Source organism: Rattus norvegicus, chromosome 19 (assembly GCF_021556685.1).
Source record: "Rattus norvegicus strain SHRSP/BbbUtx chromosome 19, alternate assembly SHRSP_T2T, whole genome shotgun sequence".
In the NCBI taxonomy this organism is placed as follows: domain Eukaryota; kingdom Metazoa; phylum Chordata; class Mammalia; order Rodentia; family Muridae; genus Rattus; species Rattus norvegicus.
In genome coordinates, this window is record NC_141552.1 from 39,951,249 (window position 1) to 40,239,606 (window position 288,358).

General features: G+C 45.8%; 2 protein-coding genes and 5 long non-coding RNA genes across 11 annotated transcripts in view; 4 read left to right on the top strand and 3 right to left on the bottom strand.

Moving 5' to 3' along the window:
- Nucleotides 1–18,869: 18,869 nt before the first annotated feature.
- On the top strand, nt 18,870–34,398 carry LOC147999403 (uncharacterized). 3 transcript variants are annotated; one of them, XR_015644054.1, is made up of 5 exons: nt 19,047–19,221; nt 31,470–31,553; nt 31,590–31,678; nt 32,173–32,425; nt 34,205–34,398. It is a non-coding gene; the product is annotated as an uncharacterized LOC147999403 (long non-coding RNA). The 3 variants fall into 3 exon arrangements; XR_015644052.1 differs by lacking the exon at nt 34,205–34,398 and having other exon boundaries at nt 18,870–19,221; nt 32,173–32,745; XR_015644053.1 differs by lacking the exon at nt 34,205–34,398 and having other exon boundaries at nt 18,990–19,133; nt 32,173–32,745.
- Tbc1d9 (TBC1 domain family member 9) lies at nt 24,957–126,062 on the bottom strand. Its single transcript, NM_001415072.1, is given in 21 exon segments — nt 24,957–26,998; nt 28,492–28,595; nt 28,682–28,756; nt 31,801–31,887; nt 33,123–33,188; nt 36,542–36,782; nt 38,315–38,383; nt 38,539–38,637; nt 41,804–41,933; nt 42,726–43,011; nt 43,912–44,029; nt 47,861–48,075; nt 54,765–54,915; nt 55,716–55,886; nt 57,281–57,481; nt 60,350–60,557; nt 61,646–61,907; nt 62,312–62,540; nt 71,421–71,539; nt 81,533–81,643; nt 125,213–126,062. Coding segments are annotated over 21 exon segments (3,789 nt in total). The 5' UTR covers nt 125,343–126,062; the 3' UTR covers nt 24,957–26,281.
- Nucleotides 66,270–73,172, top strand: LOC134483334 (uncharacterized). Its single transcript, XR_015644055.1, has 2 exons — nt 66,270–66,411; nt 71,358–73,172. It is a non-coding gene; the product is annotated as an uncharacterized LOC134483334 (long non-coding RNA).
- LOC108348918 (uncharacterized) lies at nt 92,146–98,086 on the top strand. Its single transcript, XR_015644057.1, has 2 exons — nt 92,146–92,516; nt 96,916–98,086. It is a non-coding gene; the product is annotated as an uncharacterized LOC108348918 (long non-coding RNA).
- Nucleotides 110,108–126,392, top strand: LOC147999404 (uncharacterized). The gene is made up of 3 exons (XR_015644056.1): nt 110,108–110,247; nt 122,939–123,080; nt 124,767–126,392. It is a non-coding gene; the product is annotated as an uncharacterized LOC147999404 (long non-coding RNA).
- A 9,392-nt stretch (nt 126,393–135,784) lies between these two features.
- Nucleotides 135,785–143,039, bottom strand: LOC102554553 (uncharacterized). 2 transcript variants are annotated; one of them, XR_015644059.1, is made up of 4 exons: nt 142,016–143,039; nt 140,226–140,401; nt 139,228–139,294; nt 135,785–138,401 (listed from the first exon to the last, which is right to left on the bottom strand). It is a non-coding gene; the product is annotated as an uncharacterized LOC102554553 (long non-coding RNA). The 2 variants fall into 2 exon arrangements; XR_015644058.1 differs by lacking the exon at nt 142,016–143,039 and having other exon boundaries at nt 135,787–138,401; nt 140,226–140,981.
- Nucleotides 143,040–197,191: 54,152 nt separating this feature from the next.
- The window catches only part of Rnf150 (ring finger protein 150), a 223,702-nt gene continuing 132,535 nt past the window's right edge, over nt 197,192–288,358 (bottom strand). The window contains exons 2-7 of one of the 2 annotated variants that reach the window (XM_087594971.1): nt 282,131–282,255; nt 268,579–268,650; nt 266,382–266,464; nt 249,818–249,914; nt 242,984–243,194; nt 197,192–199,872 (exon numbers count right to left, since the gene is read on the bottom strand). In XM_087594971.1, coding sequence (XP_087451097.1) covers nt 199,754–199,872; nt 242,984–243,194; nt 249,818–249,914; nt 266,382–266,464; nt 268,579–268,650; nt 282,131–282,255 — 707 coding nt within the window. In that variant the 3' untranslated portion in view covers nt 197,192–199,753. 2 annotated transcript variants of the gene reach the window in all.

A 288,358-nucleotide genomic window follows, 5' to 3' on the forward strand; every position in this document is an offset into this window, starting at 1 on the left:
CCACCATCTCCACCTCCACCACGACCTACACCACACCCACCTCTAATACCACCTCCTCCACACCCTCCACATCCACCCCCACCTCCACCTCCACCTCAACCACCTCCACTTCCACTTCCACAACCACCTCTACCAACTCCATCTCCAACTCCACCTCCACCACCTCCACCACCACCTCCTCCACCATCTCCACCTCCAAAACCACCTCCACCAACTCCACCTCCACCTCCACCTCCACCTCCACCTACTCCTCCAACTCCACCACGTCCACCTCCAACTGCACCACCACGTCCACCTCCACAACCTCAACCTTTACCACCACCACCTCCACCACCACCTCCACCTCCACCTCCACTGCCACCTACACATCCACCACTACATCCACCTCCACCTCCACCTCCACCAAATCCAACTCCACCTCCACCTCCAATTCCAAGTCCAACTCCACCTCCACCTCCACCACCACCTCCTCCACCTCCTGCAACTTCACCTCCACCTCCAACTCCACCTATACCACGTCCACCTCCACCTCCACGATCTCCACCTCCACAAACACTTCCTCTTCCACCTCCACCTCCAACTCTACCACCTCCACATCCACCACATCCACCACCACCACCTCTACCACCTGCACCTCCACATCCACCTCTACCTCCTCCTTCACCACCTCCACCTCCATCTCCACCACCTCCACATCTATGTCCAACTCTTCAACTTCCACGAGCACCACCACCTCAACCTCCACCACTTCCACCTCCACCACCTCCACTTCCAACTCCAACTCCACGTCTACATCCACCAACTCCATATCCACCTCCACAACCAACTCCCCTTCTACAACCTCCACCTCGACCACAACCACCTCCACCACAACCTCCACCACCACCTCCTCCACGTCCACTACTCCACCTACACGACCACCTCCATCTCCTCCACCTCTACCACCACCACTTCCACCTCCACCACATCCTCTTCCACCTCCACCTCCACCTCCACCACTTCCACCTCCACCACATCCTCTTCCACCTCCACCTCCACCTCCACCACTTCCACCTCCACCTCCTCCACCTCCACCATCTCCTCCTCCACCACTACCCTCTCCATCCCCACCTCCACCTCTACCTCCACAACCTCCAACTCCACAACCACCCCCTCCACCACCTGCACTTCCACCTCCACTTCTACATCCACCTCCTCCACCTTCACCTCCACCTCCACCTCCACCACCTCCACCTCCACCACATCCACATCCACCACCACCTCGGCCTCCACTTCCTCCAACTCCACCACCTCCAACTCAGCCTCCACCTCCTCGACCTTCACCACCTCCACCTTCACCACCACCTCCTCCACCACCTGCAACTTCACTTCCACCTCCTCCTCCACCTCTACCTCCACTTCCAACTCCACCACCTCCACCTCCACAACATCCACCACCATCACCATCACCACCACCTCCACCCCCACCACCACCTCCCCCACCTCGACCTCCACCCCCACCACCACCTCCCCCACCTCGACCTCCACCTCCACCACCACCTCCTCCACCACCTCTACCTCCACATCCACCTCTACCTTCTCCTTCACCATCTCCACCTCCACTTCCACCACTTCCACTGCCACGTCCAATCTTAAAATTCTACCAACACCACCTCCACCTCCTTGACCTCCACCACCTCCACCTTCACCACCACCTCCTCCACCACCTGCAACTTCACTTCCACCTCCTCCTCCACCTCTACCTCCACTTCCAACTCCACTATCTCCACCTCCACCAACACTTCCTCTTCCACCTGCATTTCTACCTCCAACTCCACCACCTCCACCACCACCAACTTCACCTCCCCCTCCACCACAACCTCCACGACATCCGCAACATCCACTACCTGCACCACCTCTTCCACCACCCACAACTCTACTTCCACCTCCACCTCCACCAGTTCCATCTCCACCTCCTCCACAACCTCCACCAGCACCTCCTCCAACACCTGCACCTCCACCTTCACCTCCACCTCCACGACCTCAACATCCACCTCTACCACCAACTCCACCATATCCACCTCAACCTCCACCACCACCTCCTCCACCACCTGCACCTCCATCTCCACCTCCACCTCAACCTCCACCTCCACTACCTGCACAACCACCACCTCCACCTGCACCCCCACCACCACCTTTACCACATCCAACACCTCTCCGTCCACCAGTACCTCCTCCACCACCTGCACCTCAACCTCAACTTCCACCTCCACCTCCACCTCCTCCACCACCTCCAACTCCTCCTCCCCCTCCACCTCCACTGCCTCAACCGCCAACTCCACATCCACCTCCACCTCTACCTCCTCCACCTAGACCTCCACCTCCACCTCCAGTACCACCTCCACCTCCTCCACTCCCACCACCTCCACCTCCACCTCCACCCGCATCACCTCCACCACCACCTCCACAACCACACCCACCACCTCCTCTTCCACCACCACCACCTCCACCTCCACCTCCACCACCTCCACATCCACGTCCACCACCTCCACATCCACGTCCACCACCTCCACCTTCACCTCCACCTCCACCACCTTCACCTCGACCACCACCTCCACCACCTCCACCTCCACCTCCCATCTCCAATACCACCTCCTCCACCACCTGCACCTTCACCTCGATGTCCACCTCCATGACCTCAACCTCAACCTCCACCACGTCCACCTCCAACTCTACCATCTCCACCTCTACCACCTGCATCTCCACCTCCACCTCCTCATATACCAATACCTCCACCACCTCCACCTCCACCACATCCACCACCACCACCTCCACCCCCACCACATCCACCACCACCACCTCCACCTCCACCACATGCGCAACCTCCACCTCCTGCACCATCTCCTCCACCACTCACAACTCCACTTCCACCTCCACCTCCATGTCCACCTCCACCACCACCACCAACTCCACCAGTTCCACCTCCACCTCTACCTCCAACTCAAGCTCCACCACCACCTCCACCACCTCCACCTCCACCTCCATCTCCTCCACCCCATCACCTCCACCTCTGCCCACATCCACAACTTCCACCTTCACTTCCACTACCACCTCCACCACCTCCACCTCCACCACCACCACCTCCACCTCCAGTTCTACCGCCTCCACCTCCACCACTTCCACCTCCACCTCCACCACCTCCATATCCACCTTCACCACCTCCACCTCCAACACCACCTCCACTTCTACCACATCCACCACCACCTTTTCGACCTCCACCACCTCCAGTTCCTACTGCTCCTCCACCTCCAACTCCACCATCTCCATATTCACCTCCACCTCCACCACAACCTCCTTCACCACCTCCACCACCTCCTCCTCCACAACCGCCACCACCACCACCTCCGCCTCCACCTCCTCCTCTTCCAATTCCACGACAACTTCTACCTCCACCTCCTTCACCTTCACAACCTCCACCTCCACCTCCACCTCCATCTCCACCTCAACCTCCTCCCCCTCCGCCATGTCCACCTACACCACCACCTCCGCCACCATCTGAACCTGCACCTCCACCTCCACCTTCACCACCTCCAACTCCCCCAGCTCCACCACCACCATCACCTCCACCACCTCCACCACCTCCACATCCACCTTCACCATCTCCACCTCCACCTCCAACACCACCTCCACTTCTACCACATCCACCACCACCTTTTCGCCCTCCACCACCTCCACTTCCTACTGCTCCTCCAACTCCACCTCCACCATCTGCATATCCAACATCACCTCCACCTCCACAACCTCCACCTCCACCTCTTCCAACACCTGCACCTCCACCTACACCTCCACCTCCACGACCTCCACCTCCACCACAAACTCCTCCACCACCTCCACCTCTATCACCTCCTTCACCACCTCCATCTCCACTTCCACCACCTGCACATCCACCTCCACATCCACCTCCACCACCAACTCCACCATCTCCACCTCAACCTCTACCACAACCTCCTCTACCACCTGCACCTCCATCTTCTCCTCCACCTGGACCTCCACCTCCACTACCTCCACAACCACCACCTCCACCTGCACCGCCACCAACTCCTCCACCATATCCAACACCTCTCCGTCCACCAGAACCTCCTCTACCACCTGCACCTCAACCTCAACTTCCACCTCCACCTCCACCACCACCTTCTCCACCACCTCCAACTCCACCTCCAACTCCTCCTCCTCCACCTAGACCTCCACCTCCACCTTCACAACCACACCCACCACCTCCATTTCCACCACCACCACCACCTCCACCTCCACCACCACCTCAACCACCGCCACCTCCACAACCTCCAGCTCCACCTTAACCACTTCCACTTCCACCACCACCTCCTCCACCACCTGCACCTCCAACACCTCCACCTCCATGTCCCCTACTTCCACCTCCACTACCACCTCCTCCCCCACCTCCACCTCCATCACCACCACCTCCACCTCTACCTCCACCACCTCCATGTCCACCAACTCCACCACAACGAACACCACCTCCACTTCCACCTCCACCTCCACCACCTCCACGTCCACCTCCACCTCCACATCCACGTCCACCACCTCCACCTTCACCTCCACCTCCACCACCACCTCCACCACCTTCACCTCGACCACCACCTCCACCACCTCCAACTCCACCATCTCCACCTCTACCATCTGCATCTCCACCTCCACCTCCTCGTAAAGCAACACCTCCACCACCTCCACCTCAACCTGCACCACCTCCAACTCCAACACCCCCACCTCCACCTCCATTTCCATCACCACCACCACCACCTCCACATCCTCCACCTTCCCCATCTCCAACTTCACTTCCACCTCTACCTCCTCCTCCACCTCCAAATCCACCAGCCCCACCTCCACCTCCACCTCAACCTCCACGACCTTCACCTCCAGCTCCATCAATTGCACCTCCACCTCCTCCGCCTCCACGAGTTCCACCTCCAACTCCAATACCACCACCTCACCCTCCACCTCCACCTCCTCCACCTCCACCTTCACCACCACCACCTTCAACTACACCTCCACCTTCACCTCTACAATCTCCACATCCATGTTAACCACCACCTCCACTTCCACCACCTCCACCTCCACCTCCACCTCCACCTCCTTCACTACCTCTTCAACCACCTGGACCTCCACCTCCACCACCACTTTCACCATCCCCAACTCCACCTCTACCACCCCCACTTCCACCTCAACCACCTCCTCCAACTCAGCTCCTCCAACTCCACCACCCCAACCTCTACCTTCACCACCTCCACCTCCACCTTCACAACCTCCAACACCACCACCACCTCCTTCACCACCTCCACCTCAACCACCTCCACCTCCAACTCCACCTCCACCTCCACCACCTCCACCTCCACCACCTCAACCACCAACACCACCACCTTCACCACCAACTCCACCACTTCTGCCTCCACTTCTACCACCGCCATCTGCACCACCACCTCCTCCACCACCTGCACCTCCAACTCCACTTCCACCTCCACCTCGACCACCACCTCCTCCACCACTTCCACCTACAACCCCACCACCACCTCCACCTCCACCACCTCCACCTCCATCTCCACCTCAACCATCTCCACCACCACCACCACCACTAAATCCACCTCCACCACTTCAACCTCCACCTTCTCCACTTCCACCAACTCCACATTCACCTCCACCTCTACCTCCACCTCCACCATGTCCACCTCCACATATACCACCACCTCCACCTCCACCACCACCACATCCACCTCCACCACCAACTCCTCCACCACCTTCACGACTTCTACTACCTCCACTTCCACCTCCATCTCCTCAACCTCCAGCGCCACCTCCACCTCCACTTCTAGCACCTCCACCTCGACCACCACCACCTCCACCTCCTCCTCCACCTCCTCCTCCACCTCCACCACCTCAACCTCCACCTCAACCTCCACCTCAACCTCCACCACATCCACTTCCAACTCTACCTCCACGTCCACATCTACCAACTCCATATCCACCTCCATGACCACCTCCACTTCTACCCCATCCACCTCGACTACAACCACCTCTACCTCCTCCACCACCTCCACCACCTCAAAGTCCACCACAACCTCCTCCAAAACCTTCCCCTCCATCTCCACTACCACCACCAACTCCTCCTCCACCACCTCCACCTCCAACTCCACCTCAACCTCCACCTCCACCTCCCCCTTTTTTACCTCCCCCACAACGTCCACCTCCACCTCCTTCACCTCTACCACCTCGGCCTCCACCTCTAATACCAACTCCACATCCACCACCTCCACTTCCACAACCAACACATCCACCTGCACCTCCACAACCACCTCCACAACCTGCACCGCCACCTCCACTTCTACCTCCTCCACCCCTTCCACCACCTTCACCTCCACCTAACCACCTCCACATTCACCACCACCTCCTCCACCTCTTGTACCTTCACCTCCACCTCCTCCTCCAACTCAACCACCACCTACACCACCTCCACCTCCACATCCACCACCACCTCCTCCACCTCCTCCACCTCCTCCACATCCACCACATCCAACTCCATCTCGACCTTCACTTCCACCTCCAGCACCACTTCCACCTCTACCACATCCCGTTCCACCTCCACCTCCACCTCCACCTCCACCTCCTCTACTTCCACCACCTCCTCGTCCAACACCACCCCCTCCATCTCTACCTTCACCTCTACCCCCCAACCTCCACTTCCACCACCACCTCTTACACCACCTCCACCTCCACCTCCTCTTCCTTCACCTCCACATACACTACCTCCACGGCCACTACCACCATCTCCACCTCCACCACGACCTACACCACACCCACCTCTAATACCACCTCCTCCACACCCTCCACATCCACCCCCACCTCCACCTCCACCTCAACCACCTCCACTTCCACTTCCACAACCACCTCTACCAACTCCATCTCCAACTCCACCTCCACCACCTCCACCTCCACCACCACCTCCTCCACCATCTCCACCTCCAAAACCACCTCCACCAACTCCACCTCCACCTCCACCTCCACCACACCCACCTCAACCTACTCCTCCAACTCCACCACGTCCACCTCCAACTGCACCACCACGTCCACCTCCACAACCTCAACCTTTACCACCACCACCTCCACAACCACCTCCACCTCCACCTCCACTGCCACCTACACATCCACCACTACATCCACCTCCACCTCCACCAAATCCAACTCCACCTCCACCTCCAATTCCAAGTCCAACTCCACCTCCACCTCCACCACCACCTCCTCCACCTCCTGCAACTTCACCTCCACCTCCAACTCCACCTATACCACGTCCACCTCCACCTCCACGATCTCCACCTCCACAAACACTTCCTCTTCCACCTCCACCTCCAACTCTACCACCTCCACATCCACCACATCCACCACCACCACCTCTACCACCTGCACCTCCACATCCACCTCTACCTCCTCCTTCACCACCTCCACCTCCATCTCCACCACCTCCACATCTATGTCCAACTCTTCAACTTCCACGAGCACCACCACCTCAACCTCCACCACTTCCACCTCCACCACCTCCACTTCCAACTCCAACTCCACGTCTACATCCACCAACTCCATATCCACCTCCACAACCAACTCCCCTTCTACAACCTCCACCTCGACCACAACCACCTCCACCACAACCTCCACCACCACCTCCTCCACGTCCACTACTCCACCTACACGACCACCTCCATCTCCTCCACCTCTACCACCACCACTTCCACCTCCACCACATCCTCTTCCACCTCCACCTCCACCTCCACCACTTCCACCTCCACCACATCCTCTTCCACCTCCACCTCCACCTCCACCACTTCCACCTCCACCTCCTCCACCTCCACCATCTCCTCCTCCACCACTACCCTCTCCATCCCCACCTCCACCTCTACCTCCACAACCTCCAACTCCACAACCACCCCCTCCACCACCTGCACTTCCACCTCCACTTCTACATCCACCTCCTCCACCTTCACCTCCACCTCCACCTCCACCACCTCCACCTCCACCACATCCACATCCACCACCACCTCGGCCTCCACTTCCTCCAACTCCACCACCTCCAACTCAGCCTCCACCTCCTCGACCTTCACCACCTCCACCTTCACCACCACCTCCTCCACCACCTGCAACTTCACTTCCACCTCCTCCTCCACCTCTACCTCCACTTCCAACTCCACCACCTCCACCTCCACAACATCCACCACCATCACCATCACCACCACCTCCACCCCCACCACCACCTCCCCCACCTCGACCTCCACCCCCACCACCACCTCCCCCACCTCGACCTCCACCTCCACCACCACCTCCTCCACCACCTCTACCTCCACATCCACCTCTACCTTCTCCTTCACCATCTCCACCTCCACTTCCACCACTTCCACTGCCACGTCCAATCTTAAAATTCTACCAACACCACCTCCACCTCCTTGACCTCCACCACCTCCACCTTCACCACCACCTCCTCCACCACCTGCAACTTCACTTCCACCTCCTCCTCCACCTCTACCTCCACTTCCAACTCCACTATCTCCACCTCCACCAACACTTCCTCTTCCACCTGCATTTCTACCTCCAACTCCACCACCTCCACCACCACCAACTTCACCTCCCCCTCCACCACAACCTCCACGACATCCGCAACATCCACTACCTGCACCACCTCTTCCACCACCCACAACTCTACTTCCACCTCCACCTCCACCAGTTCCATCTCCACCTCCTCCACAACCTCCACCAGCACCTCCTCCAACACCTGCACCTCCACCTTCACCTCCACCTCCACGACCTCAACATCCACCTCTACCACCAACTCCACCATATCCACCTCAACCTCCACCACCACCTCCTCCACCACCTGCACCTCCATCTCCACCTCCACCTCAACCTCCACCTCCACTACCTGCACAACCACCACCTCCACCTGCACCCCCACCACCACCTTTACCACATCCAACACCTCTCCGTCCACCAGTACCTCCTCCACCACCTGCACCTCAACCTCAACTTCCACCTCCACCTCCACCTCCTCCACCACCTCCAACTCCTCCTCCCCCTCCACCTCCACTGCCTCAACCGCCAACTCCACATCCACCTCCACCTCTACCTCCTCCACCTAGACCTCCACCTCCACCTCCAGTACCACCTCCACCTCCTCCACTCCCACCACCTCCACCTCCACCTCCACCCGCATCACCTCCACCACCACCTCCACAACCACACCCACCACCTCCTCTTCCACCACCACCACCTCCACCTCCACCTCCACCACCTCCACATCCACGTCCACCACCTCCACATCCACGTCCACCACCTCCACCTTCACCTCCACCTCCACCACCTTCACCTCGACCACCACCTCCACCACCTCCACCTCCACCTCCCATCTCCAATACCACCTCCTCCACCACCTGCACCTTCACCTCGATGTCCACCTCCATGACCTCAACCTCAACCTCCACCACGTCCACCTCCAACTCTACCATCTCCACCTCTACCACCTGCATCTCCACCTCCACCTCCTCATATACCAATACCTCCACCACCTCCACCTCCACCACATCCACCACCACCACCTCCACCTCCACCACATCCACCACCACCACCTCCACCTCCACCACATCCGCAACCTCCACCTCCTGCACCATCTCCTCCACCACTCACAACTCCACTTCCACCTCCACCTCCATGTCCACCTCCACCACCACCACCAACTCCACCAGTTCCACCTCCACCTCTACCTCCAACTCAAGCTCCACCACCACCTCCACCACCTCCACCTCCACCTCCATCTCCTCCACCCCATCACCTCCACCTCTGCCCACATCCACAACTTCCACCTTCACTTCCACTACCACCTCCACCACCTCCACCTCCACCACCACCACCTCCACCTCCAGTTCTACCGCCTCCACCACCACCACCTCCACCTCCAGTTCTACCGCCTCCACCTCCACCACTTCCACCTCCACCTCCACCACCTCCATATCCACCTTCACCACCTCCACCTCCAACACCACCTCCACTTCTACCACATCCACCACCACCTTTTCGACCTCCACCACCTCCAGTTCCTACTGCTCCTCCACCTCCAACTCCACCATCTCCATATTCACCTCCACCTCCACCACAACCTCCTTCACCACCTCCACCACCTCCTCCTCCACAACCGCCACCACCACCACCTCCGCCTCCACCTCCTCCTCTTCCAATTCCACGACAACTTCTACCTCCACCTCCTTCACCTTCACAACCTCCACCTCCACCTCCACCTCCATCTCCACCTCAACCTCCTCCCCCTCTGCCATGTCCACCTACACCACCACCTCCGCCACCATCTGAACCTGCACCTCCACCTCCACCTTCACCACCTCCAACTCCCCCAGCTCCACCACCACCATCACCTCCACCACCTCCACCACCTCCACATCCACCTTCACCATCTCCACCTCCACCTCCAACACCACCTCCACTTCTACCACATCCACCACCACCTTTTCGCCCTCCACCACCTCCACTTCCTACTGCTCCTCCAACTCCACCTCCACCATCTGCATATCCAACATCACCTCCACCTCCACAACCTCCACCTCCACCTCTTCCAACACCTGCACCTCCACCTACACCTCCACCTCCACGACCTCCACCTCCACCACAAACTCCTCCACCACCTCCACCTCTATCACCTCCTTCACCACCTCCATCTCCACTTCCACCACCTGCACATCCACCTCCACATCCACCTCCACCACCAACTCCACCATCTCCACCTCAACCTCTACCACAACCTCCTCTACCACCTGCACCTCCATCTTCTCCTCCACCTGGACCTCCACCTCCACTACCTCCACAACCACCACCTCCACCTGCACCGCCACCAACTCCTCCACCATATCCAACACCTCTCCGTCCACCAGAACCTCCTCTACCACCTGCACCTCAACCTCAACTTCCACCTCCACCTCCACCTCCACCTCCACCTCCACCACCTCCACCTCCACCACCACCTTCTCCACCACCTCCAACTCCACCTCCAACTCCTCCTCCTCCACCTAGACCTCCACCTCCACCTTCACAACCACACCCACCACCTCCATTTCCACCACCACCACCACCTCCACCTCCACCACCACCTCAACCACCGCCACCTCCACAACCTCCAGCTCCACCTTAACCACTTCCACTTCCACCACCACCTCCTCCACCACCTGCACCTCCAACACCTCCACCTCCATGTCCCCTACTTCCACCTCCACTACCACCTCCTCCCCCACCTCCACCTCCATCACCACCACCTCCACCTCTACCTCCACCACCTCCATGTCCACCAACTCCACCACAACGAACACCACCTCCACTTCCACCTCCACCTCCACCACCTCCACGTCCACCTCCACCTCCACATCCACGTCCACCACCTCCACCTTCACCTCCACCTCCACCACCACCTCCACCACCTTCACCTCGACCACCACCTCCACCACCTCCAACTCCACCATCTCCACCTCTACCATCTGCATCTCCACCTCCACCTCCTCGTAAAGCAACACCTCCACCACCTCCACCTCAACCTGCACCACCTCCAACTCCAACACCCCCACCTCCACCTCCATTTCCATCACCACCACCACCACCTCCACATCCTCCACCTTCCCCATCTCCAACTTCACTTCCACCTCTACCTCCTCCTCCACCTCCAAATCCACCAGCCCCACCTCCACCTCCACCTCAACCTCCACGACCTTCACCTCCAGCTCCATCAATTGCACCTCCACCTCCTCCGCCTCCACGAGTTCCACCTCCAACTCCAATACCACCACCTCACCCTCCACCTCCACCTCCTCCACCTCCACCTTCACCACCACCACCTTCAACTACACCTCCACCTTCACCTCTACAATCTCCACATCCATGTTAACCACCACCTCCACTTCCACCACCTCCACCTCCACCTCCACCTCCACCTCCTTCACTACCTCTTCAACCACCTGGACCTCCACCTCCACCACCACTTTCACCATCCCCAACTCCACCTCTACCACCCCCACTTCCACCTCAACCACCTCCTCCAACTCAGCTCCTCCAACTCCACCACCCCAACCTCTACCTTCACCACCTCCACCTCCACCTTCACAACCTCCAACACCACCACCACCTCCTTCACCACCTCCACCTCAACCACCTCCACCTCCAACTCCACCTCCACCTCCACCACCTCCACCTCCACCACCTCAACCACCAACACCACCACCTTCACCACCAACTCCACCACTTCTGCCTCCACTTCTACCACCGCCATCTGCACCACCACCTCCTCCACCACCTGCACCTCCAACTCCACTTCCACCTCCACCTCGACCACCACCTCCTCCACCACTTCCACCTACAACCCCACCACCACCTCCACCTCCACCACCTCCACCTCCATCTCCACCTCAACCATCTCCACCACCACCACCACCACTAAATCCACCTCCACCACTTCAACCTCCACCTTCTCCACTTCCACCAACTCCACATTCACCTCCACCTCTACCTCCACCTCCACCATGTCCACCTCCACATATACCACCACCTCCACCTCCACCACCACCACATCCACCTCCACCACCAACTCCTCCACCACCTTCACGACTTCTACTACCTCCACTTCCACCTCCATCTCCTCAACCTCCAGCGCCACCTCCACCTCCACTTCTAGCACCTCCACCTCGACCACCACCACCTCCACCTCCTCCTCCACCTCCTCCTCCACCTCCACCACCTCAACCTCCACCTCAACCTCCACCTCAACCTCCACCACATCCACTTCCAACTCTACCTCCACGTCCACATCTACCAACTCCATATCCACCTCCATGACCACCTCCACTTCTACCCCATCCACCTCGACTACAACCACCTCTACCTCCTCCACCACCTCCACCACCTCAAAGTCCACCACAACCTCCTCCAAAACCTTCCCCTCCATCTCCACTACCACCACCAACTCCTCCTCCACCACCTCCACCTCCAACTCCACCTCAACCTCCACCTCCACCTCCCCCTTTTTTACCTCCCCCACAACGTCCACCTCCACCTCCTTCACCTCTACCACCTCGGCCTCCACCTCTAATACCAACTCCACATCCACCACCTCCACTTCCACAACCAACACATCCACCTGCACCTCCACAACCACCTCCACAACCTGCACCGCCACCTCCACTTCTACCTCCTCCACCCCTTCCACCACCTTCACCTCCACCTAACCACCTCCACATTCACCACCACCTCCTCCACCTCTTGTACCTCCACCTCCACCTCCACCTCCTTCACTACCTCTTCAACCACCTGGACCTCCACCTCCACCACCACTTTCACCATCCCCAACTCCACCTCTACCACCCCCACTTCCACCTCAACCACCTCCTCCAACTCAGCTCCTCCAACTCCACCACCCCAAGCTCTACCTTCACCACCTCCACCTCCACCTTCACAACCTCCAACACCACCACCACCTCCTTCACCACCTCCACCTCAACCACCTCCACCTCCACCTCCACCTCCACCACCTCCACCTCCACCACCTCAACCACCAACACCACCACCTCCACCACCAACTCCACCACTTCTGCCTCCACTTCTACCACCGCCATCTGCACCACCACCTCCTCCACCACCTGCACCTCCAACTCCACTTCCACCTCCACTTCCACTTCCACCTCCATCTCCACCTCAACCATCTCCACCACCACCACCACTAAATCCACCTCCACCACTTCAACCTCCACCTTCTCCACTTCCACCAACTCCACATTCACCTCCACCTCCACCTCCACCATGTCCACCTCCACATATACCACCACCTCCACCTCCACCACCACCACATCCACCTCCACCACCAACTCCTCCACCACCTTCACGACTTCTACTACCTCCACTTCCACCTCCATCTCCTCAACCTCCAGCGCCACCTCCACCTCCACTTCTAGCACCTCCACCTCGACCACCACCACCTCCACCTCCTCCTCCACCTCCTCCTCCACCTCCACCACCTCAACCTCCACCTCAACCTCCACCACATCCACTTCCACTTCCACCTTCTCCACCTCCACAAACTCCTCCTCCACCACCCCCTCCATTTCCACCTCCACCTCCACACACACTACCTCCACCTCCACCACCACCATCTCCACCTCTACCACAAGCTACACCACCTCCATGTCCACCTCCACCTCCTCCACCACCTGCACTTCCACCTCCACTTCCAACTCCACCTGCACCTCAACCTCCACTACCTCCACCTCTACCTTCACGACCCTCACCTCCACCACCACCTCCTCCACCATCTCCACATCCACCTACCCCCACCTCTAGCTCCACCACATCCATCTCCACCACATCCACAGCCACCATCAACACCTCCACTCCCACCATCACCTCCACCACCTCCAACTCCACCTCCACCACCACCACCTCCACCACCACCTGCACATCCACCACCACCTACTCCAACACCTTAACCTCCACCACCATGTCCACCACCTCCTCCACCTTCTCCACCAGCACCACCTCCACCTCCACGTCCACTTTCACCATCTCCACCTCCACCACCACCACCACCTCCTCCACCACTAGCACCTCCACGTCCACCACCACCACCCACACTACCACCACCACCACCACCACCACCAACACCTCCCACAGCTCCCCCCTCTGTATAGAGCTATAATTGACAGAGAAGTTGGGATTTCCATTGTCAGGTGAATCCCCTCATTTCTTGGGAAATTCGCAATGTATAACCCAGAGAGAATTTTCCACTCCCATTCACTGTCTCAAGTTTGCTAGTAAAACACTCAGGACATGTCTTCTGAGAGGAGGGACAGGTTGGCATTGTCTTTTGTCAGGGTTGTATAGAAATGTTCTGTGAAATCCTGGACACTGGACGGAGATCAAAGTACAAATAAATTCTCAGACTTGCCTTTATTCTATAAAACTAAGTTTAGATAAAAGTCCCAAGTTCCCTAAAAACAAAATTGTAAATTTGGATTAAATATTGCCTGATACAGTTAGAAACATAAAGACAGTATTGTGTAACTATATATAGCTTGGGGATCAAGGCCACCATGGCTGTGTGGCAGTCAAGTAGATTCCATCTTCCTGATGAAAGGGTCTTGCTCTCTTAATTATTTGGGGCCAAAGTCTAAAATTTGGAGGAATCTGAATTGTCTACCAAACACTTTCAATTGCCTGAGGATGCTCTTTCAGGCAAAATAGTGAGGACCACGAGTAAAAAGCCATGATTGGAGTGAGAGCAAACCTCCCAGAACCAAGAAAGGGCTGAGATGAGAAGTTATGTGCTCAAGTCGTGAAGGAAAAACTTGTCAGGCCAACCCTACAGGATTGAGAATCAAGATAGTGAGGACCACGAGTAAAAAGCCATGATTGGAGTGAGAGCAAACCTCCCAGAACCAAGAAAGGGCTGAGATGAGAAGTTATGTGCTCAAGTCGTGAAGGAAAAACTTGTCAGGCCAACCCTACAGGATTGAGAATCACCATGGAAACACACCTCTGTGTGTCATGCTACTTCTGTAATGGCTTAACTGGCGTGCTAGGCCCAACCGTGGGTGGGGGCTTGGACTAAGACTACAGGAGAAAAGAAGCTGAGCCCCAGTAGTCACCTCTCCCCACTTCCTGATTGCAGATACCACGTGACCAGCCTCCTCATGCTGCTGCCCCGTGTCTGCCCTGTTGATGGGCTGCACCCCTGTGCCCCTGAACTATGAGCCAGAGTAAACCCTTTCTGCCATGGCCTTTGTAGGGTGTTGTGTCACAGCACAAAGGAAAGTATCAAATACACCTGGGCGTCACAGAAGGGAGGCAGAGACCAGCACTGGTCTTCTAGAAAATACAAACAGCACAGCACTGTAGTCTTTAAACATTCTTTAAACTCTCTGTAGTTGTTCTCCATCTAGAGAAGGGGGCGTCTATTCTGAGCAGGGCTAACAGTTAGCACTGTGCGACACCCTGGATCCTGCTCCAGTCCTGGGCCTGGCTGACCAATCTTAGCACTTACTGTTCATGAATCCAAAGGCTCTCCCAGGCCTTATGGATGAAATATGCAAGCCTGGATTTAGAATGTGAAGAACCGTGTCTGGGACTCTTGTCTCTAGTGGAATAGGGACACCATTTGGGATGTGACCCCCTGAACAGGTTAGAACCACTGACTGCATGCCTCATGGTCCCAAGCCTTAGTTCAGGCAGGACTACACTTTTCCCAGCTTCCCAACACGTGCTGTTCTGAGTGAAGGGTTGCCTTATAGACCCCTTCATATAAGGAGTTAGTCATTTTCCTGGCTCTCCCTCATTTTTGCTTCTTTTAAAACAGGACTGCATGAATCCTGAACTGTCCTTGAATTTGCTAGGTAGCCAAGGATGGCTCTGATTCCAGGCTTGCCCACGAAGCATAATTTTAATAATTGTAATTGAAGAAAGATTTTTAACTCAAGTAGAGTTAAACCACGCATTTTTTGGCTGTGGGAAGAGTACACAGGGGTGGGAGTGCTCACCACTACCCTTTTATCTGACCTCTGCCTTCGCTTATTTACTAACACTGACTGGCCTGGCAATGAGACATCCATCCAGTTTATACACAGAGGCTCAGTAAGCAGTCTTTGCATCAGTAACTCTTGTGAAGTCTTCTGTCCACATATAGAACTCTGTGTCTTCTATTCATGGCTCTGCTCTTGGGGGCATGAGAGGAAGACTGGATATCTCTAAAGTGACCCAGAGCAGCATGGGGAGGACAATGGTGGTTTCCTGGGTACTGGAATGAAGTCTGAATAGAAGCGATCATAGCTCTCTTGATCAGCCTTTCGGGAATAGGTATGTGCATAGTTATTCTGAGGGGGTGCACAACACAGGCCTGGTGAGACAGAACACCCATGGGCCATACCTGAGGACAGCACTGAATCCAACTAGCTCTCTGGTGGCTGGGGTTTTGGGTTATCATGTAAGTGAATATTTGGAAAATCGGACAGAATGAAAAACAGCTGACAGGGCAGAGCCTGCTTGTGGCTCCATTTCACTAAAACGTTTCCGGGATTTTCTCCTTGCCTTACAGGACCCCAGTGCTCACTTAGACCCTGGACTGGCTTTTCTAATCACATCTGTCTCAATGGCAGCTGCCACCAGGGAAGAAGGGAAGCAAAGAGACAGACAAGCGTCAATCAGGCCAGGGCAGGGTCTCTGTGGAAGACAGTGTTTTCCCGTCAGAGGGGTTCCAAAACTCGGGGCACTGAGGAATTCCTTGATACACATCTCATTTCCTTTCCTCCCAGCTGTCAGATCCACAGACTCTCTGCCCACTTCCGGGCGTGTGCTTTCTCTGTAATGGGGGGGGGGGGGGACCATGAGAGCACATGTAAACGAAGTTTCCTCCTGATACCTGGTTCAGCCAACGCTGTGTCCTACCCCCTTAGTGCCGTGGATGTCATCATTAAAGGTGTCATTTGGGAAGCTTGAGAGAGAGCTCAGTTGCTAAAGTGCTGTGTGTACAAGCATAAGGACCCAGCTTCAGCCCCCCCAGCACCCATCTGAGAAGACGGTGTGATGTCGCATGCTTGTAATCCCAAATGGCAGCTACAGGTTGAATCCTAGGGTTCACTGCCCAGGCAGTGTAGCCTACTCAGGGAGCTCCAAGCTAATTAAAGACCCTGTCTCAAAACTCAGGGAGGGCACCTTCTAGGGAATAACACGTAAGGTTCACTGATGGCCTGCATGTGCACGTGCACATAAATGCACATACATCCACATGAGCACATGCTCGAGCACACGCGCACGTGCGCGCGCACACACACACACACACACACACACACGCACACACGCACACGTGCATGCACACATACTGTGGTGTCCCAATGTTTCTGACATTTAGCTTCACTATCCTGCTCTGAGCTCACCTTTGATCTCATCCACATTGTCTCTCTATTTCAGGATGAAAGTGACATCATTTTGTCTGTTGGTGACGTCACCTGTGAGCGTTTCGTGGAAGGCTCACTCCACATCCCGTCTTTGATATTTCAGGCTGCTGTATGTTCAAAGTCACACCCTTGAAACATTCTATGGCTTTGTCCATTTAATTTGGATCCTTTAGGCATTTCCTTCAGTTTCCTTTAGTCCGTGTTTGTATATGTGTGTGTGTGTGTATGTGTGTGTGTGTGTGTGTGTGTGCGCGCACACGTGCGTACGCGCACCCACGAGCGTGCACCTGTGGATGTTCATGTATGTGCAGGGCACAGATATATGTGAGTACACTTGTACATGTGTGCTTGAGTGTGGAGGCCAAAGGACAACCTTGGTGTCTTTTCTCAAGAAATCATTCATGTATTCTAGCTTTTTTAAAAGACAGGGTCACTCATTAGCCTTTAACTGGCTAGACGGGCTGGCTGACGGGCCCCAGGGATCTGTCTGTCTTTCCCTGCTCAGCATTGGGATTAAAAGCCTTCACCCAGCTTTTTTCTTTTCTTTTTATGTAGGATCTGGGGATCCAAGCTCAGGTCCTCCCACCTGCCTGGCCAGCACTTTGCTGGCAGCGCTGTCTAGGTTCTCTACTTGGTTTCTGAGAGGGTAGCTGCTGCCCTCTTCTGCAGAGGAAGCCGAGCGGGTCCTCAAATGCAATGCTCTGAGTGAGCTGCAAGATCCTTCAAAGGTCAAAGGTTGGCCTTCCCGCGTTATGCGCATGATTACAGAATTTGTAGAGGAAATTTTGCCACAGCTTACCACTGTGGTTCTCAGTGAGCCGGAGGTGGTCAGGGAGGCCACCAGGGAGCGTCTGACTGAGTGCTGGCCAGCACACTGATGGGAGCGGGTTGCTGTTGGCTGCAGAGGAAGGCTTGGTGACTAACGTGGTTTATTCTGGCAGAGATGTAGCTTTGGCAGGTCCTGGGAGGAGGGTTGCCAGCTTAGAGTCATAACCTCGGAGGAAACTACACGGCAAGCTGAAAGAAAACCCTGTGGAAATATTTAACGGCAGGTAACCTGGGTTGTTTGTGGTGCCTAAGGAGTCCAGCCTGGAGCAGGATCTGTCCAGCCTCCTCCTGGTAATATTTCCATCACTCTTATCCAGAGCTCTGTTTCCTCTTCTGCCCCAGTTGTCTGCAGCATGAAGGGGTGCGGCACGCCAGAGAAGTAAGACTTCAGCTCGGATGTATTTCATGTGGGCTTTAATTCTAGTCCCAGGGAACTTCCTTTAACTCAGCGTTACCTCTCCTGGGAGAGTAGAATGGGTGTTATGGGCTTGCGTGGGACACGACAGAACGGACAGAACTGGAGGCCCCTGTTTGAGTCTTCCCTGTGGCAGACACAAGGGGGTGAAGTTCAGGTGACATCGTGCTTGCCTGGCACACACATGACACACTGGGAAGGTAGAGGCGGGAAGATTGTTCTTGGCTGCATGCTGGACCGTTAAAGGGAACCCTTGGGGTGTGTGTGTGTGTGTGTGTGTGTGTGTGTGTGTGTGTGTGTGTGTGTGTGCGCGCGCACTCGTTGGTGCATGAAGGTTGACTATCAAAATTGTACAAGGCTATCAGGAAGATGTGTCATAGTCAGAAGCCACTGGATTCTCAACTCACGGAGATTTTTTGTTTTTTAAACTAAAAAGCAGCTGGACTTGTCCTGTTGGGCACCCCAAGGCTGGTCAACCTTCCTAATTCTGACTTCCTGATACAGTTCCTTACGTTGTGGTGATTCCAAACCATAAACCTCTTTTCATTGCTACTTCAGTGATGGTTATGTTGCCATTGTTATGAATTGCAACGTAGATCTCTGTGTTTTCCCATGGTCCTGGGCAACTTCTACGGAAGGGTCGTTTGACTCCCACAGGGGTCGTGACCCACAGGTGAGAGCTACTGGTTTAAGTGTGGGCATCGATGCTCATCAATAAGGTGAATGGATGATAAAAAATGTGTTAGATTTTTATTAAAAATGAAAGATTTAATAAAAAATGAAATTACATAATTTGCAGCAAAGTGAATGGAGCTGAAAAATATTAAATTAGGTAGTCCTAACTCACAATTAGAGCTCAGCTTCTAATTATACACATGTGTATCTACGTGGCAGAAATTACGTATAGAGCCAGAGACTAGCTAGCAACCATGACAGGGAGGGAAGAGAGGATTAAGGGAAGGAGGTTGGGGAGTGAGGTGTAGTGGGTTAGGCTTTGAGCTGTTTTAACTGACATCCCAGCCGATGTCCCTTGTTACCTGTTTCTCCTGGCCATGCTCACAGCCCATCTCCTCTCACGTCAACTCCTCCTCCTCTGGTCTCTTCTCTTCTCCCTCCTGCTGGTCTCTGCCTCCAACCCCAAGCCTGAGAGCCTTTGCTTTCCCCCTTTCTTCTGCCCAGCTCAGGCTGTAGGCATGCTTACTAACCTATCACAGGTTACCTGGGAAGGCGAGGTTTATACAACAAAAGCTGGTATACATGAGGAGCTGCTCATCAACTTGGATTACAGAGTCTAGCATTTAAATGCAAGCAGCATCAGGCCGACTCCTTACAGTGTAGCACAACACACGATATAAAACTGGAAAGGAAGTGGGGGGTGGGGTGGAAGCTTACACGCCATGGGGAAGAACAGGCAGATAAGGAGGAGAGGGGGGTGGGCCAACAAATATTACATATTTGATGTAAGAGGGCTGAAGAGATGGCTCAGTGGTTAGGAACACTGACTGCTCTTCAGAAGGTCCTGAGTTCAATTCCCAGCAACCACATGGTGGCTCACAACCATCTGTAATGAGATCCGATGCTCTCTTCTGGTGTGTCTGAAGACAGCTACAGTGTACTCATATAAATAAATCTTAAAAAAGAAAGAAAGAAAGAAAGGAAGGAAGAAAGGAAGAAGAAAATGACCTAAGAAAACCTGTTACTTTATATGCTGACTAAAAATTAAATAAAGCCAGCCTGTGAAGTAGAGTATCAGACTATTCACTGCATAAAGGCATTTGCCACACAGGCTTGGCAACCTGGATATGATTCCCGAAACCTATGATGTGGGGGGAAAGTTCGCACCTGAAAGTTTTTCTCCAACTTTCATATAGTCTGCCTGGCATTTGTGCACCCACACTCAAACATACACATCATACACACACCAATGTGTATGCACACACAAGCACATACACACAATGATAAAAGATAGAATGAGGTTGAAAGTTTGACTTATAAATAAAGTTTGACATACAAGAGAGTAAAGGGACATGTTAAATATGATGGGTTACTGTTACCTGCTTGGGCCCATCAGCAGCTACAAGGCTGAGCTCAGTTGTGTCGCTGACACTAGGGGTACTGTGGACTCAAGGAAGAGAGGAAGAAATGGCGACTGGCTCGGTAGCTAGACGTGGATATCCTAATTCCGTTTCTGTTGCTTTCATAAACAATCCTGACAAAACCAACTTATCGGGAAAGGGGTTTGTTTGTCTCAGCTTTCTGGGGAAGTCAAGATTGGAAGAGGACATGGCTGGTCATGTCACATGCACTCAGGAGTAGAGAGAAATGCATGAATTCATGCTTTCAAGTCAACTAACATTCCCCACTCTTACAGTCCAGAACCCAACCTAGGGAATGGTGCTACCCACAGTGGGCAGGGTCTTCTCACATTAAGATAATCAGGACAAACGCACAGGTCAACCTGCTCTAGACAGTCCCTCACCGAACTCTCTTCCCAGGTGATTCTAGGTTGTGTCAAGCTGAGGAGGGAGACTAACCACCACAGTGGGCCATTTGCAATCAGGAGGTACTAAGAATGGTGCCTGGGTTCAGGTGTCAAATGGATACTGACTTTATTAATTCGGCGAAATGTTATGGAGAGAAAGCAGTGTTAGCTTTGGGGGGGTACATGTGATTCAGGCAGGGAGAGCAGATACTTTTTCTATTTCGTTATCATCACAGGTGTTAACAGTGATTGGAACACCCACTCTCTCTGTGGCACATTGAGGAGAGAGCCGTTTTAGGGGGGAGGGGTGGGCTGAGAGACATTGGAAGTCAGTGGTACTCAGAATCGTAAACATCACAGTGGGCTTGAGTGGGCAAGTCCCAGGAAGGGAGGTTGAGCAGATCTCACAGCGCCATCACCAGAAGGCAGGTGGAGGAATGCATCTTACAGGAGGCACGGGGGTATCTGTGCTCACAGATAACCATTAGGGGAACCCAGAATGTTAGGCACACAGGGTTGTTCCTCCAAGAGTTGTGCCCAGAAGGCTGATGTGGACTTGTTTCATAGCCTGGTGACGTTTGAGCTGTGAGGTCAGATCCTCCCCGAGACCCTTATCGTAAGCTTGTTTTACTCAGTCTACAGAACCTAACCTCTGTGGACCTTACAAGAGTTTCAATGTAGTCATGTCTGATCTGCAGTTAGCATGGTGTGTTCCCCAAGAAGATCTATGAACGCCTGTTATGCACATGGAATTGAGTCGCCCATCCCCAGAACCACTTTCACCAAACCATGCCATTAAATAAATATGCCTAAGAGAAATGGCTCGGAGTCAGACTTCTGAAGTTTGAACCCACACCTGTTTTACTGAGTGGAACTGAACTGCCTCCTTGCTTCCCGTTAAGGTCAGAGACCCCCTGGCAATGGCTCTCTGAAATTAGCAAATCATCCAGATGCAGGCAGGGAAAGGGGTTTCTCAGGTCGTTCTGACACAGTGATAAGACAGAAACTGCTCCAGGGCTGGGGGCTCCTCCTCGGGTAGTTCTTTACAGGAAAACCCCAATACCAATCACCGTTATGTAGCACACTGTTGCCAGGAGGGAGAACACTATGATGTGCCTGGAATCAGAAATCCAGCTCACAGCAGAGTTGTTCAGTCAGATGAGGGCTGCCCTGCTTTAGTCTTCATTCAATTGGAGGGAGTCCCTTCCCCCATCCCTTGGCTGTGCTGGTCAAGTGGGGTCAGATCTGAGACTCTTTCTTGAGGTATATTTAAATGATCTTTACAGAGGCAAACCCATGGGATTATGGGGCAAGAACCTTAGAGTTAATGTCAAATACTGACTCAAAATGACTCAGTTAAATTCGAGTCAAGGGGCACTGAAGTGTCCGGATAAGGACTAGACATGGGGATTTCTGCTGTTTTGACATATATAAAACAAGCATTTAAAATTCTTTTTTTTTTAAATTGTGGCATGAGTGGAGGTGCTCTGAGGTCAGAGGACTTGGATCCCCTTGGAGCCAGAGTTACAGGCTGCTTAAACAATTATTTATTTTAGAAATTATAAGTACATACATCTTTCCTCCTTTTGTTTCCTCCCTCCTAATGCTCCTATAAACACCCCTCTGACCAAATTCATGGCCTCCTTTTTTCACTAATTGTTGTTACACACTCAGACATACACATCAACATACAAAATACACAAGGACAACTCGTTCAGTCTATATAATGTCACTTGTGGGTTTTCAGAGCTAACCAGTTGGTACTGGAGAACTGATTTGTGTGCTCTTCCCTGGGGAAGCCTATTCCTCCCTCTCAGCACTCCTGAGGCATCCTATAGGCCAATTCAAGCTGCCCGTCACAGGGGCAGGGAACAGAACTCTGATCCTCTGAAAATGAAGTAGACACTCTTAATTGCTAAACCATCTCTCTAGCTCCAAGCCTTTAAAATGAGAACTGTTATGTGGTTGTTTGAATAGGAATGGTCCCCAGACTCATATGTTTGAATGATTGGCGGCAGGGAGTGGCACTATGAGGAGGTGTGGTCTTGTTAGGCGTGTCACTATGGAGGCGGGGCCTTGAGGTCTGAAATGCTCAAACCTGAAGACTGACATGCTTTCCCAACAGGGAATAAACCTCTGAAACTGTAACTCTGAAACTGTAACTCAACCCAAATTAAATGTTTGCTTTTGTGAGACTTACTGTGGTCATGGTGTCTCTCCACACCAATGGAAACCCTAATATAAATTATCTTACATATTTCAAATATTCTTGGAGTGCACTGTATTTGCTTTTTAAGAAATGCTTCTCAGCTCTATCCATTTCCTTATCTCAAACTATTTGCTCATAAAGTTTTACTTATTAGGAACGGTTGTCTGTTGTAAAAATATAAAAAATATTTTATCCCCAACTGGGTCTGTCACCGCAGTGCCCAAAGGTATCTGCTAGATACCCGGTCTGAATCAGCAGAGCCTCTCACCCGCTCTGCTCCATCCCCTATCACACTGCCGAAGGCCTCTCTCCGAGTCTGGCGGCCATCTCTCTACCTATCCAGTTCCCAAGGCAGGTTTCCATGCCAGAGACACACGTCCCAATTCCTGGGCGGCCCAGTGTCCCTAGTCACCACACGCTTTCTTACACTTAAATCACATAAAAGAACACACAACACAATAACCTCTGATCCAATTGATAAGGTATAATTGCCCCCTAAACATACAAAGCCCAGTATCACCCATCCCTTAAGAATATTCATAACAACCTGTAAAGGTACAGCGTGGGATCTTTTTTTTTTTCTTCTGGAGCTGAGGACCGAACCCAGGGCCTTGCTCTCTACCACTGAGCTAAATTGTCCTGCCCTGGCTTCTCTCTTTGGTGTCTTCCCTCTCCCCCCACATCTCTTCCTCCTTCCCATTCCAGTCTCCTCCTCTTCCTTCAAACTTTTCTCCCACCCACCATCCTTCCTTCTCCTCCAATGACAGGCCTCCTTCTATCCTGCCCCTCACCTGTATTTTACAAATTCAATGGGGAGAAGTTTCTGGTGATGTCACCTGACTCCTGAGTACTTGACTAGGCAGCTGTCCTTGGGGCAGTGGAATTAGCATCAAAATACAGATAACTCCAGGGCAAACCACAACAGTTATCTGCTGATAGTTTCCCTACAAAACTGTCAAAGAAACAAGGTACAGCCTCAGGCAGAAACTCAAGCACAAAGACACCAAGCCATATCTGAAGTATTTTATTTGTTCACATTTATCCTAGTCGAGGTTCATAACTACTTCATTTGACAGTTTAAAAATCATTCTGTAAATAAAATAAAAAAAAATCACAGCTGGGACAGTAAAGAAAGGACTCGGTATGTAATAAAAGAAAGGAGTGTTGGAAAATAACATCGGAACAAGCAGGGGTAACGTGGACATGATTGTGAGGCTGAGAGCGGAGCGGAAAGTCTCCCAGCGTCTGTAACGAACAAAAACCAAGAGCAGTAAACAGAAATAAGAATTCAAAGTGCAGGCGTGCGAGCTTTGATGGCCACGCCCCTTCAGGAGCCAGAACATCCATTCTGCCATATAAAGTGACAGGCTCTGCTTTAAACACTACGTCATCTTGCAGAATCCCTTTGCGGCGAACGTAACCTCTATAGTGACTTAATGGGAAGTTGGTCATACGTGATATATAATTTCTCTACAGAAAATATGGAAGTGGTAAAGACTGTTGTTTTAATTTTATTATAAGTATTTTGCTGTATTTTCAATGAGTAACAAGCATAAAAACCCAGTACGAGAAGTATCAGGACTTCTGGTTCTTCAAAAGCAAAAACTGAAAAAAAAAGCTGGATCCTGTGTCCTGGGGCCTCTCTGTGTTCACATTTGGTTGTCAGATGGATTGCATTGTCACCCCTCCCCCACAGCTAACATAAATAAACAGAGCAAGTTGTCAATGTCCACACTGATCAAATGTGTCCTTCCAGCATCATGTAAAACGATTAATATTTTCATAACCACCTGAAACCCAAACGTGTCCCCCTTGGAGGGGGACCAGCGTAGAATATGATTTTTTGGATAGAGAATTTTTACGAAATATATTTCAAATCTTAAAAAATAGTTTTAAGTCTCACTAAAGTACTTCGAGATTTACCCCCAGCTGACAATTCATTTCCTTCTAAAAACAGTCGTGCTCACGACACTCCATTTTCCTCCCTAGGTCTAATTTTATCTCAGAGCATGGCTGACTTTATTAGCGTCGAACAGAGCTATTTTCTTACTATGGATACAGCAAGAGTACTAAGTTATAATACACATTTCAATGACGGTTTGGTCTTTGGGGAGAAATCACTGAATAAACTAGGTTCTGGTAGCCATGCCTCGTAGGCAGACTGTTAGTGCCTCACTTTGGGGTATCTATTTTTCAACATTTTTCATTGTGTTACATTATGAAAACACTAGGCTTTTTAAGCCAGGACTAATAAATATTTAATTTAAAAGGAAAGAGTCCCCCCACCCCCCAACACAGACAGACATAAAAAAAATCCTTGGCTTCCCTTCGCATCAGCCTGACAGGGCAGAGATGTCGTAGTCACTGGCTGAGGTGAGGGGCTTGCCCATCATACGGATATTCTTCGCACTGGTGACCCTGGTCATCATGCACACCGGCTTGTCAAAGTACCTCACGAGAGCAGGCTCCGTCAGGAGCGAGGCTAGGAACTGCTCGAAGGTAATGGCCCAGTCCCGGTCCAGGCTGCTGCTCCTGGGCAGGGCAGCTCTCCCCTGACTGCTTCGCACCAGGACAGTGTCCTCCCCAATGTCCTCACAGTGCAGTTTGTCCTCCTCGTGGGAGCCGGCACTCAGCACCGAGTAGGATGACATGGAGCTGTCGTCCTTGGTGTCGTCATCGGAGATCAACATGGAGGAGCAGGCCCCGTTGTCCCTGGGTGAGGAGTCCTCTAGTTTAATGTCCTCCATCTGTCCTCCCAGGGAGTGCTCCTCCCTGTCACCCGCCAGGCTAGCTGGGAGTGGGTCTGTGGATTCCACCACATAGGACTGGCTGGACCCCTTCTTGGGGAAGAGCATGCCGGGGATGGCCTGGCTGCAGGGTGGTCCAGGAACCGCATCTTCCTTGGCGGGCTGAGTAATGAAGAACTTGCCGACCTCTCCGATCTCCAGTAGGAGGCTGGTCACCGCAGCCGTGGCGTGGTACAGCTCCTGTTCATTGGGGTCTTCACTGAACATGTTGTACATGGTCTTACAGAGCTCGATAAACTGCCCCTGGAGAATGAACAGGGAAGGTGAGGTGCCAAGGACAGGGACTACACAGCTGTTTAAACTATGACCCCAGGAAATGGCCTACAAAGAAGGGATGAACTACTGTTATGGCCTCTTTATTAGTCTCTGTCTCTCTGTATCTCTCTCTCTCTCTCTCTCTCTCTCTCTCAATTTGAAAATTTGAACCATCCACAAAAATAGCATTGAAATGGTTACAGCCTTCACAGACTCATGACCAAGAGGTGAGGATGACCATGGCAGAGGCTGGGGAGATCGCTCAGTCGGTCTTCTTCTCCCAAGAAGCCATATTTTAAAGGGGGAGGGAAGGTGAGGTAGCGTGCACTTCCTGTCTCAGCATCAGAGCATACAGAGACAGATGGACCCTTGGGCTCACTGACCGGCCAACATTGCCTACTCAACGAGCTCGGGGCCAATGAGAGACTGTCTCAAAACACAAGTGGGTGGTTCCCGAGGGAACCTGATAGCTGAGGTTGCCCTCTGGCCTCCATACGTGCACCTGCGTTTGTGTCTCTGCACATGAAGATACGCCCCTCAAGCACAGTGGATAAGCAGGGCTGTCGGCATGGACCACCAAGCTAGGCACCACATCGCCCTCCTCTCTTTCTCCTTTATTATCTTTTCCTCCATAGCTGAAGACTATTAAGGAAGCATGGAACTCATCGCTCCTCACGTCTTGGAAGTTAGACTTTCCCCAAGGTTAGCTATAATAGTGTCTCCCATGACCTCCTCACTTCCCGGTGCAGAGCAACGCCTTTGCGCTTAACCTGGAATCTCAGCTGGAAACTCACCATTTCGTGACTATGACCACTTAAACCACTCCCCCAGTACACGTTAGCATTCCAGGACGCTTCTACTGCTGAGGCAGTAGAACTTAGCTTCTGATAGCTGAGGGTGTCCTGACAGTTGGGGTGGAGCGTGAGTAGCCTCCAAGCTGAGTACTCTGCTGCTCAGTCTTTCTTTTAGGAGCAGAATTTTGATGCAAAAGAAATGAATCCAAGTGGGACTAGAGATGTAGCTCTATTGGGAGCGCTTGCCTGGCGTGCGTGAGGTCCAGGGTTCAACTCCCAGCACTGCCTAAACTTGATATGCCGGGCACATGCCTGTAGTGTTAGCACTCGGGAGGTGGAGGCAGGAGGATGGAAAAATTCAAGGTCATCCTCAGCTACATAGTCAGTCGGAGGCCACCCTGGACTACATTTTAAAGACATTAAAAAAAAAAAATCCAAAGGATGGTGGTGGTGGTGCACACCTTTAATCCCGGCACCCAGGAGGCAGAGACAGGTGGAGCTCTGTGAGACAGCCTGGTCTACAAAGTGAGTTTCAGGAGAGCCAGGACTACACAGAGAAACCCTGTCTTGAAAAACAAAACACAAAACAAATCCAAGTAGAGGAGTTAAGTGCCCCCCAAGTCCCCGCAATCTTTTGGAGATATTTTAATCTACATTTACACATGGCTGGAAAGAACGGTCTCTTACCTGATTCAACTTGGGCAAATCTTTGGCATTTTTTGACTTTGACTTATTTTCTGCAGTCCAGAGTTTTAGATAGTGGCGGTTCTCTTGAGAATTTGCCCTTTTCCCTAAAACCCAAAAGTCAAAAGATGAGCATTCGTAGATCAGGAAACAAGAACAGCACCCTGGTAAACAGAGAAGGGGACACCTGTACCTCTGTCCTGCTTCAGACTCACGGTGACGAAACCCTCATCAGCACTCTGCTTGCCTCTGCTGTCCAAGCCAACAACTGTGAGAGAGCATTCAGAAGAAAGGGTGTTACCGTATAACCACCAGCTTAGTGTCAGGAAACAAAGATTCTGCAGGCAGGGCGGCCTGACTTAGCAAACAAATTTTAACACTGGCCGGGCCTGACTTAGCAAACAAATTTTAACACTGGCCGGAGAGACGGCTACAGTAACCATTGAGGCTACAGTGCTCTTGCAGAGAGAGACCCAGAGTTCGAATCTCATGAGCCACATCGGGTAGCTCCAAGTGATCTGATACCTTCCAGCTTCTACACTCACACACACACACACCCATAAAAACAAATCTTTATACATACAAACATACATATACACACACATACACACAAACATACATATACATACACATACATGCACACGAACATACATACACACATACACAAATATATACATGCACATACATATACATACATAAACACATACACACAAACATACATACATGCATACAAACATACATACATATGTACATATATATACATACTTAACAGCATTCCATGTCAGATAATCGGTTGGTCAAAGTATATTTCTAATATCACATGATGTATATTATACTAAACAAGTTATTTTTTAGAAATTTGAATTTCACTGGACATATTTTATCTGACAACTCCACCTCTAGGTGAAGGATGGCCCCAGATTTATTTCTCACAGCTGGGGTGTATTGCACAATTAAAAATTAAAAGGATGATGTCATGCAGTCAGTAGAAGCTACTGGAGATGGCGTTGCTTCTCTAGCACATAAGCCGCCATGCCTCCATCCTGTCTGAGATCTTACAACCTCAAGTATTTGCTGTGACTTGAAACACGATCAAGAACTTATTCTTTCAGGAAAATGGAACTGCTAATAGACGCAAGAGAACTTGTTTTATTTTTCTCATAATTTGGCAACCCTAAAATATGATTTTGAAGAACCCAGTTGCAGCTGTGTTTTCCTCTTGAAACTGGACACGGAAGGACACACAGACACCGGGGGGGGGGGGGGAGGACAAGAGTTACAAACCCCTCAGACGCTGATGGGGTTGGCTGGCTGTGAGTGTGTCCTGCACTTCCTCCCCTAACCCAGACGCTGCTGGTTTTCCAGCCTGCCTTAGTAGCTTTTTAGTGAGAGGGACAGAGAATCTCTTCCTGCTTCATAAAAAAGTAATAGAAAACAAATAGAAACCCCTAACGTTTAATGAGTGGTGAACCCATGCTGTGGCTATTTTGCAACCATTTAAAAACTAACCTTTTTAAAATTATTCTTTATCCTTTTATCCATTTAAAAACGGATTTGTTTTCCACACTGTGTATGAGATTTATTATTGAGCATAATTTGATGGACATAGGATCAGCACAGTGGGAGCCATTTGTCTAGGGGGCTACAACCAGTGATAAGTTTCACCCCGTAGCTATCGGGGAGGGACCTCTCCCCAGCTACCATGTCTTAAAATTCATCTGCGTTAAATTGGTTAAGCCATACTCTTTGGGGATCCTGGGCAACCAGGAAACTTGATCTTGGTTATGTGAAAGGCCTTTTCCCTAGGCCCCTAATGCCACAGTTTGGTGCAGAGGAACAGGGTAACCTGGCTAAGTGAACCCCGGGCACTGTGGCCTGGGGGCTTCTCAGTGGCACTCTGCTTGCTGTCTGGAGCCTGTCAGCCCTGGCACAGAAAGTCCTGTTGATGCAGGTGACATGGAAAGCTGCCGTCTTTGCTACAGCTCTTTATCACGTGTTTGCTGGCACAAGCATAGGTGGCTTCCAAGGCTTAGGGACGTAGTTCCTTAAACTCATCTGACAATGTGTGGTCACAGAGTGGGACTTCATCAACTTCTTCCATACCAAGTCAGAGATTCAATTTTTGTATCAGAGACATCTTGGCAGAAGGACTTAGGGTACAGCTTGTTCTGGTAACACAGTAACATAGGTGTGTGTGTGTGTGTGTGTGTGTGTGTGTGTGTGTGTGTGTGTGTGTGTGTGATGGTGGGATTGGGAGTGACCCATGGATAAGAGATTTTTGGTGGGCATCAGAGGAAATGAGGTTTTCAGAAAAAAAAAATCCTAATGACATCATCTTCTCACTGCCTTTTAAGGAAAATGATAATTAACGAAGCACATATATGTGTACACACTTTTATTTCAGAGACTAGCATCTAACATAACAGTAAAAAGGGGGCTGGCAGGCCGAGCTCATTCCTGCGGCCAAGCCTAATGACCTGACTTCAGTCTCTGGGACCCACATGGGGAGAGAAGCAGACTCCTGCAAGTTGTCCTCTGACCTCCAAACATGCTCTGTGACATACATGTGTATGCGCACATGTGATAAAGAAATGTAGAGAAGCCTTCCATGTGTGAGGACCTGGATTCGGTCCCCAGAATTTTAGCTAAACCAAACTCAGACGTTTCTAAGTAGCCAGATCCATTTTTTGATGGTAGACGGAGGGGCTGGAGAGATGGCTCAGCGGTTAAGAGCACCGACTGCTCTTCCAGAGGTCCTGAGTTCAAATCCCAGCAACCACATGGTGGCTCACAACCATCTATAATGAGATCTGATGCCTTCTTCTGGTGTGTTTGAAGACAACTTATATATAATTAATAAATAAATAAATCTTTAGATGGTAGACAGAACGTTACAGGAAAGAATGGAAAAGCAATATCTCAGGACATGAATTATTGTGTGAGTAAGATTTTCAGCTTATCCTGTGTATTTTAATCTATAGTTTGACACATCTAGCAAAGCAATAGGGATTCTGGAATTAGAAAAAAACGCTCCGAAGAAGACATTCCACAGTGTGACTGTGACCGTGACCACTTCAGAAGCATGGTGACCACTTCAGAAGCATGGTGACCACTTCAGAAGCATTTGCATATGAGAAGAACCCTCTCTAAACCGAGCATCTAAGAAGGCCAGGCCGGTTGACATGTGAAGGTCTGTATTAGGCAAACCTACTTACATACTTGTTAGACTGACTTTGGAGTTAAGTCTTCCCCCAGTCACAGCAGGCTCCACAGGAGACAAAACAGTCCCCGTGGGGTGGGAACGTCACCTACCATGTGTGCATTCTGGGGTGATATCTTCAAAGAAGTACTGGGTCGCTTCAAAGGCAGAGTCGGGCTCGTCTTGATCGCAGGATGGCTCTGTGGGAGAGGGGACAGAGATACACGAGGGGTTGGCTCCTCGCTCGGGAAATGACGGGGAGGATGGAGATACGAAGTTGGCAAAGTGGGGTGGAGGCCGGGAGGCCCTGAAGGCTTCGGTGGGGTCACCTTGGCGTTTCCTCTCTATTGGGACAATTTCCCAAAGACGTTGAAACGATACTTTCTGGGTCGATTGTAGGACATTCGTGGCAACTGAAGCCCACATTCATTCCCATCAGGGATGTGAGTGATAATCTGCCTTTGTTTTTATTTTGAACTTTTTAGTGTTCGATAGACCTACCTCAGCTGAGACCGGGCTTACTTAAAACTGAACTCCAAGCCTCAGCGACATGCCTGGCTGTTCCTTCCCATATCAAAACTGCCACTCAGAGGACTGAAGGAGCCAGAAGTAGAGACTTCTGTGTGTGTGTCATGTGTGCAAGGAAACCTACAGAAACAACTAACCTGGCCCATAGGGGCCCACACTGACTGAACTGCCGACCAGAGAGCATGCGTGGGGCGGACCTAGGCCCCCCGTGTAAGTAACAGCTGTGCAGTTCCGTCTTCCGTCTTCATATGTGATTCCGAGCAGCAGGAGCAGGGGCTGTCTCTGACTGTTGCCTTCCTTTGGCTCCCTTTCCCCTAACTGGGCTGCCTTGTTTAAGCCTCAATAGGAGAAGATGTGCCTAGTCTCTTCCTGCAATTTGGGATGCCAAAGCGGGTTGATATTCATGGGAGGCCTGCCCTTTTCTGAGGAGAAAGGGGCAGGAGGAATGAAGGGAGGATAGAGGGGCAGCTGTGATTAAGATGTAAACTAAATAAATAAATTAATGGGAAAACCCCTGCTACCATATGCTACCAAAGGCCTGCTGCACCCTTTCTCTTGGAGACAGCTGTGAGGCGTCAATGAGCTCATTTCTGAGACAGGCAAATGACAATCAAATCAAGGACTGCATTCAGGAACTCATGCGAAGTAGCAATTCAGCCTGGCCTTTGAGGAAGAGTGAATGATCGATCTAACATCTAAACAGGCAGAGAGACGCCGCTAAAGGAAGAGATGTGCAGCCAGGTCCTGTGTGCCAGTGTAAACGTGTACCATCAGTGTGCATGCAGTCACATCCTATGTGTCAGTCTACATGCAGATATGTCCTGTGTGCCAGTGTGCATGTGTGCCAGTGTGTGTGTGGCCAGGTCCTGTGTGCCAGTGTGCATGCTGCCTCTTGTAGTCCACTTACCAGGCAAGACGTGCATTTTGTACAGGAGTTTGAGTTTCTCTGTGAGGTCCCCATGGCACGCAGCACCTAGAAATTGTGAAAGAGTGAGTGTGAAATGTGTCTTGTGAGTTAGGGACACCCCTGCGCCCCCAGAACTAGCAAGTTCTTTTCTTTTAAAATATAGTGTGTGTGTGTGTGTGTGTGTGTGTGTGTGTTTATAGTTATATAAGTTAAACCAAGACATTGTGTAACAAAAGTTCTGCCCGGGACCTATTTTAGTTAAGACTCTCAAATCAGGAGGCTTGGCTTCAAATGCTTTGTGCTTAACTGTGCACTACAGAAGGGTCCACCTCTCTTTAACCTCAGTTTCCCTTCTGTGAGGTGAAATTGTGACAGAAAATAAACCAGTAAACGACACTAGGACCACACGACACATACGAGAACTACATATATTCATTCATGCATAGATTTTATAACTATATATATTATAACTTAATTTTTAATGGGAAAGACCCTAAACCTGGGCCATAACAACCTAAACAACTAAAAAATCAGAAATAAATGAAGAGTACATATAAGATTTACTCCAAATTCCTTACTTGAGAAATCCTTTCTCAATGCTTTTGAGCTCCCTGAAATACTTGTTTTAACTTGTCTAGCCTTCATTTTAACTTATCCTGCCTCAGTAAGGTTCAGTCAAAAGAATCCTGCCTCTCTTCTTAAACTCTGAGCCACTCCTGGAACCAGAAGAATCTTCTGGAAACATTTACCTAAGTCTGTAACTGGAGATGAACCAGTTCAGGAAGAGGGAAGAGAGGACTTGGAATCCCTTAGGGCTCTTATCTACAGACAGCATCTATGCTAACCCTGAACCGATGTCTCTTGGTGCTGCTCTGGAAGAAATGTCTTCTGCTCAGGAAACAAAGGGCAGGCTTTTGGGCTGGGTAACCTCATTGACACCATGGATGCATGGAACAGCAGGCACCATTCAGTTGGTTTTGATGGTGCCTAAAAAGTGAAGTCTTAGGAAGTGGCTGAGCTTTCGGTTTTTGGCTGTTTGATGGTTTGAATATGCTCGACTCAGGGAGTGGCACTATTTGAAGGTGTGGCCTTGGAGGAGGAAGTTTGTCACTGAGGGATGGGAGCCAGTCTTCTCACAGCCTTCAGATGAAGATGCAGAGCTCTCAGCTCCTCCTGCACCATGCCTACTGGATGCTGCCATACTCCTGCCTTGATGATAATGGACTGAACCTCTGGAACTGTAAGCCAGCCCCAATTAAATGTTGTCCTTATAAGAGTTGCCTTGGTCATGGTGTCTGTTCACAGCAGTAAAACCCTGACTAATATGGGCCATCAGTGGGCAAGTAGATCATACTGTGACCTGTTGGTGTCACCCCACAAGGCCTGCTTTGAAAGTTGACCAACAATATGACGGTGCTGTTGGCTTTTGAGGGGTGAGTAGATCATAACAGCGCTGTCGTGGAATTGGTGTCCTTCCTGAAGGGACTCGAGGGTGGCTTCTTGTTCTTCCACCACACGTAAGTACATGGAGAGAACTACCCACCACAGAGTGGAATGCAGTGCTCCCTTAATCGTGGGCCAGTCTGTCAACTGTGGGCAACGCAGTTCTTTTGTGTAAAAATTACTCAGACAAAAAAGCATTTTGTTAGAACAGCTAGAACTGACTGAGACAGGTGATGGTTTCTCTCAGTGTGACAGTCACCGCACAAACTATGCCTGTGGGCTGTCAGAATTCAAACCTGAAGTTTGCAAGTTTGTGCTTCAGGGCAAATCAATGCATGCATAGAAACCACTGGATCAGTACCTGACATGAAAAATATTGTACGACTGTTAGCTGCTGCCATTAATTCTAAGGGCTGTTTGCATTGTGGATGTACTTTAAGATCCTCCATATGGGTCTATCCCAAGTACGTGCACAAGGTTTCATAGGATTGTGACAATAGACTTAACCTAGGAAGACTTCCCAGGTAACACCCTGCCAGCTTCCTCTGTCCTTCCAGACGTTATTCCTACAGAGGGAGAGTGCTGCCTGGAGCCGGCACTGGCTCTATGCCTAGTCTTGGATCGTTGCCTGGATATATCATTTCAAGCACAGGATGCAAGGCACAATCGGTGACTACAGCTGATTGTCGGTTTAATCGGACCTAGAATCACCTGGGCATCAAGGAGTTTCTAGATTAAGTTCATTGCGATTGCAACGTACATCCTAGATACGAGTGCCACCATGACGTGGCTTGGGATCTGAGCTCCAGCATTTATGCCTCTGCTCCTGACTGCAGGTGACCAGGCAGATACTTCACATGCTGCTAACACTGTCCCCACTCTGGTGGACTGTCCCCTCAAACTGTCAGCCAAAACAAACACTCCCTGCTTCAGTCGTTAGCCATTGTTACCGGGGTGAGTAAAGGCATGGCTGCACGACTTAACAGACGGACGCAATTCCCTCAGAAGGCTTGCTACCCTTCCGACCTCACATCAAATGGGACAAGCTCTTACCATGCAACACTTTCTCCATCCAGTTATAAATGGAATAAAAGTCCAATAACAACACGGAGAAGGAAGCAAAGCTGGTAGACAGGGAGCAACCTGTATCCTGCCTGCCAGGCACATGGTGTGTGTGCATGTGCATGTGTGCACGTGTGTGTCCTAGCTATAGGCAGTCCTTGTGTAAGTGTGTAGACGTCTTAGCTATAGATGACACTCCTCCAGCCAGGAAACAGACAGGAAAGACTTCCATGTATGCTGTGGTTTTCTAGTCTTTTATTAAAATAGATTTAATGTTACTTAGAAACATTAAGAAACCATATATTAGAAGGGTTTAGCTACATGTGATTACTTTATGTAGGATATTTTTTAATTATTATATTGTCTTATAAAACAATTAAATCCACCATCTAGATTTTCCTTTTTCTCTGGGAAACCTGTCAAGGTTGATAGGATAAGTTAGCATTTTACTATCACATGCATTCTCTGTTCATGCATATTTTAAAAAAGCCTACATGTTAGTTATTTATGTTTATGGTGTGTGTGTGTGTGTGTGTGTGTGTGTGTGTGTGTGTGTGTGTACGTATGCGCGCGCAACACAGCCCTATGTGAAGGAGGTCAGACAATACTCTGTGGAAGTTGGCCTTCCTCTCCACCAAAGGGTTCATGGACTGAACTCAGATCATCAGACCTAGAAGCAGGTGATAACTCGTTTTGAACTCAGGTTGACATCTGCTTCATGTCTCAAGTGGGCTTTAGATGACCCTTATTAATACAGCCTATTAACCAGACACAATCTTACAACTAGCATGCCAACCTTGTGTGTGCCCCTCCTTCCTCTATACCCAGTGTAGGGGGCCCTGAGTGCTATCAAGGGGAACCCAGGCGATACCCGAATTGTTCCTGCCCAACTCATGCGAATATTACATCCTTACTCAGCCCAGAGACGAACTCTCGGAAGTTAATCAAGGAGTCCCCATTCTCGTCCAGTAGCTGGAACAAGCGGGAGGCCAGCACATCAGAATGAGTGCCACACGCCCAGGGAAAGAGGAGCACAAACATGCCCTTGAACTGCTCGAAGTCGATGCGGTACTGCTCCAGGTAAGGCAGGCTGGGGTCGTGCCGGTCCGGGGCATTGCTGCTCCCACCCCAGTAGCAGCTGGTCAGATGTTCAGCCTGAAAAGTGTTGCAAAGTGGTTACTGTCGTTCATACAGCCTCAAATCACTGCTATTTTCCTAGGCACAGTTTTCAGTCTGTAGGTGTGTGGGCTTCTTGCTATACACAGGAGAACCTAGCTTATGAAACCGGAAGTCTGGGATATACCATGGTGAGAGTGAAGAGCTAGGCTCAGGGGTGGATTCCTGGTGCTGTGTATAGAAATCAGTGTCTCCTTAGAAGAATTCAGGTTGAGTTGGTAAAAATTGTCACTAATGACAAAAAATTCACCCCCACTGAGTCTGGCTAATTCAGGAGCCTGATTAATTATGTATCAAGTCAATACACATCTGGTCTACCTACCAGGAGAGAGAGGAAAAAAAGACATTGGCGCCCTCTAGTGGTCAAGACGTAGGAGGGCACATTATGGAGACCCTTCAATCCCAAACTCTAAAGAGCCATGTTGAGATCTGTTGGTGGTGGCGTTTGCTTTTGAGACAGGTTTGATGCGATCCAATGATTGCCTCAATTGGTGGCCTCGAACTCCTGATGTTCCTGCCTCCAACTCCTAAGTACTGGGTTAACTGCCACATTCTAACCCGTGACATTGACCACAGATGATAAGCAAGACCTTTTGTAGAAGAATTACATTTAAAACTTATTAGGTTACATTTTTTCTTCTTATGGACCAATACCAATAGTGGCGCAGCAAACAAATGGAAACCACAGAAATTTCAACCCGTGATGCTCTTTGCTTGACCTGTAGACAGCTTTTGTTAGGGTTTGGGTATGAACCATCCCCACAACAATGCTATAGGCTGATGACTCGGTCCCCAGAGGAGGATGGGTGTCATCACTGAGAAGTGACTGAATTGTGACTGCCTGGTCTTCCTTCAGCAATGGACTAATCATTTGCTGGCTTTATTGGAGCATGATGGCGACTTCTGGATGGAGCCTGGTTGGAGGACATGGGTCACATAGGACTATCTTGTCATGGGCGTCTCTTAGTGTTTCTGTCCCCAGCAGTCATGCTGTGAGGATTTTCTCCCCTTTACCATGGCATTCTGCATCGCCATAGCACTGGCAGGGCTGGCCAACCACCAGTCGGGAAACTTCTGAAACCGGGAACTCTACCCTGGCCTCCTACACACCACGCTTCTTCTTCTAGCTATAATTTATTTCCCTTAAGGGTGATTGGGGGGTTAGTAGGAGAAATTATAGGGTATAGAAATTTCAGGCAGGATTAGAATTTTTATCACCAATGATCTATGGAGTCTTGGAAATCAAGATTCCATGTTATAAGGTCCAAGAAAACTAACTGTACCGGATGGTGAGGGAGAGAGTTAAAATGTCCACTTAAATTAATTCTAAGAGTTGATTCACTCTTCCTACTGAGTGGGGCAACTTTGTTCTCCCAGCTCTGCCTTCTTATGCATATTGGGGGCCTAGGGAACCCCCAAATCGCCTAACAGAAAGACCAAGAACTCACTGAATGATTAAGGCAAGGTCTTTTCATTCCTTTGAACAGGTATGAGTTTACTTTGAAACGCACCTTGAAAAGCGCATATAGTTCTTCCAGCTCATCAATGGTGAAGGAGGTCTCCGTCACAATGGTCCGTACCTGTAAGAGGGGGAGCACCGTGAGTCCTACAGACCCACAACATGGCACACCGAGAAGGCCTCTAAGTTCTTTCTCAGGTTCTGCAAAGCTGGAGCAGGGGAGCCAGCAAGGAGGGTGAAAGTGAGGTGCCCCCATCTCCCCACTGCTGTCCTTACCACATTGCGTTTGGTGGTGTCCTCCAGGGTTTGGATCACTTTCAGCCTCTGCTTAAATCTCATTTGCTCAATCAAATCTGCCCGGATAGTTCCAAATTTCTGGAAAGGAGCAATATTGAGAAAAATGCGCTCAAGCACACAGGGTCACACACACAGACCGGTGGGAACACTTACAACACAGAATAAATGACTTCCTGATTTTATGTTGGAAAGCCACTTAGGGACTGTAGATTAGTAATTTAGAGATTGCCCCATATACAGTGGCAGAACTAAAGTCGCATGTGTTTCCCTTGAGTGAAAGCCCATCAGGAAGAAAGCTTGGATATGAGGCTGTGTGAGTAACCACTTAAGGGCACCGGAAGCTCTAAGGTCTTGAGGTGAGGAGGCTGGGAGGGACGGTTGCTGGTCTCCATGCTCCTGTGACAGCATAGCCATGTGGGCAGCATGCCTAGCACTGCCTGCCTGTCCCCCAACTCAGGCAAGAAACGAAGATGTGACATTTAGTTCCACTAATTCAGGAGTTGGTAAGAATTGTCACTAATGACGAAGAGATTCACTCCCACTGAGTGAATTTCCTTCTAGCCAAGTCTGTGTAGGAGAGAAAAGCTCCCAGGGCAGGAACATCTTCTGACCCGAACAGCAGCTCAGGAAGCCGCTGCTTTATAGTGGCTGCCAGCAAAGGGCTTGTGGCTCAGGGTTAGACCTGAATCGTAATCCCCAGAAGCCTTACAAAAACAAAACAAAACAAAGCAACAACAACAATAAAAACCCACAATACCATTACTGGGAAGATGGAGACTTGGACGTGGGGTGGGGTGGTTATGGGCCTTTCTGGAAAGGTAGCCAAATTGTGGGGATCTGTGTTCAGTAGAAGAGCCTGTCTCCAAAAGGCAGGAAGCAACTGATGAAAAAAACCCACCATGCAGAAGGCACATCATCTGTGCTCTCTCTAACTTAATAATTGTTTCTCTAAGTTTTAAGACCTAATGACTAGGAAATAGGTCACTGAGCAGACAGGTACTGAACCTTACAACCCAACTGCGTGCCAGCTCTAAGGTCCTGTGCCTGACTGACTGCATGGTCTCCTGACTCCTAGGCTGGAACACAGCAGTAGTTTGGACTAATTTGAGTGTATTGGGGACTAGAAAGCATCTTCCTTTGTCCGGGCGGGGCAGTCACACAAGAACCCTGTGACTGTGGTCTACTCGGCCCTAGTACACGGTTCTGCGTGTGTAAGCTGATGACCATAACACCCATCAGAGAGGGCTTAGGGAGGAGTGATTAATTTTGGCCTATGGTTTCAGAGAGTCCATTGTGGGGGCAGGACGCAGTGGAACACGGCAGCTCACATCAGAGGAATGCGGGGGGGGGGGCGGGGGGGGGACCGAGGATGGGGGAGGGGCAGAGCTCCCTGGGAGATGCCCTACAGACCTATTTCCTCCTACAAGGCTGTGCCTTGTACCCTCTATCACCCCCGGTCACGCCAACCCATTGTAAAACCATCCGGGGAACGATCCGTTCACCAGCTCTAAGTCGTCCTGAGCTAACTGTGTCTGGAATGCCCTCAGACACATCCACCCGTGCCTTTCACTAAGATGATAGGTGTCTCTGATGACAGGCTTGGGGTTGCTGCCCAGCCAGCCTAGCTACTGAGCAGTTCCAGGGAGAAAGCCTCAAAAACAAAGGCAGGTAGCTCCTAAGGAAGGACATGAGGTTGTCCTTCACTTCCTACATGCACAAACACACATGCACTCAAAAGCACTCTCCCCCGCCTCATGGTAACCATCAAGGGCCAAATGTAGCAGCACAGGCCTTCTAAGGCTTCAAGAGGCTGACGTATGAAGATAGACTTTACTTCTGAGACAGGGCAAGGAAGTAAAAAATTCCTCCATATTATATTCTTGCTAAGGCCATTGTAGGTTTGACTAGAATTGTCACCACTTGATGGAGAATCCGTGAAAAAGTACCCAACTCTGTTCTCAGATCCTAAGATCAAGGTGCCCCAGATAACCTTTCTAGCTTGTCTTAGCCTGTTTGTACAGAAGGCCCTACAGCTAGCCGCTTATCTTATCTGCTTCTATTAAAACTGCCAAGCGAGATACCGGGGTGTGGTTTCTGCCCTTAACGTCACAATGTTCTGGACACTTGGGGCCATATCTGGCTCCCTGAATACCTGGGTGTGGTCCCAGATGGCTGGAGTAAAGATTTTTAATTGATTATAAACTGTCTGCGTAGTCATCTATAGTGGGATAACTGTAACACTTCAAGGAGAGCCCAAGATCTGAAACAAGACTTTTTCTCGGTGAAAAGAAAATTAAATTAAAAACAAACCATTGTCACATTTGAAAATGTCTACTCCGGGTGTTCGAACTGCTTAGTGTGAGAATAGGCAATGATTTATTTGTGACGATTTCCCTGGACTTCTCCTCAATCCACTGAGTGCCGAATCTGACATGCTTCTAGATCAGGTGTCAGAAGGCCAAACCTTACCACACCATTTACAATACAAGTTAAGGCCCATGAGAAATCCTGAGATCCACTCAGCACCCCTCTCTGAGACCAAAGCTTTTAGCTTACAGGCAGTCACCTGCCTCAGACAACCAATGTAAAGGGGGACAGGATTTCTGTCTGTCTCCAAACTCTTGTTGAAACTGAGTGCCCCAGTGTTGCAGGGTTGATGAGAAAGGGCCTTATCTACAAGTCTTTGGGTTAGAAGAATTGCGCTCCTATGGACAAGATGCTAAGATTGACAGGGCTTGTGGAAGCAGGTTTTTTCCTTCTGAACTTCTGTTCCATGAGGACATTGTTCCTCCTGCCTGCAGGGCACATATGGTGTCCAAAAAAATAAAAAGATGTGTCTCTCGCCCATAAGCTCCTGGCCAGCCTTAAGGTTATAAGACTACCTAGAACAATGGCCTTCAACCTGTGGGTCATGACCCCTGAAGGAGTCAAATGACTCTCTCAAAGGGGTCAAATATCACATATTTATGTTATGATTCATAACAGTATCAAAATTGCAGTTATGAAGGAGCAATGAAAATAATTTTATGGTTGGGGTCACCATAACGTGAGGAGCTGCATTAAAGGGCCACAGTATTGGGAAGGCTGAGAACCACTGCTCTATGAGGAGTCCATCCTTAATCTTTATGAAGCAGCTGGATTCTTGTATTCTATGACAACGGCAGAAGCTGGATTGAGGCGGATTAGGAAAGGCAGTATGGTACCTGGCATACCTCTACCGCATGGGCTGGGAAGCAAAACCTACCTCGTAGGATGTTCCTATGAGTCTGAAGATGTCCACCGCAGGGTAGGGCCCCACGTCGTCACTGAGCAGGGAGTGGAGATGAGGGATGGGTGGCAGAGTGCTGTCTTTGTTGGTCACGCTGTCTAAGTACCTTAGACGAGACAGGAACAGGCTGTCACTGGAAATGAACTGGAATGCCTCAGGTATAGACCTCAAATTGTGCACATTAAAACAAAATCTAAGAGTTTCTTGCTTCTTTTGTTGTTTATCCTTTTTTGGAAGCACTGGGGATTGAACCTGGGTCCTTGTGGAGGCTACACAATTCTGTAGCTTCAGCCCCTTCTTACTTTCTATTTTGAGATTGGTCAGGCTGGCTTTGAATATGTAATTCTCCTGCCGTAGCCTTCTGAACAGCTGGGATTACAGTGTGCAACACCAGGTCTTATTAAGATTTTTCTTAAGAACAGAAAGAAACTCCCTTCATTTTTAAAGAAAAGAAATATTGGTCTGGGGAAATGGTTAAAGGCTTAAAGGCACTTGCTGTATTGTATCATCCTCCAGACAGGAGTTTGAATCCCAGCACCCACATAGCACGCTGTAACTCCAGCTCCAAGGGAGGCAAAGACTGGAGGATCCAGGGGACTCAATGGCTTCCAACCTTGCCAAGGAAACATGAGTCCCAGGCTCAGCGGGAGACTCTACCTCAAAAGAACACGTGGAGAGTGAGAGATGATGATACTCCATGCCCTCTGTACATGTGTGCAGCTATGTACCACAGATGTATATTATAGAACATATATAAGATACCATAGACATCCAGATAATGAATACACATTAAGAATGAAAAGCATATGAAGGCATGTCCTTGGCCACAGAGACCAAGCCTTTTGCTGAATCAAGTCAAACTCACAAGGTGGGCCCAGAGTCCCCCATAGCACTGTACCTTCCCAGAACAGTCATAGCCTCCCCATCGTCCTTGCAGCCTAACAGTTTATCCACATTGGCATCCAGTACAGCGAGGGCCAGCTGGAATATCACTTTGATTCCTTCATAGAAGAAACAGTCCACGACCACCACGGCACTCTCAAATGGCATCACACTGAGAAAGAGCGTGAGGAACCATGACAGGGAGATGGTAGAGATCACCCCCAGGTCCTGCATGCAGTCATACAGCTGGGGGACATAGTCTCGAGCCAGCTCCTCGAAGACTCCCTGGTCCACCAGGGCACCTGAGTGGGTGACACAAAACGCTGTTAGCACTTCATTCTACTGCAGAACCGAAGCAAACCGATGGACCGAGCTCTGCTTTCCTTTCTGTGCCTAAGGCAAGAAATACCTTGCATGAACTGGTTGTGAACCACAGCAAGAACATGCAGAAAAGAACACATTCATGCTTAGCGCTCAGCTACCTTTCTCTATGCTTGAATAACCCATGGCCCCAACACAGGGAGAGGTGCTGCTAGACCCACTCAGGCTGGGTTTTCTTACGTACGTGAGTTAGGGCAGGAAAGACAATCGTCTACAGACAGGCTCGCCTGAGGAACTAGACAATGCCTCACAGAGAATCTCTTCCCAGGTGATCCTGGGTTATGACAAATTAACAGTAAGAATTGACCTTCATACTTACTAAGCCTTTATTTATATAAACACTCTGTGACTATGGGGTCCCAAGACATGGAGGGATTGACATTGCTGGCATTTTATGCAGATAACACTCGAAATGGTCAGTTTTACTGGGTTTAGAATCACTCAGGAGACACCCCTTTGAGCATTCCCAGGAAGGTGTTACTGGAGAAGTCTAACTACAGTGGTAAGGGCCACCCTGAATGTGGACATGGCCATCCCCGGGCTGGGATCCTGGACTACATTTAAAATAAGAGAGAGCAGGCTGAGCATCAACATTCACTCCCCTTTGCTCGTTGGGCCCCAATGTGACCAGTTCCTTTCATTTCCCACCGACATGTTGTGACTTGCCCTGTATGGGCAAATTCTGAGCCACAACAAACCCTTCCTCTCGTAAGTCGATGTTTGGCTAGGTGTCTTGTCACAGCTCTGAGGAGAGCCAATACAATGCTACAATCTTTTTCCTGTCGAGACAGGCTAAGGTGTTTGAGCCAAGCCCCACATACCTACAACCCTGGTGTTGTAGTAATCCGGAAGCATGCGCTCACACAAGGCCACCAGCAGCCAGAAGGCCTCCTCCTCTTTGGCATAAAGCAGCAGCACTGAAGTGACAATGTTCATGGCCTAAAGGAAGGAGAGAGAGGGGACGCCATCAAACACAGTCTGAAGACAGCAAATGTACCCAGTAGCAATCTTGTTAACTGTTGGGGGGCGGTGATCACTCTGTGTTACTCCAAACTATGGGAAACCAGTGGTGTCTCAGGATGGGCCATTTGAAAAGCAGCCTCCACCATCTGTCTGGCATCACCCATGCAGCACAGAATCAAGAAATGAGCTCTTCCTGCGAATGGGTGCCTTATCAATAAAGTGGGCTGAGTTGAAATGAGGCATATGGAAGGATTGAAATTCTATCAGGATAGTGAGGCCAAGAACTGAAGAAAGGGTCTAACCCCCTCACCTAGAGCCACAAAGAGAAGGACAGCCAGGATTGCAGTGGGAAGAGCTGCCACCAACTTGTTTTGTGATACCTAGTACGTGCATGCCGCCTAGTGTGTGCACGCCGGACCCATAGGCAGAGAACGATTGATTTTGCAGGGTTATTCCAGGGGCTGAGTTGTCTGGGCTCCTACTCATCCATCTTCCTGTGGGCTTCTTCCTCTCATGCAGGCCTCCCAGTTCGCCTCTGCAGTCAAACTGAGCTCTGTAGCTCTGTCAACCCTGTGACCTACAGCCCCGGATGCTACTGCAGTAGCTTCCTCCTGGCAGTCAGATGAGGTCCCTTATCGATCAATACGGCTCTATTTACATCTGTGCCAGACAGTGTCTGAGACACAGCCTCTTAAACCCTACCTGTCCATTCTATATCCCTGACAGACAGACAGGAAGCAGGCAGAGAGGCAGACAGACAGACTGTATCAAGCTTGACATGGGAAGTGGTAGTTGTAATCAAGGTTGGAATTAGAAAGCTGTATTCAGCTGGGCCAGATTGCCAAGAAAGAGGAAGTGTATGGGAAACTCCTGTCACTGAACCACTGGCACCTTATGGATTTATTGTTATCCACTAACTTCTGGCATTATGGAAAGATATAACTGTGTTTGTCTATTTTTCTGACATAGTTCATTCACAACACTGACCAAAAAAGGGGGGAAAAGTTCTTGTAGGTGCCCAGTAAAAGCCCAAGAAAAGCCAGACAAATCAGCTTCCGACTCCAGGCCACAAAAGCTTGGCGAATATTCTTCTGAGTTCTGTTTGCTTATGTCCCTTTGGAGGGGGAAAGCCACAAGTCCTCTACACCAACTGCCAAGGGTTGAAGATGAAGACAGCCTCACTGGCACTACAGCTGACCGGACTCAAGCGCGTGCAGGCAGGCCAGCCATTCCAGCCCCTGCCCCAAGCCTGTTTGACAAAGCTGTCAGCCTGCTTAAGTCCCTCCAGTATTCTTAATCCTTAACTCAGAGGAGGAGGGAAGTATTTCCCTTTAACCTCCCATGAACAGCTCTTATAACCAAGCACACAGGGCTCCAGTCTGCCCTCTAAACAAGGAAACCTTTTAGACTTGGAGCTCTCCCCCCTCATGATCCTCCAGGAGAAAGATGCTCACGATAAGTAAAGGTGATTTAAGTTCTAAAGTAACTTTATTTTATTAAAAGATATTATCAGGAATCTTATAACGACTAAGCCGCTCAATGTTTTAACTGTCCCTTAATTAAACAGGAAGATCAAAAGGTAAAAATGAATTCTATTCTGTCAGAAGCCAAGCAGCTCGTGGGTTCCTTTTGATTTTCTAGAAATCAGGACCAATTCATCAGACTTGTGCAATAGAAACCCCCTAAAAGGTGTTTGGCTGAAAAGGTTCTTTCTTAAAAGCCTTGGTATTCCAAGTGGTTATTAAAATTCCACAGGAGAATTAGCCTGCCAGGTCTAGTCCACGGTCTCAGTAAAGGTCAGCTCCTTAGCCCTTCCGGCAAGACAGAGTTCCGTGGTTCTGCTTTCTCATGGGTTCTGGGTGAGATGAGGGAGCGGGGGAAGTTCACCAGCCTGACTGCTGCTACCGACGAGAAAAAACAAAATGGAACGGTACAGTTAGTGAAGCAATTGGGGGAATGTATTTAAACTAGGTGCCATCAAAAACAAAAATAATGTGTCATAGGGGAAGTGTGTGTGTGTGCATGTGCATGTATGTGTGTATTTGTGTGTGTGGTGTGACTTATGCTCAAGGTACTAGTACAAGACACTATTTTGATTTCATGTGGGCAATAGTTTTTCTGTTAGTCTGCCTTAAGTATTTATTTTCCTGTATGTTCAGGGACATGACATGTTTGAGAAGAGGCATAGGATCAGAAGAACAATCCCAATGGAAGCTGAGGTGCTCCACTCACAGGCAGAAGGGCAGATCGGTGGTGTGCTGAGAGAAGACCCTTCCTAGCCACTTGGCTAAACGAGGACTGATACGGAAGCCACTGATGCCGTTGGCTCCCTTCTCAGGGCAGAGGTCATCAGTCAGGGAGAGGGTGCTCCTCTGAAGACCTCGTAACATCTAGAGGCGATTTTAATCCTCAGAGTGGTGGCTTCAGCTATTACCTGGGGGGTAGGTGACGAAGCTGCTGAAAATATAGCATCCGGGACATAGAGCTCTCTTGCTATAGAAATAGTACGTCCTCCCGGTGGGCTCTGCACCCTCAGAGGTGGGGGAAGAGCAGTTTATTAGAGTGTGTGCACGGCTGACTGGAGGGACTGCCCAAAACGGATTTCACTTTCAACAAGAGATCTTCCTAACTTGTTTATACCTCATAGACCTCAGGGTTATGCATGTCGCCATCCTAAATCTCCTTCAGGTCCCAGCTCTGGTTACACTTTGAACAATTTGAACAGACAAGTCTGCAAGTCTGGCTGCTGGATGGATACTTAGCACTGACATTGGCACCATTATTTAAACAGTCCTCACCTGGGGTCATCCCCCGATCTGGCTTTTTTCAAGAATAGAATTCGGGGGCTTGTGGTAGAGAGGCCTTAGCATTGGTTGGGACCTGGTGCTGCCCCCCTGAGCTGTCTGTTGGAGATGTGTTCTTGGGGGATGAGCCTGAAGGCTGCTCAATCCTGGTAAATAAATACATCCCATCCCCATAAACTTTGCTCATCTCTAATAGGTCTGGTTGGCACACTAATCTGTGGGGTACCTGGGGGAGAGAGTCCCCTTAGCTAAACTCTACTTGGTGTGATTTAATGTCTCCTGAGCCAAATCTATTCCCCAAACCCTTATAACATCAATCTCGTTTTTCCTACACCACTCGAACCCGCAATGCTGATAGCACCAAGGTTGAGACACCCCATTGCAGTGATCTCCATTACTCAGAGAATTTCCCTGTCTGTTATCTGCTGGCAAACAGAAACAAAGAAAGTGTTAGGAAGGAGGTTAGTTCTGCAGGAGACTGACCAACTAGGCCCCAAGACTGAACGTGATGGACAGCCGGCGGGTCAGCTCGGAGTCCCCCGATAGATGTAAGGGTCAGTGGCTGATGGTGGTGCAGCCTAACCAGGTCAGACTCCTCCAGGAGAAGAGGTGCAGAGTCCTGATGCCACTTCCTCAGTAAACTTCTCAACTTTAGGGATAAACCCTCAGACATACTCTGGCTTCTTACACCTCTACTTACAACAGACTAAAATCTGTTTTGGGAAAAATAGCCCCTTTGCTGTCGATGATGACACCGAGAGAGGTGGACAGAGGGAAAACCGGGAGAAGAGACTTATAAACCTGCTGCCTGCAGGGTTTGGCCCATCGCTGCTTGGCTGGGCCTTCTCGCTTGCTCTAACTAAACTCCTGGCTGGTCGATCTGATGCGGAATCTCATCTGAATTCTCCTCTTTCAGGACTGTAAGGACTGAGGTGGCAGGTTAGGTCTCGATTGGATGATATTTGGAGCCCTCCCTCCCCAAACACAAACTCTTGGTAATTACCTGGCAATACCCTATGTTGGGATTTCGAAAAGCATAAGCCGTTAAGACTCTCCTCAGAGCCGCGATGCCCATTTCGTTCTGGAAAGCTGGGTGCTCTGGAAGGGAACGGTGTAAGTCTCTCTCAATCTCCTCTGTGGCAAGATTGTACTTTCCCATAGACTTCTCCACCAGGTCCTCATAGTACCCGGGGTGTGTGGCCTTTTCGTTGATGGCCCCTAGGAAGCACACAACAGATAGGACGTCAAGAAAGGTAAAATTCTGCTTTTCCGGCTGAAGACAGCACAATGTGCCTGTGGCCTCCTCCTCTCTCTCAGCCCCATAGCAACATGGTCACACCTCCTCCGGGCATGAGCAGAGGTCCGCAAAACTGTTCCAAGCTCACACAGACAGTGCTGCTCAGGGACTCAAGAGGAACGCCAGACAGTGAGCCAGGCTAAATTCTCACTCTTGGTTCCTCTCTTGGCTTTTATTTTACGAGAGGATCTTTTAAGTCTCACTTGAGAACTAGGGTTGCCTCTCAAAATAACTTTTAGCCTGTTCCTTAAAGATCTTCTGCAAAGAACGCGATAGTGATGTGAGAGACGAGGGCTTGGGCTTGCTAAAGCTGCAGGCAGCACTGAGTCCCTACCACTGACGGGGGGACCCTTGGGTTGTAGTGATGGGGCTGCAGAACAGAGCCAACAGTTACTGATTTGGGATATTTATGTTCAGGTTCTCAAAGATAGAAAAACCCCCATCTAGGTCAATACCTAAAACTCGATCTCAGAATGACTTTACATTGCCACTGGAAAACGTCAATATCCACACTCGGAAGAATGAAATTGGACCCTCACCTCACAGACATCCCCAGTCAACATAGCATGCATCAAGGGTTAGAGCCTGGGGCTGAGGATTTAGCTCAGTGGTAGAGCGCTTACCTAGGAAGCGCAAGGCCCTGGGTTCGGTCCCCAGCTCCAAAAAAAAAAGAACCAAAAAAAAAAAAGGGTTAGAGCCTAAGCCATAAGTCAAAAAGTACCAGAGGAGAGCAGGGTGGACATTTCTTACAGAGCAGTTAGGCTCTGCCTATGATCCACCGGGCATAGGCGGTAAATGTAGAAACGGTAAGATCATGTAAGTTCAAAAGCTTGACTGAACAATGAGAGAAAGCAGAGAGAAGAAGCTGACAGGATAGAAGAAAACACAAGTAAACCATGCATCCAATACAAGAGCGCTTATCCAAAATACATAACCGTACAAGGGATCTGGGCGTCTCTGTAAAAAGTGTTTGCTCTGCAAGCCTCAGACCCTGAGTTTGATCGCTGGAACTCAGAGTGGAAGAGACAATCAACATTAAATGGGTTGTTCTCTGACCACCGCACACACACAACATATACACACACTAATAAATAAAACAATAAAAACATCGGGGCTGGCGAGATGACTCAGTGGGTAAGAGCACTTCATGCTCTTGCAGAGGACGGGAATTCAGTTCTTGGCAACAGAGTCAGGCAGCTCACAACTGCTTGTAACTCCTGCTAACAGAGGATTTGAAGACCACACGGGTGACATACACACAAATAGATGTATGCTAAAACACAATTAATGATAATAACTTTTAAAATGTGCAAGAAAGTCATATAAAACCATAGTAAAGAAACAGACATTACACGAAAAGGAGGCCGACCACTGGGTAGCAGGTACACGAAAAGGCACCCACCCCCTCCATTACTCATCATTAGAGAAGTGCAAATAAAAACCGAGTAGGAAAAAATGAATATATTAAGATTCAGAACACAGGATAAATACACAGAAAGTACATGTGCGTATACGATAACAATCAATGAGCAACTGTTGGATGAAAGGAACAATCCCATTTATAATAGGATCAAAAATTAAAATATTTAGGAGTGTCCTGAAGTAACTGCCAGGCTTAACACAGTGCAGACTACAAACATAGCTCAGAGAAATGAACGAGGACCCAAATAAAGAAAGAGATGCTCTGCCCGTAGATTAGAAGACAATACTGCTAAGAGGGAAAAAACCCTCCCAAACTCACCTATGGATCAAACACAATACCTATCGCACTGGCTGATTTTGTGTGTCAACTTGACACAAGCTGAAGTTACCACATAGAAAGGAGCCTCAGTTGTGGAAATGCCTCCATGAGCCCCATCTGTAAGGCATTTTCTTTTTTTCTTTCTTTTTTTTTTTTTTTTTTTTTTGGTTCTTTTTTTCAGAGCTGGGGACCGAACCCAGGGCCTTGCGCTTCCTAGGTAAGCGCTCTATCACTGAGCTAAATCCCCAGCCCCAGGCATTTTCTTAATTAGTGATGGGGGGGAGGGGCAGCTTATTGTGGGTGGAGCCATCCCTGGGCTGGTAGTCTGGTAGTCTTGGGTTCTATAAGAAAGCAAGCTGAGCAAGCCAGGGGAAGCAAGCCAGTAAGTAACATCCCCCCATGGCCTCTGCATCAGCTCCTGCTTCCTGCCCTGTGTGAGTTCCAGTCCTGACTTCCTTTGGTGATGAACAGCAATGTGGAAGTGTGAGCTGAATAAACCCTTTCCTCCCCAACTTGCTTCTTGGTCATGATGTGTGTGCAGGAATAGGAACCCTGACTAAGACACCTATCAATATCACAGGAGCCCTTTGGCTGATTAGCTGATCCTAGATTCTTTGGAAATATAAGTGACCCCAAATGGCCCAAACAATCTTGAAGGGAAAAGAACAATTATTGAAGGGCCCACCCCACATTCCTTACAAAGTTACAGTAATTTTGGCTGTGTGATGCTCGTAGACAGATATAAATCATTGAACTTGAAATCCAGACGTAAATTCCCATATTTATGGTAGTCTCACCACCTTTGAAAAGGTATTGAGACAACTCAATGCAGAGAAGCAGAGTCTTTTCAACAGAAGACGCCAGGACAGCACGGCACTCAAACATGGAAGGAGTGAGGTTAGGCCATCCCCTCTACCACACAGAAAATTAACTTATAACAATCTGAACTATAATCTCAAGTCTCAGTGTCGAGCACAGGTCTAAGCCAGTGGTTCTCAACCTTCCTGATGCTGCGACCCTTCAATACAGTTCCTCACGTGGTGGTGACCCCCCCAACTGTGAAATTATTCCGTTGCTACTTCCTTTTTCTTTTTTTTTTTTTTTTTTTTTTTTTGGAGCTGAGGACCGAACCCAGGGCCTTGTGCTTGCTAGGCAAGCGCTCTACCACTGAGCTAAATCCCCAACCCCCCGTTGCTACTTCATAACTGTCAGTTTGCTACTGCTATAAATCATAACTTAAGTATTTGTGTTTTCCAATGGTTGTAGTTGACCCCTGAGGGTTGCTTAGCACCCCTCAAAGGGGGTCATGACCCACAGGCTGAGAACCACTGGTCTAAGTTTTCATGACTTAAAGGTACAGTGAGTGACAAAAGAAAACTCATACCCCAGAATCTTAAAAACTATGCTTCAAGGTCAGCCTTTAGACAGAGAGAACACAGACAGCAACATGGCATCGTCTGAATATTCTTGTAAGAGTTTTTATCCAAAAGATAAAAGATCCGTACAACTAAATCTTGAAATTATGAGCCAGTTAAAACCAGGCAAAGGACCTCAGCAGATATTTCTACAGAAAAACTATGCAGACAGCCAATAAAATGAGGACATGAACCAAAAGCACAATTAGAAAACTGGTCAAACTTCAGAGGTTAAGTGGGTGTGGAATGCTCAGCTCTAAAGGGGAGTGGGCATTTGAACCCCAAACCAAGCCATCACCTCCCTCCCACCCCCAAGGCTCAGGGAACAATGCAGAACAGGGAGGGACAGGATATTAGGGGCTGGGGAGCACTGCTGTCAAAAGGTGTCTTGATTGGCGCTCACCAAGCCATGACCCTAGCTGGCTCCTACTGACACTAGACAGCTGGAGGTGTGTGTGGCCTCCGGTATACTGACTGCACCACACGTAAGGTCACAGCATGCCTACCTACAGGCAACACTAACTGGATTCAGCCGATTAAAACAAATGACGAAACCAAATCAACAAAAATAACCTCCCTAAACCAGAGTCTCGACTTAGAAAGCACTTCTCTCCCACAGGGACAGCAGTAGTAGAAGGCAGGGCCACTGAGACACCAGACACTCACCAGTGGGGATGTGACTGGATGAAGCTGCTCTGGCCAACCTCCTAGGGGTCGCTACCACTGATGGGGGAGACCCTTGGGTTGCAGAATAGAGCCAACAGCTACTGATTTGGGAGTCATTAGAAGGGCCAGAAATCGTGCTCCCATGTACACGAAAGTTTCCAAAAGTCACAAGTCAAAAGTACCAGCAATAATACCCAGGGTAGACAAGGAACAGCCTAAACCGCTCATCAGGGGATAAAGCATGAAGTGCAGTTCTGGGCTCTGTGGGAGTGTAATGTGGATACAGGGTGCAGCACGCTTGAAACCAGCAAACGTTATCTGATGTAGTCATTGGTAACGAAATGCTGAGGACTGGGTTCATCCACAAGAGATGTCTGCAGGACCTCACTGGGTCACCACAGCTGGGAGGAGTCTTGATGGGAAGTGAATTATAATCAACCAATGGCACGGAGCAATTGTTTGAGAAAGGTGACAACTGTATAAACACTACATGCATGCTGACTACGACACGATTTGTGGGTATTCTAGCTCACTGCGCACACTTCTGTAAATCTTGAGTCATAGCTCCAAAGAGGTTTAATTTAAAATGAGCAGTAGCAAGGTGGTGGTGGCACACACCGTTAATCTCAGCACTTGGAAGGCAGAGGCAGGTGGATCTCTGTGAGGTTGAGGCCAACCTGGTCTACAGAGTAAGTTCCAGGACAGTCAGGGCTACACAGAAAAAACCAATAAAATAAAATGAAATGAAATGAAATAAAATGAACAGTAAAATGTGTGCAGAAGGACAAAGTAAACATTTCCACTTCACTTTAGGAAACAGTGTCAGCAAACCAAGGGTTGGCCCAGCCCTTGTGCCTGACGATCACAGGCAGACTGACATTGGGGACGAACGGAACTTGACTTCAGTAGGTCCAGAGTCCAGCCTAGATCAGATAGATCAACATGGGCTTCGGAACCAGAAGCTGAAATACCTTTATGGGCAGGCTGGCTCCCACATCAATTCGAACACCCAACAAAGGGTAGTGTGTGGACCCTTTGGTCACAGAAAGCCCAAAACACTGAATAGAACTCTCCGCCCGTCTGTCTCCGTCAGTGGGCTGGTGGCTGCTGCTGTGTACTGGTTTCATGGTGAATTCATTTGAATCTGAAATGTGACTATAAATAAGTTCTAAGCTGAAGAAGGAGAGGAGGGAACTTTTCCTGTACTGTCAGCGCTTTGGATCTGGTTGTCAAGGTGACCAGTTCATGAAACACATGGAAGAGTAGGAGAAGGAAAGGGATCTCTAGAATAAGGGTTTTCTCGGATGTCTTAGAGAGCACCACGCTCGTAAGAGCGGTATTTGGTGTTTTCTGAAATATCACCTTTTGAAGCACTTGGTAGCCCAGGCTGGCCTCAGACTTGTAGACAGTGTCCTGCCTCAGCCTCCCTCCCTACTTTTAGGATTACAAATACCTACACCCATGCCTAGCTCAAGAGAGTTCCTGGGTCTGGTCTACACAATAAAATAGGGGGGTTAAAAAATCAAACAAACCAAATTTACACAAAATAGATAAAACCATTTATCTTTAACTTTTGTTTTTAGGATTTGATCTTCTTATTTCTAAGATGTATCTCATGGTAGTCAATTTTACCATTTCTGTCTACTTTTGGAAAGGTCTACAAGCATTAAGGTTTCCTTGTAAAGCCCAGTGACTTTATTTTTAAGTTTCAGTACCATTTGTTTTTAAGTGAAAAGGTGTGATAATGGTACTTGGGTGGGGCCACCTCTGGGTTCAAATAAAAACATATTCCCACGGGCTTAGACTGGTAACATTTCCTGTCTTCATCCAGCTGAGGCAGTGGTCTATGGTTAAAATGAAGATTGGTGATAGCAAGGGTGTGTGTACTCTGATGGTTGGGCTACATACAAGAATCCCGAGGTGCTTAGATGTTTCCAGATGGCAGAAAAATAGCAGTGGCTTCTCTGAAATGACTAAAATACTTTTTAAAAATCGAGTGCAAAAAAATCCACAGAAATTAGTTCACCATTTTAGATAACTTTTATTGTGGCATATTGTTATAACGGCTTTATTTTTATCGTTGTTGATTTGAGTGTGTGTGTGAGTGTGTGTGTGTGTGTGTGTGTGTGTGTGTGTGTGTAGGAAAATCTATAGTATATACAGGATTGAATACTGTTGCACGTGCTGGCTGAGGGGAAGGGGGTGTGTGTGTCTTGGAAAGCAAACCCTGAGGACAGAGAGTAGTGCAAATAGGAGAATAGCAGTCACTCCTCGCTGGGAGACCGTCCTTCAGTGGTTTAGATGCCAGGAAGTGCTCCATGCTCCGGTAAGTTCCCTCTCCCCCATGCTTGGAAAAAGAAGCCTAATGGAGCTCACTGGCTTGCTAACTAGACTTCAGTGAATTCTCCCTTTAGTCAGCCACTGGTCCCCTAGCTGGGGTGAGCAGAGAGATGAACATTCCCATCTCCACAGGAAACAACTGGGTCCACTGACGTATTCTCAATGATGTCAACATTGCCTGGAGGAGACAGCACTTCTACTCATAAAGCATCACACTTCTACTTCAGATTCTTCCTCCCCCTCAGCCTCGCTGGAGAAGCAGAGGCAGCCACTGGATTGGAGGATGGGAACTGTTGACCTTGGAGACCTCCCTGTGAAGGAAGGTTACTAAGGACAGACTTCAGAACTGGGTGACTTAGGTCTCTTATCTCAAAGGACTTTGGCAGTGTGATGGAGGCTGGAAGGAAGCCCCAATCATCCCCGCGACGCTGCTCTTAGCTCTCCCTACCTGAAAGCAGCAGCCAGAGCTCCCCGCGCATGCGCTCTGGGATGCCCTTTAGCACCAGCTCGCGGGTCTTCTCCGTGCGGTACATGCAGATCCCCTGCCCATACTCAGCAAAGTGAATCTTCCAGGCTTGTTCTTTCAAAAACTCTTTGGCCTGAAAGACATAGTGAACATGACCCATCCGGTGACCGGAGGTCCTGAGACCATAATGAAAGATCAGACTGTGATCTGGTGAACCGACAGTTGACTCTGAGCAGAACTCCTGAGAGTGTAGAACTCTGGATGTTTAGAGGTCTTTCCGAATTTTATCCAACCATAGCCTGTTCTATCAGCGTCTCCTGTTCATTATTTACTTACTTGAAGGGAGATTAACCATTAACCAGTAGAACGCTGATCATACTTGTGGTTTTAGGTGTATACCCCTGTGAATGTTTTAGATGTGGACTGAGAAAGCAGTCTTATTTGTCGTTTGGTTTACACAGTAGTTTAAAAAAAAAGTACCGAAGAAAAAGAAAAGTAGTCACACAGGTACTGTGACCCTTATGGTTTCCACAAGTCACTCTGCAAGCCAATGACACACTTAGACAAAAACTGTTTTCCTTTTCTTTTTCTTTTCTTTTTTGAAAAAAAAAATGTTACAGGTATCTCTACAAACACTTAAGGCCATTTCTATTGATGGTGGTTTTAATTGCAATAAAAGTATCTACTCAGGGACAGGAGAGATGGCTCAGTGCTCAAGGGTAGACAATCAGAATTCAGATCCCAAGATCTGCATAAAAGGACAGGAATCTTGAAATTGCCTGCAGCTCCACCTCCAAGTGATCCCCTCTGACTTCGATCTGCTTATACACACGCACGCACACACTCATGTACAAAAATATCTAAAATCTTAAACCTTTTTGTTTTCTTTTGTTCTAACACAGCACGTTTCAGGGGACAGAAAGATGTCCCTACCAATTTTGGGTTGAATTCTTCAGGAGATCGCCGCCGGTACATGGTCATGAGGGTTTGTGTGGCTGTGGGGACGCTGTTGCCGTTAAGGTTAAAGGGGCGCTCTCCATCAGCGTCTGAGCTGGTGCTTCTCTGGGGACTGGAGGAAACAAGGCTGCTGGGCCGAGAATACACCTGTCAGGAGAGGGACACATAAGGTGAGGATGGGCCTGGAAGCACAACTTACTTCGCTGTTCTGCACAACACGAACAGCTAGGTGTGTTCTCCTCGTTGCTATGTGGAGAAGCAGGAAGTGCCAGGAAGTCAATACCTCTCAGAAGTCACACTGGGGCAAAGTCTCGAACTGCCATTCCAATGCTCCAAGCCAGCGCTCCAAGCTGCCTTCCCAGGGCCTGGCGAGTAGCTTGGCTGGTAGAGTGTTTACTTACTATGCACAAGGCCACACAAAAATGGAGTGAGGTGGCCTAGGACTATAATCCCAGCACTCAGGAGATGGAGCCAGGAGGATCAAAAGTTCAACAGAGGGAGGGGGAGGGGGAGGGGAAGAAAGGAAAAGGAACAAAAGAAAAACTGTTCAAAGATTTCTATCATTTGCAGAGAAATCAGAGTACTATTGTCCAGTAAACTTAAAATATTTAATAAAAACATTTCCCTTGGTTTATCTCAATAAAAGTGTTTGATTATCCGATTCACTGGTTTGCCTCCATGCATGACATAGCAGAAGCATTGACTGTTTTGCTAGTTTCTGGCATCTCAAAAATGTTACAGATGTGATGAGGCAGTAGCCTGCCGTCTTTAAAAAAGGGTTTAGCTAACTGAAACGTCCTCGGCCACTCCAGCGAGCTGCTATATTCTCTGGATGGTGGTCTGATAGGCAATCCATCACAGAAGAATCACCATAACGATGCTATATTTCAGGTCTGACCTCCGCACCCTTCCCACTGATGTCACTAAACAGAAGAGTCATTTTTCATGAACAAGTTGCTTTTACTATCTCCAACTTAAAGAGGTTCAAACTGGGCCAGTCCCGGCTGATGGAGAGACTAAAGGATTGTAAGTCAAAGCCTTTGTGGGCTACAGAGTGAGTTCAAGTCCAGCCTGGAGAACTCAGTGAAGGCTGAGGTCATAGCTCTGTAGCAGATCACTTGCCTAGTTTATGTGACGCTCTGTTTGGCGACCCTTTTGGGGGTCAAATGACCATTTCACAGGAGTTTCCTAAGACCATTGGAAAACACATATTTACGCAATGGTTCATAACAGTAGCAAAATTACAGTTATAAAGTAATAATGAAATAATTTTATAGTTAGGGGGTCACCCAAACCTGGGGAACTGCATTAAAGAGTCAGCATTAGGAAGGTTGCGACCCCCTGCTTTAGACTAAATACCAATCCCTTTAACTGAGATACTGCACTGGGCATGGGGCAGGGGGCTTAACACAGCTGTTAAATCTGACAGTCAGACAAGTTGGACAAAGAGATTCACACTCCAGGGCTGAGCATAGGAGTGACCCTACTGTCCTCAGGTGAGCACAGGAGTAGGCCTACTACTCTCAGGTGTCTCCACCAACCTCATCATCTGAGCTGTTGCAGCTTCCTGAGAACTCCGAGTAGATTCTAGAAGTCGTTTGCTGCAAGAAATCTGAGATCCTTTGCACCAGAAAGTCTCTGTCTTTCAAGTTGGCGAACAAGAAGGTCATCCTGTTTCTGGTGCTGATGGACAGAGGGCTGGGGAGCACACTGCAGCTGTCAGCCTTCTCCACGATGGTTACCTGGGGAAACAGGAAGCAGGGGCACTGTGTGGGAAGGACCGGGAAGGCAGCCCCTACTGAAGGAGCAAGCAGTTCAAATCCCACGTCCCTGCGGAAGCCATCCATGTCTGAGATAGATGGAGATCCTTCCAACAATAAGACACAAATCAAACTGGAGTCTCTAACAGAAAATAGAATGATCTTTTTGGGTTTTTCCAAAGTAGGGGACACTTTTCAGCAAACAGAGGCATATTTGTTTGTCACCAGTGGAAAAGTGACAGCCGCCTGGTTGGGGATGCTGCCAGACATCTTGTGGGGCACAGGCCTGCAGTAATAACTGGTCCAGGATGTCCAACGGTGCCAAGACTGAGAATTGAAAAGGAATTCCCATTTTTCATTAAAATTTCATAGAGCCAAAGGAGACATCTTTCCTAGCTGCTGTATCATCAGTAATGAAGTAATTCCAATGCTGGCTCCTTTTACTAAGTAGAGGCTATGATGGCTTTCAAAATGCCACCAGTCTATTGGATACATCACTCAGATGCCAGGGCTTGGTATCTAATGCTTTCAAGGACTCATCCCTGAGCAGACAGGATGTGAACAACCGTGTACCTGCAGAGTCTCTCTCATTCCCTCTCTCTCCACCCACCACCTCCCTCCTCTCTTTGTGGTGTGTGTGTGTGTGTGTGTGTGTGCATGCATGTGCATGTATGTTTGTGTGTGCTCACTCAAGTCTACTACAGTGTGAAAGAAAAAGAAAAGAGAAATAGCTGTCTTTGAACTGAAGACTCATGTCTCTGTGCGTGCGTGCGTGCATATGCATGTGCATGTAGGCGCATGCTGTATTTGTGAATATGTGTTTTATGTGTGTACATGTGGGGATGGTCAGAAGTGGATTCAGAGGACTATCTCCCTCAATCACTTTCTACCTTACTTTCTGAGGCAGGGTGGCTCGCTGAACTGGGGAGTTCGCCAGTTTGTCTAGCTTAGCTGGTCAAGGAGTGCCAAGGACCCTGCAGCCTTTGCCTTCCAAACAGGAGCATAAGCCATGCCTAGAATTAGAGATGGGTCCTGGGGATCCAAACTCGGATCTTCATGCTTGCAAAGCGCTTTACGGACAGTCATCTACCAAGCCCAATACCAATGGTTTTTAACAAGGTTTTCATCAACCCCAAACAAATGCAAATGTACCAGAAGTATTTTCCTTAGCACATTAAGAAAACAAATCTTAGGGCAAGCATTAAGTGGTGTGTTTGCCATAGCTCCAACTTTCTATCTAAAGCTAGAATCTCCTCTACTCTTCATCCTGCAGTCTGGCCACTGCACGCTGCACGCTGCACGCTGCACGCTGCACGCTGCACGCTGCACGCTGCACGCTGCACGCTGCACGCTGCACGCTGCACGCTGCACGCTGCACGCTGCACGCTGCACGCTGCACGCTGGCATAACTGTGTCAGTTCTTGATCCCAAAGCACATTTCACTTGCTGTTCCAGGTAACTGCTGAACCACATTGGGTTGTGGCACACACACACACACACACACACACACACACACACACACACACACACTTTAAAACAAAAAATATTATGCTTAGAACTAAGAACTAAGTGAATTTGCATAGGTTTTTATGAGGCCCATTTAATTGATCTTCTCAGATTCGCCCTGGTAAATTATCCTGGCCTCAAAATATGTTGTAATACTACTCAGCTAAGCCTTTGATAAAGTGAAGAGCACTTTATCTGTCAGTTGTTTGATATTTTGTGTTCTTCCTGACTGACCAATTCAGCTTCATGGAACTGGTGATCTATAACCTGAGGGTCATACATGTGACTGGGGGGATCCAGCAGCATGGAGAGCTGCGGCCACAGGTCAACAGAGGAATGCATTATGTACGTACCCTTAATGGAATAATACACAGTCGTTAAATTTTATGCTGTATAAAGCGACTCAATGATTAGGAAAATAACTTACGGTATAGTTACGGAAAGATGAAATAGAACTAGCTCCCTACACTTATTCTAAATTATATGACCATCCACAGTGACACAGGAAAGCTGAAAAGTCCATCCGGTCGGTTCAGCAGGGGTTGTCTTCAAATGGTGGAGCTAGGTGGGAATTTTGTCTTATTATCTGTACTTTTGCAAATTTGCTAAGACGATAACACATTGCTCTTAAAATATAAGGAAGGGGGGAGATTATTCAAGTAATACTTTAAAATCAAAGAGAGGAGCAGCACAGTGGAACGGGAACCTTTTTACCACAGGGCTCTGAGCATGGTGGTGATGAAGAGCCCAAAAGCTTTGATCACCTTAACTGAAAAGGATTGAAGCTCACAGGGCCCACCTCCTACACCGCCCACCTCAGCACAACCAGTAGTCACTGATGACAACAACCTGACCCATGCTTATTTAAAGAAAAAAGCCCTGGAGAGATGGCTTGGTGTGGGTAGAGCACTTTGTGTATATATAAACACAAGGACCAGGATTTGAATGCCAGGAACCCACATAAAGCTGGTCTCTGTGCAGCCGCATCTGTCTATAGCATGAGCACAGGGGGTGCATCTCAGGAACTGACTGGCAGCCAGTGTAGCTGAACTGGAGAGCTGTCAGTTTAGTGAGATACACTGCTTATGGCAGTCAGGCAGAGATGACGGGGAAAGCCAAGCGACAACATCTTGTGGTCTCCACCTGTGGGCATGGTGCACGTATCAGCATGTGCACACACATGTATGCACAGGCACAGGCATAGGCACAGGCACATGTACACGTACACACACACACACACACACACACACACACACACAGTGAATAAGGAAAATAAATCCCTGGTTCACACACAAGAAAGTATAGGCGGACATCCTAAAACGTGGGTTTCCACTTGACACTTACTTCCCGGAGTGGAATTATGAGGCTGCAGAGGTTTTCCTCCTTGCTGGTAAAGCAGATATAATTTGTGGAGACAAACATCTGACCCAAAATGTGCATCTTGTTAAACGGGGTCCAGAGGGTGCAGTCAGTGTGCCCGTCCAGCTTTTCATCTTTGGGCAGCCGAAAAAGGGCGCGGTATCGCTCACTCTTTGCCCTGGCATCCAGATCACTGCAAGGCGATAACTTCTGTTCAGGTCACCGTGAAAACACAGTGATGCTGTCTAGTCACGGCCATGGAGGGACCCCAACCCTTGCCGCTTAGTATTTCCAGACCCAGTCCTCCCATCCTTGGCTGTATGTATATTGGTGGGACCCCAACCTCAGAGGACATAATTTTACTAGAGTGAAACCTAGCCATTTTACAGTAACTATAAATGTTTTTTTTTTTTTTTGCTTGTTTTAAAATCTGGAGCTAAGTAGGACTTAAAAAGGAAGCCATTCTCTTTGTAAATAATGCAAGAATTCTGAAAGAGGTCTTTAGATTTTATCCAGCGTCATTCGTGGAGATTTAACCTTTTTGGTTGGTTGGTTTTATTTAAATTTTGTTTTCCCAATCCAGGGTTTCTCTGTGTAGCCCTGAAAGACCGAACTGCAGTGTGAACAGCAAAAACATCTGCTGAGTGTCACTCTCCACCCTGAGCCACAGGGCGAGGTGACCTGGGAACAGCATACTTCCAGACACCGAGGTTCTGGAAGTTACCTGAGGCTTTGACTGACTCCAGTATTTCCCCTGGCGGTGCCCTTCTCCTGCTCAGAACTCTCTATCCCACCTGTGCTCCACTGAAGGTCTAGCTTGACCCTTGGCTTTGTTCCCCACAGACAGTAAATGCAGAAGAGCCTGCAGCCTGCCTCTGCTCTGACTGTCTCCTCAGCTCTGGAGCTGCACATATCATCATACATCATGCAACAGCATACTTCATGTCCTACAAAGATCTTATTTGAAAACTTCTTTCTTATGCTTTATCCTTAGACTTCTTCATTATGGTACCTACCCTCCCCAACAAAGTTTTCCTATCAGAGCCCTTTTTTTGGGAGGGTAGGGGGTTATAGCCACTTTCCCTTAAACTGCAACATCCAGAGGGAGGAAGAAGACTCCTAAGGCTCAGGAAGTAAACAAAACATACAGGACCCAGGAAGTAAACAAGACTTCCAGGCTCAGCAATCTTACTACACTCAGGAAAGCACTGAGGATCTGGAAGTGAGGCAAGTGAATTAAAAGGATTTCCATTCCTGAGTTCTAAAGGTTCTCTCACCCACCGTTTCAGAGCAGACACTTTCTTGGGTGATTTCTTCTTGAGTTTTGGCAGGGACCGGTCTTGTTCAAATCCTTCATTGTCCAAGAGCTGCCTCATGGCTATGTTGGCAAGCTGTTCCATCAGCTTGAATGTCTCATTGATGTTGAGGAACACAGAGAAGAAATGCTCACTGGACCGTGTGTTCACTTTGATCATATCCGGCAGAAGCAACGTGGCGTTCTTCTCCAGCTGAGTGATGTCCACCCACCGGATCACCAGCTTGGCTGAGCACAGGCAACAAGGGTAGGTCAGTACTTAGCAAAGTGTCTTTCAGATGCGATAAGCTCACACAGCCCTGCCCCACAACCTGCCCCACTCTTTTGCGCTCCCGACCCTGTCTTTATTGTCACATTGGTAGTTATAACTTGTATTAACTGAACTCTGGGATCAGAATTATTAGACTTGAAGTCAAGTCTACTGAAACAAGTATTTCTTTAGTGAACCTCTAGTACTCAAGGAATTGCTGTCAAGTTGCTTACAGTTGCTGAACTGGACCTAATTGAGTTCACTCATTAAATAGTCAGGAAACAGTCTTGACTCACCTCTACATACCTGGTTTTGCTATTCTGATTTGGTTTACGAGCTCAGGGAAAACCTCGATGAAGGTTCCCACTGACAGACCACTCACCTTCCCTCCCCATCAGGAAGGAGGAAAAACACAGGTGGTTGATGCTTAAGTACATCCAGCCCTGCCGGGGGACCTTCCCCTTCCAGTAGCTACAGGAGTAATAGTTGACGAGTTTCTCTTCCTCGGGCATCCCAAACAGTCTATGGAACTTCACGATGGCCTCTTTAAACTTCTCTGTGTCCTCATCTTCTTTTACATCGTTGATCTTGTTGTATTCTGCAATGATGCCCTAATTGGAGACAAAGCAAACAGATGGGGTTATGCCTGCACTGAACATACTGGAAGGAAATACTTCCTAAGACCAGATTTGTTTTAAGGATTGATTCTCTTCAAAGGCAACCAACCCATCAGACTCTGGGCTCCTCCCTAGTTCCAGCTTGGTCTGGAACCCAACTCTGCAGTCCAGCTTGGCTTTCGATTCATTGGGATCCTCCTGCGTCTACCTCCTAAGAGCCTCCATGCCCAGCCGACTAACCAGTGGTGTTTGTGTACTAAAAGGTCATCAAAGGATTTTATCGCATGACCATTGTTACTCGTTAGTTTATGTTCACAAGAAATGAAGCTGTTTTATTTTAAAATAAGGGGGGTTGGGGATTTAGCTCAGTGGTAGAGCGCTTGCCTAGGAAGCGCAAGGCCCTGGGTTCGGTCCCCAGCTCCGGAAAAAAAAGAACCAAAAAAAAAAAAAAACCAAAAAACAAAAACCAAAAAACAAAAAACAAAAAAAACCAAAAAAACCAAAAAAAAAAAAAAAAAAACACATCGCCGCACACGGTTTATTTTAAAATAAGGAAATATAAGCATCTCGCTGCTTAATTTTTACTAGCGTATCAAGACAGAGTCAACTTCTAGCTTTCTCAAAAACAAACAAAAAAACCCAACAAAACCTTCCAAACAAAATAAAAAACAACAATTCACCATAGAAGGCCGGGGGGGGGGGGGTGAGGCTGGATATATATGTCACTGAGGGACGTCTGTCCCGAGACCCAGTGCCCGAGGAGTTATAAAGGCAAGTGAGGATGGAACTTAGACTCAAGATTCTTTGACAGCTGCCCTGGAGGTAAAATATTTGCATAGCAAGCGACTAGTTGTAGTTTGAATGTGCTTGGCCTAGGGAGTGGCACTAGGGAGGTATGGTCTTGTTGGAGTGGGTATGGCCTTTTTGGAGGAAGTGTGTCACCATGGGGTGGGCTTTGAGACCCTCCTCCTAGCTGCCTGAGGACAGTCTGCTCCTAGCTGCCTTCCTGTTAAACTGCAGAACTCTGCAGCGCCCTGCCTACCCGGACACTACCAAGCTTCCCACCAGGATGAGAATGGACTGAACCTCTGAACCTGTAAGCCAGCCCCAATTAAGTGTTGTCCTTATTATATGAGATGCCGTGGACATGGTGTCTTCAGAGCAGTAAAACCCTAAGACACTGGTCTAATCTGTTATTGAATCATCTGGTAGTCTGAGAAGCCATTTTGTTGTTAGCCAGATCCTCTGTAGTTTCCTGAAGATTGTCTTTGTGCATCCCTGTGGAGAAGAAGCGGGAGGAATGGCTTGGTGGCTACAGGCACTTGCTGCCAAATCGGATTACCTGAGTTCAAGCCCCAGGATACACATGGTAGAGGGAAGTTGTCCTCCAACTTCCACAGGGGCACTATGGCATTCGTGACAGTGCACATATGTGTGTGGGTTTTCACACCCAAGCGTCGGTTTCTCTGATGTCACTCTCACTGGAAAGGCCTAAGCTTCGGGGCAGGGCAGCTGTGGGTTCAGGTCCCAGGGTGCCACTTGCACCTGTGTGAACTTGGGAAAACCCTGGGATTTTCCTAGACAGAACTGAGCCCTTCGGCATCCTTAGGATAAAAAAAGAAAACTTAACAGGATCCTTATTATCTAATTCCCGGCCTTTGGGTTCTGTCAGGTTCACATTCCTTCGGCACAGCCTGGAGTCCCTCAGACATCTTCTTAAGACAAATTTGGTTGTGGTCCTGGTGTGTGTGTGTGTGTGTGTGTTGAGGGGGGGCGTTGGGTGGCTATCTAGGGCAGTTAGCACAGTGGTCACTGAGCAAACATGAGGACCTACAAGGACCTGAATTTGACTGCCCAGAACCTACGTGGAAACAAGCTGTGAAAGCCATTCCTGCTGAAATGATGGGGCGACAGGAAGATCGTGCTGCTTTAGGGTCAACCTGCCTACTGGAATCACAGAGCTCCAGATTTCTGTGGAAGATGTTGTTTCAAAAAATTAGGTGGAGAGCAATTGAGGGGCATAGGTAGCATGACCCTGTGCTGCTTCCACACATGCATGCATCCCTACACATGCACCCTACTCACAGGTGGTGTGTGTGTGTATGTGTGTGTGTGTGTGTGTGTGTGTGTGTGTGTGTGTGTGTGTGTGTCCCTCATGGTGCATACACCACCAAGGAAGCTGACTTTGGAAACTCGAGCCATAGCTCAGCAGTGAAGAGCACTTGTGTTGCAGATGGCCGGGGTTTGATTCCCAGACCCTTCATGGTGAACCACAAGTATTCGTAACTGTCATCCCAGGGGACCCAGCTTCCCCCTCTGGTCTCCACACACATCAGGTACACATATGGTGCATAGGACACACACTGGCATATTCACAAAACAAAACTGATTAAAAAACCAATTTGACTACATCATTTATTATCCATAACCCGAGTAGTTCACCACTCCTGTCACAGCACAAATACTGGGTCAAATTCAGTTTGAATCCAACTGACACTGTAACTTTTTCCTTCCTTGTGCAGTATCTGAGTAATTTCCCATGGGAATTCTGCCCCAGCCAGCCCAAGGGAACCTCTGGGCCTACATGTGTCCTTTTAACTCTCACCTTCTCCTCTGTGGCCCTGGTCATTGCCACACCTTGTGGCCTGCAGCGGTGGCCATGAGTGATGGTGACTGAAGGGAAAGCCTCAGTCTTCCAAAAGTCACCATTACCATTCAAGTGACTGAACATCTTGGACACACAGCAAACAGCCAACAGTGGAATCCCCATGTGAACACAACCGCCCCCCTCATCTTTAATCTAGTCTACCTTCAGAATCTATTCTACCTAGACACTCAACACAGGGCAGAACTATCACAGTGGCTTCCTGTCAAGATTCTCTTGCATTCAGGTTTTCCTGAAACAGAGACTTGATAACATTCCTACCTAAGCCTCTGCTGAATCCACTACGCCTTAGGACCGTTCCCTGACCATTACCTCCCAGGGCAGCCTTCCCCGCTCTGTGAAACCAAGCAACACTCAATTCCATCTAAACGTTCTCAGTTCCACACTCTTTCCGTTGACATCGACGGGCAGATTCTGTTTGTATTTATATCGTATATAGAGATGATATACATCAACCATTAAATAAAAGTTCCAATGCTAACTCTAGCGTCTTGAGCATTTTACCAATACCTAACATCGAAAGGGTATTCAGTATAATATTCTTAGAGGAGAATATGTTGTCTTCACAAATTAGAATATATCTGAGCATATCTTACAGAGTCATATTTTGTTTTTTTATTGTATGATACCAGTTATGGATTGTGTAATCTGCCATGTTTCATACAAAGTTTTCAGTTGAGGACTCTGTCACCACCCAGGGTAGTTTTATGACTGACATCAGAAGTAGCAACCATTTTCCCTGGGAGACAAAAATAAGATTGCTTTCCTCTGCTACTAACCCTCTGAGAAAACAGAGATGTGGAGCTCCAGCCAGGCCAAGGATGTGGACCTGGGTTATTCTGGGAATGAACATAGTAGAACGTTACATGAGGGACATCAGACAACCAGAGGCACCCCAATGATACTGGATTACTGGCTGAGAAGAGTTCAGAAGGATCTTGATGAGGCCAGCCTGGGATACATAGTAACTTCTGGGTCAGCCTGTGCTACAGAGTTAAACTGTTTCCAACCCCCCACCCCCAAAAATACAGCTAAGAGAACGAGAACGATACAGCAATAGGAAGCAGCATCAGGGTTTCCTAGGCAACCACTGTGGCCTGGAATCATCAGGGAAACCTCAAGTGGGCTTATATCTGTTGTTCTAGACCAAAGTCAGAATGGGGAGAGCATTAAAACTAAGTGAGGTACATCAGGCCACAGGTAAGGCCCCATAATCTTGGTTACAAAAACTCGATGCTAAATACCAACATCTAGAAGGTTCACTTAAACTTAAAAATGTTTTAAAGTTTGAATAGACTTATGAATGTAAGAAACTAAAAAGAAAAAAAATGGTAGCTGTAAACGTGATAAGGTCTAATGTACATTTTCTAACAGACCAAATCAATGGCTCCCACAGAGCCATTCCCTGCCTTAGGAAAAGACAGTCTGGAATGCTGAGGTCTTCCTTGGCTTTTGTGTGAGTGTTCAGTCAGGAGCCCAGGTCAATGGGGCACAGGGGTGGAATATTTCTCTCCTCTAATCCCTATGGGGTCTACTTAATCTAAAATAAACCACTCTGATTCACAACAGCTCCTCACAACATCAGAAATTTGATACATCTGACATGTTAGATGTCCAATGTCAATTTAAATATGTAAAAGTTGTATTTAAAAAGTGAAATTAGCTTGGTAAACCAAGGGCTAGACATTGTGTCTACTTTAATCTCAGCACTTACAAGGCAGAGACAGATCTCTGTGAGTTCAAGACCAGCCTTGTCTACATAGTGAGTTCCAGACATTCAGGACTACAGACCTAGTCTCAAAGTGAAACAAAACAAATCCACATAAAACAAACAAAACTTGGTAAACAACAATGAAATATTTAGCTTCATCATCGGAGACGAAAACATTAAGATGTTAAACTTCCAGGCAATTTCAACAGAAGGCTGGAAGGAGGGCTCAGGTTCTGTTCTCGACCCACAGCAGGTGGCTGAGAAAATTATTAAAATGATAAAGTAAGTCTGTATAAAATCGTAATCAAGAAAGCAAGCATATTCTGGTGTAACAGCATATACTTAAGGTCTGTTAAAATATTGAACTAGTAAGATTTTTTAAAATTTAGTCTATTAATCTCTATCCCAAAGGAGAATGGAGAAATAAAATTTGTGGCAAAAAGTCATGTGTCTGGTCATCCCCTGTTAATTTAGGAACAGAGGTAACTTCTAGGAGGGCAAAGCAAAGTCAGTTATGTAGTTATATTCTGTTAGTGTAGCCATGCTGGATGCGGGTCAAGCAACAAAAGGAGCAGAGGATTATGACCAACATGGTGAACATCCAGGAGGCCCCATACAAAATGCTCTGGATGGCACTTGAATTCCCGTTCCCTGCATAGTCATTGCCTGTATAATTTATAAAGTTAATTAGATCTCATAACAAATAAGCCCGCTGGTTCCCTTGATTACTGGGCAATTTGTGAAGCAGTAAGCCATTCATTTACACACAAATGACATTCTTTCACACATAACTGCCTTAGTGGGAATTCCCCCTCACAAACGGTTTCAGGGGAAATAAACCTGACACTTTTAATGTAGTGTGAAGGAAAACTATTTGACATAATTTGCCCTTCCTTCCTTCATTTGTTATCTAACTACTGTCCCTCAGAAGCTTCCTCTACCTCTGTTGCTTTGCATTAACAGGAGATGACAGTCTTGGAGACAAGGCTGGTTACCCATGCTGCTCCATGTCTGCTGGCTGCACTTTTTCATCCAGGCCCCCATATGTGATATAATTAGAAACTCTCCTGATCGCTATATTCACATGCACGAGTATACATAGAAACATTGAGTTCATCTCGCTCGCACCCCCCTACGCACGTACGTATGCATGCATGCACGCACGCACGCACGCAACCTCTAACTGGGCATTACCAATGCATTATCCCATCCCTTTCCTACGTTTCTTCTAGTCTCTGATAGGGAATCTCTTTTTTTTTTCTTTCTTTCTTTTTTTTTTTTTTTCTTTTTCTTTTTCCGGAGCTGAGGACTGAACCCGGGGCCTTGTGGTTGCTAGGCAAGTGCTCTACCTCTGAGCTAAGTCCCCAACCCCCCTGATAGGGAGTCTTAAACAGAGAACGTGCATTCCTTCTGAGGGAGGCTGAGCGTGAGAATCAGGCTGTGGTGACTGTCTGTGCTTTCCTCGGTCTATTGTCAGAGTTGTCCAATCAGCTCCTCGCTTCAAACGCCTCAGACCCTGCTTCCATTATTATGTGCTGGTGGAAGAGGTTAGTCAAACAGAAGAAAGAGAACACAGACCATTCTACCAGTAGTATTCTGTCAGACCAATTCCTGGAATCCTCCTTACTTTGGGTCTAAAAAGGTTTTTTGTTTTTGTTTTGTTTTTGTTTTTGTTTTAAACATGTCTCAAAACACACTTGCTAAGACAGAAAGAATTGATCATTTAGAGCCTCTCCTGACAGACAAAAAAAAAGTCACCTTACAACCTTTGCATGACAGAAATTGTGGTGAGCAAAGTTTGCTGGCCAACGGCTACAACGCGTGTGTGCCACCAAAAAAGCAAACGGCCTTCCGATAATAATTTTTGCATTAAAATACAGGGCTGGGAAGATAGCTCATGTGGTAAGGCGCTAGCCTTGCAGGAACAAGGGCCTAAACTCATCCCCTAAAACCCAGTGAGGCAAAGCTGAGCATGGAGCAGCCCGCGATCCCCGGGGCTGTGGAGACAAGACAGGTGGATCCCTGAAGCTTGAAGGCCAGCAGCTTAGTGCACATCCAGGTCCCAGGCCTGAGACAGATTTTGTCTTTAAAAAACAAAAGCAGGGTTGGGGATTTAGCTCAATGGTAGAGTGCTTGCCTAGCAAGTGCAAGGCCCTGGGTTTGGTCCTGAACTCCAAAAATAAATAAACAAACAAACAAACAAACAAATAAAAAACAAAAGCAAGCAAACCAAAAGAGGTAGACAGCACTTGAGGAATGACCCCGAAATATCCTCTGGTCTGTACAGAAGTGTACACAAGCATGCGCGCGCATGTGCGAGTGCGTGTGCACACAACATACAAATTCAAGAAAAGCACTACCCCAAAATCTATGAAAGAGGAAGAGGAAATGCACACAGCAGTGTATGGAAGCGAACTGTGTTCCTTAACCATGGGAAGGACAGCCCATGTTCTTGTACAAAGATGTCAGCCACCAGGTAAGCCACCTTCCTCCCCTGTAAGGCGGCGGAAGCTGAAAGCTAGAGACTCTACACTACTGGAGTTGCTGTGGGGAAGATGGTGCTGGCACACACACCAATGGGTCCATAAAATGATTCTGCACCCCGAGGGGAACTGAATACTTAGGAAGACAGCACACACATTTACCCTTCCATCTAGCAGTTCACCCTAAAGATAGAATCTCTGTCGTGTGCAAACGCAGATTCAAGCAGTAATAAATGGAATTTATAGTTGCAAAATGTTGGAAGGCATCTAAATATCCAAGCACAGGTAGCGGCAGAACCAACCGGTTTCAGCACACACGCCAAAGACAGAGAGCAGGAAGAACAAGGAGACAAGGAAGCCTCTGATCCTGAGGTAGTCTGTGATTTGAAAAAGGACGTGGAATTTTCAAAAATGATAATGTTAAAATAGAGTCTATAGTTAAGCTAATAGTAGTCTGTTGATGCCAATTTTCTTAATCAAACCACCATTGGCAAACTAGGACATTGAAAAACTATTCAGACTTTTAAAAGTCAGTAATGGATACTGTACCGACAGGGAACTTTTGACCAAAACGAGGGGGAGGGGGTATTTGTGGTTTAAAATATTTCTTGTAAAAATTTCATTATTTGTAAATATAAATAAATGTATGGATTCTACAGCAGAAAGAGTGGACGATGCTTTGAGTGGATGTGTAACACCAGTGAGAGGCATGTGAGCAGCGTGTGCTACAGGACACAACAGGCTGAGGAGGACACAACAGGCTGAGGAGGACACAACAGGCTGAGGAGGACACAACGTCGCTAGTCTAGGAAGGCAAACTTGAATCTGATCACAGAGAGACATCTGACAGAACCTCAAATGACATGATATCCGTCTATGAAAACCAGAAGTGCACACACTTTAACATTAATGTCATGAGACATAAGGCAAGGCTGTGGAAATGTTCCAGACTGAAGGAGATTAAAGAAATACAAGCTAAATTCAATTCCCTCCTAGACAGAAAAAAACCCCACCAAAGCTATGAAGGGTCCACTCAAGCCCGTTTAGATTAGACTATATGGGACTAGGGGAATGGCTCAGTGGTTAAGAGCATCTGCTCTTGCAGAAGACCCAGTTTGGTTCTTAGCACTTTTTTTTTTTTCCGGAGCTGAGGACCGAACCCAGGGCCTTGTGCTTGGTAGGCAAGCGCTCTCTACCACTGAGCTAAATCCCCAACCCCGGTTCTTAGCACTCACATGGGAGCTCATAAGCATCTGGAACTCCAGCTCCAGGGACTCTAGTGCTCTCTTTTGACCTTAGAGGGCATCAGGCACACACATGGTGCACGTACGCACATGCAAACAAGACACTCATATGCATAAGACAAATAATTCTATTTTAAAATTATAATACATGCTAAACATTAAAGCAATGTAATAATGATACAGTTATAGTCGTTGCTAAATAATGTTCAGTTAGTTTTTTTTCTCATCAAGTATCACTATTGGAAAACACACACCAAAGGATTTCAGAGGAAGCTCCTCTCAAATGTTAGCCTTAAGAATCCTAAGCATGGGGCTGGAGAGATGGCTCAGTGGTTAAGAGTACTGACTGCTCTTCCAGAGGTCCTGAGTTCAAATCCCAGCAACCACATGGAGGCTCACAACCATTGGTAATGGGACCCGATGCCTTTTTCTGGTGTGTCTGAAGACAGCTGCAGTGTACTCACATACGTAAAATATATATATATATATATATATATATATATATATATATATATATACATATATATATTTAAAATAGATAAATTTTAAAAAATCCTAAGCAAGTGGGCTGAAATGTTAGCTAAGTCTGAGCAAAGGGGACACAGGTGGGTTATATATAGTTCTTATTTTTGCAATATTTCTGTAAATTTTAGATATTTTCTAATTAAAAGGCTTTGGTCTGTTTAAGAATTTTTTTTAATCCTTCAGGAATTTTTACACATGCATACTACGTATTTCAATAATATTCATCCAGAACAAAGAAGACACTACCTGTATTTTTCCTCTTACAAATGTGGTGACATCATTCTCGTTCTCAAAGATGGAGAGCGTCTGCAGTAGATTCTGCTCGAGCCATTCCCAGTGCTCGGTAACCTCCTTCCTGGAACCACCTGCATGGACGCACAGAGCACAGCAACAGATGTCAAGTTTCTTGTGAAACACATTAAGAACCAAACTTCCTTCACCAGCTTTCAACACCAGCCCGGGAGACTGTTCATCATTCCTGGAGTTCTGACTTTAATCCTCCGGAGAAGAGATGCACAAGACAACAGACACAAGGACACCCAAGAGCAAGGACTGTGTTCTAGATTATTTGAATGAGGTCAGTCCAGAAACTGAGACTGATTCAGAGTTGACATGGGCCAGTATATGACATAGGTTCATATACTGCTTGGACCTTTAGGAGCTTGGAATTTAGCTCTTTTCTTCTCTCTTCTAGAGTGCAATTTACAGGGTGACATAGATTTTGTCCCAATGTGAGCTTTCCACCCATGATCCGCAGTGTGCCCGTGGAGATATAGAACCATCTCATATAATGAGTCTTGCTCAATTATGAATGAGATGTGAAAATGGACCGGTGGCCGGAGGACAGCAGCCACCCCTCCCTATCAGCTGCTTCGAAACACAGAGATGAGGTCATACTTGTGGCTTCCAACCTAGTCACCACATTTCTATCAGTTGCTAAGAAACACATGTCACCTCACTTGGAAATCTTTTACTAAGCCATCCTAGCCTTGTAACATATGCAACTATCCTGCAGGGCTTAACAAGATGAGTGTCAGGATGAGGTTAGGCAATGCGAGAATAAATTCATTTTATCGTGATCTTATGGGGAGGGGGAGCTTTATAGATAAACTAACTGCCCACAGTTACACATCTCGATAACGTGTGCTTCCTCTCTCCATATTGAGGAGAGAGCCTGCGGTTTCACTGATCCTTTGGGTGTTGCCTACGATCCCAAGTTATCTTTTAATTGAGATCTCAAGAGCGTCCGTTTTCTCCGTTCTTTGTCACAAGGAATTCAAGATATCGCGAGTGATTTCTAACAAAGAAAGGTGAGGGATGCGGGTGTTATCTGCCATTGCACTCAGATCTCTGGTCTCCAGACTAAAGTATCCTTGACTGCTGATAGGCGTGCTCAAGGGACTTCAGGGCCACTGTTTGAGGAAAAGCAAAAAAGAAAAGGGAATCCAAGTTCACGTTCTTTTAATTTAGGACTAGATTACCAAAATGGCTGGAAACAGATGCTTACATGGGGCTGAGGCAGGTGTCCAGTGGCAAGGATTTCGGTAAACGGTGAAATGGTAAAAGTGATGCTCTCATAAACGGGAATGAGAAGGGGTGTCAGCAGAGCAGTTGTGTGAGACCCTAAAAACAGACCTTCTGCATCATAGGTATTTCCCGTGGCTCTGGACCAAGGGCCAGCCCATGTAACCATGCAACGCTGCGGCAATGTCTGGAACTTAACCTGGGGCCCTCCACTTGGCTACCATCACTTGGCTATGTTTAAACAGTTCTTTGAGTCCACCTCAAATTCGCTACATGTGAAATGGACAGCTATGTACAACAACGGCACCTCTTTCCCACCTCAGACCAGCCCTGTGGGAAAGGGCGTGTTTCAGACACAGATTAGAGAGCAGGAAACTCGTTCAAACACAAAGTGCATTGACAGAGGATTTCTAGCCCTTTGCAGTAATAGATTAAAATAATGTAAATTTTTCTTTAAAAAATGTTTAAAACAAACCCCCGGGCTTCTGTGGTCATTTCTTAAAATTGCATGAATTTCTCACTGAAAACCTGAACCCTTCTTTGTTGAGGTCACTCATCCCATGAGCTGGAGATGCTCTAGTATCAAGGACACCTTGCAGGGCGAGAGCCAACCAAGTGCCCGCCATCCCACAGGTCCATCTGTGCTTCTTGGCATGGCCAGATTCAGTGAGCCTTAGAAAAGAGGCACACTGAGAGGTGCGCAGGATTACGGGGCCTCTTCACATCCACACTGTACGGCTCCTTAGCCTCTGCCTTTTCACATCCACACTGTACGGCTCCTTAGCCTCTGCCTTTTGCCTCCTATGTACTTCATCTTATGCCCATCACGAATGTGCCAGAAGCTGGCCGTGGCTTGGCAACTGAGGTCTGCTTTTTGAATGGCATTATTACCAAAATCTGCCCCTTACAAAACAAAACAGAGTGACCTTTATAATATTCTCTCTCTCTCTCTCTCTCTCTCTCTCTCTCTCTCTCTCTCTCCCTCCCTCCCTCCCTCCCTCCCTCCCTCCCTCCCTCTGAGTGTGAGTGTGAGTGTGAGTGTGTGTGTGTGTGTGTGTGTGTGTGTGTGTGCAGGTGAGAAGTTAACTACACACCTCTGGCCATCACACCTCTGATATCATCTACATTAGTTTTGAGATAGGGTCCCTCCTTGGCCTGGAAGAAACTTAAGTTTCTCCTCCTACTGGTGTGGCAAAACTTGAAACTTGAGAAAGAAAGCTTATTCTGGCCCACAGTTCAAGGGCACGGTGACACATGGCAGGGAAATCAAGGCTGCAGGAACTGAAGCCAGTTGACCTGAGTCCCATCAATAATATGAAACGGATCGGGATAGATTCAGGGGTATGACTCTGGTCCCTTTCTCTATTTACACAGTCCAGAATCTCAGCTAGGGGATTGGGCCACCCGTAATGGGTGGGGCTTCTCACCCCATTAAAATCATCAAGAGAGTCCCATACAAATATACCTAGCTAGAGGTCTGTCTCCCAGGCAATTCTAGACCTTCTCAAGCCATCAAGTTGACTAAGCAAGGAAGCTCAGCTAGGGCTCTTCTCTTCTCCTCACTGGATGCTACCGCACTTGGTTTTAATCCCATGGACACTGGGGTTAAATTCACATCATCAGGCTTGTGCAGTAAGCACTTTATTGACTGGACTATCTCCTCAGCACAGCAGTTACACTCCCGTTACACCTGCGTGATTCAACCCATTGGCTCTGCTCAACCCCAGTACTCCTTGGTTGTCATGGGTTGAAACAACTTACCAGGTTTACGGTTTAGGACAGAACAGATACATCTTAGCTTTGCACTGGTTTGGACTGCTCTTTCTTTCTTTCTTTCTTCCTCTCTTTCCTCTCTTTCTTTCTCTCTCTCTCTTTTTTTTTTTTTTTTTTATAGAGAGAGTGTTTCTCTGTTTTCACTCTGGCTGGCCTTGAACTCACAGAGATCTGCCTGCCTCTGTCTTCCCAGTGCTGGGATTAAAGGCTGTGCCACTACCACCTGGCTTCCCTACTGTCTTTATAGAACTCTCTATACCCGACTCTACCACACCCTTACCTACAGCGGGAATGGTGTGTGCGTGCACACACTAACTGGACAAGCATCTACCTATCCCGCATGGTGCCTTGCCATCCCTGCTGAGAGCCAGATTCAAGCATGGTTGTACATGTCTGTAATCCAAACACTTGAGAGGCTCAGGCAGAAGGGGTGGTGTGAGCTCGAGGCCAGCCTGGACTACACAGTAAGGCTGTCTTGAAAAGTGTGCAGATGTGCGTGCCTGGTGGCTCAGCAGGTGACGTCACTTGCTGACAAGCCTGATGGCCTAAATTCCATCTCTAGGACCCACAAGTTGTCTACTGATTGTGACACACACCCACGACACGCTCATGCCCAGTCATCACAGTTAGCACTGTTTGGAGGGGCCTGAGAAGGAGCCCTTCCACCGTGAGTGACAGGACCTGGTCTATCATGGAGTACTTTGTGCAAGATATGTCTGTGAAGTCAAAGGAAGATCCCTTTTACTAAAACAGAACAAGGAAAAAAAACAAGCTGAGCTGTCTGAAAAAAGCTAGGAAAACAAAGAAAGCCAGGGGCAGGGTGAAGGTCACCCAAATAGCTCTGCTAAGAAAAAGCAAGGCCCACATGTGATGTCCTTCAAGTTGATTAGACATTAGCTTCTGAAAGATGCTTTATCACTTAGAGAGTTTATGGACGGCCATCGGGAGGTCTCACACACGCATCACACACATGCTAAGTATGACAATGACAAAAACCACAGTCATTGTGATGATGTCTTACTCAGCCGAAAATGTATCTTCAAGTCTGGGTGTTTACTGAAAATTAGAAGAAATCTGAAAACAGACCCACAGAGTCACTTTATCCTGCCTGATCTCTAAGGGTTAAAAACAAAGGCTTGGGGCTGGGGATTTAGCTCAGTGGTAGAGCGCTTGCCTAGGAAGCGCAAGGCCCTGGGTTCGGTCCCCAGCTCCGAAAAAAAGAACCAAAAAAAAAAAACCCCAAAAACAAAGGCTTGTCCAGTGTCTACCTCCTGTGCAGGGCTGACATGGCGCATGGTGGACTTTGGTCCTGACACAGACTACAGCACTGCCCTGAAATTTCTGTTGGAAGAGACTGAGAGAAAATAAGTAATTCTGCATATTAAAACAAACAAACAGTGCCAGCAGAAAACAAGCCCACTAAACCTTCCAGGGACAAAAATAGCAGTGTGGGTTTTCAGATGTGAAACAAGCTGAGTAGATCCCTGACATGTTTCAGTCTTCAAATGTGCAACGTTCAGACTTCAGTAAAAGGAAACCAACAAGAACGTCCCTCGTGGTTTTCTCCAAACTCTAAGCATACACAAAACTTTTTTAGTTAACACAGTAAATCAAACACCCACTGCCCTGCACATTGTGGTATTGATGGTCTGCCTGCCATCACTGGATCCTCCTCTCTCCAGTCTCTATTGAGAGATGTGGTCATGGCTTCAAACCCAAGTCAGTAAACACTCAAGGGGGACCTCAAGTGACACACTTGGAACAGGACAAACTTATATATGACCTTGTATGGAAAAGGAACAGACTTGTACTTGGAGGACAAGGCAAAAGACAAGTGTGTGTGTGTGTGTGTGTGTGTGTGTGTGTGTGTGTATGTATGTGTGTGTATGTGCATGTGTATGTATATGTGCGTGTGTGTATACATATATGTGTGTGTATGTGTGCATGTATATGTGCGTGTATGTATATATATGTGTATGTATGTGTGTATGCATGTATATGTGCATGTGTATGCATGTGTATGTATATGTGCGTGTATGTATATATATATATATGTGTGTGTATGTATGTATGTGTATGTATGTGTCTGTGTGTGTGTGTATGTGTGTCCGTATTGATGTGACTTAAAAATGTTTGGAAGTCTACCTTCTCAAAACCCACAATTTAAACAAATGATTAAGACAGCAACTGCTATTTGCTCTCCCCAACACCAGGCTAGAGCAGAGTTGGTCCCAGAAGCAAGCCCATAATAATTCTTTACAGGTAAGAAGGCGGGGTCTCTCACATTACTATGCATCGGGCCCCAACCTTCTGGCTCTTAACCCCATGGTCATATTTGCTGCACACTGCCATCCTTCCTTCCCCTGCTTCACAAATATAGGTCAGATTCTCTCAGGTCATAAGGTCAAAGGTCAGACTCTCCAGGGCCATCAGGATTCCTCAGGCTATTGAAAGCCATTATTAAATGAGATCTCCTATTAAGGACAAGAACGTCGATGTTTACAAAGAGGCTCTGCTGGCTTTAGACCTCTGCCATGCCATGCCTCACAGATGGGATACTGGGTATTATAAAAGTCTCTTGAAGCTTCAGGTCCATCCTCTGCACTGCATAGGTAATGACACTCGCTGTATTAGTTTGTGCTAGAGCCTCAATATGACAGCATGTGGCACGTCTTTAGCACGGGCCCAGAGCATAGAAAGCACTGAAGAGTTCCTTTGCTAGGACCATCACAAACAGCAGCAAAGTACCTAACCTTACCTTGAAACAGGATTCAGAAAATGTTTCTAACTTCTGGCCCGGAGGACACAAAGAAAACAGCTGCTGGACCTCTGCCCAGTCACATGCACTCTGCAGGTCTCTGCTGCCCTCGGCACCCCCACATCTGTGCCCAGATCACCACAGGAAAGCAGTTCTCTGGAGCTCCTGGAGCACAGACCGTGAGCTGCTTTCATAACTGCTTCTAATCTCTCATAGATCCTAACAACATGCTTGCCACACTGTAATCACTTGGAGAGCTGCGGGAGCCTGTCTGGCTTTGGCAGTTCAGATAAGTAGCTAGTGTCCTTTACTAAGGGCCAAACCACCTACGATTAGGTGGGGGTGAAAGTTCCTATCTTTCTGGAAGACAATGAGGCTGTAGACATTAGACATTCTTTCTGAAACACCCCCCCTCTCTGAGTGTGAGTGATAGGGGTTGGGGGGGGGGTACTTGTCACCTGTGCCGAGCATATATAAGGAACTTACAGTTTTTTTTTTTCCTTCCACCGTATGGGTCCCTGCACGTAGGTCACCTGGCTCAGCAGAAAATGCCTTTACCCACTGAGCCATCTCGGCGAGCCAGCGTGGGTGGTCTTTGACTCCTAGCACCTATTTCAATAAATTTATCCTGAGGTGCTGTAAAGGACTGTCCAGAGATTCGGCTAAGACAACTGTTTACTGACAGTACATTGTTCAGAATGCAGTTGCAAAGAGAACAACCTCAGATTTCTTTTAAGAAGAGTAGAACGGCAGGTTAAATTATGTCGTACACCCAACAAATCAGTACCTATTAACAGGAGTGCTGCGAAACGTTTCATTTATATAGAAATTGTTTTCAGTGTTGTACTTTTATTTTCATTTGCTTTAAAATACCTATGTTTATACATTATATATTTTATATGACACATAATATACATGCATATAGATGTATATAGTAGATATACATTGTATATATGTTTACCTGTAAAAGTATGTAAAGTGTGTATCTAGTCTTATGTCTGAGGAAATTTGATGACTTTCTGATATGCTAGCACAGTTTTATCTTTTTAATGCTATTTTCTTATCTATAATTTTATTATTTTTGCAATGAATATATATGAATTAAAGAAAAAAAAGCAAAACCAAATATATTTCCTTTAAGTCATTGTATTCCCAAAGATATAAGAGTAGTCCTTGAAGTGAGTATGTGTTTTGTTTTGTTTTGTTCTGTTTTGAGATATGAGGACTGGAGTTCAGTCTCCTAGAACCCACTTGACAGAAGCTGGGCACAGTGGTACAAGTCTGGAATCGATGTCCTGGGTGATGGAAACAGGTACATTTGTGAGGCTCACTGGCCAGCATAGCTTACTGGTGAGCCTCCCTCGGGCTAATGAGAAACAAGGCCACAGAAAGCAATGACAATTCATGTTGCATTCTAGCTAGCTCTCAAATTCATGCTTGCACATATATGCACGCTGTCACATACATGCACCTGCACACACGTGAAAAGTCACATACATGCACACACATAAGAACAGCCTTTGAACTACACAGACTGAAAGAATTGTTCTGAAAATGCCTTCCAACTTCCACATGGTCTATCTCATGTGAAAGGAAAATGAATAATCTGACTTTTTTTTGGTCTACTGTAGGAAATAATGAGAACCATTAGCGAGTTTGATTATTCTCTGCGTCTTACAGCTACTGACTAAAAGAATGTGTAATCATGAAGCCAACATGGTGCCCCTGACATGGTGCCCGACAGAGCACAGGGACGTGACAATGAGCACTGAGCTCTACATAAGAAGCTATAACTGGGACTGTGCACACTGCACCTCCCTGCCCCTCCCTGCCCTCCTAAAAGGTGATGGTTGACAAAGTGATGGTTAGTGGGTCTGTCTGTTCTGAAACCAAAGCTCTGAAAAGACTCTGATGAGATTCTGGGTTGGCAAAACAAAGTGAGACCGGATCAATGGGCAGCCAACCTATGGCCCTTTTCAGGACTGTGCAGCGGGAGGGGTGTCCATCAAACAGTGCAGTTGGTGACACTCCGGGTCAGGTGATTTACCATGTTAGCAAGAAGCTACACTGATCCACAGGTCCAGAAAATTCCTCTTGTCTGGTTCTCTGAGTCAAATCTAAGGCAAATCATATATCCAGGATTTACAGTTCAGAATCTTGCTGATCTACAGAGCATCCATGTCAAGACATAAATGACAAACAGGGGCAGGCGATTAACGCCCTCCTAATTCAGTTCACTCTGATAGATAACTTACAATGCCACATAGGATAAGGCTTTGTGATCTTTACAAGGAAATGAGTATGTCTTATAGTTTTATTGCTGTGAAGAGACACCATGTCCATGAAAACTCTTATAAAGAAAGACATTTCGGGGCTGGGGATTTAGCTCAGTGGTAGAGCGCTTACCTAGGAAGTGCAAGGCCCTGGGTTCAGTCCCCAGCTCCGGAAAAAAAGAACCAAAAAAAAAAAAAAAAAAAAAGACATTTCATTGGGGCTGGCTTATATTTTCGAGGTGTAGTCTATTATGATGGTGAGACGTACAGCAATGTGCAGTCAGACATGGTGCTGGGGAATTCTACATCATCATCCAAAGGCAGCAGGAGACTATGAGCCACACTGGACATAGCTTGAGCATAGGAGACCTCAAAGCCCTCCCCCACAGTGACACACTCCCTCCAACAAGGCCACAACTTCTAATGGTGCCACTCCCTATGGGCCAAGCATTCACACACTATGGGGGGACATTCCTATTGAAACCACCATAGGGCCCGATTTTCTCATGAAGTTTCTCGTGCAATAATTCATGAAATACACATAAATTTAAAAGCCTCTGACATATTTTCCTACCAATTACCAACTTCGCACTTTCACATTAAGAATGAAGGCAGATGTTTGTGGGGTAGGAGCCTCTACTTTTAAAATTAGTAATTCAGATTCCATAACACAAGTTGGAAGGAATTGGACAATCATTAAGAAAGAATAATTAGGTGGGTGGATGGGACTTTGTAATGCTTGTCACTTCCTTGGAGTGTTCTGCAGGGAAATTCTGGGCTATCTCTACAGGTAATCAATATACATAAAAGATGAAGCCATCCTGGGTGTATTACAGTGAGATCATGCCGTCGTGACAGGCATTACTTATTAGAAAAGCAGAGGTGCATCTTTGGGGGGTATAAATTATGCCACCGGCAATTACAGCCTACTATTCCTTACTCTCAGCTCAGCAGATAACTAGGGAGCAACTCAGCTTTGTAGATCTGGGTTCTGCCCCATGTGAGTGTTCATGGAAGAGCTGCTCTGTGGAAAGGCCATGCCCCAAAGCCCACTGAAGAGCACTGGTGTCATGCAATGAACAGTAAAGGGACAACTGTAGACCAGAAGAAAGTCGGAGGCACAAGGAAGGTATCCTGGGAAACTTCCAAGACAAACCTAAGAGGCTATGACAGATAAAATGGTTTGCTGGTGTGATTCTAGAACAGAAAAAAAAAAAAATTGGGGATGCTCTAAGGAATTTTGAGCAAGCTGTGGCCTTCTATATTATACTCACCAGTTTCATACTGTCACTGACTAGAGTGGGTTATTAATAATAGTGGGAATGATGGTTGGGAGGTACATGGAGTAGGTCTTTGAGCTACCTGTTCGATTTCCCTATAATGCAAAACTATTCTAAAAATAGAGGCTCTCAAGGTAAAAAATTAAAAGGTGGCAAAATAAAAAAAAAAAAAAACAAAATGAAACCACAAAACTTTTGCCTTTTTTTTTTACTTGCCTAAGTAAACAGTGAATGTTAGTGTTTTAGCCCTGCTGTGAGATTCAGCGCTGGTTTGGTGCTGTAAGCACAGGACACCACAGAGACTATCCAAAGAGAGAATAATCTCACTCATACGACCTACTGTGCTGATACATCAGGGGTCACTGAGTAAGCATGTCTACGTGTCGCCCAAGTTCCTCTTCTATCCCAGTTTCCCTTGCAGTAGTGAGGTCCATCTGAGTAGTTCTAGTCAGGGTGAGCCTACATGTTGTGTGGCTGAGGAAGGAAGTGAAACTCAGCTGGGCCCCACCTTTCACTCCTCCCTTCAAATCATATGGTCCTTCTCCTTTAGGTGGAGACTGTGTGACCCCAATGAGACTTCAGAGTGAGAAATTTTACCATGTTAAGCCATCAACACTTTGGTGCTAAAGTGACCAGGGTTCGTTGCCCCACCCTGACAAAAGACGGTGTTTAGCAAGCACATTCCTTCCAAAGCTGCTGCTGCTTGGAGGTTTTTTGCAAACATGTGCATCACAGAGTACTGGGACTTACCACAGGCGATGGTCCAATAGACTAGAGAGTCCGGAGTCTGATAGAGGATTCGGTACGGTGCGACACGGGCACTGGAGTCCAATACTACGTCAAGGGTACCCACGAGGAGGCCTGAAGGTGGAGAAGTGGGAAACAGGTCAGGATTTCCATGGCATAATCCCAAATCAGACAGCGTGAGCAAGGCCCTCCAGCTGGATCTCCTGACAGCCACACCTCTCCCCTCGACACCTTTGTTTGCCTTTCTCAGGGCGCCTTGACAAAGCTTTCCTCTTACAGTATGTTGGCTCTACATCACTTGTTTCAGAGATCTCCCAGAGGACCTGGAAAATGGAAGACTTCCCAAGAACATAGAGCTGATGTCCTAGCACAGTCCCTGGCATGGCGCGCTTTCCACGGGGGCCGTTAATGATAGGAAAGGCCATGAGTACGCACATGGTGGAGTCTCTGCTCTAACCGTCTTTATGTCTGCTGCATGTACATCCCTTTGGGGGGTGGGTAACTGGACAGAGCCCTAGGAACCGGACACGAGGAGTATCTGACTTGGTTTACCCCGGTGCTCCACCTGTATTTTAATCTGCCAAACTTTTCTTTGTCCTGAAAAGTTTAGTACAATCAGCCTAAAGTGCTAGCTTCCTACTGTGTGCAAGACAAATCCTGAGGGGAGAGAGTCTGCAGGGCACCTGCGATGCAGCAGAGAACGTGACCTGAAGCTGCTTCCATGAGCAGGTGTGAGGCAGGGTCGCACAGGTAGAAGTTCTGTTTTTTTGTTTGTTTGTTTGTTTGTTTTGTCTTCAACGAGAAGTCAGTTTTACATAAATCAGGGCTGCCCAGCAAAAACATTGCTAGCCATTCATGATCTGAATTTGGTGTATGACTTATGGTATACATTAAAGCCATGAGACATCTGTTTTGTAATACATGAGGCAGTGGAATTGCTCATTAGTAGCCCTTTTAAGATAAGCTATACGGTCTGCCCTTTCTCCCTTCTTAATTCCAGCGAAGATCATTTTTGTTCCAGCGATCTGTGACATCCTCACGATAGCCAGAGGTCACAGGGGCTGGCTCAGAACTCTGAAATAACACATCAGTAAGACTGAGGGACTGTAAAGGCTGGTGGAGCCCTTGTGCCTTTCTTCCTTTTTGCACCCTGTGAGGCAAGCAATTTCCTCTGTGATGTGCTCTTACAATGATCCATCTATCCATCTGCCAAAAAAATAAATAAATAAAACGGGGTTGGTCTGATTGACAGAGTAGGTAAATAAACCTTTCGTTTATAAGGTAAATTACAGTGACTCAAGTTGACTCAAGCAATTCCCATTTAAATGTCTCTAATTAGCCCAAAGACGCATAGGACCCGGCATACAGTAGGGCTTGGATTTAGAAGGGGCAATTAAGGAGTCAGAACAGTTAAGTAACCTTAGGATATGATACTTTCTATTTAATTTTTATTTTTCTGTTGTGTGTGGAAAGAGGTATTGAGATGAGGGCCCCAGCTGGCCTCAAACTCAAACTGAGACTGACTTTGCTCAGAAGGCAACCCTCTTGCCTCTGCCTCTCATGTTATGCAGTTTTGGGGTGGAGAGGAGGGGTGGGGGGGGAGGTCGATGTCAAATCACTAGCTAGTTTCTGAGGACTGGGGGAGCAGGTCCTAAAGCAAGGTTGGCTGTCTACTTTTATGCAAGTGTCTAGGTTTACTAGGAATGGCATTGGGCCACATAAGGTTAATGCTAGGAGAAGGAGACTGAGACCCAGCTGTGGCTTGCTTCATCAGCAAGCCTCCAGAAAGTGCCCTCCTGAGAACAGGCAAGCTTGGGGCAGTCCACAGTAAACCTCCACAAAGCTCTCTTGAGGCAGAGCTTGTGTGTTCTACAGAAAACACCACCGCTAGGCTCTCCCAATGCCACCTTCCAACCGTGTCTTAGGCTTTGTTTCAGACCACGCCAAGCAGCATCTTGGCACACACGATACCCCACAGAGCACCTCAGCTTGGTTTTGGTAGTCTGAGTGATAGAAAGCTCCATGCCAGGTCTGAATGGGTTCCAGCAGTGGAGCTAGGCAAGCCATTCAGCTGCATATTGGTCTGATTTCCTCGGCTGTAAAGTGACCACTGCACTTTACAGGAAGACCACGTGTCTTCCTGAACTAGAATCATTATTCAAGAAGCCCATGTGAAGTCGATCACCGGGAAGGCAAATGCCCGTCCTCGGTCACCGTCCAAGGGCAAAGCATCCATTTAGAGTGCCCTGCAGACCTCACTGATCATCAGCCCACCTAAACATATCAGGGGGAGAAAAGCATTTCTTTCTAAAGTGGAAATTACCTCTCTCCAAATTAGATATGTAAAAACTCTTTAAAAATAAAAATAAAATCTGTAGATCCTGCGGGGTTTGGGCTAGGTTTCCACACAACGCTACCCGAGAATGCATTTTTTTTTCCAGAGCTGGGGACCGAACCCAGGGCCTTGTGCTTGCTAGGCAAGTGCTCTACCACTGAGCTAAAACCCCAACCCCACGAACGCATTTTTTGTTTGCTTTACTATGATGAAAATTTTCTGAAGATCTTTGGTTGTTTTTATCACCCACAGGTGGGAAAGTGTAGCAAAGTACATTAACAGGAGAGGCAGAAAGCAGGGCTGAGAAAAGCTGTCTTCCTCCTGTGCTAGCCAAAGATCATATCCACACGGTCAGGAAACATGTGTGCCAGGAATCCAGCTATATGGATGATAACTGTGCATGGACTGCATTGATTTCCAATGCCCACCCTTCTGTAATGCTTACATGCCAGTTTTCAGACATGTGGACTTCAGTTCAAGGTTAGAGAGCCAGAGGCAAGGATCAGTCACCGTCTAATGAACGGCTATGTCCATTGAGCATCATTATATGTTGACACTTCCGGAGAAAGAGTGGCGTGTGCTGGCAGCCCTGGGCCTGAAGCGCTTCACTCCCTTTCTTCAAGACCCTGCCTCCAGGACTCAGTTTCTCCATCTTTTTGGGTTACTGACTAAGCCCCAATATCAGAAAGTTAATATCAGCACCAGGTATCAATAAGAGATACAGAAAGTGGAACTGGTTAAAGCAAAGCCCAGCTAGGGCTGACTGGAACTGCCTGTTCTTCTGAGTCTGCCTTCACCTCAGCACCACCAACTTCCACTAAGAACTAGATAAACTAATAAATACTTATAAAATATATATGCATTAACATATAAAATTACACAAATATGTATCATGAGGCCCATGCTGAAATATTTTATATAAGCAGCATAATATTGGGATAGCCCATTAAGTTAGAAATTTAAGACAACTTTTTTTTTTTGCATGAAGATTCAAAGCAATAGATACTCAGAGAACACTGCAAACTAAGCCATGATATCGGCCACTGAGTTAATTAATATACACTTTCTGTGTTCAACAAAATCTCAGCCCTTTTCATTCCTTTGTCAGTGATCAGATAGCTTTAATATTTATTTTACTTTTTCTGTGTGTATGTGCCTGTGTGTATGAGAATGCAGGTGATACCAGAAGAAATTGTCAGAACTCCTGGAGCTGGAGTTGCAGGTGATTGTGAGGCATCTGACGTGGGTGCTGGGAACTGAACTAGGTCAGACCTCTGCAAAAGTGGGACTTGACCCTAACCACTGAGCAATTTCTCCAGCCCCACATGATCACGATTTCACCTGATTTGAATTCTGTCTGTTCTCAACTCTCACGCTACCTCTTTCTAACTTGACTCTCTCTGGCTCTGTCTCTCTGTCTCTCTCTGTCTGGGTGTCTCTCTCTTCTTCCCTCCCTCGCTCATATCTGCTCCCGCAGTGCTGACCACATTTATTTGAAAATCTCCACACACATTGCCTTGCATATCTCTGGCCCTTCTCACAGGGAGTTTCCTAACTGTCGGGTCTAATAGATTCTGCAGGGCCCACAGGTTCGGCACATTGGTTGGAAACCAGGAAGTCCTGAGCATGTGTTTGATAGAGAAATAAGCTAGGTATTTTTGAAAGTCTAAGTAAGTTATTCTAATGCAATCTAAGTTGATTGATACAAGTCAAGACTACTGTATCTACCCTCTGTTCCTTTAGAATATTGGAAGATGGGGAATCTGGTCTAGGGAAAAAAAGCAAGACATAGGGAATGGGGGAAAAAGGAAGAAAGGGGTGGAGGAAAAGGAGGTGGAGGAGGAGGAAGAGGAAGAGAAAGGGGAAGAAGAGGAGAAGGAGAAGGAGAAGAAGGAGAAGGAGAAGGAGAAGGAGAAGGAGAAGGAGAAGAAGAAGAAGAAGAAGAAGAAGAAGAAGAAGAAGAAGAAGAAGAAGAAGAAGAAGAAGAAGAAGAAGAAGAAGAAGAAGAAGAAGAAGACGATGACAAGGACGAAGAAGAGGAGGAAACAGCAGCAGCAGCAACAATCAGGATTTTCTTAGAAGTCTTTTTACTTAGAGCTCTGAAGTAGCTGTCAAAACACTGCTCCGTCATTATCTCCCACACAAAGCATTGTCTGAACAGCTGCTCTAGTCAGCTATTTCTGGTGTTAAACAATCTTTGATCGCCTGAGATAACGAAACCAAATTATGGCCCTCAAAATAACCATTGTCAGCATCTTCAGCCCAGGAGCATCTTACGAAGCAGCAGGAAACTCGGTGGGTGGGGAAGCGATGTGCTTAGCCTTTCCCCTTGGTTGAGGTGACTGGAGGGTCTGTATGCTTGGTCACCCTAGATAGAGGCTGAAGGTGCGACAAACTATTGTTTAATAGAATATTAAACGACATAGAAATGTATCAAGAACTTGGAAATTACATGGGCCGTTCCTGGTGTGGGTTTGTGTCTTCAAGGGAGGAGAATGCAGTGCACATGGCAAGGTGCTTCTGTGGTCCTACCATGCAGACCCTTATATAACTTTCATTGGCCCATGTGTGTACATATGTTAACAATAATGTATGTTGCGATATATATGTATATATGTGTGTATATGTATATATATATATGTATATATGACATAGTAGATATACATATATGTGTGTGTGTGTGTGTGTGTGTGTATATATATGACATAGTAGATACCCTGGGGGGTGGGAATGTAGCTCAGTGTGCCTGCCATTCCAGAGCCCTGGGTTCACTCCTCTATAACTGTATAAACCACAGTGACTGCACATATCTGTAATCCTAGGACTTGGGAGGCAGAGGCAAGAGGATGGGAGTTCAAGGTCATCCTAAGTTATGTACTGATTTCCAGGCCAAATCACCACCAACCACAAGGAAGGTAGGGAGTGCTTGCCTTCCCTGTACTATAATTTTTAAATCTGATAAATTTGATTAGCTGACTTTAATCATGCAGTGTTTTCCTACATAACTAGGCCATGCCATTCATTGTCCTAGGAGAGGGCATTTGAATTTATCACCTGTTTTTGTTTATTATAATAGGTATGCGATTAAATTCTGGATAATAAATCTTAAGGCACCTGAGCACAGTTCTTTGGAATGGTTTTGCCGGATGCTAGAGTAAGTGTATCCCTAAGCCTTATTAGATATTACAGAAATATTCTTAAAGGTGGCCATGCTGATTTTAGCCATTCCAAGAACTTGGTAGTGTCTGTTTCCCCATGACACCGCCAACAAGATTTGTTTTTAGCCAATCCAAAGGGTTTTAAAAACGCTGTGGACAAGTTGAATGCTTCAATTTGCATGTCTCTGGTTCTTCAACAGCCAAGTACATTGGCCTGTTCCTTCTCAGAGCGTAATCTGCCACTCCTCCTGTGCTGGCATTTGTTGAAGGGGATCAGGTTGGACCTTCTGAGTCTACTCCTTCAGAGACCTTGATTGGCGCACGCAGTCCATTTCTATTCGTGTCAGCAAGGGTTCATTGATCATTCTAAAGCTAGAGAAGCAGTATGCCCAGGCTTCCATTTTGGATTGATCACATCCTGCCTTCTTATCTGGGGTAATGGAAGGTTTCTGGAGGTCTCCAGGCTGCACTTTATTCTAGCTGCTCCTCTCTGGATGTCAACGATCGCTCCCGGGACACTTTAGCGCTTGTGCAGGTAACATGATATAGCACAGAACCTAATTTTAAGAAGCAGTGGAGAGCCCACCCAGGAGGTCAGTTTTACATTCCTTTCAGCCTGGTCCCTGTGCCTGCTGATTTCTTTTCATGCCATTGCCCAGGGTGTCAAGTGCTCTGAAATTTCCGTTTTTAATTATTTTCTCCTTCCTAGTTTACTTCTATACCTCTCACAGTCTACAAGGTTTACCCAGCTTATGGGTGTTGGCATTTAGTCTAGGCTCTGCCCCACAGTTACCTGGCAACAGCCAGGTATGTCTGACTCACTATAAAAGGGGCTGCTCACCCCCCTCCTCTTGCTCCTTATTCCCTCTCTCTCCACATGCTCATGGCCAGCCTCTATTCCCCATGCCCAGAATAAACTCTATACTATACCATCCTGTGGCTGGTACCTCAGAAGGGGAAGGGATGCTTCAGCATGGGCCCACAGGGGCGCTCCCTTCACTCACACCTTACCTTGTCTCCACCAAACATATCTCTCTTATCTTTTTGTAAAACACAGCAGCCAGATACTACTTCTTTTCCATAGTCTTCCTAGGTCAGCATCCAGTGTGACCCACTCAAGTGTTCTGGTAACTAACTGCTCCCTTTTCTAGGCTCTGGCAACCGCCTTTCACTTAATTATACACTACAGGAATTAGCACATTGTTTTCCCATTGAAAATCCTGAGGTATTTTCTTCCTGGGAGTCCTTTGAAGGAAAGCACTCATATTCAGAACATGGCGATGCCCAAAACAAGAGAACCTTCAAGCTTTTGGATTAGCAGAAGCCAAGGGTCGCTCCCAAACTTACACATCTTCATGGCAGTTCTTCATAGAATAAAATAATTAAAAACAAAAGATCACACAGTCGATGGAGACTGGATGTAGGAGAGCCTGAAACTCCATTTCAAAGAGGTGGTATTCAAATGTATGTGAAGAAATCACTCTCTCCTCTAATTTCAGCACTAGTTTGAGATTTATCTATGGTTAATTGCGTCGAAAGCGGGAGAATTTTAGGGGAAAGGCAAATCTTCCTGGCCCAGTTTCACAACTCAGCCTGGTGGTGAGCAGTTGGCAAAAGCAAAACAACCAAAAGCCTTCAGACCTCAGACTAGCCCATCGGCAGGCTTGTCCCCAACACAGAGGCAGGGCGAAGGGCTTCCTGGCGATGGCTGGGACCGGGGCAAAGGTGCTGTGTTCAGATGCCAGGGCAAGCATCGACAGCCCTCTGACTGTGCAAGCACCTGGGTCCATGGAGTCACCATGAACAGCACGATGGCCCCAGAGGTCAAGGTGGCCAACATTGTGCATGATGGAGAAGGGACACAGGCAATGACAGTCCTCTGTGTGAAGAGGTGAGAGGTTCAGAGAGAGGCTTGTCACAGGGGTGGCTGTGGCCTGAAATGGCACTGTGTTTCCCTCTGTTTTATAACCTACAACATATTAGTTATTTTCAAGTTTATGTATTACTGGGCATAAAGGAAAGATTAAAGGGCTATGAGAATTTCAAGGTAGAACAGTCTGAGGATAATTTCATTGTCTTAAATATCATTTATTGTTCCACTCCTAGCATCTTCTGAGAAAAGAGCTCTCTACAGCTCATCTTAGCTTCTAACTGCTGCCCATGATGTTGCCCTAGCTACAGACCTAACAGGATAGTCTCAAGGAAAAGTGTGGTTGTCTCTCTCTCTCTCTCTCTCTCTCTCTCTCTCTCTCTCTCTCTCTCTCAGAAGAGAGGGCAAGACAGAGAGAGAGAGACACACCACACACACACACACACACACACACACACACACACACACACACACACACACAGAGAGAGAGAGAGAGAGAGAGAGAGAGAGAGAGAGAGAGAGAGAGAGAGAGTAGTCTACTGTTGATGGAGAGAATACTCCAAAGCGCAGCAGCGTCAGGAATACACCACTGGGTCTGTTAGCCATTCCAGTATTTCCCAAACTGGCCGTGGTTAAGAAGCAGTTTGTACGTATGCTTGTGATTTTCAGTTTCTGTGGCAGTCCAAATGAAAATGGCTCCCATAGGCTCGTGTTTGCACATGTAGTCCCCAGTTGGTTGAAATCTTTGGGAAGGATTAGGTGCGGCCTTGTTGGAGGAGGTGTGTCCCTGAGGGTGGGTTTTGGGTTCAAAAGCATTCCTGTCACACCATTGCCAGCCGGCTTCTCTGCCTTGTGATTGTGTCTCAAGCCGTGATAGACACTGTTAGAGCAATGTCTGCCACCACGTTTCTTACTCTGATGATCACAGACTTCTCTCTCTGAAACTATCAAGTCCCAACTCCTCTTCATAAGTTGTCTAGGTTCTGGTGTTTTGTCACAGCAATGAAAAGTAGCTGAGGTGGTTTCCAATGAACTGAAGACTTTTACAAAATGCAGCAGTAAAAGGGTATATGGCATAAAAAGCAAGGACCATGTTTTGTTGTTAAATTCAACAGATAAATTACTCTAAATTTCTAAATGCTCAATCTCAAGTTTCTATTCATAACTGGGAGCAAAAACGATAAACAGTTCAACGCTATGTCTTTTAAGTAACACTAACCTAGCCAAGCATGGTGACAGATCTAATAATGACTAATGCGAGAAGCCTCAGTTTGAGGTAAGCCGGGGCCACATAGTGAGATACTATCTTAAAAGTAATAATAATAAACTAAACACGTCCCACTAAATAAAGGAAAGGAAGGCTCTAGAGCAGTGGTTCTCAACCTTTCCAATACTGCAGCCCTCGGGTCGCAGTGACTCCAACCATGATATTATTTCATTGCTACTTCATACCTATAATTTTGCTGTTAGGAATTGTAATGTAAATATCTGATATGCAACTCCTGTGAAGGGGTCATTTAGTCACCCTCCCCCACAAGTGACAGTGACTCACAGGTTGAGAACCACTGATCATTTTCTCGGGGGTCTGCTATCAGACTCCTGTGTACAGTTTTTAGAAGTACCCTTCAGTTCTAATTTTTTTTTTTCCAGAGCTGGGGACCGAACCCAGGGCCTTGAGCTTGCTAGGCAAGCGCTCTACCACTGAGCCAAATCCCCAACCCCTACCCTTCAGTTCTATAACTCAGCTTCCAGTCTGAGAAAATATGCTGTTGTCGAAATGCAAATGAAAACAAAAGCCTACATCACTTCTCAGTCGAGGGCAGGAATACATGAATGGAGGAGAAAGGTTTTATTCTCTGGGCGTTGATCCCACAGGGCACTGCTTTCAAAGTGTTGAGAGAACCTGATCTAGTGTATCAGGTGATCCCCAGAGACCCTTACCTCATCTTGCAAAAAAAGGAAACAGGTTTAGAGAGTCGAGAGCCAGGGCAGGTGAGTACCCTCAAGTGGTTTTTGGAAGAACACAGCAAGTGAGCAGTCAGTAGGAGAGAAGGCAGCTGAAGCTTTTCTATTTCCTACCTCAAAAGAGAAAGCACAGACTGGCTTCTAACTAAACAAACAGAGCAGGAGGCTGCCGTCTGAGAGCGCTTTATCTGCCGAGCCTTTGGGTAAAAGCCAATTAGTGTGTGCTGCTCCAGGCTCCCAGGAACCTGGAAGGCCAAGTCTTCCAAGAGCTGCTCCAGTCTGCCCAGAAAGGACATCCTTTTAAAGTCACACATGCCACATTCAATTGCATAAAAGGAGAGAATCTGGAAGGACTTTTTTCCTTCCCTTTGGGGCAGTGGCTTAAAGGAATCACCAGAATACAGTACAGCTCAGTGCAAACCTTGCCTTACCTCCCACTCAGGGCTAGTGAGGCCAGCCAGGCCTTGAACGCAGCTAAGGACAGCCATGAAACTGGCCAACATAAAATCATAAGGTTACTTAAAATTTTATGACATTGTTTTCCCTTCTCTTTTGTTGTGACTCAGCTGTGCTGTTCATGAACTTCGGAGAGGACAATGCTGTCACACTACCAAATGGTTGGATGTGCCTGACTGCTACGTCATTGGCAGGGTCCAGCAGACAAACAAAAGTGTGGGTTCCGCACGCAGCTAGGGGGATGGCTCAACCAGTACAGTACTTGATGAGGTTCAGATCACCTGAGTGAAAAGTCAGCAAATGTCTGTAATGCCAAAGCTGGGGAAGCCAAGACACAAAGATCCTGAGGGCTTGTGGGCCAGCCAGCCCAGCCAAACTGGCTACTTCCAGATTGAGTAAGAGACCTTGTCTCAAAAACCAAGGGCCATTGAGGAATACACCAGACATCAACTCCCGGCAACACAAATACAAATACACACACACACACACACACACACACACACACACACACACACACGCACGCACACACACTCGCACACTGCAGAGGGGCAAGTGTTAGGGTTTAAATCTCGCCCCGAGCCCGGACAGAACATACCAACACAACATGGTTTCACGTGGAGAGGTTTAATGAGAGAAGAGGAGAGGAGAGGAAAGGTGGCCGGCCATGGGGATGTGGAGGGAAGGGGAAAGGGGGGGGGGGGGCAAGAAGAGAGAAGAACAAAGAGTAAGAGGGGGTAAGAGGGAGAGGAGGGGGCAAGCAGTTCCTTATATAGTCAGGCAGGCTGGCTGTTGCTAGGCAACTGTGGGGCGGAGCATACCTGGCTGTGGGGGTGGAGCTTAGACAGAATACCAACAGCAAAGAAGCAAAGAATTGTCTTTGTTAGAGACAATTTCCTTTTCAAAGATGGCGCCATTAGGACATTAAAACACAGTGCAGGTACCTCTGCCCAGAAGTTTCTCCAGGAAGCATCCCTGACCCCAACTGGTGCTCTCAGCATGTCACAAGGGAGCTTGCTGTCCTCTGCCTTTCAATTGGGATTAATTCTGCTCCAGCACAGACCAATGAGATGACAGGACTGAAGTCGGATAAAAGGCACGCTGCTACAAGCCAACGGCGGTGAGCAGACAGCCGCTGTTTGATTAGACTCCAGCGGCTTCCATTCGCACAGCAGGAAGGCGTGCTGATTCTAATCTTGTTTACAGGTAGGTCTGAAAACCCGAAACTGATCCCCTGGGCCAGCCAAGGTCATCTTGGAATTACTGGGAGAGGAGCTTCTGGTGCTGGGAGTCACTTTCCATTTTAACAGCTGAGAACCACTCTTCCTGGATGCCCCCGGACCTGATGCTCCCCAGCCTTGCCTCTCACAGAGGTGACATTTCTAAGAACCACTGTATCAAACTTCCTCCTAACCCCATAGAACTTCTATCTCTGAAAACCCACCAGCATCTATCAGCTATAGAACGCTACCTCTATAAGGAAATATTGCTGCTGTTATTGACAGCGTCATCACCATCGTCATCACCACCATCATCATCATCATCCAGCGTGTTTTTTGAGAAAGGGTTTGTCTGTGTAGCTCTGGCTGTCTGTAGACCAGGCTGGCCTCAAACTCAGAGATCCAGCTGCCTCTGCCTCCCAAGTGCTCAGACTAAAGGTGTGTGTGCACCACCATGTCCAGCATAATGAAATGTTAGGAGGCAGAGTAGTGCTGAATTAAAAGTTAACCTCTATGGTAACTTAAATATTTATTACATCAGTAGTTCTCAACCTGCATGTATGACTGGGGGTCAAATGACCCTTTCACAGGGGTCGCTCAAGACCATCAGAAAACACAGATAATTGTTTACATTATGATTCATAACAGTGGCAAAATTACCTATATGAAGTACCAATATTTGTTAGGGGGTCACCACAATGTGAGGAACTGTATTAAAGGGTCACAGAATTAGGAAAGTTAAGAACCACTGGAAATAAATCACAATATATCTATATAATAATAATGAGACATTAAAAATTCCATCTCCAAACAACTGTTTAATGGCATGGTGAAATGCACCTACTATGTTGGGGGGTGGGGGGAGCAAACCAAAACCTAAAACTAATATTTGTTTTGTATGACCTAATTTGTCAAAAAATATTATTTGTGTTAAAAACCACAAAGTATATATCAGATAAAGATTACAAAATAGATTTAAATATTAATATTAGGAGATGGAATAGGAATTTTAAAGTTTTCTCGAATCTGGGCTCTTGAAGTTTGGTCTGTTATGTATTATAATGCTAAATTCTATATCCGGAGGTCTGGTTGCCTCAAGCCTAGCTGTGAATTCTCACATATGCCTTGCTCCTTAGTTTAAAACTATTGGTTGAATACAGATGCCTACAGCCTATAGCTGGGCAGAAAGCAGCTGGGCAGGGCCTCCGTTCCTGGGCTTGGAGTCTGACGCAGAAATCACACCAGGAGAGAAAAGGAACTCTGGGAAAAAGAAAGGGGAAGAAGAAAGGACATCTCCTAGCAAAAGACAGGAGACAGGAGACAGGCATTACTATGGGCCTGGAAGGTATAGCTAGCCATGTGGCTGGATGGGGCTAGGTGGCCGGGTTAACTTAGCTGGTTGAGGGTCTGATCAGCTAACTAAGCTTTAAAATACTAAGAAGTCTCTGTGTGGTTATTGGGAACTAGCAGGTTAAGGAACAATTACTGCTATAATTTTCAGGATTAATTAATATCTACAGAATATTAATGACCATTAATTTACACTGGATTTTTAAAATTTTTCAAGGGCCAGAGATAAGGCCGAGGACCCAAAGTCTGTCCCAGTGCACGTGACACACACACACACACACACACACACACACACACACACACACACACACTGGGAAGCTTATGACTCCCTGTGACTCAAACTCTAAGGGATTTAATTCCTTCTGCTTTCCACAGGGCATGTGTGCACACAGGGACACAGGGACACACACACACACACACACACACACACACACATACACACACACACACACACACACACACAAATCTCAAATGTTCACTTAGTACTTTTATAATGAGAAAGTGAATAATTAAATATTTTTCCTAACCATATAGGTTGCACTGTCACTCAGGGAGATCACACAATCAAGTACACACAGGGCTACTGTCATTTGCGATGACTGTGGCAGCCTGAAGTAACCATCGGTCAGCAATCTCATTACAGGAAACTGGGGAGGCATCTCGGACCGTAGAGTGTTTGCCTAGCATTCGGGGAGCTCTGAATCCAATGCCAGCATCGAAAAAACTGAGCACCTGACAGTGTACGAGCCACATGCCTGTAATCCTACTTTAGGGAGATGGGGGTGGGGGAAGTGAAGGAGTGGGTCAAAAGTTCAAGGTTATCCTCCTGCCCTGGGCTAAGTAACATGAAAACACTTAGCATCTTCCCCAAAGCGCACTTTAGTGGAAAAGGAGCTGACCTTGCATTCTAGGGTAGACCGACCATCTCCCCCAATCCCCCCCAGTGTGTGTAGTTCAGAGCGCTTATCCATCTCACTGCCCTGTGTTGCTTCCCAGCTGTGGGAGCAGGGTGTTTCCCCGCTTGCTCGCCTAAGCCTTAAAAGCTATGAAAATGTACAACAATGCCAAGCAACCAGAGCCTCCAGGGACTAAGCCACTACCTAAAGACTATACATGGACTGACCCTGGACTCTGACCCCATAGGTAGCAATGAATATACTAGTAAGAGCACCAGTGGAAGGGGAAGCCCTGGGTCCTGCTAAGACTGAACCCCCAGTGAACTAGTCTATGGGGGGAGGGCGGCAATGGTGGGAGGGTTGGGAGGGGAACACCCATAAGGAAGGGGAGGGGGGAGGGGGATGTTTGCCCGGAAACCGGGAAAGGGAATAACACTCGAAATGTATATAAGAAATACTCAAGTTAATAAAAAAAAAAAAAGGAAAAAAAAAAAAAAAGCTATGAAAATGGAATGAATCAAGTGAATCGCACATTTCCACCATCGTGTATTCATTAAAGGCACAGTCTTTGGGCCGCTAGGCAAAGAAAAAGTTCTCTGCACTTACACCAGCTCAGGGAACTTCTAGGAAGGTGGATGCAATAAGAAATAAGTCTTCTAGTCGTGTGCGTGTACGTATGTCCGTGGGTGTGTGAATGTGATTGCCGCTGCATTCAAATGTGGAGTCTAGAAGACCGCTGTTGGCATCTCCCTCCATCACTGTCCACCTCATTTCTTGAAGCAGAATTCTGTACTGTGTTTGGAGCCCAAAATTCCTGCTAGCTGGGATGGTAAGCAAGTCCTGACTTTACCAACTGAGGAATCTCCTCACCCCTAAACCACACTCTTTCTTGACTTTGTAGTGATGTGTTTTTATTCATCTGTGTGTGAATTTGTTGGGTGTGTGTGTATGCACACATGTGTGCACATGTTTGTGGAAACCAGAGGACGATGTCAGGTGTCATCCTCAAGGACATGTCCTTGGCATTTCCTTTGAGTCAGGGTTTCTCCGTGGCCTGGGCTTCACCAATTAGACAAGGCTGGCTGTCCAGTGAGGCCCAGGGATCCTGTCTCGGCCTCTGCAGCTGGGTATGCACACTTGTCACCACACCTGGCACTTTTACCTTAGTGCTGAGATTATCTTGGTTCTCGTGGTTATTTGTGAGGTGAGCTCTTTACCCATTAAACGGACTCTCACACTTAATTGTTACACTGCCAAAATCATCATAAGTATTGTTATAGTTATGAAATGTGTACATATAACATGGGGAGTACAGAAATGGACTACTAAACAAAGAACCCACTGGAAGAGTTTATCAACAATGTCACTAAAATTGGCTCCTACTTCCTCTGCGCTCCCTGAGAACTGGCAACCTCTAGAGTAACACCTGTAACTGGACCTGGAGAAACAATGTGTCACAGTGTAGAATAGGCCGCCTTGGACCACCCAGTTAGAACAAAGGATTGATCGGTAGCCTCGAGTAAAGAGAGAAGGCACCTATCACCATACCCTCTCAGGGATGTGAGCTGAGATACCAGAAGAAAAAAAGCCACATGGGGCCGGGGAAAGGGCAACATGAAAAAACAGAACGCAGGGAGCCAGGTAACAGACGCAGATGCTGAAGAGAGAGGAAGCCAGCCCCGAAGGGCATCGTGTGGCATCCCGGAGAACCAAAGAGCTAGAGTAGAAAGCCACTTTCGCCCATCTGTCTCCCATGGTCGTTTTGGTGTTCCAGATCTGGCTCTGGGTCCAGGTATCCTAGCAACCAAGCCCAAGTAATTGGATTCAAAATAACTTGAATGAGTCCCCGTTTAGTGTTACTCAGAGCCCAAATAAACCCCGGGCTGTCCCTGTGGCTCCATGGGCCTTTTGGAGTGTGCGCCACCTTTTACACTACAATGAGCCAAGTTCCTCAAGGTGCCCAGCATCAACCACAATTTAATAATACGCTTTCCTGCTTCGCATCCAAACATCCTAAAAGATGAAAAGTACAGCTGCAGAATAGACCAGCCATGCTAGCTACATGGGGGAGACAGAGCAGCAGTTTGCATTGGTGGTGGGACATCTCGTTTGACCTCAGCACACTGCACTCTCTCCTAGGCAGACTTCTGGCTCTGGGTAGTGTCAAGTGAAGGGATGCTTCTCCGAGAAAAGAAAACGTGAGCACAATCTCCATCAAAGGCCTACACTGAGTTTCAACACAGAAAATGGAGACTGGAAGACCAGGGCACCAACAAATGGCGTGAACGGAAGGAGGTTGTGAGCTGGGGTCTGTAACCAGCACCCACCCTTCTCTTCTCAAGGGCGTCTAGGGTAACATCAGTATCTTTCAGTATCTGAAAGTGACCGGTACGCGTAGTGGGGTTCCTTAGAGAACACACTGGACGCCAGTGGGATTTCCTAAGACGTCCAGGCTTGCATAGAAACACCACGTGAGTTATTCCTCTGAAATAGGCCCATGTTTGCAGAACTCGGGGTCACTGTGTGGGAAAGCAGTGTGCTGGGCTGGAGAAGCGTTTCTTTTCAAAACTCACTTCTGAGAAAGTGGTGTCTGCCTGTGCTGCTGGCTGTCAACCTGTCCCACGGACATGCTGCGATCTGATCTTACAGCAACGGTTGTGACAGCAGCAATTGTCCCATCCCTTACGTCTTCAGTGAGGAAACGGTGAGCAAAGATGAAGGGGGAGGGATTATTTCTTGTGTTACTGTTTTATGTATGAATGAGGAATTTTAAAGTTATGAAAACCGCGTTTGGTTGTTTTCAAACCTCACATTACATCTACAACACTAATATTATTCATCTTATGGAGGAAACTGCACAAAAATACACACATGGAGTCTAGAATTCCCCAAGGACACCAAAGCTGCCTGGACTCCTGGCACAGTGTTATGATATCTCCTGTGAAGTTCCTCCCACGTGGTGCTTCAAGACATCGCGTTTCCGTCAGCCAATGAGGTGCAATGCCGCATAAGGAGCTCTACAGTAGCCTTGTAGGCAGTGACTCTGAGAGGAAACATGTGACCTGTTTGTTATAAAAATTACCTTTTCCTCAACACTTTCCAACAACCACCTATGGTTGGTTGGAGCCCACAGATGACGAGGGACATTGGTACTACTTTGCTCATTTAAAGAATTTCCCCACAAACCAGGTCTGGAGGAGGAGGGACTTAACACTTGGTCTCAGTCTACTTTTGGATTTAATGAAATACAGTGACAGTGGGAGGGAGAGTCACATAAAAATAAATATCGTGGGACGTTCTTAAAAGGTAATTGTACGCATGGATGCCTTCCCACTAGTGTTTCCCAACCAATGTCCTCACTGAATACACAAGGGAGTTTCTGCTCTTCCTGGGGTGGTTGGGGCACCCTGAAAACCGGTTACAATGCTGCTGCCGAGGGTCAGCCAAAGTTCCCTGATGCAGAAGCAACTCTCTGCCGTTTGGATTGACAGAGAAGAGGGAAAAAAAAGAAGAACTCAGATTCCTTTTCTGTGGTCTTGCTCTGTTCTCGTGAGAGATCTTCCCATGTAGCCCGAGGTGACCTTGGACTCTCAGGCTCCAGCCTCTACCTTCTCAGTACCAGGGTCACAGGCCTGTGCCACCACACATTGCTTTGGTTTTGTTTCTAGTTCAAGGCGCTTCTTCAAACTGTGGGGGCCTGCTTACTACACAAACGACTACGGAACTCAGTGATTTACCATCCCTGTCCTTTTATATGTGACGTGGCTCTAATTTGCCTTGGGCACAATATTTCACTTAAGTCTAGCACAGTAGTTCCCAACCTTCCTAATGCCGGTGACCCTTTAATACAGTTCCTCATGTCCTGTAGACCCTCAACCAATTATTTCATGGCTACTTCATAACTAACTTCATAACTACTGTTATGAGTTGTAGTGTAAATCTCAGTGTTTTCCCGTGGTCTTAGGTAATCCCTGTGAGGGTTGTGAACGCTAGTCTGGTATGTAGTGGTCACATTAATCGTTCACCTCATCTGAGCATGGTCAAGGGCAGCACTAGGCACCACACCCCAGCTCCTGCTCATTCCCAAACTGGCCCTGGGCTTGGCGAGGGACCAAGCCTCTGGAATCTTGGGGAGAGATTGGGAAGTCGGGTTCTTCCCAGTCATGGTGGCCTGAAGATGTGACTGGGAGAGGGGTGTGCTCTGTCCTTTTGGGGATTTCCCTGGCTGCAGCAAAATATGGCTATGACTGGCCAGATAGGAAAGCCATTGTACTCTGTGCCCAACCCCTTCATTCTCTAAGTCCGTTTGCCACAGCTGCTCAGTGCTGCTCTGAGAAACACCGACAAGGACCCCTCAACCTCTGTGGCAGGTTACTTTGGAGCGTGCTGAAACCCTTTCCCTTCCTAGGTGTGTTATAATGCAAAGCAGGTGTCAGGGCTCTGTGGTGGCCTCGACAGTGCACATGAAAGCCATTTAGTCACTACTAGGTTAGATGCTATTTCTATACCTTTAACTTCAGTGTGTATATGGCAAATCAGAATTGAGAGCTTATTATTTCCCAATGTTAGCCTGTATATATGTTTGGCTTGCATATGTTTACAAACGATATGGCTTTTTTTTTTCATTAGCATGGGCATAGAAAAGACATCTTCCCTATCTTTGCCTTCGTAAGGGCAGACAGTTCCACTTGTAAAGGTGTTCATCTCTCTGATGTCTTTGCTCACCCCTTTGAATGAGCCCCAAGAACACTGGGTCAGAGTCCCATATATGGTCTACACCAGAGCCTCCATCCTCCTTGGCACCTTTCAGGGTAGTTCATAATGTATGTGCCAACAAACATGATTGAACTCTTTCTCAAAGAGCAAGCCAAATAATTAGAAAATTATTCCCCCTATAAAAATTGAAATAATTTTTAAGACAATCACTAGGGAAATTTCCAAAATAACTAACCTGTTTATCTTAAATTTGGGGGAGGACTCAGCAACCCAAAGATGTTAACTTGCAAGTTGTACTGGTCTATCCTGTCGAAACTCATATACACTGTGACTGTGAAGAACCCACGGAGGGCGAAGCAACAGAGGAGGGAGGTGTAAACTTCAGGGTTCTGTTTACAGGCTGCACAGCTTCCGAAAGTCACTTAGCCCGGCACAGCTTTCTGCATCTTTCCTAACACTCTCCCAAGGTTGTGGGGATGATCAGATAACATTCTACACAGATGGGTTTCATAAACTAGAGAACAGTGGTTCTCAGCCTTCCCAGTGCTGTGACCCTGATTTAGTACAGTTCATGTTGTGGTGAGCGCCAACTACAAAATTGTTTTCTATGTAAATTGATTTGCTGCTTCATAACCGTGATTTTGTTATTATTGTGAGGTAATGTAATTATCAGTGCTTTCCAATGGCCTTAGGTGACCCTGTGACAGGGTCTTTTGACTCTAAAAGAATCCAGAGCCACAGGTTGAAAACTGCTGCTGTGGATGCTCCTACTTGGGTAGTGAATTAGAATGAATTAGACAAAAGAAAGGAAAGCTCTAGTTACTTTTCTGTTGCTGTGATAAATGCCATGACCAAAAGCAACTTCATATTTCAGAGAAGAAGGAAGAAGCACATACACACTGCAGCTACTATGATGGCCACTTACTGAGTCTATATAAGAGGCAGAGACCTGAGGTAGCTAACCTGGTCTATCTGGCCACGTGACCAGCTCAACCTTATTATGACATAGTAAGAATCCTTCACAAAGTGGGAGAGTCATGCTTTTCCACCTCCCAGAACCATGGTCAAATAAACCTCTGAGTTAGCTTCACATGACTGCCTCGAAATGCATGAGGTATTACCTCAGAAGTGAAAAGGTTTATCATGGTTCACAGAGAATGCGGTCCAAAGCTGGGCAGACCCGCTGCTTCGGGTCTCTGGCTGAAGTGTCAAGTGGCAGTGGTAGGAGACACGTGAGATAGAAAATGGCTCATCTCACTGTCAGAGAAAATATTCCCAGAATCCCTTTGTAAGAGCACGGCCCACTGACCCAAGACCTCCACTCATTTTGCCTCTTGGAGATTCCACCATCTCCCAAGAGTGCTACCCTGGAACCAAACCTTTAATAAGTGGGCTTTCAGGGACACTTATCCAAACACTGAAGCTGTTTTCTTTCTCTCTGTCAAGCAACAGAAAATACACTAAGGGTGTTTTGATCAAACTGTCCCAAACCCTGGCTAACTACCCAGGCTACAAGGAATACTGTAGCTATAATAGATGTTCTCTCCTGTTCTGTCTCTATTCTGAAGTGTGACTACAGGCCCAGTTTTGTGAGGGATTCTCTGAGGAGTGCTTACATTTGTAATGGTCTTACCACAAGATCATCTTGCTCGATGGTGTCTAGAACTATGGCCCAGTGCACAAATGCCTATTCTGGTAGCTGCCCCACATTCCATTTCTCCAGACCCAGAGTCCTTTTGGTAGGTAGTACCTGCCTCTCTTCACCTAGACCCTTGCGAACCCTCTATGAGAGGCACAATGTCTCCATGCTAGCTTTAATACAGGTCCAGTCCTGGCCTGGACTTGTATCCTACAAGGCCAGGCTCCATTGGAATTAATAGGTGATGTCCAAGGTACAGTGATGGGAACCTCTAGGGAGTGACATGGAGACGATAGGAAGGAGCATTCTGAGATGCTCCAATGGCCACGGCCACTTCCCAATAGACTCGTATTCTTGAAAACTGCAGGGGAACACCTAAAGGCTAAGAAACCCTGAAGGCATGAGGCACTCACTAGAAACCACATCCCGGAGCTGAGTTTGAGTTCCCTTCCTCTCGATCTTGGTATTTGATCCTGTGGACATGGTAAGTCACCAGAGTGATAACGAGACCACAGGGATGAGCTTGGGTCTGATAACGAGACCACAGGGATGAGCTTGGGTCAGAGGTGTGCATACGTATGCTGCAGCTAACTCATGTGTTGTTCAATCTTCTGTTTGTTAGCAGCACTAGGTGAACTGCCAGGCTGTTGGACAGGTCTGGTTACTGGCGGCCAGCCCTCGGGACCCTAAGGAGTAGTGCTTCCGACCCTTATCAAAGTAAGCTTTGGAAATGCTAAGCCAACAGATTCCATCCCGGGCTTTCTCCTCTCCCCTTGGCAGTCACCAAAGCGTCATTTCCTGCTCTCTGGTGGCATCCCACCTTTTCCTTTATCACCATTCCGTCTGAAAATGCCACTCTTGTCCCTCATGAACGTGCCTGATAGTCCTCTCTCCTCTTCGGAACTGGATTCTGTCCACAATTCTCCAAGCTCATGGAGTGGGACCTCGTTACTCTGTGGCATTTATAATCTCTTACTTCCTCTTGTGTTTCTTACTTATCTCTCCCTCTCTTTGATGACTTTCAACCTCCTGGTCAGGGATGGAACTTAACCTTTTCTCAGGCTGTTGAATTACACCATATTTTGTAAATCATCACAGGCCTTTCTGATGACAAAGGCCTCACTGTGAGTGCACGTTATAGATATCTTCAGTTATGAACACCAATGATTCCTATAATTACCCCAGTGTGCTTGGCACGAAGGAGAGGAGCACCCCTCCCCTACAGCTCAATCACGACTGGACTCACCTTGGGTTATCTTCCTGCCATTGTCCCTGAGAGTTTGAAGGAAACAACATCCCCAACAGAGACGACATTTTACTATTTCCCAAACTTGGTCAGAGCTTCCTTTTAAAATGGGTAGACTATTAGAATTACCTTAATAAGAAATCTTGGGGGTTTACTGGTGCCGTAAAACTTTCATTTAAAAAGCAAAGTGCATTGTCACGCTGGCAGCACTTCTGGATTAAGTTTAAAACATTACAAAGCCAAACAAGTGGTAGTCTCCTTGAGCAATGGGATCACATGGCTGCATTAATTCAGGCTCTCTAATTTCTCAGGGCAGATGACCACTCTTATTCCACCCTCCTTCTCTCATAAAACCGCCCCTCAGCCTGTGGGACAGTGTCACCACAATTAGGTGGGCCTTCCCACGTCAGTTAGCCAAGCCTTTTAGAACACCTCGCCACCCCGGACATTCTAGAGATCCTAGAGCCTGTCCTGTTAACAGGAATTGCCACCTGAATGTCAGTAATCATTCGTGGGGCGGTCATTCTGATGATCCAGAATAAACCTGTATTGAGGTTACTTTATTAATAATAATAACATGATAAAAGTATCAAAAATTTAAAAATCACAGAGCTGGGGACATAGCTCACTGGGTTCAGATCCTCAGACACACAAAAGCTAGTCATGGGGACACGGATTTGTGTTCTCAGAGGTGAAGGCACGGTGATCCTGTAAGTTTACTGACCAGCCAGACTGGCCAGAATGACCAGCTCAAAGTTCAGAGAATGACCTGTCTCAAAAACTAAGGTGACGGGATTGGAAGAGGACTCTACGGGTAAGAGTGCTTGCTGCAAGAGTAGAAGGAACTGAGTTCGAATCCCAACTCTTAAAAAGCTAGTTTCGGCTGCAGTTGTCTGTGACCCCAGGACCACTGGGGCAGAGACAGGCAGGTTCCTGGGGTCATCAATCTAGCTCCGAGTTCACTTAGAGGCTCTCTCTCAATGGAATACTTGGAGAGCAACAGAGCTGGGCAGTGATGCCCTTCCTTTGGTCTCTCTGTGCAGGCATGTGAGCATGAACCCTGCATGTATGTGAACATGCGTGCCTGCATGAACAAGCATGTTCACCACACACAATCCCATACAAATATATAAAACTACACACACACACAAGGTGCGGAATAACAGAGGACACCGACACCAACCTCTGAGTTTCACACGTGCATACACAGTAAGCACATACATGTATACACCACACACGCACATACAACACACATACACCCAGAAATAAAGCAAATCACTGGGAGCTCAAGACTGATCTGTGTGTCAGGACCTAGATGTGAAACTGCTTCCTAAGTAGCTGGCTATAACTGGTTTACAAGGATATGAGCACCTCCATTCACTGCCCCAAAGGAGGCTTTTCCCAGGGACCTGATTTTCTAGAGCTCAGACTCTGGCTCCTGAGTTGACCTTCCTCTGGTAACCACGGCAGCCCGTAGCTGAGGTAGGGATTCCTGTTCCCACTCCTCACTCCTCAAATCCTTGCCTGGGACAGTCGACCCACGAGGGGAGAGCCTGGAGACCATCCATGATGGCATCATTTCAATTTTGAACAAGCAACAATCTCTCCACGTGTGCACTTCAAAGCCTCTCTCACTAAGCCCTAACGAAGCCCCGCACACTGGTTTCAGTATCCAGCATCTGCAGTCCTGTTGAATCGGGTCTCTCCTGCATAGACGATGCATATAATTTTGAATCCTCAGTGAATGTCATGTGATGAGCATGCAGCATCTGTCTGTCTGTGGGTGAATGAATGCATGAATGGCAGAGTGGTGAATTGGCCAAAATGCAAAATTAGCGCCTATTAAAGAAATTCATGGTGGCGGGTTCTATCTGAGGACTCGGCCCGTTTATCTCCAATATCACCCTTTATATTTAATTGCACCGAAGGAAGATTACCTTTTCCTAATTAAAACCTTTCTCCATAGAAAATGTTTTTTAAAAAACAACAACAACAACAACAAACGCTTGTTTCTGAGCGAGGCATGAGTTATCCTTATAGTTCCAGCATCTGGGACCGAGATGGAGGGTTCAAGGACAGGCTGGAACACAAGGCTAGACTTGGTCACAATAAAAAAATAAGTTTACACCATGTAAAAGGGGGGATGTGGGTTCAGTATTTGTCTCAGTAACAAAGCTCTGGACCAGCTCACAAAAGCCTCTGGGTCTTAGTCCTCAGCAAAAAGGATAAAAGCAGTAACAGAAGAGTAGTCTCCAAGGAAAATACGATCCAGCTTCTGGCCAGGAGAGATGGCTCAGTGGCCACTGCTCATGCAAAGGACCTGAGTTCAGTTCCCAACACCCACATTGAGTGGCTCCAAACTGTGTGTTAATGCCAGCTCTAGGAAACTCTGATGCCTCTGGCCTCTTTGGGCCCCTGCACTCTGCGAACTGAATGTACCCATTTTATATACATAACCAATAATGAAACGTTTTGTTTAAACATTTAGTTGGTTTCCATTCACAGTTATTTTAAAGTTTTTTGTTTTTTTTTAATTGCAAAGCACTTGGATGTGCAACCCAAGGAGTGATTCTGGTATGTGGCCCATCGACACAGCAAAAACTAAAGCGACATTCCCACAAGCCTGAAGCTAGCAGGAATGTGGCACTGTGCACAGAAGGGCGGTGGGCACTGGCTGCAGACCTCACACACACTCCTTAGACAGTGCTCAGCATCACCAGAAATGCTGGCCACAATTCAACGGAATGAAGAACCACCACTCTCACTATTCAAGCAACGCTCTAGTTGTATAGAGAATAACTTAAACTACCTTAAAGAGGTGTGTGTGTGTGTGTGTGTGTGTGTGTGTGTGTTTGTATGTGTGCACACGTGCACGCTAACAAAACTTTCAATTAATTTCCAACAGATACTTGAGGAAATATAGAAATACACCTCCTGTTACAAAAGTTATATGGATATAAAAACATTTCTAGTGGTTCTGGGGTATATGGGAAACCTTTATGGGAGGGAGTCAGTTCCTTTTTCTATCCTAATTCTTCTGGTTTTGGGCTTTTACCTGCTGTGTGAGCATCATCACCATGGCTACATGCTATCAATTGGTTAATCCGGTTTCACAGCTGACATTAGCATTTTCACGTAAGGACAGAATCAAGGCAGGTGAGTCGACACAGGGCTTCGGAATCCAAAGTTCTCCTGGAAACAATGTGGGGAAGAGGAGGGCTAGCTAAAGTGGGGGGGGGGGGGGACATCTCCTCACCAGGCCAAACTCTTTCCTCTCGATTTTCAAAGCAGAATAAAGAATAATGAGGCAAAAGTATCGCCTCCCTCTGCACATTCTCTGAAGGGCTACCATGACCAGTTTACCGAACACTCTGTTGCCGTCTCCAGGGGCCCAGAAGAATTAGGACAGGGTAGAGATGCTTACCCACATATGGATTAAAGCAGAAAAAAAAAAAAAAAGCTTAAAAAAGACTAGTTAGTTTTCCATCTCTACAACAAAACGCCTGGAAATCAGATTCCGAGAAGACACGGGGAAGTCGTGTCTAAGGACGGAGGGTCCGCTTTGGGTCACAGCTGTAGATGGTTCAGTCCGTGTTTCGGTTGCCTTTGAACTTGAGCTGACACAGCCTTGGTGAAGAACTACTTCCTTCACAGAGGCAGGGAAGGAGTGGAAGGCATGGGGTTGGGGGTGTGGGTGGGGTGGGCACAGGTGACGGGAAGGAGAGGGAGAGATAGGGAAAGACAAGCAAGGAAGGAAAGGAAGGCAGGGAGCGAGATAGACGACAGAGACAGAGAGGAAGGAGAGGAAGGCATGAGGGTGGGGGAGAAAGAGAGAGAGAGAGAGAGAGAGAGAGAGAGAGAGAGAGAGAATGAGAGAGAGAGAGAGAGAGAGAATGAGAGAGAGAGAGAGAGAGAGAGAGAATGAGAGAGAATGAGAGAGCGAGAGTAAGCTGGCCAGAGGTGGGGGGAGAGAGTGTTCATGAGTACCTGTACCAGACCCCAGCTTACCCTCTCACAGCCGGTCTTCAGTGTCCTAACGTCCTTCACTAGGCTCTCTACTTCTTTTCCAAAGATCATTATTAACGAATCAATTGTGTATGTGATGCACTTTGATCATATTTTCCCCCTTTACTTTTTACTGGTTCACGTCTCTTTCCTTCACCTGCAGATCCTCCCCCCAAATCAACCTCCTTCAACTCTTATGTCTGCTGGTTTGTTGTTCTTGCTTTGTTGGTCTCTGTGTGAAGCAAGGATTTGAATACAGCTAGAGAGCTGTATTCACAGGAGCAGGGTGGATCCCACTTCTTTAAACCCAGTAGCACAGGCTGGCAAGGAAGCCTTCAGCACATAGGCCTTGGGGGGACACTAAAGGCGCCCAACTGCAAGCCTTAGCAACTCCAGTTTTTTCTCCCCAGAACGTCACAGAACTTTAGCCTACAAGACACCGGAATGCTTTTGCCTGCTACAATTGCTAAGCCTGGAGCCATCTGAGCAGCCTTTTCTCATTGGTCTACACTGAGGCCTGAAGCCTCATGTGTGTGGATGGAGACTCTGGAGCTCAAAGGTACCTGACATGAAAAGGTCACTCACCTTCAAGCAAGACAAATGGGCTACCATTTACAACTCCCAAAGGCAGCCTGGCAAACAGTGAGTCTCGTGGCAGTGTCTGTGAGACATCCAGAAAAGGACACAGATAACACCAATGCCACAATGCACAAAAAAAGACACAGGGTATCTGAACGCCATAGAAAACAGGTATGAGTCACAGGTACTCCCCTGCCTCAACCAGGCTCAGTGAAGATTTTCTTCCTAGGAAAAGGTGGGGTCCACTTAGGACACGATTGGAGCCTTTATTCTAAGCAACCAGTCTTAGAATATGGCTTGTCATTGAGGAACTCAATTTAAAAAAAGATGTCTGCCTTTTATACTGGGATCTGGTGCGTGTGCTCATGGGCTCTCTCTTCCTCCCCACCTTCGGATCAGACTCACAGTTACTGTGGCTGTGGAGTTTTGAGGCTCTGTAAATCCAAAGGGGAAGAAGAGGGTGGATGGGGACTCTGGGCAGATTGTCTAGGCTCACAGAACCACCACCCTTCGGCCCTCACTGGCTGAGGCACCACCGACTCTCCCACCCCTTCCCTCGTAGAGGTAACAGTCATGCCTCTCTTGCTGAATGAATGCTTGGGCTAAAATCCTGGGCAACCGCACAGTGACAAGAACACACACACCCAAAAGCACAAAATCCCTCTGGAGTCCCTCAGCGCACTGACTCACAACTCGGGGATCATAAAAATCCCCTACAGAGTTACCCTTTCACCGTCTACCTGTAGCAAACAGCTGGAGATGGTGGAGCCTGGTCTCCAAGCCAGATTTCTCCAGATCCTCTACTCCATACCCTACCTTACCTGACTCACAGGACACTCCACGGGGAAATCCTCTAGCTTCCAGCTTTCACTCTAAGGGATCAGGGCCACCACAGTGTCTGAGAGCTGGGACTGCACTTCCTACTCCCTGCTTTGTCCTCCACTCTTCACAGGTTCCAAGCACTTTGCATTTGTAAATGTAAGTAGCTCTCTAGGTCCTCCTGAATTGTCATTTGACAGCTGGAAGCTGGGACACTGAACTCTCTCCTCCAGCCCGAAGCCATTCCACTCCTCTGAGCATTGTAGGCATTCTTAACGCTACCTGGACAGTGAAATCTACATCAGGAGCCTCTTGGTGTCCCCACTGCCTGGTGGCACAATTTAGCAAGGATGCCTTTCTGTAAGCCCAGGGCTGGACTTGGTCAGGCTGCAACTCCAAAGCCATAACCACCAGACTGCTGTCCCTTGGGGCAATGCCAGCAGAAACTATAATTTCAGCAGATCCCTGAGAAGCACATGAATAATGTATATGATGTAATGGGCTTTGAGTTATTAGAGGGGAATGGGGCTGGGACAGATAAATTAGACCTTAACATTTGCAGCTGACTTCCAGGACACAAGTCTTCATGTGCATTTAGTTGACTGTCCTTGTCAAAGACCCATCACAGGCTTTCTTTGGAGAGAAAGCTGGACACTAACAGTTTTCTTGGTGCTGTTGCAGACATGTTTGTATTGGAAGCTATGCCGTCCCTGAAGAGTAAGACACTAAGGTCTCTCAGCCTACTGTAAGACTTTGGAGAAATCAGGACACCTTTCCCAATTAGGACGCTTCCTGTTCGCTTCTGCTCCTCCAGTCCTAAATAAAGCCTGTTCTGTTCTCATTAAGTCCTTACTTAATTAGCTCAAATAAAATCAGGGCTTAGTGTAGTACGGTCAGTCACGCTATACCAGTCAAAACCTCATCCAACCAGTTCTGTAAATTATGATCGTATGCATCAGGGTGGCACTTTTACCATTGCTAGTATGAATGACAGCTATATCCATTGGACACAGACTCCCTAATTACCCTGGTCCCCATCAGTCCTTATCATCTCCTTACACGGCTGTTTTTGCTTAGCAACTCATTCTTCAAGACTAAAAGCACTGCTCAGAATAGAAGCAGACTTCTGTAGTCAAAAGCTAACCGTCTACCTACAGGGAGGATAATGAAAGCTCACGTGGTCATTCAAAACATCTGAGGACACAAGTCCTGTTGTGCAGTAAAAAAATATTCCTAAGCATTTAACATTTAGTCAAACCGATGTTTACAATGCACCCCCTCTCCTCTCCTTTCTTAATCTCCCCCTTGTTCTCCTTCGAATGATTATTTGATTTTTAAATGCCAGACGTTAATAACACCCAGGTACTAATCCTTTACTTATTGGCTGTCAAGACCAAACCTGCCCAGGAAAAATGTCTTTTCAGAAAAATCTCTAGGGGGGATATTTTCTGGGGAGGCCTGAACTAAGTTGATGCCTATTCATATCAGAAACTACCTTATGAAATAAATCCGAGCAATATTAACTTCTTTTTTTTCTTTTTCTTTTTTTTTTTTTTTTTTGGTTCTTTTTTTTCGGAGCTGGGGACCGAACCCAGGGCCTTGCGCTTCCTAGGCAAGCGCTCTGCCACTGAGCCAAATCCCCAACCCCTCAATATTAACTTCTTACTGCCTGTGTTTACACACCCGTTCTCCTAAAGCCATATCATCCTGCCTGCAGGCTAGACAAAGTCTCAGATAACAGCTGGTGGCTTTCTCTCCATTTCTAGACCGGAAAAGGCACTCAGAATCTCAAGGAACTCGGTATGGGGATGAGGTGACTGGAACAGTTTATACCTTCTGCTTAGTTCTATGGGTAACTTAGAGTTCATGCCTTTTCATTTTCAAGATTTATTTATTAATTATATATAACTACACTGTAGCTGTCCTCAGACACACCAGAAGAGGGCATCAGATCCCATTACAGATGGTTGTGAGTCACCATGTGGTTGCTGGGAATTGAACTTAGGACCTCAGGAAGAGCAGTCGGGTGCTCTTAACCACTGAACCATCTCTCCAGCCCTAGAGTTCGGGCTTTATACTCTCTACAAAGACAGACCCAATAGTCACTCTGCTTTGTGGAGATTAAGAGCAAAAGCCGGGACAGTTACCAGAGTCAATGCTTTCCCATCTTTTTCTTCCCTTCTGCCCTCCACCATCCCTCCGAACCTAGTGAAAATCTGCTGCCTATGAGTGAGGCCACTCCATTTGCACACTGACCACACTGGCTGGGTGATGTCACAGAGCTTAGTGGAATTTGGAAGAGGCATCCGAAGGGGCATAGAAACAGAAGACGCCCTGATAAGACGCTCATATGCTGATACCATTTCCAACAAGACTAGTGCTTTTGCTCCAAAGACATTCCCAGGGTCTTTCAAAGATGAATGTCCTCTACAGGGCTGTTGACTTTCCTAAGCTTCTGACCCTGAAGGTGTGTGTATGTGGGGGGCGCGGTTGTTGTATGAGGGTGATACATGTTTATGCATGTGTCTGTGTGCTCCCACACACAGGCCAGAGGAAAATATTCTCTTCCACTCTGTGTAAGTGTTGTGGGACCTCTAAATCAAAGATCTAGTTCACAAGAGTAGGGAATAAGGAAAGATATTTCCCCAAGGACTTTATAACAGTCAGTGCTCAAAATACTGTACTGAAAGTTGATTATCAGCAAAGAACATTAGACCTGCAAGTGGCCTTTACAAGCATACATGCTCAAGTGTACTACAGCTTAAACATGGGATTGTGGGGGCTGGAGAGATGGCTCAGTGATTAAGAGCACTGACTGCTCTTCCAGAGGTCCTGAGTTCAATTCCCAGCAACCACATGGTGGCTCTCAACCATCTGTAATGGGATCCAATGCCCTTTTCTGGTGTGTCTGAAGACAGCTACAGTGTACTCATATAAAATAAATAAATCTTAAAAAACAAACAAAAAACCATGGGTTTGTAAACAGTCCCTGTGACAAACTGAAAGGCAACACATGAGGGTGCAAGGTATGATTTTTGTTGGTCACCAAAGATTTATTTTTTTTAATTTACTTTATGACTGTGTGTGTGCATGTGCGTATGCATGCATGGGTATGTGCACGTGTGTGCAGGTGCTCTAGGAGGCCAGAAGAGGATGTTGGAGCCCTTGAAGGTAGAGTTACAGGAGGTTGTGAGCCACCTTATGTGGGAACCAGGAGCTAAACTTGCAGTTATGAAGTACAGCAAGAATCTTAACTGTTGAGCCGTCTCTCCAGAACCTTCAACCAATGTTTTTATTGGCACTAAGGAAGGGGAAGGGATCACAAGCCATTATAAATATGTCCACAAAGCATGCAAACGAAGGTCTTGAAATTATGAAGGTGTCATGGACCGGTCATGTGGGCAAACACCCACTCTGCAACTGAGAGGTAACGACCCGATGACAGGCTCTGAGAAAAGGCCTGAAGATTTGTTACTTTATACAAAACCAAACAGCATGACACCCTGTAGGGATGCCGCAGGACCTTCTGCCAAGTGGGCTGAGGAAAAGGGGAAATCGGCTTAGCTAGGGAGCAGGGAGGGCAAGGAGGCCCATCTCAAGGTAAAGGCTAGAGGGCCAGTGACATGCCTAAGGATGATCTGCTGTTCTTCCCCAGAGGATTGACCTCCAAAAAATGTAAGTAGGGAATGTGGGGCTGCCCTGTAGAGATGTCACAGAGATGCAGCTGTAGTCGCCAGTCAAGGACAACAGTATGGTGGAGATGGGGGTGGGCACAGACTCAGTCAGTCTCCTAATTTGCATACTCAAGGCTCCATCTGAGGCCTGAACTGCCTTAGCTCCCTTGCTGGCTTTCCCAAGCTCCTGACACTACTCCTCTTTTTGTCTCCCTTTTAGTCTCTTCCCTTCTAATATCAGTCAAAGCTAAGCACATAAACTCAACGGGCGCTTGCTACTAGCATGTACTTTTTCTGAGCACTTAGCTTCCTCACTGGTCACAGAGCAAACCTATTACAAAATGAAATTAGTGGATCTATGGAAAGATCACAGCAGAAGGCCTGAACTACAGGACTTACATAAATGTTATATCCTCCTCCCTTCAGCTTCTGTTAACTTTAGTTAAAAAATAGTAATACAATCATATACTAATGAAAACAGACAGCTACAGTAATTGTGTCTAAATTTAGCTTTAGACAACTCAGATTTATTATGAAGATGCTTCTAGGAATGTGTTCTGCATTTTTCACTGCACAATTGACAAGTAAATGTGTTAATATGTAGAGTGTCAGACTGAAGTGAACTCCCCATTTCTCCCTTGTACTGTGGTCAGAGTTCACATGTAAGCCTATTAATTTATAATAATAAATAATATTGATAAATATAATATAATTAATTAATACAATTATATAAATACATCATATGATTAAATAACATAATCAATATATTTTATATACTTATGTATAAAAAGATAATAAATACTAAAATAGTAAATAGTGTAATGTAATATATAAAATGTATAATACACATAAAGATAACATGAAAAAACAAATAATTCATCTCAATGTTATAAGAAATAACTAATATAATATTGATAGTTAATGGTTAATATAATAAAATGTTTTTTATTTTTTTTATTTTTTTCGGAGCTGGGGACCGAACCCAGGGTCTTGTGCTTGCTAGGCAAGCGCTCTACCACTGAGCTAAATCCCCAACCTCTAAAATGTTTTTTATTAAAGATTACCTTCACTACTAGATTAGTAGAGGTTCAAAATTTCTCTCCAATTATTGAAACTCATATGATTTCTTTTATTAGGAAGGGCTAAGGTCAAGTGTGGTAATGCTTCCTACAATTCTAGTGCTCAGAGGGCCGAGGCAGGAAGATCAAGAGTCCAGATGAGATGGCAAGGGCACTGGCCAAGTTCACTCCCCAGGTTCTACAAGGTGGAAGGAGAGAGCAGATTTCCTTCATTGTCCTCTGACTGCCAAATGTGCATGGTGGCTTGCAAGCACATGTGAGTGCACACACACACACACACACACACACACACACACACACACACACACACCAAATGCAATCAGACTATTACACAAGAGTTCAGAACAATCCTGGGCTGAAGTTTTAATGTCACTAATCATCACAGCATGTGGGAGGGGTGGAGGAGAGCCAGAGTTCACCTTTCGGCTTTCCGGTCTGAAGTGTAAACAGGGATCAATCCTTGAGCTGCCTTTGACCTTCAGTCAAGCAAACACCTGCCCAGGGAGCCTCAGAACGAGACCAGGAAAAACGTGTTCCGGTTTGCATTTCCCAGGCTGGCATCACGCCAAGGTCTGTTCACCTGACTGTGTTCCCAAATCAAAATCAGAAGAGTTGATTTCACCCAAATGGAAATATCTCAGCCCAGGCTGCAGTGGAGATTTAAGAGAGCCTGGTGGCTCTGAGAATTAACTCACCTTCCAACAAACGGGGTCACACAGGACATAGGCAAAGAAACAAACTCAAAGATGTCTTCAAAGCGGGGCGGTCACTGAGCCCGCTGGGAAAGAGGACAGAGAAGAGCAAAGAGAAAGGATCAAACGGAAGTCATGGGTCCCGCAAAGGGTTAATCTAACAATGGCTTTGAGGTCGGGCAGCCTGTCTGCAAACATACTATGACATCAAATTAACTTAGCTTGCTGTAAGACGTTAGCCCTTCTCCCACAATGAGAAGTGCATACACATAGACTGTCTGTCACTTAAACACTGGGCTAGCCTTTACCGCATAATAGTAAGGAATGCACCACAGGCAGAGGATGTACCATCATAATGAGGTATGCCATACATGAAGAACCATGACAGAGTGGGGCAGGGCTCATACCCACATGCAATGACTCTGGAAAACCCTGACCATCTGGGAAACATCCTTCTCTCATTTGAGTCAGCCTGAGATTCTCTCTCTCCCTTGTGCTCTAACACAGTGTGGAGTCTTGTTCCTGTGGTCTGTACCTCTGACTCAACTCATCAAGAGAGCAGAGGGCCACTGGGCCCTTAACAGACCTGCTGCATGGATCCCATAGCTCAGAAGCCCAGTGATCTAAGCTCACTGAAAAGATGTGTAAAGTGACCCAAGAGAAAACTAAAATGCCATTAAGTGTGAGCTAGAGGTTGAGGCCATGGTGGGACACTGTGGGAGGTGACTGTGCTGTCATCTGTGCTCCACAGAACACACAGAACAGGAGACTGGTGGATCTGAGGTCCTCTGTCTCCCACCCAGTCCTCCCCATGGTCATCAGTATCCAAGGGGATCGGTCCTGTGAAAAGGGTGGAGGGAGGGAAAGAGGTGAGGAACAGGAGAGCCACTGAGGACTGCTGAGTGACAGAGCTGGTGAAATGTGCACAAAGGAGGGGGTGGGGGAGACAAGGTGGGGGGAGGTAGGAAAGAGAAGTGAAAGCAGAAAAAGTGGAATGAGGTAGAAACAATGGTGTCTCTGGATCTAAATTCTCTTCAATGCCTAGTAAAGATACTTAAGTGTGAGGCTGCCTTAATGTCGCACAGAGAAACATTTACTTTAACATTATGTTTTAAAAGAACACCCCCCATCTGTCTCTCCCACTCCACCCCCCATCTGTCTCTCCCACCCCCACCCCCATCTGTCTCTCCCATCCCCCACCAGCTGCAGAGGTCTTCTTTTACTCACACACTGGTGAATTACAGTAACTATTCCTCTATATCCACCTGAGAACACGGGCCAGGGGAGGAAGACAATGGACTGACATCCATAAAGGCTCTTTTTACAAATTTATTGCTACCCTTAATTCATACCAATTGTAGCTATCAGTGGTTTTGCTGCGGCAAGCCCATACACGTATATGTTGTCCTTTGGTTGGCCCCATTTTCCCAACCACCCTTCCCATGTTTCCTCTACCTCTGATCTTCCTGGTCCCCTCACTGTCCTGAGTGTCTGTCTACTACTTTCAAATCATCTTTTGTTATTATCATTCTGATCTCCACACATGATGGATGAGAGAAAACCCAGCATACTTGTCTTTCTTTATTTTGCTTAACACAATGACCTACAGCTCAATTCTTTTTCCTGCAGATGGCAAGACTTCCTTCCATTCTTCTCTCTACAGAGTAATATTCCATTGTGTCTGTGTGCCATGTTTTCTTTATCCATTCATCTGCCCATGGGCAGGTAGGCTGACTCTAGTGCTTGACTGTTTTGAGTAGGTCTACCATAAGGATAGGTGGGCAGATGTCTGCTTTTTTCTGACTCCATTGCTTACAAATACACCCAGCTGTGCACACACAGCTGGGGAGCATGCAGCTGTGCACTTACAGCTGGAACACATACAGCTGTTCACATGCAGCTGTGCACATACAGCTGAGTCACATATAGTTGTGCACATACAGCTGTTCACATGCAGCTGTGTACATGCAGCTGGATCACAGAGCCAGGGATGCTTTTTACATTTTCTTATAATGTCCCTGAGACTCTTAGAAGCATGTGCTAGATAGAAGGTAAGCAAAATCTAAACTCATACAGGAAGAGAAACTTTGCAAAGCACATTGACCACAGTAGGGGAAACATGTTGTCTGCAAAGCTGCGCCAAGATGAACATATGAAGCAAGGCAGTGGGAGGGAAGGACTGGAAGGCTTCAGGAAACAAACAGCGCATGCTCAGGCAGGCCTGCAAAGTCTGCCAGCCCCTCCTTCCCTGGGCTTCATGCCGCAGGCGGCACCAGAAAAGTCTGCTAATGGCGTACAGGAGCAGGTGCTATGTAAATGGCTGTTAAGGACTGGACGTCTCCGGCACGGTGTTTTGGGGTTCCCTCAGCTCCCATCCATTCCATCCATTCTTAGGAAAGCTTCTCCATCACTAACAACTGTTTCTATTCCTGACCGTGTCTGTGGTCCAGTCCTTTACTGTAGGATACAAGAACCTATCTTTCAGCAGAGACCTAGATCTGTCCCTAGATAAACCTCCCAGCTCCGAATCCCTGACACGTACACACATGTGGGAACCCTGACCTCTTGAGAGTGGGTCCTGTCTGTACCAACCAGGCTGGACAGAGCAGTCTGTCAGGCTCTCAAACTCCTCATCCATCCACAGGGGAGCTGCCAGCTGCTTGCCTCTTGACTTGTGTTTTAGGCAAGTTCAAAAGCACCTAAGTGGTGTCAAAAATCCTGTCAAATCCTCTGCAAATTATACACATTTGTTCACACTGACCCTTTGAGGCATATTTACATGGTGACCACGTTGAGAACAGCAGCGGGAGAGGAGATCACAGACTAAGCAAAGGAGACCTATCTGCTCAGGGCACAGACTGTCTCTTGCTCGTAGCACTTACTTGGCATGAAATTTTTATGAGCCAAGTGTCACATAGCCAGGGACTGTTACATACAGAAGTCATGAAATCATTAAGTTCCATTAGGAGTTAACACATAATTGAACTAAGAGTAACATGTATAAATATATACATACGGATACATGTATGAATAGAAAGTATACACATATTATATAAATGTCTGCATGTTTAAGGAAAAACCAATGAATTCCTGGGTTCTATAAAAATGGCAACTTTAACTACAACCACATTTCTTACAGCAACAGGATTCACACTCTGATTTTGGGCAGTGGCAACCTGACATCTTCTCTGGTGATATCCACCGGCTTGAAGTTTCTAAGTCTTAATTAACTCACCTGCAAACTAAGAAGCTTCTAAAGGTACAGGTGAGGTCTTAGAATCCTCTCTCTCTCTCTCTCTCTCTCTCTCTCTCTCTCTCTCTCCTCTCTCTCTCTCTCTCCTCTCTCTCTCTCTCTCTCTTTTCCTAGAAAGCTCAGGGCTGTTTTTAGATTCTCAAACACAGTGGTTGTAACATGGAAATTAGATTAGCATATACCATACGCATCAGTCTTGCAATGACTGTACAATAAATGTAAACTCTCCCGGACTCCACTATTAACAGTGGGACCGAGAACAAGTCCCTCAGCCTCTCTGAGCCTTAGTTTCCCTTTCTAGAAAGTGAAGGGTACAGTGTCTGGTGCATGTGACATAAGGTAATAATTTGTACGAATACCCAATCCTTAGAATGACCATACAAGCTGGACAAAATGCACCTTAAAAGAGCAAACATTTCAGAGACCAATTAAATCACCCAAGGAAAAGAAAGGCTGATGTGGGCGGGCAGTTTGGACCCACACCTTTAATCACAAAACTTGAGAAAGGCAGATCTGAGTTCAAGGCCAGCCTGGTTTACAGAGCAAGCCCCAGGACAGCCAGGGAACTTGCAAAGAAACCTGTCTGGAAAAACAAAACAAAACAAAACACAAAACTTAAAAAAGAAAGAAAGACTGGTGGGTGAGCAATGTAGGGGGACTGGGGAGGAAGAGGGACAACAACAAAAACCCCAATTTACTTGGGAGGCCAGACCCAGCAGTGCTGATAACCAGCTTTTAATAGAATTATGAGCAGATGGGCAGACAGACAGGAGTCATTACCAACAAGGGAGGGAGACGATCCCTGATTACTCTGGAAATGACTAAGGTGTTACGAGCACACGACCTAATAGCATCAAACAAAATCACCCATGTGGGAGCTGAGCTTCATATTTTTCAATATTTAAATTTAAACTTTGATTTGTAACAGCAACAACAACAACAATAACAACAACAACAACAAAATTCTCTACTAAACAATAAAACTACCATCTCCTGGGACTGGAGGAATGGCTCAGAGATTCAGCTCACTGGCTCTTTTTGCAAAGAACCAGGACTCAGTTTCCAGCACCCACACAGCGTCTCACAAACATCTCTAACTCTAGTTTCATGAGCTCGAGCTCTAACGCCCTCTTCTGCCCTCTGGAGGTACTGCATGCCTGTGGTGCACAAACAGACAGGCAAAACCCTCACACACATAAAATAGAAATCTTTAAAATGAGAAGTCTAATTGTCAAAATAATGAAATAAGAAGGCATGAATGAGAACTGAGAACAGCAGGGAAAGAGACCTGGAGCACCTCAGGCAGCTGAGGCGAAAAAGACTCTCAGAAGAGCAATGCCTGCTCAGTAAATTAAATAGTTTGAGAACTGTGGTATATGGAAATTATAAAAATAAACCAAATGGACTTTTCAGATTAAACACAGCAAGAAAAACCATGAACTGGAACATAGATCAGAAGAAAATAGATAAAACATGTAAAGATTGCTCTGTGGTATGAGAGACAAAAAAGTCAGACATAATTCAAGTCGTGTGGCAAGAAGAGATGGAGAAATGGGAGATACACACAGACAGTGGGGGCTGGGATGGACAGACAGACAACATAGTATAGAGGATATATAAAGAAACCATAGAATTCCCCAAATGGGAGGTGCTTTAAAAACAAAAACAAAACAAAAACAGAAACAGAAACAAAAACAAAAACAAAAACAAACAAACAAAACCTCGAACAAACAGGAAAACCACCAGAGAAAAACAAAAACAAAATCCCAGAAAACAAAGTAAAAAACAGGACGACTGTAAGCCGGTGGTGACAACATGATCCCATAGGGACAACAAAGTGATAGACTGAGCAACAGTCGGCTTTTCAAGAGAAACAATTCATTCAGAAGACAACGAACAACTTCTAGACCACACTAAAAAGTCTGCCTGCAAATCAGGTCAGTCCGGCTAGCATGCTCCCAGAGAGAGATGACCTTTAGATATAATTTTAAAATCCACGCTAAACCCGGGTAGGCACGAGCATTGGCGATCTGCCTGTTCCTAGCCCGGAGCACCGGTCTGAGACCGTGGCCAGAGACCATGACCGCAGCCTCTGCCCATGTGTTTCTCCTAGCCAACGCCTCTCCCACAAACACTGGCTCTGCTTCTCCAGAGCTCCGAGACCTCTCTTGCCAGCCCACCACCCTGCGGCCGGCTGTGAGCGCGCTCTCACCAACCTGTGCTCTACCCCGTTATCTCTTTAGTCCGGCTAGCTCAGTCGGTAAAGCATGGGTCTCTTAATCACAGGGTCTTGAGTTTGAGCCCCACAGTGGGCGCCATATGTAGTGGGTCATTTTAAAAACCCCAAGTTTTGTTCGACTAGACTCTTGGACCACCAGCTGCCCTCCTGCTTTGCCAAGCCAGGGCTCCAGTCTGGTTGAGCTCCACCCAATTGCCCACCTGAATCGTCAAGACAATCTTAATATTTAAAATCAACAGATGACACAACTGCTGGGCGCGGGATCTACTAAACTAATCAACTATTCTATGTTGGAATTCTTCCAGTGGACACCACTGGTCTAACAATTCCGGTCTACACCCTGCACACCTCTTGCTCTCTGCCTTGCTGTAAGGGGCTATTCCTTCCTTCCGTGTCCCCTCTTCCTCTCTCGGACCTGGGAAGCCTGTCTTATCTTTGCCCGATGGTTGGCTTCTTGTCGTCTTTATTAGCTGACCAAATAATTAGTAAAAATTCCCCTACAGGGTACTTTGGAGGAAATAGAAAAAAATGACTTTAAAATAAAAATTAAGGATAGAAGAAGATTAAACAAGCAAATGATAGTAAAGCGAATGTAACTGAATATGTAAAAATAAAAATGGCTTAAATCCAGTTCCGGCCATGCCCTCTTCTGACCTTGTGGGCACTGGGCACACATGTAGTGCACATAAATGCATGCAGACAAAACACTCAAACAAAAATAAATCTAGAGTAAAATCGTTTTTAAATAACAGTGATTGTATACTGTTGGAATGAAAATGTACTAATTAAAATGTGTCATAAAAATTTGAGGACTGGGGGCAAAGAAGTTAAAGATAGTATATATTACCCTAGGATATATATAACCTCCTAGGATACACACACACACACACACACACACACACACACACACACACACACACACACAGATTAAAGAAGGATAAAGCATAAAAACTTGCCTACAATGCCAGATGCAGTGACCCAAACCAGTAATCTCAGTATCCGAGGCTGAGTGGGAGGATCTCAAGTTCAAAAACCCCAATAAAAAGTTTTTAAAAAGGCCACTGAGATGACTCAGTGGATAAAGCACTTGTCAAGCCTGACAACCTGAGTCTAATGTCCAGCTATCCTCTGATCTCTACAGATACACTGTGGCATGTATTCTCCACCCAGTACACAGACAGACAGACAGACACACACACACACACACACACACACACACACACACACACACACACACAGAGCTGAGGGGTGCAGGCATACACAATGATAAATAAAATTTTGAAAAAATTATTGAAGTTAAAAAACTATATATAACTGCTAGTGTACATTGCTAAGTCAAAAACCCTTTTGTAATTTCCCTGTTTTCCTACTAAAATAATACTGGAGCACACATAGAAGTCTTAGCTGAAAAAGCCTTTAGCAAACATAACCTTCAAAAAAGAGTAGCCCAGCCAGGCATTGGGCACACGCCTTTAACCCCAGCACTATGGAGGAAAAGGCAGATTCATCTTTGCAGTTCAAGGCCAGCCTGGTCTACAGAGAGTTCCAGGACAGCCAGAGCTGCACAGAGCAACCCTTTCTTGAAACAAACAAGCAAACAAACACAGCAGCAAAGCTCTCACATCTCGCCACAGGGCAGGGGTTATAAGTAAAAGAAACCAGAGCATTTAGTATAATGGCATGTGTATGCTCAGGAGATGTGTGTCCTGACTGCACAAGCCAGGAGAAGCAGGTCTTCCAAATGGGTCAGGAAAAGGAATCTTATCAATTTGCTACTGATAAGAAACAAGCCCAAAACACAAGATAGTAGGTGTCAAAGCAAGCAGTTGGAGTTCGGGGTTGATTCTGATCCAGGAGTCCGGAGGCTCAAGTTGAAGAGGGGTTGCCACAAGTTCAAGGTCAGCTTGGGCTGCATAATGAGAGCCAGGCCAGCCTGAGCTACAGGACAAAGCCTCAGATAAGGAAAAAAAAAATTTTTTTAAATGAAAAAAGAGAGTTCAGCAGTCTAAAGGTGCTTGCTCTGGGAGCCTAAATTCAATGCTACTGAACCAATCCCAAGAGAGCAGATGAGAGCAGGGGTCCGTCAGCCTGCAGAAGGAAGCAGAGTGAAATCAAAAAAGAGATCTAGAAAACCAATGTTGGGACACACACACACACACACACACACTAATAAGGAAGTAAAATTTCAAAAGGTAGCCTAACCACTAATAAAATAAGTCCTTATACCGGTCAAGCAAGTCAGAAGACACAGGTTTTTTCAGTGAAGAACTCAACTTGGTAAGAGCTCGCTGCAGCTATGAGTGTGCAAAGACATCTATAACCCCACCTCAAGGCGCGCAAAGTAGACAGGTGAGGGAGGAGCAGCCAAAGCTGTGCCTACCGCGAGCACTCGAACGAGCTCTCTGTAATTACACAATCCAACTTTATTTTTGATTATTTATTTGCCTTTCTGATTTAATTATTTATTTATGTTTTTTCGAGATAGGGTTTCTCTGTGTAAACAGCCTGGCTGGCCTTGAACTCAGAGATCTGCCTGCCTCTGCCTCCGGACCGCTGGGATTCAAGGCTGGCATTAAAGGCGTGCACCCCCACCCCTGACAGACTTCGATTTTAAAAGCCGTCCAATTGAAAACGCGAATGGCTCGCTCAGCCGCCCTAGATTTCCGCCCTCCTCCAGCAGAGTCCGCTGCTGCAGGAAGCCTTTCCCACCAGTAGGGAGGGCTATCGTTTTCTGTGGTAAATTAAACTAATTCTAAAATATTATCGTTGTGAAAGTCAAAGACCGGGCAATAATTCCTAAAGAACAAGAGCTGGGGGACGAGTTCTACTTGATCTATTCTTCCGGAAACACAGGGTGGCTCTTGGCCTGGGACGCCCACCTCTCTCGGTCTGAGGCTTCTCTCCCGCTCTCCCTCCTGCTCTCTCCTCTCATGGTCCGGAGTAATCTGCCGGCCATGTTCAGCCTATTCGCTTTGCTCTTCCTACTCTCTCCCTTATATCTACAATAAGAAACTTCTTCATATTTTAAGCATAAAAAAAGAAAAGAAAATACCGTGTGGCATTGGTAGAAACTTTACTAACAGGGACAAAGTCACAGGTGCACACACTTGGCCTCTTGCTTTGTAATAAAATCAGACCCACAGTGAGACTACAGTGAGTTTCTGGCAAATTATGCCAGATTATTAAACATGTACACACTTCTTAAGTAAAACTTGCCTTCCACATCGTATGGTGTGCCAAAATTAAATCCGAGTGAATGTTAGACACCAACTTGGAAGTTAAAGCTCAGAGTTTGGGGAAGATATTATCGATAATTACATTTTATCTCTTAGGAGGAAAAGAATAAGTTACTGGCCAACACGAAGGCCTTACCGTAAGGGGGAAGGGATCTCTAAAGGATTTGGATGTTAAAAGGAAACACCTGTTCCCATTTAGGAACTGAAAAAGCAAAAAAGAAAATGAAGATTCTACCACACTTAAACAGACTCACCTCCAGAACTTTAAAGAATCTCCATATGTCAGTAAGAAAAAGGCAGAGCAACTCAGTGGAAAGGACTAAATATTACAGCAATCATGACACAAAGAATTGCAAAATGGTCAGTGGGTACGTGTGAATGTGGTCAACTTATTTTAGTTAGAAAATAAGTCAACTCTGCCACTCGTTATTACTAAAACCCAGAGAAGGGAGGTGGCCCACTGGTGCCATGAAACAGCTAAAAGCTGCAGACTCAGCATTCACAGGGCCCCGGTGAGCCACCAAGGCCCAACCAGCAGCCATGTAACAGAACAGATGATGAATGGATTCTCCTACACTCCTAAAGGGCTTTGCACAATACACAAACAGCCACAAGCAACAGTTTTTACGAGTATCACCAAGCAACACACAAGTTTGTACAGTTCCATTTCATCCCTTTCTAAAAAAAAAAAAAAAAAAAAAAAAAAAGCAAAGCCCAAACAAACAAAAATTAGAGACCCAAATTATCGTGGTTTAGGTCTACGTTCCTTGTTGAAAAACAGAAGTAAAACAAGATGTGTTGACCAAAAAGCGTGAGACAGCTCTTAGCTTTGAGGGTGGGTGAGAGTGAGGCTTGGTTGGGTGTTGGTAACAGTCCCTCGTTTTGTCCTGGTGATGGTTTGCAAAGTGTTCACTTTCTGGTAAATTCTTGTACTCTGCGCCTTATTTTGTGCAGTTTTATTTAAAAAATACTTTAAATTTTTCAGATAAAACGACTCAAGGAAGTATTCTGAAGGCGTGTCCACTGAAAGTGACATCAGTAACAGTGGTGGCACACGCCTCCAATCCCTGCACTCAGGAAGCAGAAGCAGACAGATCTCTAAACTCAAGGCCAGCCTGGGCTACGAGGTGAGTTTCAGGACACCCAGGGCTACCCAGAGAAACTGTCTCAAAACACAAAACAAAACAAAACAAAACAAAACAAAACAAAACAAAACAAACAAAAGTCTATGCAGAGCATTTCCAATGGAGACCAGCTGGTGGAGGGACGAGGTAGATGGTTTGCCCGTCCTCCTTTCTGGCAGGAGGAGACATCTTCCAAGATGGACCACCTCCTCCCTGGCTCCATCGGTTTTCTCTCCGGTGAAACGGTTGCTTTGTGTCTCTCAGGCCTCACACAGTGCCAGCCTCCTTTGCTTTGCTTTGCTTTTCGACTCAGGTAACCAACCCAGTCTCTGTCCGTAAGGCCTCTCATTTGACGGAAGCCGAACTCTGCTTTTTGCTGGTGCCCTGCACACTAACAACTTTAAATGGATTTATGATTTTTTTTTGTCATCTGTCTTCTACTCAGCTGCAAGCATTGTGACACTGACGCTGCCAATAAACACTTGTTAATGATCGCACAAGTTAATGAATGAACCCCACACTATTACATTCGAGACACGGTACGACGACTTCCAAGATGCCCCTGCTATCAATTGTTATGAGTACCAATTACCGGACCAGGCCCATCACCACCACTGGTGGAAAACAACTTCTGTTGGCAGGAGTAGTTTCAATCGTTCCTAAAACAACATCTACAAAAGCATCTAAAAGGCAGAAATTTAAATCTTTGCAGACTAAAGTCATCCGGGACAGATTCTAAGTGGACAAGATGAGATGCCAATAGACTTCTAAATATCAGAATACAGTAGGAAGATTAAAAAAAAAGAAGACCCCCTTAGCCCCCCTGCCTAATTTTCACATCCTAGTGCAAGTGACTGGGAAAGATCGGGCATGCTACAGAAACTCAAACTCAACATGTATTCATGTTTGTCCTAGGCATGTCCCTGAAATTACAATGTAATACATTAAAATGCACACACAGTCCAAGACCATCTACAAAATGAACTGGAGCATTGGAAGACGCTAGTCAGGACTTTCACAACAAGGTCTGCAACCCTACAGATTTTCTGTATCACTGTTTTGAAAAAAATGCAAAGAACAGCAGGTTACCTACAAGCCATTGCTTGCGCTAGCCAAACATTTCAAACGTAAGCACGCTAGCATATGCTCTACCAGAAGCCATCTGCACTTTAATGTGGAGAAAAGCAGTTTATAAACACAGTTATGTACACACCCCAACTAGAACTACCATTTATATACAGCAGGTCATTGTAGGGGCAATTTACCTACCTAACACTCACACTGGGAAATGCAGTCTCAACTCTGCCGATGTCAGCAGGCCATCCCATGTCTGCAGTCTCTTTCCTAGTAAACCCTCTATTTCTGTCACTAACTTTGGCTAGAATAAATATTCTAGTAACATGAGGGAAGGTCTACTATCTCTTAACACTGTAAACCGTAACCTCCCCCTATGCAAAACAGCTAGTTGATATAGCAAGATCTTTCTAATATGGAAATACTTGGGTTATACGAAGAGATTTGCTAGTAACCTTGGTAACATTTTGCTTAAGGAGTTTGAGAACTAACCGAACTAGTTAAAACGCAGTTATACACCTACTTCTTTTCATGACCAGAGCCAAATAACTTGCTTTGTTTTATGCCGGATCTCATGCAACAAAAGAATTCCATTTTCCTTATTCATTTTCATAGGTCATATGAATAGAGGAAGTGACCACATCAACCTCTGAACAGATTGCTTCCCTGGTAACAAAAGGTATTTTACACCTGATTGCCCATAAAGACAGCTGAGTCCAGGCTAATCACCTCCCGTCTCTCTTCTCAATACATTATGTTAAAGGTGGGGGAGGGAGAGTGTGCAATCCGGCGTTCGATTCTTAATAATAATTCTCCATTCACTCATTGCTAGTCTTATCCTAACCCTCTGTGGGTCACCCAGAACTCGAAGACCCCATCGCCTGAGAGGGTCAGGAAAGAGGCGTTTCTCTCCTAGTCCGGGGGACAATAAAATCACAACTTAGACGCCTTCCAGGCCCCCAGTCAGGACGGGCAGGCAGCCCAACCCGAGAGACCGGGCGGCGTCCCTGGTGTCCGAGGCAGGGCCCCGGGCGGAGCCTCCCGCAGTGCCCGGTTCTTACCCGCCAATCCGCCGCCGCCGCCTCCGTCGCCCCCGTGGCCCTTCCTTCGTTGCAGAATGAAGTAGGGGTTGGCTCTCTCAGTGATCCACAGCGCGTTGGCCAGCAGCACCTCCTCGGGATTCACCCACATGGTCCCGGTGGCCTCGGGCAGTCGCACAAAGGGGCCCAGACACTGGCGCGCTCTCCCGGGCACACGCGCGCCCGCCCGTCTGTGGGTGCGGGGCCGCGATGGCCTTCAGCAGACTGCGGCCCGCGGCTCCCGGCCCGCGACAAAGATCCAGCGGGCAGCCGGGAACGACGACGGGGATTGGGACCGAGCAAGTAGCATCCTCTCCGCGGCGCCGCGCTCGCCAGGCGCACAGCCTCGCAGCCCGGCCCGACCCACGGAGGGGCGAGCAAGCTGCAGGGCTCGGTCTCGGTGCGCGGCGCTGTTCAAGGGCGAGCTTGTGCGGGAATCAGAGCCCTCAGGGCGCGGTGATCTCCAGTAGCCCAGCCGGAGATCACTGCTCGTGAACACTGAGCGTCGGGGCAGCTAGCTGGAAGGACGCTCCGGGAGCAGCGAATGAATGACGACAGCGCGGCTCAGTCGCCGCGAGCCCGGGTGACGGCGGGTGGCTTCTCGCGAGCCCGGTGGGAACTGTGTGCGGAGCGCAGGGCCCCACGCCCATCCCAGCGTGGAGGAAGCTGCCCCGATCGCAGAGCCTGCGTGTGTCGTGTGTATTCAAGGTTGACGCTCGGCGGGACAGCGCCACCCCTGCCCTGGAAACGTGTGCTCCAGGTTTTAGACCCGGCTCTAGAGCCAGGAGTCGAAGGTGGACGCAGCCAATGGTTGGTAATGTTTTTGTTTCCTGCATCCCTGGATCAAGTCACGCGCTAAACTTGTCACCGCCGGTGGCCCCTCCCCTCCCATTCCTTTGTAATTAAAGCGGCCCCGCTAACTGCATTACATCACTTCTTTCCTTGACCTACGGGGCGTAAGCTATAGTGAAGTTGGAAACGGCCCAAAAGCTTAAACCAACTAATTCTCACCACAGCTGTTCCTATATTGGGCATTAGAAGCTTTGAGGAGCACTAGTATGGCAGAATTCAGAGGTGGATTCTAACTTAATGGATGCACTGTTTGTTTATTTGTTTGTTTGTTTGTTTAAGAAAATTAAACCAGAGATCCTCAGACCAGGCACTTTTATCCTTAACAATTCATCTTTCCCTGCATTCGTGGAATCTCTTTGTGGTCTCAGCTCATCTACCGCATATCTGATGCGACTAAACGCATCACCCAAGAGATCAGAGAAATGTTGTCAGCAAAAGAGGTTTCCTTTTTCATATGATGAGAGGTTTACTAGACTCTGCAATGGCCCAAACTCAGGGATTAAAAGTCTGCTCTACACTGCCCAACTTGTAAACTAGCATTTTCAAAGAATCTACAAAGTCCCTTAATTACGGCATTTTTAGGATCCTTATCTTGATCAAACACCTGGCTTGCTGGGCGTGGTGTCACACGCCTTTAATCCCAGCAGAGGTATTTGCCTCTCTGTGAGTTCAAGGCCAGCCTGTTCTACAGCGGATTCCATGACAGACTACACAGAGAAACCCTCTCTCCAAAATCCAAACCAAATAAACAAATATGTGACTTAACACCAAAACCTCTACATGACCTAAAGTGCAAATTTAGCTTAGCTTTTCATTAGTGTCTTGGCCCCCAAATACTATTTTCTTGTGCAATATACACATTCAATCACCTACTCATTCATTCAATAGAATGTCTATTATACCTATGGCATAAGGAAAAATTGAAAAAGCATAGGAAAATCTCTGCCTTTGTGAAGTTAAAACATAAAATTATTAATAATATGACAAATCTTGCAAAAATGCTTGGAGAACAAACTTGGACTTTGAGCAGAATAAACACACACACACACACACACACACACACACACACACACACACACACACACACACGGAGGTCATAAGGCAAATTTTGCAAACTACCAGATAACCTATAGAGGGGCATTGACCAAAATGGGGAATTACGGGCAGTTTGTGGTGACCTTCAGGTGCCAGGCTTCTAACAGATTTTAGGATCAGAGCCTGGGCCCTGATAGTCCTGACAAGCTAGGCCTCACTGCCCAGTGTCTTAGGCCACTTAAACAGGTAAGAGGCGCTGCAGAGGAGAGAAAGGAGATTACTCAATGTGGCCTCACTGGGAACCGGAACAAAGATTGTTCTCCTACCCCCAGTCCATTTTCAGGGTCCTGGAATGCTGTAAGGTGTAGCTTTAAATGAAGGAGCAGTGGCATGCATAACTAAGCAGCCCTGGTCAGGGTATAGTCTTGTTAATCATCACTGTCTTGCTCCTGTCTACCTCACAAGGTGATCTGACAAGGTATTACAGTGTATGGAATCTATTCTTTGGACCCAGGGCTTTTTTGTTTTGTTTTGTTTTGTTTTTGGCTGGCACCAGGCTTCAATCTGTTCCTTCCAGCATACGATTTTGGAGGAAATTCTAATTGGGGGGGTGGGCGGGGGCATTATTTCAGTATTTAGAGGGGAAAGGGTGCCACAAGTGTTTCTTTAGACTGCCTTCTTTCTGGTATGACCAGGAGTGTTGTAATTCTGCATTCTGTGCCTTTTTTTTAGTGTGGCATTGTAATGAACAGGTAATTAAATGGATCTCAGTTAGGACTGATGCATGAGGGCCCTAACTGTTCTAACAGCCTGCAAGATGAGAGAATATCTTTAGTTCTCTATTCATTTTGTTTTAAAGCCCCCGAAACGATTTCATTTCATGTGAAGAGAGAAGCAGGCCACAGATGCTTAGATAAGGTGCGGTCAATGATTCAGCTGTGTGTGTAGGGGTTGCCCTGAGTTCTCCCACTTTGAGAGTTGGTTGAGAAGAACCAGCACACAAAGGTTCCTGAGTAGTCAGACAGTTTACTGATCAGTACTGGATCTGACCCAGGAGACCTTCATCCCTGGCTGTTCCTGGTGTGCTCTGTCAGTAAAGAAGTCAGTTTCAATTACAGCAGAGGGAATTTACCAGGGAGCTAAAGGGCTACCACTTCCCAGAAGAAGCTACTCCTCTCATCTTCATGAGGAGCCCGTGTTGTTTTAAATGCCCCCCTCTTCCTTGCCCAACCTGGAAGGAGGGTAGCTTTAGCAGGCTCCTTGGGATTTCTCCTGTCTAAAGAGGGAAGAATGCCAATATTTTAGGGTTTCCATTGCTATGAACAGACACAATGACCAAGGCAACTCTTATAAGGGACAACATTTAATCAGGGCTGGCTTCCAGGTTCAGAGGTTCAGTCCATTATCATCAAGGTGGCAGCATCCAGGCAGGCAAGGTGCAGGAGGAGCTGAGTTCTACATCTTCACCTGAAGGAAGCCAGGACAAGATTGACTTCCAGATAGCTAGGAGGAGGATCTCAAAGCATATCCCCACAGTGGCACACTTTCTCCAACAAGGCAACATCTACTCCAACAAGGTCACACCTCCTCATAGTGCCACTCCCTGGGCCAAGCGCATTCAGACCACCAAAGGTGACTATAGAAAAGGTATAATGGGGGCTGGGGATTTAGCTCAGTGGTAGAGCGCTTACCTAGGAAGCGCAAGGCCCTGGGTTCGGTCCCCAGCTCCGAAAAAAAGAACCAAAAAAGAAAAAAAAAAAAAGAAAAGGTATAATGGATGTAAACCTTTGCAGTAGCTTTGATGTTGGTTATAGAAACCTTCACTATGTGGACATCTGGAAAACCAGATAGACCAGTCACAATGGCAGGTCTGCAACTAGTACAGCTCATCCATGTCATAAAAGCCACCTTTTTCTTTCAGTTTTAAGATAGCCAGGACCATCCTCACAGACAGGATTGAAAGAGCAAGTGAGAAGACTAGGCTGACTCCATGACAGGCTTCAAATGGGAAAACTAGGCCTAAATCTCTGTCTCTAAGAGCTAGGCAATTCCAGGCAATTCCAGGCCTCAGAAGCTGCCCCACCACCTGGCCTGAGGCAAGGACAGTGGGTTAGCCGCAGTTTCCAGACTTCCTCAGTAACAGTCTCCAGACCTCCCAGCAAGTTTCCAGGCCACACAACTTGGTAATGGAATGTCCATAGAGATGGACCCAACAGATTAACATAGAGGTCAAGTACCCCAGAGTTCCCTCATGTGCTTTAAATCAGGCCTGCAAGCTCACTTGGTTGTCTGTCCGTCTTGGTAATGGGAGACCCTGTCATGCTGGACTTCTGCAGAGTAAAACACTCTTTGCATTTACATACTATTTGAGTCCAAGGTGTCATTCTTTAGCAAATAATGTATCCTTACATAAGGAGAGTCCTCAAACTGGATTCTGACATGTAACTGTGGTACCTTCCTCCCATTCATTCAATTCATTCATTCATTCTATTTTTGAATTCTGAGATGTTCTGGAAATAAAAATAAAAATAAAGATGAGGGCTGGAATGATGGCTCAGCGGTTAAGAGCACTGACTGCTCTTCCTGAGGTCCTGAGTTCAATTCCCAGCAACCACATGGTGGCTCACAACCATCTGTGATGGGATCTGACGCCCTCTTCTGGTGTGTCTGAAGACAGCTACAGTGTACTTATCTAATAAATAAATCTTTTAAAAATGAATAAAATAATAATTTTTTCCATCAGAGTCACTTGGGGCAGACCTTCATGGAAGGAAGAAAGAAGCTTCTTTAGGGGGAACATGAAACGCAAAATGAACAGAGAGGCATCGCCAATTATTTGCCATCAGAGAGAGCAAGTCAATGAGTGGGAAAGAGTGTCACAGCAGAATAAGGGACTGGTCTACTTCAAATTAAGTACTATGGCTATTCTCAAAGCAGATGGAGAATGTTTTCCCCAGACTTAGCATTTGTGAGTTTATAAGTGGCCAACAAAGATGTATTTACAGAACTATTGGACTTCTAAGCTTCAACTGGATTTAGGGAGAAAAAGACCCTAGGAAACCCTTGAAGGGGTTGGTCTGGCGCTGCTGTGTATTCAAATGCTAAATACTGTGTCCTGAGACCTGGTTGCCTTATGTGAACTCTCATAAACACCAAATGAAGCTATGCAAACATTGCCCCTCATGTTACCCCTGACTGCTTAATAAAGATGCCCATAGCCTTGGGCTGGGTACAAAAGAGGGGGCAGAGCAAGACTGAGGTCTGAGGAAGGGACAGAAGGAAGAGAAAGGAAGAAGGAAGTCCCCATGGGGTAGGTGGATCGTGAGCACATGGCCACAAGGGCTGGTCTGATGGAGGAGGAGTGGCCCAGGCAGAGCAGGGCATCTCGAGGATCACCACACGGAAGTAGACAAAGTAGCATAGAGGGTTAATATCTGCTTATTATAAATCTAAAGGCTCCTGTGTCCTTTATCAGGGAGTAATATCTAAAGTGGGGTAGAAGCCCCTAGTTGATATTTAAAGACAACGGGGGGTATAGCAACCCCCTGCACAATTTTAACTACAACAAACCCTAGTTATACTTCTGAGTGTCCTAGTTCACTTTTATTGTCAATCAAAACATACTTTGGAAAAGAATTGCCCAGATTGGGTTGGCCTGTGGTCATGTGTATAATAGATTGTCTCTCTTGATGGTTGAGGTAGGAGATCCTAGCCCACTGTGGATGGGAATATCCCTGGGCAGGCAGGTCTGGGCTGTGTATGAAAAAACGAGAGAACTTTGTGGGCCTGAACAGAAAGCAAGCCAGGAAACTCTTCTTTATGTGCTTGAGTTCCTGAATGAGTTCTGCACTGACTTCCCTCACCAACTGACAGTTAACTAGAAGCATAGGATGAAAGAAACCTTTCCTCCATAAGGTGCTTTTGGTATTCGTGTTTATCACTGCACAGAAAGGAAATGAGAATACCGAATTCTTCACTTCCTATGCGAGGAAATGAAGGCTTAGAAAAGCAGAGAGACTTAACTGGGGTCATGTGGTACAGTACTGGTTAATCTTGCCTTACTATGACAAAATACCAGACACAAACAACTTAGGAGAGACATGACTTGTTTTGCCTCGAGGTTTCAGTCTGTGCTTGCGCGGTTCCATGTACCTGGATACGTGGTAGCAGCAGAAGCCTGAGGCACAGGATCGCTGTCCTCTTAATGGCTGACCAGGAAGCACAAGGAGCAGGACATGGCCAAGGATAATTTGTCCCCAAAGACCTGTGACATACATCCCAGTGACACACTTCCTCTAACTGCTCCTTGCCTTCCTAGTTTCCAGAATCTCCTCAGAACAGCACCACCAGCCTGAGTTATTAACAGCTTGAAATTCTCCTTTCATTCTACTCTACCTACCTCACTTTTCCTCAAGACAAAGTGTGACCCATTTATCTACTCTTATGGCCTTGACCCATCATTGTGGTCTAGATGTTAGGAGTTATCTGTTGATAGACCAGCACTGAACCACATGCCTGCCCTGCTGAAAATGGTGGCAGAGGATTGGAGTCAGCGTGTGGGACAATTGTTCATCCCAAGCATTCAAGGAAAATGACCCAGAGTCATCATGACCAAATTAACTAATCTTTTTTTTTTTATCTGTACATAGGCATTCTCCTGGGACAAGAGACCGACACTGGATGTGAGAAAGATAAGGTTTTTATAGCCCAGGGAGGGGAAGCTTCCAAACAAGAGGGGTTTGGCAGGCAAAGTGGGTGAGTTACGGGAGAGCGCAAGAGCAAACGTGTGTTAGTCCTAGTGATCGCCTGAAACAAAGACAAGATTGTAAGGTGGTCATAACAACTGTTGGCTTACAGGTGATGCCACGAAGCTCCTTCCAGGGACCTAGCAACAGCTTATGTCATCATCTGCCACTGCCTCCAGATGTACTGGACAGGCTGCTTACGAACGGACAGCCTGCCCCTCCAGCTGGCTCTGTTCCCAGTTTTCCCAGCTGGTCTCTCCCTCTCCCTTTTCTGTCCTTCTCTGTCTCACCCCTTCTCTGCCCTCATGGCTCTGCACCTGTCTGTCTGTCTACCTGTCTGTCTGTCTGTATACATGTCCACTTGTCTGACTCTACCCCTTCTCCAGGTCCTCACTCCTCTCCCTTTCCCCAGCAGGACCCCTTTATACCAGATCTGTTGCATGGCATAATTACTCAGGGGTACACCTTGCATGGGTACCCCTCACCGTATTATATTTCATAACAACAATAAGTAGTCATAGAAAGCTTTTGAGACAAAGCTAGGTTTGCAAGATGGTTATACTAAGTCTTTGAAACAAAGGCATGGCTGCCGTTTCCTGAGACAGGCGGTACAGAACTATTTGTAGTTAAGGTTACAGGTAGGGCATAGCCCAATCCTTGAGAAACAGAAGTTTAGTCACAAACAGGAATGAGCCTGGTTTGTGTTTGTGATAAGATGGCTTTCAGATGGAGGCAGGCTGGTTCACCCCAATTCCTCAAGGTAAGTCAGAGGTGAGGTAGGGAGGAGTATTTACAGCCCGAATATAAGAGATCTATACAGCCTGCATTGACAATTGCTTCAAAAATCCTGTCTACTCTTGAGTGCACGTTGGTATTGCATAAATATAATGCATTTTGTTTTGTATCCTTCTAATGTGGAGAGGGTTGCCTTTTGACAATTGGAGTATAAATTATCTAAATTATCTATACCTATGAGAAGAAGAGGAAGAAGATGAAAGAGAGGGCACCAGGAGGTCCTGTGACAGGTACCTGTAGTCACATGTGTGCAGGGAAGGCTGGAACAGGAGATCTCTTGAGTCAACACCAGCCTGGCAAGTTGGGAAAGTGGGATAATGTTGTTTCAGGGAGAGAAAAAGTATCTTGTGCCACACTGCCAACCTAATGTTTTAAAAGGAAGTGGTATTTTTATTGATCTTTTTGACATAAAGTACTTTTATTTGCAGACCTGTATTTTTACAAAAGAAGATGCCAAGTTTTGCGGAGGCATCTACATCCCAATCAAGTCTGGCTGTGTTTTAAAAAAGAAAAATCACAGAGAACGTTCTCAATACAGAAACCCCATATTCTCCTTGAATCTCAGTTTTTATGGCATGTTTGACTAAAACGGAAAATATTGTTTGGCTTGTTTGTTTTGTTGTTTGTATTTTTCAAAACAGGGCTTCTGTGTGTGTCCCTGGCTGTTCTGGAACTCGCTCTGCAGACCAGGCTGGCCTTGAACTCACAGAGATCCTCTGACTCCTAAGTACTGGGGTTGAGGGCATGTGCTTTCACCACCTGGCTTGGAAAATAATATTTTAAAAAGCCAACAAACAAAAAAGCTTAACTAACTAACTAACTAAAAAGTAGAAAAAAATGGCCCCAAACAATAAACAACAAAACCCGGTGTTGTGGCATACACTCAGGAAGCATAGGCATGCAGGTATCTTCAACTTGGAGGCTAGCCTGATCTAACACACAGAGCTTCAGTATAGCCCGGGCTATGTAGTGAGACCTTGTCTTGACAACTAAACAAGAAAGCAAGCAAACAAAACTCAAACAAGGGGTTGGGGATTTAGCTCAGTGGTAGAGCGCTTGCCTAGGAAGCGCAAGGCCCTGGGTTCGGTCCCCAGCTCCGAAAAAAAAAAAGAACCAAAAAAAAAAAAAAAAAAAAAAAAAAAAACTCAAACAAACAAATAAACAAAAAAACCCAAAAAATCCACCCTGTACAGCAACAATCAAACCAAAACCAAAACCAAACCAAACCAAACCAAACAAACGGGACTACACCAAACCAAACTGAACAAAATAGTTATTCATCAATATTACCACAAAATGGTGCCTCTGGCAAAAGCCCCCTAATTTACCACATACCTGATTCATAAAATAAAGAAACAAAATTCTTTATTTCTAGCTTTTTAGGGTTTTAAAACAAGACTACAAAGCATAGCCTATTAGTGGAGGCTCTCAAGTCTTGGAAGAAACTTACAGTATAAAACATAAAGAAGAGAGACCCAGTCACAAGATGGAGGAGAAACTCACCAGCCAAGGTCAGGAGTGCCAGTAGCTGCAGAGCAGTCTTTCTTAGGATTACAGAAAAGCTAAAGCAACAGCCAAAAGAAAAGTCAGGTTTGTTTGTCCGAGGTCTGCACATGAAGCGCTGACTCTATGGTCTTCCCACTGAGTTTGCTTTTGAGGATGTCCTGCCTTGAAGACGTCTTTTGCTTCTGTAAAATACGGACCTAAATAGACATTTTCATCATAAAATTGGGCTGTTGAGGACGTTACTTTTCTTGTCACTTGCAATCTCCTTACGGGCTGTGAAATATAATCTTCTATAAAAAGGGAATGTGTTAAATCATCCTGATTTCGCTTTCAACAAAAATTACAGTTCACTTGTAATTCGAGTGACTCAGTCGGAGTGACATTCTATCTCTGAATCGAACGTGTTTAAACATATTTTCCTCCTTCTCCCCTTATATAGAGCTAAATCTCACTCATCTGTGGCAGGTCCCTCAGGAAATTCCCTTTCCCAAAGTTAGGCATTTAGACAAAAGCCAACATTCCCTCCTTGAAGAAAGTTTCTACTTGCTAAAAGGGGCCATTCTCCTCATCTCCTGCAGACCAGACTTGTGCTGTTTGCTCCTCAGGGGCAGTGCTAGTCTCTAGGCTCCCTCAGTCTCTACTCTCAATCCCCTTCCCTAGCTCACAGCTGTCTTCCTCCCAAGTAGCCATTCCCATAAAATCCAGATCCCACCCCCAGCCCTGCTTCTCTCCACTGTCTCGGAGACAGCCTTGGCAGTTTGCAATAAACTTTCCTGTTTTCACCCAGGAGCAGCTATTTTGGTTTCTTTACTGTACCCATTTTTTTTCAATCAATCTAGAAAACACTGAAGAGGCAGCCACATACAAAGAGAGAGTATGTGTATGGAGAGAGAGAGAGAGAGAGAGAGAGAGAGAGAGAGAGAGAGAAAAGAGGAAGAAGAAGAGGAAGAGGAGGAGGAGGAGGAAGAGGAGGAAAGAAGAGTGGGAAGACCAAAATATGTGGATTATATAAGAAAGAGCCCCCCCCCCGGGGGGGGAAGGGCAAGAAAGTTCAGGGTTGGGGATGGGGTAGGCCAGGTAGAGACCAAGGGATTCTGGGAGAACCTGGAAGCCAGGTCTGTTTTGTTTTGTAAAATAACCTCAGCCCCCTATCCTGGATGTGAAACCCAACATTAAAGACAAAAATAAGAAGAATATGTTAAAATGCAAATCTTTGCGTGTTTACTTCTTGATTTTTGTATACACTGCCAAAGGCCAATTAGAGTAGACCCTTTCAATGGTCCTGATGCCCACTGACAAATGAGTTTCCAGCCAGACCGAATGCTGTCCTTTAGAGAAATAGGCCCATAGCACCTAATCCCCTACAGCCGTGTGCATTTCTGTCTGCTGAGTTGAGTTTCACACGATCCAGCATTTTGATTATATTTTTTAACTTTCGGTGGACACCATGCTTTCTCTAAGACTAGTTTAATTTTTCAGATTATAAAAATACATTTACATTGGAGTGTGGTAAAAATGTATGGGAGAAAGCAATGTTCCAAAATACCAAACAAAACATTGCCACTCAGAGATAACACTTGCACCTTTGAAGGCCTTTCAAGTAACAGACTACATTTTTTTAAAAAAAAAAATTTATTTATTTCATGTATGTGGGTACACTTGTGAGGTCCGAGTTGAACCTCTTCCAGGATCTCTTGAATGAGACTCACAGAGATGATGATTGATGCAAAAGCAAGAGTAGTTTAATCATTCCAACATGTCGGGGTCATCCCACTTAAGGGGGAGATGACCTTGAGCAGATTCTAACAGGGAGTTATATACCTGCAAACAATTGGGGCAAAATTTAAACAATGGTAACTAGGCAGGGTACTATTGATGGGGCGAAGTGTCCTTCAAACTGACTCGTGGTCAGTGAACCATTCTGGACTTTCAGGGGGCGGGGGTGATGATTGGAAGTCAGGAACTAAACTAGCCCTACCCTCCCTGGAAGGGAGGAGTCTTTGTTTTTGGAGGTTTGTGGTGGAATTTTCCACTGGCCTTAGATTGACCCCAACTCTGGCTCTTTTACACTGTCGCTGACTTCATGCACACCAGAAGAGGGCATCAGATCCCATTACAGATGGTTGTGGGCCACCATGTGGGTGCTGGGACTTGAACTCAGGACCTCTGGAAGAGCAGTCAGTGCTCTTAACCACTGAGCCATCTCTCCATCCCAACAGACTGCATTTTAAGGAAGACTGATGAAGAGAGATGCTTCCTTTCTGTGGACAGGGTTTTTCAGGTGGCACAGGTTTGCACCCGTTTGCCAAGGATACTTCTGGTGCTTATTCTAGAGAATTGATACTAAAGACCAGGACCATGGTTCTGGATATGGATGAGTCAATGGCTTCTGAAGAAGGGAGACAGATTTATGCTCCACTTCCTATATCTGTGTAGAGAAAACCTGAAAAGATTCATGGTAATGAACAAAAATGGGAGGAAGCCTCCCCTGCACCTGAAAAGGGCATCAGGGGACAATGCAAATGACTTTCCTTCTCAAAGTCTGTACAAACTGTCCTCTGCAGCTGCCAAGCAGACTCAACATGGGGTGGAGCCTCCTTCTGCAGAAAGCTGAGGATGGAAACTGAATTTAAAAAGAGATAAAAACAGAAAGGACATGACTGCTCCTGTAAGGGCCCATGATTCGCCACTGAAGACTGACACCCCAGACTCGGATAGTATGTAAACGCAAAGAGGGTTTTATTCTGCAGAAGTCCAGCACGCTGGGGCCTCCCATTACCAAGACAGAGAGATCACCAAGTGAGCTCACAGGCCTGATTTAAAGCACATTAGGGGATTCCTGGATGGATGACCTTTACCTTATCCCCTCTCTAGGGACATTCCATTACCAGAGTATGGGGACTGGAAACTGTCGCTGAGGAAGTCTGCAAACTGCTGCTGACCCATTGTCCTTGCCTCAGGCTAGACAGAGAGGCAGCTTCTGATGCATGGACTTGCCCAGTGCTAAACTGCAGACTGAACCCTGTCATGGAGTCAGCCCAGCTAGCCTTCACATTTCCCCCTTCAGTTTTGGGCCATCTTGAGTCCTTGAGATGTTTCTATGGGCTGGTGGTGTTGTTTGAGAATAAATCCGTTCCTTGACAACTCTAACTAAAGCATTGATTATGTGGGGACCAAAAGTTGAAGCTAGCATCAGTAGGCGCTGTCTTGTAGTCTCTTCCTGACTAAGGCCATGGATTCTTTGGCCCCTGAGTGGTCAACATAGAAACAACATGCTGCATAGAGTCCTCCCTGTGGAAGAACAGCGAGTCTTCTATTCTGTAGGACTACTTCTGCCAGGGAGGATAGGGAATCCTGCAGGGTCAGGATGGACTTTTCCATCTCCTATATATCTGTACCTGTCGCTATCCATAGGGCCTTTCGATTTTTATTTTGGAGTATTAGGGCTGAGGCCCTTGCACTAGCAGCCCCAGCCAGCCCTATGCCAAGGAGAGAACCTAGAAACACAGCAGAAATAGTCACTTTTAACTCGATTGTTTGGAGGTGCCAGTTGGTTGAAGACATCCTCCCCTGAATAATAAGTCACTTTGGGTACAAGCTGTATTAGAGCTTAGAGATCCTCAGTTCTATTTACAACCAGGTCATAATGCATGGAGTAAGCCCTGAGGTACAAGCTCACCAAGCATTCTCTGGTGGCAGCATGTATCCTGCAACAGTGGGGGTTACAGTGCAATTCCAGAGGTGGGAAGAGGCCGGGGGTATCTTATTTCCATTGCAGGGTCACTGTCAGACAACCAAGAGTTCGGTGTTAAGTTCGGGGAGAGAGGAGTTAAGTACCAGCAATCCAATTAGCCTTCTTGCCACCCACTGTGAACTTGCTGTATCGCCCCCTGCTGGTACCCAAGTGCAAGAAGGGCGCTACTGGCTGGTCTCAAAAAGCTCAAAGCGTAAACAGCAAGCAGCAAGCGAGCAGGATCAGGAGCACTGGAGTCACAGTTTCAGCAGATCGACAGGGTGTGGGGTGACCTTCTATCATTCTTGTGGCTATTCGCCTGGAAGTTTCCTCGGATGGAACCTTGACTGCTGGATCGTCTCTCTTCTGGCAGGCTTAAGGTGGGAGTGGCATGTCCATATCCTGATCCCGTCTGTCATAGGCGTTGTCAGGATCATGGTGTGAGGTCCTTTCCAGCGATGTCTTAGAGTTTTGTGGTTATGTCTCTTAGTCTAGACTTCTTCACCTGGTTCAAATCAGTGGGGGTTAAGGGGAGGAGCAAACTCATACACCTGGGGGATGGCAGGCCTCTATTGCTTCTGAACCCTATGGAGGGCTTCCAAGGATTTTAAAAACTTACGTTAGTCATACGTTTAGGATAGGGGGTAGGGTATATAACAGGACTAATGGATGCTGAGAACCTGGAGGGTCAGGTCTGCTTTTTTTTTTTTTTTTTTTTTTTTTTCAAAAGATTTATTTATTTATTTATTTTATTTTATGTATGTGAGTACACTGTAGCTGTCTTCAGACACACCAGAAGAGGGCATCAGGTCCCATTACAGATGGTTGTGAGCCACCATGTGGTTGCTGGGAATTGAACTCAGGACCTCTGGAAGAGCAGTCAGTGCCCTTAACCACTGAGCCATCTCTCCAGCCCAGGTCTGCTTTTTGATATATTAAATAGGCACGCCAGTCAGCTGTTTGTCCTGGGCTTGAGATCTAACAGAAATCTATCTGCTGAAAAATTTCATATGATAGTTATCTAAAGTACTGATTTGAAAATAAGTTAAAAAGATAATTTTAGCAAGAGTAGAGATGCCTTAGTACATTACCCAAAGCCCAGGAAGTCTCTGTGAGTTGCTAAGAAGAATAGACTGTATGCCATTGGAATCTCATGTTTATTCCTCTATGTAAATGGGATTATAAATTATAGCTGGTCTGCATAAAACACACAGCCAGGTATTTTATTTTCAAGCTGGAAGCCTGGATTGGGTAGGTGTTGGAGTTATTCTCACTGACATCCCAGCCGTAAGTCCCTTGTTATTTACTGTTTCTCCTGGCCACATACTCACGGTCCATCTCCTCTCATGGCTGCTTCCTCTTCTCCCACGGCCTTTCTCCTCCTCTCTGTCCCTGTAACTGTAAGAAGGGTAACTGAAAACCTGCCTACCTCTGTCGACTGCCCAATCACAGGCTTTCTCTCCTTTTATTGACCAATTAACTTGGGGAGCAAGGCTGCATAGCATCACTTGGTGTACATGACGATTTTCTCACCAGGGGCCAGATCTCCGGCCAGTACTTAGCATTTGAATACAGAGCAGCACCAGACCTACTCCAGCACCTCTCAGAGCAAATTGCCAATTGCTTACATTGTCATGGATCAACAGTAAGAACAAATCCAGGTAATTTATTCAGCGGCTCCTTTTTTTGTTAGGAAAAAAATACACTGCAGACAATCTTACACGTTAATGTCTTTGCTGTTCAGAAGCCCATTTTGGTGTTGTACTCCAACACTACTGAGGGAGTAAGAAAAATTGAACATTAAGATAAGGAAGAAGTCTTATAGATAGCACTCTACAAAGAGGCCCAATCTGGTTCAACTGTAGATGAAGACGCTTGGCCTTTTCTTAAATATGTAGTCTCTAAGACATTATCAAAGACTCCTAAACACGTCTCCCTGTAGACTGCTAGTAAAGCACAGTCCTTTATTCTCCTTGACTTGAAGAAACTAAGAAGACTCTGGGAAGTTGGGTTAAAATTCCCACAGCACCAGAGGAGAGGAAAAGGACCCCAAGGCCCTTTGTAGTGACAGAAGGAGGGCATTGGATCACAGCGCGAGATGACATCTCTGGTAATTGGCACTGGAGGATCATTCCTCTGTCAGGTGAACGTGACTCTCAGGATGTGTGGCATGAGGCATGCAGTTTGTTTGGAAAAGACCTTTGAGAATGACATCATGAAGAGGCGTGGTCATTCAATTAACTAAATGCTTCCTGGTGTCGGGAGAATGGTAAGGAAGACAATACTCACACAATAGCTAAGAATGAAGGGTCTTCTCCTAAGAACTTACCTTATACATTTGTGCAAACGGGTGTATATCCATTTCACTGTGGTATCAGTCAGACTGGAACACAAACACCCTCTCAACACACGGTAGGTTATAGACAGTGTGCTGTATACCCTTGTGGGTAACATAGGTCCCAGCTTTTAAAACATGAGGCCGCTCTTCACGGACTCTATGGAAAGCTGACAGAGAAAAAGGCAAAGTTAATACATGTAGATTGTTCTCATTCACGACAGCAGTGGTTTGTCTCCCCTGTCCTTCCAGTCTGTCTGTTTCCCTCCATCCAAGGCCACTAGTGCACTAACTACTCTTATATTACAGTTTACTAGGAGTTAGGTGCACTGGGGCCCACCAGCGTAACTGTTAGGAGCTTTCTGGAAATAAAGGTAGAGGAACAGGTCTCAATGGAAGTAGTAGAGAACAGGTAGGAAGGAAAACTGAGATTTTTACTCCAGGATCTGAGTAAATATGTATGTTCCTACGTCCGTCCATCCATCCATCCATCCATCCATCCATCCATCCATCCATCCATCCACTCACTATACACTCACATACACTCATTTACTCATTCATACTTCCAATTATTCCCTTCATATCTTATTCATTCACTATTTACTTGCTCATGCATTCATTCATTCATTCATTCATTCATTCATTCATTCATCCACGTATACATATCCATTCATCCACTCACTTACTCATTCATTACTTTAGCTAGAAGAAGTCTTTCTTCTAGAACCCGGATGATACTTCTTATAGAGTGGTTGAGGTTGATAAGGAGAGACTGCCTGTGAGAACGGACTCCAAGCTGAGTAAGTGAGCTGGAGTAACGACCCAACATTTCATGCAGCTAGCTTAATCTCTTTGATCTTCATTTCAAAATGTAGATTTTTAGAAACTTCTAGTGTGTTTCTGGGAGGAGAAAATTAAAATTTCTACCATATTGTATTTCATAAGAAAAATGTGTGTCTGGGGGCTAGAGAGATGACTCAATGGTTAAGAGCACTGACTGCTCTACCAGAGGTCCTGAGTTCAAATCCCAGCAACCACATGGTGGCTCACAACCATCTGAAATGAGATCTGATGCCCTCTTCTGGTGTGTCTGAAGACAGCTACAGTGTACTTAAATATAATAAATAAATCTTAAAAAAAAAAAATCCCAGTGTGGGCCTTCTTCCCTGCCTTAGACCATTTAGTTCCCAGATGAAACACACACACAGACACACAGACACACAGACACACAGACACACACACACACACACACACACACACACATGGCCTTTATAAAAAAAGAAAAAGAAAAAGAAAAATGTGTGCCACAGTCATTTGTAAGGATTTGGACATGTGGGAAGATTTCAACATGCTCCTGTAATTACTGGGTACTATAGTGGTGTGTGTTTGTGTGTGTGTGTGTGTGTGTGTGTGTGTGTGTGTGTGTCTTACAGAGAGAGAGAGAGAGAGAGAGAGAGAGAGAGAGTTTTTAAATGTATTATTTATCAGTTGGAAATTTCATACATCTCCACAATATATTTTGATTATTTCTGCCCTGCACTCTGTCCTCCAACTCCTCCCAGACTGCTCCAATTTCTCCTCAATTTCATGTTTTCTTTTGAACTCACTGACTTCGAGTAGTGCTGCTTATGTGTACATGGGTACAGCACCACCCTCTGGAACATGGGCAGCCTTCCAGGGGCTGCATCCCTGAAGAAACTGACTCTCTACCCCAGCAGCCATTGACGGTCAGAGCCCCCTCAGGAGGAGGAAGGCGGTACAATGCTCTAAGATCTTAACAATACCTGGGAAAGGATGGGCTGGAAGGAGAGGTTCTGGGAATAGAGCAAAGCCCCCTCTTAGATAATTTATTTCATGTTCATTGGTGTCTTGCCCATACGTATGTCTGTGTGAGGATGTCAGAAGCCTTGGAACTGGAGTTACAGACAGGTGTTGGTTGCCATGTGGGTGCTGGGAGTTGGACCCCGGTCCTCTGGAAGAGCAGCCAGTGCTCTTAGCCAGTGAGCCATCTTTCCAATCCTGCACAGCCCTTAAACTCCCAGCAAGACTTAAAACTGCAAATGTTGGCTGCAAATAGGAAGCTCCTCCCTACAGAAGTGGGTTTTGAGCTAAAATCTAGGGTCTTCTTTCTCCAAGAGACACATCCTCGAGTCTAGAGTTTAGACAATGTAACCCAGCCTGACTATTCTAGCAGGATCTGGTCCCTGGACATCTGGTGCATCCCAATAAGAAAATGGCTCAGTTGGCAGTCATACTGATGCGGTGGAAGTGGGGAGACACCTGGCTTAAGGCTCCGGGTCATTCCTGTTTAAACTGACTCCTCATGGCAAAGCAGAGCAGTGTTGGCTTACATTTTTCAAAACCCACTTTTAATATGGGTTCTCTTTTTTTTTTTTTTTAAGATTTATTTATTTCATGTATGTGAGTACACTGTCGCTGTCTTCAGACACACCAGAAGAGGGCATCGGATCACATTACAGATGGTTGTGAGCCACCATGTGGTTGCTGGGAATTGAACTCAGGACCTCTGGAAGAGCAGTCAGTGCTCTTAACCGCTGAGCCATCTCTCCAGCCCCTAATATGGGTTCTTAAATGCTTCAACTTCCCTTCCAGCCCACCAACCACCAGAGGTAGCAAAAAAGAAAGGTTATTAGGATGCAGGGGAAATGGGCCTGTTTAGAAATTGTTCTTTGGGGCAAATCCCATCTGCACTGTCAGGAAATCAGCAGTTCAGTTCACAGGATTCGGCAACAGCAGCTTGATCCGCTTGAAAACACTTCATGACTATACCAGCAGTCCAGTTCAGTCCTGTCAGGATAGCAAACGTGAATCAGTAACCGTGGCACGACCTAGCAGAGACAGCCAGGCCTCAGCTGAACTGGCCTGAGTCAGCAGGATTGATTAGGACCAACAGGGACATCAGAAGAAGTTCTTCCCTGTGCCTCTCTTAATAAAGTGGAGATCAGGGAAGACAAAGACTAAGAAGTGTTACAAAGTTAGCTATGCAAACCCTGCCTCTATCATTGTTGGGTCCCGTTGATACTTTTTCCAAACAACACGCCCCCACCCCAGTCGTGTCCCCCCCCCCCCCCCCCCCCCCCCGTGGGTCTTGCCTCACCACTGAGTGTGTCTTATCCATGTGAGTCTGTATCAGCTGACATTGCTCTGCCAATTGGCCCAGGTCTGAGGAAGAAGTTACCAGAGCACCACCAAAAGTTTCTTTCTGTGGAATCATGACAGACGGAGCTCAGCAATGAGGTGTAAGGTGAACCAATTCATGCTTGCTTTTAGGGAAGAATTCTTCATCACTTGTCCTTTTGCATGCTTGCTAAACATCCTTTCACCTGTGTCTGCTTCAATGAAACGCTCCTTCACGTATCTACAACAGCAAAACACCACCTAACACAAGTGCCTTTCCAAAGAAACTTAAGTTTCCACTTGAGAGCAGGCGGCCTCTGCCTCAGTGGCATGCCTTGCTCTGAACAGAACTCTGTAAATACAGACTGTTGGTGGCTGAGTAAATAAAGCTAAGTGTGATTCCGTCTTCCATAAAGCGCATGTCTGACTGACTGCTTTAGAGGAATGTAATAAAAATATAAAAGTACTGGGCTTTAGAAGCCTCCCACTAGGAAGCTGATGCATGCCTACTACAAATTAGTATTTACAATATATAAATAGCAATTAAGTATTGAATTTGAGTTGTGTAAATTTGGGAAGTCTTGTACGAGTTGTGTGAATTGGATTTTTTTTCACACGATGAATGTGATTTGCATGTGATGAGAATTTTTCAGAGCCCATACGATTTTGAGAGTGGCGGAGCTCATACCCTGGCACACTTGTCTATAGGGTAAGAAAAGACGGTGGAAATTCTGACAGATTTTCTATAATTAAGTCAATTGTAGCTAGTTTTGCTCTAGACTATCCCACAAACCTGAGTTCATGATATTATATCCTTAGGCTTAAAAACAAAACAAAACATCTCTGTCAATAGTGCTTGTACTCAACACAGTTCAAGGGTTAGGTTGGTCAAATAAAAGGAAGCCTGAATAGTCTGGGCCTAGAAATAATTGAAACAGTAAGCTGGGCTCCTTTTTAACAAGTTAGAGCGTCACAAAACAAAAATCGTTCTGTAACAAGGGAAAGTCAATGTCATGTGTTTTAGTGAAGCTTAATAAGTCCAGGTTAGCAACCCTACATTCCCCTCAAATATGCTAACAACGAGTTTATCTCTTTGAAACACTCTCTGTGTACACGTGTCTGGGGGTTGGGGGGTATATATGTGCACATGTTCCTGGGGTAGGTAGCATGCATGTTTGTGTGAACATGTAGAAGCCAGAGATAAATAACAGAGGTATTCCTCAGTTCTCCACCTTATCTCCTTTCTTGAGACAAAGCCTCTCAGTGAATCTGAAACTCACCAGTTTGATTAGACTGCCTGGCCAGAAAGCCCAGGATTCTATATTCCGAGCACTGGGATCACAGGCATGGACACCGTTCCTCTGGTTTTAACTTGGCTGCTGGCGATCAGAACTTGTGTCTTAATGCTTGAATGACAAGCATTTTGCCCATTAAGCTGCCTCCCTAACTCTCAGATGCTTTCGATGTTGATTGAGGATAAGCTATTTGACTGATAAACTCATTTTTGCCAGTCTACCAACAAGTGACTGTCAACTGACACTTTTCCCATCGAGTAAACCATGATTTTAAACTATGACAGAATGCATGCTCATGGTTGCTCGAGGCACCAGGGAGTTCCTTAGGCTCCAGGTAAGTTTTATGACCTTCTGAAAAGACAGTAGTGGGAAAGGAAGAAGGTTGGAGGTTGGTCTAGTGCTATTGCGTATGCAAATGCTAAAATTCTGGTTGCCCCAGACAAGCACATTTTCACATACATTGGCCTTTGCTGTGTAAACCTTGCTCCCCAATTTAAGCTCTTGGTTAAATAAAAGTGGCTACAAACAATGACTGGGGAGAATAGAGGTAGGTGGGGTTTTGGTTACTAGGCTGGGGGGTCAAAGGTAAAGACCGTGAGGAGAAGGAGAGAAAGAGGAGGAAGAAGGAGAGAGGAGACGAAGGAGGATAAAGAAGACAGAGAGAACAGGAGGTCTCCACTGGATGTAGTGAACCAGGAACGCTCACCTGAGTGAAATGCCCTCCTGCCCCAAGGACAGGCTGACGGAGTAAGTACTTGAGGAGCTTAGCTGGAAGCAGTCAGTCTAGCATTAGAAGAATAGATTAGGGGTAATTTGACCAGCAATTGTGCTAAAGCTGAATAGGAAGTCCATTAGGTCTCAGTCTCGAAAAACTGGAGGACTGGCTGGGTTATGTTAAGAACTAACAGAGTTAATAAAGAGAAAAGAAATCATTGAGGAAGTGAATCACATGCTATTTCCTCTTGGAAAGACTGAGTTGTTAGACTTTTTCTGTGGATACCGTTAAGGTTTGATGTGTGGTTCAAACTAACCAAAGGGATCTTCTCATGACTGTAAAGATGGTTCCGGGAGCCGAGGACAAAGCCGGAGTCATGATGTGCAGTGAAAGGGTTTTCAAAGGAGAAAGAGTTAAAAACAGTATGTCTCAAGACATGGCAAGAGATGGGACATCCTCTTCAGAACTGAAACTAGAAAACCGGAACTGGGCAGCTCAGCTTCCAGCAAGTGTGGACTTGCACAATGAAGAGTTGCCCTGTGCCCAGTGTGTCTGGCTGTGAGTAATGAAGCTGTATGCTTGACACGAGGCAGATGATGCGTTGTGATTAACGAGGGACACCTTCCATCCTGACAGGGAGCAAGCTGACAATGCGCAAGTGAGGCCAATGAGATGAAGTTATACTTTCAAAATGTGTCTTGGGGTGTTGGGGATTTAGCTCAGTGGTAGAGCGCTTGCCTAGCAAGCGCAGGGCCCTGGGTTCAGTCCCCAGCTCCGAAAAACAATGTGTCTTGGATTGTCACTTCTACTTTAAAGGAACAGAAGCAAAGAAAAATCAAGGCAGAGAGAACTGTACCAATATTAAGACATCTGGGTTCTTAAGGAATGCCGTGACTGATCCCAGTTGGACTTCACAGCTGTGCATGCTTTAGACAAGTGACTACAGTTCTCTTGAGGCACATTCGCAGTACTCCAGCTCTCGGCACATAAAGAAGATAGTGGTGGTTGCAGCTTTTAGTTCAAGTCAGTGAAATGGCAAGAGTGCTGTCTGTGAGGAAGTCAACTGCTTCATGTGAAATGACCAGGGCAGGAGCCAGAGACTGGCTGGGCCTCAGGACACCAAGGGGAAGCTGGTACATGCCTATGTGTAGGACACAGTGGTGTCTGGAGGTGATGTTTACGAAGGTGCATGGGCTCCCTGGTCTACCTCTTCCCCACCAAGGTTATGTGTTCCTCTTTCGGTTCTCCTTGGGGGCAGGGTGATTCAAAAACCGAGGGGTGGCATTGCTTCCAGATCTCTGCGAAAGTAAACTAAGGCTTCCAGAAATGATGTTCTAAAGGGGCATGGATATCCTCACATCCAAAGATCATGATACCCATGAAGGTATCATCCATGATGTGTGGTACAAGAAGTAGAGTACATGACTCAGACTGTGTTTGGGATTCTATTTGCACCCTAGAACACTGACTTCTAGTGGTTGAACCATGTTCTGTGATACTGAAATCAAGTTTTATTAACATAGCAAAACCCAAGATAGGAAGATAAGATTTATGCAAGTGTTGGAAAACTGAAGGCATTACTAATCCCGGTAAAGTGACCAACCGGAGGAGGTGTTTATGTTGACTTTCAATACTGGTTCAATAATTGCCTTTAATTGTCCGACCACCGAAGACGCATAGGAATCATCGCTGGTATCTGGTTTGTGAGCTGGACAGTGCTGTCTCCCAGTTTCCTTCCAGGAAGGAGGAAGGAGACAGACTCGGGAGACTCAAAAAGTAAATAAACCTCCCAAGTCCTGAGAAAACTGAAACCAGTGAGGTTCACCTGGCTGCCCCCACCCCCTGCCCAGGATAAGCCTCAGGAGCTGCCATCAGTGCTGTGGGCTTCTCCTTCGACATGAGCTCCTTAGAGTTGTCTCTGTTCCTGTGAGCAACGTCTCATGTACACTCCTGGAAGGAACCCTAGCAAGGAACCCTGGATGATTGCACGCTGGTCTCTGGTGGCATTGTTTCTTTTGTCTCTTACTGGAACTGTGCCCTTTCCAGAGCGAGTGGGCATTTGTGTCACATCCTCGCAGGGAAAGAATCACACAACAGACACAAAGAAACATGTTTGTGCCTTTCCTTCCTAAAGCTTTCTGTTTTGAAGGGTGTCTGAGCTCTGTCTGCTTTGCTGATTTTTTGTTTTGTTTTGTTTTGATTTGATATGTGAGACAGACACTCATGTATCCTAGGCTGGCCTCAAACTTAGTATGTAGCAGAAGATGACCTTGAATTTATGATCCTTTAGCCTCCATCTCTTGAATGATGAGGTTCCAAGGGACCACCACGCTCATTTTGTGTCGTGCTGGAGATGTAATCCACACTTCTTGTACCCTAGACCAGAACTTTACCAACTGAGCAACATGCCCAGCTCAGTTATGATCATTCAAAGGATTTTTTCATTTATTATTTTCTGTACATCGGGATCACCCCTTCCCTCTCCTTCAAGTCACCCCCTCACACTCCTTCCCTCGCTAGCCCCTCCCCTTCTCCTCTGAGAAGGGGGAGGTTCCCCTGGGTACCAACCCATCCCTGCACCTCAAGTCACTGCAGGACCAGCACATTCTTTCCCACTGAGGCCAGACAAGGCAGCCCAGTTAAGGGAATGGGATCCATAGGCAGGCAACAGAGTCAGGGTAGGCCCCTGCTCCAGTTGTTGGGGGACCAGCATGAATACTAAGCTGCACATCTGCTGCATATGAGGGGTTGGTGCAGCTAGGCCCAATCCATGTATGCTCTTCGGTTGGAAGTTTGGTCTTTGGGAGCCCACAAAGGTCCAGATTAGTGGACTCTGTTGGTCTTCCTGTGGAGTCCCCATCCTCTCTGGGTCCCACAATCCTTTCTCCAACTCTTCCACAAGACTCTCTGAGCTCTGTTTAATGTTTAGCTGAGGGTCTCTGCATTAGTTTTGGTTAGCTTCTGGGTAGAGCCACTGGAAAGACAGTTATGCTAGGCTCTTGTCTGCAAACATATCAGTGTCATCAATAGTGTCAGGGTTGGTTCTTGCCCAAGGGACGAGGCTCGGCATTGGCTGAGCATTGGCTCAGTCTCTGCCCCGTCGTTGTTCCTGCACTTCTTGTAGACAGGACAAATTTGGGGCTGAAGGTTTTGTGGGTGTGTTGGTGTCCTTATCCCTACACTAAGGGTCCTGCCTGGCTACAAGAGGTGGTCACTTAAGCCTCTATATCCCCCAGTGCTGGGAGTCTCAGCTAAAGTCATCCTTATAGACTCCCTGGTGAAGACTCCTTATTTTTAAGGCCTGCATACACATTGTCATTCCTGGAGGGCCCTGGATGCTAGACACCCTTTTCCAAAACCAACCCTCAGGAAGGGATGGTGGAGGGATTTTGCCAGTTCCACAAACTGAGAAACAAAGTGCAAGGCAGCACCGAAGGGACTGGGAATGAATGCCTCGTGTCTCTTTGATACTTTAGCTCCTCACCCCCATATCTCCCCGCACCTCATCTCTTCTCTGTGTCTGATCTGCCACCTAATACACATTTGGTCACAGTAAAGAATCTTCAAGAGAGTCTTAGTGACCTTGGGGCCAAAATAACATCACTGGGCTGGTTTCCATGGGTTTTCTTCAGGGATATTGGATCTGATCATTTCCTATGTAACCTAAGCAGTTTGAGACATAACGTTTGATGCTTCTTAATTGAGATCACCATGATAATGGGTTTGGAAGATTTGAAAGGGCTCTGGTTAAGGCACAGCCTCAGGGAGGGAGTGCATGCTGAGTCTGCCTTTTCATAAAGACAACTCTGTTTCCAGTGTAAACTAAGTGAGCCCAAGTTAGAAAGGAGATGATAAGGACAGTTAAACAATATATAAAAATTTAAATAATGACAATTACCCAATACGTTAAACCATAAATAACACAGTCACTAATGTTTTTCTTAAAAAAAAAAAAAGCACCCTGAAGATTGTATAAATACAAAAATAATAAAACAAACTTTATAAAATGAGATTGGCTTATTCTATACTGATAAGAAATGTATATATTTATATGAACATTAAAGAGATGCTCTCTATATATGAATGCTTAATAAATAGATGATGATAGATGATTATAGACAGATGATAGATGATTATAGACAGACAGATAGATGGTAGATAGATAGGCTGATAGACAGACAAGAGACAATTAAATGTGATGATTTCTCGACATTGCTGCTAGAAGTTAGTTTCTTTTTAGTACATAGACATGAGTGTCTTTGAAAGGTTGGAGTCTCAGTCTCAAAACTTCACAAGGCCTCTTCATCACTCCCTCCGGCACAGACAGAAAGGACTGGAGACTTGAGAGGAAGAGAAGGAACACGTGGCCATCTTTCCTCCTTCCAGGATCCACATGTGATGTATATACCTACTGTTCACCCATGATACTTCCCATACCCTTCCACCTGTGTCCAGCTAGTTACAGGACCCAAAGAAAGTTGAATTCTGCACCAAGAGCTCAGGATTTGCAGAAACTCTGTGACCTTTGACATCAAGGGAAGTGCTGCCCAGTCTCAGAAAACATAGATTATCAAAATGTCAAAGTGAAAAAGGGGAGGGGGATGTTTCCACATCCTCAGGCCTTATTATCTACTGAAGGCCCTCTGCTTGGCAGTCAAAAGGGCCGAAAGGATCCACTCTTTATATAAAAGGTACAGAATGGATAAGGAAGAAAGGAAGGAAAGAAAGAAGCCAGGCAGGTAGCAGAGACACACGCTCTTGATCCTAGCATTCAGGAGGCCGAGGCAGGTGGATCTCTGAGTTCAAGGCCAGCCTGGCTTATAGAGAGAGTTCCAGGACATCCAGGGCTACAAGATTAAAAACAAAACAAAACAAAACAACAACTACAAGAAAAAGAAAAAGAAAACATAAAAGGAAGGATGGATGGAAGGAAAGTAATACAAGTGGAGAATAGAAAAGTGGTTTCCTGTGGTGGAGGACCAGGCAGGAGGTAAGGACAGGGAGATGTGGGTACTAGTTAGGAGTAAATGTTGATATGCTGTTTCACAGTAGGGTGCCCTCGGATAATGATAAAGTGTTGTGCATTTCAAAAAATCTAGGATAAGGGTTGTCTTAGTCAGGATTCCTATTCTTGCACAAACATCATGACCAAGAAGCAAGTTAGGCAGGAAAGGGTTTATTCAGCTTACACTTCCCCATTGCTGTTCATCACCAAAGGAAGTCAGGACTGGAACTCAGGCAGGGCAGGAAGCAGGAGTTGATGCAGAGGCCATGGAAGGATGTTACTTACTGGCTTGCTTCCCCCGGCTTGCTCAGCTTGCTTTCTTATAGAACCCAAGACCACCAGCCCAGGGACAGCACTACCGACAATGGGCTGGGGCTGGGCCCTTCCTCCCCCACCCCCCTTGATCACTAGTTGAGAAAATGCCTTACAGCCGGGTCTCATGGTGGCATTTCCTCAACGGAAGGTCCTTTCTCTGTGATACCTCAAGCTTGTGTCAAGTTGACACACAAAACCAGCCAGTACAAGGGTCTTGAAAGGTTTCTATCACAAAGGAATGATAAAGATAATAAGTAATAGATATGTTTAAGCCAACTTAACCATGGCACAATGTGTACATATCTTCAAGCACCATGTGGTACCACAATAACATGCATTGTTATTATGCAGAAGTTAATAAGAGAAATTTAATTTATAAAAGGAGAGGAAAAATCCAAGGAAGAAGTGCCATTTGGAGGAAACAGGGCAAAAGCAAAGGAAATCTAATACTTCAGACGGTCTCTTTATGCATCCTGATATCATGTCCACCCTGTCTCCTGGCTGTGTCCTTAGTTTCTTCCACAGCAACTTGACCTGTTAGTCACTGACATTTATTTTTCCTGAAGGTTCTCTTCTGTGCTAATGGTTACTACATCAATTATGGAGCTCCAGCTATGTCAGATAAATATCAGACAAAGAGCAAAGTCAAGGGAGAAAATGTTTAACTTGGCTCATAGCTCAGTCTGTCTTGAAGAGGGCACAGTGACATGAGGAGTTTGGTCTGCAGAAGAGCCTAGGAAGCAGGGAGTCAGAGGGGGTGTGTTTGTTACGCTGGCAATCTTCATTTTCCTCTTCTGTTTGGTGCAGTTTCAGCCCACAGTATGGTGCTATCTGGATTCAGAGAGGGTCTTCTTTCCTTAGTTAAACCTCTCTGAAAATGTCTTGAGAGACTTGCCTACAGGTGTGCCCTCCAGGTGAATTCAAATCCAGCTACCTGGACAATGGCCATGTGCTGGAACACTGGGTGCCCTAGATGGCAAGCACTGCCTTGGGGTGTTGTGGAACCACTTAGATGCAGAGGCTAGCAGAAGCGGGTCACCATGGGCAGGCCTTGAAAGTCATATCTGTCGTTGGTTCCTGTATGAGCTCTTTGCTTCCACATCCACTAAGAAGTGAGGAGCCCTCATGTTCTGCTATAGTGAAGACCACTCCACCAGGTCTCCATGGCAGATCTCAAACTCTGAGCCAAAACAAACTCTTTCTCCCTAAATTGCTCTGTTGGGTGTCTGGGCCCAGTAACTAGAAAGCAACCAGTTGGGGGTCTGTGTGTGTGTGTGTGTGTGTGTGTGTGTGTGTGTGTCTGTGTCTGTGTATGTGTGTATGTGTACCACTGAGGATTTTTGACTCGTTACTAGTTCAAAAGTGCAAGAAATACTGTCTCATCTGTTGCAATTCAATTTTAAAAAAAGATTTCTTTATTTAATTTTTGCATGTGACTACACTGTTGCTCTCTACAGTCACACCAGAAGGGGACGTCAAATCCCACTGCAGATGGTCGTGAGCCACCATGTGGTTCTTGGGAATTGAACTCAGAACCTCTGGAAGAACAGTCAGTGCTCTTTTTTTTTTTTTTTTTCTTTTTTCTTTTTTTTTTTTTTTTGGAGCTGGGGACGGAACCCAGGGCCTTGCGCTTGCTAGGCAAGCGCTCTACAACTGAGCTAAATCCCCAACCCCTCAGTCAGTGCTCTTAACCACTGAGCCATCTCTTCAGCCCTGTGATTCAATTTTTCCTTGTGAAAGTGTTTTGCTGCTTTATTAACTCCTTTGAAGAATTATAAAAACGATTGCGGGAGAAAGAGGAGGCAGAAGATTGTCTGTCCACTTATGCTTCCAGAGTCATTGACATTGGAATGTAAGCTCACAGTTATGTTGAATTATCGGGAAGTTGTAGCCTGGATTATTGCTGACGCAATTATTGAATAATTTGTGATTCACTCAAACCATTATTTACTAAATAAATTAGGTGGGCAACAGTCAGGATAAAGCAATGGAATTGATAGCTAAAGAACGGAAGGAGCAAGAAGAGAAAACACAGCAACTCTCGATGACAGTGTGGGAAACAGGCTTCTGGGAAACTGGAGGACTCCAAACCTTGCCTGTGTGGAGGCTTGGGCAGTGGGAAGTTGGGCAGTGGGATACACTAGCAGATTAGCCTCTTAGCTGGTCTTCTGAGCAGATTCCTTAGTATGTTCTCGAATCTAACTACAAACACTAGGATTTGCTAGAGACATGCTGCCGTTAGCAAGTCTTTATAATAAGGATACGGATGAGAAGTTACACTTTTGAGTGCCAACTGTCAAGAGCGTTTTAAACAATTGAGCGCATTCTTTTCATTGTTCTCAGATGGCTGAGAGTTAAAAATCTGACACACGAAGAAGTTAGATAACTCACTCCAAGATGCAAAGTAAGAAGTTGTGAATCTGGAGGAGGAAGCCAGGCCGCCTTTCAAGAATAAACGCAGAGGGCTTATACGAGAGCACTAGTTGGGAAAGAGTGGTGTGGGACACAGGAGAGGGCAAAGATATCTTATTTATCTTTGGCCAAATTGGTGGGCTGTCTTACAGAGCCTCTGCCAACAGAGACTGGCAGTAAGACTTAAAGTCTCCCCTTACATTTAGCAGCGTTGAAGTCCAATCTTGGGTGGAATTAAGGGAAAAAACAGAATCATAGTTGCCTGGTTGCTGGTGGGTTCCTCTGTGGGGCCAGGAACCAGTGGGCTGCTGGGTAGGGAGGACAGTCTCCAAGAGACCGATTACTGGAAATGGGGAGCTCTGATTTCTCCAGTTGTGAAGATCACCAGCGGCAAAGGATGAATAGTGATGAGGTTGGTTTCTTTAATCATTGGCTGGCCCAGCTGTGTGCAATGGCGGGACTACAGATTGAGGCTCAGGAGGCAGCCACCTATGGCTTTGTCTCCTGCTGCTGGTTTCCTCTCCCCTCCCTGCCTGAGGTGGGGCTGCCTGGGACAGAGCTGCTGTCTGCCTGAAGGACTGAATAAGGTGGGGCTGCCTGTTGTCTGCGGAGAAAAAGTTTTCCTAATGGTGACAGAAAATGTTAGTTGTAACATAGTGGAGTTGAAGGCATCTGTCCCATGTTAAATGTCTGTCAGAAAGTTGCCCTGTAGCATAGACAATAAAGACAAAATACAAGAAGAATTCCAGACACTCTGCACTCATATACAAGAAAAGAAACTTATCTCTTCTCTGTAAGGAAGGAACAAAAGTAACCAGATCGGTGGGTGCCCTTGGCTCTCTGAGCCCACTCCCACCACAGACAGGGACTCAGAACATCCTCTGGTCCTCTGTGGTCATGGTCCTAGCAGGTCTGCTATAACCGCTTTTGACCACAGAGACAGATTTAAGGCCTTTATTCAGAACAGAATTACAGATGTGACACCACTTAGAGTTCATGAACAAAGACACAGACAGGAGTTACCATATATAAACACACAGACAGACTCACAGACTCAGACAGACATTACTGGTATGGAGACTTTCTGGGTCAGGTCCTAGAGGCCTTGGAATTCCTGGCCAATGCACCAAAATGTTGTGCTGGGAAACATTCGTGAACCCCAAAAGGACCACCAAGGAGCCAAATCTGATGCAATCAAATTAGGGTCTCTTTATTCAAGCTCAAGCTTGGGCCACATGTCTCTGATGCAGAAGAATGGGAGAAGCCCAGTTTTATTTTAGCATGGTACACATCTGATTGAAAGGCCATTATGGCCTTTAACATCATTGGCTGGTGCTGGGAGCCAAACCATAAACTTATCTTCTGCTTTTCTCTTGATTGGTGGTTGTTAGGAAGTGAAGAGCTGGGCTGGAGAGATGGCTCAGTGGTTAAGAGCACTGACTGCTCTTCCAGAGGTCCTGAGTTCAATTCCCAGCAACCACATGGTGGCTCACAACCATCTGTAATGGGATCTGCTGCCCTCTTCTGGTGTGTCTGAAGACAGCTGCAGTGTACTCAGATACATAAAATAAATAAATAAATCTTTATTTAAAAAAAAAGGAAGTGAAGAGCCAGGGGCAAGCTTGTAACCTGGGGGTGCAGAGTTGGGGTGACTAAGCCAGCTCAATCAGTCAACAGGGTCTCGGGAGAGGGGTGGGGGGAGCGAGGATTGAAAAGAAAAAGACAATTAGACAACACCATAACATGATTCCAGCCAGTGCCGAGGCTGAAGCGGTTTTGTTTCTTTTCAGTCTGCTTTAATACCATTCTAAGTACACACGAAGAGTACTGCAGCATGTAATTATTAAAAATCAATCCACACTTGCAGTCTCCCATCCCCGATTGGAATCTGCAAGCTGCGGTCTTCCCAGGCTCCTGTGCGAGTTCCTGTCGAACTGCGCGCATTTCCCAAGCCATCTGTCCCCTGCAGCTAGCTGTCACAACCCCCCCATAACCCAGTAAATGAAAACTCCAGAGGCTTGTAATTTATCAGCCAGATTTACAATAGTAAATCTTCAACCCCCAAAATGCCCACACAGCACACTCGAAACTCAATCGATAGAGACACAAACTGCACACGTAGATCGAACAGATATGCCCTATATTATTTAACCGCCTCTCTAAGAAATCCCTACTTATGTCTCCCAGGACCACGTGGTTCTGCTTTGTCTCCCTCTCCTATAGGTTCCATCTTGTCTCCTCATCTCTGTCTATGTCTGTTTGTCTGTCTGTGTCTGTCTGTCTCTGTCTCCATCTCTCTCTTTTCTCTGACCTTCTCTTTCTCTAAAACTGTCAGCCCTGCTTCTTTTTCCATTGCCCAATCTCAGGCTCTAGCCTTATTTGACTAATTAAGATTTCACCTGACCTCCTGTGTACAGACAGCCATCCACAGAGTTGGTCAGTCCTAAGGCATAAACAGAGTAGTTAAGAAACAAACAAAGCATAAACAAAGAGCCCCGTGATTACTGTACTCGGGGTATTAACAAGACCCAAGAAGCTACAAAGAACACAGTCCTCAGCTGTGTTCATCTTAAGCCTACTTCCTAGTCCTAGCCCAATGTAAAATTCCTTGCCTGAGCCTACTTCCTGGTCCTAGCCCAATGTCAAATTCCTTGCCTGAGCCCACTTCCGTGTCCTGGTCCATGTCAGATTCTTGCCAAATTTCTAGAAGTGGCCCCAAGAGCTCTTCACATTGGGGAATAACCTAGAAACTGGTGTTTGATGCAGTTCTTGTTGGGGGATAACCTGGAAACTGGTTCCAGGTACTGGCCTGTTAGCTAACTTGAGTTCAACCTTAGGTCAGGTTCTCTAAGATGGCATCTGAACCCAAAGATTTGGTCTCTCAGCCCCTCCTGGCTTCTCTCCTGTGTGTACAGAGATGCTTATCTCCGCCCCCATACCAATGCACGACTACTCACAGACACACAGACACAGACTGTGAAACACACTGTTGTAGGTTGCCCCAGTGCTGTTTGTATTCTGATATTAATTCTGCTTCCTCAAGAGGGGCGGCCCCAACACAGAGTGGAGTGCGTACTCAGGTGATCTCATGTGAATCTTCTCTCCATTCTAATTGGTCAAATAAAGGCTGGAGCCTGTGATTGGGCAGGGGACGGGAAAGGTGGGGGTGGAGGTTTTAGAGAGTGGAGAATGGGTAGGGGACTATGGAGGAGAAGGACAGAGGAAGAAGAGGAGAAGCTGCAGTAGTAAGTGATCTCATAGCACCAGAATGGGTTGGTGTAGTGGTAGATCTGCCCAATCTAGATGAATGGCTTGTAAATATAATACCTGAGTTGTGTGTTTCTGCATGGGCTTATTGGGGTTAGAAGTTTACTGCGACGTGCACGTGCACACACACACACACACACACACACACACACACACACACACACACAAGCACAAGCCAAGTAAATACAGAGAAATCCTCAAAAAGCATTAGAAAGCAATGGGGGCAGTTTAAATTATCCCTCATGGGTCATTCTCTCTGATGCTTAAACTATTGCTTCTTCCAGAACTGATATATACAGCTAGAAATACATTTATGGGCTTTGCTGAAGTTCTACGATTTGGATTCTAGACACCAACTGTCTTGTTAAATTATCAGCTCCAGGAGGTCAGAGAACCTTTGTCCATCATTGAGTAATGTCTCAATATGTTGAATATTATTTCTTCAATGCCTTCACAGCAGAGCTGGCTGCTTCATTGTACTTCTCTGAGGATATCAACCTTTATTCTTTAGTAAATATCTGTCTAGCATCATGTAACCAACCTCAGACATAAGGACATAGTGGTTATGGCCTAACTCTAACTCGAGGTCCTACCCTCAAGGAGTTTGAGGTTTAATGGAGGAGTGGGGGATACATGTATTGAAGGGTCTGAAGATGATATGAGATCTCTAACACAATGTAAAAATCATATACATGACAGCTGAGCATACAGCCAATGGGCTAATCCCAAAAACAGGCCAGGAGGGAACTGTGGGAGGCACGGACTTTGAAAGACAACTGATCCTAAGGCAGGGGACAAGGGAAGGCATGCAGAGAAGCTTGAGAGAGTATCCTAGGTAAACAGGCAACATGTTGAGAAAGTACATAGAGAAGCAGCACAAAGCACGTGTATGTCCTCAAGGATTTCATTAAATGATTAAGCCTGCAGGACAGGAGGGGGAATGGCCAGGCATCCAGCTTGAGAACTGAGCAGAAGCCAGGCCAGAAGTGCCTTGCTGGTCTTGTTAGGACTTTATCTCTGGGCATGGAGGAACCACTGCAACATTTCAGACAGAACTGCTGCCTGGAGAGGATTTGTAGCCGGTATGATTGTAGGCATCAAAGTGCTCAAAGTTCTCTGTAGGGAGAGGCTAAAAAGGAAAGCTTGTGCTATGGTGATGGCCCTGGTGACAGATGGTGTTGTGGACAGGGCCTTTAGGAACAACTCTGATTTCCTAATGGGAGTGCTGGAGTCTCGTCTTCTCTAGCTGCCTCACATCGGTGATCTCTGAGAGGGAAATGCTGTGCTATCCTTTAATTCTAAGATGCTCCATAGGGCAGAAGAGCAGGTCCAGGGCTGAGGATATAGCACAGTTGGTAGAATGCTTGCTTAGCAGCTTAGAAGCTCAGGGTGAGATTCCCCCAGCACAGTGTATGCTGTCTGTGTGGCCTGTAACCTCAGTACTTGGGAGGCAGCTGTAAGAGAATCTAAAGTTCAAGATGATCCTTGTCTACATAGAAGTTCTAGGTCATCTGGGACACATGACATCCTGTTTATAATATATACATATGTGTATAATAATATATAGCTCTTTTAAAGAGATTCTCTTTCACAGTGAGGATCAAATGGATGGACATATTTAACTGTCAACCAATAGTGATGGCAAGATGTAGATGAGAGGTCAGGGGCTGGAGGCTGGACTGTTATACCAGAATTGTACACAAGATTGTCAATAAGTCTTCTAAAAGTACAGAAAGGTCACCTTGGATCTACTGACTCATAATATCTACAGGTGGGGCGAGGACTGTGCATTTTTGGAAGTTCCATAGGTGATTTACACACACATCCTTTATGAATTTGTCTGCTAGGCAGCAAGCACAGAGGACAGAGTGTGTGGATTCATAAGGAAGTAAAAATTTCAGGGCTTGGCAACCAGCTGGATGCAGCCCAGAAGAGAAAGGCAAAATATCTGTAATCAGCCCCTAACCTAGGCCCTCTGTGCCCTGAGCTGCTCTTTCCTAAAAAGACAAAGCCACTCCTCTCAAAACAGGGCTTACTTAGCTGAGCAAAGCTGGTTTAGGCCAGCCTTTCCCCTCTGCCAGGTGACACAGGTCATGTGGCTTCCCCCATTTGAGCTGTGGAGGTTTCAGTTGCATAGGTTTCTTGAGTTGTTAAGACTGAGGGGTTGGGGTTGGGGATTTAGCTCAGTGGTTGTCCCGCAAGCGACTTCCCGCCGGCAGGAAACACACGGGTACACAGAAATCTTTACTGTGACCAACTTTATTAATCTTAGAAGAGGAAGCACCCACCTTGCCAACATGGCGCGCTTATAAACACCCTAGTGCGGCGCACCCACACCTGATTGGTTGTTTACCCATGATCTCATAAGGCACGCCCCGGAGTGGGCAAAGACCCGGCACGAAGGCACTCTTGCACATGCGCACAATTAACTTCCTGAAAGGGAGCCGGCTGGCGCGGCAAAGGCTGGCGCCATCTTGTAATGGCGGAGGCTATCCTGGCCTTCCACGTAGGGCGCAGTGGAAGCCAGCGCCATCTAGTGGTGGCGAATGTTATTGCGGCCCTCTACAAGTGGTAGAGCGCTTGCCTAGCGAGCGCAAGGCCCTGGGTTCGGTCCTCAGCTCTGGGGGGTGGGGGGGGGAGACTGAGGGTTATAGAATCTTTGTTTGCAAGGGTTAGAAGAAGAAAGCAGAAATGGCCGTGGGGTCCAGCTTATGGTCAAGGGAAATGAACAGAGTTGCAAAGACTGAAAGGGAAGATGCTGAGTAGAAAACAGAATCTTCTGTTTCAAAGTAAATGGACGGTTTGGAGAGATGGCTCAGTCATTAAGAACATTGGCTGCTTTTCCAGAGTGATCTTTCAAGTCCTAGCACCCACTTGGTAGCTCAAAATGGTCTGTAACTCCTATTCCAGGGGATCTGACATGCTCACATAGACATACATAAAGACAAAACACCCATGAGCATTAGGAGAAGGAGGAGGAGGAGGAGGAGGAGGAGGAGGAGGAGGAGGAGGAGGAGGAGGAAGAGGAGGAGGAGGAGAAAAGGAAGGAAGGAAGGAAGGAAGGAAGGAAGGAAGGAAGGAAGGAAGGAGGGACGGACTGAGTGGTTGTTGTGAATTAAATGCACACGGGCAGTGTTTGGTGAACACCTCTGTAGAAAGCAACCGGCAAAAGAATAAACCCCAGCCTTAACACTCCCTTTCCTGATAGCCTCGGGACATTTCTGTTGGACTTGAGAAAGATGTGGCACGTTTCAGAGAAAAGTATGGAGAGAAATTATTCTTTAGGCTAGAACTCTATTCAGAGTTATTCACGTCATGATTCAGGCAGCTAGATGGGATTCTGAAGAGAGAAAGCAGCCTTCAGTCCTAGGGGGCTATGGTTTCTGAGGGAGCAGGGAAGGTGACACTCCACGGGACCATAGAGATCTTTCTACTCCTACAGAGAGCCGTGAGAACTTAGGTTCTGCAAGGCACTCAGAGCATGTGGGGGCCTGGTCTAGGATTTATTGCTAATGATAGCACCAACATTCTTTAATCTTTCTAGGTGCTGATCGCTGGGTTCTGTGTTTTGCCAATGTGCTCCTTGCTTTTGTGGCAGCATTGCAAGACACACATTGTTATCGCTGTTTTTGAGGTGGAGAAATTGGTTCAGCTTATAAAATTTAGTAGCATTTTATAGAATTGAGGTAGAATGAAAAGACAGGGAAAATAAAGAGATCACGAGAAGGTGTTCTCGGGTTTGCTTTTTTAGGTTGGGGAAGAGAGGGTTTATCTCATCTTACAGCTTATTGTCATTGAGGGAAACCAAGGCAAGGAGCCAAGACTAGAGCTTAGAGAAGAACACTGCTTACTGGCTCGTTCTCAGCTCCTGTTCAACCACATTTTATGCACAGCTCAGGGCTATCTGCCTAAGGATGGCATTGCCCGTATTGGGCTGGGTTAGTGGGGTCCCACGTCCGCTCCATCACAGGGCTCGGGAAGCAGGACTGGGACGTTGATGCTGCTTGCCCCATGCTGTTCCTGGGGTGTCAGGCTGTGGGACACCCAACTGCTCTGGGGTTGGGGAAGCGCAGTCTGAGAGCGGACGTAGCCAGAGCTGGCTAGGGGTTCCCGAGCCTGCAAGGAGGCCAGGGCCATCTGGTTCTCAGGCTCTTGGGAATCCAGGGGCCACTGGGAAGAGCTGAGAACAGAGTGGGGGTCCACAGGGCTGGATCTAGCCTGGGCCAAGAGGGGCAGAGGTGGACGGGGGTGGGGTAGGGGGGTCAGGCTCTGGCTGGTCTGTCAGGCATAGTCTTTGGCTGGACAACAGTGGCCAGCTTAAGTTTAGTGGTGGGCGCCGCTGGGAGCACTAGGAAGCTCTCTTGGGGAGATTAGAGGTGGCTCTGTAAGTGAAGAGCTTCTCTATGTCTCCCCACAGCAGATCCCAATGAAAAGAGGCAGTGCATGGTTCAAGGTGTTTATTGTTATGGCAGAGGTGGAGGAGTAAAACCATCCTTACTTCTCATGGTGGGCCTGAGATTAAATACCTTTGCAGGGAGGAGTGTCTGGGAAGGGAAATTCATTGGGAAAGCCTCCAGGCCGTTAGGTACCTCATTATAATGGAGATGTGTCTTGAGCTAAGTGACCTCTATCTGTGAAGGGACTGGAGTGTTTCCCTTACATGACTGATGGTCACAAATCTGTGGAGGGCTGCAGGCCAGTGACAGGCCTGGTTTCCTGGGAGTCAGGCGAAATGCCCACCATCCCTCAGGGTCTCAAGCCTCCTCAACCAGGAACCAGGGTGTCTTTCACTGTCCTACACAGTATGAATCAAGAAAATGGCCTACAGGTCAATAGGATGGAAGAAATTCTTCATTTGAGTCTCCTTCTTCCCAAGCTGACAACCGAGATTGGCCATGCAGAGGAGAAAAATGCTCTTCACCTTGGGGTCTCATTCGTCTCTCTTTCTGATGGACAATCAACGTCACTGCTAAAGCCACAATTCTCTCCAGAGATAAAGTGTGTTTTCCTAAAGATGCAGCCAACAAGAATATTCAAAACACAAACAAACCGTGCTGATGTAGGGCTAGGATGCTCGAGTTTTGTTTTAGTGCCCTCTCTCATCTTTCAATCTAACGGATGTACTCCACAAAACTGCCTTACAATTTCCTTTACAAAAGAACATTTTTAAGGAGAGTAAGTTAACCATCTCATCGGGTTTAGTCATTCTGAAAACTTACTGAAATTTTAAACTTTGCTTGATTTTTATGGTTTGTTTAAAAGTAGAGTCCTTTGAGGAGTGTGATTTAGAAAGCCACATGTTTGCTCACACAAGAGCACACATCACACCCATACCACATACATACATAAACATAGATACACAGAAAACACACTCGTACACACACACACACACACACACACACACACACATGTATCGTTGCCTTGAGTCTTTGTACGGTCCTCTTCCTAAAAATTCCTCTCTGTCTGAATATTTAATAAACTCACTAACTTCCCTCCCTTCCTCCCTCCCTTTGTCTCCTTTTCTCTCCCTTGAATTGTAAATTGTAAATTATACGAAATACAATTATAACAAAGTATACATGATAGAAATGTATCTTCTTAGTCCTATTTAGGGTACAGTTTCTGTGGCATTAAGTAGAATTTCACTGTCTTTCGATCACCATCCATCTACAGAACGTCTTCGTTACACCAAACTGAAGGTGAGAATTAATGTTCTTGGAAACCGTGTGAGAGCCAGGGGGAGTGAATGGCTCTAAGGAAGCCATGTTTTCCATATACAACAGGGCAGTTGCACTTGTGAACTTGTCATAGTGGTTGGGACACCATGCAGAAGACCTGTGAAACCCAAGTCAGACAGAGTCCCAGGGGAACGATGTCTCTTGTCACTCTAAAGAGTTATTTGGAATTGATAGATGCTGGGGGTGGGGCAGAATTAGTTTTCTTTAAGGGCATATCCTCTAATAGCTGTAACCCACTCCAGTGGCGGCCACACACCTAAGAGAATACAGACAGTACTGATGTGTCACCGAAAAAGAAGACCAAAGTTGGGTGTGTTTGGAATAGCAGTGGATCTGAGAGGAGATAGGGGAGGGGATGGAATATTAAAGATGCATGGTCCTGTGCCTAGCTCAAACAGTATTCTGTTTTACATGCTGCATTTTATCTATCCTATATATACAGTGTGATATATATACTGTTTGTATACTGCATTTTGTTACCCAGTTACCCGCTGATAAACAATGGTTTTCTTCTACTTCTTGGCCATATCTAAACACCAGTTAAAAGTCCCTGAGTATTAAGGCCACTCCGCGAAGCAGAATCACATTGCTGATACAGAGTTCGAGGGTCTGAAGTTTTCCCATGGAGCACAGCACCAAAGGCATGGCCTTTTTCTACAGAGCTTCTGCTGCAGGCTTCTTTCTGGTTCAGAGGTCAGTCTTTGTTCTACTCGGGCCTTCCTCAGATTGGATGAATCACCCACATTATGGAGGGCGATTAGCCTCATTCCGAGCCCCACATTTATGTGAGTTACATTCCAAGCATACTTCAGAAATGCCCAGAAAAGCGTTTAACTGAATATCAGGTCCCCTTGGCTCAGTTAAATGGACACACAGGATCAGCTATCATAGCAGAAAGGAAGGAGGTGATGTCACTTTGTTTCTAAATGAGGAAGCTTTGGCATGGGCTAGATTGATTTTAACAACAGAGCTTTCTGTGGAAATGGTCTGAGAAATGTCTCTTATTAACAGCGGCTGGATTTTCTAGTGGAAAAGGTCAAAAGGGAGAGAGAGGCACTGTGCGGGTTTCAGCTATGGGTGCTCATGCGATGCCCACAGAAGGGAGCCCCAGCTGAGGGAAATGAGCTTCTCCGCCCAGACCCAGCTGGTGGCTCCTGTTTGAAGCAGTCTGAGCAGGCTGAGGGCTTCTGCACCTCAATGCATCCCAGTGCCCTCTCCCTGTGCCTCCCATACAGAGTGACTGGAGACCATCTGAGAGAAGACGTCTACCCTTTCCCAAGCCTCGGCAGCAGTGTGCACTCTGTGGCTTTTGCTAGTGCTTCCAAGACCATGGCTGAACTTTGAAGATAGCTATAAGTGGATTTTCTGTGTTCCCATCAGGAACATAATAACTATTTGACGAAGACATGTTAATCATCAGCAAAACATTGTGCAGTGCATGTGAATGTCTAAATATCATGCTTTGTGTAACAAATGCGATTTTTGCTTATCAGTTACAAAGTAAAAGTTTGCCAAGTGTTTCATATGGAGTTCGTCTAATTAAAATAAGAATTATTAGTGGTAAGTGGGGTCTGGGAATTGCCACACAAACCACTCAGACATCAGTCTCCGTCAAATAGGAATGATTTACTGAATGCCACACCTCAAGATTGGTAGATCAGAGCCATGTTCCCAGCTCAGGAGCTGAACTGTGACACTGAGTTAGGATCCTACAGGATTTTTAAGCCTAAAACCCACAAACATCTATGCTAAGTTATTCTACCAATCAGGATTTAGGGATGGGGGTTTCCTTAGGAACATGTCTTTGTTGTAAACTCATCCTGCTCCCATTGGTTAGGGTATTTCGTTGTGGCAGGGGACTTTCCTTGTCTAAAATTCATGTCTTGCCAACCAGGATGTCAGTAACCCACATACGTGTCTCTTTCTGTCAAGTAGGATGTCAGTTCCCAGGGAGATCTTAGAAACTTAAACTTTACTTGACTGTTACTCAAAACGGAAGTCTTATCCTAAGTAGGTGCAGGTGTCTCTCTTATGCTGGGGTCCATCCCAGGGGCAGCTTATAAAGGCAAGAACCATGAAAGCTCTTTTACAGGTGTAGAAAGTGCTGATCAGTGGTTGGTTTGGGTCCAAGCTTATTGTGGGTAACTGTACAAAGCAGTTCCACTGACTTCTATTGTGATTGGTTTCCAAGAGCACAAAACATAACAGAATATGTAATCATCTTGGGCATGAGAAAGTTTCCTAGTAACAATAGAAACAACATAGGAGACAGTTTCCTTATAATATTAGTAGCAGAACAAAATGGACAAGCAGGTGTGTTAGCTAGGATTCCCATTGCTGGGAAGAGACACCATGACCAAGGCAACTCTTACTAAGATAGCATTTAGTCGGGGCTGGCTTACAGGTTCAGAGGTTCAGTCCATTATCATCAAGGCGGGAGTATGGCAGTATCCAGGCAGGCATGGTGCAGGAGGAGCTGAGAGTTCTACATCTTGTTCCAAAGGGAACCAGAAGACTGGATCTCTCAGTCAGCTAGGAGGAGGGTCTCAAAGCCCACCCCCACAATGACACACTTCCTCCTACAAGGCCACACCTATTCCAACAAGGCCACACCTCCTAATAGTGTCAAACGTGCAGCTTGTTATCTCCATAAACAACAGCTCCCAGCATCTCAGAAAGTATTTGTCCTTGGGCCAGGAGCTTATAGGTTAGAGGCAGCTTTGTTTCATGACTCTCTTAGACACAGTCATTAAAACTTAAAAGCTAACATTGGCTTTCATAGTGTGTGCCTGTGCGTACTTGGGAGTCAGAAGATAGCTTTGTGGAATCATCTCTCTCCTTCAACTTTTACATGGGACCTGGGGACTGAGCTCACACCATCAGCTGTGTGACAATGTGTTTAGCACGGAGCAGACTTAGCCCTTTTAATGGACTTTATACTGAGCGTTAAGCTTTTCTCATTTGAGCATTTTATCTTACCATAACTTTCATATGTGTCTATCATTAAGATTTTAGACCTTGGAGTTGGGGATTTAGCTCAGTGGTAGAGCGCTTGCCTAGCAAACTCAAGGCCCTGGGTTCGGTCCCCAGCTCCGAAAAAAAGAAAAAAAAATTTTTTAGACCGCTGACAGTCCTCACTACTGACCATCAGTGTCTGGTCCCTTTGGTTCTTCCTTTAAAATCTTATTTATAATTGAATTTTTTTTCATACGATATATTCTGATCACTTTCCCCTCCCACCAGATTCTGACTGGTTAGCAATGCCTGTGACTTCTGATTTTGCATCTGTTCCATTCTCTTCATCCCACACAGGCTTATTCAACTGTAAGAACATTTATTTAATCATTATAAAATGTGCTAAACGCATGCAATACTTTCAGTCATAAAACACAAAGGGTGGGCTTTAAACGGGGGATGACCTTGTGGCAACCTTAAAGCATCCTCTCTGTTGGTTCCCTGTTAGTGGCTCTGGGCTTTCTCACCTCGCACCCGAGCCTGCTACTTTCCATTAAAGAGCACTCTGAGGCTTTCCAAGGACAGGAGGAGACTGCATGAGTGCTTTGCAAGGGAGTCAGTGATCTTGTTCTGGGTCAGTCTTTGCAATCCTTTTTTCCTGTTTTCTATTATGCAACCCACAGCCTGACCCTTTGCCTCCGTGGCATTTCCCCAAAGGGCCTCTGAGTCCTATCTCTGTCTCTCTGTCATTCTGTCTGTCACTTCCTTTGTTTTTGTCCCCCACCCTGACACACTGGTCCCTCTACCTAAAAAGTCTAAGGGGATGAGGTACAGTGTGAACAAACAGGAGTGCCTAGCACCAGTGACAGAATATCCCCCTTTGGAGAGAAGGCCTGTGCTGGGACGAGTGGAATACCTACTGTGGAATCTCTGAGGTCAGGGATGACGGTGCATCGCAGGAGAGGCTTGCAAACCCAAACTTGACCATTTTGCTCCATTTCACTTGGACCCAGACACACCAGCTGAGAGCAGGCCACTGAAAGCATTATTTCAGCTGACAGTAATAACACATCTCTAGATGAGACAGGGTGTGAGCCTTGCTTGAAGGTCACTAATAATTGGAAGACATCACCAAATCAAACCAATGTTATAACAAAATAATGGGCTCACATTATTCCAAGCCTTATTCTAATGCTAGGGGAATTTAATTGGCCTAGGGTGCTGGTGCAGTGATAGAAACAAGGCCAGTTGTTTCTGCCTGGTGTCAAGTGTGAGGAGGAACACAGGAGGATGGCATTGAATTGAGATGCCTTTGTGATAGTGCTGGGTCCACCAGGGGATCTGGGCTTTCTTGCCAGTTTCATGAACTCTCGATTAAGTTTGGGGGTTGGAAGGATGACAGGCAGAGAGGAAAGTGCTTTTCTCACATAGGTAACTTGGACATTACGAATCCAGGGCATGCTGGCTAGAGGTGTGTCAACTTGTGACAGACTATAGTCATCTGAGGGGAAGGAACCTCAACTGAGAAAATTCCTCCATAAGACTGGGCTGTGGGCAAGCCTGTAAAGCATTTTATTAATTAGCAATTGAAGAGAGGGCCTGGCCCATTGTGGGTAGGGCCATTCTGGGCTGGTTGTCCTGGATTCTACAAGAAAGCAGGCTAAGTAGACCATAGGAAGCAAGCCAGTAAGCAGCACCCCTCCATGGCCTCTGCAGCAGCTCTAATCTCCAGGTCCCTGTCCTGACTTCCTTTGGTGGTGAACAACAGTAAAGGAAGTGTGAGCCAAATAAACCCTTCCCTTCTCAAGTTGCTTTGGTCATGGTGTTTCATTAAGTAATAGAAACCCTAATCAAGACATAGGGCAAGTCTGCTGACCGGGTAGCAAGGGAAGGCATGCTTACTACTGTACCAGGACTTTTTAAAAGTAGATCTATGTAAGCTCAACCGGACCTTGGCAGCTAATCCTAGGAGTGAGGAGGGGCACTCCACATTGTCTACTAGCAGAATTGTAGGAAAGATAAAGGGAGAGGAAAGAATATGCATTTGTGAGTGCAGTGAATGTTTGGAACATTATCTTCCTACTCCAGGAAAAGTGGAGGGAGCTGGTACTTGCATCCAAGTGTGAGGGGGTGAGATCATTGTGTTCTGTCAATCACATCACCAGACCAAAGTTTTCCAAACATCCTTCATTGTAAGCACAGTACAGGTCCTGACTTCGTGAAGGAGCTGGCCTGGTGATCTCCTCCCAATTTAATTAGGAGCTTGTAAATTTCATTTGACACAATCCTGTGAGCAGTCTCAACAAACCTCTACACAGCACTGTGAATTTACCTTTCCTCAGGAAATCTGCAAAGACATCTTGTTTTCCTCCCTTCTTGAGTACTTTCCTACAGACCTTTCTTATTCTCTTGCTTTCCTTTGTCCATAGTTTTCGGTTACTTTTTTTCTCCCCTCAGTAAGAAGCATGCCTTTACAGTGTACACTCTGCTAGGTATATTTTGTCTCCAAATCTGTTGTCAATGGTACGTCTTACGAATCACAGCTCGTTATTTCTAAGTGTCTTTCCTTGCTATCACTAACAATGTATTTATACTGTTATTAAACTCACTTAAGTGCATTTGACGTGGTAACTTACTAGTCTTGTTTGGAATTCCTGGCAAATGTTCAGAAAGAAGGAATAGTTGCTACCCGAGGACACAGGCATGTAGGTCTTGAACCTGCTTCACCGCTACTTTAGCATAAAATGTCTGTACATGAAAGGAAGAGTAAACCATGAGAAGTAAACATTTTCTTCATAGCAAATGCTGACACTGAAATCATTGCTGGCCATAGAGAGAGCTCCAACTGGTCTGTGGGATAAAGGGGTTTCTTTCCCTGTCCACAGCATAAATCTCCTTATCTTTCTGCCACTTCATTACAAGGTCTAGATGGTTCTCTGTCCTAAAAGAAGGTAAGGTCTAACGTCAAAGCATACACTGTTCTGGAAGGGATCTGATTGTCCCTGCTGGACAGGCAGGCCCAGCCTAGCACTATTCCAAGGGTGTGTGGATGCAGTGTCTAGGAGCCCCCCGTATACACACAGTGAGGGGGCTACAGAATGGCAGTGATGTCTCTTCCAGGTCTCTGTTCTTTCAAGAATCAAATCCTCTGGGGTTTTTAGTATTCATAGGGTGGTGGTTTGACTACGCTTGACCCACGGAAAGTGGCACTATTAGGAGGGGTGGTTTTGTTGGAGAAAGTGTGTCTTTGTAGAGGTCCCTATGCTCAAGGTCCACCTAGTGCGGAAGTGACCCTCCACCTGCCTGTCTGCAGAAGACAGTCTCTACCTGGTTGCCTTTCGATCAGGATGTAGACGTCTCAGCTCCCCAGTACCATGTCTGCTTGGATGCTGCCATCTTCCTGATATAACTATAATAGACTGAACCCCTGAACCTGTAAGGTAGCCCTAATTAAATGTTGTCCTCTGTAAGAATTGCCTTGGTCATGGTGTCCCTTCACAGCAATGAAACCCTAACTAAGAGATAGGGGAAGCCCTGAAAAAGGAGACTGTCCCTGAGGGATAGATGTCACCTACACCTTCAAGGGTGTTGTTCGCTTGTTGCATCAAGATGATCCCAATTTCAAGGTTTGGAGATGTGATGATGAGTCAAGAGGCTCTCCTGGAGCTAACAGTGTTTTCTGAAAACCCATTCCCTGTGGTGCATTGTAGATGTGTTCATGAGCAGGAAGTACAAACCAAGGGATCTAACAAATGGTGCCCAAATTTATGGGGCTCATTTGATAAACTGATTTCTTCTTATCATGTCACAGTTCAAGGCAGGAGGGGAATCTCTGCTCCAGGAAGTTGTTCAGGGACTCAGGCTTGCTCAACATGGCTTTCCTGGCATTGCTGAGTCACCCTTTGAACATTCCACCATCAGCTGGCATATAAATAGAAGGAATATTTTTAAAAGGAAGTGGTTACCCTGTCTAGGAGTTGGGAAAACCTCCCAGCATTGAAGTAGACTCAGAGGGGATGGGTAACTAGACATTCTGCAGAGGGTAAATCATGACAATGTTATAGAATCGTAGGAAAACAGTACGTTACAGTAAGAACCAGAGTCACAGGTTGGTGCCTCTGCTGTTTCCCTAGATGTTGGTCTAGAGCTGGGCGTGGCTCACATAGTAGTTGCTCAGCTAATATGAATTGACTGAGGAATGAAGTGAGCCCCATCACGTCAGACTTTCAATTTAGGGCCTACGTTGTCGGTTAGGAAACGTTTATGTGAGCCAACTGCTGGCAACAGGAGACAAGGTTTGTGTGTCTGTGTAGATGCGAGGACGCAGTGCCTTTTAACACGAGGTCTTGGGGCTGGAGAGATGACTCAGCAATTAAGAGCATTTATCGTTCTCATAGAAGAACCAGGTTCAATTCCCAGCACCCACAGGCGGCTTACGGCTGTGGCTAACTCCAGGTCCAGGGGATCGAACACCCTTTTGCATGCATGTGGGGCACAGACATACAGATGAGCAAACCCACACACATAAAATAAATACAAAATAAATTTTAAAAAAAGTTCCTGTTTTGTAGGCCTGGATGGCTTGGAACTTGATACTTGTGGCAATCCTCCTGCTTCTGCTTCTAGAGTCCTGGGATTACAGGTGTATGCTACCACGACAGACTGGACAATTATTCTGAAGAAATAATGAAGCAGAGAAAACTCGTCAGGCCCTTAATTGTGGCTACTGGTCCAAGACAGGAAATTGGGTTTAATTTGTTCCTGGGACCAAGAAATGAGAAGTGATTCACAAATGCCAAGTGTGTTGGGGACGAATAATGTAGTCACGGCTCTCTCCGGAGCCACAGTTCTTCCTGTAGTCTGTCCACCATGTCTGGGTTTCATTGTCCTAATGAGTCTCTGCAGGGGCAGGGTGAGCAGGCCGCTAATGAAGCCTGAGTCGCCTGGTGGTCTGAGGGAGTTGAGCTCTCCCTTTTATCTTCTGGAGAATGAGGAGACCGTGACACAGCAACTGCTTTCTCCAAGCACTCAGGGAAGTTCCATGCTGCAAGCTCCCCAGGCCTTGCAAAGAATAGGAAGTGTTTGTGGGAAGTGAAGCTACCCTGGCTGACCTCTGCACTTGGTTCAATTTTTTTTCTCACTTTGTCTTCCTCCCATTGCTCTGAATGCTCTTCTGGCTTAACAGAATCCTTTAGTTAAAGCTCTTGATGTTTAGAATGGTGGAAAACTTAAAATTCAGGCTTTATCATTGAACTATGTACACACACACACACACACACACACACACACACACACACACACAAGGATAATCAAAGCAGATCTGATTATTCTCCTCTTAAAACTGTAGCTTGGCTCAGGACATAGGCCCACACCTGTAATCCCATAATTCTGGGGAGTAGAGGCAGGAGGATTAGGATTTCAAGCCCAGCGATGGGTACATAGTAAGGACCAGGACACCTTTGGTTCCTCAGGACTCTGTTCAAGGTCTTTCCCCTGGAATAGCCGTGTTCCAAGGTCAGCAAGTTGCGAAGGACTCTGTGGCCAATGCACGCTGGAGGGGGGAATCATATTTCAGCCTGACTACGTTGCTTTTTTCTTGACCTTGTCAAAGATTCTTCCTTTTTCTGTTTTAAGTTATCAGTTTTATAGGTATGAATGTTTTACCTGAACATATGCAGTGTGTATCTGCGTGCAGTGTCCTCAGAGGTCCGAAGGAGGCATTAGCTCTCTTGAAACTGGAGTTACAAATGGTTCTGAACCACCCTGTGGGTGCTGGGAACTGAACCTGAGTTCTCTGGAAGAGCAGCCAGTCACCGAAACCCCTTTCTTTTGAGAATGGAGTCGTTTATCTTTATATAAGAAGTCAGTGAGAGGGAGACAGTGCCCTTCAGCCGTGCAGACCTCAGAGTGAAGTGTGTGGGCAGCCGGGAGTGCTTAGTGAAAACTCTACGGAAGTGGAACGTCTCGCTCTACCCAAGACTGGGGAACTCAGTGACATTTTAATTTTGAAATTGGTACCTCCTTGATAGTTTGAAAGTATGTGCTGACGTAAGCCAAAAGGCAGAAAACAGAGACTAGTGCAATATCTCATCATCCCAAGGTTATGAATGCTAACATTTTCTTAGGCATCCCTGCAGGTCTCGTCTGTACAGGACTTTACCAGGACTGAACTTCAAGGATTGCCCATATAAGGCAAACACTGTTCCACCCAGCTCGGTCCACATCCACTTGGTCTTGTTTATTGATTCTCTTTATATCATTAAAATGATAGGGCAACTGAAGTTCTGTATATTCCTACAAAGTGAACCATTTCCCCATTTTTGATGAATTGGCTGAAAAACATTTGAGGAGGAGTATTCTAAACTAAGTGTGGACACATTTTTTTTTTTTAAAGGGCCAGGTAGTAAGCATAGACTGTGGTCCTGTGTCTCTCTCCCACCCGAGTTAACAAATGAGACTGTGTTCTAATGAAACTTTATTTACAAGCCACACAGGCTATGGTCTTTTAAAGATTTATTTATCTATTTTGTTTACACTGCAGCTGTCTTCAGACACACCAGAAGAGAGCATCGGATCCCATTACAGATGGTTGTGAGCCACCATGTGGGTGCTGGGAATTGAACTCTGGAAGAGCAGTCAGTGCTCTTAACATCTGAGCCATCTCTCCAGTCCCCTAGTTTAAATATTCTTACAGTGGATTCTGTGATGGAGACTGTGCTTCCTCACGCAGGACCAGGTTTGTTGACAGAACACTGAAGGGAAGGTCAAACTCCTTTAGTGTTTTTGCTTCTTCATATTTCTCACCAGTTTTAGCAGTGTAGACAACTTCGCTGCACTTTTCTCAGTATTTATTTCATTTATTTGATATCAAGTCATATTTGGGGAGATAAGTTGCTAACTAGAAAGCATATTTGAAATGATTAAAAATTTAAAACAAAGCATTCTTTTTATTTTGAGGGAACTGAAAAAAAACCCCTGAAAATTTTGTTTTAAACTGTGCCAAGCACTGTGAACTGATAAGCCATTCCTCCAGTCGCCTTTGAGCTTTTTAATCATAATTTGTATGGTATGTTATTGTACGTAAGCACCGTGCATGATTTGTTGTACAGACACGTAACTTTATCTCCCCTATCCCTTTTGATACAGTTTCTTCCTAGGTAGGCCTGGCTGTCCTGGAACTCAGTACGAATATCAGGCAGTGTCCTGTATAGAGAGCCACCTGCCTCTACCTCTCCTCTGCTGAGATCAAAGGAAGGTGATCTCATGCCCAGTCCATTTTGATAGGATTACAAATGCTTTCGCTTGACAATTGAGAGCCTAATGCTACCACACAGAAACAGGATTGGTTTTTCTACGCTGGTCTCACGTTTTAGTTCTCTGGTGTGTGTGTGTGTGTGTGTGTGTGTGTGTGTGTGTGTGTGTGTGTGTGTGTGTGTGTGTAGAGACAAGGTTTGCATGCCCAGGCTGTCCTGGAACTTGAAGCAATTCTCTTGTCTCGCTCTGCCTCCCAAATGTTAGTGCTGCAGCCACACGCGTAGAAGATTATGAACGTGTGGTGCCACTTTTTCGTTAAATGTTTGATAGAATCCTCTGCGTTTTTCGTTTAAGTTATAAGGTGAGGCTATTTATAGTTTCTCTTTCTTTTTAGATGGTAGTTTCTTAGCCAAAAAGTTTGAGCATAGTGCAGTTAACTTACATAATTCTAAGATGCGAAGTCTTTGCAGTTCCGCTCCTGAGTCTGCTACAGTCTGGGATGCAGTATCTATGTCCTTCCAGTTACCTTTGACTTAGGCTTAGATTTGAAAACTTGTAGCGTAAATGTCCTGCGACCTTGTAGGAAATTAGCTTTTTCCTGAAAAGATTATCATCATCATCATCATCATCATCATCATCATCATCATCATCATCATCATCGTTATTGTTACATTTTTCAAAATAGGGTCTCTGTGTAGCCCTGGCTGTCCTGGAACTTACTTTGTAGACCAGGCTGGCCTCAAACTCAAGAGATCCACCTACTCGTTCCCCCAAGCGCTGGGGTTAGAGGCATGTGTTACCACTGCCTGGCTGATGGGACTTAACCCTTGGAGTTAATTGTGTGATGCTCTGAAGAAAGTTGACAATTGCACGAGATTCTGTCAGCCTCGCTTTCAGGACCCGCTCTCCCAGGTCCCGGGTTCACACCGCCAACTAACGTGGTAAACAACTCTAAGGTTGGTAATTTCTTTCCATGTCATTATTATTTTTTTTGATTCTTTCAAGATGTAGGCTCTATATCTTCATATGCATATAGATATAAATTTATTTCTATAATTAAATTATAGTTATATAATATACAATAGAATTGTATAATTAAAATCTCTCTCTCTCTCTCTCTCTCTCTCTCTCTCTCTCTCTCTCACACACACACACACACACACACACCTCACTTGGTAACTGAGTTTTGTCTGAATCATTTGATTCAGCTTTTGGTGCCTGTGCTTCTGTATAAGGGCGAACATCACAGACTCTACTCAGGCTGGAGATGCCTTCAGAAGAGGCCCAGGCCTCTGATCTCACTTCCACTGTGGGCTGTGGGTAGGGGTTTTGTTATTTCATAGTAAATTCTGAAACCCGAGTGCTTGTAGACGTGGCCCAGAATGAGTAATCATAGGCACTTTCGTCCCATTGTTCTGTGTCCTTGAGACCCGTAGTTCTCGAACCTGAATGGGAAGCAGAGGCTGCTGCAGGGACCTGTTTGAACTGAGAACTAAGTTTTTTTAATCTGAAACATCTGTTAAAGTCATGAGATAATCTTCTCACTCTTTCCCGGCCCCCTTCCTTTCCTTTTTTTAACTGGACAAAAAGGGGGAAATGTTGTGGTTTACCCTGAAGTTACTGTATTTTGATGCTAATTCCACTGCCCCTAGGACAGCTACCTAGTCAAGTACTCAGAACTCAGGTGACTTCACCATAACCTTCTCCCCATTGAATTTGTAAAATAAAGGTGAGGGGCAGGTACAGGATAGAAGGAGGCCTGTCATTGGAGGAGAAGGAAGGATGGGTGGGAGAGAAGTTTGAAGGAAGGGGAGGAGACTGAAATGGTAAGGAAGAGAGGAGAGAGAGAGAGAGAGAGAGAGAGAGAGAGAGAGAGAGAGAGAGAGAGAGAGAGAGAGAGAAAGAAGCCGTGGCAGGATGATGAATGCTGATGCTGACGTAAAGATCTGTGTATTTACAGGTTGTTATTAATGTTCCTAAGGGATGGATGGTACTGGGCTTTGTATGTTTAGGTGGGCAATTATATCTTATGAATTGGGTCAAAGATTATTGTGTTGTGTGTTCTTTTATGTGACAATTTGAGTGTAGCAAAGCGTGCGGCGGCAGGAGACACTGGGCTGCCGAGGAGTTGGGATGTGATTCTGCCAAGATATCTAGCAGATATCTTGGGGCACCACAGTGCCAGACCTAGTGGGGATAAAAGACAACAATACTTTTTTTATTTTTTATATTTTACAACAACAGTCATCCTTCCTTTCTTCCATAAATAAAGATGTGTGTGCCTCAGAAAAACCTAGATCGGTGACTGTCCTGCCTACATAGCCACATGCCGCTCTTAGAGATAAGGCTAATTTTCATGTTTGGTACAAGAAACGCACAATGCAGTTTTAGAAGATTGGATTTTACTAGACAGTGAGGATGCTCTTAAACACTAGTGATATCCAGTGAGGAGGTTGTAGGAATCACTCAGAGACCCCCTTGGACAGCAGACTGGCAAATGTGAGCTTTCTGTAGATGAACCACATCAGTTCCGGGTCTGGCAGGGAGGCTGCTCCATTGAGCATGAGACATAGGAGAGGCTGAGCCATTCAGTACTTGCATTTTCCAACTTTGACTGAGTCAATCACAGTGTTCCAGTTTTCTCTCATCCAGCACAAGGATGAGCCGATGTCCCCATCATCACAGGCATCTTGAGATTCTTCTGATGATCTGCCCAGAAGATGGCAAGGTTTTTTGTTTGTTTGTTTTTTAAGGGTTTTCTCTGTGTAACCCTGGTTGTTCTGGATCTCTGTAGACCAGTCTGGCCTTGAACTCAGGGATCCACCTACCTCTGCCTCCTGAGTGCTGGGATCAAAGGCGTGCGCCACCACTTGCCAGAGAAAATGGCAAGATTTATTTTTTTTAATTATATCCTCTTATTCTTTTGCTTTTCCTTAATGTATAGCATAGCATTTAAATGCTATGCTTCTCACTTTCCTTCCCGGGTGTTCCAGACAGTCCAGTACAAGAGCCAGACAGGACTAGGTCTCGCTCCTCATGGACCATATTATTTATTTTGAATGAAAAGCATCGAACAGACATGGCATCTGTCAGGTATGTGGTAATTCTTTCAATTGTTAGCTTTTGATTGATTTTTAGATTTTATGTGTATGAGTGTTTTGCCTGCCTGTATGTATGTATATATGTATGTATGTATGTATGTATGTATGTATGTATGTATGTATGTATATGTATGATCTGTATGCAGGGCATTCAGAGGCCAGAAGAGGGTAGGGAGGTCCCCTGGAACTGGAGTTGTTTGTGGGCTGCCATATGGGTTCTGGGAACCTAATCTCAGTCCTCTGTAAGAGCAGGGGTGCTCTTAACCATTGGGCCATCTCTGCAGTCCTTCATCCAATTATTCTGTGTGTACACATTAGAAATCTCTAGTCTAGATCCTGGGTTATGGACTGAGACAGAGAAAACAACATGGACCCGAACCTTACGTTGTTTGGGGTCTAGAGAGGAGACAGGATGATTAATCTAACAGTAGTGCAGGTATGTTCGGGGTGCTGGGTGCTGTTTAGTGAGAAGCACAGTCCCCACACCCCCCCAAGGGAAAGCAGTTGAGCTGAAATCTAAAGGGTAGACTAACTAGAAGAAAGGGGTCAGGGAGAGGCCATTCAGATAGCAGAAAGAGCCTGGGCTAGACCAGGTAAGAGAGTATTTTGAAAGTTAGAGTTTGAAGAGGCTGAAGAAAGTGGCTAGAGTTAGAATATATGCAAAGACTGGGGAGGAGCATAAGGCAGTTATGGACCTGTCAGGGCAAGGTATTTCAAGACCTAAGAAACGAGTTCCCAGTTCTGGTTTAAACTTGAACTTACTAGAGGTGGGAGATCATTAGATAATTTTTCTTGGATCAGTGTTATTGGGTATGTATGCATATATGTGTGTGTTGCACGAGCTCGCCCAGCATCTTCGATGCTGCATTTAGATGCAGGGGGTCAAAGTGTAAGCAACTTTGTTAAGTGTTGTATAGAAAAAAACATTTGTGGTTGACCAGTAAGGGCAGGAGTGATAGACAGTCCAAGAGCATGCTTTCAACATCACTGTTGTGAGACGCATCTGGGACAGGGGAAGCCATTGTTCCTTTGTCACTTTTAATCTGGTTTTCTTATAGTTTCAGCGATATATAGGATAAAGGACACCCTCAAAGGCTGTAGAGCCAACCCCCATCCTCACCCCCAAGAGCATTTTTGAACACGCAGTTTGCAGTTGACTGCCTTCTTTTTGGTGCTATGCACATACTACTGGGGGCAACCTCTGAACGCTTACTCTTGGCCCTCTAAACTTTTCAAAGCTGAATTCACATACCAGATGTTCTCCAATGACAAAGCAGTATTTCCATTTAGTGGTCACCAGAGCCCCCTACTGGGAGAATTAGCCAAGTACCAGAGGGAAGGGCAGATACAGTTTTACAACCTGCATAACTCTGACATAATTACAGAAGGTCAGCCTCTCATTACCTTGCACTGAAGACACTTAAGAATTTAGTCTTAAAATTGGGGTTGGAGAGGTGGCTCAGTACTGAGGAGCACTGGCTGTTCTTTCTTAGGAACCAGGTTCAAGTCCCAGCACCCACATGGCAGCTGAGAACCATCAGGAACTCCATTCAACACCCTTCTCTGACCTCAGCGGGCACCAGGCACCAGATATACATTCAGGCAAAACGGTCACACAGTGATAAAATACATATTAGACAACTGGAATCACTTGTTAGGAAATGTTTTGCACCAATGTCCTGCTGTAAGAACATCTGGACAGAGTACCATGTCTTCTGTTGTACTGCTAACAGTGGTGGGGAAGGACGCCCCACAACAGGGCCAGAAACAAATTTCTCTGTTCTAGGAATTGAACAGGTATTTGATGAAGCTCCTATAAAAGAAGCACATTTAAAAGTAAGTGTGGAGTTAATGAAAAATTGTAAAGCCTGCGTGCCCTTACATACATCTTCTTTTTCCACCGTATATTTGTTCCGACTAAGGAATGGGTCCACTCTGATGTGTGTCCATGAACAACTCCAGACTTGATTTTGGTTTCTGTCTTGGAGTTTTCCCTTACTGTCCTCTGTCTAATGATCCCGAGAAGGCTGACATGTTATACCTAATAGTACTGCCTCTTGGGTTTCTCTGGTCTTTCACTAATTTCTGTAACCTGATGATGTCACTTGGCAGTGTTTAGGGGGACTTGGTCATGTATTGTGTAGAATGTTCTAATGTGCATTTGCTTGACAGCTCCATGATGGTTCTATTGGGGTTACACTACAGGTTTTTGGACAGGAAGATCACAAAGGCTGTCATGTGATCAGGCTACCAAGTGATCACTTTTATCCCATTGTCTCAGGGGACCTTGCTATCAGGATGGCAGCCACTTCTGTTAGCTTTTGTCGCTCAACTGAGGAACTATTGTTAGATATTCTACCACAGTTACTTTTTTTCTTCCTTTCTGTGCTAGGTTTAAGATTTTATTTGTTATTTATCTGTATGTCTGGGGAGTGTATGTCAAGTGTGTGCAGTTGCCTGCAGAGGCCAGAAGATGATGTTTGGTCCCCGGGAGCTGGAGTTACAGACAGTTGTAAACTGTTAGACATGGTTGCTAGGAACTGGGTCCTCAGGAAGAGCAGCTAGTGCACCTAACCTCTGAGCCATGTTTCCAGTACCTTTTTATGTTAATTTAAATATCTCCTTTCTTATTGTATATGGACAGAAAAAAATGATTATTTCTTACCTTTCTTTTCAGAAGGAAGATAAGTAATGGAATGAATGTTAATAAATCTATCTGTATGTATTATCTATATATCTATCATCTGCATATATATGTGTATTTATCTATCTACATATCTATCTATGTATCTATCAATGTATCTATATACCTATCATGTATATATTATCTATCTATCTATCTATCTATCTATCTATCTATCTATGTATCTATATACCTATCATGTATGTATTATCTATCTATCTATCTATCTATCTATCTATCTATCTATCTACCTATCATGTATGTATTATCTATCTATCTATCTATCTATCTATCTATCTATCTATCTATCTATCTATCTATCTATCTATCTATCTGCCTGTCATTGCTTGGGATGGAACCCAAGTCTCATCCATGCCGGAACTATGCTACCTCACCAGTCAAGAGTAAGAACCACTTCCAAGAGCCTAAACAGGCATGTAAGAGTTGCGGACCCCAGTACTCATAGACACATCTACGAAACAACTCCCACACCCAACACTCAGGAAACGCTGTGGGAGAGGGGTGGAAAGAATGTAAGAGCTGGAGGATCAGGGCGTTTGCTGTTAGAATATATCTTCTAGTAGTTCATCGACTATACCCATAAGATGTCACCAACATGACCGCCTAAATGTGAACAGAACAAGGACGACAACAGTGGACATGCCACAGTGGACAGGGAAAGACCATGAGGCTCCAACCTGTCACAAAGAACCACAGATGACTAAGGAATCCTGAGACTGGGGAAACAGTCTTCCCCAGGGAAGAGCACACCAATCCCTAAAAATGTACACAAAAGTAGCATTATATAGACTAAGCAGGTTACAGCTAGGAATACATGCTTATGCATACACATGTGTGCATATGACACAATGAGACAGAAAAGACAATGAATTTGGAAGAGAGCATGGTGTTCATAATGAGGACTTAGAGGTAAGGGAAGAGGAATAATGTGATTATAATCTCAATAAAGAAGAAAAAAGCAGAGGCACGTGCCCAGTTTTGTCCCTACAGGCTGTGTGACCAGGGCTGTACAAAGCACTTAGTACTGGTACTCAAGTGTTGTTGGATGGACAGCTTGGTGTCTATAAGACAGTACTGATTGTGATCACCATTTTGGGCCCCTGTTGAGGTCAGTCTTCAAGGCCAGCAGGGCAGATTTTCAATGAAAAGGTCTATTCACTACTGTTGTGTTCTGGCTTGCTTTTCTATTGCTGTGATAAAACACTGACTAGAAGCAATATGGGAGGAAAAGAATTTCTTTTATCTTACAGTGTACATTCCATCACAAAGGGAGCCCAGGCAGGAACTCAAATTGGGGGGGCAGGAACCTGGAAGCAGGAACCAAGGCAGAGAGCACTGTGGAACACTGCTTACAGTCTTGCTCTCCATGGCTTGCTCAGTCTGTTTTCTCATACAGTTCAGAACCACCTGCCCAGAAGTGATGCCATCCACAGCAGGCTGGGTCCTTCCATATCAGTTGTCAATCAAGAAAATGTCCCATATGCCTCTAGGCATGTCTGAAGAATAGAGGCATTTTCTCAGCTGAGGTCTCCTCTTCTCAGATAACCTTGGCTTGTGTCAGGTTGACTAAGTGCTAGCAAGCACAAAAAGCAACATGGAATTGGTTTTGTGGAAACTATGGGCCCTGCTGGTTCTTGTGTTTATCAGTATGACACTTCATAGGGCTCTTTCTACCTCTCCAGATCTATGTTGGAATTCAGCCTGTGCTCACATGGAGTCAACTGGGAGGCACAGTTAGGGTCAGGTTTCCTGGAACCCTGCAGATAAAGTATGAGGTGGTAATCCTTTCCTACTAAAATGTTAAATAGCTTCTAAAATCATAAAAGCAAGAATATCATTGACAAATAAAACTTCAAGATTCTCTAAATCCATCGTCCTAAAGTCAAAGTAACTGGGTCAACTAAAGCGCCACTGTATTCCCTTCTTTAGTTTGCTTTCCCCAAGTCATGGTCTCTGTATGTAGCCTTGGCTGTCCTGGAACTCACTCTGTAGACCAGGGTGACTTCAAACTCACAGAGATCCTCCTACCTCGGACTCTGGAGTATTGGGATTAAAGGTGTGCACCACCACTGCCTGGCCCCGTCTTCTCTTCTTTTTTTTTTTTTTTTTTTTTTTTTTTTATTAACTTGAGTATTTCTTATATACATTTCGAGTGTTATTCCCTTTCCCGGTTTCCGGGCGTACATCCCCCTCCCCCCTCCCTTTCCTTATGGGTGTTCCCCTCCCAACCCTCCCACCATTGCCGCCCTCCCCCCATAGACTAGTTCACTGGGGGTTCAGTCTTAGCAGGACCCAGGGCTTCCCCTTCCACTGGTGCTCTTACTAGGATATTCATTGCTACCTATGGGGTCAGAGTCCAGGGTCAGTCCATGTATAGTCTTTAGGTAGTGGCTTAGTCCCTGGAAGCTCTGGTTGCTTGGCATTGTTGTACTTTTGGGGTCTCGAGCCCCTTCAAGCTCTTCCAGTTCTTTCTCTGATTCCTTCAATAGGGGACCTATTCTCAGTTCAGTGGTTTGCTGCTGGCATTCGCCTCTGTATTTGCTGTATTCTGGCTGTGTCTCTCAGGAGCGATCTACATCCGGCTCCTGTCGGTCTGCACTTCTTTGCTTCATCCATCTAGTCCAATTGGGTGGCTGTATATGTATGGGCCAAATGTGGGACAGGCTCTGAATGGGTGTTCCTTCAGTCTCTGTTTTAATCTTTGCCTCTCCCTTCCCTGCCAAGGGTATTCTTTTTCCTCATTTAAAGAAGGAGTGAAGCATTCACATTTTGATCATCCGTCTTGAGTTTCGTTTGTTCTAGGGATCTAGGGTAATTCAAGCATTTGGGCTAATAGCCACTTATCAATGAGTGCATACCATGTATGTCTTTCTGTGATTGGGTTAGTTCACTCAGGATGATATTTTCCAGTTCCAACCATTTGCCTACGAATTTCATAAACTCGTTGTTTTTGATAGCTGAGTAGTATTCCATTGTGTAGATGTACCACATTTTCTGTATCCATTCCTCTGTTGAAGGGCATCTGGGTTCTTTCCATTTTCTGGCTATTATAAATAAGGCTGCGATGAACATAGTGGAGCACGTGTCTCTTTTATATGTTGAGGCATCTTTTGGGTATATGCCCAAGAGAGGTATAGCTGGATCCTCAGGCAGTTCAATGTCCAATTTTCTGAGGAACCTCCAGACTGATTTCCAGAATGGTTTTACCAGTCTGCAATCCCACCAACAATGGAGGAGTGTTCCTCTTTCTCCACAACCTCGCCAGCATCTGCTGTCACCTGAGTTTTTGATCTTAGCCAATCGCACTGGTGTGAGGTGAAATCTCAGGGTTGTTTTGATTTGCATTTCCCTTATGACTAAAGATGTTGAACATTTCTTTAGGTGTTTCTCAGCCATTCGGCATTCCTCAGCTGTGAATTCTTTGTTTAGCTCTGAACCCCATTTTTTAATAGGGTTATTTGTTTCCCTGCGGTCTAACTTCTTGAGTTCTTTGTATATTTTGGATATAAGGCCTCTATCTGTTGTAGGGTTGGTAAAGATCTTTTCCCAATCTGTTGGTTGCCGTTTTGTCCTAACCACAGTGTCCTTTGCCTTACAGAAGCTTTGCAGTTTTATGAGATCCCATTTGTCAATTCTTGATCTTAGAGCATAAGCCATTGGTGTTTTGTTCAGGAAATTTTTTCCAGTGCCCATGTGTTCCAGATGCTTCCCTAGTTTTTCTTCTATTAGTTTGAGTGTGTCTGGTTTGATGTGGAGGTCCTTGATCCACTTCGACTTAAGCTTTGTACAGGGTGATAAGCATGGATCGATCTGCATTCTTCTACATGTTGCCCTCCAGTTGAACCAGCACCATTTGCTGAAAATGCTATCTTTTTTCCATTGGATGGTTTTGGCTCCTTTGTCAAAAATCAAGTGACCATAGGTGTGTGGGTTCATTTCTGGGTCTTCAATTCTATTCCATTGGTCTATCTGTCTGTCTCTGTACCAATACCATGCAGTTTTTATCACTATTGCTCTGTAATACTGCTTGAGTTCAGGGATAGTGATTCCCCCTGAAGTCCTTTTATTGTTGAGGATAGCTTTAGCTATCCTGGGTTTTTTGTTATTCCAGATGAATTTGCAAATTGTTCTGTCTAACTCTTTGAAGAATTGGATTGGTATTTTGATGGGGATTGCATTGAATCTGTAGATTGCTTTTGGTAAAATGGCCATTTTTACTATATTAATCCTGCCAATCCATGAGCATGGGAGATCTTTCCATCTTCTGAGGTCTTCTTCAATTTCTTTCTTCAGTGTCTTGAAGTTCTTATTGTACAGATCTTTTACTTGCTTGGTTAAAGTCACACCGAGGTACTTTATATTATTTGGGTCTATTATGAAGGGTGTCGTTTCCCTAATTTCTTTCTCGGCTTGTTTCTCTTTTGTATAGAGGAAGGCAACTGATTTATTTGAGTTAATTTTATACCCAGCCACTTTGCTGAAGTTGTTTATCAGTTTTAGTAGTTCTCTGGTGGAACTTTTGGGATCACTTAAATATACTATCATATCATCTGCAAATAGTGATATTTTGACCTCTTCTTTTCCGATCTGTATCCCTTTGATCTCCTTTTGTTGTCTGATTGCTCTGGCTAGAACTTCAAGAACTATATTGAATAAGTAGGGAGAGAGTGGGCAGCCTTGTCTAGTCCCTGATTTTAGTGGGATTGCTTCAAGTTTCTCTCCATTTAGTTTAATGTTAGCAACTGGTTTGCTGTATATGGCTTTTACTATGTTTAGGTATGGGCCTTGAATTCCTATTCTTTCCAGGACTTTTATCATGAAGGGGTGTTGAATTTTGTCAAATGCTTTCTCAGCATCTAATGAAATGATCATGTGGTTCTGTTCTTTCAGTTTGTTTATATAATGGATCACGTTGATGGTTTTCCGTATATTAAACCATCCCTGCATGCCTGGGATGAAGCCTACTTGATCATGGTGGATGATTGTTTTGATGTGCTCTTGAATTCGGTTTGCCAGAATTTTATTGAGTATTTTTGCGTCGATATTCATAAGGGAAATTGGTCTGAAGTTCTCTTTCTTTGTTGTGTCTTTGTGTGGTTTAGGTATAAGAGTAATTGTAGATTCGTAGAAGGAATTCGGTAGGGCTCCATCTGTTTCAATTTTGTGGAATAGTTTGGATAATATTGGTATGAGGTCTTCTATGAAGGTTTGATAGAATTCTGCACTAAACCCATCTGGACCTGGGCTCTTTTTGGTTGGGAGACCTTTAATGACTGCTTCTATTTCCTTAGGAGTTATTGGGTTGTTTAACTGGTTTATCTGTTCCTGATTTAACTTTGATACCTGGTATCTGTCTAGGAAATTGTCCATTTCCTGAAGATTTTCAAATTTTGTTGAATATAGGTTTTTATAGTAAGATCTGATGATTTTTTGAATTTCCTCTGAATCTGTAGTTATGTCTCCCTTTTCATTTCTGATTTTGTTAATTTGGACGCACTCTCTGTGTCCTCTCGTTAGTCTGGCTAAGGGTTTATCTATCTTGTTGATTTTCTCAAAGAACCAACTTTTGGTCCTGTTGATTCTTTCTACGGTCCTTTTTGTTTCTACTTGGTTGATTTCAGCTCTGAGTTTGATTATTTCCTGCCTTCTACTCCTCCTGGGTGTATTTGCTTCTTTTTGTTCTAGAGCTTTTAGGTGTGCTGTCAAGCTGCTGACATATGCTCTTTCCTGTTTCTTTCTGCAGGCACTCAGCGCTATGAGTTTTCCTCTTAGCACAGCTTTCATTGTGTCCCATAAGTTTGAGTATGTTGTATCTTCATTTTCATTAAATTCTAAAAAGTTTTTAATTTCTTTCTTTATTTCTTCCTTGACCAGGTTATCATTGAGTAGAGCATTGTTCAATTTCCACGTATATGTGGGCATTCTTCCCTTATTGTTATTGAAGACCAGTTTTAGGCCGTGGTGGTCCGATAGCACGCATGGGATTATTTCTATCTTTCTGTACCTGTTGAGGCCCGTTTTTTGACCAATTATATGGTCAATTTTGGAGAAAGTACCATGAGGAGCTGAGAAGAAGGTATATCCTTTTGCTTTAGGATAGAATGTTCTATAAATATCCGTTAAGTCCATTTGGCTCATGACTTCTCTTAGTCTGTCGACATCACTGTTTAATTTCTGTTTCCATGATCTGTCCATTGATGAGAGTGGGGTGTTGAAATCTCCCACTATTATTGTGTGAGGTGCAATGTGTGTTTTGAGCTTTAGTAAGGTTTCTTTTACGTATGTAGGTGCCCTTGTATTTGGGGCATAGATATTTAGGATTGAGAGTTCATCTTGGTGGATTTTTCCTTTGATGAATATGAAGTGTTCTTCCTTATCTTTTTTGATGACTTTTAGTTGGAAATTGATTTTATTTGATATTAGAATGGCTACTCCAGCTTGCTTCTTCTGACCATTTGCTTGGAAAGTTGTTTTCCAGCCTTTCACTCTGAGGTAATGTCTGTCTTTGTCTCTGAGGTGTGTTTCCTGTAGGCAGCAGAATGCAGGGTCCTCGTTGCGTATCCAGTTTGTTAATCTATGTCTTTTTATTGGGGAGTTGAGGCCATTGATATTGAGAGATATTAAGGAATAGTGATTATTGTTTCCCTTTATATTCATATTTGGATGTGAGGTTATGTTTGTGTGCTTTCATTCTCTTTGTTTTGTTGCCAAGACGATTAGTTTCTTGCTTCTTCTAGGGTATAGCTTGCCTCCTTATGTTGGGCTTTACCATTTATTATCCTTTGTAGTGCTGGATTTGTAGAAAGATATTGTGTAAATTTGGTTTTGTCATGGAATATCTTGGTTTCTCCATCAATGTTAATTGAGAGTTTTGCTGGATACAGTAACCTGGGCTGGCATTTGTGTTCTCTTAGGGTCTGTATGACATCAGTCCAGGATCTTCTGGCCTTCATAGTTTCTGGCGAGAAGTCTGGTGTGATTCTGATGGGTCTCCCTTTATATGTTACTTGACCTTTTTCCCTTACTGCTTTTAATATTCTTTCTTTATTTTGTGCGTTTGGTGTTTTGACAATTATGTGACGGGAGGTGTTTCTTTTCTGGTCCAATCTATTTGGAGTTCTGTAGGCTTCTTGTATGCCTATGGGTATCTCTTTTTTTAGGTTAGGGAAGTTTTCTTCTATGATTTTGTTGAAGATATTTACTGGTCCTTTGAGCTGGGAGTCTTCACTCTCTTCTATACCTATTATCCTTAGGTTTGATCTTCTCATTGAGTCCTGGATTTCCTGTATGTTTTGGACCAGTAGCTTTTTCCGCTTTACATTATCTTTGACAGTTGAGTCAATGATTTCTATGGAATCTTCTGCTCCTGAGATTCTCTCTTCCATCTCTTGTATTCTGTTGGTGAAGCTTGTATCTACAGCTCCTTGTCTCTTCTTTTGGTTTTCTATATCCAGGGTTGTTTCCATGTGTTCTTTCTTGATTGCTTCTATTTCCATTTTTAATTCCTTCATCTGTTTGATTGTGTTTTCCTGGAATTCTTTCAGGGATTTTTGCCATTCCTCTCTGTAGGCCTCTACTTGTTTATTAATGATTTCCTGTGTTTCCCTAAGTGTGTTCATGTCTTTCTTGAAGTCCTCCAGCATCATGATCAATTTTGAAACTAGATCTTGCTTTTCTGGTGTGTTTGGATATTCCATGTTTGTTTTGGCGGGAGAATTGGGCTCCGATGATGGCATGCAGTCTTGGTTTCTGTTGCTTGGGTTCCTGCGCTTGCCTCTCGCCATCAGATTATCTCTAGTGTTACTTTGTTCTGCTATTTCTGACAGTGGCTAGACTGACCTATAAGCCTGTGTGTCAGGAGTGCTGTAGACCTGTTTTCCTCTCTTTCAGTCAGTTATGGGGACAGTGTGTTCTGCTTTCGGGCGTGTAGTTTTTCCTCTCTACAGGTCTTCAGCTGTTCCTGTGGGCCTGTGTCTTGAGTTCACCAGGCAGCTTTCTTGCAGCAGAAAATTTGGTCTTACCTGTGGTCCCGAGGCTCAGGTTCGCTCGTGGGGTGCTGCCCAGGGGCTCTCTGCAGCGGCAGCAACCAGGAAGACCTGTGCCGCCCCTTCCGGGAGCTTCAGTGCACCAGGGTTCCAGATGGTCTTTGGCTTTTTCCTCTGGCGTCCGAGATGTGTGTGCAGGGAGCAGTCTCTTCTGGTTTCCCAGGCTTGTCTGCCTCTCTGAAGGTTTAGCTCTCCCTCCCACGGGATTTGGGTGCAGAGAACTGTTTATCCGGTCTGTTTCTTTCAGGTTCCGGCGGTGTCTCAGGCGCAGAAGTCCTGCCGCTCCTGGGCCCTCCCCCACGGGAGCCCAGAGGCCTTATACAGTTTCCTCTTGGGCCAGGGATGTGGGCAGGGGTGAGCAGTGTTGGTGGTCTCTTCCGCTCTGCAGCCTCAGGAGTGCACACCTGACCAGGCGGTTGGGTCTCTCTCTCACCGGGTCTGGGAGCAGAGAGCTGCTGCGGGCCGGGATCCGCGGGTGTGGGACTTCCGGTAAACACAGACCGTGCCTCCTAGAGAAATTCTGCTTCCGTGTCCCAAGCTCACCAGGCAGCTTTCTTGCAGCAGAAAATTTGGTCTTACCTGTGGTCCCGAGGCTCAGGTTCGCTCGTGGGGTGCTGCCCAGGGGCTCTCTGCAGCGGCAGCAACCAGGAAGACCTGTGCCGCCCCTTCCGGGAGCTTCAGTGCACCAGGGTTCCAGATGGTCTTTGGCTTTTTCCTCTGGCGTCCGAGATGTGTGTGCAGGGAGCAGTCTCTTCTGGTTTCCCAGGCTTGTCTGCCTCTCTGAAGGTTTAGCTCTCCCTCCCACGGGATTTGGGTACAGAGAACTGTTTATCCGGTCTGTTTCTTTCAGGTTCCGGCGGTGTCTCCCCGTCTTCTCTTCTTAATTGGTGTCTTTGCATCTGACACCTGAAATAACACTCAGGGTTTTTCTTCTCTTCAGACTTAAGGATCTCTTAGAAATCTGGAGGAACACTTAGTATACATACCCTGTCCCTGGCATTTCCCACATTGCCAATCTCTGTACTTTCTTCCCCAGTATATCTTGTCTTCTCTTGTATTTCGGGTTTTTAATTTTTCTTATTTTGAAAAAGATCTTCCTATATATTGCAGGCCAACCTCAAATTCACAATTTTCTTGGCTCAGCCTCTAAAATTCTGAGATTACAGGCATACCAGCTGCTTTGGGATTTTTCATTATGAGTTTAGAGTCCTTAGAATCTGGTTTACTAGCAATTTTTCTTGAGACGCTCTTTTAGAGTCTATTGCTCCAGTGAGAATCGGCCTTCGGTGTGCATTATTTGCGGTGCATTACTGGGATGCAAAGAGCTTAGCTAAACGTGCAGTTCTTCATCTTGAAGGAGGTTTAAAGGTTTGTTTGTTTTTCAGTATAAGGGGAGTTTCCATCAACATCTATCTGCAGTGATTTAGACCAGGTTCTCTACTCTTTGACTTCCTGCTGTAAAAGCCTCTGAGTTACAGTGGGAGCTTTTCTATGAAGGTCAGGCTGTCAGCCAGCTTGGAAAGTACACTGCAACAACGACTTATATTTTATAGGGCTGAGTGTAGAAAGTAATAACACACCTTGGCATTTCAAGGCCATTCTCTAGTTTGCAGAGGTAAACGTAGAGAGCACTCATTAGGGACTCACCCTTTGAAAGATGTGTATGCGGGGTGTGTGTGTGTGTGTGTGTGTGTGTGTGTGTGTGTCCCTGATTATGTAATGCAGTTGTAACCATTCTATTTTTCTAGACCAGACAGTTCTGTTTAGCCATCTCTTGATTATACAATAATCTTCCGATCAATACATTCATCAACTACTTTAGTTTTTCCCATTTTTCCATCCTGAGCTGTCTGAGCTGAGGGGAAGCCCAGCCATCTCTGGAAGTGACACAGCTGCCCACACACCGAGGACCACGGGCGTGAGACCAGGAGATGAGTATTAGCCTTGACTCTGCTCCTATAGTGAATGCCCTTTCCCTTCTGCTCCTGCTTCAAACAAAGAGAGGACGAGAAAAGAGAGAAAGAAATAGGAAAGAAGGAAGGCCCACCTTCCCCTTCTCCTGTGTAAGGAAGACGTGTGAATGAGTCCTGGTTTCCCCAATCCCAGGCCAAGGCCTCCTCAAGTGAGGCTTATGGGAAGTTGTGCTGGAAAGTCACAAGCCCAGCCTAACTGACGGCAGCTTCTTTCCAGGCTCAGCTCTACTGTGCTCTTAGTCTAGAACTCAGCTGCTATTGAACTTACATGTAAGTATAGATGCCATTTCCGAGCTCTGAATTGAGCTTTATTCTTAGAGATTTGGGACCCTTGGCTCTCACAGGATCTATAATATCAGGGACGCCTCTGTCATGCATACAGCTCTCATAGCAACCAGATATTAAGGCTGCCAATGAAGCAGGTTCTGGTTTCTCTCTTGATTGCTTAATAGCAAATCCCGAGGAACAAAGAAGGTAGGAAGTTCCAGGAGGCACAGAGTAGGGGATGGAGTGGAGATGGCACCAAGATCAGACCCTCTCGATGTTGTCACAGAGAGTGGGTCAGGGATGCTTTCCCCTGTGGAAGAACCCGAGGGTTGGAGGAACTTCCAACCCTAGCATGCTGACAGATATGGGTTCCCACTTGCTGGAGTCATGGAGTGTCATCCTCTCTGTTATCGGATGCTGTGAAACTACAAGTTGTCGTCACGATGAGCTGAGGGTTCTCTGACAGTTGGGAACACAGAGGAAAGACCACTGTCTCTTGCTCCTCACACAGTCAAAAAGGATTATAGTGGGTTTTAAAGGAGACTATGATTAAGCGCTCACAAGTAAAAGTTAAAGTAATTTCTGTTGTTGAATCACTAAGGACAATGGAACAGTTGTTTGAAGATTAATCATAAGAACACAGCCCCCTCAGTCACCTGAATTTCTCATCTGGTGACACTCGAACATGGGTGATAATTACCACAGAGAAAGAGAATGTAGATTCTTCCTCCACTCTTCTGACTCCTCTCCCCGTGCCCCACCATCCTCTAATCTTCTATCACCTGTCATACTCCTCCCCCTTTCTCCAACCTCATCCCTACTCAATCTCACCCTCGTCCCTACCCTATTCCACCCTCTCTCCAGTCCTCCACTGCCAGACTTTCCCCAGTCATGTCCATCCCTACCGCCTCCCAATCCTTACCGTGACCCGAACCCACCCTAGCTATCTTCCCTCTCCACGCCTACTCGGTCCTTCCTCCCACCTCGTCCCCAGCCCTCTCTTCCACCTTATCCTCTATAACCCACCTTCATCCAATCCTCTCCCACTCCCTATTTCTCTCTAGTCCATCCCCTTCTTGTATCATTGGAATAAGGCAAAACAACAACAAAACCCCAACCAATTAACCAACCAACCACCACCTCCACCACCACCTAAAACCAAAACAAAATAAGACAAAAACAGGGTTGGGAATTTAGCTCAGTGGTAGAGCGCTTGCCTAGCAAGGGCAAGGCTCTGGGTTCGGTCTTCAGCTCCGGGGGAAAAAAAAAAGACAAAAACAAAATCCAATACTAGTGTTGCTTTCAAATACATTGAGACTTAGAAACTAAATTAATTTTTTTCAGGACATGAGTCACCAGCCCGGCTAACTTACTCCTCTCCTTCTCCAGAGGATGACTGTGTGTCCTTTCAAGTAGAAAGCCCCGTCCACTTCCTTGGAAAATCAGGAAGCACGCCACATTGCTGCCCACTGCTCCCTGCTGGTACATGGGCATTCTATGCTTTCCGGAGGACACTCATTACTTGTCCTGTTCAACTAGGAGCAGAGCATTCACTACTTCTCTTGCTGTATGTGGCTCAGAGTTGGAGGGGAAACTGTTTATCATGGTGTGGACGGTATGCTAGTTAGGATCTCTCACATCTCCGTGGTTGAGCAAGAAGAGAGCAGGGATGCTGTGCTTTACCTTGCTTTCTCCTCTTTCCTTTTATTCAGTTGTGATTCCAGCCCATGGGTTGGTAGCAGCCCCATGCAAGGCATCCTCCAGTTCCTGTTAAACATCTCTGGAAACAATCTCATAGACACAACCCAAAGTGTGCTTTGTGAATGCTCTTGGCGTCTCTTAATCAAGTCAAGTTGACAATCCCAATCACAGGTAGGAGGGACAAGAGATCTGTGGAACATGCAAGACACATGTGTGAAATGATATCTTGCAGGGAGTTTTCGTTTGAATGCTGATGGATGCACACAGGTGGTCTTGTCCCCCCAACCCCCGGGGAAAATAGTCTACCAACGTTAAGCATCAGGAAACACATTTACACGTATACCTTATGATTTTCTGGCAGTCTTTTGAAAGCCTTTGTCGGCTAATACGGACTTCGTGGTACTGTATTCCCACCCTGCTGATTTTGGGATTCTGTGCTATAATTCTGACCATACGTCGGCATATACCATAGGAAGCCCTGGTCCATTGGAAAGATGTATAGGTTGGAGTTGAGATTAATAATGCCTAGATTCTGGGCATAATAGCTTCATGTCTTTTTATGCCAGAGCTACGTCTGATGGTAAAACTGGCATGATGGAGGTTTAAAGTTCAAGGTGCTTTCCAGAATGACACAGTCATCATTCCCAATGATCCCTTGGATTATCTAGTTGCCTACAGCGTTAGTATGGACTACGCTCGGGAAGCTAAGCTATAAAAACCTACCCAGTGGCTTCCAGAGGCCACAGCCAAGTATTTTGAGTTTTTGAAATTGCCATCTCTGGGGTACACACCTCCTTGTGGATCTTGGGAGATCAGGCTGTCTTGCTCCTAAATGGTATAAACTGCGGGTCATGGAAGGGCAGGTGCTGGGTCTGCACCGCCCTGGGGCGCGCTGACTTCCGGTGGGCGATTCAGTGCTTCCGGGTGCTCCTCATCTTCCTTCACTGCTTGTCCCGCCTCGCTTACATTTCCTTTGCAACCCCCAGCTAATCCTAAGGTTCTGCTGCTTAAAATTATTTAGGAATGGTGGAGCATTTTGGACTCAGTTCTTAAAGCAAGTGTCCTCTGAATACAAGGACCTGGATATCAGGTCCCCCATAAGAAAAACACCCCGCAAAACTGATGTTAATGTTGGGGCTGTCACAGACTAGCTGAAAGACCCTCCCTCCAAGTGTAGCCATGATTTAAAATACAAACCTGTGGGGAATGGAAATGGAACTTTGGATAGCGTCCAGCACCCCCATCCGCTTCAACAGCATCGCCACTGAACTTGCCGGCCACTCTTGTGCAAATGCTAACTCTTTTGAATTTTTATTGCATTCATTTATAAATCCTTTATTTAGTGCATGTGTTTGCCTGCCCCTCTCTTTCTCTCTCTCACTCTTCTTCCCCACCCCCCTCTGTGTGAGTGTGTGTGTGTGTGTGTGTGTGTGTGTGTGTGTGTGTGTGTACATGCACGCCACAGTGTATTTGATGGTGAGAAAAGAACTTTGAGAATTTGTTTCCTTTCTTCCTTGGCTTCTGGTTTCAGTTTGAACTTAGGCCATCAGCCCTGACAGCAAAATGCCTTTAATTTCTGAGTCATCTCACCAGCCTGGTGTTAACCCTTTTAATCAATTCACTTAGAGGTGCAGAGCTCCCTGGAGGGCTAGCACCTGCCACGTGACCTACTTGAGAGAAATGACTCAGTGGTTTTCCTATTTTGGCCTTTTACCATAATGGGATTTAACAGTAAATATTGATGCATTGGTACCCACAGGGCCACCCTGGGAACTTGAGGAGAGGTGGCGGAGTTATGGGATATAGAAGGTGCAACCACAAAATCTATTTCCATTTTTATTAAAAAACAAAACCAAACAAACAAAATGAAAATGTCCTGGAAGTCACAATCCTTGTGTTGAAATCTTTATAGTTTGATATATCTTTTGACAGTAGGTCAGAACACAGTTGTGTTTATTTACATTATCGTCTTTAATAAAATGAAAATCAGCATGTCTGATCGAATGTCTCCAGCTCTTGCCCCTACCGTTTCATCACTAGCCCAGCACCAGATAAACGTGACTGTTCACGAAGCACACCAGAAGACAATGAAGCAAAATAAAGGCTGGATCTCCGAAGGGGAGATGGACTCCCTTAAAGTCAGAGGGTTTTTCCCTTCCAATTTCCTTTGTATTTAAAGAGATATAAAGTGCTTAAAAAAGAGTAGGGTAGGCATCTGGGCTTGGGAGGAAGGAAAGAGACCTAAATAGAAGAAAAGAAACAAACTACAAACAAAGTAACTATGCTTCCCTGACAGGGCTCTTAAATACCCAGGGGACTCTGCAGCGGAAGTGATGTCTTCACAGTGTGGCTATAGAATGCACTACCGCCACAGTCCAGCACATGAAGAGTGAACCGAACTTCAAGTCCAAGATTCTCCCATGCAAAACCTAACCAGAGCCAGTTTTTGTGATTGGTGGATCAGAGGGGCAGTGAGGTCAGGGAAGGTCTGTCCTATCCTGTCTCAGATTATGGGTGAGGTGGACCCATCCCAGCCAAAATGACCTCATGGGCAAGCCCAAGGAAATACTGACTGTGGCATTGTCCTTTTACAACAGAAGCACATAATTCCCTCTAGGGAGGAAAATTAAAGCCACTAGATTTTTTTCCTTCGCTCTCGGGGATGGTGAGGCTGACTTATGACATCATGTCTAATTATTCCAGACTTGCAGATCCATTCTTTGTAGATTTTTTGTATTACAGATAATGTATTGCACAAAGAGAGTTAAAAAAAATGCTGCCCTACCCCCTTCTTTTAAACAGACACTCGCTGGTTATGGTTTGCCAGTTACATCACGGAAGGTGACATATAAATTCTGGGTATTCTGCAAAGGAGAAAATTCTTCCTTCCACCTAAGGAGAGTTTTAAAGAACCCCCACCCACATCTGGAATGGATGGAATGTAACTTCACAAATACAAAGTTTATTTCAAGTTTTCTAAATGTACCGGACATCCCACTATAAAAATAACACTCCCTTCCCACCCTCTCCCGACTCTAAATCTCTCTTAATTATAAAATGGTACAATCATTTCCTATTAATAAGCTGAAAGCGGGAACTAAATTGATTCTGTACACATAAAAAAACGCTTTATTTCACACCATTTACATTCACACACGGAAGAAGTCCTTTTATTGATCTTCCTTCGCGATTTCACTGGAGGAAGTGGAGCCAAGCCAAAGCCACACAGACCTCTGCGGCACACATCGCAGTCGGAGGCATCTTCCCGGACAGCAACAGAACACAGCGACATTTTAGAGGTCTCCTACAGCTCTTTAGAGTTCATGACATTCTCTCCTCATTTGATAAGTGCTGGCCAAATTCTCCACTATTGAAGGAATGGTACGGATGAAAAAGTAAGACGCACCTGTTGAAGTGGTGACCCACTGTGGCGACCCACTGCAAATTAATTTGCTAAAAGTATCGTTCCAGCAGAGGGCGCTCTGCCCTTACAATAACATCCCACAGGCCGGTAAGTAGGAAAGATACCAACACCAATTTGGATTGCTAAACCCCATGCACTGACCTTGAACTGCCCTGTCCCTAACAGGCAACAATTTGGTATTTACTTCAAAGAGCAGGATACACTACAGTGATCTAGCTCTTACATGAGAATTCTTTGGCTATTTAAAATCTTCACATTCTCAAAGAAAACTATGCTGAGTTCGATATGAGTGCTAGATTTGTCTGGGGAGTTTTGAAGGAAAGGAAGTTAAACACGAAAGTTTAAAGATGGCGTGTCACTAAGGCCACAGTCCATTTTTTTTTAGATTTGTGGATTTAGCAAGGCCAACCAACAGCCTGAAAAAAAATTCTAAGTGCCCAAGGGATCCATCTTGACTTTTGTCTATGAGAACAGCAGGAGAAAATTCAGCTGGTTTAACAGAAGAACATGTGTCCATTTGGGTGCTGATCAATCTTTGGTTTACTTAGCATACACGGTCCTCACATTTCCTCTGCTTCCCCAAGGTCACCACAGAATTTCACTGGTGACCCAGCAATGACTTTGGGTCACTCAGCTGTCCCTCCTTTCTCTGTAGATTTTCTGTCTGCCTCTTTAGAGCTCTTACAAGAAGCACATTCCCACCTTATCGTCGTCGTCATCATCATCATCTTCATCTTCATCAGCAATCAACAACACATATTAAGTGGCCAAAGAGCAGACAGCGCTGCAGTGAGGGTTAGAGGATCTGGGCACTGAGGCTCATGAAAAGTCACTGGATTATGAAGGACAGACAGGGAGAGACTGAGTGACTGAGACAGCCTCTTACAGAACAAGGAACCGATTAAACGACTTGAAGTACACCTATGGGATCCACACTCCCTTCATGAGTTATGGGATGATAACATCATACCACCAAAAGGCTCGCAGTGGACACAAATAGTTCCCCTATCTACAAGACTTTAGCTACTACCGTGCCTCCTGTGAAAGGCCTGGTGTTGGGAGCTAAGTGGAGAGAGAACTACAGAGCAGTAAGAAACTAGGACACTTTTTTTTCAGGCTACTCCAATCTTCTTTAGGATCAAGAATGTTTTCACTCCTGAATGTTGAGTCCCATAGACGACACCTGCTCTCCCTGGGACTCTGATAAGCTCTAAACCCAGATAGACTCCACTTAACCCACAAGGCTTTGATTTGGGATCCTGAGGATGTCCTTCAGAGTACTGGTCATTTCCCTTGTGAAATGTAACCATCAACCCTGCTCCTAGGTCCCTTCCCAACAGGGACAGAGGTACTGCTCAAGAAAGCAGGTAGCCCGATCTTTGAAGAGCAGTGCCTCTGTTCCTCTCTGCCACTGGTTAAGTGACCCGTATTTCCTGTCTAAGAAGCACATAAGACTCCATGATAAAGACTCCGGGAAGATGGCAGATACAGGTCACTCAAGTCCTGCTCCTGTTAGGAGGTGACCAAGTAGCAGGGTTTAAGGAAATGGGATGTTACATAGGGAAAGTGTGTGTGTGTGTGTGTGTGTGTGTGTGTGTGTGTGTGTGTGTGTACTACCTACGTGTGTGGTCAAAAACACAGGATGACACAGGAATATGCACAAGAAACCCAAGGAAGAGAAGTTAAGACTGCTATGGAAGCTGGAGAGATAGCTCAGTGGTTAGGAGCACTGACTGATCTTCTAGAGGTCCTGAGTTCGATTCCCAGCAGCCACATGATAGCTCACAACCGTCAATGTGATCTGATGCCCTCTGCTGGCTTGCAGGTGTACAGGTAGACAGAGCACATTAAAAAAAAAAAAAAAAAAAAGGTACCGGACATCGCCTCCATGGCCTTCATTAGAGAGCATGGTGTTCTTCCCTAAAATGTTTTTGAAAGTTTTTATTTGGTAATTTTTGTGGTGTTCAGCCACAGATATGCATTCAGTGGACAACTAAATGCCATTAAATTCTTATGCGCTGCAATTTGTATTTCAGCACCAACTAAGTTTCCACCAAGGATCTTAGGCAGACTCATGTCCTCTTTTGGTTCTGGAAGAGTGGTTGTCCCAAGGGATGTCTGGGCTGTTAAGGAAATGGTTCCTGGACACAGCCGTTCTTAACAGGCTAGACCAAGACCCTTGAATAGGCATGAATGAGCATATCAAAGCAGCAGCAGCAGCAGCAACAACAATAACAACAACAACAACAACAACACCTCTCTGGAGAGAGACTTGCTTCCACAGCCAGGATGTCACATAGTTAGGTGCCTCTGTTACTCCCCCCCCCACCCCCCCACCCCCCCGCTGCCTCCAGTCAGGGTTTCTCTATGTAGCTGTCCTGGAACTTGCTTCATACACCAGGCTGGCCTCGAACTCACTGAGATCTATCTGCCTGAGTGCTGGGATCAAAGGTGTGTGCCACCATTGCCTGACTGCCTCTGGTACCTTTGCCATCTACTCTCCCCACACTGTATCCATCCCTCAGTTGTGTGATCAGAATTGACATTGAAGGTGCTGCCAACCCCAAAGAGCTTTGTTCAAACGCTGGGCTCTTTGGACTGACTAACCACACAGGAGGAAGCCATTCTGAAGGTGTCTTTGGGGGAGTTCCAGGGTTCTTTTCCTCTCAGCCTTGGGCAAAGCTGATCAGAAAGCTGTTGACCACTCACTAGATAGCGGCTGCGTGGGTGCAAGCCTCACAGGTCATGCATGTGGCTTGACCTGCGTTTCCCTGTGCTTTTCCTGTCTCTGAGCTCTACTGCACTAGAGCTGGGCAGCCACAAGGAGGAGGAACTGGGGGTTGAGGTAAATTCTCTTTGTGTCACACATGAGTCTCTGGGTTTGTCACAGAAGTGAGGGGTGTAATTTTATTTCAGCACCAAACAACATGCTTGGTTGTCTTGTTGTTGTTGTTGTTTTAACAAGCAACTGGTCAGAGAAGCAACAGTTGCTGACGACAGTGGACACTGTGTTTAGGAAGTTAGTAAAGGCTATTTGAACTATTGATAATGAAATTATCAATAGGCTATTTGACAATGAAACAAGACTGTCCCTGGCTAACTTGCCTAAAGTCTGGTTTTCTTTCTTTCTTTCTTTTTTTTTTTTTTTTTTTTGGTTCTTTTTTTCGGAGCTGGGGACCGAACTCAGGGCCTTGCACTTCCTAGGTAAGCGCTCTACCACTGAACTAAATCCCCAGCCCAAGTCTGGTTTTCTTTTGGGGGAAAAACTGACGTAATCTTTTCCCTTTTCTTCTGCCAGGGTCAGGAACACCTGTAAGGATTCTGGAACATCTCTTGGGCTGTGCCCTTCTAGCCGGTGGCCACTAGGCACATGTGGCTACGGAAAGCTTGAACTGTGGCTCGTAGAAATTGAGATGTGTGAAAGACACAGTGGATTTAGAATAGGTAACAAAAAATAGAGGAAAATATTTCCCTAATACTTTCTATATCATTTGCATATCAAAACCATAATATTAGGTTAAATAAACTACTATCAAATTATTTTCACCTGTTTCTTTTTTGCTTCTTAAAATGTGGGTAATGGGATTTTTTTTTTTTTTCTGGAGCTGAGGACCGAACCCAGGGTCTTGCGCTTGTTAGGCAAGCGCTCTACCACTGAGCTAAATCCCCAACCCTGGCAATTTTTTTTTTTTTTTTTTTGTATGTGACTTGGGCTGTATTTCTGTTGGGCAGAGTTGGTACAGCACTTGCTCCAGAAAAATGCATGCCTGTAAATGCATATTCAGTGTGCATTCCTGGGCTCACGGTCACGTGTGACTCACTGGGTCCTCAGGTCAGGGCCTCCTCATTGTGGAAGACAAGAGCTTTTCCAGTTTATGCTAAGAGGAGAACTTTCTCATTAATCTTTCTTTTGCCATGAAGGTCACAAGGGAAGCCTTTCAAAACTCTTTGGTGAGCAGACTGTCAAGGCTCAGAGAGCTTGCCACAGGGTCTCCTAGAGTCAGATTTGCAGGCCAAGGATGGACCTCTTGGGCCCTTCACCATTCACTTAGCATCCTGTAGGGTACCTGGTCAAGGGCTTGCTTGCGTAATGAGCAGTTTACCTGACCACTGGCCAGAAAACACCACCCACCATATCTTTTCCTCTGTGGTCATGCAGTGTAATTTTGTATTTCTCTTGGTGTTGAATTACCCTAATGTCATTAGCTAAATATTAAAATTTGTTGTGTTGTTTTCTCAACACAGATTCCCCTGGAGAAGTGCAAACGTGTGATCCCAGACAGAGGCGAATGTGAGACTCATCTTTGAAACTTCATTTGACATAATCTGGTTTAGCACTCACCTGCTCCCTCACTATTGAGCATCTCAGTCCTTAGAGGCTGGCATTAATTATGGGATGTGCTAGACCTTAGACAGAGGTGGTTTTTCTGAAGGTTGTTATCATTTTCCTTGCCTTGCTGTCGACTCAGGTATCATCAAATAGGAACACATTAAAAGTAGAAAGGAAGGAAGGAAGGGAGGAAGGAAGGAAGGAAGGAAGGAAAAAGAGCAGTGGAAAATTCCATTGTCCTGGACTCAAAATTCCAGTGTGTAGCAAGGATTTACAGCCCAACCAAGCGCTGTTTGAATGATATCAGTGTAATGAGGTGGAAAAGCCCAAATCAAATACATAAATACAACTCAGCGGGAAGAGCTTGCTTTCCTGGTTAATTCCTGCTCTGTTTGACCTTGCTAACTGCTACCAACTGCTAGGAGGGGGAGGGGGAGGGGAGTAGGAGGGGGAGGGGGAGGGGGGAAGAGATCCTCCTGATTCTTCAGAGGGACACAGGTGGCCACCTCTGCCTCTGGAATTGCTTCACGTATCCCAATATTGTCCACTTGAGACACAGCACACTCTTGTTACTGTTTCAGACAAGAAGAGGATAAAATCATAAACCACTTTATAGTACAGTGGGTTTTCATAGTCATTTGTTATATTTTTCTCTTTTAATATTATTTGATTCTCACCATCAGAAGAAACTCGATTTAGCAATTTCCCATGATGCACAGTGGCATTCAGACTTTATCAGATCGTGCCTCATTCTCCTCTCGATGCCCGGATGCTCTCAGGAAGACCCCAGATGCAAACCGCCGAGGACTTGTTTAGATATTTCCGTGTAGGCTGGTGAGGGTCAACAGGACAGTCCCTGAAGCAAGCTTACGCCTGGATGACAGTGCCCTAGAAAACTGATCGCGTCTTTTCTATATCTCACACCTACAGAATTCACCTATGAAGATGATAAACTGCTCAGGCCTTGGGGGAAATCGGGGAGTCAGGAATCTTCCCTACCCTGGGAATACGGGGTATCATTTTTTTCTTTTAAACTAGGCTTATAGTTCCATATACTCTGAACTTTTTCATGGTGTCCTGTGGGCACTTCTGAGTTTTTGACTAAGACCCTGAAGTCAGAGGACTCACACACCCCCTGACAGTTCTGTCCTGTCAAGGTGGCCCTGACAGGGCACGGCAAGTAGAAGCCTACGCAACAGAGCTGAAATAACAACCGACTAGTAGATCCAGAACTTACTGCTGCCGTCGGGCGGCTGGGCTTGCCAAGGCCCACTCAGAGGAGGGGGTTAGACCCTGGATAAGATCTGGCCTCCCACCATTTCAGGGTGCTGAGGCAATCCTCAAAGCCATACACGTGTGACACTGATCGCTCATGACTATGAATCTCAGAGACACGGTACAAACCAATCATCAGAGCAGCAACCAGAATTTCTAAACTGACCTCTGTACACGGGCTGGGGTGAATCAAAGGGAAAACAGAGGGATTGATTTGGAAACTACACATCAACTTTAAAAAGAAATTGCTGAGGGACCGAAACCGTCTTTCCCAAACAAGAGCAAGAAGACGGGAGAGGCTGAAATCAAGTGAAGAAGCTGTGAAGGTCTCCTTCCGGTTTGCCGTGTGTGCACAGACACCAAGGGATCCAGCTTTCAACTCCCACATCAAGGCCACAGGCTGTCGCAGAGATGGGAACCCGAGTCCTGACTCTGGAGACTTTGGATATTGCTTTCGTACTGCCCCTGAACAGAGTTCAAGGTTTCCATGGTGACCTGAAGGGGTTGCCATGGTGACCCGAAGGCCGTGTATCCAGTTCAATTCTCGGAGCATGCTTCCTTCCTGTCCCCCTGGTTCCTATGTCTTCTTTTTGTCCATTTCTACCTTCTCAAGATTTCACCTCCTCGCAGTCTTGGTCGGTGGAAAGTTCTACATCAGACAGCCCCACTTCCAGGGCCATAATTAACGAGATGTCAGAATCACTGCTCACTGCTGGCTCTTGGTCACCTGAGGGGGACAAAGCAAAGTTTACGGTCAACATCTAGTTACGTCTTTGGATGCTTCCCTTTTAGAATTATTGTTCCTAGCAGTGTTTCTGTTTGATCTAGTTTTTGTTCTTTTAAATTAAGCAAGTGATGTAGATTGCTGTGTGAGTGTGCATGTGTGTCTGTGCACACGAGTGCAGGTGCCTGTGGAGGAGGCACTGGAGTGATGAGCAGTTGTGAGCTGCCCAATTCGGATGCTGGGCACTGAACTCGTGTCCTCTGGAAGAGCAGTATGCAGGTTAAAACACTGAGCCCCGGGGTTGGGGATTTAGCTCAGTGGTAGAGCGCTTGCCTAGCAAGCGCAAGGCCCTGGGTTCGGTCCCCAGCTCCGAAAAATAGAAAAGAAAAAAACAAAAAAAAACAAACACTGAGCCCCTCCCCATCCCAGCTATTATCATTTCCTTAAGTCTGAGGGGGAAAAAATGGCTGTTTTGTAAAAACTCTGATTCAAATCTCACCTCAAAATAGATCCCCCAGATAAATTCTAAGTGGGTCAGAAAGTTAAGTGTGAGCCACCACGGTAGGAAACTCATAGAGGCTGGCTACGGTGGTGAATGCTTGCAAAGTCAGCACCGTGGAGGTGGAAGCGGGAAGACTGAGCCTGAGGTCAGCCTGAGCTGCATGGTGAGGCCATATCTCAGAAGAGGAAAACCAACACAGCCATAACCCAACAGTCCGGAGATGCTAATGCTGACCGCCTGCTCAATAGGATCCAGAATCACTTAAGAGACAAACCTCTGCACCTGTCTGGGTGGGAGCATCTGGGCTTCGTTACAGAGGTAAGAAGAGACATAGTAAATGTTGGTGACAACCTTTCCACGGGCGGGGTCTTGGACCGAATGAAGGGGTGAATGTTACCTAAGCACCCACATTTATCTCTCTCTGCTTCCTAACTTCAGACCCAAGGTGATCAGTTGCCTCAAACTCCTTCTGCCATAGCGCTCTTGCCATGGTGGCTGTACCTCAGGGTAAACCCTTCCTTCGTTGACCTTGCTTTGTCAGATATTTGATCGCAGCAAGGAGAAAAATAACAAATACAATTCCACAACCAAACCAGTAATGAGCAAAAACAAATAGAGTAAGGCAACATAGTGTCTTAGTTGTGGTTCTGAGTTTTAGTTGTCTACTCGACACAACCAGCAACCTCCAGGGAAGAGTCTTGGTGAGGGTGTGTCTGGATCATCTTGGCCTGTGGCCGTGTCTTTGGGAGATTATCTCCATGAGCTAATTGTCAGTAGAGGTGGGAAGATTTGTTCCCTGTGGGGAAAACTGTTCTCCAGCCGGGAATCCTGGACCGTGCAGGAGTGGGGGAAGTGGGACACATACAAACGTGAGTTCCACTTTACTCTTGACAGTGGATGCGCACAGCTGCTTCCTGTTCCGGCTACCATGATTTCCCCGCAATGACCGACTATAACCAGGACTGCCGAGCTGAAAGAAACAGTTCTCCCCGCAGCTGCTTTTGTCATTACATTTTATCAAGGAAACAGCAAAAAGGGACAATGACAAAGTGTATTTCTCAGTTGTAAAATGTGTGTCTAAGAGGGCAAGAAAAGTAATCGAGTAACTCATGGAACTGAGCTTAAATGTTAGAAAATGCTAAAATTATAAATTAATGCTGACGGTATATATTAGATGGGGGAATTTTCAAACACCACACAGAGAACACACACACACACACACACACACACACACACACACACACACACACACACACACACACACACACACTGTGTGCATACATGTGGAGGCAGGAGGTCAGCATCAGTTTATCTGAGACAAGATCTCTGGAGCTTGTTGATTAGGGAAGAGTGGCTGGACAGCAGGCTCCAGGAGTCCTGTCTCTGTCCTCTGCACCCCTCCCGTATGCTAAGGTTCTAAGTCTGTCCCACTGCACATGGCTTCTAGGCGGACACGGCTGAGGATGAAACCCAGATTCCCATGATTGCTCCTGAGACTCAGGACTGTGTTCCTGCCACAGCGAAAGCCTTTAAGTCATTAAGAAGGATCACGTGATGGAAGGCAGGCACAGAAGGATTTAATGCAGATCCATTATAAGTAGAAGTAAAATGGGAGCGTTCCTTTTTTGTAAATGTAACTTCCTTTTTTTTTTTTGCAAATGTAATTGTTACTCTTTACAAAGGGTAATGTTGCAGTTAAAAGTATGTTGAGATGAGCTTGTTGAAGCACTGCAAACAGAAATGTAAATCTTTTTTAACCTTTTAAAAATGTAAATTCTTTTTAATTTGAGACATGCTATTTGTACATTTTGGCTATGGCACATGACAGTAATCTAATACATGTATGTAGTGTATAATAACCAGAGGTAATAAATGTTCCCATGTCTTCAAACATTATCCTTTTTATATCCAGAGATTTTTATTTCTTTACTCATTCTGTAGTATTTCACCTATTTTTTTTTCTTTGGTTCTTTTTTTCGGAGCTGGGGACCGAACCCAGGGCCTTGCGCTTCCTAGGTAAGCGCTCTACCACTGAGCTAAATCCCCAGCCCCATCACCTATTGTTTTAACCAACACTTACCCCCGTCTATTTTAAGAAACCCAGAACTAATTTCTCCACTGTGACTATGGAGCCCTTGTTAAAATTCTTTCCATCTCCTCTCCCACTACCCTTCCCAGTCTCCAGAGACCATTACTCTACTTCGTTCTTCCATTAGAGTTATAAAATTTTCACCTAATAATTTTATTTTCAGAATGCTCTAAGGAGGAAGGATTAGTAGTGCAAAAATATTCACTTAACATTACTTGTGGTATCATAACTTGGTAAGTAACACAGTGCAGTAACAGAAAATAGCTCAAAAACAACGTTACTTTCAAAGGACTATGTTCTTATACCCACCTAAGTGAAGTTTCCCAAGAGTTCAGAGTTACATAAATAGACACTTAATGGCATTTTCAGCATAACGATATATCAGAAATGAGTTCAGAAGCACTCAAAGCTTGCCTGCTGCAAGGCTGATGTGAGAATGTTGTTATAATTGGAAGCAAGGAACTAAAAAGGTTAACATAAGAAGGAGGAGGAGGAGGAAGAGGAGGAAGAGGAGGAAAAGGAGGAGGAAGAGGAGGAGGAAGTGGAGGAGGAGGAAGAGGAGAAGGAGGAGTAAGAGGAGAAGGAGGAGGAAGAGGAGGAGAAGGAGGAGGAGAAGGAGGAGGAGAAGGAGGAGGAAGAGGAGTAAGAGGAGAGGAGGAAGAGGAGAGGAAGAGGAAATGGCATATATGCTTTGGGGACTTTCTTTTTCCCTCCCTTTCTTCCTTCTTTCCTTCCTTCCTTCTTTCCTTCCAGACAAGGTCTCTGTAGCTTAAATTGACTGAGATTTAGGCTTTATATTAATATTTATATTGATGTTCCTTTTAAGATATAATTTTTGTTTGTTTGTGTTTCGAAGCAGGGTTTCTCTGTGTAGCCCTGGCTGTCCTGGAACTCACTCTGCAGACCAGACTGGCCTCACACTCAATAGATTCACCTGCCTCTGCTTCCTAAGTGCTGGATTATAGCTGCGTGCAGCTTCCCCCCCCCCCCTTTTCTCTTTTTCTGAATCTATTTCCAAATACTCTAGAACGAGTACAACTCTTGAATTCTTTCAAGATGTATCGAGTCTCTGCTACGAGCTAACAATTGAGCTAGCTGCTATGCGTGTGAGAACGAGACAATTCTGAGCTTACTGTCCAGCATGCAGACATAAGCAGAATATTGGCTCCGTGGGAAGATGGCTGAGGTACGGAGGAGCAGGAGAGGAGGCTATGGAGCCATACGCCGGGTCAAAGAGGGCGTGTGCCTTAGGGTGCTATGTCAAAACTGACTTCTAAGGGTAATGCGTTCTTTAGGCAGATGCGTAACATAGAATGATCTTTTAAGTAGTAGTCACAGTGTACACACATGGCTGCACGTGATGGGGGCTGTGGTGAGCACGCAGACATCAGACAATATTCAAATATGACTGGAATGCACAAACAAACTAGGGAGTAGGCCGGGGGAGGCTCACGATCTGCCTAAAGGCAGCTGTGATCCAGAAAGTCTTAGGCTTTCTATCACTCTGCTGAGGAACCATGCAATTAAAAGTCCAATAAAGATGTCTCTGAAATGAAGACTGATGACAGTTATAATACTTTTGCTCTGGCTGTTGCTGATGTTACTTGCCATGCTGAAGACAGTTAAGGAAAATATATGTATTTAATAAAGAGCAGTGAATTTCCAAGACGCCTTCAAAAAGACAAGGAGAGCGAACAGAGTTGTGTCCTGAAGAATCAGCCTCACACGAGTCATCCCATGGAAGACCGAGCTCTGACAGGTTTCAGATGCTGGCTCACAACTCCCAAGGCACCATGGGAGATACAAGTATTTAGTATTTGAGGACAGTGGTGTTCCCTGAATTCTTTATCAAGCTATCCATTCAACATGAAATGAAATGAAGTTGAGTATTTGCCTCACAACAGACTCCCTGACAAGCTCTCTCTCCATCTACATATATCTCCTTCCACACTTAATTCCTCTGCTCTAGAACCATCGGACCTGCATTCCTGAGGGGAGGAGGGGGAGACAGGGGAGGGCAGGTGCAAACTGGGATGAGCCTTCCTCTGGGGGGAGGTGCTCCACCCCAGTTGTCTCAGCAGTTAGTGTCTCCTGCTGGGTGAGCCCCATGCCTCTGCCACTACTGTGTCAGGGTGCTTTTGTCCATCCTGTCCCTGCCGTGGGGAGACCACCTCAGGCACAGCTGTTTCTGGTCTCCCAGGTCACCCAGTGCTTGCTCTCCCTGCCCATTGGCTCAGACTTTGCTTCTGTCTCCTCCCTCCTTTACTCCATACATGTCAGATTCTGTATTTAATTTAAAAAGTCTTTGTTATGGTTTTAGGAGAGATTGGAAATGGCTTCATTATGTTTCTTCCATCCCTCCTACCCAGTGCTTTCATTAAATACTTTACAGCGACAATGAGACATATATATCTAAAATCATAATATCTGGTGTGTTTGTACCAGCCTGCGATCTCAGCAGCTGAGCTGTGGCAACAAGAGAATCAGAACTTCAAGGTTTTCATTGGCTACATGGTGAGCTTGAGGCGAGCCTGGGTTATAAGAGACCCTACCTCAAAATTGTCTGTCTGTCTGTCTATGTTTCTATGAGAATTGGAAGTCTTGCTTCCTTTAGACAATATTCTAGTCTATTACCAATTATTTGTGTTAATTTCTGTAAGTCACCTTCATCCTCCGGGACTGATGTTTAATTGACCATTAAATAAGAACTTTGGCTGTCTATATAGAGTCAATCCGTATACAATCTAGCCCTGTACTTTATACACTGTGGATTCTCAATGAGTAATTAGTAATGGAATTACTAATGAGAAGGAAACAAGTCAAAACTGTTAAATATATTCTTAACCTTTCTAATCACTTTTATTTCCACAATATAAATACTTATTGTGTATCTAGGAAATGTCCATCAATGGGGAAATCTGTTCTTTAAGGTCAGCTGAAAGACTTCTTCAAAAGCTGAAGACTTCTTTTTTTTTTTTTTTCCGGAGCTGGGGACCGAACCCAGGGCCTTGCGCTTGCTAGGGAAGCACTCTATCACTGAGCTAAATCCCTAGCTGAAGACTTCTTAGTCTCAGAGATGAAAATTCAGAAGATGACAGTGATGGCACACCCTTATCATTTCAGGATTTGGGGGTCTGCAAAGCAAGGTCTAGAATCTGAGGCCAGCCTGAGCTACTCTGTATCCAAAACCACCCACATAATAGCAACAAAAGAGGAACTACACAGGGAACTGTTACCCACTCCCCTCCCTCCCTCCCTCCCTCCCTCCCTCCCTCCCTCCCTCCCTCCCTCCCTCTTCTTTCCCTCCCTCCCTCCCTCCTCCCCTTCCTCCCTCCCTCCATTTTGACCTTGAGTATCTCCCAAAGGCTCAGGTGTTAGAGGCTCGATTCTCACTGTGGTTTTGCTGGAAGGTGGTTGAAACCTTTGAGAGGAGGGCGAGTGGGGGTTGTTAGGCCTACAGAGTGTGCCCTTGGAAGGGACTTTGAGTCCTTAGCTTCTCCAGCTCCTTCCCTTTGTTCAGGCCTCCTCTATTACTTTATTACCCCTAGTCTTCCCCACCTTGCTGCTACAGGTTCAGAGCAATGGGGCTAAGCAGTCATGGCCACCAAACCCTCCAAGTTAGGAGCCAAAATAAGCCTCTCTCTTTTTAAAGTTGGTTTATCTCAGGCATTTGTTACAATTACAGTGAGATAAAACCAATAGCTCTCTCCATTCCACTTCACCCCTTCCTTTTTTTCTTTTTCTTTTTCTTTTTCTTTTTTTCGGAGCTGGGGACCGAACCCAGGGCCTTGCGTTTGCTAGGCAAGCGCTCTACCACTGAGCTAAATCCCCAACCCCTTCCTTCTTTTTAAAAATAAAATTTTATTCATTTTTGACAGAAATTTTCTATTTAGCCTAGGCTGATCTTCACTCATAATTCCCCTCTCAGGCAGCAAGAACTACAGGCGACATTCCACACTCTCAGAGTCTTTATCTTTAATGGTGATTGGCTAATTTCAGCTCACATGTCTAGCTTTTCAACTAAGTCCATGGCAAATCAACCAAACAGTTTATAGATCGATTTCATGATTTTTCTATGATTCTAGCCAAAAAGGGTTACAGAGAAAGGGGCCAACACACCACAGTGCTACAGAGTCAGAGCTCATCCACCCAGGAAAGAGCTCACCCCCAAGGGACAGAGCACCCCCCCTCCAGGGACAGAGCTCACCTACCCAGGGACAGTGCTCACCCCACCCCCCAGGGACAGAGCTCACTCCCCAGGAACAGAACTTACCCCCTAGGGACAGAGCTCACCCCCCACCCCAGGGACAGAGCTCACCCCCCAGGGACAGAACTCACCCCCTCAGGGACAGAGCTCACTCCCCAGGGACAGAGCTCCCCCCAACCCCCCAGGAACAGAGCTCACTCCCAAGGGACAGAGCTCCCCCACCCACGGACAGTGCTCACCCCACCACCCAGGGACAGAGCTCACACCCCAGGGACAGAACTCACCCCCAGGGACAGAACTCACTCCCAAGGGACAGAGCTCCCCCCCAACAGAGCTCACCCCCAGGGTCAGAGCTCACACTCCAGGGACAGAACTTACCCCCTAGGGACAGAGCTCACCCCCCAGGGACAGAGCTCCTCCCAACCTCCCAGGAACAGAGCTCACTCCCAAGGGACGGAGCTCACCCACCCAGGGTCAGAGCTCACCCCACCCAGAGACAGAGGCAGTTTTACTCCAGCCTCTGCAGCCACAAGCACCCCAGATTTCATGGTTTCAAACTCACAGAAGTGTTTTCTAAATTGGAATGTGTGAACTGGATTTTTAAAAACCTGGAGAATCACAGGGGCTGCTACAGTTACAGGCGGCCAAACCCATGGAAATTAAATACAGTCCTAAGTAGCTTAAGGTAAAGGGGGCCAGAAATCAACAAGGCACATTTGTGGAAAGCAGTTGGTTCAGATTTCCTGGTGTAACATTGCACAGTTTCACAGAACATCATAGTTTACTAAATTTTTCTTTAAAAAAAGAGCTGAAGACTTCGGAAATCATTCTTTTTTTTTTTAAGATTTATTCATTTATTATATATAAGTACACTGTAGCTGTCTTCAGACACACCAGAAGAGGGCATCAGGTCTCATTACAGATGGTTGTGAGCTACCATGTGGTTGCTGGGAATTGAACTCAGGACCTCTGGAAGAGCAGTCAGTGCTCTTAACCACTGAGCCATCTCTCCAGCCCGGAAATCATTCTTAAGTATTTCTTATGTTGTAACTTGAACGTAACAACGGAGGATACACAGCTATCCACGACACAAGCGTGTATTGACTCTGCCTCTTTCCTTTGCAAAAAGCCCACAAAAACTCATACAAAATATAGCCCAGTCCGTACAAGCCTCTGATGTGTCCGCTGTGTTCACTTTAGAGACGAAAAGTACTTTGAATTCTCAAGGCACAGAATTATATTCATCTTCTAAAGATATGCAGGGATATTAAGCAGGGAATGACACGATGTATTTCCTCTTTTAAGTGCTCACTTTTGCTGTTAACTAAAGGCAGAAAGAACCTGGTTAGGAGAGTATGGCAGAAAAGCCAATGACCGCGGTGTGTGCTGATGAGATAGAGGGAAGAGGAGAAATGATTTGACAGGAAGGGTTAACAGAAAAGGGATGGTCTGGAACCACAGTTCCTGAGCCGTGTGGTGAGCCAGCGAGCACGGAAGGGAACAGGTTTGGAAGATGGAGAGTTTGGCTTTGAGCCTGCTGGGTGAGAAGCATGTGGGATCTTCCAGGGAGATGTGGTGGTGGCGCCCATGTCATCACTGAGCGGCTTATAGAAGCACTGGCTTGTGCTGAGGTTATGACAATGTATGATAGAAAGGGACAGATTGGCAAAATCTCCTGGGAGTGTTAAAATCTAGAGGCAAGAACACAAACTGGTGTTTCTCCAGATGTTTTCTTTGGATGCACAGCTTTTAAAAATTGAGATGTAACCCATTCCGCGGGCAAAGGCCAGTCCTTGACACTATTAATGATACTTTTTATACTTGCAGACCGGAGTCTAGCATTGCTGCTCTCTGAGAGACTCCACCCAGCAGCTGACTCAGACAGGTGCAGCCGCCCACAGCCAATCGGTGGATAGAACTTGGGGACGCTTATGGAAGAATAGGAGGGAGGATTGCAGGCCCTGAAGGGGATAGGAACTCTACATGAAGACCAACAGAGTCAACTAACCTGGACCCTTGGGGCTCTCAGAGACTGAACCACAAACCAAAGAACATTCATGGGCTGACCCTAGGGCTCCCTGAACCTATGTAGAAGATGGGCAGCTTGGTCTTCATGTGGGTCTTGAACAATTGGAGCACAGGCTATCCCAAAAACTGTTGCCTGTCTGTGGAGAACATTTTTCTAACTGGCCTACCTTGTCTGGTCTCAGTGAGAAAGATACGCCTAGCCTCACAGAAATTTGATGTGCAAAAGTCGGGGGCTCCTGTTGTTGTAAAAATATAAAAAATAAAAAAGTATTGGTGTCTTTTATCCCACTAGGTCTGATACCTCAGTGCCCCAAGATCTTGGCAGAAACACATCACACTTGATGCTGAGTACATCAGTATCATAACTGTGGTCAGACAAGACACTCTTAGTGGTGGGACTTTTTAATTTCATACGGTCACAAGTGATTAATGTACTTGGTTTATCCCTTGCTTGATATGGAAAATGTCAGGCTGACTTCTGCTGTGGGTTCGATGTAATTTTCTACTAATGGTGGTATGTTGATAGCTCAAGTTCCTTCCAACCTCAAAATAGAAGAAAGATCTGAAGATTTCCACCCCCCCCATCATTTTTATTGATAGCAGGGCTTCTGTTCTAAACCTCATGTTGAAAATTCAGTGGCCATTAAAATGGTCTTAAGAGGCAGGACCCTTGCGTTCATTAGGTCATGAGACTCTCCTGGTGAATGGACTTGTATCGTAATTGGGGGAGTAAGTCCCTCATAAAAGGACATGCTGGGCTCAGTTTTCTCTCTGTGTCTTGGGCATGCCCATTGGCTACTCCACCGCCATGTTAATAAGATACAGCAAGACAGCCATCGCCAGATGGGGTCCCTTAGTCTTAGATTTCTGAGACTCCAGAATCAGGAACTGAAGACACATACATTGTTCATAATTGTTTCTGTCCCCTGCACTATGTTACAGTAGCCCACGGTGACTTCTTTGCATCCAGTCTCTGACTCAGGGCCCTGGCTTACATTTCATTACCTTATTGTCTCCTCTAGAAATGGCGGATGCCTGGGAAATGAAATCGAAGTTGCTTTTATAGTGCTTTGTTGTTTTTTAAATGACGAGTGAAATATTAATGGTTACTGAGAACTTATTACATGCCAGGAAACACAGCGAGTACTGTAAATAGGTTCTACAACTTAGTACCCAGAATTAACCTATGACAGAAGCATAGGTTCTCCCGCCCCTTGGTCAGATAAGTTCTAACTGTGTAGCCCTGGCTGGCCTGGAAGTCCCAGAGAGCTACCTGTCTTTATCTCCTCATATCTGAAATTACAGATGTGTACCGCCATTCCTGGATATCATTTTTTGTTTTTGACGCTAAAACCAAATCCTTAAAGGTTAAAAAAATCCCCTATGATGCTCGGCAATTCTAGCTGGGACTGCAATTGATGCCCACATTCTGTCTCCAGACTGTGCTTACCTCGAGGGTTGGTGGAATTGTAGGGGGCCTGAGGATGAAAAGTTATCCTCATACATTTGTGATTATTTACATAGAGGCATTTCTTTCTGCTGTCTCTCACCAGGTCCCTGAAGAACCCACAGACAAGAGTCAGTCAAGTGAGACACTCTGCTTCCCTGGTGCCTCAGAGAACACAGAACTGCAAATGGTTGTTCTGTGTTTTGAAATTTTTTTACTTTATGTGTATGTGCATGTGCTTGAGTGTATATTTCATGAATGTGTAATGTGCTTGGGTAAATATATATATTGTGTGTGTGTTTGTGCACATGTGTGTGTGTTTATGTGTGTTTATGTGTGTGTTTATGTGTGTGTGTTTATGTGTATGTGTGTGTGTTTATGTGTGTGTGTGTTTATGTGTATGTGTGTGTTTATGTGTGTGTGTTTATGTGTGTGTATATTGTGTGTGTGTGTTTATGTGTGTGTGTTTATGTGTGTGTATTGTGTGTGTGTGTGTGTGTGTGTGTGTGTGTGTGTGTGTGTAGCACCTACAGAGGTCAGAAGACTTCCCCAAGAGCTGACCGTTGTGAGCTGCTGGCTGGTGTGGGTGCCAGGAACCACACTTCTGGAAGAGCAGCAGACTCTCTTGTGTGCAGGAGCCACCTTTCCAGCTCCATGATTTTTAGATTGCTTTATTTTATGTATGTGAGTATTTACATAGCTGTCTTCAGACACACCAGAAGAGGGCATCAGAGCCCATGACAGATGGTTGTGAGGCACCACGTGTTTGCTGGGACTTGAACTCAGGACCTCTGGAAGAGCAGTCAGTCTCTCCAGCTCAGCTTCGGGACTTTAAAATCCCTCTCACTGGAGTTTACACTGCATTGGAGGAACCTTCTTTAAGTTGACATGACAGTTCACAGGCTCTCACCCTTGGCCCTAGGTAGCTGTTCCTCTTTGGAAAGCACAATGGGAGCCTTGTTGGAGGACTGGTATTTACTCTGCTGCAAAGCAGCCTAGAGAAGCTGGCTGAGGTAAGAGGCCCTCTGTTAGGAGATAACAACCATCACCCAGGGAAGAACTGCTCTGCTTTGAAAGAAAACAAGGTGGTGGTGACTGGAAGCCCGGCTTGGTGCCCACACGCTGGGGCCTGTTCGTCAGTACATTACTTCCTTCGTGTACTGGGAAAATGAGATCTCAGAGAATAAATGACATCTTATGTCCACGGCTAGTGATGCTTATCTTCTGGAAACTAGGACATGTTTCCAATCAACCCTGCCTTATACAGGAGTAACAAAGAGCTGAATAACAAGGTGGTCCTCCTTTCAAAATGCCTCACAATCTGAATGCTCCTTCAGGCAGCAGCAGGGTCTCTCTCTCTCTCTCTCTCTCTCTCTCTGAGGTATGTGTTTGCACACGTGTGTTCTTACGTTCTTGAACTGAGGTGAGAGGTTGACACTGGGTATCTTCCTCTATCAACCTCCACCTTATTTTCGAGAAGGGCTATCTCTCAGGAAACCTAGAAACTGCTGCTTCAACTGGCTGGTCAGGGGGCCTCTGGGGCCCACCTCTCTCTGAGCCCATTGCTGAGGTGGCAGGCACTTCCCATCACACCTGGCTTTTTACTGGGTGCTGGGATCCAAACTCAGCTCCCACTTGGCCCCTCCCCAGTCCTCTCTGCCATGATCTTAGTGGGAAAGTCAACTGGACCTTAAATGCAGAGTGTTTTTAATATGGAAATGTGTGCTTTTGCATTGTTGGGCTTAAATTCACTTTAAGGATTTCTCCAAGTAGCTTTTGTTTTGAGTGTGACAGGCGTTTGAGCAGTTCTCTCAGAGGCTATCATGGTCTGACTCGTAACGTCTTGTTCCTTTTTTTTTTTTTTTTTTTTTTTATTGTAGAGGTTTTATTTTTACCTATGTCAGCATCACCGTCACATAAATAGAATAAGCAATAATACGTCCGTTAGTGAAAGTCACAGAATGTCTAATTTCGTATTGTTTTGACCACTTTTTTTTGATTTATGCTATTTATTTTTTTTGAATTTAGAGAATACTTTATTAGTTTTTGTAATCAAACCCACGTAGATAAGACCTTACATATTTAATACAGTGTGTTACCCCTGTACAAATGGAAAAAACTTAAGTTCAACATTTCTAGACCAATATGGCTGTTAATTTCTGTACAGTGCCAACTCAACACAGTAAACGGGGATACTTTTTTCCAAAGTTGACAGCACAGCTAAAGTTTCAAAAAATTCAAATTATATATCTGTATATATATATTTATATTTATATAAAAAGACCAATAATAGCAGTGTGTTATGCATCAACAGCAGCAACAGCTTTTCCAGGTTCTGCAGTCATCTGAACAAAACTGTAGAGACATCCAGCACACTCCATTAAAAAAAAAAAAGTAAAAAAAAACAAAACCCGAGAAAACAGCACAGTTCTGTTACTCTTGTGGTACCTGGCACCATTTTTTTTTAAATTAGCTTCTCAATCATCATCTGGAAAGAAAACATTCTGAGCAACATCATTAAAAACAGCTCTGATAAAGCACGGTCACTACTACGTATCATAAAGCAGGTACAAGCTATTTTACATCCACAGAGGTATGATACAGTACTGTCCTACATCTATAATACTAGAGGATACAATTTAAAAGGCATTATTTGAGACTTGATTCTACTTTTCCAGCAGAGGGCCCAAAGGATGGTGTGACACAGCTTTGTAAAGAAACATACTCTAGACAGGATTTCCTTTCACTAGTGGCACAGTTCTAAGGATTCATTCTCTCCATGAATGTCAGCTAAAACCGTTATTAAAAAAATGAAATATCCCTAAAACAAAACCGTATAACCACCGGATTCACATGAAGATGACCTAGTGGAGACAAGCTGGACCTCACCTTACCAACAAGCTATCAAATCTGTTATGTTTAAACAGTGAGACCTCCAAGGAAGGAGATGCCAAGTAGTGCTTCAAAGCTTCGGACCACAATCAAACACAGCATCCTTTTCAACAGAAGCAGAAGCTCATCTGAATATGCTCAAGGATGCTGACATCAACATTTAATCATCTCCTCACTCATCCAGGAAGAAGGGGAGATCAGTTACTACTGTACTTTATTGTGTTCAACCAAATCACCATGTTACAAAAATAGCAAGCTGCCATAATAAAAAATAAGGCTCCTCTATCCAGCACCAGATAGCATCATTTTACTTTCAAGCCTAGAAATTGCACACTTGTATATAAACCAACCGAAGATGAGGATTGAGAGTTCATCTTGGTGGATTTTTCCTTTGATGAATATGAAGTGTCCTTCCTTATCTTTTTTGATGACTTTTAATTGAAAATTGATTTTATTTGATATTAGAATGGCTACTCCAGCTTGCTTCTTCTGACCATTTGCTTGGAAAGTTGTTTTCCAGCCTTTCACTCTGAGGTAGTGTCTGTCTTTGTCTCTGAGGTGTGTTTCCTGTAGGCAGCAGAATGCAGGGTCCTCATTGCATATGCAGTTTGTTAATCTATGTGTTTTTATTGGGGAGTTGAGGCCATTGATGTTGAGAGATATTAAGGAATAGTGATTATTGCTTCCTGTTATATTCATATTTGGATGTGAGGTTATGTTTGTGTGCTTTTCTTCTCTTTGTTTTGTTGCCAAGACGATTAGTTTCTTGCTTCTTCTAGGGTATAGCTTGCCTCCTTATGTTGGGCTTTACCCTTTATTATCCTTTGTAGTGCTGGATTTGTAGAAAGATATTGTGTAAATTTGGTTTTGTCATGGAATATCTTGGTTTCTCCATCTATGTTAATTGAGAGTTTTGCAGGATACAGTAACCTGGGCTGGCATTTGTGTTCTCTTAGGGTCTGTATGACATCTGTCCAGGATCTTCTGGCCTTCATAGTTTCTGGCGAAAAGTCTGGTGTGATTCTGATAGGTCTGCCTTTATATGTTACTTGACCTTTTTCCCTTACTGCTTTTAATATTCTTTCTTTATTTTGTGCGTTTGGTGTTTTGACTATTATGTGACGGGAGGTGTTTCTTTTCTGGTCCAATCTATTTGGAGTTCTGTAGGCTTCTTGTATGCCTATGGGTATCTCTTTTTTTAGGTTAGGGAAGTTTTCTTTTCTTTTTTTTTTTTTTTTTGGTTCTTTTTTTTCGGAGCTGGGGACCGAACCCAGGGCCTTGCGCTTCCTAGGTAAGCGCTCTACCACTGAGCTAAATCCCCAGCCCCGGAAGTTTTCTTCTATGATTTTGTTGAAGATATTTACTGGTCCTTTGAGCTGGGAGTCTTCACTCTCTTCTATACCTATTATCCTTAGGTTTGGTCTTCTCATTGAGTCCTGGATTTCCTGTATGTTTTGGACCAGTAGCTTTTTCTGCTTTACATTATCTTTGACAGTTGAGTCAATGATTTCTATGGAATCTTCTGCTCCCGAGATTCTCTCTTCCATCTCTTGTATTCTGTTGGTGAAGCTTGTATCTACAGCTCCTTGTCTTTTCTTTTGATTTTCTATGCCCAGGGTTGTTTCCATGTGTTCTTTCTTGATTGCTTCTATTTCCATTTTTAATTCCTTCAACTGTTTGATTGTGTTTTCCTGGAATTCTTTCAGGGATTTTTGTGTCTCCTCTCTATGGGTTTCTACTTGTTTATTTATGTTTTCCTGGAATTCTTTCAGGCATTTTTGCAATTCCTCTCTGTAGGCTTCTACTTGTTCTCTAAGGGAGTTCTCCACATCTTTCTTGAAGTCCTCCAGCATCATGATCAAATACGATTTTGAAACTAGATCTTGCTTTTCTGGTGTGTTTGGATATTCCATGTTTATTTTGATGGGAGAATTGGGCTCCGATGATGCCATGTAGTCTTGGTTTCTGTTGCTTGGGTTCCTGCGCTTGCCTCTTGCCATCAGATTATCTCTAGTGTTACTTTGTTCTGCTATTTCTGACCGTGGCTAGACTGTCCTATAAGCCTGTGTGTCAGGAGTGCTGTAGACCTGTTTTCCTGTTTTCTTTCAGCCAGTTATGGGGACAGAGTGTTCTGCTTTCGGGCGTGTAGTTTTTCCTCTCTTCAGGTCTTCAGCTGTTCCTGTGGGCCTGTGTCTTGAGTTCACCAGGCAGGTTTCTTGCAGGGGAAAAGTTGGTCCTACCTGTGGTTCCAAGGCTCAAGTTTGCTCGTGGGGTACTGCCTAAGTCCTCTCCGCTGCGGCAGCAACCGGGAAGATCTGCGCCGCTCTTTCCGGGAGCCTCCGTGCACCAGGGTTCCAGATGACGTTTGGTGTTTTCCTCTGGCGTCTGGATGTGCGCAGAGTGCAGTCTCTTCTGGTTTCCCAGGCGTGTCTGCCTCTCTGAAGGTTTAGCTCTCCCTCCCACGGGATTTGGGTGCAGAGAACTGTTTATCCGGTCTGTTTCCTTCAGGTTCCGGCGGTGTCTCAGGCACAGGGGTCCTGCCGCTCCTGGGTCCTCCCCTACGGGAACCCAGAGGCCTTATACAGTTGCCTCTTGGGCCAGGGATGTGGGCAGGGGTGGGCAGTGTTGGTGGTCTCCTCCGCTCTGCAGCCTCAGGAGTGCCCACCTGATCAGGCGGTGAGGTCTCTCTCCCCCGGGTTTGGGAGCAGAGAGAGTAACGTCTTGTTCTTACTGGCATCATCTTGTGTATCAGGCACTGCAGGAAGCAGCGAGGGGTCCGTACAAGTCTGTCTACTGTCTTCGCCCTAAAAAGAGGAATTGGATTTCCCCACGAGTGAATCATATGCTATGAATGAAGCCAACTTGTCTGAAGTTGGAGCCCACCCCATTGCTGTTGGTGACAGTGCCATTTCAAGTGGCAGAACTTCTACACGGATTATACACATCAGGTCAACTTGTTCTCCTAGCAATGCTCCGAGACCACCAGGAACCACATGTTCTTGGCTTACAGTGCAAAGGCACCCATTGGGTCAATTGATTCCTAACTTTATTCAGACGTAACTGAAATTCTCACCTTCTGAATTCCTGTTGCAGGGTCCTGAGTGTGCACAAAATGAGCCCCAGTGAGTGAGACTTTCCTATCGTTCAGAAAGGCAGGCTTAGTACAGAGTTTCTGCTTGGGCTGAACTAAGTGAGGCTGGATTCCCTGACACTTGTACATTAATTTAGATCATGTAGGCAGGCCTACGCCTTGCTGTGATCTCTACCTCACTGGTTTTCATTCTCTGTGACCCTGACCAGCAGGAGAAAGAGTTCCTCCTTTTGGCAACGCAAGCCTGGTGTCTTTACCACGTGACTGGAGGACAGGTATAACTTTAGCTTCTTCGGTTCTCATTAGACTTTGACAGGGCACAGAGGGAAATCTTGTGAACATTCCTGTTGTCAGTGGCTACTTCACAACCCCCCAGCTAGTTATCAACTGCCGAGGGACAACCTAAGCTTCCAGTGCCAGGTGGATGGACGTTTCTCAGCACATGTGAACGTGATTGGAACAAAAGGAGCATGGGGAAGTTAAGGCTGTCAGAGGGGCCAGACTCACGGGTAGAATCATATGGGCTTACTTCGTAATTATATAAAAATGTCTACAAATCCCATTTGTGTAGCCATTAACATACTTAACTGCCCAGTCATCCAACAGGCATTTGCTGGATATCACTAGGCATTTAATACTTTAGGTGAATGGTGTGGGGAATATAAAGATGGCCCTGTCATTAAGTTAAGTTTGACCCAGTAGAAGATCTATCTATCTATCTATCTATCTATCTATCTATCTATCTATCATCCATCTATCAATCTATCTCTTTATATATGTTTATATATAATAAATAATACAGTAATATATAATGTAACAATATATACATGCACACACATATAGATATACACATTCAACACAAGAGAATGCATGTGGGGCTGGAGAGATGGCTCAGTGGTTAAGAGCAGTGACCGCTCTTCTGGAGGACCTGAGTTCAATTCCCTGCAACTACATGGTGGCTCACAACCATCTGTAATGAGATCTGATGCTCTCTTCTGGTGTGTCTGATGACAGCTACAGTGTACTCACATACAATAAAATAAATAAATCTTTTTTTTTTAAAAAAGAGAATGCATGCTAAAGGTCAGGTATAAATGAAACATTAGAGAAGCGACTGGGAGGGTAACATTTCATCTTCTACCTGATAACCAAGAGGATTGGTTCATTGGCTATGCACACGTGGTGAGGGTCTAAGTAAGGGAAGTGTGGGGACAAAGGCTACTGTCAGTTCTTTCAAGAGAATCACTGCCACTCAAAGCGATCAATAAATTTCAAAGCATATGAGTGCACATGGCTTTGTTAGGTTTACTTAGAAAAATAGGACTAATGATAAGCTATGGTCCATACATTGAGCATAGGTGCTTTTCCCTTTCTGCCTTTCTTAGGGTCCCTTCTATTTCACAGGGTGTGTGCAGGTGCACACATATGTATGTGTGAGTGCACACGCTAGCATATGCGCACTAAGAATCTGGGAACTATATTTCTCAGACTCCCTCACTCACCAACTTTCTCTTAGCCAAGGAAGTTGAAAGGCAGGAGGACTAGGAAGGCTGTTTCTGGTCCCTATGACTCAGGGTCAGAGGCAGCAGGACACTGGCTTCCTTCGTCCTGGGCTGCAGAGTTGGTGACATCCCTAGCAGAGAAAGATCTCCAGCAACAGTAAAGTGGGTTTGTGCCGAGCTTTGGGTAATACCCATTCCCCTCTCATTCTTCCAAAGACTTTCAATTATCATTAATAATAAAGTTAAGAGTTTGAGAGTTTACAAACTATGTAAATCAGTTTTTCTTGAACACAATTTGTCTCTGGCAATTTGCATATATTTTAAGTTTAAAAAAACCTTATGTATAAGATGAGTACTTTGCCTGAATGTATGCCTTTACCCCATGTGTGTACCTGGTGCCCATGGAGGCCAGAAGAGGCCGTCAGATCTACTGGAAACAGAGTGGCAGACTGCTGTGAGCCACCAAGTAGATATTGTGAGTCAAACTCAGGTCCTCTGGAAAAGCAGCCAGTGCTCTTAGCTCCGGGTTAGATAGACTCAGGAGCATGGTTAGCTTTGGTGGCTCTGACGGTGTTCACTTGTGCAGCCTCCATTCATGCCCAAATTCTTAAAAACCAATACAAACCCCAAACCCAACCTGAATATTTCTGTCTCTCCCACACATTTCCTCATAGCCAGCCCTTCTGTTTCAACTTGACCGCAGATAACATCTGATTTTAAAAATCCTACCAGGCTCTTTTAATAACAATTGGTATTTGGAGCTTGGTAGTTCTCTGTGTGAGAGATCGTCTGTAAGTTGCAGCGTGTTTTATAGCGCTCTTGGTCACACGCCCCCAGTGGAGAGCCATGACTTTAGGTCAGCCTGTTTTCTATCTTTATGTTTTAGCACAGACAGGGTTACCTTCATCTTGTAAGGCCAAATAGTATTACACTGAGTCCATAGACTACATTTTCTTTGTTCATCCACCCACAGGTGAATAAGTAAGTTACTTCCAGCTCTTAGCTGCTGTGAATAGTGTGCTGTGGGTACATGCAGTGGTTCCTGAGTTCTGTTTATGTGTTTGCCTGTGTGGACACACATACATGTGGATGAGGGTGTGTGTGTGTGTGTGTGTGTGTGTGTGTGTATGTGTGTGTGTATGTGTATATGTGTATGTGTGTATGTGTGTATATGTGTATATGTGTGTATGTGTATATGTGTGTATGTGTGTATGTATGTATGTGTGTGTATGTGTATATATGTGTGTGTATGTGTGTGTGTATGTGTATATGTGTGTATGTGTATATATGTGTGTGTGTGTATGTGTATGTATGTAAATAGACATGGATGCCAAGTGTTATCTGGGATAGCTTTACTTTACCTACTGAGGCAGGGCTTCTCATTGAACTCAGAGTGCTCTGATTTGGCGAGTCCAGGTAGCCAGCCTGCTCCAAGTGTCCTTGTGTCTACCTTCTAAGTGCTGGGGTACGGGTAGGCTGTCGTGCTCCCTTGGCACTCACGGGTTTGGGGATGTGTACTCTGGTCTTCTGACTGCTCTCCAGCACGTCCCTTGCCGAGTTCTCTCTACCCTCACTATAAGAGAATTTGGAGGCTTTGACTTCAGTTATTTCAGACCCAGGCCCAGATATAAGAAAGCTGTAATTTAAATTTTCTTTTCTTTTTTTTCTCTGCTATTAAATTTTCTAATTTAAGTTTTGAGGAATGCCCATCCACTTTTTCATATTGTTGTACCAATTTACATTTCACCCAACAGTGCACCCTGGACACCAATAAACAACACCAGACTTCGACAGCGGCCATCCTCATAGGTTTACGGTGATTATGCTGTGGTGGTTTGATGTGCATTGCCCTGATAATGAATTAATGCTGAAGACCTTTGCGACCATGGCCACTTGCATATCTTCTTTGCAGAGCTGCCTCTTCTGCTTGGGAATGGTGTATAACATGTTCCCATATCGGGGAGTTAGATTGGATAATATTTTGAAGATTTCTGCATGAATAAGTGTGATGGAGACTTGCCCGAGGTATCCCTTCCTTGTGTTGTCTTTGTGTTGATTTTGGCCATCAGGGAGAAGATGCCTCACTGAGCTGAAAGTAGGCTTTCCTGTCCGATTTTTTGGGGGGGTTAGAGTTTGAGAGAAGTTCTATCATTTCCCCATTTTGAAAAACCTAGAAAGATGTTCTGTTTTCTTCGTCTTAGTTAATGTGGGAGAAGGAGGGTAGGCTGGGCTCAGACTGGGCCAGGATCTGAATGCTAGGTTGAAGCGTTACACTTCATTTAACTTATGTGGCTGACATTATGCTGCCACTTCCAGAAGTACTTGCAGAGAATGAAGGACAGTGGTAGAACATCTGCCTAGCATGTATAAAGCTCTGGGTCTAATCTCCAGAGTATCACACACACACACACACACACACACACACACACACACACACTCCAGCAATGCTATGTCAGCTGTATTGTTAATATATTTATTGTTGTAACATCTTCATTGGGAACCTGGTTTGGTCTTTCATGTGCAGCCTCCAGGGCTCCTGCTTCTCTCAGTAACATGCTCGCATAGGAGTGAAGCCCTCCCTTTCTAACCACGGTCCCGTTGTTTCTATAATGCTGTATTTCTTCACCATTGTTGGAGGTAGGTCAATGTACCTGTGTTTCATAAAGGGATCGTTACCACACGACTGTCAGATACCCATTTCTTGCCATCTTGTTATATGATACTACAGCAAAGGAGCCAGAAGAAACTGGAGAACAGGACTCGGGAGGAACTCGAGGTCTGGTTTAAAGGCCAGGTCCTAGGACACAGTAAAGAAGGGTCCTTTACTTTGCTCTAGCAAGGGTTGGAGAGGGAGGGACAGAAACAGGAAAATGCCCTCTTACTCAGCATGTTCAGAAACAAGGCAGTATTTAAACAGGAGATTCAAGAAATACAGAATCCTCGCAAAATATATAAACGGATTACAAGCTACAGAGCTAAGGGAAAAACCTGAGACTCAGCCCTGACCTGCATGTGTTTGGCTCTGTGCACAAGACTCGTTTTACATCAGCCCACTCAACTGCCAAGGTCAATTTAAGACTGGCGGTATCTTAAATTCCTGACTGTTCTGACCACCTGTTTCCTTCAGCAAAACACAGAGAAGCCGATCTAAAAGGAGACAGCAGATCTTTTGTGTAGCAGAAAGTTTGATCTTATTACTTCCTCTTACGCATGCCCATAGGCTACCTTTGACCGGTTTGCAAAACAGCCCACAAATGGTTCATGTGGGGTACAAAGGAAGACCTCAAAGTGTGGCATAAAACTTGACTGTGTAAGTCTTAGTTACAGAAAAGAGGCGTGATGATGTGGGATTGTAGCACAGGTTAATGTCCCAACCTAATCTCTGAAGTTGACTTAGTTGGGTGTGTTTTCGTACCTTCCTGGGAAATCTAGTAGATCCTATCTAAATGTAATAACAGTGCAGTGGGCAAGCCAGGAATGCTATAAAACCATAACTTAGCCCATTCCTTCAGGTTACAACCATTTCCACTAGCTCTTGGCGTTTAGAACAACAATAAGACTTTGAACTTGTGTTCCCCATTTGCCCCTGCAGAGGCAGGTTCTTGCCCATGTATTTCAGGTTAGAACTGAACAAGTACACAGAAGCTAGGGAGTTCAGCAATGTTAGGGCTTAGAGGTGACAGATTTGCTCCAGTCACATGGCCTTTCTCCATTGCTCCTTTGCAGGGACAGGCCACTTCTCCTCGTCTACAGTGTCTTCTGCTTCTTGGCTTTGTGATTTGGCTGGTAAAACCGAGAGCTTTGACGTCTCCAGTGAGTCACCCACTCAGTCAAGTTAGGTGACACACAGAACACAGGCTTGCTTCAAGAATGGCTAGGGTATAATGGCGTCTATCGTGGTGATGGCGGATCTGAAGCTGTTCTTTATCTTTACCGTGTTTGGATGAGAAAGGTTGCTCTCCTGATGCAGGGAAGCACCCCAGGAGTCACACTCCCACGCTAGGCCAAAGGTTAAGTGGCTCACCGTTGGCCTTCTAACCTACTAAACAGCTCTTCTGGCTTGCTCTCAGTTGTAGAGCACAGTCGCAGACTTTTAAAAATATAAGAGTTTTCTTCTTCCCTGTGAAGGATTGGTACATGCCTTCCCGCCTCTCTCGTCCTTCGGAATCATTACTGCCTTCTCTGAATGAGTCTCCACTGATTTCGAAAACCATCAAACTTTAAAAAAACAAACATTATCACCTCGTGGGTTTTCCATATAAAATGGAGCCATTGCTTAATGAGACGTTCTCTTGGCATTTTCTGCCTCTTGAATCATTGTTGGGAGAGCTGCTTCAGCAGGTAAAGGCTTCTGCTATTCCAATCCTGACTGTCTGAGTTCGATCCTCATGATCTACATTCTTCCCTGGCCTCTACACGTACTTTGTGTTGCTCTCCCTGAATAAGCTAAAAATTGTGGTGCTTCATCAGAATTTGATGTTCTTAAAAGTCTCATGGTCACTTGGGGGTGTGAAGACATTAAAAACATTCCCAAGCACAGGAAGGAGCATGAGAGGTAGAGGCAGCAAGGGTTTCCATTAGTAAGCGTGGGCTCTTACTGATGTGCTCAGGCGAGCCCTTTGCAAGCACCAAGTTAAATGGCCCTGATCTTTTTTCAACCCCTTTCTTGCATGGCCTTATTTTGACTTGATTTTGGTAGTCATAGCTTGACAATAGAGTGTCCACTTCTGTCCTAGTCAGTAGGATGAAGTTCCTACTAGCCAATGGGCTGCCTTCATCACCACAAATTCCCCAGCAGAGAAGAGTGTCCCTTTCCCCGGGCTTTAAACAAATTTTCACCAAACGATCATGCAAGCCTCCCCTTTAGCAAAGCAATAAACCAGTGACAATCCCAGAGCTGTTCCCATGGAAATTCAGTTTTTGTTGTGTGCCCTGCTCCAGTCAAACACTCACAACTAAGATTTGACATAGATCCTTACAGTATGTTACAAACATGTGCGCCTCTGTGTGTGTGTGTGTTCACTGTTCATGCAGATAAACACATCAAAGAACAGCCACTGTTTTGGGTGTTACCTATAAAATGAAAGCATTTTTGTGTATTCTGAAACTTGGTTTTATAAGATGAATCATATTAAATATTTAATTCTCACTAACTGCCAGTGGCTAGCTTCTCTCTATCAAGCAATATGTTCCTTTGGCTTTTTCATTTGTTTATGGGTCGGGGCAGGATCCCACTTTACGGCCAACTGGCCTGGACCTCACTCTCTATGTAGCTCAGGCTGGCATCAAACACACAGACAATTCTCCTGCCTCAGCCTTCCAAGTACCGAGATTACAGGCATGAGTCACCATGCCCAACTTACTTGCTACATTTTATTTTTTGTTTCCCAACAGACATCCAAGCCATTTGTAATTTGTATTGTTACAAGACAACGCACATGTTATGCACATATTCAAGCTGTATCCTCTGTACAAGCCGAAAGGAAAACCCCCAAGACTCCGCGAACTCCCAAGACCAAGTTCTCAGACCAAGTTCTTAGCACAAAAGAGATTTATTTGCCCCAGAAGGACAGAGGGTAGGGATAAAGAACAAAGGCGGGAGATAGAGAAAAAGGAAGAAGGAGAAAGGGAAGGGAATGAAGGAGAGAAAAGGGGGCAAGGGATGGGAAGGGGTATTTGTCCCAGAGGGGAACAAAGGACTGTCTCTGGATAGAGAGGGTACCAATGTGGCAGATAGGAATATGGTGATTTATAAAGATACAAGGGGGCGGGCTGTGTAAGAATGAGGTTTTTAATTTTGACTGGGCGTGTTGATTAGGTGAGCCAAAGGGGGCTTTTGATTGCTGGACTGTGATAGCTGGACCTTGGTAGTCAGCCTTAGGAAGAGGGGGAAGAGGCCAAATAAGGGGACAGACCTTGGTGGTTAGCTCTAGGAATGTAGTCTAATAGTTTTCTTTTTTTCCTTCTTTGTCTTTTGCAAAGAAAGTTAGCAAGGCAGAGGGAATAATGGAGCCGGGCAAGGCCTACCAGGGCCATCGCTCACCTTGCTTGAGCTGGCTAGGGTCCCTTCATCTGCTATGCACATGTCAGAATTGTATCCCTTGTACATGCTCGGTACACAGTAAAACTGCATTCCTTAGTGTGATGTACTGGGAGGCTGGGCCCTTAAGGGGTCATTAGACTTTAATGCACTTAGTGCCTAATAAAAGAACATAAGGGCTTGAGTACATGCTCTCACACAGCCATGTGGGGACATAGCAAGAAGGCCAGCCAGGAATCAGAACCCATTGACACTGGGATCTTGGAGATCCCAGCTTCAAGAATTAGGAGAAGTCATTATTCGATGTTTAACCCACCCAGCCTGTGGTACTTGTGACATTATCCTGAGTAGACACATTCAGTGTGGTTTTTTAATGTGGGGATTTCAGGTTCGCTATTGAGGCCAGCTTTCTTCCTCCCCTCGCTTTTAGAACTTCTTGAGGAGTCTGGCAAAGCGGCATCCAAATGCTACTGTGCACTTTATTTTCCAGAAAATAAATATCTAATTAATGAAAGAAATGAAGGGTATAGAGTACCATTCTATATCCTGGGTCCCAGGAGACTCATCACAATACTGGCTGCACATCTGTCAGCTCCTGTCGTTGTGCAATGCCTGTGCAATGCCTAGGGCAGGGAAGGAAGGAGGGACAGGCAGCTCACAGCACCTGGACAAAACGGTAGAGTTGGTGGCCAATAAATAACTAATCAACTGTCCAATTTCTTAGCCACTGGAGAATGCAAATTAAAACTGATTTAAGATTTTATCTCACCCTATTTGAAATGGCCACCATCGAGAAAGCCAATGTAAAGTGCTAGCCAGGACACAGGGAGAGAGGAGCCCTTTCCATATCCGGTAGGACTGCAAGCAAAGTGTTTCAGGCCCTCTGGAAGTCCTGGAAGTCGGTCTGAACCACCACGTTGTGAGGCTAAGCCCTGCGTGTATATCCGCATGCACTCAGAGGCTGTTGGACATCGGTGCTTATTAAAGCTCTATTCACAGCAGCCGAGGAACAGAACCAGCACAGACATCTATAACAGACCTATCAATGGATAAAGAGATGTGGTGCATGGCCACAAACGGGACTTCACGCAGTCAGAGGGCAAAGTGTGATTGTGACATTCACAACTGAAAATTGTTCTGCTGGACGAAAAGACTCAGACACCACAAGACAACCGCCGCATGATCTCGCTCCCCACGTGGACCTCCAGATTTAGATTTCTACATGTGTGGGCGTTCCGTGTTTGTGCAAATTGTGGAAGTAGAAAGGGGAGAAATTTTAGGGGAAGGAAGGCACAAGAGAAAACCAGGGAACAGATGCGACACAGGAGCGGAAGGGGGTGTTTCGGGGGAGGTGTGGGGACTAGCAAATAAGGGTAGGAGGACAGGGGAGGGCAAGGCAGGATGAGTGAGAGCGAAGTAAAACGACAGAAATGTAGGAAAAATGCCACGAGGAAGCCCTTACTTCCTGTGCTGTTGGCTTTTAAATTTAAACCAAAAGAAAACAAAGAAAAGCAAGTTTCGGTCAGACTGTTGGAAGCCATTTTTTCACGACATCAATCACTGCCTTCCATCTTGTCCTCCCCGTGCCCCTCCTCCCTGCTGCTCCTCTTTCCGTCTCCCACTCTCCTCCACCTGCCTTCGTTTCTTTTGCTTTAGCTTCTAATATCCTTTCCCATCCTTGAGGCTGTCTCTCAAAAAGGCAAAGCCACTGCGTCTCCAACTCTCTGCAAGAACCATTCGAAGTGTCAGAGCTACAAGAGAGGCAAAAGACTCAAACCCAGCTCTCCTATGCACACCTGGTGTCTTCAGGGTCTAGAAAGGCCTAGGGGCGTTGTTTGTTTGCTTGTCTTCAGGGTCTAGAAAGGCCTAGGGGCGGCGTTTGTTTGCTTGTCTTCAGGGTCTAGAAAGGCCTAGGGGCGGTGTTTCTTTGCTGTTTGTTGATCGCTTTGTTTTGTTTTTTGCCTGTCCCTTTGGTTACATCCTCAATCTCTGGGCTATCCAGGGGTGGGCTCCCTCTTGTGGCTGGACCAGTCATTCGTTGGTCACTGCTACAATTTCTGTGTCGCCTTTACCCCAGCACATCTGGTAGGCAGGACAAATTATAGGTTGAAGGTTGCATGGCTCCTTTTGGGTTGCCACAAGGGGAGGTGCCAAATCTTACTGCAACTTGACATGCTATGTTTAGTTGATCTTCATGGGAGGCCTGCCTTTTTTCTGAATAGAACTGGAGGAGGAGTGGATGGGGTGGGAGAGGGGAGGTGCAGGGGAGGGACTGGGAGGAGAGGAGGAAGGGCAAACTGAGGTTAGAACGTAAAAATGTATGAATAAATTAATAAGATATAACTGCCTAGGGTCTCTTTAGAGTTCCTTGGAGGGTCGGTCGCTGTGAGGAGGCGAAGCACAGGCAGATGCTGCTGCTGGTAGTGGTGGTGGTGGTGATGATGATGACGATGACGATGATGACGATGACGATGGTGATGATATTAACAAGGAAGGTGATGCAGTAGCCAGAACAAATTTCTCTGAGCTTTTTGCTGGCCCATTGGCTCTCACCCCATGTCCCTTGGTATTTAGCGTGGTGATACACAGAGGCAAATGACTAATTAATACAGTCCTGAGTCTTTGTTGGGTCCATTTGTCAAAGTACTTCATTTGCTCTACTAATCAAACCTTCATTTCCTTGGCTAATCTGATATCTACTTCCTGGAGAGCCAAAACAAAACAAAGCAAACAACTCAGGGTGCCTCTTCCTCAGAGGAGGCCACAGGAAGGAGGGGGTGGGGCAGCGCTTCACCAGACTCTGGGCTGGCTAATGCATGCTTTGCAGATGCATTAGCTCAAAAGCAGCAACCGAGAGTTAAAGATTATTTCTTCACTACAGTTCAACTCAGCACAGGGGATTGATTTTAGGACTCCCCGAGGACACCGATGTCGTAGGAGTACTGTTATATAAAACCTCGTAGTACTTTATAAAGCAGGCACACATCCTCTTGCGTAGTTAAAATAACCTCTGGATTATAGTGACACAGTATAGATGATATGTAAACAGTTATCCTGGATTGTTGAGAGAATGAGAATGCGTGTGGAGTACAGATAGGTCTTTTCCCTTTAAATACTTTCCATCCATGTTTGACTGAAGCCACGAACACAGAACGCGAGGACGCAAGAGCTAGTTAGACTGGGTTTGATTTTGCCATACAAAACTCAAATGAGGGAATGGGGGGATGGCTCACCTGGTAAAAAAAAACCTGCCTTGAAAGCACAGGGGCTGGAATTTGATCCTCAGAACGCACTTACGAAAGGTGGGTGGTGTGTGTTTATAATTCCAGGGAGACAGAGGCAGGTAGACGAACCCTGCCTACTTGGTAAGCACTGGGCCATTGAAAGACGGTCTCAAAAACCAAGGTGGACAGTTCCTGAGGAAAAGTACCCAAGGTTGTCTTCTGTCTCCTCCACTCTCACACTCATGCATGAACACACACATACACACGCACAGAAGAATGGTTACAGCTAATTCATGTCCTCCACCCATTGCAATTGGCACTATGCTAACTCTGTCTCTACTGAATGGGTTGGGGACCCCATGTGGCTCGTTTTCTTGGCCCTAATTCCTTTCCACTGAAAAGGGGCAGATCGGAAATGCTGTCGTCCACTTCAGAGTCAATGGGTGGTTCTGCCCACCATGACTCCCTTCCCTGAAAAGCCTTTGTCATCCCCAAACCCTATACGGTACTGCTTCATTTTCAATCTGAACATCCCCACCACTCAGACAGCAGGAGCCTGTTCAGCATAGGCGGTCACAAGCGTCTATCCCCAATGCTATACAGATAAGAGAAATGCTATACAAATAAGAGCACTTGCCCGATGGGATAACTGAGGAAGAACATCTGGACCAGTTATGTAGACCCGCTAAAGCCTAACACTGGAAGGGGACTTTTAAATCCAGTACCACGTGGTGCACATAACACAAGGCATGATGGCGAACATAGGAGAGACAATGAAATCCAGACATGCCGGATGCCTGGGGGGTTATGGGTTTACAGGATTTATGGGGACAGGAAGCTCCATCTGCCTCTTTCCACCTCCACCGCCTCGTTAGGTACTTTTCTGTTTCTCTAATGATCTCCGATTCCTGCTCGGTGCCTCCCTAAGGCAGGACCACCTTCGTGGACTTCTGTCCTTGTAGCTGGCAGCGCTGGCTGTGAAGGGGGCCAGAGTGAGGCTTAAGATAGAAAAGGTGAGAAGCTGGCAAGGTCTCGCTGACGACGGGTGGGCTGCCGGGAACGGAAGACTACACGCAGGATGTACAAACGAGCGGTTTCCCGATATTCTGGAAGGAAAACTCATGATGGAAACATTATCTCCCACTGCCTCTCAACGCATGTTGACAAGGCCAGCCCTCTGGACAAGACTTGTGGGAGACCCTGGAATTTATCACAGGAGTTACATGGTCTTAGTGTTCCCTCCCTAGCCAAAAAGCTATCTGTCCTTCCTTCTCCCTTGTAAACTGAGGGGGCCTCTCCAAACTCCTTATTACACAGAACCTGTAGCAGATCTGGAGAACGAGACTGATTGTTAAGAAACCGTGCTTGGCAGAGTGACTTCTCCTCAGTACACATCTGGGTAACATCTGGCAGAATCTGCACTCCTGCACCGGAGCCAGTCTCATCCCAGCTCCTAAATACTAGCCCAAATCGCCCACCTCTTGGCCAGATGGCTTTTTACAAATTAACAGCACCGACTTCCAGATTAGCTTCCATGGAGGTGCCTTAGATGTTTTCAGAGTGCCTCATTATTGCTTTTCCCTCCAGACCCTTGAGATGTTTTATGAGCTTTCTGGAACAGGAAGTCGTTTTGAGATGGGCATGGATTCTAAAGATTAGTTTTGAAGGTATCATGCCGCTGCTCTTCCGTGGGGTCACCGGTGGGCGCCTTCCTGTTTCTTTTTCTTCTTTTAACTTCAAAATATATAGGACGGCAACAACAACCCTTAAATGCTTATTTTAGAAAGAGCCCACCCCCACCTTTACTCTTGCTCCTATATTTCCTGGTAGCGCACAATCAATACACACGCTGAGCTTACATTTTTGACAACTCAGCAGATGTTAGCGGTCCCATTGTCTCCGATAGAAGTATCAGATTGCTGACGGATGTTACCCTGCTACCTTCAGGGTCTTTTTTTTCCTGCTTGCACCTAGATTATCTTATTGTGTCACAAAGGAATGTCTGCCGGAGATTCTTTCCAGTGTCTCCAGAGGAGTGCTTTGCCAACAACAGTGAGTACAGTACAGAGTGGTCAAAAAGCCACACCCACCGGAGCTCACGGTGTGGGCCACGGGTGCCCAGCTTCGTGAGGCCCATGATACTGAGGAAGCATCTTCAGTTCAGGAGATGCTTGTGAAACTGACCCCTGGACCCCACCAAGGAAGCTGCTGATCTGGCAAAAGGAAGCTTGGGCCTTTGAGTATTTCACAGTATAGTCAGACTTTCTAAGCTAGTGGGGTGAAGGGTTAGGCTACCTTTGGCTTTCTTTCAGTGCCCCTTAGGGAAAATATCTGAGTAGCAGGTCAGAGGGCCAGAGCGGCACAGAGCTGATGAGACTCCTGGTGCTTTTACCTCAGCACTTTGATTGTGAGTCCAGCATCAGAGGTAAGTGTGGTCTCTATCTGACAGCTGTGGAGTAGAAGATGGATTTATACATAACGTTTCTTTAAGGAGAGGCTGTATATTTAGACACTCCGATGCCTCTGGAACAAGATATACATTGTAAGTATGGGTGTGTAATGACAGCAGATCCTGGGCATGGGTGTGTGAGAACAGAAGATCCTTAGCAAAGGTACTTAGAGGGAAAGTTCCAGCCATCTACCTTAGACAGAGAAACTGCATTAGACTCTAGAAAAGACTCACTATATACATCATAGAAGCCATAGGCCACAGGTGCACATGTTGCTAACAATATTTATTCAATATAGAAAACTACAAAGAAATAGGTCCTACCATTATGACCCCACTTTAAGTATCAAGTTCTCAAACTGTATATGACTTTTAGAGAGAAACTGGATCTCACTATGTAGCCCAGGCTGGCCTAGAGTTCACTATGTAGCCCAGGCTGGCCTAGAGCTCACTATGCTGCCCAGGCTGGTCATAGACTGGCTGCTATCTTTCTGCCTCTACCTCCCAAGTGCCGGGATCTAGCCTGTATTTTCTCTCTCTTATCTTTGGAAGACTTGGAAGACCACGTTAGCCACTAGGGTAATGTTTTTAATTTTGACTACCTTGAATCCAAAGAAACTGGAAAGGATAGTCTTGTTGCCTTTTTTTTTTTTTTCAGTAGTTAAGTGGTTAACTTGATTGCCTCAAAGCTCCAATTTTCTCACTAAGAATACCAGTTAAAAAATTATTTTTTAGATTTTATTATTTTATGTGTATGGGTGTTTTGCCTGCATGTCAGGCTAATATATCTGTGATTGCCTGGTGCAACTCCTGCTGGCTCAGCCCAGCCTGAAGAAGCAGCAGCAGTGGAAGCAGCACCAGCAGTGGAGGCAGAGGAAGCAGTTCCCCTCCCTGCCCCAGTCTCTCCCCTCTGCCTAAACCTGCACACCTAGCCAGACCAGAGATCTCTGAGGAGAGCCTCCAGTACTCAGGCCAACAAGGAGAAATGTGTAATAAAAGGACTGATGGCTTCCTACTTCCCAGAGCAATGTTGTCTGCCAAAATTAAGCTCCTGATCACGTGGTATTTACTCAAAACTGTGAACCTCTCTACTTCTCTTCATACAACAAGAACAAACTAAAAAAAAAAAAATGCTTACCACGGACCAAGTGCCTCACATATTTTCCTGACATGTAGAAAATATACTTATTACTTCCCCTTTCCCCCCAGATAAGCAAAGAAAGGATGAGTTGTTTGCCCAAAGTTGTGCAGTCAGTATGTAGCTGGGCTGGGCCTTGAGTAAGCCTTGTGACCAAGAACTTCTTGACAGAGGGTTACATTAGGGACAGGTGACTTCAGTACATTTTCCTGCTGTCCAGAAAAAGTCACACTGTACTTTCTTAGTGTCCTTTCGATTTTGCCCCATTTCCTGAGTCCTGGTCAGATGAAATAGTTCTGTCATGAGGCTCGGTCCATCCCTTAAGTTAGAGACCTGCTTGTGCTGTGAGGAGGCCGTGCTTGTTGAAGACGGTGAGCCTCTAGGTTTGAGGATGAAACAAAACAAAACTGGATTCTGGAGTTCTGACTACGATGAGCTAGTTTAATCATGAGTCACAAGCAGGCATTTCAGTTATCCTTGCTGGGACACGTCTAATGACAGTGACACCAAGTTTAAGGTCCTGGGTCGTGTGTGAATATGTGTGGGTAGGCAGGTAGGTTATGTGCATGTGTATCTATATTCATGTATTTTATATGGAGGACCTATGTCTGTATAAGTACTGCTTTAGGCATACATGTCTATTATGTAATATGTATGCACAGACATGTGCGAATATAGACTGTATACATGCATCCATATTTTTGTGCATTGGTGTGTGCCCACATACATTCCACAAATGCATGTGTGTGTGTATCTTCTGTCTATTCACCTTACTGTATAAATTATGTGCAAACTTTATAACAAGGATGATATTTTCTTTAATTCACTCTCTCTGCATTAAGTTTGACTTGTCAAATCTAATTTTCTAATTAACTGCTTATTTAAATAACGATGACAGTGTTACAGCATTAGGCTCCCTAAAATATACATTCTCTGTTCTCTCTCACAGCAGGTGCTTGAGAGCAGCCATGATTCTTCTGCACTGGCAGCTCAGGCTGGGGGCATAGATCTTTGTTTATAGAAACAAATACTTTGTTTCGTTAATTTTTCCAATGGGATTTGAGCCTATAAATCTACTAATTGTTCTCCCTGCTGTGAATGTTAGTTACCAGGGAGGGCTCGAGCTGCGTGTGCTGTTACAACCTCTAGGTGCACACGTTGTTTCCCTGCAGGATTTTACCCATTGCTTCATTTAACGAGCTATAGCAGGAAATTTCAAAACATGACCTTCTGCAAGACATCAGTCACGGAGTGTGAAGGTAGTTCTGTTGCCCGACATTGTCCCTAAATCCAGGTTTGCAAATCCGCAGGCAACTACAGAAGACATGGCCTGTCTCAGAGCTGCCATGACTCTTTGGGAAGCAACTGTTGCCATGAGAAAAGAAGATGCATTTCCCAGATTTCCAGGGTCGGGATTCAGCTTCATTTGCAAATCCTGTCATACTTGAATGTTGACTCCTAGCAGAGCTGCAGCAAGAGAATTGGGATAAACAAAACCAACTCCCGTGCACAGTGCCTGGGAAGTCGTAATGGCTTTGGATGATGAGCCAAAGGAGTGGTTACTGGTGTACACACATGCACGCACACACATGCATGCATGCACGCATGTGTGTGTATGTATATGTGTACATTTGGTGTGTATGTGTGCACATTTGTACACATTCGCATGGGTGTGTGCAACGGCATTAGGGAATTGGGCTTGACTCTCACTTTGAATCCTGGTGTACACTCTAAGGGAAGCTTTCAGAGTACGGAAGTCTGTCTCTATTCATCCCAACATTCCCAGACATGTCTATACTAAAGAGTGGGTATTCCAACTGATAAAAAAAATCACACATGGGCCCTGCGTAGATAGGGAGAGGAGAGTTTGGTCAAATCATTAGAGCATGATCTATTTTCTTTTCTCTAGCAGCGTTCCATGCAATGTTCTTATCCCAAAGGGAGGTGGGAATCTCGGTAAGGACCACCACAGAGGAACCCAGTGAATTAGGTATTTTTAGAGGTCTCACTGTGAGCTTGTTTGCTCTAAATTTGGAGCTGTATATCAGTGCATTTTTAACCTTTTCTTTTTCGAGTTGTCCTCTGACGTCCAGTTTATTTCAGCAAAGAACAAGACCTGGCAGATTTGCACTGGTGAATCCATAAATCAGAGTCCTAGGTCAGTGTGCTCAAAGGACCACCTGGGGTTACGGGGCGAGCACCAGTCTATTAAAGACGTCTGAATATCACTCTGCCCAGATGTGAAATGCAGAAGGTCTGTAGTTTTCTCAGTGAGTACATAATGCTACAGGCAGAGACTTCCACATCTGAGAAGCCATATGCAGGCACACTGAAAACATTGTGCTGGGCTCTGTGGGAACGCAACATATAAATGTATTTTATGATTAGACATGGGTCCTTTTTCAAAGATTCCATTTTATGTCTATGCACACAGTCTTCCGCAATCTGAATGAAAAAAATCTGAGGTCCAGAGTACGCGGATCCCAGGCCCTTCAGATTTGGGGTACCCAAGCCAGAGAGAGAGAGAGAGAGAGAGAGAGAGAGAGAGAGAGAGAGAGAGAGAGAGAGAGAGCGCTGCATGGAGCGGCCCTTCTGAATTACCTTCTGGGAATTGACTCTAGTGGGTTGCTAATGGATTGGTGGGCAGTAATAACTCTGATGACCTGAGAGCTTTCACTGCAGGCGATGCTAGAGGAAGTGGGTATTTTCAATGATCTCATGCTCTTAAGGACTGTAGTTAATGTCTCCGTAGTTCTCCATGATCAATTAGTAAAAAGCCTTCGGTAGGTGGAGACAGGAGGGTGACTGGGACTTGGTGGCTCCTAGCCTAGTTCCAGGATCAGTGAGAGACCCTTTATCAAGGGAAGAAGTCAGGCCAAAGATGGATAGAGTATGACATCTGGCATCCTCCACATCCACACACGTATGCACCACACACGCAAATACACACATGCACACATGTGCACATGGACACATACACTATGTGGACACACACATGTGCGCATGTGCACACAACAACAGCCACCAAAGTCATGAAGTTAGTGCAATGGCAATTATCTCTTGGCTTGACAGAACCTATTAAGGGTCATGCTGATATTTCAAAACAAGACCGAAGAGCTTGTTTCATGAAGTGATTTCTGAGCTTTTGGTTTTATGGCGTTTCTAAGGTTCTTGCAGGAATTTATGTGCAGTTAAGAGCCTTTCTCCAGGGCAAGTCCCCTGCCTCTGCGCCTTCATCTCTCGCCCCTGCTCTTATTCCCATCTCTGTCATGTAGCACATACCACATCAGAGACTATGAATAATAAATGACCAGTCCATTTTCATAAGGCATTAGCCACGCTCTTCCTTGCTTATGACTCGGGACTAGTTGATCATTGTACACCTCTATTCCATGAGAAATAGGGTCGCAGCGTTCTTGCACAGAAATTAGATCTAGGGATGTGTGCTCCAACTTGAGTGCCCTCAGGAGAGATACTTAATTCTTGACTAGCAGGCAAACATACATGGTAGGTACCATAATACAACCTCCCTCATCTTCAATTCCTACTGTTGGTTACCTTGAGTTTACCATATCCAGGCAGTGGTGGCACAAGCCTTTAATTTCAGTGCTTGAGAGGCAGAGGCAGGAGGAGGTTCTAGGGAGATCAAGGCCAGCCTGGTCGACAGAGCAAGTTGCAGGACAACTAGGGATACACAAAAAGAAACCCTGCCTTAAAAACATAAAAAACAACAAACTTAATGTATCCATCCATCCATCCATCCACACAACATCCATCTGTCATCTATATCTGTCTATCACCCACTTGTTATCTACCTGTTCAACCTCCCATTCACCCATACATATATGTATACATTCAATATGTACTGAATCTAGCTGTAGGACATAAACTCTGCTGGTATTTGGAACATAAAAATAAAGGTTTCCTGTAAGCAGAGGCTCCCAGAATGAGCCCAGGGCTGCAGCTCGTATGAGAGAGGGCAACTGCGCTACTGTTTCAGCTGCCTCTGCTCAGTCTTTGCCACCATTCATTTCACGTGAAGACAGACAGGGGACGGATGCCACAGAGATCCTCTGTAGACATCAAAGTGTGGCCCGGAAGGAGCAGAGGGCACAGCTCCTATTGGCTTGCGTCAGAGGTACCAGAAGGAGGGTGATCTTGGAAGTGAGGATGCAAGCTCTTGAGATGGCAAGTCTCCTGAGATGCGGGCGCTGCCTGTGAACAGAGACACGGGCCTGCAAAGGTTCTTAGGGACCGTCTGTTGGTGTAACTGCCCCCAGAGAAAAGAGGGTCCAGGACTTGCCCAAGGTCACAGCAAGAACCAGAGCCCAAACCAAAAGCCAGGCTCAATTTCCTGCCTGGGGCTAGGAGTCCTCCCTTGGTAGCTGTTACTTTAAGTAGCTCCTGGAATGTCACCCTTGGTTGACTTTTTCCCTCTATAATTCCGTAACTTACTGAAGCCGGACTCTGAGCTGTTACAGCTGATTCTTATCTCATCGGAGAGGCCTCCTCCGCTGACCCTGCTTTCTCCCTCTCCAAATGACAGAACTTTGGCATGATTTGACAACTGAAATACACAGGGATGTGTGTGTGTGTGTCCGTGTGTGTGTGTTTCCGTGTGTGTGTGTGTGTGTGTGTGTCCATGTGTGTGTGTGTATGTGTGTGATAATGTGCTGTTGGGACACCCAGGAAGCATGGACCTGCCTGCCTGTTTTCTAGGCAGCCCCAGCAGGGCTGCTGACTTCCTGCTCAGGGTAACAGTTTTGTAAAAGTGGCCCTGTACCCAGCTGCTTAACCATGAGGCAGCATCCCGAGGGGTTAATTGAATTAGAGATGGTGCTGTTCGTGAGCATCTCGGAGCATCTGAGACAAAAGAAAACCCAAAAAATCAAACCAAAACAAAAAACAAAAGAGCAAACAAACAAAAAAACAAGACAACCCCACCCCCCCAAAAAATCCCAGCAACAAGTGGGTTTAATCTGTCTGTGCAATCTCTCCAGAGGACAGATTTCTTCTGGGTGGATCGTGAATCAGATCTAGGCACAGCACTTCAAGTGGCAGTCTGTGGTTGAAATGGATTAATTTTCTCTCAGATGGTTTGTGAATCTGCAGATTGTCAATTTTCCCAGACAGACACACTAGACTGGAAAACCCTGGGAGTCTGGCCCTGAGTAGGCTTCTGAGACTGGCAAGCGTTTTTAATTGAAGAGGAATGTTGTCATGGAAAGCCCCGTGGATTGAGGGCTGGACGGCCTCCATCTGGGTGCACTTGATGATTAAGGCGTGTGCTGGCTGCAAGGCTCTCTGCTCTACACCACAGCTGTGCCTCTGCTGGGACCGTCACCGAGCTGGAGAACTGAGGAGCAAGGGCTGAGAGTGCTCTAGGGAACTGACACACAGACACTTGGACACTTGTCTGGAGCAGAGTCTCCAGCTGCAGACACTTCATTTTGTATAAAAGTAGTCCACTGTGGCTTGCCGGTTTCCTGGAGAGGAGCTGGTCGTGGGGTCCCTCATCTGAGGCGAGCAGATGGATTCTTTTGGGTGCCGCAGTGGAACATACACACACATTAAAGTTCTCATCTTGGGCCGGAAAATGTGTAGCTTATGGACAGTGAGAGAAATTAACTCGTGGCGTACTAATCCACGGTAGAGGTCAGCTACTCTGGCATTTCTGGTTTCAATGCCAGGGAGAAAAGCAGCTGTAGCGACTCAAACTGGCCACTCTCTTGTACAAACGGCGTGTTTCCTTTCCGCGTGTTTACTTCTGAGCACACACACGTATCTTGTACTCTCACAGAGCCTGAAAAGGGCTACTTTTCAAAAGCAGTGAAGTATAGTTACATATCTGAAATATAACTCAATGTTCATACCAGTCTCCAAGTGACTCGATCCCCAGAGTTCAAGGTCGGGCTCCCTGGGAAAAGTCCTTACTACATCCCTGTCCCTTGTGTTTATGTTCAACTTGAGGTCACAGCAGGCCTTGGGACATTTACAGTGCTAATAATTACAAGTAATTCATCAAGTGGTCATTAAAAAAAAATCATGGGGACTGGAGAGATGGCTCAGTGGTTAAGAGCACTGACTGCTCTTCCAGAGGTCATGAGTTCAATTCCCAGCAACCACATGGTGGCTCGCAACCATCTGTAATGAGATCTGGTGCCCTCTTCTGGCCTGCAGTCACATATGCAGGCAGAATGCTGTACATAAAATAAATAAATAAATAAATCTTAAAAAAAAAAGAATCATGGGATGTCAAAAATAGAAGTGAATGTCACTAGAAAACAACCGCAGCAAAAAAAAAAAAAATTGGAGAGGACACTTTTCAGTGTGGGGAAGTCCCCAGAGAGCTGTCTGTTGCATTTTCCTGGGATCCGAGGTAGGGAGCCATTGCAGAGGGAAGCACTCGCCTCTGCAGGATCCACACTGGTCCCTGTGACAGTGGTTCGAGCTGATGAGTCACAACCAGATTAAATACTGCAGTTCCCGTGTTCAGCAATGGTTTCCTCCTCTCGAGAGCAGCTTGAAAAGTACGAGTGATTCACACATGTGTGCATACAAGATGCACGTGAGGGGTCAGGCGTGTACGTGTGTGTATTCTCCATCAAATGACTTAGCTATCTTTTTAAATGAGCAATTTCATAGTCAACATCACCTACATATGCAATTCACAGACAAAGACTACTAATATACCCAGGCATTGTGTGTGTGTGTGTGTGTGTGTGTGTGTGTGTGTGTGTGTGTGTGAATGTTTCTGTCTTTGTTTTTCCTCAAAAAGATGTTGGCAGCAAGGGAGCAGGAGGGAAAGGTTGGGGAGATACTTTCGTGGGTAAAATGGCTGTGCACAGAGAGGATCTGAGGTTGAGCTCATGTAAGAAGCTGGACACGGTAGCACTCCTTATTCATCCTAATGCTCCTATGGGAAGCTGGGAGTCGAGACACAGAGTTCCTGAAGTTCATAGGACAGTTAACCTGTCACGCAAAGTAGCAACTAACAGCGAGACCTGCCTCCGGCAAGGTAAAAGGAGTCCACACACATCTGGGGTCCTTCGGCCTCCACAAGCACTGTGGCATGTTGCATACCTTTTTACACTGTGTCCCAGAGGAGCTCCTGAAAGGACAGGAGGCCACTGGTTACCAACCGACTCGGTTGTATACAGGACACAGAGACCCTAGAGAGTAATCACCACAGATCCGTCTCCTGTGGGGTACAGGAGTTGGAACCAAGGGCACAGAAGAGAAAAAAGTTTTCTTTTGTCTTGGGCTCGAGTCTCTTAATTGGCAAGCTTGGGCCTACTGGGATACTCATCCAGGGGCAGGGGCAGGTGCGGGTGGGGCAGTCTACTCATGCCACACATTTGATCATCAGTAAAACAGAAATAAAAATACATCCTGAAGTTTTCACAGGTCCTGTGTATTTAATGGACCAAGGCTGATGGGAAGATAGGAAATGACATTTTCCAGAGAAAAGACATTTCAACTTTTACTTTAGTTGGTTAAGTTCCATTAGCCTCCACACCCACTCACACACATCGTTTTTGTAATGCCCAAGGGGCTTCACACTCAGACTGCACTGGGCATCTGAGATTGCATGCTTCTGCCTATCTCTGTCCTCCCCAGCTCGGGCAGGCTGTGGCGGGCTGGTGAGTGGATTGCAAACCTTAGGCATCCTTCTGAAGCACATTATTATCATCACAGGCCTTTGCAGTGGCTCAAAGGGGAAGGAAGGAAACCAACTGGGGAGCCAACAACCCTTTGAAAACTAAAAGGAAGGTTTCAGAATGTCCTGAGGAGATGCCAAATGGAGCCTGAGGGATTTGGGAAGGTGCGGCAGTCTCCCTCAGCTCCTCTCTGGAGTCTCTAAACACATGGGGATGATTGTTTAGCCAAGTTTGTTTCCCTTTGTTTCTAAGACACCCTTTTCCCTCAGTGGAAGCAAACAATCCATCTATCTGTAACCAATGCTTGGGAGCCGGAGGCAAAGGTTTTGGCCCCAGCAGGCCAGCAGCACCCGCTCACAGGACTTGAAATGAGATCAAGGAAAAGAAAGTGGTATGGACCGCTGGGTCAATATGACAAAAAGTAGGCGGTCAGGAGCACTGAGAATAGATAAAGAAGAATCCTCTCCTCCCCCAACCGCAAGCCAGGTTCTTCCTGACTTTGTAAATGCGTCCTTTCACTTTCTCCCCCTTTTCTGGGAGCCGAAGATGGTCCTTTAATGCCAGATTTCCCCATCTTTTGTGGTGATCTGCCTACACTTTCCTGCTAGGTGCTGATGGGACCTAGCACACACAGCACACCAGCTCTGTTTGCCGAGGAGATGGGCAGGGAGGTAGGAACGACAGTGCCGGAGGCGGCTAAGCTAAGTTTGGAACTTTTAGGATATTTGAAGTGACAAGAAGTGAATAACTGTATTGAATGGGAAGTGAGTCAGCCAGGGTGCACTCCCTGACTCCATCCCTGTATATCGTCTCAGCGAATGTAAAGAGACAGTAGCTTTTCCAGACACACTTGTCACGAGTGTATGAACACTGGTCAATTCCACTCATCTCTCAGGATCTCCACATTCCCAAAATTTAAAGAAAGATAAGAATACTATTTACTTCACAAGACTGTTTGAAACAACTGTACAAAATAGGCTTCAAAGGACGCTGGCTGGGGCCTGTTCCCACGGATGTGTGAACTGCTACTAGCTCTTTATTGTCTGCAACTCCCTGGTTTGTGCAGATGTCAGGACGGAGAGTATAGTTTGATACCAAGGTCTCCGTTTGACTGTTTGCTTGTGATTTATAGCAGTTATGTCTTCATCTGCTTTCTTTTGCTTGTTGTGCTAGGGATTGGACTTGGGGCCGTGCTCGTGGCCCTCTACACTGAACCCCAAGCATGTAGCCAGCACTCTACACTGAGCCCAAAGTGTCAGACAGCATCAAGGAGATGAGCACAGCGTTACGAGAACTGGAATGAGCATTCGTTTAGCGACAGGGCTGTTTGCTTACTGATTTGTTTGCAGAGGGCACTAGAAAACTAGAAAATCTGTACAGAGAATTCTCCCCTTAAGGCGCCTATAGTGTCATTTTGTTTGCCCATCTCTGTTAAATCCAAATAAACAAAACAGCTGTGAGGGAGATGGCCTAGAGAATGCTGTGTGGGCGACATTCGATTTTCACGCTAAGAAGTGAGTCAGCCTCTCCGAGTACATCCATGCTGCCTGTCAATCTTCTGACCACAGGCATGCTCCTCTGCCCCTACCCGTCACTTCATTTCCCTTTTTCCAGAGCTTGCTTCTGAAACGTGGCATTTCCCTCCCAGTGTGAATGGAAGGTCCCTGCTTCAAGCCTACGTTAAACACTTTTACCGCACTGCGCTCAGACATCTAACAATGGCCTGCTTCGACCTATTTACTCCGATCCTATTTTACTCAAGGGTCAAGGGTTACGTGGTGGGGTCGTGGGTCACATGGCTGCAGACTATAATTTCCTGTTTTGTTTTGGAGGGATTTTTAGCCCACAGTGTATTTATATATATTTCATCGTGAGTAGTATCTAACCACATTAAATATAAACGCTTTTTCATTTGTCGCCTGCCCTTAATTGAGGTTTGTGAGAAGCATGCCACAGATTTTCAAATGAAGGAGTCCAATAGTTGATGTTATGTCTTTGGTCAAACAATCATCCTATTGCAAGGAGAATGACCGACTTTTTTCTTCTTCTTCTTCTTCTTCTTCTTATGGACTTTAAACAAATGCCTGTGGTTTCCATGTTTTTGGATGGCTGGCAAAGTTCTATCGGACCCTCCTATGCTCTTCCCTAAGTCTGTTAGATCCCAGATGTCTGAGGAGAACAGCAAGTCCCCCAATAATAGAGAGCCCACGAGACCCTACTTGCATACTGCAGAGAAAACTTATTGCAGCCTTGGTCAGATGTCTACTCCGCTGGTCTGCAGTTTTCTTATAGCAAGTATTAGAAGCTTATTGTGATTAAAAATAAAAACAACTGGTAGTGGTGACTCATGCCTTTAATCCCAGCACTTTGGAGGCAAAGGCAGGGAGATCTCTGAGTTCAAGGCCAGCCTGGTCTCCGGAGTAAGTTCCAAGACAGCCAGGGCTACACAGAGAAACCCTGTCTTGAAAACCAAAACCAACCAACCAGTCAAACAAACAACTCCACAGAACAAACAAATACAAACAAACAAACAAACAAACAACCTTCGAGGCTCTTCTTTCGCATTACTGGGAGGTTTTGCCACACAGGGCAGTACGCTAGGCCCCTCCTCACACGGGATGACTGAGCACTTCTAACTCGGCTCTTCTAAATCCAAACACACAGGACTACACCCCACATTCTGAAGATCAATTACACTTAAAAAGAATACGAAGTATTCTGGAGATGTATTTGGTTAAACAATGTGTGTTACTGAAGCGAGCAATACCCATTAATATCTTCACACTATGGTACTAGACAAGTCTTATCACATGCATGGCTGCCATGACATCAGTTTGTGACAGCACTATAAAAATAAGGGGATCAGATCAGCCTTTAAGGAATCTCAAGTGTCTACCACTCAGTGCTTCAATCTGAGATCCTTACAGGAAAAATCAAGTTTTTGGAAGTAGAAGTCTTCTTTGTCAGAAATAAGTCAACGCTGCCGACATGATACACACTACTACATTCCCCTGACGAGATTTCTGTGGAAGTCCTGTGAGCACCATGGGCTGATGGCAAGGCTCATGTGGCGGAGAGCTTGCTGCCACGCCTGACACCTACATTTGATCCCCAGAACCACATGGTGAAAAGGGAGAGCCAATCCTGGCTCTCTGTGACCTTTGCATGTGTCACATGAGCACACCCCACCACGAAGTCAAAAGAAACAGGAAATAGAACACAGTAATAACAGTGACCATTTCTGGATTGTGGACCCCACCTCAGGTCTCTTTGAAGAATCCCTTCATCTTTCAGTCTTCCGATAGTTTAGATTATAGAGTTAGTCAGACAAAAATACCAGACTTTACATCTTAGTCTGAAAATTGCAAATCTGTGAAAAGGAGCTTAACGTCAATGGGAAAAGAACCCAAGATTATTCAATTTGTTTTCCTACCTTTTCATAGTGAACATGTTGCTTCTGTCACAAGAGAGAAATACACTTTATTTAAAACTTCATCATCTACCCACTCTTCTCCTTTTGAACCAACTCAGTTAACTGGTATGCTGATTTTCCTAGAACTCCTAAGGCTTTTTATCTCTTACTATATTTGACTAACTAGGAGGCGCTTTAGATTTTAGCTTCAAACCCAGTGCCCATACAGATATTTAAATATTTCTATGACAACCACCAGCGAGCAGCATAGAACCTAGTAACCATGCTTGTGGGAGAAGGGAGTGGGAAGCATCTAAAACACCCATCTAAAGGGAAGTCTGAAACATTAGCACGCACTTGCAGTGCTAATCTATTCTGCAGATCAATGGATTGCTATTCGAGATCTCAGATATCTGAGGCCAGCGTAGGCAACATAATAGGATCCCGTCTCTTAATGAAATAAAGTAAAATCACTAAGGTAAAGATGTGCCAAGCGCAAAGTTGTTAGCATTCTGTCTTAGCTCCTGCCCCCAGCCCCGCCCCAGTTACCTGACAACAGCCAGGTATGCCTGACTTGCCCCCTCCATGTTCTCTTGCTCTCTTACCCTCTTCCGCCTTTGTCTCTTCTCTCCCCACACCCCTCCCCCATTCTCTCCACATGATCACAGCCAGTCTCTCTCTCTCTCTCTCTCTCTCTCTCTCTCTCTCTGCCTTTCTCTTCCCCTACTACCCTCTTAACTCCCCTCCCCATGTCCTGAATAAACTCTATTCTATATCATTGTGTGGCTGGTCCCTCATGGGAGGGGATGTCTCAGCAGGGGCCCGCAGAGGCACCCCTTCCTCTATACCTCACCACACCTCCACAGAACATATCCCCTCTCTATCTTTATATAAACACAAGCGAGTCCCCCAGCAATGGGAACCTGCACCCGGATCAGCCCGGCTTCCTAGATACAGCCGTATCCATGAGGCTCACGGCTCCTCCCAGGAACAATGTGGGTGGAGGCCTTATCTCTGCCACTTGTTTCTCCCACCTGCCCTCTGACGTCAGAAGGCTGGCTGCCCTTCTCCTGCCTCAGGGAAGATATGGTGGCAGAGAGTTTAGGCAGCTGTCTGAACTGCATCTGCAGCCAGGAAGCAGAGAGCAATGAATTCAGTCTAAGAGTCAAACCTATGGCATGATGCCATTCAAAGTTAAAGGTTCTTCCCATCTCAATTAACTTAAAGTAGACAGTGTTTAACAGGTATGCCCAGAGACTAACCTAATCTAGATAATTCTTTACCGGCTTGCCTATAGGCTTGTCTCTTAGGTAATTGTAAATTCTGCCACATCAACAACGTCAACTACCACACAGTGATATTCTTAATTTGTTCTTCAATCCCTTGCGGCAATAGCTGTGTTGGTGACTGTCCCTTGAAACACAGTACTTACTGTTAGTTGTAAAGATGGCTTCTCCCTCCTGAGGAGCGGGGTCTGGGTCCTGGACCACCTGCAGGGCTCCTACTGTCCGCACAGCAGGGTCCAGAGTGACTGAGCTTTCATTGACAGTTGTATCACTGGCTCCTGTGATCTGATTGGTTGGTGGGCCTCCTAGAGAGCCCTCGAAATCAATGGGCAAGTCGTCCATGCAGTCAGCATTGGGCTGAGGGAAACAGAGAAGGATCCATCTTAGAACGCACCCTCATTTTAGAGATGCGATGTCTACATCCTAAGGACTTTGTCTGAATTTAAAATTAAGCTCATTGCTTTATTGTTTTGTTTTTCAGCCACTTTATTTAAGAACTGTTTACACGTAGTTTCATTGCCATGAAATGATCTCAAATTTCCTTCCTGAGAGTTCTTTTCAGATATAAGAATAAGGATTTAAATTCAAGTGTTTCAAAACCTCTATATTTAAACAACTAGTTAGGAGGAATACCTGATCTTTGTTTATAATGATAAAACTGGGACTTCCTCTTATATGGAGTTTATTCTTCCACACAGGATACACAGGATGGAGCTGGCAGCCTGCTAATTATCACCAGTCTCAAGCATTGTTTACAAACATGATATGAAAGTAGGCCGGAGAAGGATCTTATTTACTGGGAATTACACAGTAATCTCTCTCTCTCTCTCTCCCTCTCTCTCTCTCTCCCCCTCTTACACACACACACACACACACACACACACACACACACACACACACACACACACACACACACAGAGTGAGACTGTGTTTAAAAAACGTAAGCCAAAATCAACCGCAGAAAAATATTTCTAAGCATTTAACATGGTGCACTTAGACACATCCTTTCCTCTCTTTCTCTTCCAGCGGTTTCTGCCTCTTTTCTTGTTAGAGGCTCCTGCCTTCAACATGTAGCCTTGGCTGCCTGTAACTTGCTATGCAGTTTTCGGTTTCTGTCAGTTTGTTCGCTTTGTGTGTTGACTTCTTTGTCATGATGGATAATAATTCCATGATTTCTTGCTTCCAGATTCTGCAGAGGATGACAGCCACATCCAAGTGAGGAGCATTCCAGGTTTGCATTGAATGAGCACCACAGTGACAGTGTTAGATCCACAGGTCATTAAAAGCAGAGCCTTGTACTTCACGGGCATGTGCGAAACACAGAGATCTGCAGTGCTCTGTGTGGTTTGTCTCTTGTGGATCACACTTTCTCTTGCAACTGTCATTTGGGAGCTGCAACCATCCCAGAGTTCCTCAAAGCAGCTTAGGTCTTTTCTCTGTTCTCTTGCCCCTCGGCTTTTGGTATCTCTGTCAAACTGAGCCGATATATTAGCACTCAGCTGGTCAGAAGGCAGTTTGTAGAATGACTAATTCACTGTTCACTCAATGTGTTGATTTTGAGTTTGAACGGGAACAGTCATTCTTATTAACATCCTCTTCCCACGCTTGGCCTCTCTATCTCCAGCTGGTTTCTTTCTTCCTTTATGCTCTCTAACCCGAGGCTCCCGTGTCACAACCTCAACGATCACAACACTTACAACAACAGCAACATCGTCAAGCGCGTCAATGACAACGCCAACAACCACAACATCAACAGCAAGAACCACGTCATCGGCAACAACCACAACACCTACACTACATCTACAATAACATCCATAGCCACTACATCAACCACCACGACAAGAATGTCAACAACAACAACTATAGTCACAACACCATCAACAGCCACATCCGCCATCATCATAACCACAGTAGAACTTCACAACAGACGCATGAGTCTTCTCTCTGGGCTAGGAAGAGGTTATAGGAGTTGGCCTGACAAAACACACTGTACAGCTCAGTCCACCATCAACCTTTGGAAAGAAAGTACACACAGGTTCCCTTCACTCCGTGTTTCATCTTATAATGTCCCTTTGCTCAGATGACACTTGCCTACCATCTTCCAGGTTCCATTCTAAGGTTTCAAACTGACCCCTGGTGATTGTTTATCTTTCTTAAAGTCCCAATGGTGTCACCATTTCTAAGGAGGGCTCCCTCCCAGGCAGAGGTCTTTGATCCTGTGGTGCCTCATGTGGCTTGGAGGTCATTTGTCAACATCCCATTCTCCAGCGACATTCACTCGCGTCCCATTGAGCAGCATCCACGGGCCCTTGGTTTTGCTTCCTAGGCTTCCACATCATGCCACAATGACTGGATGCTCAGTAAACATAGATTTGAGTATTTTATGTGCTTCTCAGATTTCTGTCCTCAAAACTTGGGCATATTATCAGAATCTTGCCAGCATCAATGACAGAAGGGTTTGAGAAAATACTTTAAGAACTAGAAAATTCTGTGCAAAGCTGAGATATGCTAAGTAGAGGTGTTTATTAAACAAAACACTTAAGGGCAGGGCGTTGGGTAGAAGAGATTTCACTAGGAGCAGACAGTGCTACAGAATAATTGTATTCTTACAAACACCAACAGCCCAATGCATGGGTATACAACAATGGCTCGTGCAACTTTGAAATTGTGACCCGGTTTGTTGACATTGGTGGCTCTCTTTTTCCATGCCCCAGCTTTGGTATAGTGTATTTCTTAACAAAGTTCTTACTTTGTGGGTTGGGAAAAACTCTGCTCTGTTTTTCAGAGAAAAGAGAGCAAGAGATACTTAGTGGACCGATCAACAGTCGAGGGTTTGACAGCCTTGGCTTGGAAGTAACAGATAACAAATCAACCTTCTAGAACCTTCCAATTTATATTCAATCTCCATAGAGAACCAGAAAATTTTCTACCACTTGGAAAAAAAAAACCACAATCATACTGTTTAAAGACCATACCCAAAGCTATCTGCTAACAAACTGTCTAGGTACTGAAATTAAGTTAGCACGGGGAAACTCCTTGGATAAATCAGTGGCCAATAATTAGAAGCTTGTGACTGAACTGGCTCCATGGGGTTTGCTGTTCAATGGTGGTTAGAGTCCTCTTCACATCTGGAGAACAATGGTGTAGGAGGCGTTTCCTGGTCTCTGAAACCTGGATCCTGTAACAGCTGGGAGGAGGATTCAGGAAAACTACTGTTCTGTAAGGGACACCCGTGCCACATCTATAGGTGAAGCACTACAATATAGGCCAAGGATAGGAAGCTTCTGGAAATAATGAACCCTTCTATTGTAGTTCACTGTAAACCTGTATGAAATTCTTAGAAATTAAAAAAATGCCTTTTTCTTCTCCCTATAATATTTTTTGACAAAATGTTATTGGAAAATATGCATTGCTATGAGGGTTTCATCTGTCATGAGATATGTTCTCATCATTTAGCCCATTGCAGGGAAAGTACAATGTGCAATCTTGTCTCCAGCTCTTGGTTTTGATTCATGTATATTTATTGATTACCGCTGCAGGTACACATGTACTGAGCTAAAATAACAAAAATGCAAAGAAATAGAGTAAGCTTAAACCTCCTGGATTCGAACAGGCAAATGAGTCAAAATCACAACTAAGTCATTCATGAGTTGATACTCTTCCAAGGAGAGTTGGGGTATAATCTGTAAGTATTATTTTGTGACTGATAGCATTCGAGACTCTGAAAGGGCTCCAGTTCCTCAGAATTACTCAGCACAGTCAAGGATACAGAGGTGAAGGACTGACAGGCGTCAGTGTGCAGAGATGTGCTCTTCTCAATGGTCCTTAAATAAGAAATCCCTAGTGCAGTATGGTGATGCAGACCTGTAGCCCCAGGGAGTCTTGGGAGTTTGAGACAGGAGGATCACAACTTTAAGACCAGTGTGAGTTACCTATGGAGAATCTGTCTGAAGACAACAAGACAAGACTAGACTAGACTAGACCAAGCTAAAATAAACTAATTTAGAATATAGGGGAAAACTTAAGACCATTTCCTTAAACTGCCTTAAGGAAGTGTTGGTGTGAGAAACACTTCCTAATTCACACCGCTTTGCGCTGATTTAGTCAGCAGTGCACCAGTGCATGTTAGGCACGTCACTCTGATAACCATATGATAGAATCCTGAATTCCTTCCAGATCCTGAATCTGTCTTCACCAGGACAAAAGAGAGCCCCGGGAAGCAGAAGGGCAGCCACATGCCTGGATGCTTCTCCAGGAGCCACACAGTGCGCGCTTCATTCTTCACGAGGACATTCTGTTCTGTGGGCTGAGTATGGCTGTGCCGTGTTCTTCGGCTGGCTTATCCTTGGCAAAGCCCAGAGATGCTACTGGTGCTTATTTTTCTGGGAGCCGAGTACGTTAGGTCAAACCTAACAGACTTATCAGGCACCAGACTTTCAGCCAGAGTGTCCAACTGCTGACAATTAAAACGTTATTTAGTTTGGAAGTAAGTCAAAGGGCTACTCAGTATTTCTAGCTTAGAAATAATTAACATCAATATTTGGAATCCAATAAGAAGTAGCTTCCGGAGAAATTATACTTCCACGGGGGGAAAATCTGGAATCAATATTCAGCATAAATTTTTTTTTTTTTTTTTTTTTTTTGGAGCTGGGGACCGAACCCAGGGCCTTGCGCTTCCTAGGCAAGCGCTCTACCACTGAGCTAAATCCCCAACCCCTTCAGCATAAATTTTAAATACATAGCAAGGGTTTTTTTTTTTTTTCATGCCTGTTCTGAGCAAAGGGAGCAGAGTTGACATGAAGACAGGGTCTCAGGGAGTATAAAATGATGATGGATATATACATGCAAGTACACAACATACATGTCAACATGTGCCAGCATACACATACACATGCAGGCCAAACACGCATGCACATAAGGGCGCACACAGATGCGTTCATGTGAGCACATGCATGTATGCATGCAAGGACAGATTCCCTGGTAGGCAGACAGCTAGGGAGAGGTGCTGTGGCCAGGTAATAAACGCTGAATCTCCAAGATGGCCAGCTTCTTCCTTCGGTGTTTTCCTCTCGTTGTCTCCCTGTGTACTTCATGGGTTTGGTGGCCTGGCATGTTTCCTGTCCTCATTGGCCCAGAGAGGACAATATCCAGCAGATGGTGTCTCACCAGTCACCACTTGTGGTGTTTACTTGGTTCAGTCTGGTTAAAGGTTTTCCCTGCCACATCCTCCTGCCGGCTTCTGTGTCCCACCAGCCCCCCATTGATGGAATGGCCAGATCAGTTCATCATCACACAGAAGCTGTGGACCAATCAACCCTCTTGTCTTCAAACTATTGACCAATCCTAAAGCAGGGGAGGAAGACTCTTCAGGAGCTTTAAAACCTCCAGCTCTCTGCAAGAGACTGGATGTTTGGTTTTCCCAGCTCCCTCTGCTGTACACAGAGTCCTTTCTCTGAGTCTGCAGCGTGTGTGTGTTTCTTCACCCTCAATGAGTGCCTTCCTTCAGCAGCTGATTCTGTCTGTGCTGCTTGAGATTTCTCTGCTGCTACCTCTTGTGCATCAAATATTTTCTGCCTTTGGATTCTTTAACTGGCAGAGAAGAGGAACCCAATCAAGACCCATAAGCACACAGTGTCATATGTAATACACACACACACACACACACACACACACACACACACACACACACACACACTCACGCAAACGTTCAGTTGCATCCGTGCAAGCATACACACTTGCAAGAAAGTGTGTACACATTTTCCTTCTTCCTTAAAATAACCCAGTTATAGCCAGAACCGTGAAAAGCGCAGTCCCCGGGGTGTGGTGGACGTGGATTTCCTCCTATGTCCCACATCCATGTGCGTGCACTGTGCATGCACAGCTCTGATCTGAAAATTTACTACACTGTGAATAAAACCTAGCTCAAAGCTCCAGTGTCTCCAGTGTCTCCAGTAGACTTGTGGTTGGTGGATCAACTGCCACCGAGGCAGTTGGCACAGGGCAGCCAAGCCAGCCAAAGCAGGTCCGGGGACAGTGTCCAACAGAGCCCTCTGGTAGTCCTAATTAGCCCTTCGGCATGCAAGAGCACTGTGATATGTGAACTGGCCCTCGTTCTTCAGTGACTTCCTGAACCATTACCATTCTCTTTATTCTTTGTCATAAGAGGAGTGGCAATAGACAGGTGGCAGCAAGGTGGGGGTGGGTGGGCAGGATTGAGCTGGTTTCTGGGTTCGGTTAGGAGGCTCTTTTTAGACAGAGCCTGTGTTTCTTTATGTCTCCCTGTGCACTTCTTGGATTTGGTGGCCTGGCTTATTTCCTGTCCTCGTAGGCCCAGAGAAGACGACACCCAGCAGCTGGTGCTCACTTGATCTAATCCTGGCAAAAGCTCTCCCTGGAGCATCAAGCCAGCTGGCAGGATTCTGACCCCAGGGAGAGTCACTGAATGTCAGAAAACACATGGCATCGAAAAGATGTTCCACCACAGGGTTGGATCCAAGTGGCTTTCCCGTCGCTCAAACTCTCCAGAGATATGAGTTTAGCAGATGCTTTGAGTTGCGTTCTTGGTCCTCTCCTCCCATTGGATGGGATAGTGGTTGAGGGGAGAGGGAGAGAAAGCTCCCCCTGAATGCTTGGTGATCAAGAGGCAGCAAGCACCCAAACTGAGGCATGTAGATCTCCTTAAGGACAGGCAGGGATTGTAACCAAAGAGGCCAATGGTGTTCAGTTGACCACTGTGTCTTGCTCAGCCCCAAAGAGATGCCTTAGCTGTATAAGCAGCACTTTCCTTGACTCACAGACAAAGGGTGGGCATCGTGTGGTCAGACTGAGCAAAGGTGAGGGAATGGGTGTTCAAACACAGAGTTGGTTGGATGATGGCAACAAGGGGATGTGGAAAATCCAGGTAAGAGTCTTTCTTCCTGCTTTGGGGACAATGGAAAAAGACAGAGACGACAAGGCTATAGGCTGTGTGCTGTGCTTACCGGGATCCCTAGGGCCTTAAGAATGTTCATCTTGCACATGGGGCAGGTGCGATGGTCTAGAAGCCAGGGGTCCACACAGGACTTGTGGAAAAGATGCCTGGAATGAGAACCATATGTCTTAGAGCAGTGGTCACTGAAGTCCTCCCTAGACTGCTATAGCCCATCGACCTTTCCAAGCTCCCTTAACTGATGCATGGCAGATACAAGACTTCTGCCCCAGAGTACTCCCTTGTGTGACTGACCTCAAATCTGCCTGGATGGCAAGAGTGTCCCATAAGGTTTGCAACTGACCCTTCCAAGGGTTTTTAAAAAGATGAAGGGTGTAAAACCAGAGATCTCCCCTTTCTCAGTGGCAAGAATGCAAGGAGGAAATTTTCCTGTAGGATGACTTGTAAAGACTTGTGTCCCACCCCAAAGTTCTTTGCTGCAATCAGAAGATATCTCTAAAGTTAATGCTGATTCCCATTTGTATTTGGGAGTCGAACCCAGGAGGGCAGAGGAGCTCCTGGAAATACTGAGTAACACAAAGGACACTTTAAGCTGATCTGGTGGCCTGTTGGTTGTCAAGTCAGAAGACGGATAGGGACTGTGGTTTCACTATGGGTGACAACCATCTACACAGCACTGTGCTCAACTGTATTGTCAATCTCAACTACCAGTTACTGTAAGGCCTTGTCAGCTTGGCAGGGGAAGCCTGAGTACAAAGATGGCGTCCTGACTCAGGAGCTGGCTTTGGAGACCCCATGGGCTGAGCACATCAGAAGATTTTTCACTCAAAAGGCTCCTATGAGCAGAAGATGTTAGCATGTCCTGCCTGGATCAAGAATAGCTAGAGCTTTCTGTTTGGGGTTGGGAGGCTTGTTCAAAATACTCCACCCCTGTCTGGATCTTTTCCAGTCCATAGAAAGGGGACTGACTAGAGAGGTTCATGCAGAAGAACTCAGATTCTGAGGATGATTAAGGGCTCCATGGGATAGGCCCAGGGCTGAGAGAGCTCAGTGGATGGTGTTTTTTGCTGTATAAGCAATCCAGGTTGGATTCCCTGGGCATATGAAAAAGTCAGGTGTGGTAGCCTGTGCTTGTCACTCTGACACCCACTGGTGAGGCACAAACAGCTGGATCACTAGGTTTTATTGGCCAGCAAGCTTAGCCTAAAAATGTCAATCCCCAGACCTCACTGAGAAATCTTGTTTCAAAACACAAGGTATATAGCTCCTGAGACATGACCCTTGTGGTTGATTTTAGGCTTCCACATCATTCACACACACGTGAACATGCATATCACCAAAACCAAAACCCTGGAAGGTGCAGACTTGGGCTTAGAAAGACAGGAGCAGTGCCGGGGCTCTACAGTTCTATTTCCGGCTCACTGCTCAGGACACCCTACGGATTCATTGCTCGGAAACTTGATTTCACACATTCACTGTTTTCCTGAGGGTATATGACAACATTTGTGCTCAAGACTTAGAATGAGCGCTGAGGATGTTGGTGACCTGGCTCCTCTTCTAAGACAGGGGCTGATAAAATAAATGTCTAAAATAAAACCAAATGTAAGTATATTGCTTGTTGAAAATTACCAGGTAAGTACACAGAGTTTGGGGGCAGGACTTCTAACTGCAAGATTGAGCAGAATTTAGGTACAAGAAAACACTCAGGAGATGGCCAGGCTGGGAGCTGAGTGGTAGTCATCCTACATATGAAGGGGAGAGGAGATAAACGTTCTTGGCAGAACGAGAGCAAAAGCAAAATGGCTCTTAGAACATCCTGTGCTGGGAGGCTGGCCAGTCTCACTGTAACACTGTGAGGAAGACAGAGTTCCCTATAGGTTCCACTATTAGTAGAAGAGGCTGTCTGATACCCAAGTTGAGTGAAGGTGCTCCTTGCCCCTTCCCCAAAGCAATGTTAATCTTCTCAGGTTCAGAATCCACACCAAGGGTGTAAGGTTCACATCTAAACCTGTTAACCACCTTGTGTTGCTTCTGGTAGAAGCCAGCCATCTTGGTCTGTCATGTGATTTCTGCACATATCTGGGAGACCTGATGGCAGCAGGAGCACTTCTTAACACTTAGACCAGTTGCTTAATGTCCTCAACCATCTTTGAAGTGGGGATCTGCCTACTCAAGTATGGAAGGACCAACCCGCATTTCCATGGGAGCCACCAGTTACTTAACGGTATCATCTATCACACATCTTTCCTCGAAATGCTATGCTGCCTAGTTCAATCAACACGGATCCAGTCATTGCTCTGAAGATGTGGTTAGATAATCTTCTCATCTAGGTGGATCTTATCCAAGCACTTGAAGGATCTCAACAAAGCTAATTTTTCCCAGAGAAGATAGACTGCCTTGGAACCTGAAGCATCAACTCCTGCCCATATCTGCTAGCACTACACCCAGGCAGTCAAATCCTTGAAATCTCCATCCCTGTCTTCTCTTTATGTCCCCCACCCCCAGTCTCCCTGTCTTGCTGTCATCTATCTCCGTGTCTCTCCAATTAGTTCTGTTCCTCTCTAGATCCCTTACCAGCACATCTTTCAATGAGTGTACAAGTTCCATGAGAGCCAAGTCCTCATTTGCTTCCCACCACAACACCCTTGGTATTTATAACAGCTCCTGGCAGAGCTGATGATCATGAAACATTTGCTGTGTGAATGTATCGATTTATTCATCGAAGGAACTAACCCCCTTCCCCACCTGCGCATGACTGTCAGCTCCATTCACCCGCCCTTTCTTGTCTCCTCTGTTCTCCTCTGTTTCATTTGCTTGCTTACCTGTTTCCTTCCTTCCTTCCTTCCTTCCTTCCTTCCTTCCTTCCTTCCTTCCTTCCTTCCTCCCTCCCTCCCTCCCTCCCTCCCTTCCTTCCTCCCTTCCTTCCTTCCTTCCTCCCTTCCCTCCTCCTTTCCTCCCTTCCTTCATTCATGCCTCCCTCCCTCCTTCCCTCCCTCCCTCCCTCCCTCTCCCTTTTTTATATTGTGATTCTCCATTGATCACCTCATGACTGTTCTCATCACTGCAGGGACATCTAAAATTCTCTCCGTGCTGTCAGGCTTCCACAGAGAACAGACCCCCATCCTACTCACTGCTGCCAGATTTAGCTTCTGAAAGCAGAGCACTGGCTATGTCACTCCCTTTCTATTCTGTTCTGTACTGGGACTGGGTACACAGACACATGGCTAAGACAAGGTTCATCCTGTCACAGAAGTACCACAGTTCCCTTGTGGATCATTCTTACATACAGTGGAAAACCATTGAAAGTTCATACCCTGTGACTGGAGGCTTTCTTTTGTTTCAGTCTTAGGAAATCAACTCAGTGCTCCAGGACTCAGTTATAATCGGTAACGTTTTATCTTACGGGAATGGGGTTTAAGGAAATTAGTCTTTCTCTCCCTCTCTTTCCCTTCCCCTGCTCAGTGTGTGTGTGTGTGTGTGTGTGTGTGTGTGTGTGTGAGAGAGAGAGAGAGAGAGACAGACAGACAGACAGACAGACAGAGACAGAGACAGAGACACACACACACACACACACACAGAGAGAGAGAGAGAGAGAGAGAGAGAGAGAGAGAGAGAGAGAGAGAGAGAGAGAGAGAAAGAGGCAGACAGACAGAGAAGTAGAGACAGATACACACAGAGAGACAGAGAGACAGATACACAAAGAGAGGCATAGAGTGGTGGGGAGAGGAGGGAGAGGGACAGGGATATGGAGAGGGAGAGCACTTTAAGTTGTCAGAGCACACATCTATAAGCTTAGAAATCAGGCAACCAATACAGAAGAATCATTAGTTCAAAGCCAGCCTGTGCTACATATAAAGATTCTGTCTAAGATAAAAACTCCAAAATAAAAAACGAACTCCAGCCAGCCAGCCAGCCAGCCAGCCAGCCAGCCAGCCAGCCAGCCAGCCAGCCAAACACAACAAAACATAAATGCTGGCATTCCTTAACTGTAAAATATCAACAATCTTATTAATATCTGTTCTCTCTGCTTCCTGAATGTGGCTATAGCGTGGCTTCCTGCAGGTGCCACATCTTTCTCACCATGATGACTGTGTTATCCTGGAACCGTAAGCCATAATAAACCCTTCCTCCGAGTTGCGGGGCTATTTTTATCACAGCAGAATAGTAATGAAGACAGCAAGAATGCCGACCCACACAGTGCTGCTGAGGTGTGAGTAGGTCCGCACAGTGGCTCTTAGTAGTCATGATAAACCAGGTCACGCTCATTCCCACACCGAGTCCTTTCTGTTGTTTGCCTACTCTGTTTAACTTCTGGTTAGGTGACATTTCTATCCTCCCATGGAGAAGAAGGGACATTCTCCTTTTCCTCCTCATGTGCTTTTAGAGACTCCTAGACACACTGCCACCCTGGAATTATATTAAGATTTTGTGGTTCTGGAGGTTGAAGAGAGGACTCTTCAGGTAAGGACCCTGGGTGTTCTTCTATAGGACCCAACTTCTAGTCTCAGCACCCACATGGTGGGTGACTCACAACCTCCAGACCCATCGCCTGGCCTCTGTGGGCATTCGGTACACAGTCATATATATGTAGGCCAAATACCCATGCACATTAGAAAAAAAAAAACTTTTGTGATTTGGGTCATGATGCAAGCTACTTCACCCTTCTTAGTGACATGCATATTAAAAACTGTGAGTCCATTAGAATCCCATTCTCTGGGACAACATCAGGTCATTAGAAAGGATAGCCAGTGCTTCCCTGGGCAGCTGAAATGTCACTTCAGAGTGTCTGAATCATATTTTCAAAGTTGTCATTGGGCTGAGTGAAATTTATGTGAATTGTGCCACTGACAATATCTACCAGTTCCTGTGTTCTCGGCACGCACATCACACATATAACTGACCTACAATCATTCCTTCATAAAAAACTGTAGGTGATCTTTGGAGGAAGAAGCTGACACAGAATAAAGTCAAGCCTCCATGAGCTGGAGAAATTCAGGGCTGGCACTTGAACACAGCAAACCCTGTCCTCACATCAGTGTTGATCTGGCCGTACACTCAGCTCCACTCCTCTCCTCTCTGACCACAGGGGTGGAAGTCTTCACATTCCTGTTTCCTTGAGTAGCTTTATGCTCTTGCTTTAAGTGCTTATTCTCCTTGAACCTCAGTTTCCCACCTACACAATAAAGATGATACCATCAAGAGTCTTAGCAGCTCAACCCCGTCCTTCCAGTGTGCCAAATGGCCCTCTTTAAGTCACATGGAAAAGCCACAGGCTATCTTAGTGGCAGCTACAGGTATGTGACTAATACTGGGTGGATAGCTATGAAGGGAGCATCGAGAGCAGGCTTCTGAGTCAACTCAGCTGCCTGCTGTGTCAGCAGAACACATGGAAGACAGCGAGGAATCTTGGTTGTGCTGAGTCATGGAGAGTAGACTTCTTTGTTAATGCAGCAAAGCCTGGTGTATCCTGACTAGTAAAGTAACAAAGAGAGTGGTCGATCTAATTACATGATTCTTTACACATTGCTTACATGACATGTTCAGTGAGTAAGTGATATGAACTCTTAAGTCACGTGACTAGTGACATTAATAGACACAGGTAAAATTGCCATGGAGCTTAGAGAGTGGGGCTGTTACATTGTGAAGAATTTATGAACTTATCAGGTACCATAGCATCTCTTGTATAACCTAAAGAATGGGGAGATTTGAAAGGTAGAGACAAGAAGAGAGAACTTCAAAGAAAAGGAAAGTGTTGGGGTCAGGGTAAAGAGGCAGTGTTACACATGCATGGGGAATGTACGTTAGTTGAACTGTAGAATAATTTAAACACTAACCTGGTAAGTAAAGTTGGAAAGGATGGGCCAGGGCAGCATTCTGAAATGCAGTGCATGGGTCGGGCACGTAAGAAAGAGACCAGCGAGGAGGAAAAGCACAGACTACGTTTTCTCATTCCCCACGCTGAGCTTCTCAGACACTGCTATCTCCTTCCCTGCCATTTCATCTTTCTGGGATTCACCATGGAAGGCGGAGTGAATTCATTAACCACTCAGATGCTTCTCATTGACCAACCCAGGGTCCTTCCACCCAAAAACTCTGTCCTCCCCCCGTCCCCCGAGATCTAGAGCCTCATGGTGGGCAGAGTTCTGCTACTGGAAACGAGATCAAGGGCACGTCAGTCCATGTCACAGGTCAGCTTATCTAACCTAGGCAAACAACACGAAGGCCACTTAAGAGAGAAGAAAGGGAGAAAAGAACTCACGTCCAGAAGTAGAAGTAACTGTAGCCTGGTGGTTATGGATCTTCTTAGTCTATGTCAGAGTGCAACTGGAGAGTGGTTACCATTGATGGAGAGATTGTGCACCAGGCACGAGAGAGAAATGGGGGGCATGTGAGAGAGATGGGGGTCATGTGAGAGAGATGGAGGAGAGGAAAGGAGGGAGAGTGTGGTGGTTTGAAGATGCTTGGCCCAGGGAGTGGCATTATTAGGACTGAGCTTGGGGATGGGTCATGGTCATAGCCAGGGATGCAGTAGAGGGAATACAGACTTGTGAGAAAACCCACTGAGGCTCTGCGTGCCCAAAGAAAAAGTTCAAGTGTTCCTTTAGTGAAATCCAGAGGCTGTCGCTCTGTGTGCATTATAGGCCCTTATGACGTATAGATTAGAAACTAATGGACAAGTGATTTGTAAAATGTAGAATGCTTCTTGGAGTTTAACCATTCTGATAACTGTTCATTTTACCCAGTTGACTCTCTCCCCTGTGATGCTTAAACAGCACTGAAGAAAACCCAACAAAATTAAAGGCGAAACAATAGTAAATTGGCTCTTCTCATGGCTAAGCTTTTAAAATTCCAGTGGTAGACCCTGGGAATGCAAGTTGGGAGGTAACTGTGGAAGAGGGGGGCTCTCTGAGTTAGAGGAAGGATCTGTCCTTAGAACTTGACCCTGGTCTAATTATATCATTTGGCTGGAGTAGCCAAGCCAGTTGGCATTCACCCTGTGATTAATGTGACCAGGGACCAGGACACTTGAATGCCATGTTTAATGAGGTTACTACAGTGCAGAATCTCATTCTTAAGTTACCTTTGTTTTGTCGTAGATGACACAAGTGAGCACACTGAGGTCCCTCAGCCTGGCTTCCTTTCTTTCATGTTCCTTTTTTCATTCCCTTCATTAAGCATTAGGTAGGCATTGGCTTTTACTGAAGCCATGCACATAAACATCTGAAGTAGTCAGAGAAAAATGGTTAAAAAAATACCCCCAGCAAGCTCCTGCTGGAATGGAATGTGATGTCGCCCCCTGTACAAAACTTTCGGGAGAGCTATGGGATTACCTTAAATGAAGTTGTCGCACAGTAGAAGTCATGCCTTTTACACACGCGGTGGCCTTTAGGTGTGAGCATGCTCTGTACCCAGCACCCAGGTACAGAGGCACATCACTCTGTCACCCCAGAAAGTCCTTTCCTGCTCGGAGTCAGCAACCACATTCTGCCACACAACTGTCCTTCTGACCTCTGTCCTTAAAGAGTCGTTTTCCTTGTTATGATCCCATGCACACAGAATCATAAAGTAGATATGTTTTTCCCGAGGGATGTCTTGTGCTCAGAATAACGTTTCTCTAATTTATCTGTGCCTCGCTGGACACCAGCAGTTCCTTTGGGTTGCTGAAAAGTATTTCACTGGAGAGTTTGTTAGATGATTTTCTTAGAGTTAAAACGATGAGTGCTTTCATATTTTGACCAGTATGAATAACTCATGGTCCAGGCATATCCACTTATGGACATATGCAGTCTTTGTCCTGGGGTACACATTTAAATATTTATATTTGAGACAGGGTTTCCCACTGAACCTGCTAGACTAGATGAGTGCCTGCAATTCACTCTTGCCTCTGCCCCTCCCAGTGCCAAGGTTACACTCTGTCTAGCTGTTTTACTTCTTTTAACTGTGTTACTGGGGGTTCAAACTTAGCTTTCCATGACTGAGAGGCAAATGTTTACCTGCTGAGCTCTCTCTCTCCAACCTTTGGAGCACATACACGTTTTACAGCATAAATTTAAAAACTCCACGAACGAAACTGAATCATAAAGAAACAAAATGTATTCAGGTGAGAAAAAGCATTATTTACACCAACTTTAAAAAAAATCAGAACTAGTTAGCATGTTTATCAGTTTAAGGTCACAGGTCCCTTTCTAGTCTTACATCTCAAATTAGGAAACAGGGTCAAATCAACATCAACTTGTATAAGCTATAAAATTATGTTAGCGAAAGGTAATATCTCAGGATATTTAATATCCTAATATTTGCCTATTGGAAGAGAGAGATGCTTTCTAAAGTACAACTCTGCGGTTCTAGCAGGCACTGATGAAACACCCCGTCCTATGCTGTTAGTGAGCTGACTGTCAATCATTACTGTCTTCCAAGAAAGCAATTTGAGGAAACTTCTCAAGATACTTCTACATCACACTGGACCCAGGAGATCAGCTATGAAGAGTGTATCCTGTGACTAAATTTAGAACCTTGGACTCAGATTTCTGAATGATGAAATATTGCAAGCAAATTAAATGCTGAGAAATTGACTTAAATCAATCCAAAGAGTGAACTCTTGTGCTCTCACCTACCTATTTTTAAGTAATTTCTAAAGTTACAAGGAAGCACTTCCTTTTTAATGGTAATGAGGCATTAGAATTACAACAGTAGGGGTAGGGGATTTAGCTCAGTGGTAGAGTGCTTGCCTAGCAAGCCCAAGGCCCTGGGTTTGGTCCTCAGTTGAGGTGGGTGGAGAAGAAAAAAAAAAAAGAATTACAACAGTATCAACTGTTGACCACAGAATATTTAAACTATGCATGCAAGATGCAGTGAACTTGTTATAAAATCAATTATACCCAATGCCCGTTAGTTCTAAGAGTGAGGTTATTCTCTTCATTAGTTTTAAAATATATATATATATATATTTTTTTCCTATTTTCAACAATTTTTCAAATGGCCATGGAATCCTTGAAAGTTATGCTTTAAAAAGCAAAACACATCTGGGCTGGGAAGGTGGCACAAGAGAGTGAATTATCACAAGCTGTGTCACTGCAATGTGTGCACATGCACACACACATGGTTCCTGCCCTAGCCACAAGCAATAAGTGAACGAATAGAAACAACTTGAATAGCTGTAAGTAAATAACCAGAAACATAATATTCTATAATCTAATTTTCATAACAAAAGCATAATAGAATAAGTCAACTCTGATGGCTATAATTAATAACCATCAATATTTTAAAGACTTAATTTTAAATATATGTATGTGTGTATGTGTGTGAGTACACGCACATGAGTGTAGGTGACCTTGGAAGCCGGACTATGGGTAACCCTGGAGCTGGGGTTACAGAAGGTTGTGAGCTGTCAGACATGGGTGCTGGGGACTGAACTTGGGTCCTCTACAAGGGCAGCATGTACCCTTAACCACCGAGTCATTTTTACAGTCCTAGCTATGATATTTTCCTAAACAAAGCGACAAAGAAGATATCTATTCCTGATCAGGAATATGCATGAGAGAGAGAAGGGTAAACTTAGGCCAGGCTGTTTCTGCCTGGCTGGAAAATGCTCTCTTACTTTATGAGCGATAGGGCTCCTAACCAGAATCTCAGCTACTCACAGCATTTTATAGCATTCTTTTACTATAAAGATCTCGGCTTTCCTGTTCTTATGGAAGTTCAGCGTCTTTGGATCATCTTACCGTCAGACTGGCCCCTGGGTTTAAAATGTTAGGGGCAGGTCTGTTTTGAATGTTTGAATCACTCACTTGTGATTCTTCTAATTTCCTATTATTAAAGGGATGTTCCTTTTCACACCAGGCCATACATTTTCATGTTAGAGCATTTATTATGCTCATGTGCCTGCTACATAGCACGAGTGAGCGACCATCCTGCCCTGAAAGGGAGTCTGTGCTGGAATGGCAAAACTAACTTGATTTTATCTTTTACTATCATCTGGGACCCACGGCATGAACAACAGTGTTAGAGGACAGTGAGTGGACTCTGTTATGCATTTATTTATGTGTGTATGTGGTGTGCATGCTTGTAGATGTCTTCATGTGTGCTTGCGTGTGTGTGCATGTGTACGCGTGTGCTCATGGAGGCTCAAGTCTGGCACTGGCTTACTTTCTCAATTGCTCTCCAGCTCTTCACTGAGGCAGGGTCTCTCAGATGAACCCAGAGCTTGCTGATGCTAATGTAGCTAGTCAGCCTACTCCCAGGGTCCAGTCTCTGCTTGCCAAAGGCTGGACTCAGAGCTGGGCCACCAATCCCATTTGGCTTTTACGACAGGTTTTGGATCTGACACCACACACCTTCTTGCTTGTGCATATGTGCTTACATTCTGAGCCATCTCTCCTCCCCAAGTGGGTGGGTCTAAAGCACAGGAAAGCTTGGTTGGAGCAATCCCTGAGGCCAGGTAAATTTTTGAGGCATGCTGAACGAACCTTCGAGAAGGCTTGTCTGCCACACACACTGTTTGGGAGAATTTTTGGTGTAAGTACTATGCTTTCTCCCACAACAGTTCAGGAAATCTTAAGACTTCAATTTTTAAGGGTATTTGGGCTAGAGCCCCAAATCACACAAAAAACCTCCATGGGGGGGCATGACATTTTTGAGTGGTAACTGTGTTTAAGGGACTTGTGGGGTAGAGGATCCAACTCTCCTGGTGGGCGGCGATGTAGGTGCACATAAAGCCATTCAACTGCATAGCAGGGAATAACCAGAAGGTAAAGCTTGTGGTATAAAGACTTTCAAACAAGCCCACAAGTACTCCAGGATTGTCTCATCTAACAGATGACGTGGCTCCAGAAAAACTGGCATCTGTCTCCCTGAGAAGTGCCAGAAGCCCCCAGACTGAGCTCCTGCAGAGACAATGTGAAGACGCAGCTCTCTGGACATGCACCGCCCCCTCTCCCGGATTAGGTGCAGCATTGCATGTCGATCAGCAGGAGAACACTCCCCGACTCTAGTCATTCCAGGACAGTTTGCTACTTGCTAATTTTCTTCATCTTCCCCCCTCTCCCAATATAAAGATTTCTTTTCCATTCATAAGACTGATGCTTAGAGTCCTCAGGGAACACTGTTTACAAGCCATAAGCTCAGAAAGTTATTTGTGAATAATATGAAAGTCAGAGGACATCTGCCAGAGATATCAACTTGAGGTGTATGCAGTTTTACTTAGCAATCAGACTCTGGTGATACTAAGCCAGAGGGTCACATCACTTCTACAGAAAGAAATAAGCTCATCCGTGTGTGAGAAACTCTGTCCACGTCTTCCGTGGGGGGTAGAATGTGAACATGAACACCTCCCTAGTGGATTACTAAGAAGTAAATTCATGAGAGTGGGGAGCATTCATAGCTTACCTCAGTGGAAAATTCCACCCGGGCCATGATAGACTTTTGAAGTAAAAGCTCTTAAAAAAAAAAAAAAACCCTTGGCATCCCAAGGCTTTTTGAGTGATTTATGCAAGCAGGAGCTCGATTAACTTCTTGTTATTGCTTCAGAGTCCAAAGTGAGCCACGAATAACTTAGTACTCTTTCTGGAAAAGTTCTTACAATGATAAGGGAGAACAGGGCATTGGACGGTGTCGACAACAGTATTTCCAACTTGCAAAAGTGAGGATGAGAATGCAAAGGAAAGAAACAAGAGAAAATGACAGTGGCTCTTTACCTGCATGCGGGAGATAGGCAGATATTTAAATATTTTACCCTACATGAGGGTATGTGAGATAAACAAACTTGGATTAAAAATAGGAAGATATGGGAGCTAGAGAGATGGATCAGCAGTTAAAGGCACCATTGTTCTTGTAGGTTCAGTTCCCAGCACCCACATGGGGTTAACAACATCTATGACTCCAGTTCTGGGGGAATCTGACACCCTCTTCTGCCTTCTGTGGGAACTGCATGAATGTGGTACACAGACATACATGTAGGCAAGATGTTCACATATATGTAAAATAAAAGTAAATAAATATTTTTCTTTTTTTATTAAAAATAAATCTTAATAAGGGAAAAATAAACCAAAGGGATGTTTCTTTTTCTCCTCCTCTTCCTATTATTATCATCACCATCACCATCACCATCATCATTATTTTTATCATGAAACCTTTCTTAAATCCATTGTGCCTGGTATTAGCCCTATTGGATTTGCAGAAATTTGTCAACATGGACACCCATATTATGCTGTTTCCTGCTTATCCACTGAAGCCCATTTCCAAAGCTCAATCCATTTACCACCCCATGTGTGGTACCTCCTACTGCTCCTACTACATGGAATTTGTCATTCCGAGAGAGTTGCTCATGTACGACAAACTCATCACAAGGCCTGCTTGTTACCAGGATGCTTCTGACTGTCCCCAGGTGTGGAGGAGACCTCCAGATGAAAAGAAAACACAATAATGCTTCCACCAAATGGTGATAAGTTAAAATAGGAAAGAGTTTCATAAGGACCCTGGCAAGCAAAATAACTTGTTTTGCCTTTTACAAATGGCAAATGTGGACTTCTGATGCACCTAAGATTCCTTACACAGATCAGAGAAAGAACTGGAAGAGCTTGAAGGGGCTCGAGACCCCATATGAACAACAATGCCAAGCAACCAGAGCTTCCAGGGACTAAGCCACTACCTAAAGACTATACATGGACTGACCCTGGACTCTGACCTCATAGGTAGCAATGAATAGCCTAGTAAGAGCACCAGTGGAAGGGGAAGCCCTGGGTCCTGCTAAGACTGAACCCCCAGTGAACTAGATTATTGGGGAGAGGGCGGCAATGGGGGGAGGATGGGGAGGGGAACACCCATAAGAGAGGGGAGGGGGAGGGATTAGGGGGATGTTTGCCCGGAAACCGGGAAAGGGAATAACACTCGAAATGTAAATAAGAAATACTCAAGTTAATAGAAAAAAAAAAGAAAATGCAATAAACAGAACAGATCTGTTCTTTCTAGAACAACAAAAAAAAGATTCCTTACACAGTCTCCTTGAGATTTTGTATCTTTGAACTCAGATAGCTAAGTGGGCTGAGGGAAATAGTCACTGGGAAAAAGAGTAGGGAGGCTACAGGTTATAGAAGCAGAGAGCATTATTCAGTCTCAGGACAGCAGAAGACAGTAAAGATCAATACAGGGCTTCAGGAAGATATGCTCTGTGGCTAAGTGTCATAATCACAGGCTCTATCCACCCCAAAACGTAGCATCGTGCATGTCTTGATATGTGTATGACATGGCAAAATCCGTGTCTCCTGGAAAATGCCTTAGTGGTGAATTGGGGTCAAATCCAAGTCACAAAAGTTAGAAGTGCCTATAGCCAACTGGCCTAGCAAGCCACTGCGTGTCTGTCCCTTACATCGTGCACACAGGCCCAGGTTCACATCAATGGAGCCTTGTGCTCACCTGTTAGGGAGGAACTGTATGAAGAAAGGGAGAGGGGAAAGAAAGGGCTGGCATGGATGTATATGACCTCACTTTAATAATTACCGTGATGACAGATGAGAAGGAAGGCTTTACTCATTTACCATAATTTACATAGAATTCTCAGACAGAGAAGACAATAGCACACTTTTGAAGCTCTCATGATGCAAGTGCACACTTGGATACTTGGAAAAGCACCCGAACGATGGTGATAGATACAGTATTTATGGATTATGAGGCCACAGAATGTAGTCTCAAGAAGAGACATATGATGTACTGGGATAATTTTTGAAGTAGCTTTTACTCCAAGGACATACAAACAATTCCATGGATGATAAGCCTGAAAATACTAGGAGAGGAAGTCTATGACACTCACAGGAACTAAGGCTCAACAATACTTCAGGGGGAACGGTGGGGCAAAGAAGCAAACGCCACTATGTCTGATTGATAGTGTCCATTAGCGCACACTGACTGCAAGAAGCCAGCAACAGCCAGAAAAGTAGCTCGATTTTAAAATCAGCATGGAAAAACACACATGAGCCATTCGGAGAGTGCTTATGTGTGACAAGTGTAAGATCCAGCATAACTCATGACGGGTGTGTTCCGTCATTTAAAGCAAGGTCTACAGTGAGAAAATAAAGATGGAGAGGAAAGCACATGAATAAAGAATCAGTGTGTGACCCCCACCCCTCCCCTCAGGGTTCGTAGACCATCATGAAAGAGGAGGTGGAAAGATTGTAAGGGAGGATGGTCAGGGAAGGCATAGGAAGATGTGTCTTCTGGACATGACAGGACCACTGTACTCGTGAATGCCAGCCATGGTTGTCTGTGCAAGAGTGCATGGGACAAGCCCAGTCAGCTCTCCACAGAGTAGAAGGGGCTCACCACTAACTGAGGAGCCGTGGACAAACGGTAGCCCCTGGGGAAAGAAAAGCCCATTTTCTTTAAGGCCAACAATGTTTCAGTGGATGGTCCATACTCGTGAGTGTGTGGACAGTGGAAATTGGACTTGGTAAGTTATGAAGCAAAAGACAAAAGAAAAGGAGGGCATGGAGTGGGAAAGGGGTGGGAAGCGTGGTGGGTCCTGGGGGAGTCAGGGGAGGTGACTATGATGGATACACACTGTGTGGAGACATGGAATTATCAAAGAATAAACACAGGCATTATATCAGAAAGATCAGTGGGTGAGCTTGGAAACAAAGCAATCACAGAAAAGCAGAAACCCGAAGCCAATCTGAGCAGCCTAGGGTAAGGAAAATATCAATAAAGTTGTGCTTCCAAAAGTCGGTTTTAACAGTGAGCAGTAGAATACTAGTTTTTTTGATTAGTGTGAAAATACTATGAAGGAGAGCTACTTAATAAGAAAAGATTGAATCTTGTTAAAGACGTGTAACTTGTCATATTAGATCCTGAAACAGCCTGTGGAAAACCACACCTGTGATTATGCAGCTTCGAGTCTTCAGCAGTTTCGTGTAGACGCACGACATTTAGTTAGGATAACGCTCTAGCTGAATAAACTACTTTAGGGTGCGCAGCACAGCAAATGAGATAGAACATTTAAGTCTTGCTAACAGCTCTTGCTCATTCCATTGGAGTGTCAGGAAAACAAGCAGACGTTTGATTGGTCATGGGCATCCCTGAGGAGGGACCGTAGGAAGATCAGGATCTGCAGGAAGAGGAGGAAGGCAAACATCTGACGTGCTTCTCACACTGGAACTCCCAAACCCCTAAGGTAAGATATGAACAAAGGGGCCTCTTGTCCTCACACTAGTGCTCCTCGAAAGCCATTCTGGAAACCACTGCATGTGCACTGTATGATGTCTAGAAAGAGTGTAATTATGGGTCAGGAGACAGCTCAGTGGGTGAAGGGGTCTTGCCATCAAGACTGATGTGATGACCTGAGCTCTATTCCCAGGACCCACAGGGCAGAAGGAAAGAACTGACTCCCAGGAACTATCCTATGAACTCCACACTCCTGCTGTGGCTTCTGTGCCATCCCGCACATAAAACAAACAAACGAACAAACAAACAAACAAACAAATAAATGCATAGAGAATATACTCAGAGCAAGTGTGTCCATATACAGGAAATTGCCAAGTGTCAATGTGGCCCCATTTGTGGTTCCACTTAAGGACAGTCAGATGTCTATAAACTGAGGCACTTTACCCACACTTGCAGGTTCTGCTCGGAGAGCCTTCTCACTCCCACTGTCCTAGTCGCCAACTTCTGTGAGCCTTTCAAGAAGGATTTCTCAAGAGATGTTGAGCTCTATCTGAGCATCCAGTCTTTTTTATCCATTTTCTCAGTCACTTCTTCATCCTCTTGAGATCATTAAACCAATTCCCTGGATGCTCTTTTATTCCGTATGTATTTCTAATAAACAGTCTTAACGTTTGTGTTGTTTGGTGGAAAGCCATAGATGGTGCACATCTCTGTGGTATACTCTTTTCTGCTTAATAGACTTTTAAACTCAAGAATTTTGCAAGCCATTTTCTCCACATGAAGCACCTTTCATGGAGTCGATTCCACTTTTATTTTTAGGACACTTGCGCAGGTGCGACTAAAAAGGGATTTTTCTATGAAAGCTGCGGCTCTTACGCAATCCTGGCTAGGTTGATTTAATTAGGATGTTCAAAGAAAATGCCAGACACTGTAACAGCAAGTTAGACTTAGGGAGAAAACTTAAAGTGATTGGAGCATTCTTTTCAGGGGGGGGGTTCCCCATGTCTCCATGCTAGAATGTTACTGCAGATTCTAGAATTCTGTGGGAATTTGACCCATTCTCTTACCACTGGTCAAATTTAAGGTAAATGGGATGTGCCTCTGGCTCCCTGTTCCCTCTGGCCATATTCAGATTGCTGAGTGTGTCCTGGCCAATCACAGCATCTTCTTTAGACTTTGATCTTTAAGATCTTTAAGCGGATATAGCACCGATAAAAGCCAGAAGTGATTTTGAGCACCACTGAGAGGATATTTCATCACCGAGCATCGTTTCCAAGGAGCTGCCTCTGCACACACAGCATGGACTCCCATTGTCTCGTCAGGTCTGCCTTTCGAGCAAGGAGGATATGGTAGTGTGTTTTTCAGGAACCAAGTTACAGGGAAAGAAGGGATGGTTTACTTGTTTGCAACGCCAACACAGAGGCCTCTGTCTCCTCTGCACCAGAGAAGGCGACCGCACTACTCACCGGCAGGGCAGGATCCTGACCACATCGCTGGGCTTGTATCCTTCTATGCAGACTGCACAGTTATCAAAATCAGACTCTGTTTCCTGCAACAGAAGAAGCAGAAGGGCCAACTTTAGCTTCCAAACTGAGCAAACGCTGTCATAAACCAAGGAGAGCTCTCCTGGGGCCAGCCTCTCAGCCGCATTAACACTGGTCTTCTCAATCAATAATTCACCGACTGGCTTAGTTTTCCTCCCTCCCCACCGTCCCTTGTTTCTACTCTGAGAGCTTTTGTGAGGAAAATGTCATCCACATATGCTGTTCCTAAAATGCTGTAAATATCTTTCAACCCATTCTGAGGAGTGATATTTATCTGAATGACTTATAATCTACTCTGTCCTCTGTCATGCAAGGTTTATGTTAGATGTAAATAAAAATAGAGTTTCAGTTGTTTTTTTTTTTTTTCTGTATGCAAACCTAAGAGTGGCAACTCATGGCTTACTTACGCCATCATGCTGGTATATTTTACTCTCCAGCTGAGCGGGGAAAGACACTGATGCAAATATTTCTAAATTCAGCTTGTGTTCAGGTAAGGGCACCTGGATGTGTATAAGTTGCCCTCAAACCTTATTTTTTTTATTTATTTATTTATTTATTTATTTATTTATTTATTTATGAGATGGAGTCTCTCACTGAACCTGGAGTTCCTCTGCTTGGTTGGATTGAATGGTCAGCCGGCTGCCTCCTGACTTGACCCCAACAAGCAAGCATCTCACTTTAATATGAGTGTTGGGGATCGGACTCAGCCAGGGCAGGCATTTCACCAACAGAGCCATCGTCCCAAGGCCATGGCTATCCTTTTAAATGAAGTTTCTCTTATGAATCTCAACGTCACTTTGATATCATTTAAAATGATGGCATCTAACTTGTGAGAAAAATCAGTTATACAGGGTAAGCACCCGATGTTCATGTGAGTCCACTCCTAATCACCAGGGAGTGCTGAGCTCACATGCTGCACTGCCATCCATTGCTAAGTCATCCTCAGAACCCACAGACTTGGGCCGTTGGCCTCTTCTCCCTTCCTGGATGTGCACGATGACGACCCTCGGCTTCAAGGGTCTTATTCTACAGTGGCAGAGGCTGGCAGGTGACTTTGGGGCTCCAAGTCTTAGAGTTCAGAAGAGCATAAATATCATTTACGCATTTATACTCTAAACTGACGTGGTGAGCACAGCTCAGACTGGAAACCTACCCTCGTTCCGAGGACTTCTGGGGAAACTTTCGGGGGTCATATTAAGAGTAATCACTTGAAACAGGGTAAGCAAATACTGACTGAAATACTGAAGTTTTGTTTCCCGCTTTTCATTTTCCAGTGACTGCTAGGAAGCTTCAACTGAAACTTAAGACCCATTGTTGCCGCGTGTTTCAAGGGACACCTTCCTGTGCTTGCCTCAGCCACACTTGGTTTATTTTTTTCTGAGACAGGGTCTATGCATACTGGCTAGTCTGGAACTATGTAGACCAGGCTGGATTAGAAACCCCAGAAACCTATGTGTCTGTGCTTCTCGAGGGCTGGGATTCAAGGGGTGAATAACCACAGCTGGTTTCTCACACACCTTTGGAAGTGTGCATCTAATGCATATGATGCTGGGTTTCACTGTGGCATTTCCACACATGTGTATCACACACACTTCAGTTTTCTTCACTTCCCACAACCTCCCCACCCTCCCTCTCATTCCACGGGTCCTCTTCTTTTCCTCAAGTAGGGGCCCCTCCTACTTACGAGCCATCTTGAAAAGTCTAGATTCTGAGTATGAGAGAAAATGTGGTAGTCGTCTTTTTGCATCTTGCTTATCATGAGGAATATAATATTTTCATCTCTTATCCTTCAAATGACGTATTTTCATTCTTCTTAACATCTCAATAACACTCTACCATGTATACGTATCACATTTTCTTAATCCATTCATTTATTGATGGGTACTTAGGCTGACTCTACAATTTGGCTCTTGCTGAACACTTAACTTCATAATTTCTCATGTTTTGTTGCCAACAAACTGCATGTATTATCTAAACACTGTGCTTAATACAAGGTTTAAGGGCTTGGTGTGTATAGACAACAGAGATCCACAGCTACCCCTGCTTCCCTCTCCTCTCTGTCTTCCACTTTGTGGAGAGTTCCTTCACTATGCCCTCACCAAGTAAAAGATGCTCTCACCTTGTCACCCTTCCTGATGGTCCTGACTTGGAGCTTGCTGATGGCTTTCTTTGCGGCATCTCCCAGTCGGCGCTGAAAAATGCAAAGCCGCCCGTTAATCACAAAGACGTGTGCTTCCTGTCTTCCCTTTTTACAGCCTGTCATGAACTGGAGCAGCTGAAACCATGCACACACGGCATGAATGTTATGGGCAATGGGTGGAAGACACGGAGCCTGGGCATTTGCATGGCCCATGCAAACACTGTCAGATAGACTTCCCTGTTCCAGGTGGTAGGCTCATGAAATAGCAGATGAAATAGAAACTTCCTAGCATAACTTCAGTTCAGGCTATATCTGCACAGATGGGCAACTAGAAAAAGCCAAAGTATTTCCCAGCTTGTGGAAATAGCTGGCCGGTGTGTGACGTGAGAAAACAGTGTTTCTTTTTCTGCTGTCAAGGCCTTGTGCTTGCACGAGCCTTTCGATCGGCTCATATAGACCGAGCGATGCCACCTGCCGCCCACTACTCCATTGTCTTCTCCCTGTGTATGCTCTTGAGTATGCTGTGCAGAGGGAGGGGACGGCTCAGTGTGTAAAGCTGTTGACAGGTAAGCTTGGGCTCTGAGTACAGAGTCCCAGGACACCTGTTAATGCTGCAGTCGCATCCCAAGTGTGTGACCCTAGAGCTGGAGCTCTCTGGGCAGTCAGTCTAGCCAATCAGCAAGTGCCAGGTTCAGAGAAGAGAGAGAGAGAGAGAGAGAGAGAGAGAGAGAGAGAGAGAGAGAGAGAGAGGCCCACCTACTTCTAGCCTCCACATGCATTTGAGTTATTATTTTTGTTCATTCATACATGAATGTGCACACACCCACAGGAACATGTATATTTAACACACACACACACACACACACACACACACACACACACACCCATAGAATTTAGAATTTAGGTTAGCAAATAATTACAAATCACATGCCTGGTGAACCATTACCACCCATGTCTAGAAAGAATACACCATACCCTGATGTTGCACAGAGAAAATTGCTGTCCTGATGAACCCAGGAATGGTAAGGCAGTGAGAGAAGGGTGTGGGAGCGAACTCTTGCTCTGTTGAGGGAAAATGGTATTTCTGTGTGTGCTCTCAAGTTCTCTGCACATCTTTGCCCTACTCTTAGCCTGTGTACTTCTGTCCTGTAATGGGTACAGCTGCAGCAGTGAAATGTATTTGAAGGATTCACATTAATATGGGATTCACCTTTTCTGATGATGGTGATGATGATGGTGGTGGTGATGATGATGATGATGAACTTTCTTTATATCTCCTAGCAAGATCCTCTATTGCCCACCTCAGTGGTGCCTCATAGGGCACGGCACAATTGCAGTCCAGCATTTGTTTTTATGACAAACGTCTGCTACATTTTTAACATAAGCACCTTAAAAGCATACTTGTGTTTATTTTTGTATCCCATTGCTGCCCCAGCGTGTAGAATACAGTTGCCTTCATTAGTGGGCATTGATCACTTAACACACACATACGTAAGTACACACAAACTTTTATTTTGTCCTTTTGCTTTCTACTAGGTGGTCTGGGTTGGTTTTGAACTCAAAATCTACTCAGAGTTTCTGTAGATAGAATGGTACTGAAAAATAATTCCCCCCAATTCCTACCCTGTGTAGCTTATCTAGAATTATTTCCACAAACCATTAGTAAATAGAACATTCAAATGGTAGACTTCTTCTAAAGCATGGAACTAACTTGAGAAATTAACTAGGAAATGGGAAAACTTCAAAGGAGTCATAATGGTGCATGTTGTAAGGCAGCAAAGTTGAGGAAAAGCTGCCAGTCCTGACCAGCAGCTGCCAGTCCTGACCAGTAGCTATCGTGGACTGGAAAAAAGGAGAAAGCATTGACATTATTTTGTTCTCAGGAGTAAATGCCATGAATCTGCAGGTCCTTACACTTAAAATTAGACATCTGAATCCCAGAGAAAGATGATGATGATGATGATGTGTGTGTGTGTGTGTGTGTGTGTGTTTTGCTTATAAATATGGCTGTGGGTCATGTGGTGTTCACAGAGGTCTGAAGAAGACATGGGATCCCCTGGAACTAAGGTTACAAACCCTTGTAAGTTTCCATGTTGATGCTGAGAACCGACCTTGGGTTCTATGGAAGAATGGCCGACGCTCTTAAGTGCTGCGCCAATCTTTCCAGTACCATGAAATGTCACTTGCTTTTCTTTCTAAAGCCCAGAAAAATTTGCAGTTATGTTTAATTGGTATTTTAGAATACTGTGTTAATCTTTCAATCACTTCATTTAAGAATTTTAATTTCCGATGACTGAGTGGATAATTAAATAGAAAACAGTATTTTCAAACAATTGCCACAGGACCATCCTCAACTTCAGCTAGTCTAAGAATAATCTGTCTTCCTTCCTCTTCCTTGTTTTGCTGTGCCAGGGTCTCCCGAGGGACCCCAGGTTGGCAGAAATTTCCCATTTCCCCTATCATTTTCCTGACTGCAGAGATGAGAGGCATGTTTCCTGTCCCACCACATCTGGCTAAAAGTAATATTTTCAAAACTATATTTCATTTAGAACATTTTTAAAAGCAAATCACATATGCTCTTAAGCATGAGCATGTAAGATAAATTAGGAAGAAAGTCTTTAAATTTTGACTCTTTAGTCCTACCTTTGTCTACATCTACATAAAAATTAGAGAGCTTTGTTTGTGGTCTGGAGTCTGAACCCTGAGTCTTAGGCATATCAGGCAAGCAGGCCGGCACACTACCATCGAGCAATGCCTTTGACCAACGTTTGAAGACATTTTCTTTCTTCCTGAGAAAAGGCTCTCTCTATGCCCATTAAAAGGACCTTGCACGCTGCCTTTCCAAAAACAGCAAGAGTAAAGCCCATGCGGGAAATGAGAAGCAAACTGATGTTAAGGCACCTAGGGTCATGGCCAACAAGACAGCTCGTGGTTAGGGAATTAGAAAGACTGGCTCCACTCCTGCCAGTTGTATGAGCTCAGTCCAGAGGGCGAAAGTGGCTTCCTGAGTCATGTAGGAGGGGGATGCCTAAGTTCCTGGGACAGCGGGAGAAGTGGAAAAGTGCGGAGGATGTGCATGAGGTCATGGAAGCCTCCTCTTCTGGGAGTCTTGAGAAATCACATGGCTCTCAAAGGTGTCTCGGCAACTGAGAGGCCGTTAGGCAGACACTTGGAGGTTACCTGGAGTGAGGTAGAGCTTAGCGTGTTGGCTTCCATTAGCATGTCTGGTGTCATTACTACCTTAAACCTCTGGGTCATTTCCTGACCAGTCTGTACATAGGCACGCTAATTATTTAAGCTGCGTTCACCTGAAGCTGGTAGCCCTTCCCCTTTAAGGACAAAGACACCGAGATAAAGAGCCACTAGGATTTGGAGCTGGAAAGATGGCTCAGGGATTAAAGTACTTGCTGAAGCTTGAAGACCCAAGTTTGGATCCTCAACACTTAGGTAGAAAGATGGGTGCGGTGAGCACCCCTCTAACTGTAGTGCAGTAGAGTGGGGGAGGGGAAGGCTCAGGGGGCCGATTCCCGGCACGCAGCCTGGGCTTCTCCGTCAGTCAGTCTCTGGCTTCTATATGTGTTTGTATGGGTAAATCAGAGATACACTGCATGCATGTACCCTGAACCACTAAGATTTACAGAGACATCCCACATCATCAATAGCCTTTGAGCCTTTACAACATCCTGTCCCAGACTGGACTCTGGGATTGGAGCCTGTCTATCTAGCAATTTCCCTAAACTGGCTGAGAACAGGAAGCCTTGGACAGAGAGCTTGCTCCGGAAAACAAAGAGCTCATCTCCAAATGGGAACGGAGCTGCCCCCTGAGAAACTGTTCTGAGGTAATGACTGACCAAAGCCCACTTTGACCAAGATGTGTAACTACCTATGCTTCTCTCCCCTTCAGCTACAATTGTGGAGTCCATACTGTGGAGGACAGGCAAGTGTTGGCTGCCTCACCCCCACTCCGCCAAACTGTTTCGTTTGTTTGTTTGTTTTTTTCCCATGTTGAGTAGAATCCTTTTCTGGTCTTCCTGGTGACCTGCTGCTTGATTTCTAGGGCGAGTGGCTGGATTTGACATGTTAAATCTACCCAATGTCAGGCTCCCTGTGGCTCTGGGACTCTGGCAGCAGAGTTAGGAAGGACATATTTCATCCAACTGTTGTGAGAGATATGTTCTCACAGATTCATCACTCTCGGTGCATTTTCTTTAAACCAATCCTCACTCTGAACATTACAATAGATAATATCTCTTCTGAGGAGGAGAAGGAAGAGGAGGAGGAGGAGGAGGAGGAGGAGGAGGAGGAGGAGGAGGAGGAGGAGGAGGAGGCCACCATTTTAGTAATGTTCCAGAAAAGATATGACGGCCAGCCCAAACTGGCAGGGGCAGAACAGACAGCCCAGACTACAGGACACAGTAAACTCAATTTCTGAGACATCTATCATAGACTAAGTAGCCAGGTAGTGTGAACTTCTTGTTTTGTACATGGAGTAATACAATAAGGGGGAAGTTCTGCACCCGTTTGCATATCACATATCTGTATATGCCAGTGTTTGCTTCATGTGTGAACACCTATGTGGGTGTGCACCATATGATACCACAGTTTCTGATGTTCTCTAATCATTCTACACTCTGCCAACCAGACTAGATGGGCCAGCCAGCGAGGCCCAGGCCCCACCTGTCTCTTCTGCTCCAGGATTGGGTTTGTAACCATGCACCGGCATGCTGGGCTTGTTTACTTTTTTTAATGTGAGTTCTGGAATGTGAACTCAGGTCTTGCTGGTTCCAAGGCGAGCATTTCCTAGACTGTGATTCCCTCGGCTTTTCAAGAGACACTGAAATCACAAGAGGAAAAAGACACAGCCCTGCTTTCAATGTCCTAAAAGAGTACACTTTTAAAACTGGTATTTGGGACTTTCAAAATTCAAATGAAAGAGATGAAAACTACAACTGGGACTTCTTCAAGTTACTCATGCCCCACCACTGAGCCAGGCCCTCGGGCCCCAAAGCGTAAACTCTGTTTATTGAGACAGCATGCCAACAGGAAACCCTGGCTGGCCTGGTGTGTAGACGCAGACTCTGAGTGCTGGGATTAGAGGCATGTGCCACCATGACCAGCTAGACATGGGACTTGCTCCTCAGCAGGCGGTGTTAGTGGGAGATGCCAAGATCCACAAGAATGCTGATGTACTCCCCATGGCATCCATCGACGATTTCGTAGTCTCCCTAATTATCTAGAGAATACTTTTGTTGTAGTCCATAATCAAGCCCATGAAGATAAGACCATGCATATTTAATATACTGTGTCACATGGAAATGAAAAAAATAACTTCGGTGTTTCTGGTCCAATACGGCTATTAATTTCACTGTAGTGAATTGGATACAGTGGCATATCTTGTCTGCTCTCTCCGTATGCCCCCCCCCCCTCTCTCTCCATTTTTACAGACAGGATTTTTCTGTGTAGCCCTGGCTGTCCTGGAAATTGCTCTGTAGACCAGGCTGGCCTCGAACTCATAGAGATCTACCTACCTTTGCCTCCCAAGGGCTGGAATTAAAGGCTTGCGCCACCACCCGGCCTCTCTCTCTTATTCTCTTGTCACTTCATGGTTGCCATGAACTGAGCAGCTTTCTCTCTCATACGTTCCTGCCCCCATGATGTTTTACTTGTGACAGATCCATAGCAATTGAGCAAGCCAGCCATGGCTTGAAACCTGTGAAACTCTGAGGTAAAACATCGTCCCTCCATCTTCACCGTCTTAGGTTTTCTGTCACATCAAGGAAGAGACACAAAGTGACCGGGACACGCCTCTTGTGGCTTGGAGTTTTGCCTTCGGTTTGTTTGTTTCTTTGGCTTTTCTTCTTGGTGTTCCTGAAGACTGGGTCCAAGACACCACACGTGCAGAGTTACTCTACCGCCCAGCTACATCCTTGGCTTCGAGTGTTCAACTAAACCAAATACGAAGCGGGAAGCAGCTCCTCTCCACCCCTGTGTTTCATGGAGTCAGAGTGGAAAGCGCACATGTCGGGACTTGAGGTATCTCTCTGTGTCAGGGGCATCCCCCACTGTTTTGGTATGGTTGGTAAGTTTATGGATTTCTTATAGAGCAAGGAATTTCAAATTCTGCTTTTTGGTGAAGACCGTCAAGAGGAGGGCATGCTGGTAATTAGATTTATTCATCGCATTGCTCTATACAGGTTAAAAAAAATCAAAGTCAAGGTTATTGGCAATTTTTGACCGCAGTGAAGAAAAATTGCTTTATGGAAAAAATAAGGATGAACTATATATTAAAAGAAAAAAGTGGGCTGGAGAGATGGCTCAGTGGTTAAGAGCACTGACTGCTCTTCCAAAGGTCCTGAGTTCAAATCCCAGCAACCACACAGTGGCTTACAACCATCTGTAATGGGATCTGATGCCCTCTTCTGGTGCGTCTGAACAGCTATAGTGTACTTATATATAATAAATAAATAAATCTTTAAAAAAAAAGAGAAAAAAGTCCTATAAAACCTATATAAAGGTTGTTATGTGAGCACATGCTCCATCAAACTCAACGTACTAAAATGGCAATCTAAATGTTTAGGAAATAGGGGCGAATGGGACACTTTTGGAGAACAGATACAGAACACACAAAGGTGGAACCTGGTGAAATGTGGGCTCAGAAGACCACACCCACAAGCATGGCTCAGTTGATGTGCTCAGTTCTTTGGCCCAAAGGACACTTGAAGGCCCCAGAAGCAGTTTCAGAAGCAAAGTGTCACGCAGAACTTTTTCTGTTCCCCAGAAATAAGTCATAGAAGTCAGAATTCCTCTTCTCCGGGGTGAGTCACAGGAGCCAGAGTTCCCCTTTGCACGACAAACCAAACAAACGTGAAACCTGCAAAGGTCACATTTGCTCCTCTTCCCCGAAAGCCCTCACTTCTGAGAAGTCTGGCTGTACTTGGGAGAAAGGAATGCAACATAGGAAAAAAATCCAGGAAGAATCTGAGCTGGCACGGCTGCCCTCACCCAGTCCACCGCCAGGCAGTTGTGCTGTTTGTCCAGTCACACGTTTATGCTGCTCTCTACTTTCATTGACCCTAAGGACAATGGTGGACTTTATTCCCCGGCTCCTTTGGTCTTGTAAAGTAAACGAATGTAAAGCGATGAGGTCTAATTGCTGTGCTGATTTCTTTAATGGTGCTTGCGTTAGTGTCGTGAGGTTGTGATCTCTATGAGGAAAGACACTGCTTTGTATCACGGTAGCAGCATCAACAGTGGAGAGACTAGGAAGATACTACGTCATATTACATAGGCCGGGCTCAGGACTCAGACCTCTCGTCCCAAGTACCCAACTCTGCCCTATGCTTCTAATGATTAAGTGGTGCCCTGGAACTGGTGTTTCCCACACTCCTATATCCATCTCTGACTTCTCTTCCCAAGATGAGGAGTTGTAGTGAAAAACCTCCCATGGCATTTCTGCTCCGGTAGCGGATAAGCTTCTAAATTTAACGTTGCCGAATACAGTGTCCAAACCAACCCCACTGGGCCTCTTCTGCCTTCCCCACTTGTAGTAGATGTTTGAAACTGAGCCCATTACACCCTTGATTCCCGTTTCTCTTGAACATATTGTAGTTGTATCGCTTCTGAACCAAAATGGAGCCCTCTCGAGAATACACCGAGAGTGAGTTGATAATTAGACTGTGTGACACTGTGGCGTATAAAAAGAAACACACATTTCGTTCTTTACATTTTGTTCTTTATCTTAGTTCCCCCTCAGAGCTCCCTAAATGCCTGCAATTTAGTGATGGGAGTAGCAACGTGAACCCAGTCTCATTATTCAAAACAAGCACCTTGCAGTCACCCTTGGCTTTGTATTAAAAAGGTGGCTTTTGGAAAGTCCCTAAGGATAGGGCTGGCCACCTCAGAACCTTGTGGTTAGAAGCGTGGGATGTTTAGACCCTACCACCACACGTGTTCCGAGTGCAGCACTGTCTGCTGATGCCATTATAACACGAGCTCTGCAGGCAGAGATCTTGACTGTGTAACGTGTTGGAAATAAACCTCTCTCTGTCTCTGTCTCTGTCTCTCTCTGTCTCTCTCTCTCTGTCTGTCTCTCTGTCTGTCTGTTTCTCTCTGTGTCTCTGTCTCTGTCTCTGTCTCTCAGGAGAGGAGAGGCTGAAGGTGGGGTCTATCACCAATGAACAATGACTTAATCCATGCCCCCCCGCCCCCCCGAGGTAATAAAACCTCCTGGCATCCCAAAACAGGGCTCTGAGAACTCCCAGTTTGCCGAGCACGTGGAAGCTGTCCACTTCAGACAGGATAAAAAGAGTTCTGTATCCTGCCTTCCATACTGAGCGTCCTACCCCTTCACCTGGCTGTCTCCAAGCTGTAAATTTTAGAATGAACAGATAAACATTAAGCCAAGAGCTTGCCTGTGGACACTCTGTGGAAACCTAGACTTGACACACGTAGGGCAGTCTTGGTAGACGCCTTTACCGTGGGGGTCTGACTTTGTTGTCAGAATGGACCTAGAGTGTAGGGGCTTGGGGAATTGGTTAATGTAGGAGAGACCCCTGTGTTTGGGGCAAGTGTTTTCAGTTGAGTGGAAGTATAAGAGGAAAAGTAGGCTGTCTTCCCGTCCCATGCAGGAAGGAACAGCAGGTGTGCAGGAGGAACTTCCAACAGTGCCATAATCTGACCTCTTAGCCCTTTATGGCACCATAGGTCCTACCGTCCACAGTATCCACGTGCCTTCCCTCGTAGGTCGCATGTCTATTTTAAAGCGTGTTCTTATTGGTGCCACACTAATACAAGCTGTGAGGCAGAGCCCTTGTCTGTGTAACAAATGTGAAAATAACTAAGACATATTTATACACACATAGGCATTTCTGGAAGCACTCACAGGATATGGTCAGAGTTATTCCCTCCCTGAAAGACTGTGGGATAACTGCTAAGGGAATCTGGTGTGGGAAGGGAAGGAAACCTACTCTGAAATGCATCTCTCATTTTATTGTTATTATTATTGTATTAAAGAAGTATTTATTTATTTTATGTGTGTGAGTACACTGTAGCTGCCTTCAGACACACCAGAAGAGGACATCAGATCCCATTACAGATGGTTGTGAGCCACCATGTGGTTGCTGGGATTTGAACTCAGGACCTCTGGAAGAGCAGCCAGTGCTCTTAACCCCTGAGCCATCTCTCCAGCCCTCATTGCTATTCATTTTTTACTATGCCTATACATTATTGTTTGAAAATTTGAAAGCACTTTGTAGAATATTAGTTTCGTACACAAAACAAAACAGAAAAACAAACAAAAATCCAAAAACCGACTAGATTTTTACCTCTACAGTGACATTTTAAAGAATTTGGTTTTGTTTTCAGGCAGGGCCTTGGTGTCTGTTTTGCTTTGAGGTCATGGCCATGCATTAGCTGGATCTTATATTTATAGCCCTCCCTTTTCTTGTACTTCTAGAGAAAAGTGGGAAAGACAATCTCCTTTTGTTTCAAACTATGTCTTAAGAACTAAAAACCTCCTATCCAGACTCACACGTGTAAGAAATGAGCTTTTTACACTTAAACACTATCTTCCAAGAATTCTTTTCTCCGTCCATTAAAAGTGACTATAGTGACCTCCTTCTGATAATGCCACATATTTCTTGTTTGGTTCTCACAGCAGGACCCCAGGCCTGACATGCCATCCCACTGCCCTCACATTTGAGGAAACCAAGGCCTGGGCAGGAAACAGCTCAGGCAAGTTTATGCCCCTGGGTATCATCAAATGTTTGACCCATTCTGACTCTGCAGTTGCTGCCTTCGGCTTCTTCCCTATTTCAGGAATCACAGCCCAATAGCCAAGTCTTCCCGTTGTAGTTCTTGTCCTCTGCACCATCATCTAAAAGACCTTGCTGTGAATACCAGGGAACCTCACTCCCTGGACAACTGCCCTGGCATGACTGTCTCTGTGCACAGTACAGCAGGGGAAGTCACTATCGTGTAAGATGCTGAGTAATTTTATTTTTAAAATATAAACTCCACCAAGTCCAGTGGACACCTACGACAGGCTAATTCAAGCCCAGTCCTTCCCAAGTTCCTGATGGCAGGATGTTTCCTGGTGTGAAATGAACTCCTTTCCCGTTTCCTCCCGGACTGTGATCCTATAAAGAGCCAAAGACTCACTTCTTCTGAAGGCCAGTGATGCCTTAATAAAAATAAATGATTTAAGTCAACTTGCTGCTTTTTATAGATGCAGCCTGCACAGCTGTGACACTCTGTTCAACAGAGTGGAACACTGTCTATCAAAAGATATTTTTTCCCTGAGTTCTTATTCCATCCTTTAAAAGGGCTAAAAATGTAGCATTCACATTGATCAGGAAACAGGGCTAACTTCTCACATGGTCCCATCACCAGTGGATCTGGGTGATAGCAATATTGTAATTCAAGGAAATTTAACAAATATGTCACAGAGCGTGCACGAGCCTAGAGGGACATGGGCCTTCTATCTATCTGCAGAAGCCAGAGTGATCGAAACGATTACACAACCAACTCAAGACTTAGCTAGTTCACAGCCTAAAGTTTCATTCTTGTCATAAGTACTAACTGGTCACTTAGATTATCCATGGTCATGGTTTACTTATGGCTGTCTAATTAGCTGGTGGCTATCTTTTAAATAACCAATGTATATTTACTTTATGTGGCACCTTATAGGAGCCAGCGGGACCAATCCGTGTTCATTACCTTGTGTCTACCAGTGTTCTATGCACTATTTGCTGCAGAATATTTAGTGGGAACACAGAATTGAACTTGCCTGTAGTCACCCAGCAACCAACATGGCTGTGAGAATTGATTCCACACCCCAGGAACCACTGTCGAAAATTAAATATCCATTCTTTACCAAAATCTCAGTAAAGTTGGGCTAAGTTGACATAGTTATATGCTGGCAAAATTATATGTTTTATAGCAGGAGGAAATAGCTCAACCTGTAAAACTGAATGAGAAATAATATGGTGGAAAATTATTTTTAAAATCTCATTAAATTGGGAATATTCCCTTAAACACTATTGGAAGAGAGGATATCTAATCATGCCAGCCTCATTTATGCAGAGGGGTTATGAGACACGCTGGTGAAATCAAAGGGGATGTTTAAAATTAGAAACAATTAAACCAGCACATAATGATGAAACGCTGGTGAACTGCACACGAAGGCTATGTCAGACTGACTGATAATTTAACAGCGCTCCTGGAGACTGTCAAGAGAAAGGAAAAACAGAACCGTACTTAGAGAGGAGAGTCACCATCACAGTTAGGAGCCTCTCCTGAGTGACCCTAGGAGCGTGAAAGCTGCTATACCAATTCTGAACACAGGCACACAGACACAGAGGAGATAACGTGACAGAGATGACCGCCAGGGACAGTCGTGAGGTGTGCGGTGGTGCTGCTGTTCTTGAAACGATGTGATACTGAGCAGGAAGGCAGCGGGAGAGATCTCCAGACAGGGTCAGTGTCCTGGGGTCTTTATGATTGTTAAAGGAAGCTGGTGCCTAGGAAAGGGAAGGGTAATTGTCAACAAAGCCAGCTGTGAGAATGGCAGGCCATCGTGCTTCATTCATTGTAGTGGAAAGCTCGGTAGGACTTAGTTAGAAAAGGGAAATAGAATGAGGTAGACGAAGAGAGAATGTTTTCTCTAAAGTTTTGGTCTGCAGAAGAACCAGTTATCCCAGCTCTGGTGATAAATTCAAAACTGGATTGAGTCAGTTACTTAATAACAGCAACACATCTTCATGCACCAAAGCACCGTAGGTAAAATAAAAAATGATGGGAATCTGAGAGGAATCCCATATTATAAAAATCCGGTTAATCTCCTTGATCAATCAACGTCTGATATACACTAATAAGAAAGTTTCCTGTCGCGTAACTGAACAAATGTCAGATCACAGAAACGGGCACTTAACAGAAGCTCCATATTTTATACTGCACTTGAAAGCGTTTTATCTTTATAATTTTAAAGTGTGAGGCCATGGGTGGGAATGTAGCATGGTGGTGCGCTGTTTGCTTAGCATGTGCAAGGTCATGGTTTCAACCTCTAGTGTCACAGGAATAAAGCAAAACAGGAACAGGAAGTCACTGAATCACAATAAAAAACTGTAACATTCCCTTGCTAAGGATATCGAAAGCTGTTTTCTTTTTATCTTAATTTGGGTATGTGTGTCTATGTCTCTGTCTCTCTGTCTCTTGAGTGTGTGTGTGTGTGTGTGTGTGTGTGTGTGTGTGTGTGTGTGTGTGTGTGTGCGCGCGCGCGCGCGCGCGCACATATGCCTGTGCTTGTCCTGAGAGGCGCATGCAGAGTTCCCACTTTGTGGGAGTCAGTTCTCTCCTTCCGCTCTGTGGATTCTAAGAATTACATTCAGGTTATCAGGTTTGGTGTCAAGTACCTTTGCCTTGACTTGATATTTCCAGCAAACTACTTTTAAACATTGCTGGTTGAATTAGAAACTGGCTCAACAGTAGATTTTGGAAGACAGAATTGCAGTCATCACAGTTTAAATGCACACAGTCTTAGCCATTAAACTTCCAGGACTTACTTCATAGATATATTGAAAAGAACGCTAAGAGTCACATGTCTCTGTCTCATTTGGAAGAGAAAACATGTTAATAATTTTAATCAATGATTATAAATATGGATTTTTAAATATGACATATGAAGGCAGGGTAGTGCTAGGTGCTCATGAGAAGTGAGAAGGCTGTTTGATTATGTGTTGCGGTGAATTAAATCTCCACGATCATTAATCTCCGAGATGAAGAAGGTACAGCGTTACCTATGCTCTCACTTTGTTTAAAATGAGTATTTATATATGTCAGCATACGCACCTAGACATGTGTAAAATATCCTGAGAAGATACTTTATGGAGAAGTACCTAGTAAGGACTCACGTGGAAGGAAATTGTTTTTCTTTGCATCCTATTATCCAACATCCACATTGTATCCGAGGTTTATATGTTCAAAAATTAACTGCTTTAAAAATAGCTTTTTTAAAAAATTAAAAAAATCTCATTCCGCGCCCCTTCATGTTCCCAAGGTGGAAATCTTGGTTCTTTTGGAGTCCGGTTGTCACCGTTAGTGACATCTAGGCCCCTGTCTGTCTCCCTGTCCATTCTGCTTAAGGAAACAATTGTTTAAAAATGAACAGAGGGTGGGAGTGAGGATAACTCATCAACACCTTAAATGAGGACAGCAGCAAAACATCAGAACTCAAATGCATAGGACATTTCTGGAAAACTGCACAACAGACCTTAGCAGCGTGCACGGGGCGGAGTCAGAAGACACTTGTAATCTCATCCTGTGACGTGGGAAGTACACAGTTTATACCGTGACCTGCGTGGTCTGCACGGAGTTTACAGAGCCGCACTTTTCTTAATGAGCTACTCACCTGGTTCCTGTCCCTGGCATTTGCATACCGAAACCTCTGGATGTAATAAAAGACCAGCCATGCCAGGGAAATGATCATCAGGACAATGAAGGAGATGGAGACAAACACAACCGACGTGCGGCTCACATATTTTTGCAAGTTCCGGGTGCCGATGGTGATGTACATGGTCACGGTGACGTTCCTCTCCAGCAGACTCACTAGCTCCTTCCCTTTGGGCTCAGGAATCATTATAGCCACGATGTCTTCCACACCTGTGGCGAGAGGGGCGAGGAAGCGGGCAATGAGGGTTGGGTGAGGGGAGGTAACCAGAGCGAGAGGTTTGGGAGCGCACCGTCTAAGGGATGGCATCATTTCCTGTGAGCCAGGGCTACGCTATTTTGTAAAGTGCCATCCTTTTGACTGACACTTCCCCAAACTACAGCAATTTGGTCTTGAGGATGAAAAGTCATTTTGTGCCTTTCCCATCACCACCACTGATCCAGAAACAGACCGACTGCAAACATGTATTAAGGACCACCGTCAAACACAGGATATAGAATCTCCTCTAAGGAGCCCCAAGCACCTCTCAGAGGCTCTGCCATGTAAGCTGTCTGTTCACGGTGTTAATAAACTCTGCTAGTAAAATTTTCTTACTGCAAATGCAACCTGATTCAATGTTCCCCTTGAATCCCAAATCTAACTAAACCTTTCATGTTCAGGAATCTTAACAGCCCCTAATGTTACACACACACACACACACACACACACACACACACACACACACACACACACACAGAGCCCAACATTATAAACGCACACTACATACACACATACGCCATACATATCACACACACACACAATTATGTAATGTGTAATCATCGCACACATACACACCACATACCACACACCACACATCACAAGCACACACACACACATACACACACCACACATACCACACACCACCCACCTCATGCACAAACACACACACACCCCACGTGCACCACACATATACATACCATGCACATACACACACATCACACACACACACACACACACACACACACACACACACACACACACACACACACGTCCTGCATAAGTAAAAATTCTACTGCCTAAGGGGCTGCCCTGACTCTATCTGGAATGCATCCTTCCAAAAAGAGTAAAATGACTTTCCACTCCGTGGCAAGGAGTCAAATGCCCAGCTCCCACTACCGACCACAGTCCTCTCTCCCTTTCTCCCATTACATACTCTGTTTACACTCAATTACAGATCCCAAGTACCATGCTTTAAAGTGATTTTTCCCACATGGACACACGCATACCACACACAAGTGTGAGGACCCAGGCGAGCAAAGCCAGGGATTCTTACAGAGCCTCAACAGTATGGCCCGAGTGATGGTCTCAATGGTCTCAATCTACATGACCTACGCAACTTCATGCCAAGCCAAAAGAAGACAGACACTGATTCCGATGTCTCACGTACTTCCGCCTCGTTATCACACTGCTTGAAGGAAGAGGCTCTTTCCGGGGAACTCAGTCAGATGGGTCATTGTCCCTCGTCACGCCACTGTGTGAAAGGCATGTCTAAGGAAGTTGTTCTAAGACCTTACACACAAGGTATTTCATACACATATGACACCAGATTCAAAGGACCCATCCCTGCCTGTCAGTGTGGCTGAGACATGGACCAGAGTCCCACAGTTCAATCTGCAGGAAATGCTGTAAGCTGATTGGTCTACACAGCCCCACTTCCAGGTGGAAATAACCTGTTACCTGAGGTGATCAAATGAAAAGGAGCCCGTTTACTATTTAGTGTGGTGTAGATTCAGGGAAAAATTGAAACCCTGCTGTAGCCAGTCAGCAAGTTGGGACTGGATCACTCACTAGGCTGAGCCAGAGTGTGTGTGTGTGTGTGTGTGTGTGTGTGTGTGTGTGTGTGTGTATGAGTGTGATTATGTGTATATGCTCACATGCATGTGTGCATGCCTTAGTGTGCATATGTGTGTGTGTGTGTGTGTTTGTGGTGTGTGATATGTGTATATATGTGTAAGGTGTGTGTATGTGTGTTATGTGCATGTGCCTGTGTGTGTGCATGAGTGTGCTTATATATGTGTGTGTATGTATAAGTGCATGTGCCTATGTATGTGCATGAGTGTGCTTATGTGTGTGTGTATGCACACATGCATGTGTGCATAAATTAGTGTGCATATGTGTGTGTGTTTGTGGTGTGTGATGTGTGTGTGAGGTGTGTGTGTATGAGTGTGCCTGTGTGTGTGCACAAGTGTGCTTGTGCGTGTGTGTGCATGAGAGAGAGGTGCATGTGTTGGGACTGAGGAGTCAGCTGTGTTATGAGTCTCTTTGACTCTGCTCTCTAGTCTCCCACGTCCTTGACAGTGTTTCACTTGGGCTGATTTTAAAAGTCAACTGCTGTAGATACATTTATTTTTCACTGTGAAGCATTCATTAAGAACCCCCAACAACCCATGGACACACACACAGAAGCAGACTAGCCTCGGGTTGTGTACACACACACACACACACACACACACACGGAAGCAGACTAGCCTCGGGTTGTGTACACACACACACACACACGCACACACACACACAGGGAAGCAGACTAGCCTCGGGTTGTGTACACACACACACACACGCACACACACACACACACACACACACGGAAGCAGACTAGCCTCGGGTTGTGTATACACACACACACGCGCGCGTGCGGGCACACACACACATGCACACACACACACAGAAGCAGACTAGCCTCGGGTTGTGTATACACACACACACGCGCGCATGCGGGCACACACACACATGCACACACACACACACACACACACACACACACACACACACACACACACACGGAAGCAGACTAGCCCCAGGTTGTGTACTTTCAACCTGCCTACAGTTGTCGCACTGATGTTGTGAGACCAGCAAGCACGGGTGAGTGCTCAACCCTCATTGCTGTCTTAAGAATTCCCGAAGCTGACGTTTGAGTTTGAACTTGGCAGAAGTTATCCGCAGTCTGGTAGCCGCTTTTCATGTGTGTCTGTTCTGGCTAATGGCTACATGTGGTCTGGGGTTTTTGAGGGATTAAGGCCGCTCCCAGGTTTTGACTCTACAGAAATACGATCTTCTTTGTGCTCTGGACTAAGCTGGCCTGGGGGTGGGGTTCCTTCCAGAGCTGCAGTTATCTCAGAGATAGGTGAGTACCAGAGACAGCGCCATTATTTTCTAGTTTATATTCTCTAGGCATACTTACTTAAAGCTCTAGATTAGTGTTTTGAAAAGACAGGATGTGGGGGTAAATTAAGAGGCTTGCCACGTCCAGGGAGGAACAAGTTTATATTTTAATGGCCAAATTAATATATCCCTTAATGGCTTCCAGTTTTGATACTTTGGTTTAAAAGGTTTGTTCCCATTCGGGATCACAGAACTACTCATGTGAAAACGGCTTTTCTAAACCACATAGTTTTACTTCCATATTTATATCTTTAGCAACCAAATGGGGTTTGGTAACAAGCACGGTATTTATTCAGCTCTCTTAATGGATAAACAGAGAGGATGGAGATTAGTGTGTGATTTAGTTCCCTCCTAAATTCTCAGCTTTATTTTGTACCCTGTGTTTTCTGTGAGGGTGACCTACTTTTTGGCTGAACCTGCCCCAGGCTTTTAGTCTTAAAGCCTTTAACCTGTTTCCTACCTGGAGGCCTGAATATCCTGGCACTGTTCACCCTGCCTCTAGCGTACAGATTTCCTATTGGGAATTCATGCTTGAGAGGCTGTAGAGTGTAGTCATTAAGACTTGCTCTCTGGAAATAGACAGCGCGCTTTAATCCAGTACGGCACTTAAGACACAGACACTGAAAGTTTTGGATGCTGCAAAGCTCTAAATTATTCATCATCTTTTCCCAGGGATCTGAGAAAACCTTTTCTCTTTCTGCAGGGTAAGGTATAATTAACATTTTAAACTGTTTGTTTTAAACCTAAGTGCATAGTGACTGCTTATTGTCTCCGAAACTGTGAGGACTTCAGGACATACAGCGTCCTCTGAAAAGGGAGAAAGCAGACATGGTACTGGTCTAATCATATGGATACGAATCGTATTCATTTCTGAGATTTGCACTAACTTTCAGGGATGATAATGAAGAAAAGGATGAGATTCTCAAAGTGTTTCTCTTCGTACTTTAGACTGTATACCATGTACAATAAAGTTTATGCTGGGGAATATGAATTTATCACAATAGGATTAGTTACTGAAAACTGGATGCCTAGGGGCTTGAGAGAATGCTCAATGATTAAGAGCATTTGCTGCTTTCCCAGAGGACCTGAGTTCAATTCCCAGCACCCACACAAGAGGCTCACAGTTGCTTATAATTCCAGTTCCAGGAGGATCTGATGTGTTTTCCTGGCCTTTGTGGGCTTTTGAATGGATGCACACATTGCACATAAATCATGCAGGCATACAGATAATAAAAAAGTAAATTGGGTGTCTAAGGTATCTCAAAACAAAGCAAGCAAGCCGGGGTTGGGGATTTAGCTCAGTGGTAGAGCGCTTGCCTAGCAAGCGCAAGGCCCTGGGTTCGGTCCCCAGCTCCGAAAAAAAGCAAAAAAAAAAAAAAAAAAAAAAAAGCAAGCAAGCAAACAAATAAAAAACTCCAAACTGGTGTAGATTTAACTGCACTTGGATGAAGTATTCTGATAAGTGCACAAAGTCTAGGCGGAGAAGCTGTTTGAGGACCTAATTTGTTCGAAGGAGACGTGCGCTGAGTCTTCCCGGATCGTTACTTCATCCCAGATGCATCCCTGCAGTAGATGCTAACTGCGACTGCACAAGAGCCAGGAGAGGAGAGAAGTGGGAGCTGGTGGGGTGTGGCAGAACTTGCTGAGCGACCACAGGATAGTCCCTGGGCTAAATGCTGTTCTTTGTATCTATGAGGCACATGGACTCATAGACCACGGAAGTGACGTTCAAAGAGAGCGGATTTTGTATGGGTAAAATCCGCACAGACCAAACTGTTTGGGTAATTCTATGTTTACTGCGACTCCTGGGTGCTCTCATTGCCAAATGCCTCCTCAGTAAAATGGCCGCAGCCTAACAACTATGTTCCTCCCAATGCACCTCTGGCTTCGGAGAGATTGCTATTATGTGAGCCCTGTGTGTTCTGGAAAATCTCTTCAGTTAGAGATAATAACGTGTGACTGGGACAGACAACAGCCAATCAACAGAAGCACCCTGTCCTTTAAAGCTCTCTCTGTCTACGACGGCACTCGGCAGCCGTGGTCTTATTTGCTCTGTGTGTGTGTGCATCAGGAGTCCAAACCTTATTGAGCCTGAGAGTGTCTAATGACGAGAGAGCCTCTGCTTACATGTTTGAGTCTGGCTGCTTAACTGTTGCATTAGTGAAATCTCTAGGACCTCAGCAGAGTTCAAAGCACTACCTAGAGCGTGTTGCCTTCCCTGCTATGCACCCAGGGTGGTGTGAACATTTCTATATTCTCCCCATTTCCCCAATCTGTGCTTTCCTCTGTCTTATTCTTAGCTCTCTAGGATTTAGGCAATTATAATAAAAGCACTTAGCATTCATTTGTAAATATTTTTCTACTTATACATTTAAAATAGTTCATTTAAAAAGATGTAATTGGTTTCTAATTGCTGTCAGTTCTCAAGTGGGATTTGTATGAAATGATTTTAGAACAGCGAAGTGCCATATAAACTCAAAGTTATTACTCCTTTCTGCACCAACAAACATTTTTTGATATACACAGATATGAAACTTCAAAATCAAACTCTCCCAAATAGAATCCAGCAGTACATTAAGACAGTTTTCATGCCCATGTGGAATTTATTCAGAAGTGAGAATGATTTAATGTCAGAAAAAAAAAACACTGAGATAATTTTTAGAACAGTAATAAGCTAAAGGAATGAAACAGAGCTTGTTGTCTGCCTGTGATATTTTAGCTGGGCATATGCTGGCAGTAAAGATGTTAATACCAAGACTCTCTTGCAGCTAGATGCTGCCATATGCTAACTATTTGGCTACTGGGGTGTGAATGGAAATGATGCTTCTACTTCAGGGTCTTACTCTGTCAAGGAAAGGAAGAATGGCAACTATGACCATGAATACTGCTTATTAAAATGTAAGAACATGCAAAAATGAAGTTTTATACACACACCTGTCTATGAGAAGCTAGGCGGAAAATAGTCTATGTACTGCGATAGTGGACCACAGGAAACCATTAAGAGTAAACTACAGGGATTGGGGATTTAGCTCAGTGGTAGAGCGTTTGCCTAGCAAGCACAAGGCCCTGGGTTCGGTCCCCAGCTCCGGAAAAAAAAAACAAAAAACAAAAAACAAA